Source organism: Mustelus asterias, chromosome 6, assembly GCF_964213995.1.
Source record: "Mustelus asterias chromosome 6, sMusAst1.hap1.1, whole genome shotgun sequence".
In the NCBI taxonomy this organism is placed as follows: domain Eukaryota; kingdom Metazoa; phylum Chordata; class Chondrichthyes; order Carcharhiniformes; family Triakidae; genus Mustelus; species Mustelus asterias.
The window spans coordinates 61,427,158-61,715,515 of NC_135806.1; the positions used below are offsets into that span (position 1 = coordinate 61,427,158).

The window sequence follows — 288,358 nt, forward strand, 5'->3', positions numbered from 1 at the left end:
CTTGGGGTCCTATTTTACCATTTTGATTCGAAGTCCTGGACGGGTTTGAAACTGGGAGTACTTCAGATCCGACTTTTAGACCCGTTCTCAGGCACGCCCATACACACTCTGCCTGGAAAAATATCAGCGATTCCGATTCGTGCTGCACAAACCTGTGGGCGGGGCTTAACGCACCCGAAATCCTGCAGCTCCGATCGGTGCCTCCAACTGTGCATGCGCAGAAAAAAAATGATAGAATAACACCTCCCTGCCACATCCCTCCAGAGCCGGATAATGCCTCCCCCTGGCCCCCACAGACATTGCCCCACAACATTAATGACCCCCTTATCCTCCCCAACCCCCCACCACCCAGACAGATCACAGGCACCTCCCCCTTCCCCCCACCAATCTCAGGCAGAGTGGCAGCAGACCCCCCCCTTCCCCCCACTGATCTCAGGCAGAGTGGCAGCAGAACCCCCCCTTCCCCCCGACTGATCTCAGGCAGAGTGGCAGTAGACCCCTCTTCCCCCCACCACTGATCTCAAGCAGAGAGATCCACCCTGCCCACTCCACCCTACAGACATCAGGCAGATTGATCCCCTCACCCCCACCCTGGACCCTCCTGCACAAGGCCCCCATCTCCTCCAGGCTCCAATGGCTGTGTGACACCTCCCTCTCTCTCCCCTGTCCCCAATCATTGAGGCACTGATCCACCCAATCCCCCCCACTACCCCCCCCCACCCCCCCCCCCCCGCCCCCGCCCCACCCCCCCCCCCCCCCCCCCCCCCCCGCCCCCGCCCCCGCCCCACCCCCCTCCCCATTAGCACATCTGCAAGTGCTCACTTGCATGGAACTTGCTGGAATACTCTGCCAAACTGCCTGCAGCTGATCTGCCCTAACGAGGGGCAGCTCCATTAAACACTCAAGAATGGACAGGCAGGCAAGCATTCCTGCACAAAATGAGCGTACGACTAGCCCCCTGATTCTCTGAAGGTGACCTCGGGAGACTGCTTGGTGCAGCAGAGGTGAGGCGGGACACTCTGTTCCCCTCAGGAGGACGCAGACCCAAGGGGGCTGATGGAAATGCAGCCTGGTAGGCAGCTGCTGCCTCCATCAGTGCCAGGGCACTGGCCCCCTGAACTGGGAAGCAGTGCTGGAAAAAAGTCAATGACCTCATCCGTGCAGCAAGGGTGAGTGCTGAACCCCATCTTGCATCTTCCCCCAAACTCCCCCAGATCCTCCCATCCCCAGCACCCTGCATGTTTCCAGCCCCTGACCCCCAAGCAGCTCCTTCCTATCCCCCCAAGAGCCCCACTGCGCTTGCCCTCTAAGGACCACCACCTGATACTCTGCAGGAGTCACACCACTATTTATTTCATGGCTCCTTCTGTCTCCACAGGAGAAGACCGACCATGACATCCGTGAGAGGGTGAAGTCAGGGGGTGGTGAGCCAGACCTCCGGGTCCTCGCCCACTTTGAGCGCTGGAGCTCTCAAGAGAAGGGGAGATGCGGGTTGTCAGTGACAGCACGGTCGGACTGCCGTCAAGATGTGAGCACCTGTCAATCCTCCACTCACTTTGAGGCAACTTCTCAGGGGCACGAGCTCCAGGTGCTATGGGCAAGGTTTAAAGGAGATATACGAGGCATGTTTATTCACACAGAGAGGGTAGTGGGTGCCTCGAACTCGCTGCCGGGGAGGTCGCAGACGCAGATACGATAGTAACCTTTAAGGGGTGTCTTTACAGCTATGTGAATGAGATGGGAAGGAAGCATATGGTCCCCGGAAGGTAAGGGTTACAAATCAGATGGGCAGCCTGGTCGCTACAGGCTTGGAGGCTGAAGGGCCTGTTCCTGTGATGTCATTTTCTTGGTGCTTTGTTCTATGTTGAATGGAGAAATGTGATTCATGTGTTTGGCATCCTGGATTCCTCTCCCTCCCTTGCACTTAACCTTGTGTCCTGTGTTGCAGGGACACATCCGGATGCCCCGGGGCCTTCTGGACTCCAGGCCCCTACTGCAGCTCCCACCCATCCTGGTCCAGACAGCTCGGATGAGTCCTCGGAGGATATGGGTGGAGGGACCTCCGAGGGTGGCACCGTTTTGGCGTCAGCTGCCACCTCACAACTCACCATCCCAGAAACTGACATGTCGGTGGGTCCAGTTAGTGGTGAGGCTTCTGGGTCACTCTCTGGTGTGAACAACACATCTGATAATGTACATCGGGTGGAGGAGGGAACGTCGGAGGCCTCTGGCATGCGGGGGCCTGCTGGGAGGTGGGGACTCAGCTGGTCCCAGCTACATGCTAGGCCTCTGCAATCACTTCTCCCTCAGCTGCTGGAAATGCAGCAACAGAGGGAGTGCAGGCGGGGCTGACGGCCATACTGGGCCAACTGTGAGGTTGTTGGGAGGAGTCCCAAAGCTTTCAGGCGGACCAGCTATTGCCTGTCTTGAGTGCTTCTCAGACAAACACTGCAAGGGTGGCGTCTGCAGTGGAAAGCCTGGGGCAGGGGATCCTCACCATGAGTGGCAGACTCCAAGCGATGGCCAAGTCACAGCAGGCCACAGAGGGGTCTCAGAGGGCCGCGTTTGAGTCACAGCAGAGTCTCAGAGGGCTGTGGCCCAGTCACAGCGGACCTCAGCTGAGGGACTGAACAAGATTCTTGAGGTTCGACAGCATTGAGACACAGCGGGCTACGGCAGCGGCTCTTGAGAATGTGGCCCAGTTGCAGAAGGTCATGGCTGAGGGTTGCAGAGCATGGCCCAGTCTCAGAGGGCACTTGCTGCGGCCATTGAGAGGTGGCTCCCGACTCAAGTGGCCATCGCAGAGGGGTCGACCACCATGGGTAGGACGCAGGTGGTCCTCCAGGACTGACAGGGCCAGGTGACGCCGGAGCTTCTGGAGCTCACTGCAGAAGCACCACCATCCCATGGAGTGACCCAGAAGCCCACAGGAATCCCAAGGGAGGAGGAAGGACTCGAGCCCATGCCTGGACCTTCCAGCCAGGAGACTGTGGCTGTGGCTACACTTTCTGTGTCCCCCCCTTCCCAACACCAGGGCATCTCAGGGGCAGCGGGATGAAGAGGGTGTCATGGAAACGTCCCAGACACCTGGAAGCCAGTCAGGGTCCTCAAGGTCCAGGGCCTCCAGAGGATGCCCACCACACGCATCACAGGCCACGGGGCGAGGTAGGCAGCTGGCCCCCTCCACCTCCAATGTACATTCTGGGAAATCACTGAGACATAGTGGTAGGCCACGTAAGGTTAGGAAGTTTAGTTGTACTGAGATGGCACGCGTGAAGGGCTGCACTAGTTAGAAAGATATTTAAGCACTTTAATGTTTTCTGTTCACAAGTTTTTTATGTCTGATTTAAACATCTTTATTGCAATTAAATGTTTTTGCACCACCCACCTGTGGGCCCAGGTGCCAGCATGCATGTGGAGTTCAGGTAGGAGTCAGACCAGTTTGCACCAGGGCTCAGCATAACGGTGCTTAGTGAGTCATCATCACCTTCTGCCTGCCAAAAAACTCGCTAACACAGAATACCCAGGCCCACCACGCTGGTGTGACAATATTGCAGGAGACAGAAGGAATTTTGGGGGGTGCAGGGGGCGCTGAAACCCACAGACACAGGCCCCTAGCAACTGAACTGCCTGGTGATCAGGGCCTCCCTTGCTGCCCTCGCATGCCTCATTTGAGCTGCCAGCCCTCTTGTGTCTGGTTGGTGTTCCTCGGCGTGCTCTTCCAATTCCTCCTCCTCCTCCTCCTCTTGCTGGTCGTCCTCCCCAGCGACGCCCGGCTGGTCAGCCTCCACGTCCTCCTCCTCCTCCTCCAATATGTCACCTCTCTGCAGAGCCAGGTTGTGCAAGGCACAGCACACGACCACTATGCGGGAAGAGATCACAGGGCTGTATTGGAGGGCCCCACCAGATCGGTCCAGGCACCAGAATCTCATTTTGAGGAGCCCATTGCACCTCTCCACTATCATGCAGGTGGCTACATGGGCCTCACTATAGCGGGTCTCTGCCTCAGTCACAGGCCTCTGCACAGGCGTCATCAGCCATGTCTGAAGCGGGTAACCCATATCACCCACGAGCCACCCCCGCAGCCTGGGCTCCTCCTCAAATGCCTCCAGAATGTCCGAGCTCCCGACAATGAAGCTGTCATGCACACTGCCTGGGTGTCTTGCGCAGACGTGCATAATGTTCATGTTATGGTCGCACACTAGTTGAACATTCAGGGAGTGGAACCCCTTTCTGTTCATGAATCTCCGCGGATTCTGTAGGGGGGCCTTGAGAGCGACGTGGGTGCAGTTGATGATCCCCTGTACGTTAGACATCCCCACAATGGCTGTGAACCCTGCAGCCCGGGCTTCCTGATGGGCCAGGTCCAGGTTAAGTTTGATGTACTGCCCAGCCCGGGCATACAGAGCTTCTGTGACCTTCTTGGCATAGTGTGCGCAGCTGACTGGAAAATGCCACATAATCTCCGCTCGGGGTCTGGAAGGAGCCAGTCGCATAAAAGTTCAGAGCGGCCGTCAATTTGACAGCCACCGAGAGTGGGTGCCCCCCCCCCACCCCAAGGTGCCAGGTCCTGCAACAGGTTGCACAGGTGTTGCACTGTCTCCTTTCAGTGGTGGCGACGTCGGCGGCACACGGTGTCCAACATCTGTTCAAATGACACGCGTGCACGAACTGCCGGGGTCACTGCTCCTTCCTTCTCCTGCGCTCACCCCAATCTGGGTGAATGGCAGCCACCTCCTGCCTCTGGTGGTCACCTCCCCCTACTCCTGCAAGTGGTAAGGCCCGGGCCTCCTGTGCCCGCAGTTCTTCCTCCTGCTCCTCTTCCTCAGCTCCAGCAGCAACCAAAAGAACAGCAAGATCGATTGGTTGCATCACAAAAGCCGTCTCGTCACTCTGAAGGGGAAGTGGGGGTGGGAGGGGGGAGGGGGTGGCGGGGGTTTGGGGGGGGGGGGGGGCTGGTGGAGAGGAATGCATGTAGAGGTTAAGGAACGCTGCTTGCCCCTAGTCCATCAGCAGTCACTGTCCATACCCCCCAATTCCCCCAGCCACATGTTCCCCACAATCACAGCCCCCCCAATCACCCCAGCCACATGTTCCCCACAATCACCATTCCCCCACTCCCTCTAATGCACTATCAATCAAGCAAAGACTAGTTTGTATGTTAGAACAAACAGGCTTTTATTAGCAAAAGACTTGGAGCACACCCATGCCGATGAACTGGTCCAGAGAATGAGGTAGAGGGTGGGGAGCAGTCACCTTTATACCTGGACCAGCGGGGAGGAGTCTCAGGCAGGGCCGGCAGGGGCATGTCCAGGCATGTCAGACACACACACAGGCAATAAGCTAACAGTGGTTTAAAACGTTCACCCCCTGCTTTTAAAAAAAGAGTCCAGCGGGGGTGAGGTGGGTGGAACGATATTTACAGAATTACAAATTTACAAATTTAGTCTTTCTGGGGGCTTGATCTGCCACTGCAACCACCGTACACTGTGCCCCTTACAGTCAGGGTCGCCACGCAGTACCCGAGGACATCCACCGAGTGGGACTTTGAAGCCATGGAGATCGTTTGCTTCACTGGCAGTACTGAAAGGGCGTAGCGACTCACTGTGTTAGGGTGAATAAAGCTCTCCGTACTCCCACAGTCAAATAAACAGTTTGTAGTGCGACCGTTTACCTCAATGCCAACATGGACCTGGCGAGTTGGTGAGGCCTAGATTGGTCCAGCGTAATCGAAGCCACCTTTGGATTTTGCGACGCAGCTGACGGCGTCCAAGATGGCGGCCCGCACAGCTCACACGCGGCTGCAGGCGTCCAAGATGGCGGCCTGCGCGGCTCACACGCAGCTGAAGGCGTCCAAGGTGGCGGCCCACACAGCTCACACGCGGCTGAAGGCGTCCAAGATGGCGGCCTGCACGGCTCACACGTGGCTACCGGCGCCCAAGATGGCGGCCCCCGCGGGTCACACGCGGTGCTACTGGGCTTGGAGGTCGATTTCACCCTGCATACCTTCACGTAATGGCCCTTCTTTCCACACCCGGAGCAGATCGCATCCTTCGACGGGCAGCGTTGTCAGGGGTGCTTCCCCAGGCTGCAGAAGTAGCACTTCGGGCCTCCGGAGACTGCCGCAGTGGTCGGGTCATTGGTGGGACGTGGCATGGCATAGGCCTGCGGTCCTCCTGAGTACAGAGGTGGCGGCAACCGTGGTGTCCACGATGCGCCCCCGTGGTCGGGGGTGTAGGCCTCGAGATTACGGAAGGCCACCTCTAACGAGTCGGCAAGCGCTACAGTCTTTTGTAGGTCCAGCCCACCCTGTTCCAGCAGTCGTTGTCGGATATAGTTTGACCTGATACCGTGACATAGGCATCTCTAATTGAGTCCTCAGTGTTTTGGGCGGCTGTTACGGCCTTGTAGTTGCAGGCCCTGCCAAGTGCTCGCAATGCACGCAGGAATTGATCGCCCGATTCTCCTGGCTGTTGTCTGCGAGTAGCCAGAAGATGTCTGGCGTAGATTTCATTAGTCTGTTTGTTTTACTGGCCTTTTAAAAGTTCGATTGCGTCCTTGTAAGTTTCAGCGTCTCTAATCATCGAGAATACTTGATCGCTTACCCGGGTGTAGAGCACGTGTAGCTTCTCATTTTCAGTCCGGACGATGGAGGCGGAGGCGGTGAAGAAAGTTTCGAAACATCGCAGCCAGTGATCGAAGCTGTTAGAGGCTCCTACAGCTTGAGGATCCAATTCAAATCTATTGGGTTTTAGTATCTGCTCCATCCCAAAACTTTTGCTAATAAGATTGATGCACTATCAATCAAGCAAAGACTAGTTTGTATGCTGGAACAAATAGGCTTTTATAAGCAAAAGACTTGGAGCACACCCATGCCGATGAACTGGTCCAGAGACTGAGGCAGGGGGTGGGGAGCAGTCACCTTTATACCTGGACCAGGGGGGAGGAGTCCCAGGCCGGGCCGGCAGGGGCATGCCCAGGCATGTCACACACACACAGGCAATAAGCTAACAGTGGTTTACCACACCCTCCAGCCACATTCTCCCCACAATCACAGCTCCTTGAAAAGTTGAGAGGCTGCAACCGTGCAATTTGCAAAGGCTTTGTGCACATCCTTCAGCTGGAAGTGAGCTGAGTGCGCTAGAACCCAGCAGCACCGAGGTCAGTGCTGAGACCCAGGTCCGTGCTGCAAGTCGGACATCGGAGACCCTGCAGAGCAACAGACCCCCCCACCCCCCCGCCCCCCCACCCCACACACTCGCAGAGCCACCACTGACCCGAGAAAGAAAACGGCTGCAACAAATGCACACCTGTGAGCAGCAGAGAGCCATCAGACAATACGCGCTTACCTCCTCACTAACCCTCACTAATGGAGTGCCCGAATCGAACTTTTACAGACCATGTCTGTTTCGCGCCAATTCTGGACTGGCGAATGCGGTGGTAAAGGGGGAAGTGCCGGTAAAGTTGCATTTAAATGACCGTCATGCCCAATTCGAGCACAGTCCCGATCACGTCCATTTTCGGGCCTTGGTAAAGGGGGAAATCGGTGACGATCACACTACTCGCCTCACGCCCGACTTTACCAATTTTTCACGCCTGAAAACAGGTGCAACCTGATCGTAAAATCGGACCCTTGGGCACAGAAATGGTAGATGGAGTTTAATCCGGACAAATGCGACGTGATGCTCTTTGGAGGATCAAATTTAGGTGTGAATTATACTGTAAATTGCAGAACCCTCAGGAACATTAACATACAGAGGGATCTAGGCGTGCAGGTCCACAGTTCTCTTAAAGTGGCAACACGGGTGGCCAAGGTGATAAAGAAGATATATGGCATGCTTGCCTTCATCAGCCGGGGCATTGAGTCCAAGAGTTGGCAAATCATGTTGCAGCTATATAAAATCTTGGTTGAGCCACATTTGGAACATTGCGTGCAGTTCTGGTCACCTCACTACCAGAAGAACGTAGAAGCTTTGGAGAGAGTGCAAAGAAGGTTCACCAGGATGTTGCCTGGTCTCGAGGGCGTTGACTATGCAGAGAGGTTGAATAAACTAGGATTGTTTTCACTAGAAAGATGGAGGCTGAGGGGAGAACTGATAGAGGTCTACAAAATTATAAGAGGCATAGACAGGGTGGATAGCCAGAGGCTTTTTCCCAGGGTGGAAGTGTCAATTACAAGGGGGCACAGGTTCAAGGCGAGGTGGGGGGAAGTTTAAGGGAGATGTACGGGGAAAGTTTTTCACACAGAGTATTGGGTGCCTGGAATGTGCTGCCAGAGGAGGTGGTGAGAGCAGGCACAATAGCAACTTTTAAGGGCACCTGGATGGGTACATGAATAGGGAGGGAATAGAGAGATGTGGACTGAGTAAGGGCAGAAGGTTTTTTTTAGTTTAGTTAGGGCATCATGATTGGCACAGACTTGGAGGGTCAAAGGGCCTGTTTTTGTGCTGTACTTTTCTTTGTTTTTTGCTCTTTGGGGATGAGCAATAAAGGCTGGCCCAGCCAGACACACCCACATACATGAAAGAATAGAGAAAATGGAAGGTTATGCTAATAGAGTTAAATGAGGAAAGGTTGGAGGAGATTTGAGTGGAACATAAATGCCAGTATGAGTTAGTTGGGTTGAATGGCCTGGTTCTGTGCTGCATTTCTTTGCCTGGGCTGATGCTAGTCAGGTTTACCTGCTGGTTTCTCAGAGATGTAGGGCACCACCCACTCCTCATATTGGATATCTATGTAAGAGATTCCAGCATAATTACCACCCCTGGCAAGAAATCCAGCAATGACATGTCTTATGTATTGTTGTGTAGCCAAATGGGAGATCCGGGGTATGTTTCTAGTAATGTTCTAAAGGATCTGGAGGGTGGTGGTTTCACAGTCCATAGACTAGAATGGAATATAGTGCAGAAGAAGGCCATTCCGCCCATCAACTCCCAAAAGAGCATCTGACCCAGGCCCACCTCCCTGCCCTATCCCATAACCCCGCACATTTAGCATGGCAAATCCACTTACCTACACACCTTTGGACTGTGGGAGGAAACCCGAGTACCCGAGGGAAACACATGCAGGCACGGGGAGAATGTACAAACACCACACAGTCCCCCAAATACAGAATCGAACACGGGTACCTGGAGCTGTGAGGCAGCAGTGCCAAACTCTATGCCACCATGCCGCCCTAGTCACTGGTAAAGCATTGTTAACATGTCCTGGGGAAGAGGAGGTGGTAGCTGTCTGCCGCCATCTGTGACCTCCTCGGCCCTCTGGAGGACTAATGTTCCGAGAGGTCAAGGAACTGAGCCTCTGCCTGCTCAGTTATTTGGGTAGTTCCTCCTGTGGGCTCCATCTGTCTGCTACTCCCCCCTCCACATGCCTCTCCACAATATCTGTTGCTGCTACTGTTGATGATCATCTTGCTCCTTGTTGAAGCCCAAAGTAAAGGGCACCAAGACGCCATCCATCCTGATCTTGAATCTCAACACCTATAAATTAGCCTGTCATCACAAGTACCCTCGAAAAGCCCTTTCCCATGGGGGGTAGGGCAGCAGCTGTGAACTCTATGTTAAAGCCTCTGTTCATATGTTGAGTAAGGGACAAATCTGGAGCCAGTCTTTTCCTTAACACATGTTTATTCACAACCCGAGAGCGCAGTCTCCACAGTTCCTCCCCCTAAACCCGTTCTTATGTACTTGGGAATAATTCCCTAATCTTCCCCCAATTAGTAACAGCTGTTCTCACTTCTGAACAAAAGCATGCAGTTCATTGTAACAGGATTCCAACATTAACACACTGAGTATTGATCTCTTTAGTATGCCTGACTTTTAATGAACTCCACGAATGGCCTTTCGGTCTTCTCGCCTTGGTTTCAATGGTGAGTTTCAGGAAGTCTGGGAAACCTGCGGACGCACGGTTTAATTAAAATGCAACTAAAATATTATTTCAATAAACTCATTTTAAACTTCTGATTATTAATCTGCTTCTCCAGGGGCTGTTCCACACACAGACAAACCTTCTTCTCAGGCAATCCCTTCGGAGTCGGGTGTGACTTACTCAGGTGGCTAAGGAGTCCAACGTGTGACCTCTCTGTCACAGGTGGGGCAGATGGTTGTTGGGGGGAGTGGATGGCTGCGGTGCCCAGTTGCCATGCGCTCCTTTCGCTGTCGACGCTTGGCTTCAGCTTGCTCTCAGTGATGGAACTCCACGAAATATTTCCCTCTGCCATCCTTGGGCTCGCTTGCCGTGTCAAAGCTCCAAGTGGAGCCCTTGTTTTGGGAGTCTCCTGTCAGGTGTGCGGATGACACGGCTCGCCCAGCGGAGTTGATCGAGTGTGGTCAATGCTTTGATGTTGGGGATGTTGGTCTGAGCAAGAACACTGATGTTGGTGCGTCTATCCAGCCAATGGATTTACAAGATCTTGTGAAGACAGCACTGGTGGTACTTCTCCAAGGTTTTGAAGTGCCTGCTATACATAGTCCACATCTCTTAGCCATATAGGAGGGCAGGTAATACGACTGATCTATAGAACATGAGCTTGGTGCTGGATCTGAGGTCCTGGACTTAAAACACTCTCTTCCTCAGGCGACTGAAGGCTGTGCTGGCACACTGAAGGCATTGTCGAACCTCAACACTGACGTCTGCCCTTGTTAATGATAGGCTCCCAAGACATGGAAAGTGGTCCATGTTGTACTAGGACGTCATCGTGGTTTTTGATAACTGGGGGGGCAGTATGCCGGGGTCAGGTTGGTAGAGGAGCTTTGTCTTAGGGATATTTAGTTTAATGCCCATATAACTTGTTGAAGATGTTGATAATTGCTTGGAGCTCGGCCTTCGAGTGTGTGCATCATCTACATACTGTAGTTCAATGACAGAGGCTGGGATGACCTTGGCTCTGGCCAAGGTCAGAGGGCAGAGGTTGAACAGATTCCCATTTGTTCTGTACTTCAGCTCTGCTCCAGTGTGGAATTTGCTGAGGGTGAGATGGAGCACTGCAGCAAGGAAAATTGAGAAGAGTTTTGTTGCCTTACTTGACCCCAGTCCAAATGTGAATTAGGTCTGTGGTGGATCCTTTACTCAGCATCACAGTTTGCATGTCAGCATGGAGCAGGTGGAGGATGGTGACAAACTCTTGGGGCAGATGAAATGGAGGAGGATGCTCCATAATCCCTCGCAATTGACAGTGTCGAAGGCCTTTATGAGGTCAAAGCAGGCCATGTACAAGGGTTGGTGCTGTTCCTGCATTTCTCTTGTAGCTGACCTGCAAGGAAAGAAAGATGGTATGAATGCAGAGCGGAGACATAAGGATCGAAGCAACTGAACTCACATGAGGATGGCACGATGGCTGGATATATTGAGGGTTCTTACTTTTGTCTCTTGCCCCCGCTTCATTCTCTGACTGCCCTCCCAACTGCATTCGACTACCCCCCCGGACTTGACCAACCCCAGCCACCCGACTACCCCTTGACCCAACTGCCCCCAACCTGCCCAGATCTGACCATCCCCTAAGCCGACACAAACACCCCTTAACCTGACTACCATCGGATCACTCCCCAATGGAGTTTTCCGTTGCTTGCACCCTCTGCCACTAAGGAACCTGCAGGTGCGGGGAGGGGTTGCTGTTTGTGGGATTGGAAGATCCCAACGGCAGAAACAGCTGAAGTAACCCTCTCTGTGTCCTGACTATCATTTCTCTGTCATTTACCCTATTTTGGGTAATACAGTAAAACAAAATTACAAGTAGCTGCCATGTCAGAGCTGATGGCCAAATATTGGAGAGAGAAAGCAGAAAACACAAGGATAATATGTGGCATGAACATATATTATTAACCTTGATCCAAAGAATTTCTGGCTTGCAGATATATATTTGCAGTGGAACTCTTTTTATCAAAATTGCTTTGAGTTCATTTTGCATCACCCTCCTGACCATGGAATCTTAGACGGTTGCGGCATGGTGGCACAGAAGTTAGCACTGCTGCCTCACAGCATCAGGGACCCGGGTTTGATTTCCAGCTTGGGTCACTGTCTGTGCAGAGTCTGCACATTCTCCCCGTGTCTGCGTGGGCTTCTTCCAGGTGCTCTGGTTTCCTCCCACAGTCCAAAAGATGTGCGGGTTAGGCACAGTGGCCATGCCTAATTTTCACTCGGTGTACCCGAACAGGCGCTGGAGTGTGACGACTAGGGGATTTTCACAGTAACTTCATTGCAGTTGTGAATGTAAGCCTACTTGTGACTAATAAATAAAATAAATAAACTCTATTCTCTCTCCACAGATGCTGTCAGACCTACTGAGAATTTCCAGCATTTTCTGTTTTTGTTTCAGATTTCAGTGTTCGTACTATTTTACTTTTATAACATTGCAGTCGATGGCTTTTCATCAGACCAAAGTATTACTAAAATCTTTTGTCTTAGGTTAAATTGAAATGGTGTAAAAATGTTAAAAATAACCATTCTACATTGGGTAAGTGTAAATTCCAGAAGCCCAATCGGCGATGGTATCAGAATGGGTGAGGAACCTCAACAATTTTAACTGCTCACAAGGCTGGCTTGTTACCCCTATTGAAACCAATTTTATCTCTCCACCCAACATTCCAGATGAGACTAGCTAATTTAGCACAGACCAAGAATCCAACCTCATATCTTGCTGATCTATATGGCTCAAAAATACACCAGATAGTGCAATCACCCACTGAGCTATTGGAAAAGTTTTGCTAAGAAAGGAAAATGAGGGGCAAGACTGACTACATTTATTAATGCCAGCAATGATGAGATGGAGTACAGGAAAGAGATAGAGAATCTGGTGAAATGGTGACAATAATCTCTCCCTCAATGTCAGTAAAATGAAGGAGATAGTTATCGACTTCAGGAAGCATAGTGGAGGACAAGCCTCTGTCTGAATCAATGGGGACATAAGATCATAAGAACATAAGAAATAGGAGCAGGAGTAGGCCATCTAGCCCCTCGAGCCTGCCCCGAAGTGGAAATGGTCGAGAGCTTCACGTTTCTAGATGTCCAGATCACCAACAATCTGTCCTGGCTCCTCCACACTGACGCTATAGTTAAGAAAGCCCACCAATGCCTCTACTTTCTCGGGAGGCTAAGGAAATTCAGCATGTCCGCTATGATTCTCAGCAATTTGTACAGATGCACCACAGAAAGCATCCTTTCTGGATGCATCACAGCTTGGTACGGCTCCTGCTCTGATCAAGACCGCAAGAAACTACAAACAGATGTGAACATAGCCCAGTCCATCATGCAAACCAGCCTCCCATCTGCCTACACTGACTCTGTCTACACTTCCCGCTGCCTCAGAAAAGCAGCAAGCATAATCAAGGACCCCACAACACCCTGGACATACCCTCTTCCACCTTCTTCCATCAGGAGAAAGAATCAAAAGTCTGAGATCATGTACCAACCGACTCAAGGACTGCTTCTTCCCTGCTGCCATCAGACTTTTGAATGGAACCACCTTATAATAAGTTGATCTTTCTCTACACCCTAGCTATGATTGTAACACTATATTCTGCACCCTCTCCTTTCCTCCTCCCCTATGTACCCTATGAACGGTATGCTTTGAAGAAACAACACTTTTCACTGTGTCCCAATACATGTGACAATAATAGATCAAATCAAATCAAATCAAATCAAAGGAAACCGTACTTGTGAACATCAACTTATTTCCTGCCTTCATTAAGTCTGAGTGTTCTGCCGCCTCAGAAATCCTGACCAAAGCATTTTAAAATTTATGGTCTCACGGGGAGGTAATGACCCTTTGACTCGAGATTGGTGCTAAAGCCACGCGCTAGCACGGATAGTTTATTTATACCCTAATTATACTTAGAGTCGTAAAGCTGGAAATCTAAACTCGACAAGTGGGAAACCAATCTGTCCCTGACAGTAATTTCTAGCTTCAATCTGCACATAAGGCTTTTCAAGATAGAGGATTAAACCCATTGGAAAAAGTGAAAGTTGTTTTATCTCCAGATGTGTGAAGTGCAGTTTTAAAACAGTTTCCATATTCATAATAGTCCAGAAATAAATCAGAACTGGTACAGTAACTAATACCAGATTTAACCCTCTTCTATCATGGTCTATGGCAGACTGGCATCACAGATAAAATATAGTGCTCATGCCCCTCATGATTTAGATTCAGAAATAGCTTGTATATCACATTTCATTTAAGCAAACCAGTTCACATTTGTCGGAATTTGCATATGCATCTATTTTTATTCCACGGTTATGAACTAAGCCTCCCCCTAGTCGGATAGAAAGAAAAATGGCTGCTATTCTGACCTCCTGCTCTCTACTACAGGAATGTTCTCTGGTCGGCTACCTGGGAAAAAATAAACAAACATAGTGGGAACCAACGATGGTTCACCACAGTATGTCTGTGGACGACTCCCCAATAGACCAATGCACAGCATGATGTGGCTTTTAGCAGTAAGAACTCAGGTTCCACCCTTGTTCTGCTCTGAAGCCCATACAAATAAAATGGCTTGCCATTGCACCAACACCAATTTCACAATGTTGTACAAAGCCAAAAGCTACTTGGTCAATCTCAAGTAGCTGATGGAGTGGGCACCTCAATTAGATTTGATCCCTGGAGGGGATTTTAACTGCCAGCTGCTTCTGGCACCAGAACCCACTGTTTCAATTAGATTCCTGCCTGAGCAAGGCAGAATGAGGCCAATGCGATTGTAATATGAACAAGTGGCCAGCCATAAGCCTGTCCTGAAAATATGAGAAATGGGCAGGAGGAAGGAGTGGCCTGCAGAAATTTGAGTGGTATGGGGCTCTGGTCTTTGTGTGTAGTTTTGTGATAGGACAAGAATTGAAGTACAAGGCAGACATTATGGCCAGGTGAGAATGGTTGCATGGGCTCCCCTCTATTCAACCTCCTTAGTGGGCCACAACAAAGGTTTAATTTATTTTTTGATGAAGATATGCTTTTTCCAAATCAGAATGTACTTAATTACTAATGCAGTGGGCAGTATGGAGACAATCAAACAAAGTATTCTTGAGTTCAACAAAGAGCAAATTTATTAACCACCACACCCGAGAAAAAATAATGAAGGAATCCAGCATCTGGCCCTCATGCAGTCAATCAGACACACACACGCACACACACACACGTGCGCACATGTACACACACACAAACACACATGCGCACATGTACACACACACACGCATACATCAGAGAAAAGGGGAGTTAGAGTCCAATTTTTAAAAGTTTAAGAATATACAGCTAAGCGTCCTTTGACCGTCTTTGAGGAATAGGTTGTGAAACGTTGTGGCTGATTTGGATTAGCTGGCTTTGTGGATGTGGTCAGATGTAGAAGATGTTGCAATTATAATGAGATTTTGGTTTGCTGGTAGATTTCTAGTAACATTGGTTTCCAAACCGAGTAATACACTTTTCCCAGAGTGAGAGAGAGAAGAGCCCTACTTTCAGCCTGTTTGCTCTGCAGAAAAACTTCTCGCAATCTCTCTCTGCAGTGTCTGCAACCTGGCTTGAAATACTTCACCCACTGTGTATTTCCAACGGGTTTTGGTGGGTCTGTCTTTGACGACCATTGTTTCAATATCCAGCACTTTGGAGCCCAAAAGCACAATCTGTCTATTGACAGAAGGATGGTGCTGGCTTCAGGCAGATGCCATTGCCACTGGCTTGGAAGGTCAGGTTAAATTAGAAGATTGGTGGGAATTCACCTAATTAATTTATCTGCTCAGCTGCTCAGTTTCTCCAGATGGGTAGGGTTAAAATTGACCCCTCATAATCTTAGTTATGAGGCAATACAAGTACTGCATTTAAATTTAATGCACTGTAGCACAGTGAAGGGAAAAGCAGTCAGAGGTCCCACTTCTTGTCCAAATCCGTTGACCGTGGTGGAAAATATAAATAGAGAAAAGAATATTTGTCTTGGCTGCAATACCTCCCTACATTTGCACAGCTAATTATGAATTGATGTCTAGATTTGTTTGAAGAAAGACTACATGGCTAAGAACAATTGATATCTGTGGAGATACACCATAGTAAGAGAGAAGGGGAGAAAATCTGAGAAATTTGACAGGAATCTGTCCGAAATTGTATGTTTCAATTGAATTCAATAATTTTAACTAAATTAAATAATAAACACCCTGTACTTTGAAGATTTTATTTGTCTTTTCATTTGTGAACTATAATGCTTTGTGTCCACTTTAATAATAGAACAAAGAAAACACCTGACACATAATCCTCACTGTAACATATAGAATGTGTGATTGCTATCACCTGAGGTGTCAGCTCCTGCCTTTGAATCAGAAGGTTGCAATTTGAAGACCTGTTTTAGTCACTTAGGTCTAAAAATGAAGGCTGGCATTTTAGTGTAGTACTGCAAGTAGCTTACTGGAGGTGCAATTTGGATGAGATGATAAACAGGTGGCACGATGGCACAGTGGTTAACACTGCTGCCTCACAGCACGAGGGACCCAAGTTCGATTCCACCCTTGGCTCACTGTCTGTGTGGATTTGCACATTCTCCCTGTGTCTGCATGGGTTTAGTCCGGGTGCTCCGGTTTCCTCCCACAGTCCAAAGACGTGCAGGCTAGGTGGATTGGCCACGCTAAATTACCCCTTAGTGCCCAATGATGTGTAGGTTAGCAAGATTAACCATGGTAAATGCATGGAATTATGGGGATAGGGCAGGGGTGAGGGCCTGGGTTTGGAGAGTCAGTGCAGACTCTATGGGCCGAATGGCCTCCTTCTGCCCTGCAGGGATTCTACGATTTTAAAGCCCCATCTGTTTAGAAAGAATTTTTAAAATTTTATAGCACTCTTTGAAGACAAACAGAGAGGTTCTCCTGGAATCCTGGCCAACATTTAGTCCTCAACCAATACTGTAAACGGATTTGCTGCTCATTTCTTTCATCAATGTTTATGAGACTTTGCTACGTGCAAACTGGCGGCTGTATTCACTTAAAAAAACAACAGTGACTACTCTTCCAAAGTATTTCATTGGCTGTGAAGATGCCATAAAAGTTGTTTAAATGCAAGGTCTTTCTTGGTATTAAGTTGCTAAGTGTCTGTTGGTGCCACTGTGTCAGCCAATGGTTTGACAGTAGATTGGACTTAAAACAAGACTCATAGCACATGATTGTATTTTACAGAACCACAGCAAATAGCAAAGCAGACAAAGTTTATTTACAGTGTTTAATAAAAGGATTCTCTATTTACAGCAACAAACTTCATGTTCGAATCCACAGTAACATCTTCTGATAAAAGTATTGTGACTTCTCCAGCAGAATGCAGTCAGCGGAAACGAGTTACGTATTGTAAATTGATTATTTCTGCAGCAAGTTGGGGTTAGCTACATAAAAGTTATATGCATAAAATCAACCTCATTCGCTCCAAGCATTTTTCATAGGAGAATAAGCAACCCTCTCCATTCTGGCCAGAAATAGCATTGTCAGTATAGGCAGCGATTAAGATGTAATACAATAGAAGGTAAAATCAACGGCAGCATGGTGGCACAGTGTTTAGCATTGCTGCCTCACAGTGCCAGGGACCCATGTTCAACCCAGCCTTGGATGACTGTCTGTGTGGAATTTTCACATTCTCCCCGTGTCTGTGTGGGTTTCCTCCGGGTGCTCCGCTTTCCTCCCACACTCCAAAGGTGTGCAGGTTAGGTGGATTGGCTATGCTAAATTGCCCCTTAATGTTCCAAGATGTGTAGGTTAGCTGGATTAGCCATGTTGAGTATATGGAGTTATATGACAAGGGGGGTGGGACTGGATAAGATGCTCTTTCGGAGAGTTGGTGCAGACTCAATGGGCCAAATACACTGTAGGGATTCTATGGTTCTGAAAGAAAGCGTTTCACACATAATGGCCAGTTTTGTGGTGGATGGTGAGAGGAAAATGTTGACCTCGGCAGTACCTTGCTGCCCTCCTTCAAATGGTGCTGTGGGTTCTTTAATATTGATGTGAGTCAATGGAACAGTCATGCGCACCCATGGTTTAATGTTTAATCTTTGACATGGGAATACTTCTTTAGAACTGCACTGAATCAGGGGTCTTCAATTACTTTTACTGCAGGTTCATTTACCAGAGGAGCAGTCCGCCAATAGAGTGGGAGTTCAATGGCTGCAAAACCTTATTTCACAGATGTTTAGGGTCCAAAGTGGCATTCCCGCCATGCACGGTCAGTTTAGATGTGGGCCGCACTATGCCATTTGGGTAGATCATTAGTAAGGGAGCTAAGCGTTGACAGATCATGATGTAAACCAACTTGCAATACTGATTTGACTCTGGCTGCACAATTTCCAAACTGAATCTTCCAGCTAACTTCTCTCATAACCTTACACAACTGAAAATGTATTCAGCTGCAGGAAGCCAGCACTATTTAAAACTCCTTTCCAGTTTGTTACTGATTGATTCTACTTATCATTGCTGAGTTAGTTGAAGTGCTGGAAGTTTGTACTGCTAGTTGAAGCTGCTGATATCCACAGGGAGTGGGTGTGGCCCCTGTTAAAGGCATTAGTTCTGCTCAGACTACTTGCTCTCAGATGTTGGTGCTGTAGGTTGAGTCCCCCAAGGCCTGCTGCATGACAGGCACAATGAGCGGAGCTGACAAAGAAGAGAGCAAGCAGCTGGAAGAGGGAGGAGAAGGAGAGGAAATACACTCTCAGCAGGGGGCTATATCCACTCAGGATCTTCAAAGACTATATTCTGCTACTTCAACATAAACATGAAAAGACATCTTTGCTTTACTAATGAGCTTTTCACTGAAATCTGCCACTTGTTGCAAGCAGAACTCCATCCACAGAATAGAATAAGGACATCATTGCCATTGGCTGTGAAGGTGCCCTTGGCCAGGAATCTTTTACATCAGGCTCCTTCCAAGTTGGAACAACCAACATCTCAAGCATCTTGTAGTTCACTGCCCACTGCTGTATAAGGGGCTCTGTATACAAAAGGAGCTGAGCAAAGATGTGCAGGTTAGGTGGATTGGCCATGCTAAATTGCCCCTTAGTGTCCCAAGATGTGCAGGTTAGGTGGATTAGCCATGGTAAATGTGTGGGGTTATGGGAATAGGGCGGGGAACAACTGGGTAAGTTACTCTATCAGAGAGTTGGTGCAGGCTTGATGGGCAGAATGGTCTCTTCTGTGCTGTAGGGGTTCTCTGATTCTACGAATACATTGCATCTTCCCTTTGCAGAGAGAAGTAGGCAGAGTCAGGAAGAAGCCTCACCTTGACAGCAAGCATGCTTCCTTAAGGAACAGCCTGCCATTAACTACAAACACATCACTGTGGATACTGCATTACATTTAGAGATGTACCTTAACCCCAAATTTATGTATTGTATTTATTGGCCATTGTAAAGACCTGAGATTTAATTGCTACGTGTTGAAGAAAACATTATATAAAAAAAGGGCATTCAACCATGTTTGCTTATTGGGCCCAATCTTCCCACAATGTCCAATCAGCTCTATCACATACCCAACACATTCAATGTCTTGAAGAAAAATTTCACAATCCAAAGGTGATCATGGAAAACTCAAGAACACCAATTTCACCATCGGTATCAATGCTTAAGTGTTACTATGTGTGGTTGGTCTCTTCTGTGCCTTCAGTAAAGCCTTCCTAAAGTGTAAAGCTCAAAATTGAACAGATTACTCCAGCTCAGGCTGAACAAATGCTTTATAAAAGTTTAGCATAACTTCCTGGCTTTTGCACTTTCTAAGACCAGGATCCCATGCCTGATTAAATTATTTGTCAATCTGTCCTACCACCTTCGAAGATTTGTAGAAAACACACTCGGAGGTGGCTTTGTACGTACAGCCCCTTTAAAATTATACATTTAGCTTCAACTGTCTCTCCTCATCTTTCTTACAAAATGTGTCACCTCACACTTGAAGAATATTTGCATGTATCATAATATCATAGAATCTACATTGCAGAAGGAGGCCATTCGGCCCATCGTGTCTGCACCGACCACACTCCCACCCAGGCCCTATCCCCATAACCCCATACATGTATCCTAGCTAGTCCCCCTGACTAAGGGGCCATTTAGCATGGCAAATCCTTCTAACCTGCACATCTTTGGAATGTGGGAGGAAACTGGAGCATCCGGAGGAAGCCCATGCAGACCCACGAGGAGAACGTGCAAACTCCACACAGACAGTGACCGGAGGCCGGAATTGAACCCGGGTCCCTGGCACTATGAGGCAGCTTTGCTAACCACTGCGCCACCGTGCTGCCCCGTAATTTCACCAACCTGTCTACGTCCTTTTGTAGCCTATCACTATCTCTCTCACTGTTAAGTTGTGTCCTCTATCCTAAAATGAAAGTCATTAATGTAGAAGGAATCATTAGATGATGCAATGGAATAGGTAGGTGTGACATCAGGGCTGATACAATCCATCTGTAGAGTGACTGAAAAGTGTGCAGTGTATTAGTCGCCAGAACAGAAAAGCCACAAAGAACCTGAGGAATTATTGGGCCAGAGTTTGCTGTGGCAGAGCATCAAGTGGCTCCTACAGTTAGTTAGACAAACCCTTCCATATTTAGGTTTTTACATTCTTGTGTGGCAACATGCTGAAAGTGTGAACTACAACGTCATAGCGAAGCATGCTGGGAAACTGGGATCTGAACGAAAAGGGCAAACAACTGTTCAACTCCTTAATCAATGAAACTGTAAGATTGTGAAATTAATGGGGCAAGGACTGAGAAGGAGATGTAACTTAGAGTGGATGAATTCAATGTCAATGTCAGGCACAGAAAGAGGAATATGCAGCAGGAAGGAAAAAGGAAAGTTTAAAAACAAATTCCAATCACAATTGAACCTTGAAAGAATGAGAGTGTACACTTGCACTAGTTCATTTTCAGTGTCAGAGAGTTTGACTGTCATTAATTCACACTTGTCACTTTAAAGGGTATTTAGATTAAAATGGGTAAGACTAAATGAGTTCCATTTGTATCTACTGCACAACTACAGCAACCTCAGGCTGTTCAATGTATTTCAACGATGAGGTGGCAGAGTGAGATGTTGTTTTTGTGAAACGAATTGAAGAGGAATACTTGTGTAATTGAGGTTAACCATGCATCTGAAGTTGCTGTAACTTTTGTGCCTAACAGCGAGCACCATTAGCCTCACAGCAAATTATGGCCCAATTTGCTTCCCAGAGTATTCAATCATCTCTATCTGCACTTATCCTTACAATCCTCCACCCTGTTTATAACCAAATATTAATCCGCCTATGAAAGGTGACTACAAATATTGTAATAATTTTGTATCATTAGAAGGTAACGGGCATCTAAAAATATTATATGTTTTTATAGCTGCAGGAGGGAATGCGCTCAGCCACATACTTTGTTAATTACTCAATCAGTTTGAGCTGATTCTATAAATAGTTTTCAGTCTGAGTTTCATGTAGCTTTATTTGGAAATAAGGGTCCAGAGATTGATTGTGTGGCACACTGGGAGCAGGATGGGGTGGAGGTCTGATATCATGTGGGAAACTGGGAAGTTCAGTGCATCTGTCAATGGTTTTTTTAACATAGCCACCTCATTATAACTTTGCTTCCGGGCTTGCCATCCGATCAGCACCAATGTGCGTGATGTGGATCTGAATGTTGTGACCTTACCTCCGGGATTTAAATGGACAGTCCAAAGCTGTGAGTCGAAGGAGTTTGACAAAGGAGAGGTGGTGGTGTAGCAGTAATATTACTGGACGAGAAATCCAGAGGCTCAGGTTAATTTGCTGGGGACGTGGGTTCAAACTCCACTACAACAGCTAGTGCAGCTTGGTTCAATTAATAAACCTGGAATTAAAAACTTATCTCAGTAATGGTGACCATGAATTGATTGTTGATCACAGAGTATCCAATCATCTTTATTGACACTTATCCTTCAACTTGCACATAACCAAATATTAATCTGCCTCCAAGAAGTAATTACAAATGTTATAATAATTTTTCTGAATCATGTTGTTCACTAATTCCCTTTAGTGAAGGAAATCCATCGTCCTTACCTAGTCTGACCTAGATATAAAACTTTAGACACACAGTAATGTGATTGACTCTTAACTAATGTCTGAAATTGCCTAGTAAGATATTCTGTTGTCCCAAACCACTACAAAGTCTAAAAGGAATAAAACCGGACTGACCACCTGCCATTGACCTAAACGTGAGGGGAACATAAGTGGAAAAAAACCAAATTTACCACGTCCTCACCAATCTACCTGTCACAGATGAGGTTTTCTTTGACTGCATTAGTAAGAGTGACCACTGCAGTCTTTGTGGAGACTGCCTTTACATTGAGGATACTTCTATTATGTTTTGTGGCATTACCACCATGTCAAATGGGATAGATTTCAAACAGACTTAGTAATGCAAAACTAGGCATCATGAGATGTTGTGCATCATTAGCAGCAGCAGAATTGTACTCAACCACAATTTGTAACCTCATGGTCCGATATATCTCCCACTCTATCATTACCACCAAGCCAGGGGGTCAACCCTGGTTCAATAAAGAGTGCAGGAGGGCATGCCAGGAGCAGTAACAGGCATAACTAAAAATGAGGTGTCAAGCTGGTGAAATGACAATACAGGAACACTTGCATGCCAAACATTGTAAGCAACATTTGATAGACAGCTAAGCGATCCTACAACCAATGGGTCAAATGAAAGGCTCTGCAGTCCTGACACATCCAGTCATGAATGCTGAGGTACAATTAAACAACTAACTGAAGGAGGAGGCTCAGCAAATACCTCCATCCTCAAAGGTGGGGAATTCCAGCACATCAGTGCAAAACAGAAGGTTGAAACATTTGCAACCATCTTCAACCAGATGTGACATGTGGATGATCCATCTCGGCCATCTCCTGAGGTCCTGAGGTCTATGATGCCAGTCTTCAGTTAATTTCATTCACTCCACATGATATCAAGAAATAGCCAAAGGCACTGGACACTGCAAAAGCAACAGGCCCTGACAACATTCAGCAATAGCACTGAAGTACAATAATACAGTGCCCCAGAAACACACATGCCGCTAGCCAAGCTGTTCCAGTACAACACTGGCATCTACCTGGCAATGTGGAAAACTACCCAGGTATACCCTGTCCACAAAATCAGGACAAATCCAACCCAACCAATTACTGTCCCATCACTCTACCCTTGAACATCAGCAAAGTAATGGAAAGGGTTGTTGACAGTGCTATCAAGTGGCATTTGCTCAGCAATAATCTGATCACTGACACTCAGTTTGAGTTCCACCATGCTCTTCCAATTCTGGCCTGTCGTGCATCCCCAGTTTTAATCACCGCACCATTAGCAGCCGTGTTTTCAGCCATCTTGCTCCTAAGCTCTGAAATTCTTGCCCAAAATCTCTCCATCTCTCACTTAAGATGCTCCTTAAAACCTACATTTGTAATTATGCTTTTGGTCATCTGTCCTGTGGCTTGGTGTTTTTATCCATATTGTTCTTGTTAAAAGCCTTGGGATGTTTTACTATATTAGATTTAGAATATAATTTAAGTTGTTGCTGCTGATATATAGAAAGTATTTATTGAGGGTGATTATGAGTATGAAGCAAGTTTGAGGGTGAAGGTGTAAAGGAAGTGTAAAGACAGAAGGGGTAATCTTACCATCTTGCCCCACTGGCCGATGGGTGGGGCGAGCCAGTAAGATCGCGAGAGAGCTGAGAAATTGGATCGTACCTCTCGCGATCTTATCGACACCAGATATCCGGCGAGATCAGCCTCGCACCGGAAAAGGACGCAAGCTGATCTCAATATTTAAATTCTATTTAGGTCCTCACCGGTGAGCATTACGTTTGGTCCCCACAACCAAGGTTGTGGTGGCCTTACCAGTGGGACCGGAGGCCATTGAGGTCGGGAGGTCAGGGGCAGAGGAGGGGTGCTCCTTGGGCAGTGCCAGCCTGGCACCCTGGCACTGCCCACTGGGCACCCTGGCACTGCCACCGTGACACACAGGCAGTGCCAAGGGGGAAGGGCCTGAATGGGGAAGGGCATAAGGTGAGTGTGGGGGATGCTGCGTGCTCTGCAACTGGGATGGGGGGGGGGGGGAATGCTACAATCTCTGCAACTACTGAATGGTAAATGCGTGGGGCTACGGGAATAGGGTAGGACGATGTGGGCTTGGGTAAGATGCTCTTTTGGAGAGTCTCGGCAGACTCGATGGGCCGAATTGTCTCCTTCTGCACCGTGGGGATTCTATGGTTCTAAATCATTAAATTGAGGCCCAGGCCATGCCTGTCCGGAATCTATGACAAAACTTCTCCCTTTTTGTGCAAACCTTTAACTCCCTTATGTTGGGCTTTGGACTCGCCCTTCAAATAGTGAAGTTCAGATCAGTCATGTGGACCTCGGTCGGACACCAAACCCGTAAAATGATCTTAGAATCTTAGAAACCCTACAGCACAGAAAGAGGCCATTCGGCCCATCGAGTCTGCACCGACCACAATCCCACCCAGGCCCTACCCCCATATCCCTACATATTTACCCACTAATCCCTCTAACCTACGCATCCCAGGACACTAAGGGCAATTTTAGCATGGCCAATCAACCTAACCCACACATCTTTGGACTTTGATAATGAGATGTTTGTGTTCAAATACCAGACAGTCATGCTGAAATTCTTTCTGGGTCAGTGCAATATTGGTGCTCACCTCACTCCTGTCTCCACTCCCAATTCACCTCCAAGTTAACATTGGGTTCTCCAATTCCAACTCTTTAAGCAATGTGAAACTTGTATCTCACCACTGATTTGGATATTTACAAAATTGTTCATTGTGGCCATTTTGGATTCAGATAAAATTTCAGATTTTGGGCTCGGCCCAGTTTCTGCTGCACAGTTTATATTCGATTAGACAGTTGAGTAAACACATTAGGGTGTGGTATTACTGGAGAGGAATTTCTGATGTACTGTCAAAGGATTGAGCACCATCTAGTGGATTTGTGTTGTATTAATATCTCAGAAATGAAACATTCCTCTGCTCTCAACAATCTTAACACACATAGTACCCCTAAAGTCCCAGAGGAGCATTTGAACAGGTGTTTTATGGGGAAAGGAATGCCGCGCAGGCAGCTCGAGAGATCAGTGTGAACTGAAACTGTGATTAAAGTGGGTTTTAAGAAACACTTGAAGAAAAGGAGACCAGTGGTAAAGGGAAGTGAATTTGAGTTAATGTTCCAAAGAGAATGGATATATTTAAAAATATAGCCTCCAACGAGGAAGCAGAAGGAGATTGAAATCCTGCGTTCAAGGCACTAACTCCTTGCTGGTAAATGGTTCCTTGGCATCTCACCATAAGTGACCATTAGTCATGGTGAATAATGAGTGGTGACAACTGGTTATTCATCAGGTCTTCACAGCTAAACACAATGGCCATGATTCTCCATTGATTTTTAGCGCATTGGCCGGGAGATTCTCCTGTCGGCCGGTTCATGGGGTTCGTGCGAGCATTCGCCTGCGTCTCCCAACGCTGGATTTCCGGCGGCATCTGCTCTGCACCAGGAATCGGCAGGGAGGCACCAAGACCATTTAAATGGTCATTTTAATATAATTTAAATATGATTAGTGGACCCGGCACTGAGGTCTCTGGGCCCGCTAGCGTCTCCCACACACCAGAGTATTTCACTCAAGCGTGGATTACAGTCGCTCCCCACTTTCGGGGAGCTAGTGGCCAGACCCCCCTGGAGTGAAGGGGAGGGCAATCGAAGTCTCCGAGAGGGTCGGGCGGTGGGGGAGGGTGCCCATCAGGCATGGGGCAGCACCAAGGGGGTATGGGATGGGGGCTAGGGGTGGGGCCTGATGGGGCAGGGCATAGGGGGAGAATAGTGGGAATGGAGGGCCCCGCTGTCACTCGGCATAGGGATCAGGGAGGCCAGCAATCGGGGCAGCCGGCTGGGGGGGGGGGGGGGGGGGGGGGGGGGGGAGGTGGGGGAGGACACACGGTCAGCCTGCTGGTTATTGTCAGGAGGGGGAAATGGTGCGGCGGGGGTTGGAGATTGTGGCTGGCCGGGAGGTCAGGAGGGTCGGGGCTGGGCCCGGGAATGGTCGGGGTGCTGCGTGGGGGGAAGGCGGAGGCCGGCAATGCAGAGGTCATGGGGCTGGCCAGCAATAGGGAGGCCATCAGTGCAGGGCCATTGCGCATGCACCGATCCCGGCACTGACAGATCTCGGCACGGACAGATCTCGGCACGGACAGATCGGCGCATGTGCAGTGGCCCCACTCAGCGCGCTAATTTCAGCCTCTCCGGCGGCGATACGCCTCGCCCCCTGAAATTTAAAGATATTCATGCTGGTGGCCTCTGCAGTGCACATTATTCCATCTCTCTCTCCTTATTTTATGCCATGTCCAAAAATGTTCTTTCGCAAAACTAAAATGTTTCAAAAACTGTATTTTACCAATGATTGTAACTGCTTTAAGGACTGTAAGATACAGTTTTTGACCTAGAGCTGGAAGCTAAAAATGCAAGAGATTAGGTCTTGTGACAAGAGAAAACCATGCTTAAAGTAAGGACAAAGCTCAAGATTCATTATTTTTTTTCAAACAAATATGTTAAATTGGGTTACGTAAGTAAAATCTGCTTTGACTGTTACTTTGTTCACTTTCTGTCCGTAGAATAAAGCAGCTTAATGATTCATTTCTGGCCTTATTTCAAAAAGTGTTTCTCAGGAATGGAATTGGCTTGAAGCTGGGGCAGGGGAAAGGTTGTGCAACTGCCAGTTTGCCACGATGTGAGTTAACACAAGTTCAGTTGCAGAGGACCCAGGTGAGACCTTTGTCAGTGGAGCACTGTAAAGTAAAAGGCTGATGATTATGCACACAGAAATTAGAATCTGGAGGGGCAAAGGATGGCAACAGATGGGCTTGAATCGACCGGTCATGGTGAGGAATCCTTAGGAAGCTATAGCCTAATCCTGCAAATTTAAGGGCAGAACAGTAATATATTATATCAGTGTCCTCTCTCAGGCCAACATCCCCAGTTTTGAGGCACTGGTTATGGCTAATCAGCTACAGTGGGTAGGCCACGCCATCTGCATGCCTGACACAAGACTCCCAAACCAAGCTCTCTACCCCAAGCTTCATCATGACAAGAGGTTACCAGGGGGGCAGCGGAAATATTTCAGGGACATCCTCAAAGCTTCCCTGAAAAATGTGACATCCCCACTGATTTGGGGAATCTCTTACTTGAGACTGCCCGAATTGGAGAAGCACGTGCGAAGACAGCAATTTTGAACATCTCTGCCAGGCCCAGCTGGAGGCCAAGCACAAACAGCAGCAGGAACATACCAAAATCCAAACATCCCACCCAACCGTCCCATCAAACACAACCTGCCCCACATGTAGCAGAGGGTGCAAATCCAGATTGGATCTTTTAGTCACCTCAGGATCCACAAACCTAAAGTTTAAGTGCTATGATCCCAGCTGATGATTTAAAAACTCCACTTAAATCCAAGGATTTTTGATCCCGCAAGAATCCCCACTTTGTTACTACCCCAGCTGATGTTACTACTGGGCAAGTCAGATTCCAGAGGAGAACCTGACATTTAAAACCATGGAGGAAAGGTACCGAACATATTCACAGGAGTCTGCTGATGAACTTTTAAGAAAAAGAATAAAACCTTTATTAAGTAAGAAAAATAAACTATATTATACCAGACAAAAAGGTTGGTAAGATCTCAAAGCAAACACAAGAAAATGATTCAAATCACACTATTCCTTCGCCCTAGCTATATCTTTACAGACAAATACAAATTCAGAAAGATAAAATAATTTACCATATTTTATACTCTAATATTCAGGGTAAGTATGCAGTACATGTGAACCAACTGGCGAACTATGGTCAGACACACCACACTCCAAATTAAATGACAGGTGTGACCAAAACAAATTCTATGGATTTCTCAACAACCCACCCAGTAGCTTCTTACACCATGAACCAACTGGTCTCACTGAAACTGTCTTTCTCACAGGGGTATACAATTTCCACATTTGAAGATGAGTATAGACGGATATGGGCCAAATGCGGGCATTTGGGACTAGCTTAATGGTTTAAAAAAAGGGCGGCATGGACCTGTTTCCGAAGGCCTGTTTTCATGCTGTAAACGTTTATGACTCCATGACCTTAAATCTTCAGTCAGTGTTCAAGCTGTCTTTATTCACACCAATGGGGAGAACACTCAACTTGTTGTGCCAGTTTTTTTCCCTGAACATTGCAGTTTTGGCCTTTCGTGCATTTCTGGACAATAGGCCTTAATCAATCACAAGTGAACACATGAGTTACAGCTTTCAATCATATCTTGAGCCTTGTGAGTACAGCTCTTAATCATATCTCATTATTTACAATGTGGTCCTGCTTGACCTCATTATGTAGAATATAGTTTAGTCTTATCTCAACTTAGTTTAGTTTAGTCTTATCAGGACGACAATGTAGCCTTGCTTGAACTTTGTTGCATGCCACCAGTGTTGCTTAACCTGGAACTTCTTCAATCCCTCTTTCATTCTGAGTTTCCTTTCCCTGGATCACTCAGCACGCTCACACTTCTTTCCAAGCACACTTGCATATCTTTGGCCATACCAAGCAGAAAACCAATGCCCAAAAGGCTTGCAGTAAGGAGTCAACAACCTGCAGATGCCCCCTTGGATTTTCAAGGCATCATGAAAACCTGTAAGGAAAACCCAAGAATTTGTAATATCTTTCTGGTTATATTCTCATCAGTTTTTAACTGTTGGGATATGTGCAACTAAAAAAAAAATATTTTGTGGTGGTCGTGGCTCTCGCAGCCTTTCTACTCAAGCAGGACCACCCACATATTCAGCAATTGGGGGTCTATACAGATGCCCTCGCCCATTTATTCAGCAATTGGGGGACTATACAGATGCCCTTGCCCATTTATTCAGCAGTTGAGGAACTATACAGATGCCCTCACCTATTTATTCAGTAGTTCAGAGACTGTACAGATGCCCTCATCCATGTATTCAGCAGTTGAGGGACTATACAGACGCCCTCACCCATTTATTCAGTAGTTCAGAAACTGTACAGATGCCCTCATCCATGTACTCAGCAGATGAGGGACTGCACATATGCCCTCACCCATTTATTCAGCAGTTGAGGGACTGTACAGATGCCCTCACCCATTTATTCAGCAGTTGAGGGACTGCACCGATGCCCTCACCCATTTATTCAGCAGTTGAGGGACTGTACAGATGCCCTCACCCATTCATTCAGCAGTTGAGGGGCTGTACTGATGCCCTCCTTGCCAGGGTGGGCGCTCTGTGTTGAGTGTGCAGCCCCTATTGTACTGAGTGAGGTGATGAGGCTGGACGGTCCATCTTTAAGGTGACGGCTCCGCCATGTTCTGTCGGTTGGCTCGGCAATGACAGAGACCCTCAGGCTGCACCGGCTCTCCAAGCTGCTGCTTCGTGCTGCATTGCCGTGGAAACACAGATAGCTTTCCCGGCAGGAAGAGGAAAGCGATCCTGGTTTTCTGTCAGGGTGAGAGAAGCAGGAGGAAGCTGAGCACCTCAGGCCTAGTTCAGGGTCTGCCTGTGGGTAGCGCACAGTGGCTGCATTACAAAGTTACCTTCCTAAGATCAATTTAAAATGCACTTGAAAAATGAAGGGGGGCGGGGGGGGGGGGGGGTGGTAAGAGATAATTAAAGTGGCATACCACTGTTTGTTTTAGGGATTTTTTTCCTCATAAATTTGAGTTTCTGAAGGCAGGCTCCTCCGTCTGACTCCTTAGTCTAGACGGCTTTTTCTTTTCTTTGGCACTGACCTACAGAGTAGCTTCGTTTTGGATTTATTTCCAACATTTCTAACCTCTTTTTGTGAGCTTAAATTAATAAAATCCAAATTTGTTATAAATCTTTTTTTTTAAATGAAAGAGCCATTGCACCACTGGTTTAAGTTGACAAAATACGTGCCAATTTATTTATTCAGTTTCATTAAGGTCTTGACAGACAATGTTGATTTTTCTTTAGCATTTTCTGTGCTACTCCTTCAACAATATTTGGAGATTTTAGCAAAAATTCCACAAAAGTACCGGAAGGTGAGTATAGAAGGAGGCATTAGAATCATAGAAACCCTACAGTGCAGAATGAGGCCATTCGGCCCACCGAGTCTGCACCGACATGAATCCCACTCCAAGCCCTCTTCCCACAACCCCATACATTAACCGCCCTAATCCCTCCAGCCTACACATCCTGGGAAACTAAGGGACAATTCAGCATGGCCAATGCACCTAACCCGTACATCTTTGGACTGTGGGAGGAAACCGGAGCACCCGGAGGAAACCCACGCAGAGACAAGGAGAATGTGCAAACTCCACACAGACAGTGACCCAAGCCGGGAATCGAACCCAGGTCCCTGGAGCTGTGAGGCAGCTGAACTAACCACAGTGCCACCATGCCGCCCCTAAAAAAGCAAATTAGGAAAACTAAATTAGAAAAAACTAATTTCTCTTTCTGAGGTTGCAAACATAACAACACATGTTATGTATGTTAGGGAGTAACCCCTTTAAGGGATTGGGTCTGGCGACCCTGGTGTGGGGTAATCTGCCTGGGGACCATTCTGAGAGGGCTGTTGTCGTTTTGAGTATGGAGTGAGTAAGACTGCAAAAAAGATCTGTGTTTCCTGACGCCTGCCTGTGGAGTGAGTTCTTGAAGATACTCCTCGGTACTAAAGAATTTAACACTGGTGCCGAAGGTTGGAGTGTTCAACAGCTTGTAAGGTGAAAGATTGGGACCTTCAACACAGACCCTCTGTAGATCCACAGTGCAAAGAAAACCCTTGGAGGATGGGTAGGAATATGAGGGTAAGAGGGCATTGTGGAAAGCAGCGAGTTGGATAGACTCGGGTGCTGTCAAGTCTGTCTCCACGACTGTTGCTGACATCAGGTTGCGGGTGATCAGAGAAAGACTTGGTCATTGAGTGACTGGAATGCCGAGCGCTCAGGGAGAAGCGAGTGCAGGAACCAGCGTGGGAAAAACAGGCTTCGGACCTAGTTCAGGAGTGGGAAAATCCCTGCCACTGGCAAAGAGAAATGGTGGAAAGATTTGTTACGATCGGGGCGTTCGATGAGGAAGCTGAGTCGTGGATGGCTTATATTGAACGGTTTAGGATTTTTGTCACTGCAAATAGGATGGTGGATGACCTCATTGTGCCGGTCTTTCTTAGTACGGTTGGAAGTAAAACATTCGGCGTCCTGAGGAGTCGACTGCAGCCGGAGAAATGGGCTGAGAAGCCTTTTCAGGAGTTGTGTACAATATTGGAGGAGCACTTTCTACCAAAACTGCTGCTGATTGCAGAGCGTTTCCAGTTTTACAAGTGGGAACAGATGGAGGGCGAGACCATAAGCAAATTTGTGGCTTCCCTCAAAAGCCTCGCAGGGCATTGTGACTTTGGGGTTTTCTTGCAGGACCAGCTTGGATGTGGCCTCCAGCAGGAAGCAATCCAGTGAAAACTGCTGGCGGAGCGGCAGCTGGAGATTAAGAAGGCATTTGAGGCCACTGTCTCCATGGAACAGGCTGACAGAGAAGCAGCGCACTTACGCGCTAGTGTGAGATGAATAAGGTGGCAGAGACTCCGAAGAGTCAGTCAAGACCCAAGGAATGCTGCCATTGTAGTGGAGGGGGTCACACAAACTCCAGTTGTTGGACAAAGAGAGCTCAGTGCTAGAACTGTTGGAAGACAGGACACATTGCCCCAAAACTGCCAGGCATTGATGTCCCAGGAGGGTATGAAGCTAAAGCGATCAAGGTTCAAACCCAGGAGGAAGTGGCAAGTGGCCAATGTAGATGAGGGCAAGGAATCTGTGGGGTTTGTGGAATGAACAGAGCAGACTGACAAGATGCATTTGAAACTAAACGTTCTGTCTGTGTGAGGTGAAGCAGACTGGTTCTGGGCATAGCCCAAAGTTGAAGGGAAACTAGTGAAGATGGAGGTGGACATGGAGATGGCAGTGATGTTGATGCCAGAGTTAATATATAAGGCAAACTTGAATCATCTTCCCCTGAAGCCTGTAAACATCATTCTGAGAACATACATGGAGCAGGTGGTGCCTTTTAAGGGCTATGTCTTGGCCAAGGTACAGCTGAGGGACCAGTGTGTGCAGCTACCTTTATATGTTGTTAAGAGTGATTATCCCGCGTTGTTCAGATTTTGCGTGGTCTCCCGGGGGTCTAATGTTACTTAGATGACATCTTGGCGATGGGTTCCACAGGCAAGGAACATTGCGAAACTTAGAAGAGACGTTGAAGAAACTGAAGGGCATGATTTGCAGATTAGGAAAGAGACGTGTAAGTTTTTTTAGGGTCCTAGATGAATATTTAGATTATGTTATTGACGGTAAAGGGTTGCATAAAGCACTGAAGAAGTTGGGAGCCATAATGAACGTGCCGAGACCGGAAAATGTGTCCCAGTGGAAGTCTTTCCTGGGACTCAAATTATTATGGCAAATTTGTGCCTGACTTGGTGACAGTATTGAAAGCACTGCATCGGTTGTTGATGAAGGGACATGGCAGTGGGCACCGGAGCGTGAAAAGGCTTCCCAAGCAGTGAAGAAGGTATTGAAGGAGTCCAGGTCCTGGTCCATTTGAACCTCAAATTAACTATGCAGCTGGCCTGTGATGCTTTGCTGTATGGCGTATTAGCGGTGCTATCCCATATGATGCTGAATGGATAAGATAGGCCCATTGCATTTGCATCTAGGTCACTCTAAAGCGGAAGAGAACTATGCGCAAATAGAGAAGGAGGCACTCGGCACCATTTTTGGCGTTAGCAAGTTTCACCACTATATGGCAGGAAGTTTGTCTTACTGATGGACCACAGATCACTGACCAAGATTTTTGGATCTCACTCGGGGAGGCTTGATTGCAGAGGGCCACTGGTATGAAAACCGCTATCGCCAGTCGGATCAACATGCAAATGAGGATGGGCTATCCAGGCTGCCGTTGCCATGTCACAAAGAGGTTCTGGACGAGGTTATCCAAATCAGGTACTTTTTGCAAGATGGTAAGGTATAGATTACAGCTGCTAAGGTGAAACAAGCAACATGAAAGATCCCATATTGAGTCAAGTAGTCGACCTAGTCCGCAAGAGGAGGACAACTCAACTGAAGAATCCAAAACTGAGGCCATATTTAAGCCGACAGTAGGAATTGTCAGTGCAGGACTGTTGTTTGTTGTGGGGCATGCCGATCATCATCCCCCCTTCAGGAGAAAATTGTTGGAGCAACTGCACCGAGGGCAACCAAGGGTGGTGTGCATGAAAGAGGTGGCACGCAGTTATGTGTGATGGCCAAAGGTTGACGCCAGCATTAGGAGAAAGTGGGCTTGTGCAATTCGTGTTGCAAGATCCAGAAGGCACCACCTGTGTCGCCATTGCACCCATAGGAATGGCCAAAGGGGCCTTGAGAGCGAGTCCACGTAGATTTTCTAGAGCCAGTGGAAGGCCAGATGTTACTGGTGGCCATCGATGCACACTCAAAGTGGCCGGAAGTGATATATATGAAACCAACGACCACAGAATCGACCCTTGACAAGCTCGATGACATGTTTGCTAGGTTTGGATATCTAGACCAGGTTGTAAGTGGCAAGGGACCGCAGTAGATGGTGGAATTTGAATTCAATAAAGTCCATTCAATAAGATCATGGCTGATGTTTTTGTGGACTCAGGTCCACTTACCCACCCGCTCACTATAACCTTTAATTCCTTTACTGTTCAAACATCTATCTTTGCCTTAAAAACATACAACAAGGCAGCCTCAACTGTTTCCCAGGGCAGTGAATTCCACAGATTCACAACCCTCTGCGTGAAGAAGTTCCTCCTCAGCTCAGTCCTAAATCTGCTCCCCCTTGTGGCCATGCCCCCTAGTTCTGGTTTCACCCACCAGTGGAATCAACCTCCCTGTTTCTAACTTATCTATTCCCTTCATAATTTTATATATTTCTATCAGATTCCCCCCTCAATCTTTTAAATTCCAATGAGTATAGTCCCAGTCGATTTAGCCTTTCCTCATAAGCCAATCCTCTCAACTCCAGAATCAGCCGAGTGAATCAAACATCAAACATGCCTAACACTTTTTTTCTCTTTATTCATTCGTGGGACATGGGTGTCGCTGACTGGGTCAGCATTTAATTCGCATCCCCAGTTGCCCTTGAACTGAGTGGCTTGTTAGGCCATTTCAGAGGGCAGCTGAGAGTCAACCACATTGCTGTGGCTTTGAGTCACATGTAGGCCAGACCAGGTAAGGACGGCAGATTTCCTTCCCTAAAGGACATTAGTGAACCAGATGGGTTTTTCCAATAATTGACAATGGTTTCATGGTCATCATCAGATTCTTAATTCCAGATTTTTTTTATTGAATTCAAATTCCACCATCTACTGTGGCGGGATACGAACACGGGTCTCCAGAACATTAGCTGAGTTTTTGGATTAATAGTCTAGCGATAATACCTCTAGGCCATCACCTCTCCATTGCCTGTCCACACATTGGCAAATCAGACCACAAGGCCTGTGCTCCTGCTCCCGGTTAACAAGCAAAGACTGAAGCGGGAGAATCTGATTTTAAAAAGTCATGCAATGCTGGTCTGAGGAAGCGGATGATCTCCTAATGGGCTGCTTTGAGTCAGTGGACTGGTCAATATTTAAGAACTCAGCGACCACTCTGTACGAGTACGCCAATATAGTAATAGACTTCATTAGTAAGTGTGTAGAAGACTGTGTGCCAAAGAAACAAATCCATGTGTTTCCCAACCGGAAACCATGGATGAACAGGGACATCCACTGCTTGCTGAAGTCCAGGTCTGAAGCATTCAAGTTGGGTTACCCTGACCTATATAAGAAATCCAGATGCGACCTACAGAGAATCATCAGAGTTGCCAAGAGACAAGCTAGAGTCCCAGGCTAGCCACAGGTACACTCACCGACTATGACAAGGTCTGGATGAAAACAGACTACAAGGTGAAGGCGTGTAGAATCGCCGGCATCAATGCACCACTCCCTGATGAGCTCAACGCATTCAATTCCTGTTTTGAGCTAGAGGCCAGTGAGAGGAAGTCTTCCACCCTGGAAGCCTCAGCCGAACCAGTATCCAAAGTCACCATTACAGACATCAAATCGACCTTCTTGAAAGTCAGAAGAGGTGCTCAATGAGTATTTTGCCTTCTCTACACCCTAGCTATGACACTACATTCTGTACCCTCTCCTTCCTTCTCCCCTTTGTACTCTATGAACAGTATGTCTTGTTTGTATAGCCCGCAAGAAACAATAAATTTCACTGTATCCCAATACATGAGACAATAATAAATCAAATCAGTGTGAAACAGGTAAGGATCACTGCATAGCTGATAGGGAGTACTGTGAAGCAGACTGGGAGTAATTTGAGGCAGGTCGGGATCCCTGTATGGCAGATTGGGATGTATGCGAAGCAGGTCTGGAACATATTGAAGCCGACTGGCAGGAGTGTGAAGCAGACCAGATGACTGAAGCAGATCAGGAGGTGTGTGAAGCAGACTAGGAGGAGTGTGAAACAGGTCAGGAATCATAGTGAAGTGTATCGGGAAGAGGGTGCAGCAGAATGGGATCATTGTGAAGCAGACCGGGAGGAACGTGATGCAGGTCAGAATTTTTGTGAAACGGAATGGGAAGAATGTGAAGCATATCAGGATCACGAGGAAGCTAAACAGGAGTGGTATTGATATCACTGTGAAGCAGACCAGGATCAGTGTGAAGCAGACCGAGAGGAATGTGAAGCAGATGGGTATCACGTGAGGCAGACTGGGAGGAGTGTGCTGCAGGTTGGTTACACTGTGAAGCAGACTGGGAAGAGTGTGAGACAGAATGTGAAGCAGGTCAGGAACAAGGTGAAGCAGACGGGAACTTAATGAAGCAAACTGAGAGAAGTGAGATGCAGAATGAGAGGAGTATAAAGCAAACCAGGAGGAAAATGAAGAAATTCGGGAACATAGTGAAGCAGACCGGGAGGAACGTGAAGCCGACCGGGAGGAGCGTGAAGCCGACCGGGAGGAACGTGAAGCCGACCGGGAGGAGCGTGAAGCCGACCGGGAGGAACGTGAAGCCGACCGGGAGGAGCGTGAAGCCGACCGGGAGGAGCGTGAAGCCGACCGGGAGGAGCGTGAAGCCGACCGGGAGGAGCGTGAAACAGACCGGGAGGAACATGAAACAGACCGGGAGAAACGTGAAACAGACCGGGAGAAACGTGAAACAGACCGGGAGGAACGTGAAACAGACCGGGAGGAACGTGAAACAGACCGGGAGAAACGTGAAACAGACCGGGAGGAACGTGAAACAGACCGGGAGAAACGTGAAACAGACCGGGAGGAACGTGAAACAGACCGGGAGGAACGTGAAACAGACCGGGAGAAACGTGAAACAGACCGGGAGGAGCGTGAAACAGACCGGGAGGAGCGTGAAACAGACCGGGAGGAGTGTGAAGCAGACCGGGAGGAGTGTGAAGCAGACCGGGAGGAGCGTGAAACAGACCGGGAGGAGCGTGAAACAGACCGGGAGGAGCGTGAAACAGACCGGGAGGAACATGAAACAGACCGGGAGAAACGTGAAACAGACCGGGAGGAACGTGAAACAGACCGGGAGGAACATGAAACAGACCGGGAGAAACGTGAAACAGACCGGGAGAAACGTGAAACAGACCGGGAGGAGCGTGAAGCCGACCGGGAGGAACGTGAAACAGACCGGGAGGAGCGTGAAGCCGACCGGGAGGAGTGTGAAACAGACCGGGAGGAGTGTGAAGCCAACTGGGAGGAGCGTGAAGCCGACCGGGAGGAGCGTGAAACAGACCGGGAGAAACGTGAAACAGACCGGGAGGAGCGTGAAGCAGACCGGGAGGAGCGTGAAGCAGACCGGGAGGAGCGTGAAGCAGACCGGGAGGAGTGTGAAACAGACCGGGAGGAGCGTGAAACAGACCGGGAGGAGCGTGAAACAGACCGGGAGGAACATGAAACAGACCGGGAGAAACGTGAAACAGACCGGGAGGAACGTGAAACAGACCGGGAGAAACGTGAAACAGACCGGGAGGAGCGTGAAGCCGACCGGGAGGAACGTGAAACAGACCGGGAGGAGCGTGAAGCCGACCGGGAGGAGTGTGAAACAGACCGGGAGGAGCGTGAAGCCGACCGGGAGGAACGTGAAACAGACCGGGAGGAACATGAAACAGACCGGGAGGAACATGAAACAGACCGGGAGGAGCGTGAAGCAGACCGGGAGAAACGTGAAACAGACCGGGAGAAACGTGAAACAGACCGGGAGGAGCGTGAAGCCGACCGGGAGGAGTGTGAAACAGACCGGGAGGAGTGTGAAGCCAACTGGGAGGAGCGTGAAGCCGACCGGGAGGAGCGTGAAACAGACCGGGAGAAACGTGAAACAGACCGGGAGGAGCGTGAAGCCGACCGGGAGGAGCGTGAAGCAGACCGGGAGGAGCGTGAAGCAGACCGGGAGGAGTGTGAAGCAGACCGGGAGGAGCGTGAAGCCGACCGGGAGGAGCGTGAAGCAGACCGGGAGGAGTGTGAAGCAGACCGGGAGGAGCGTGAAGCAGACCGGGAGGAGTGTGAAGCAGACCGGGAGGAGCGTGAAGCCGACCGGGAGGAGCGTGAAGCAGACCGGGAGGAGTGTGAAGCAGACCGGGAGGAGTGTGAAACAGACCGGGAGGAGCGTGAAGCAGACCGGGAGGAGCGTGAAACAGACCGGGAGGAACATGAAACAGACCGGGAGAAACGTGAAACAGACCGGGAGAAACGTGAAACAGACCGGGAGGAACGTGAAACAGACCGGGAGGAACGTGAAACAGACCGGGAGAAACGTGAAACAGACCGGGAGGAGCGTGAAGCCGACCGGGAGGAACGTGAAACAGACCGGGAGGAGCGTGAAGCCGACCGGGAGGAGTGTGAAACAGACCGGGAGGAGTGTGAAGCCAACTGGGAGGAGCGTGAAACAGACCGGGAGAAACGTGAAACAGACCGGGAGGAGCGTGAAGCAGACCGGGAGGAGCGTGAAGCAGACCGGGAGGAGCGTGAAGCAGACCGGGAGGAGTGTGAAACAGACCGGGAGGAGCGTGAAACAGACCGGGAGGAGCGTGAAACAGACCGGGAGGAACATGAAACAGACCGGGAGAAACGTGAAACAGACCGGGAGGAACGTGAAACAGACCGGGAGGAACGTGAAACAGACCGGGAGAAACGTGAAACAGACCGGGAGGAGCGTGAAGCCGACCGGGAGGAACGTGAAACAGACCGGGAGGAGCGTGAAGCCGACCGGGAGGAACGTGAAACAGACCGGGAGGAGTGTGAAGCCAACTGGGAGGAGTGTGAAGCAGACCGGGAGGAACGTGAAACAGACCGGGAGGAACATGAAACAGACCGGGAGGAACATGAAACAGACCGGGAGAAACGTGAAACAGACCGGGAGAAACGTGAAACAGACCGGGAGAAACGTGAAACAGACCGGGAGGAGCGTGAAGCCGACCGGGAGGAGTGTGAAACAGACCGGGAGGAGTGTGAAGCAGACCGGGAGGAGTGTGAAACAGACCGGGAGGAGCGTGAAGCAGACCGGGAGGAGTGTGAAACAGACTGGGAGGAGCGTGAAGCCGACCGGGAGGAGCGTGAAACAGACCGGGAGAAACGTGAAACAGACCGGGAGGAGCGTGAAGCAGACCGGGAGGAGCGTGAAGCAGACCGGGAGGAGTGTGAAGCAGACCGGGAGGAGCGTGAAGCAGACCGGGAGGAGCGTGAAACAGACCGGGAGGAGCGTGAAGCAGACCGGGAGGAGTGTGAAACAGACCGGGAGGAGCGTGAAACAGACCGGGAGGAACATGAAACAGACCGGGAGAAACGTGAAACAGACCGGGAGAAACGTGAAACAGACCGGGAGGAACGTGAAACAGACCGGGAGGAACGTGAAACAGACCGGGAGAAACGTGAAACAGACCGGGAGGAGCGTGAAGCCGACCAGGAGGAACGTGAAACAGACCGGGAGGAGTGTGAAGCAGACCGGGAGGAGCGTGAAGCAGACCGGGAGGAGCGTGAAGCAGACCGGGAGGAGCGTGAAGCAGACCGGGAGGAGTGTGAAGCAGACCGGGAGGAACGTGAAACAGACCGGGAGGAGCGTGAAGCAGACCGGGAGGAGCGTGAAGCAGACCGGGAGGAGCGTGAAGCAGACCGGGAGGAGCGTGAAGCAGACCGGGATCGGTGTGAAGCAGACCGGGAGGAGTGTGAAGCAGACCGGGAGGAGCGTGAAGCAGACCGGGAGGAGTGTGAAGCAGACCGGGAGGAGTGTGAAGCAGACCGGGAGGAGTGTGAAGCAGACCGGGAGGAGCGTGAAGCCGACTGGGAGGAGCGTGAAGCAGTGGGGATCCATGTGAGGCACTCAGGGAGGAGTGTGAAGCCGGTTGCAATCACTGGGCAGCAGACTGCGATTAGTTTGTAGCAGATCAGGATCATAGTGAAGCAGACTGGGAAGAGTGTGAAGCACTTAAGGATCTTAACTCAGACTGGGAGCAGTGTGTCACAGATCAAAATCAGTGTGAAGCAATCGGGACCACTGTGAAGCAGAGTGGGAGGTGTATGAAGTACTTTAAGATTGCTGTGAAACGCCCGGCGTGTGTAAAGCAGACCACGATCACTGTGAATGAAGTGGCCTGAGAAATAGTGGATGATTAGTGGTCCTCTTCCAAGATTCTATGGACTCGAAAAGTTCCTACAGATTGGAGGGTAGCTAATGTAACCACACTGTTTAAAACGGGAGGTAGAGAGAAAACGGAGAAAATGAGCTGTGAAGAGGATGCAGAGATTCTTTAGTGTGATTTGGACATGTTGAGTGAATGGGCAAGTGATTGGCAGTATTGGAGTATTGTGCACAATTCTGGTCGCCACACTACCGGAAGGATGTTGATGCATTGGAAAGGGTGCAGAAGAGATTTACCAGGATGTTGCCTAGTTTGAAGAATATGGACTGTGAAGAAAGGGTGAACAAACTTGGATTGGTTTCATTGGAGCATCAGAGGATGAGGGGGGGACCTGATAGAAGTTATGACAGACTTGGATAGAGTGGATAATCAAAGCCTTTTTCCCTGGGTTGAAGGGTTAATTACTCAGTGGCATAGGTTGAAAGCGAGAGGGTGAAGTTTAAAAGAGATGTAAGGAGCAGGTTTTTCACACAGAGGGTGGTGAATGCCTAGAATGTGTTACCGGAGGAGGTGGTGGAAGCAGATTCTATAATAGCGTTCAAGAGGCATCTGGATAGGTACATAAATAGGTGGGGAATAGAGGGATATGGACCACATAGAGACAAGAAAATATTAGATTAGAGAGGCATCTGTGTCGGCACAGACTTGGTGCGCCGAAGGGCCTGTTCCTGTGCTGTACTGTTCTTTGTTCAGATGCAGTATAATTTGGATAAATGTGAGGTTATCCACTTTAGTTGCAAAGGCAGATTTCTATCTTGAATGGCCATAAATTAGGAGCGGGGAAAACCAGAGTATCCTCGTACACCAGTCACTGAAGGTAAGAATTCAGGTTCAGCAGGCAGTAAAAAAGGCATATGGTATGTTGGCCTTCACAGCAAGGGGATTCAAGTACAAAAGCAGAGTTGTCTTGATGCAATTATACAGGGCCTTGCTGAGGCCATCCCTGGAATATTGTGTACAGTTTTAGTCTCCTTATCTGAGGAAGGATGTTCCTGCTCTAGTGGGAGTGCAGGGAAGGTTTACCAGACCGATTCCTGAGATGGTGGGACTGACGTATGAAGAGAGATTGATTCGGTTAGAATTTTATTTGCTGGAGTTCAGAAGAATGAGGAGAGATCCCATAGAAACCTATAAAATTCTAACAGGACTAGACAGGGTAGATGCAAGAAGGATGTTCGCAATGGTGGGGGTGTCCAGAACCAGGGGTCACGGTGTGCGGATATAAGATACAGGGGTGGCATGGTGGCACAGTGGTTAGTACTGCTGCCTCACAGCACCAGGGACCCAGGTTCAATTTCCGGCTTGGGTGACTGTGTGGAGTTTGCACATTCTCCCCGTGTCTGTGTGGGTTTCTCTGGGTGCTCCAGTTTCATCACACAGTCCAAAATTCTGCGGGTTAGGTTGATTGGCCATGCTAAATTGCTCCTTAGTGTTAGGGGGAATGTCAGGGGGATTAGTAGGGTAAATATGTGGGGTTACGGGGATAGGGCCTGGGTGGGATTGTTGTCAGTGCAGACTGGATGGCCCGAGTGGCCGCCTCCTGCACTGTAGGGATTCTATGATAGGCCATTTAGGACAGAGATGATGAGAAATTTCTTCACCCAGAGAGTGGTCAGCCTATGGAATTACAGGAAGTAGTTGAGGCCAAAATGTTGAATGTTTTCAAGGAGCAGTTAGATCTAGTACTTGGTGAAGAGAATCAAAGGACATGGGCAAAGGACATGGCAGGATTAGGCTATTGAGTTGGATGGTTAGCCATGATCATAATGAATAGTGGAGCAGGCTCAAAGGGCCGAATGGCTTCCTCCTGCTCTTATTTTCTATGTTTCTATGAAACAGACCGGAAACAGTGTGAAGTAGATCAGTATCATTGTGAATCAGACCAGGAGGAGTGTGAAGCTGACCAGGACCACTTGAAAAAGACTGGTAGGAGTGTGAAGCAGACCGGGAGGAACATCAAGCAGATTTGGATCACAGTAAAGCAGACATGGAGGAATGTGAAGCAGGTCAGGAACATAGTGAAGCCAACCCAAATCATTGTGAAGCAGACCATGATCACAGTGAACAAACGCAGGAGGAGTGGGAAGCAGGTTGGGATATCAGAAAACAGACTGGTAGGTGTGTGCAGCAGGTTGAGGTCATTATGAAGCAGACTGGGGTCAGTATGTTAGTTTAAGATCACTGAAACACCGGGTGTGTGTAAAGGAGACGGTGATCACTGTGACCTAGACCGGGAGCAGTGTGAAGCAGGTTAGCATCACTGTGAATCAGACTGGAGGTGTGAGAAGCAGGACAGGATCATTGTGAACAAAGACTGGGAGGAGTGTGAAGCAAGTCTGGATCAGTGTGAAGCAAACTAGGTGGAGTGTGAAGCAGGCCAAGATCACTGTGAAGATGATTGCGAGGAGTGTGAAACAGGTTGGGATGACTGTAAAGTGGAGTGGCAGGAGTGTGAAGCAGGTCACAGTCTCTGTGAAGCAGGTCGGGAACATTGGGAAGCAGGTCAGGAACATTGGGAAGCAGACTGGTAGGAGTGTGTAGAGGTCGAGGTAATTATGAAGAGACCGGGGCGGGCTACTGTGAAGCAGATCAAGATCACTGTGAAGAAGACTGGGAGGAGTGAGAAGCAGGTCTGGATATCTGTGGCAGATTGGGAAGATTGGGAAGCAGGTCAGGATCACAGTGAAACAGACTGGGTGGAGTATGAAGCAAGCTTTAAAGCAGACCAGGAGTAATATGAAGCAAGTCAGGATCACTATGTAGCAGACTTAGAAGAATCATAGAATCCTATAGTGCAGAAGGAAGCCATTCAGCCCATCGAGTCTGCAATGAATTCCAACAGAGCATGTTACTCCAGGCCCTATTCCCATATAACCTACACATCTTTGGACACTAAGGGGCAATTAACATGGCCAATCAACCTAACCTGCACACCTTTGAATTGCGGGAGGAAACCGGAACACTCGGTGGAAATCCACATAGACATTGGGAGAATGTGCAAACTCCACAATGCTCCAAAGCTGGAATCGAACCCGTGTCCCTGGTGCTGTGAGCCAGCAGTGCTATCCATGTGCCACCATGGAAATAGCAAGACATCTGGATATAAATTGTCCCATTGGTAAGACGCAGCATGGGTTCATGAAGGGCAGGTCATGTTTGACTAATTTGGTGGAATTCTTAGAGAACATTACATGTGCAGTGGACAATGGGGAACCTGTGGATGTGGTGTATCTGGATTTCCAGAAGGCATTTGACAAGGTGCCATACCAAAGACTGCTACATAAGATAAAGGTGCACAGTGTTACGTGTAATGTATTAGCATGGATAGAGGATTGGTTAACTAACAGAAAGCAAAGAGTGGGGGTAAATGGGTGTTTTTCTGGTTGGCGATCAGTGACGAGTGATGTGCCTCAGGGATCAGTGTTGAGACCGCAATTGTTTACGATTTACATAGGTAATTTGGAGTTGGTGTGTGTCAAAATTCACAGATGACACTAAGTTGGGTGGAAGAGCAAAGTGTGCAGAGGACGCTGAAAGTCTGCAAAGGGATATAGATAGTCTAAGTGAGTGGGCGAGGGTCTGGCAGATGAAGTACAATGTCAGTAAATGTGAGGTCATCCATTTTGGTAGGAATAACAGCAAAATGGACTATTATTTAAATGGTAAAAAATTGCAGCATGCTGCTGTGCAGTGGGACCTGGGTGTCCTTGTGCAGGAATCTCAAGGAGTTGGTTTGCAGGTGCAGCAGGTAATTAAGAAGGCAAATGGAATTTTGTCCTTCATTGCTAGAGGGATGGAGTTTAAAAACAGCGAGATTATGTTGCAGCTGTATAAGTTGTTGGTGAGGCCACACATGGAGTACTGTGTACAGTTTTGGTCTCCTTACTTGAGAAAGGATATACTGGCACTGGAGGGGGTGCAGTGGAGATTCACTAAGTTGATTCCGGAGTTGAGAGGGTTGGCTTATGAGGAGAGACTGAGCAGACTGGGGCTATACTCATTGGAATTCAGAAGAATGAGGGGTGATCTTATAGAAACATATAAGATTATGAAGGGAATAGATAAGATAGAAGCAGGGAAGTTGTTTCCACTGGTGGGTGAAACTAGAACTAGGAGGCACAGCCTTAAAATAAGGGGAAGCAGATTTAGGACTGAGTTGAGGAGGAACTTCTTCACACAAAGGGTTGTGAATCTGTGGAATTCCCTTCCCAGTGAAGCAGTTGAGGCTACCTCATTGAATGTTTTTAAGGCAAGGACAGATAAATTTTTGAACAGTAAAGGAATTAAGGGTTATGGTGAGCGGGCGGGTAAGTGGAGCTGAGTCCACAAAAAGATCAGCCATGATCTTATTGAATGGCGGAGCAGGCTCGAGGGGCCAAATGGCCTACTGCTGCTCCTAGTTCTTCTGTTCTTATGCCACCCCAAGTTGGAAGCAAGACGAGGACCACTGGGAGGAGTATGAAACAGACCAGAATCACTGTGAAGCAGACCGGGAGGAGTGTCAAATAGGTTTGGATGCATAGCAAATTACACTGCAAGGACTGTGAAGCAGACTGGGAGGAACGTGAAGCAGGCCAGGATCACAGTGAAGTAGACAGGATTCATTGTGAAGCAGACTGGGGTCAATGTGCAGTAAACCAGGATCATTGTGAAGCAGACCAGAAGGATTGATTGATGAGGGTAGGGCAGTGGATGCTGTCTACATGGACCTCAGTAAGTCCTTTGACAACGTCCCTCATGGCACTCTGGTGCAGAAGGTGAAGTCGCATGGGATCAGGGATGAGCTTTGCACTCCTCCCAGTCAGCTTCACTATGTTCCCAACTTGCTTCACACTTCTTCCGAATTGCTTCAGTGATCCCGGTCTGCTATGATCCTGACCTTCTTTACATTCCTCTCAGCCTGCTACCCAGTAATCTCAACCTGTTTCCCACTCCTTCCAGGTCGCTTTACAATGATCCCCAACTGAATCACATTCCTCCCAGTCCATTTACTGTATATTTCCTATCTGTATTAGACCTTTCAAAATGCATTACCTCACATTTCTCCGGATTAAACTCCATCTGCCATCTCTCCGCCCAAGTCTCCAACTGATACAAAACTGGCTCGGTCAAAGAAGACAGAGGGTAGCAGTAGAAGGGTGCATTTCTGAATGGAGGGCTGTGACAAGTGGCATTCCTCAGGGATCAGTGCTGGGATCTTTGCTGTTTGTAATAAATATAAATGATTTGGAGGAAAATGTAACTGGTTTGATTAGTAAGTTTGCAGACGACACAAAGGTTGGTGGAATTGTGGATAGCGATGAGGACCATCAGAGGATGCAGCAGGATATAGATCGGTTGGAGACTTGGGCGGAGAAATGGCAGATGGAGTTTAATCCGGACAAATGTGAGGTAATGCATTTTGTAAGGTTTAATACAGATAGGAAATATACAGTAAATGGACCGGGAGGAATGTGATTCAGTTGGGGATCATTGTAAAGTGACCTGGAAGGAGTGGGAAACAGGTTGTGATTAATGGGTAGCAGGCTGAGAGGAATGTAGAGGTAAGGATCATAGCAGACCGGGATCACTGAAGCAATTTGGAAGAAGTGTGAAGCAAGTTGGGAACATAGTGAAGCTGACTGGGAGGAATGTGAAGCAGACCATGATCACTGTGAAGCAGACCGGGAGGAGTGTGAAACAAGTCCGGATAACTGTGAAGCAGACTGGGTGTAATGTGAATCAATTTGGGGTCCCATGTATCAAACTGAGAGAAGTGTGAAGCAGGTTGGGAAGATCGTGAGGAATGTGAAGCAGGTCGAGAACACCAAAGCAGAACTGGAAGTATGTGAAGCAGGTCAGAGTGATTGTGTAGCAGTTTGGGAGGAGCGTGGAGCAAATCAGGATCACTGTGGAGCAGACTGGGAGGAGTGTGAAGCAGGTCAGCATAGAATCATAGAATCCTACAGTGCAGAAGGAAGCCATTCAGCCCATTGACAGCACCGACCTCAATCCCACCCAGGCCCTATCCCCATAACCCCATGCATTTACCCTAGCTAGTCCCCCTGACACTAAGGGGCAATTTAGCATGGCCAAACCATCTAACCCGCACATCTTTGGATTGTGGGAGGAAACCAGAGCACCCGGAGGAAATGCAGGCAGGCACGGGGAGAACATGCAAACTTCACACAGTGACCCAAGCCGGGAATTGAACCCGGGTCCCTAGTGCTGTGAGGCAGCAGTGGTAAACACAATGCCACCATGCCGCCCCTTAAATCATAGAATCCCTACCGAACAGAAGGAGGCCATTTGGCCCATTGTGTCTATACCAACCACAATCCCACCCAAGCCCTAATTCTGTAACCCCACACATTTATTCTGCTAATCACTCTGACACGAGGGTCAATTTAGCATGGCCAATCGACCTAACCGGCACATCTTTGGACTATGGGAGGAAACGAGAATACCCAGAGGAAACGCACGTAGACATGGGGAGAACGTGCAAACCCCACACAGACATTGACCCGAGTCTAGAATTGAACCCAGGTCCTGGCACTGCAAGGCAACTACAGATCGCCAGGAGTGTGCAGCATATTGGGAACATATTGAAGCAGACCAGGAGGAATGTTGAGCATGTGGGGAACATAGTGAAGCAGACTGAGAGGAGTGTGCAGCAGTTCAGGGTCACTGTGAAGCAGACTGGGAGGTGTGTGAAACATGTCAGGAACATATTGAAGCAGACCGGGAGGTGTGTGAAGCAGATCAGGAACATAGTGAACTATGGTCGTAGGAAAGATTTGGATCATTGACTCGTGAGTATTGTTGTTTTGTTTTCCTATCTCCAAAGTTCAGAAGTTAGTCTAAGGAGCTGGGAAATTTTACATAATAAGGGTTAAGTAAAGCATTTCAAATATTTTCCCTATTTTTAAGTGATAACAGTTAGCCACTTGTAAGTTTTTATTTTTAAGGTAATACGTTTTACTATCTAATAGAGGAATGGCAAGGCAGCTCCAATCCGTGAAATACGCATCCGGTTCCATTTGGGAATTCCAGGACATTCCCTCAGTTCTGGATAACTATCTGTGCAAGTTGTGTCATCAACTACAGCAGCTCAAGCTTTGAGTTTAGGAGCTTGAGTAGCAGCTGGTATTACTGCAGTGAATCCATAAGTGTTTGTGGGTAGTACTGAATGCTGATGAATGTGATGGTTCATCTGGGGAGTGCAGCCAGACCCAAGACCATGACTTAGTTCTACAGGAGAACACAAAGAAGACTGAAACAGCAATAGTGTTTGGGGAACAGACAGATGTGAATCTAAGGTGCTATGTTGCCTTCCTGGTGCCAGGCTCAAGGATGTCACTCAATAGCTGCAGAGCACCCTGAAGAGGAAGGTGAACATCCAGCTGTCGTCATCGACATCAGTACCAATAATATAGGTACAAAGCGGGATGTGGCCCTGCAGTCAGAATTTAGGGAGCTAGATGGGAAATTACCCCGGTACCATGTGCAAGTGAGTATAGAAAAGGATTGAGCAGATAAATGCGTGGCTGGAGAGATGGGACAGGAGGGAACCTTTAGGTTCTTGGGACATTGGAATCAGTTCCTGGGGGAGGTGGGATGTGTACAGAGTGTCAGCTTTCGTCTAACCAGAGAGAGTCCCTGGCTGGGTGATTTGCTAGTGCTAGTGGGAAGAGTTTAAACTAACTTGGCAGGAGTGTGGGAATAAGAGAGGGATACTGTGGTGCAAAGAAGATTGAACGAGACAGATAGTCCCAGAGTAGGAAATAATTATGTATTAGGTAGGTTCAGCATAAAAGGAAAGTAATAATGTCTAAATTAAGAAACATTGCATGTGTGTAAATGTGCAGAGTGTAGTAAATAAGATTGGTAAGTTGTAGATACAGGCAGCCATGTGGAAATATGACTGTACAGCCCTGTATGTTTCAATAAGATCACTTCTCATTCTTCTAAACTCCAATGAATGTAGACCTAACCTGTTCAACCTTCCTGATAAGACAACCCGTTCATCGCAGTATTCAGCCTAGCGAACCTTCTGTGAATTGTTTCTAATGTAAGTATATCCCTCCTTAAATACAAAAATGTACACGTTACTCCAGTGCAGTCTCACCAATGCCCTGTGCAGCTCTAGCAAGACTAGGATATAGATCGGTTGGAGACTTTGGCGGAGAGATGGCAGATGGAGTTTAATCCGGACAAATGTGAGGTAATGCATTTTGGAAGTTCTAATAAGGATAGGAAATATACAGTAAATGGCAGAACACTTAAGAGTATTGATAGGCAAAAGGGATCTAGGCGTACAGATACATTGGTCACTGAAAGTGGCAATGTAGGTGGAGAAGGTAGTCAAAAAAGCATATGGCATGCTTGCCTTCATCGGCCGGGGCATTGAGTTTAAAAATTGGCAAGTCATGTTGCAGCTTTATAGAACCTTAGTTAGGCCGCACTTGGAATATAGTGTTCAATTCTGGTCGCCACACTACCAAAAAGATGTGGAGCCTTTGGAGAGAGTACAGAAAAGATTTACCAGGATGTTGCCTGGTATGGAGGGCATTAGCTATGAAGAGAGGTTGGAGAAACTTGGTTTGTTCTCATGGGAACGATGGAGGTTGAGGGGAGACCTAATAGAAGTCTACAAGATTATGGCAGATTTTTTACGGAGAGGGTGGTGGGTACCTGGAACTCGCTGCCGGGGGAGGTAGTGGAAGCAGATACAGTAGTGGCTTTTAAGAGACGTTTCGACAAATACATGAATAGGATGGGAATAGAGGGATATGGTCCCTGGAAGGGTAGGGGGTTTTAGTTAAGTCAGGCAGCATGGTCGGTGCAGGCTTGGAGGGCCGAAGGGCCTGTTCCCGTGCTGTAATTTTCTTTGTTCTTTGTTTTCCTAATTTTATACTGCATCCCCCTTGCAGCAAAGGCTGACATTCTATTTGCTTTCCGAATTACTTGCTATACCTGCCTGTTAACATTTTGTGATTTATGTGAAAGGACACCCAGATCCCTCTGTACTGCAGTGTTTTGCAATCTCTGTCCATTTGAATAATATGCTGCTTTTTTATTCTTTCTGCCAAAGAACATTATACTCCCATCTGCCAATTTTTTGCCTGCTGACTTTGGAACCTATCTATATCTCTTTGCAGACTTGTACGCTCCTCAGAACTTGCTTCCTTCCTATTTTTGTATCATCAGCAAACTTGGCTGCAATACAGTTGGTCCCTTCATCCAAGTCATTAATATAGATCATAAATAGTTGGGACTTCAGCACTGATCGTTGTGGCACTCCACTGGTTACAGTTTGCCAATCTGAATATTACTCATTTATCCCAACTCTGCTCCTGTCAGTTAGCCAATCCTCTATCCATGCATCAAGTGACAGTGGGGGAACATTTAGGGGACAGCAATCATTATATTATAGGATTTAGGCTATGAAAAGGACAAAAAATTGTCCAGAGTAAGAATATTTAACTTCAATGGGATAAGAATGGATCGAGCCCAGATAAATTGGAATCAAAGATTAGTAGGTAAAAACTGTAATTGAACACTGGACTAACTTTAAAGAAGAGATAGCTCAAGTACAGTTGAGATACATTTCCATGAAATGGAAAGTAGGGCAAATAAATCCAGAGCTCGTTGGATGACAGAAGCAATACAGATTAAGATGAAGCATAAAATGTGTACTTATGACGGGTCAGGTGGGTAATACAATTGAGAATTTGGTCAAATATAGGAGGCTGTGAGGGGAATTGATAAAGCATTCAGAGAAGCAAAGACGGAGAATGTGAAGAGGCTGGCAGCTAACAGACAAAGAGAAATTCTATCTAAATAGTAACGAGGTGGTAAGAAGAGGAGTAGGGCCGATTAGGGACAAAAAAGTGATTTACACGTGGAGATGGGAGCATGGCTTAAATGAATACTTTGTGTCTGTCCTTACCAAAGAAGACATGGCTCAGGTCACTGTAAAAGAGGAGGTAATTCAGACAATTGAAAGGTTTAGAATTGATATTATTGGATAGGCTGTCCGTACTTAAAGTTGACAAAGTACCTGGACCAGAAGGCACATCCAACATTACTAAAGGACATGAGAGTGGATATTGAGGAAACACTGTCATAATTTTCTAATCTTCCTTAGACTCGGGTAGTGGCAGATGACTAGAGAATTGCAAATGTCACACGCTTGTTCAAAAAAGGGTGTAAAGCTAAGCCCAACAGCTACAGGCCAGTCACTCTCACTTCGGTGGTTAGGAATCTTTTAGAAACAATGATTTGTGACAAAATTAATAGTCGTTTTGGCAAATGTGGGTTAATTAAGGAAAGCCAAGCATTAAGTTATGGGCAAATTGTGTTTAACTAACTTGCTTGTTTTTTGATGAAGTAACTATTGTAGGATGTTGGATGTCATTTGGTAGGTCTTCATGAAGTCTTCATTGTCTTAAGTAGGTTAACCATTTATTAACGACAAGAACTATGTACTTATACCACAGTAAGTGGTTCAAGCTATGAACTGTCTCCATGCTTGCTTGTACAAACAGCTCTATCCAACACTAGACTTACCCCTATATGAGAGTCTTCTCTGGACAGCCGGCCTTTGACAGGGTCTTCCATAGCACTTCCTGATTGACCTTACCCATCAAAATCCTTGGTCAGATCAACAAGGCCATGACAAGAGGACAAAAGAAGCAAGGCACCCTGAAGGCTCATCTCAAGAAATGCAACGTAACCATAACCGCTTCGGATACCCTTGCTCAGAAGAGAACTACTTGGAGGAACCTCCTGATTATAGGGACACAATTCTTCGAGGACAACTGATGGCAAGAGGAGGCCCGGAGGAGGAGCCTAAGAAAGGAATACCAGTGATCTAGAATCCAAGAACTGAACCCACCTCCCGGAAATACGTGCCGAGTGTGCGGTGGAAGATGTGGCTCTAGGATTGGGCTCATCAGCTACACAAGGACCCACTGAACCCATGACCAGTGACACGGAGTTTCTTAGGTGGACAATCATACTCCTTAGTGAATAATCACTGAAGAAAAAGATATGATGGTCTTATGCTCTAGAACATAGAACATTACAGCGCAGAACAGGCCCTTCGGCCCACGATGTTGCACCGACCAGTTAAAAAAAAAACTGTGACCCTCCAACCTAAACCAATTTCTTTTCGTCCATGAACCTATCTACGGATCTCTTAAACGCCCCCAAACTAGGCGCATTTACAACTGATGCTGGCAGGGCATTCCAATCCCTCACCACCCTCTGGGTAAAGAACCTACCCCTGACATCGGTTCTATAACTACCCCCCCTCAATTTAAAGCCATGCCCCCTCGTGCTGGATTTCTCCATCAGAGGAAAAAGGCTATCACTATCCACCCTATCTAAACCTCTAATCATCTTATATGTTTCAATAAGATCCCCTCTTAGCCGCCGCCTTTCCAGCGAAAACAATCCCAAATCCCTCAGCCTCTCCTCATAGGATCTCCCCTCCATACCAGGCAACATCCTGGTAAACCTCCTCTGCACCCTCTCCAAAGCCTCCACATCCTTCCTGTAATGTGGGGACCAGAACTGCACACAGTACTCCAAGTGCGGCCGCACCAGAGTTGTGTACAGTTGCAACATAACGCTACGACTCCTAAATTCAATCCCCCTACCAATAAACGCCAAGACACCATATGCCTTCTTAACAACCTTATCTACTTGATTCCCAACTTTCAGGGATCTATGCACACATACACCTAGATCCCTCTGCTCCTCCACACTATTCAAAGTCCTCCCGTTAGCCCTATACTCAACACATCTGTTATTCCTACCAAAGTGAATTACCTCACACTTCTCCGCATTAAACTCCATCCGCCACCTCTCGGCCCAACTTTGCAACCTGTCTAAGTCTTCCTGCAAACTACGACACCCTTCCTCACTGTCTACCACACCACCGACTTTGGTGTCATCAGCAAGTTTGCTAATCCACCCAACTATACCCTCATCCAGATCATTAATAAATATTACAAACAGCAGTGGCCCCAAAACAGATCCCTGAGGTACACCACTTGTAACCGCACTCCATGATGAATATTTACTATCAACCACCACCCTCTGTTTCCTATCCGCTAGCCAATTCCTGATCCAATTTCCTAGATCACCCCCAATCCCATACATCTGCATTTTCTGCAGAAGCCTACCATGGTGAACCTTATCAAACGCCTTACTAAAATCCATATATACCACGTCCACTGCCTTGCCCCCATCCACCTCCTTGGTCACTTTCTCAAAAAACTCAATAAGGTTAGTAAGGCACGACCTACCTGCCACAAAACCATGCTGACTATCACCTATCAATTCATTACTCTCCAAATAACTATAAATCCTATCCCTTATAATTTTTTCCAACATCTTGCCGACAACAGAAGTGAGACTCACCGGTCTATAATTCCCGGGGAAGTCTCTGTTCCCCTTCTTAAACAATGGGACAACATTCGCTAACCTCCAATCTTCTGGTACTATACCAGAGGCCAACGACGACCTGAAGATCAGAGCCAGAGGCTCTGCAATGACTTCTCTTGCCTCCCAGAGAATCCTTGGATAAATCCCATCCGGACCAGGGGATTTATCTATTTTCAGACCCTCCAGAATATCCTGCACATCCTCCTTATCAACTGTAATACTGTCTATTCTACTCCCCTGCAACCCAGTGTCCTCCTCAGCTATATTCATGTCCCCTTGCGTGAACACCGAAGAGAAATATTGGTTCAATGCTTCACCAATCTCCTCCGGTTCCACACATAACTTCCCTCTGCCATCTATAACTGGCCCTAAACTTGCCCTAACCAACCTTCTGTTCTTGACATACCTATAGAACGCCTTAGGATTCTCTTTAACCCTATCCGCCAAAGTCTTCTCATGTCCCCTTTTAGCCCTTCTAAGCTCGCTCTTCAACTCCCTCTTAGCCAATCTAAAGCTTTCTAGTGCACTACCCGAGTGCTCACGTCTCATCCGAACATAAGCCTCCTTTTTCTTTTTAACCAACAAAGAAACTTTTTTGGTGCACCACGGTTCCCTAGCCCTACCAATTCCTCCTTGCCTGACAGGGACATACCTATCACAGACTCGCAGTAGCTGCTCCTTGAAAAAACTCCACATGTCGGACGTTCCCAGTCCCTGTAATCTCCTAGTCCAACCTATGTTTCCTAATTCTCTCCTAATAGCCTCATAATTACCCTTCCCCCAGCTAAAACCACTGGCCCGAGGTTCATGCCTATCCCTTTCCATCACTAAGGTGAACGTAACCGAATTGTGGTCACTATCACCAAAATGCACACCAACTTCCAAGTCTAGCACCTGGTCTGGCTCATTTCCCAGCACCAGATCCAATATAGCCTCACCTCTAGTTGGCCTGTCTACATACTGAGTCAAAAAACCTTCCTGCACGCTTTGAACAAAAACTGACCCCTCTAACGAGCTAGAGCTATAACAATTCCAGTCAATATTAGTCAAGTTAAAATCCCCCATAACAATTGCCCTATTACTTTCACTCCTAAGCAGGATTGACTCCGCAATCCTTTCCTCAACCTCTCTAGAACTTTTAGGAGGTCTATAAAAGACTCCCAACAGGGTGACCTCTCCTCTCCTATTTCTAATCTCCGCCCATACTACCTCAACAGATAAGTCCTCATCAAACCTCCTCTCTGACACTGTGATACAATCTCTGACCAATAATGCTACCCCTCCCCCTCTTCTACCTCCTTCCCTACTTCGACTAAAACATTTGAACCCCGGGACCTGCAGCATCCATTCCTGCCCCTGCTCTATCCATGTCTCTGAAATAGCCACAACATCGAAGTCCCAGGTACTGATCCACGCTGCAAGTTCACCCACTTTATTGCGAATACTCCTGGCATTGAAGTATACACATTTCAAACCCTGCTCCACCCCACCTCTGCAATGCCGTGCATTGCAGTCCCCATCCATGCATCCCTCACTTTCAGCCCCACTACTCAGGATCCCTCCCCCCCCCCGAATCAGTTTAAACCTCCCTGCATGGCCTTAGCAAATTTACCCCCCAGGATATTGGTCCCCTTCTGATTAAGGTGTAGACCATCCTTCTCATAGAGGTCACACCTTCCCCAGTACGAGCCCCAATTGCTTAAGTACCTGAACCCCTCCCTCCTGCACCATCCCCTCAGCCATGAATTCAAACCTTCCCTCTCCCTATTCCTCTCTAAACTATCCCGTGGTACAGGCAAGAGTCCAGAGATAACCACTCTGTCAGTCTTGGCCTTTAGTTTCCACCCCAACTCCATAAATCCCTGCCTAATATCCCCTTCCCCTATCCTCCCTATGTCGTGTGTCCCCACATGTACAATAACTTGTGGTTTATCTCCCTCCCCCCTAAGAGTCCTGAATACCCTGTCAGACACATCCCGGACCCCAGCCCCTGGTAGGCAACACACCAACCCTGAGTCCCTACCTTTAGTTCCGACCCTCCTATCTGTCCCCTTAATTGTGGAGTCCCCAATCACAAGGCCCAGTCTTTTACAGCCCCTAACCACCTGAGCTTTCTCACTCGGCTCACCCCCAGAGATCTGCTCTCTATGCTCAGTTGATTCCTCCTCAACTGTAGCCTCCAGCACCGAAAACCTATTATGGAGGGGAACCGCCCCAGGGGATTGTCTTCCCGATTGCTTCTTACCCCTCCTCCTGGCATTGCCCCAAGCCTCATTTCTAGGAGTTACTATTTCTCTATAACTCCTATCAACTTCCACCTCCGCCTCCCGAATTATGCGGAGTTCCTCTAACTCCCCCTCCATCTCCTTTACACGCTCCTCCAGAAGCTGCAATCTAATGCACTTCTTACAACTAAAATCTCCTGAAACACTACTGGATTTCCTCACCACATACATCCCACAGGAGATGCAGCATACTGCCTGAACTGCCATCCCTGAAGCCATTAAAACATGTATGGATAGTCCTGTACTCAGTCCCACATCAACCCTATATGTGTCAGACCCTTACACTACAATAATAAAGAGGGTTGATGAGGGTAATGTTATTAATGCAGTGTAGATGGATTTCCAAAAAATATTTGATAAATAGCTGCCCAACAGTGGAGGGAAATTGATGTTTAATGATTAGTTTTAGTTTAGATTACACACAATTGAAGCATGTCAACCCAATATGGTGTCTGCTGAATTCTGGGGCACAAGCCCATCACATGACTTGATCTTAGCATCATTCTCAAACTTGACCAGGAGCAAAGAACATATGGCCTTAAGACAGTTATATAAGATGTCACGGTTGAACAATTATTGGGAAGGAACCATCCACCTCCCTCACAATTAAAATGATCAACTCCATTCTCTAAATTCAAAGTCCTATTGTGCAAAGAAAAGCAAGTATGAAAACAGCCTTTTGCATTAAATTAGTGCAGTTTAACTTATGATGTTTAAGGGAAGTCACTTTATTTCACGCTATGTAACCATCTTTGACTTTGTAAGTTTAGAATTGTTCTGTAATTAACTTTTGTAACTGCGGTTCTTTTGAATTGTATTATCTGTTAGTTGAATGTATTGTGTCATCTTTATCACACCAATCGTGTTCAAGCATTGATATGTATTTCATACAAACTTTATGTAATTTCTTTGTAAGTTTGGAAAACTATTCTATAAGTTTAATTGACTTATACCAAGCACTAATGGATACAACAGAAACATATTATAGCAAAGCAGTTGTCTCAGCAAAAACAAATTGTTAAACGCATGTTTTAATGAAGTCCTATAGATCAACTTGACATCCAGTGAGTCCATGTTCCTAGACATCACATGCTGTCTCATCTCAAGTAAAGGCAGACATGAAAACTATTCTCACTTCTTTATTAGTTTTAAAGTTATAAGCAACTTTACCACTTTATCCTTTGTTTTAAAAGTAAAATGACCAGAGAGAAGTAACAGCAGCTTTCAAATAGCCTGTGTGGTAAACCACTGTTAAGCTATTGCCTGTGTGTGTGTGTGTGTGAGACATGCCTGGGCATGCCCCTGCCGGCCCTGCCTGAGACTCCTCCCCCCCTGGTCCAGGTATAAAGGTGACTGCTCCCAACCCCCCTGCCTCAGTCTCGGGACCAGTTCATCAGCATGGGTGTGCTCCAAGTCTTTGCAAATAAAAGCCTATTTGTTCTTGCATACAAACTAGTCTTTGCTTGATTGATAGTGCATCAATTTTATTCGCAAAAAGTTTTGGGATGGAGCAGATACTAAAACCCGATAGATTAGAATTGGATCCTCAAGCCGTAGGAGCCTCTAACAGCTTCGATCACTGGCTGCGATGTTTCGAAACTTTCCTCTCCGCCTCCGTCGTCCGGACCGAAACCGACAAGCTACACGTGCTCCATGCCCGGGTAAGCGATCAAGTATTCCCGATGATTAGAGACACTGAAACTTACGAGGATGCGATCGAACTTTTAAAAGGCCAGTACAACAAACAGTCTAATGTAATCTACGCCAGACATCTTCTGGCTACTCGCAGACAACAGCCAGGAGAATCGGGCGACCAATTCCTGCGTGCGTTGTGAGCACTTGGCAGGGCCTGCAACTGCAAGGCCGTAACAGCCGCCCAAAACACTGAGGACTTAATCAGAGATGCCTATGTCACGGGTATCAGGTCAAACTATATCCGACAATGACTGCTGGAACAGGGTGGGCTGGATCTAGAAAAGACTAGCGCTTGCCGACTCGTTAGAGGTGGCCTTCTGTAATCTCGAGGCCTACACCCCCGACCACGGGGGCGCATCGTGGACGCCAATCTCCACAAATTCCTCCACACCGCCACACTCCTAAATCTGACCTATAATAAGGAGAAGTGTGTATTCCGCACACGCCGCCTCGCCATCCTTGGTTGTGTTGTGGAAAACGGGGTCATCGGTCCCGATCCCGACCGCATGCATCCCCTCCTGGAACTTCTCCTCCCCACCAGCCTCAAAGCACTGAGGAGATGCCTGGGCTTCTTCTCGTATTATGCCCAGTGGGTCCCCAATTATGCGGATAAAGCCCGTCCGCTCACCAAATCCACCTCTTTTCCCCTGATGGCAGAGGCCCGCCTGGCCTTCGACCGCATCAAAGCAGACATCGCGAAGGCCACGATGCACGCTGTAGATGAATCCATCCCGTTCCAGGTGGAGAGCGATGCATCTGACTTCGCCCTAGCCGCCACCCTTAACCAGGTGGGCAGACCCGTGGCCTTCTTCTCACGAACCCTCCAAGGCCCTGAAATTCGACACTCCTCTGTCGAGAAGGAGGCCCAAGCCATAGTGGAAGCTGTACGGCACTGGCGCCACTACTTAGCTGGTAAACGATTCACCCTACTCACGGACCAACGGTCAGTTGCATTCATGTTTAACAACACGCAGCAGGGCAAGATCAAAAATGATAAAATATTGAGGTGGAGAATCGAGCTTCCACCTACAATTACGACATCTTATACCGGCCCGGGAAGCTCAATGAGCCCCCAGACGCCCTGTCCCGGGGAATATGTGCCAGCGAACAAATAGACCAATTGCAGACTCTGCACAACGACCTCTGCCACCCGGGGGTCACCAGGTTTTTTCACTTCATTAAAGCCCGTAACCTGCCCTACTCCATTGAGGAAGTCAGGTCTATAACCAGACACTGCCAGGTCTGCGCAGAGTGCAAGCCGCACTTATATTGGCCAGACAGAGCACACCTCATAAAGGCCACCCGTCCTTTCGAACGCCTAAGCATCAACTTCAAAGGCCCCCTCCCCTCTTCTGACCGCAACATATACTTCCTCAACGTCATCAACGAATATTCACATTTCCCCTTCGCTATTCCCTGCCCGGATATGACCTCGGCCACAGTCGTCAGGCCCCTGCACAGCCCCTTCACCCTGGTCGGTTTCCCTAGCTATATCCATAGCGACCGGGGATCCTCCTTTATGAGTGATGAGCTGCGACAGTTCCTCCTCTCCAAAGGCATAGCCTCGAGTAGGATCACCAGCAACAACCCCAGGGGGAACGGACAGGTAGAGAGGGAGAACGCGACAGTCTGGAAGGCTGTTTTACTAGCTCTGAGGTCTAAAGGCCTTCCAGTCACCCGCTGGCAAGAGGTCCTCCCTGATGCACTACACTCGGTTAGATCACTCCTTTGCACAGCTACCAATGCTACCCCTCACGAAAGAATGTTTGTTTTCCCCAGGAAGTCCTCCTCGGGGACCTCACTACCGTCGTGGCTGACGTCCCCAGGCCCTGTCCTGCTCCAGAAGCATGTGAGGACCCATAAGTCGGACCCCCTGGTCAAAAGGGTCCAGCTCCTCCACGCCAACCCCCAATACGCCTATGCGGCGTACCACGATGGGCGGGAGGATACGGTTTCCATTCGAGACCTGGCACCCGCAGGTGCCCCAGGGACCACGACGACCCACAACCCTACACCCCCAACCCCCGTATACAGCACGCCTGAGCCCCAGGAGCCGCCACCACACACCCGACAATCGGAAGGGACTACAGACGACTCGAGCGACTACAGCCTGGTGCCTGAACCAACACCGCGGCCACCGGAACCGACACCACAACCAGCACTACGGCGGTCACAGCGGAAGATCAAGCCCCCAAGAGAGACTGAATTTGTAAATTTGTAATTCTGTAAATATCGTTCCACCCACCTCACCCCCGCCGGACTCTTTTTTAAAAGCAGGGGGTGAATGTGGTAAACCACTGTTAATCTATTGCCTGTGTGTGTGTGAGACATGCCTGGGCATGCCCCTGCCGGCCCTGCCTGAGACTCCTCCCCCCCTGGTCCAGGTATAAAGGTGACTGCTCCCAACCCCCCTACCTCAGTCTCAGGACCAGTTCATCAGCATGGGTGTGCTCCAAGTCTTTGCGAATAAAAGCCTATTTGTTCTTGCATACAAACTAGTCTTTGCTTGATTGATAGTGCATCAGCCTGTACAAAACTTAGAGTCACTGATAGGGGCCTGATTTAATACCAATTATATGAGGTTTTGAGACGATGAGGTCAAGATATCAATCATGAGGGAATGATAGCATATTTCTCCTATCCTGCACAAATGGGCAAGACAGATACCAAAATTATCTTAGCAAGAAATAACAGAAACTATCTTTAATGAGAGGGATGGTCCCACAAGTAATTGGCACCTTTAAGGGTCAGACAGGAGACTTGGAAATGAGATCAATAAATGACCATCTCCCTCGAGAAACCATTAGAAACTGATCATGCCCACCTAGACCAATCACAGATTGATCACACACCCTTTTAAGCCAATTAAGAATTAGCCTGACCTCATTTAGGTTAATTAGAATGCAATAACATAATTGATAACTCTGTGGGTTGTGACTTGGAATGAGAAAGTGCCTGTCTGGTAACAGGAGACCCTGAGTTTATATATCAGCAATGCCTCGATCCATGGGCCAATGTGTGGGCTTTAAATCAAAACCGTTGGCAACAATGTGCAAAAGAAAATTAGTTGATAAGTAGAGACTTTCACTGAGCAAGTTGTGCAGCAAGTGGCTGCTGTCCAGAGGGAAGCTGAAGTTATGGAGACAGAACAGAAATCGAGTGTGCCCAAGGCTGAACTGGAAAGCAAGAGCCATAGTATGCTAGTCAAGTACTATCCTGTTTTTAATAGGTATAAATTTGCAATTATTAAAGATTACTTCAGTTACTTCACCAAACTGTTCTCTGTTGCCTAAATAGTTGAAGTCTCAAATTAACACAATTAGAATTTAAGTTCAAATAAAGCCTAGAACTTACAACAGACGAGTAAATTTAGAGCTCATGGAATAAAAGTGACAGTACCAATATGAGTTGGATAGAGTGATAAGTTACAAAGAGTAATTGTGAACAGATATATTCCTAACTGGAGGAATGTTATAGTGAAGTTCCCAAGGGATCAGTGTTAGGACCTCTGCTTTTCTTGACATATATATTAATGATCCAGACCTTGGTGTACAGCACGCAAACTCAAAATTTGCAGACGATACAAATTTGAAAATACTGTGGACCATTGAGCATGGTAGTATAGAGTTTCAAAAGGACATAAGAGGTTGGTAGAATGGACAAGGAAGTGGCAGATTTAACGTAGAGAAGTGTGAAGTGATTCACAAAGAGAGACAATATAAAATAAAGTACAATTTTAAAGAGGGTGCAAGAGCAGAAGACCTGGGTATATATGTGCATAAATCATTGAAAATGGCAGAACAGGTTGAGAGAGCTATTAATAAAGTGTATAACATCCTGGGCTTTATCAATAATGGCGTACAGTACAAAAGCAAGGAAGTTATTTTAAACCTGCATAAATCACGGGGTATTGCACCTAGGTGTGAGAATCACACTTCAGGAAAGTGAAGGAATTAGACAGGGTGCAGAAAAGATTCATGAAAATGGTTCCGGGGTGAGAAAATCCAGTTACATCGAAATATTGAAGAAGTTGGAACTGTTCTTAGAGGAGACAGGTTTGAGAAGAGATTTGATCGACGTATTTAAAATTGTGTTACAAGACTGATGAGTCTAGAGGGAGTAGATGCTCACTGGTGGAAGGATCAAGAACTAGGGCACAGAGTTAAAGTAACTGGCAAAAGAAGCAATGGCAACATGAGAAAATCATTCTCACAGTGTGAGTGGTAAGGATCTGGAATGCACTACCTGAGAAGTTGTTGGCCTCTTTTAAGGAGGCAGGTTCAATTGATGCTTTCATAAGGGAATTGGATCATTATCTGAAAAGCAAAAAAATTCAAGGCTACAGGGAAAAGGCTGATGAGTTGCATTAGCTGAGTGCCTCCTTCATAGAGTGGCACAGATATAATGGGCTGAATGGCCTCTTGTATGCTATAACCATTCTATGATTCTATTCTATGATTAATGAAGAGTTTTAAAACAATAGAAATCTTAAACATTTAATTTAAATGTAAAGAAACTTAATGAAATGTTATATCCTAGAATATGCATTGTTAATGCTGAATTGGATAATAAACTACCTTATCAGTAACATTTATGCACTTTGACTCCCAAAGCCAGTTCGTGAATCGGCTGTGCTCATCCTCTACTCAAAGTGACACTTGGGTTTCTTTTATTAGGTAGCAGTCCCCACATAAAGTCAAATATGTTGATTGGAATCCTTAAGAGTATGCGGTATTCAATGAAGAGCCCAGCATTTGACTTTCAGGGTGACCCAGATCAGCTAAGTGGAGTCTGCTGAGCTCAGTTTGATTTCTAAAGAAGGTCTACTTTTTGGATTTTTAAAAGTTTTTTTCGGATGTCAGTTTTGAAGAATATTATGAAGGGTAAAAAAATCTTTACTGGTTAACAAAAAATCTTCAAAATACACTTAAATCTGCTGTATGTACCCTAAGCCTATCCCTAACAATTTGTTATTGAGCAACTTGGTATCATCATAAATTTATCTTTTACAATGTTAAATCTGCACTTTAATTTTAACATATTGAATTTTACTACATTTAACACCGATTTAACACTGCATTTTAAAATAGCATTCAGTATTTTTGTGAAAGAAGTTCCGTCGTGAATTTTCCCCCATCACTCCAAACAATTATTTTCTCAAGATTTATGTTTAACTCCTCCTCCCGGTACTATTCTCTAAGAGGGCATTGGCAACCATGGACTTCCAGTGCATTGGTTCATGATTATGCATGGAAAAGTACTGCAGTGGTTTGTCAATCCCTTCAGCAGCATGGCTGACCAGAAAACTCTCCTGCTCTTTACTGTCTGCCATCAGACACACTGGAAGGATTTAGAGGCTGATACTTAACTTGTCTGGCCACATTATGAATGCACCTTCCATGGCTATCAAGTCCTGAAGTGGGAGCTGAGTCCAGAGCATCTGGCCCAGAGGTAGGGATGCCACCACTGTGTTATAAGACTGATGCTTATCTATATTTTCCACAAATGCTAAAACTCACAAGGAAACTCACCCAAGTAGCTATTTTTTCTTTAATGGGATGTAGCCATCACTGGCAAAGGCCAGCATTCATTGCCCATCCCTAATTGCCCTTGAACTGAGTAGCTTGTTAGGCCATTTCAGAGGCTAGTTAAGAGTTAACCACATTACTGTGGGTCTAGAGTTGTATGTCGGCCTGACCAAGTAAGGATAGCAAATTTCCTTTAAGTGCATTAGTGAACCATGTGGTTTCTTTACAATAATTGATGATAGTTTCATGGTCATTACTGAGACCAGCTTTTCATTCCTGCTTCATTAATTAAATTCAAATTTCACCAGCTGCCATGGTGGGATTTGAACGCACTGTCTCCAGAGCATTAATTTGGGTCTCTGGATTACAAGTCCAGGGACATTAGCACTATACCATTGTCTCTCCAAAACAATAAGCAGCTTCTTTGACCGTGAGAATCAAAGAGAAAACTGTCCCTTTCCTAGTCCAGCATTCACACACAAATACTTTTCAACAGGAAGTTGCTGAATAATAAAATGTAGAAAATCTGATTGAGTTTTCTTCCTTTTCATAGTTGAGGGACATTGGGGCCAATTAGATTGTCCCATTATTGCTCAAACTGACACCAGCTAATTCAGTATGGATCAGAAATTCAACTTTTTATGGCTTAGTCCTACATCACTTATCAGTTGATATTCCAGAATTGATAGTAAGCCTTACTAAACATACCCATTTTCTATGTTTATAGCTACAGGAGGCGAACTTCATTTTGGGCATCTTGATACAAATGCACTTATCAACTTTTGCTACATTTGGCTGGAGTTCAAACAGTGGATTTCACCAATGAGGCACTGATGATTGACATTTGAATTAACAATAGAAAATTGAAATAATGCAAGATTCTGTTCAACACTCACACATATTACTCCCAAAACACAAGTTTCTGTATTTTTTAACCAACAGAACAGGAATGTTGTTAACAGCATTGGGTGGCATGGTGGCACAGTGGTTAGCACTGCTGCCTCACAGCGCCAGGGACCCGGGTTTGATTCCCGACTTGGGTCACTGTGTGAAGTTTGTACATTCTCCTCGTGTCTGCATGGGTTTCCTCCAGGTGCTCTGGTTTCCTCCCACAGTCCAAAAATAAGCGGGTTAGGTGATTGGCCATGCTAAATTGCCCCTTAGTGTCAGTGGAACTAGCAGAGTAAATACATGGGACTGTGGGGATAGGGGCTGGGTGGGATTGTGGTTGGTGCAGACTTGATGGGCTGAATGGCTGCCTTCTGCACTGTAAGTATTCGATGAACATTTATCATGCTGCAAATGATCATCTATTTTAAGAATATACATTAAAATAATTAACTTGTTAACTTCATTGGAATGTCTTGCTCTGACATGAAGCACTGATCTTGTCAAGTCCACTGATTTCCATGTCTGAATTGCCAATACTCCTGGACCACAGATTAGTGAAAGCTATTCACAGAATGCATTTTTTTTTTGCGGAAGCTTTTGTAACAATGTGTAAAATAGGAGAGGAAGGCCTTGATGTTAGCTGAGTTTTCAAAATTGTGCTGGCAATTGGCATGCCTCATGTAAGTAGTCACTTGTCCCCTGTCTGTCACTGGTCCTGTTACTTTGTATTTTTTAAGTTCTTGCCAATTTAATGGAGAAGATAGAAATGCAATAATTTTCAAAATGGTTACACATTTAAAATTTAGTATGAGTATTAGGAGCAATTTCTGATCTTGGGTTGCAGCAATGCTGGGCCTGTTATCTATCTGGTAATTTCCCCAAACCGTTACACACAGTTGAAACAGGCCCCTGTGATTTGGATGTAAATCCATATCCCTTTACACTGTGGCAGAGACTTGTTGCACTGCGCTTGTGTTTGGGAGTATTGTCCACCAAGAGCAAAGTTTAAAATTTCTTGTACTGTTGCCCACGGTTTTCTGATTGGACAGAAGTTCATGAACATGATGGAATTCTCACTTTGTATCCTGATCAGTTAGGGGTTCCTACTGGCAGGACAAAGTCAGAAAATTAGCCCACATTTTCCATTTCCAGAATGTCTTTTGGCTGCAGTCCTGATGTTTTCTTTGCTGATTAATTTTCATTGAAAACTTCAGTAGCCAACATGAGGCATCTCAGACAAACACAACTACGTGCAAACTTGTTGTCTCATCAAAATACAGATGATCAACATCCATCACCCACCCTGGTTTACAGTGTCACATTTCAGAAGAAACTTAAAAAAATAGATACAAGGTTGTCAAGCCTTTATTTTAGAAGTAATTTCCCAGGCCGACTATAATTGCAAATCGTGCAATGTAGATTTTTTGTTTTGTTCATTTTGGTTTAGTTTGAACACAAGAGGGAAAGGGAACCGCAGCTGAACTTCCACCTATCTATGTATCTTGCCCTTCCCTCCTGCCGGCCTCCCGTGCGGCACGTCACTCAGAAAGCGCACCAGACTGGGGGCTGAGTCCGGGGCTCGCTGCAGAAAAGACGGCAAAGGGGGAGGCTCCCTCTCGGGTTGTGGATGGGGATCCGCCATTTACGAAGCTCAGCGCCGTGCCCGTGCCCAAGCTGATGTGAAGCGGGGTGAGTTGCCGGGCTCTCTCTGGCCGTCATGAAGAGGAAGAACGAGAAGCGCCGAGGCTGTGTGTCGAAGCGGCGCTCGGTGAGGAAGAAACCCGAGGAAGAGCAGCCGGCGGCGGCTGCACTGGCGGCTGCTACCGATGTTTACATCAGGGTGCAAGGTGAGGAAAGCAAATGTCATGGCACAGAAGTGAAACAAACCATTTGTTGTTATTGGTGTGTCTGAAACACTGGACTCCTAAAGTCTGGTCGCTGCGGATGTAAACAGTTCTCTAGGAAAAAGGCAACTGCTTCAACCATTTTTATTTTCTGTTGCTCCCGCCCCAATTATTATTTAAATATCAAGAAACGGTCGCTCATTTATGGGAAGACTTATTGGCAGAACAAAAATCAAATAAATCATAAATGTATATATAAAAACATGCACTTCCCACTGAATGACACTGGACGATGGTTCACATCTTCCAACCATGACATTTTACCAGAACCCAGCATGAAACCAGTGAGATGGATTACAAGGCAGTTGAAAATTACGTGTTTGTTATAGTAATCATTTGTTTTATTTAAGTTGCCAAGGACGCGGTTATTTGTTTTTCTCCCAAATCGTAATAATGAGTCTCAAGTCAGTAAGAGTTGTAAACGTCTGGCTGTGTATATTAAAATTGGGGCAAAAAAGAGATTGTCACCAATGTTGTCTGTTTCGGTGAAGGGAAAGATCTAAGAAAATCTGTGCGCCATTCTCATTACTTGTGCATTTTCAGAACACACATGCATCCCTGTTTGAATGCTATCAGTTGTCTTGTAGATGTAAACATTGGCCCAAAGTTTTCTGCAGTGCTATCTGATGACAGCAATTTTATCATGATTTCAAACCCGAGGTGAAAGAATATATTTAAAGTTTCCGAGCAGAGGTTATTTCTTAATGCCGGTGAGGGTAATTTGACCAAAACGGTGATGCCCGTTCAGTGAGAGTGAGTAAATATTCTCAGCAAACAACGGAAGCTTGGGGTCAAGTTTGCGGATTGAACGAGGTCGTCTACAAAACAGTCTGTGTTTGGTCCCCATGACTGTAGATCAGACCACATCCTTAGCAGCGAATACAGTATTCTATATTAAAACAAGCAAATCACTGTTTCACCTTGAAACAAACACGGAGCTGTTCAATAATGGTCAGGACTACAATTAGAAGTGTAGGATAACAATCCGATCAAAGGGTTCAGACAATGTTACAAAGTTGATTGCGTTGTATTAATCATCAGAACCCCCAGATAAATAAATACCTGAAAACCTGCATGAAATATCCAATACATGCGTTTATGTTATTTAGTTGCACTTCGCTTTTTAGTCCAGCGTATTTATAGAAAAAGCCCTACTTAATGTAAATGATTCACAATAATTTAGTAAATCATCTGCAGGTTTAAATCGTGATTTTTTTCGTTGAATTTTTTAGAGCACTGCTGCATGTTGTGAACTTTTGCCCAAATACCCAGTGCTATTTATTTCAAGTACTGGAAGATTTTGCCACCAAGACAATGATAACGCAATAGCCAGCTTGACTGGCCAAAATCCTTCCACCCCTCATATCAATAGCCTGATTAATGCTTGTATGTGCACTCATTGGTACAGCACCTGTATGTATCTGTAAAGAACTTGGAAGGAAAATTAAGTTTTGAAAATTATGTATGGTAAGGGGTTACATATATTGATTACACTATTGCACATGCAAAGTTATTTCGCCGAACATTATTACAGAAAATTCAAGTTGCAACTGACATCCTGAAACTTGCGAAAACCACAGTTTCAGATCAGGCAGTTCCTAGAAATAGTACAATTTAAAATATCAGTCAGGATCTGTAGAATGGGTTAAAGTGGATCCAATTTTCTATAATAAAGGGACATATGAAAGAAATACATAAATACTTCATGTAACATTTGTCAATTTAAATGATCAATTTCAATAAATTGGTCAGATTAAGGGTACTATGTATCTTGATAATGTATGTACTGTTTCTGCTGCTGTCATTTCTCAGTCTACCACTTTAGATTTATAGCAAATTTAGGGGAAAAACTGAGTGGGGTGCCCCACTAGTGACATTGGAACCACTATTTCTAAACTGCATCAGTAAGTTGAATTCTGAAACTCAAGACACATTAGCTACATTTTCATATGTAAAATGAATATTTTCTTAATGATGGAAGACAGTGGAATAGCAGATGCATTTCAGTACCCATGATGTGCAAAGCTAGTGCACAGATACAAAAAGTAATAAAAACAACTAGCTTTTGTCTCGAGGAATTGGAATATAAAAGTGACTGATGCTGCAGTTAAACAAAGCCTTGTTTAGATCCTGTTTGGCTTATTGTGTCCGTTATGGGCAATGCTCTTGGAAGGATATATCGGCCTTGTTGGAGGTATAGTGCAGATTAATCAGAATGACCCCAGGATATAAACGGTTTAATTACGAGGACAGGTTGCATAAACCTGGCTTTGTGTTTAGAGAATTGAAGGGTGATCTAATTGCATTGTGTAGAATGATGAAATAGTTCAATGGGTTAGAAAAAGGAGTTTCTGGTGAAAAATACAGAACAAGAAACAATCTTACAATTAAAGCTGAGGATTCAGGAATGGAATCAGGAAGTGTTTTCCACACAAAGACATGGGAAAATTTGGAATTCTCTCCTCAAAAGGCAGTGAATGCTGGGTCAGTTGAAGTTTTAAGACAGAGATCAATACATTTTTTATTGGGTATAGATAGGTCTGAAGGAAGAGGGCTCAAAAAGGTGGAGAAGTGAAGTCGAGATACAGGTTAGTCAGGATCAAATTAAATGCCGAAAGAAGTTTGAGGGGCTGATTGGCTTGTTCCTGTTCATATGTCCCTTGGAGAAGCATTGGAATCAAAGGAGGTAGCCTAAAAAATGGAATGAGCTAAACAAAGTATGTCGGTGGGCCAAAATGTTGTTGTAGTATGTCTTTAAGGATGTGAGCATTTCTCTGTATATATCTCTCGAATGGAAACAATGTATGTATTGTGTGTTCCAGTTTTAGTTTCACTTTTGCTTTGTGCAGAGAAAAGAACAGCTCCTAGTGCTCCAAGCTATACAACAATGTAAGACTGTTCTTTGTGCTTAATCCTAATAAATGAATCCACAATTTGTTTACCCAATTCCTTGTAAGTGAATGGTGCCTTGTGCCTTATATAGCAAATAAGTTGAGGACTAATTTGACTACAACATGGAGTGAAACAGTGGTTCGTATGGACATAGTGGGAACTAATAGACATCTTTAATAAAAGCCGTGATATGATGACAAAGGCAAAAAAAATTAAGTACAGGTACGACAAGATGAACAGCACCAGTTTGAGTTATATGGCAAGAGATGATACTAGAAGTTCAGGACAGAGTGCAATAGAGTTGCAGCATCAGACAGTGATGAAAATACAGCATGGTTACTGAAGAAACATTTTTGGTGACACATTATCGAACAAGTGCTCAGACAAAAAGCTGGTGTGAGCAGATAGAACCCTTGTGGTGAGATTGCAGCACGTAGCCACGAGTGAGACAGCATGTTGAGGGGACCAGCACCAGGCTAACTCAGTCAAGAAAGGCGAGTGATAGGATGCAGGCTGGATTGATAGTGATAAAGGAAGAGTTAAAACATGTTTCAGAATGTCAATCTCGTTCAAAACATGGTAAAAGATGCCATCTCACCTTCGGAAGTGTTTGCCAAAATTCAAATAATTTGTCCCAAGAAAGTTGGCAACTATTTATTATTGGCCAAGACTGGCACAGGGAAAAGTGCCTCTGCGAATTCCAAAGACATATCCACAGACATGGAAGGCCATGGCAAAACCTACTATTATGAAATTTTCAGCATAGAGTGATTCATTATTTCTACATGCGGTGCTGGAGTGCAAGTGCAGTCGATCTTCCTGGGTGTCACAGATATTAAACATAGGAACTAGAAGCAGGAGTAGCCCATTTTGGCCCTTCGAGCCTGCTTTGCCATTTATTTTGATCATGGCTGATCATCGAATTCAATATCCTGACTCCTCCCCCCCCCCCCCATTCCCCCCATATCCCTTGATCCCTTTAGCCTCTATAGCTATATCTAATTTCTTCTTGAAATCAGACATTTTGGCTACAACTACATTGTAGAAACTAATGGTCCAATGATTGCAGGTCTACCAACATTTCGAGATCTGACATTATTAATCACTTCAGTTCGTGATCTAACATTGAAATATCAAAATGTTTTGACAATATTGGCAGTTTTCAGGGAGCTGCACCATTACTCTTGCAGGAGAATGCAAGTTCCATTTATTGATCCACCACAAGTGCAGAATTCACATAAAGGCCAAACCAAAGGTCAGACTAGACAAAATGGTAAAAGATAGAATCATTCAGCATGGTGGTACAGTGGTTAGCACTAATGTCTCACAGCACCAGGTCCCTGGCGCTGTCTTTGTGGAGTTTGCATGTTCTCCCCATGTCCATGTGGGTTTCCTCCGGGTGCTCCAGTTTCCTCCCACAGTCCAAAAGATGTGCGAGTTAGGTTGATTGGCCATGCTAAATTGTCCATTAGTATCAGGGGGGAATTAGCAGGGTAAATACCTGGGGTTAAGGGGATGGGGCCTGGGTGGGATTGTTGATGCAGGTTTGATGCGCTGAATGGCCTCTTCTGCACTGTTCTGATTCTATGATTCTATTAGAAAAGTATAACAGCACGCAGATTGGTGCAACTTGATCATGTGTGTCATAAAGAAAGACAGATCATTGGAAAATGCTTTGATCCACTATCATTGTCCTTACAAAATACCCATATTGGAAGATTTAAATTCAAGATTTGCGGGTGCAAAATTCTTCTTGAAACTTGATGCCAAGCACAGTTATTGGTTAGTACATCTCACCGAGAAGTCCCAAGAGCTTACTACATTTCATACCCCATTTGGACAATATTGCTTTCAAATACTTTTTTTTAGTTCTTGGTTAGCAAGGACCTCTCTCAAGATCAAGTGGACTGGAAGGAATGATGTTCAACAGTCTGAAATCTGACATCAATGTGCAATACATCTGTTTCTTTTGTTCTATTTATTCGAGTGCTGATACATGTCCTGATCTAAGTAAATGTGAGGATATTCAAGCCATGCCAACACGCCAACATAATGACAATCTTTGAAGATGCTTAGATCTCTTTAATTTCTTGTCTCTATACATTTCCAAACTTTGCTCAAAAATCTTCATTGCTAAGGGAATTATTAAGAAAAAAAGTGCCTTGCCTGTGGCACGAAGACCACAGTATCTCTTCGAAGCACAGTAACAGTCATTATCAGAAGTTTCAACATTGTAATTCTATGAACCTAGGAAGACAACTACCCTGGTAGAAGATGCATCAGAGAGAGGTCTGGGAGCATGCTTACTACAAAAGGGAAAACCTGTCGCTTCAAAAGCTTCTGGCTGTAATACAATCCAATTACTCCAACAGTGGGTGGGAAACATCATTTTCATATTTATTTGGCAAAAGATTTGTTGTAGAGACTGACCACAAGCCATTGGAAATGATCTGTCAAAAGCCATTGGCCAGTCACTGCAAAGATTGCAACATCTCTTGATAACGATTGAAGACTATGACTGTGAGATTAGGTACAAGCCTGGTAACTTGATCATTACACTGGATAATCTTAGCACATTGCCTAATCCAGCAAAAACAGAAGATATATCCTTCGATCTGTAAGTTGACTTGATCAACTTCAAACTTGAAGATGTTTTCCAAATTGATTTGATACATTTTATATATTGTCAATGCCAGAAGCTAAAAGAAGAGATGATGAAAGATTCTACACTACAGAAACTGGAAAACCATCATTGAATAATGGATTGTTTCAATTTAACATGCCCACAAACATGTGAGCCCATTTTAGCCTTATTGGACCGAGCTAATGACTTGGAGAGTCATTGTTAAAGGCAGGCAGGTCATCATACCGGAAACTTTGTGACCTGATTTTCTTCAACAACTTCAACACTTGCACATGGGCATAGATCAGATGAGAAGCCTTGCAAGAGAGAGACAGTCTATTGGCCGGGTATGAAAATGACACTGAAATCGTTGTTAAGAAGTGCGAGGTATGTGTCAAGAGAATATGCCAAGTCAGCACAAAGAACCACTAATTCCACATAAAGTTCCTACCCATTCTTGGTTCAAAATTGTGTTCAACCTCTTTGTTAGCACTGACTTCATTGCCATCATCGACTACTTTCCAAGCAGCCCATTTTTCAACAATTGCATAACACGTCAAACAAAATTATTGTCCCAATACAATAAATATAATAAATTTTCAGTTTATTTGCCATGTCTGGAGAGATCATTTTGGATAACGGTCTAAAATTTACTGGTAAGCCATTTCAGGATACGTGTAAGAAGTGTAATATCGATCACACTACCTCTCCTCATTATCCTAGACCTAACAGCTGAGCTGAATGAATGATTGATACGGTAAAATAATCCTAATCCTCAAATATAGACTGACGAAGCAAGATCTACACATTGCACTGTTATACCTGAGAGCAACAACTTTAAGTGCAACAATTCCATCACCTACTCTTGACCATTCACTCTCTCAGAAACTAGAGAGCAAGTTTTAAAATTACAAGGAAAGATGACTAATAAAAATGCAGATAATTAACATGTTGGGATAAGGGGTTTGCATCGAAGATCTCACTCCAGCTACGTGGCAACCTGTCAGGGTGGAAAGGATTTGTTCAGAACCAAGGTCCCATAAAGTCATTACACACAAAGGCACAACATTGAGGACATATTCGATCCATTCCACCTTCTCAACTACATAAGAACATAAGAAATAGGAGCAGGAGTAGGCCATCTAGCCCCTCGAGCCTGCCCCGCCATTCAATAAGATCATGGCTGATCTGACGTGGATCAGTACCACTTACCCGCCTGATCCCCATAACCCTTAATTCCCTTACCGATCAGGAATCCATCCATCCGCGCTTTAAACATATTCAGCGAGGTAGCCTCCACCACCTCAGTGGGCAGAGAATTCCAGAGATTCACCACCCTCTGGGAGAAGAAGTTCCTCCTCAACTCTGTCTTAAACCGACCCCCCTTTATTTTGAGGCTGTGTCCTCTAGTTTTAACTTCCTTACTAAGTGGAAAGAATCTCTCCGCCTCCACCCTATCCAGCCCCCGCATTATCTTATAAGTCTCCATAAGATCCCCCCTCATCCTTCTAAACTCCAACGAGTACAAACCCAATCTCCTCAGCCTCTCCTCATAATCCAAACCCCTCATCTCCGGTATCAACCTGGTGAACCTTCTCTGCACTCCCTCCAATGCCAATATATCCTTCCTCATATAAGGTGACCAATACTGCACACAGTATTCCAGCTGCGGCCTCACCAATGCCCTGTACAGGTGCATCAAGACATCCCTGCTTTTATATTCTATCCCCCTCGCGATATAGGCCAACATCCCATTTGCCTTCTTGATCACCTGTTGTACCTGCAGACTGGGCTTTTGCGTCTCATGCACAAGGACCCCCAGGTCCCTTTGCACGGTAGCATGTTTTAATTTGTTTCCATTGAGATAGTAATCCCATTTGTTATTATTTCCTCCAAAGTGTATAACCTCGCATTTATCAATGTTATACTCCATTTGCCATATCCTCGCCCACTCACAGCCTGTCCAAATCTCTCTGCAGATCTTCTCCGTCCTCCACACGATTCACTTTTCCACTTATCTTTGTGTCGTCAGCAAACTTCGTTACCCTACACTCCGTCCCCTCCTCCAGATCATCTATATAAATGGTAAATAGTTGCGGCCCGAGTACCGATCCCTGCGGCACGCCACTAGTTACCTTCCTCCAACCGGAAAAACACCCATTTATTCCGACTCTTTGCTTCCTGTCGGATAGCCAGTCCCCAATCCACTTTAACACACTACCCCCAACTCCGTGTGCCCTAATCTTCTTCAGCAGCCTTTTATGGGGCACCTTATCAAACGCCTTTTGGAAATCCAAAACACCGCATCCACCGGTTCTCCTCCATCAACCGCCCTAGTCACATCTTCATAAAAATCCAACATGTTCGTCAAGCACGACTTTCCCCTCATGAATCCATGCTGCGTCTGATTGATCGAACCATTTCTATCCAGATGCCCTGCTATCTCCTCTTTAATAATGGATTCCAGCATTTTCCCTACTACAGACGTTAAGCTGACCGGCCTATAGTTACCCGCCTTTTGTCTCCTTCCTTTTTTAAACAGCGGCGTAACATTAGCCGTTTTCCAATCAACCGGCACTACCCCAGAATGCAACGAGTTTTGATAAATAATCACTAACGCATCCACTATTACCTCTGACATTTCTTTCAATACCCTGGGATGCATTCCTATTGTGTCTCAAGCAAGATCCCAAATGCAACCAGTAACAATATCCAAGAATGACTGTCCCACAGTCACTGTGAGAAATCAAAGAAACCTCTATCTGGGTGTACAAGCAGAGGAACTTTATACTTATAAATACATCAGTTCCATGTGGTTATGTAAACATGAACATAAATATGCTTCTTTCGATGGAGAAAAGTAGCTTTAAAAAGAAAGGGGATTGTTGTAATATATCTTTAAGCATGTGAGCATGTATATCTCATGAGAAGGGAAATGACATGTACTAGGTGTTCCTGTTTTAGTTTCACTTTTGCTTTAAGCAGAGTAGAACAGGTTCTAGTCCTTCAAGCTTTACAACAATGCAAGACTGTTCCCATGTGCCTAATCTCAGTAAATGACCCCACAATGTATTTACCCAATCCCGATGCGAGATTGGTGCCTTGTGTCTTCTACAGCAAATAAGCTTAAGGACAGGACAACAATAGCATAAGTAATTTAATGCAGACAAGTATAAAATGTTTTACATAGAAGGAAAGCTAATGAAGCAACATACTCACTAGTGATGTTGAAATAGCAATGGATGAAACTGTAAAAGATCTCGGCATCTTAGTGCACTGAAATCTCAGCTCGCCCAGCCAATGCAAAGCAATAGTGTGGAGTTATGGGACCCGGTTGGTGTTATGACCCTCATACCCAATCACATTGGAGTCAACCTTTTTAAATGTTGGTGCTCAGCCAATATTGACCGTTTTAATTTACTCAGGTTAACTTTTCAAATTCCTGGTCACGATTGTGTTGCTGTTTTTGAACCTGATGCTTATTATTGTATGGTATTTGAGGGTGTTTTTGTGGTGATGATGCAGCACTCTGAAACTTTAACTGTGTGGCTGCCTCATGCTGAACTCTCCAAAGAGATGGGTGATCTCCTATTGTTCAGTCCCATGTGCCCTGTGTGGTAAACCACTGTTAGCTTATTACCTGTATATGTGACATGCCTGGACACATCCCTGCCGGCCCTACCCGAGACTCCTCCCCCCCCCCCACCCCCCCTGCCTCAGTCTGGACCAGTTCATCGGCCTGGGTGTGCTCCAAGTCTTTTGCTAATAAAAGCCTATTTGTTCTTGCATACAAACTAGTCTTTGCTCGATTGATGGTGCATCACCCTGAACACACCTCTGGCAAAAAATGGCCCTGTGAGTGAATTTTCCTTTTTAAACTATTCTTACTCATCCCACAACCCATTCAGTTAAGTTTGTTGAGTGTCGATAACAGGCTCACTGGGTTTGTGTACAGGGCAAATGCACACAAGGCACTAATTTCTACTAAAATTTTGAAACAACCAAAGAATAATTCTTCAAAACATGAGACTTATTCTCACTAGAAAGTCATTCTTCGATATTGGACTGAAAACTCTAAACTCCTACTTTAAAATTTAAAGTATATTTCATACCAGTATAAAGTCAGTATATAAGATTCAATATGCTCACATCAAGTCACTGCAAATTCCTGGTTTATTAGAAGGGAAAAATGATGAATGTAAATGGGGTTTACTAAAGGGGCTGCCTGCATTAATGGTCATCATTGTTGGGCAAAAATGATCCCCACACTCATATGCTTCAGAGACTTGGACAGCCTACAGCAGACACCTTAAATCACTGGAGAAGTAACACCAATTGTTTCTTTGCAAAATCCTCCAAACCAGTGGCAAGAAAGATGGTCCAACAACATGTCCTCTCCCAAGCCACCTGCCCAGCATTAGGATGTAAATCACTCAAAACCACTTCCACTGGCTGGGACATTAATTTATATGGCTGACACCAGACTCTCGAAGCAGCTGTGCTACATGGAACTTGGTTGTGGCAGGAGACTCCTAGAAGGTCAGCAGAAATACTTTAGGGATGATCGCAAAGCACCCCTGGAGAGGTCAAACCTTGTGGCCAACTTACGGGAGACCATGGGGTAGGATCAGCCAAAATGGAGAGAAATCATTTTGGAAGGCACCAAACACATCAAGAGACTTTGTTGGAAATGCACATTTCCAAAGTTGAGGTGTTAGAGAGAGCACACAAACATCGAAACAACTCATCTACCAGCATTTCAAGTACCGCCTTGCCCCACATGTGACAGAGTCTACAGATTGTGCTCTGCACTTATCAGCTATTTCAGAACTCATCGAACTTGAGTGAAAGCAAAGCATCCTTCACACCAAGGGACTGCCTAAGAAGAAAAGTTTGCATTATAACAATAACAACTTGCATTTATGTAGCACCTTTTACAAAGTAAAACATTCAAAAGTGCTTTACAGGAGTATTATCAAACAAAATTTGACACTGAACCAAATCAGGAAAGACTAGGACAGATGAGGTAGATTTTAATGAATACTTACATTCATTATAATGACTTTCATGGCCACCAGATGTCCCAAGTGCTTGTGGTAATGTAGCAGCTAATTTGTTTACAGCAAACTTTCTGTATTGTGAATGACCAGATCATATCTCATCCAAAAGATGACACCCATGGCACTGCAGCACTTCCTCAGTACTAAACCAAAAGCGAAATACTGTGGATGCTGGAAATTCGATATAAAGGCAGCAAATGCTGGAAAAACCCAGCAGGTCTGGCAGAATTTGTGGAGAAAGATATAAAGTTATCGTTTTGAGTCCATATGTGTACGGACCTGAAACGTTAACTCTGTTTTTCCCTTCACAGATGCTGCCAGACCTGCTGAGGTTTTCCAGCATTTTCTATCTTTATACCCTCAGTGTTGTACTGGCAGACCAGCCTAGAGAATCTACAAAAAGTTTTGCTCAAGTTCTGAAGTGGGATTTAAAATCTACAACCTTCAGAGGTGAGAGTGTTACCAACTAAGTCACAGCTGACGCCTTAAGGAACATCTTTAAGTAGCAGGGAGAGGCAGCAGAATTTAGGGAGAGCGTTCCAGAACTTAGGGAAAAAGCAGCTGGAGGCACCGCTGCCAGTGGTCAAGCAATTAAAATCAGGGACACACAATCAGCTTTTTGGGTAAGATCAAGCCCAAGATCAGGTATGTTGCGGGGCTGTTTGGGGTTCAGCTTCTTACAGACTTTGTTCCCTTTAAGTGACCAAGTAAAGAATTTGGGAATTTTAAAATCGGCCTTTTATTTACGAGCTGTAGCAAGGGCTCTGGTATGCCAGCTGTGGTGCAGTCCGGAGCACTGGATACAGAGTTACAGAAACAGATATACTTCCAGATTCAATTACAAGTAATTAACATATAACAATCAGAGATGGAATTTGCATAGAGGTTATCTATATCCACTCAGAATTATTGATTAGGTTTACACAGGGTATAGTTGTCCAATTACAACTTGTGCACATCTGCCTAATTATATCACCGAACAAGTATTTTTTTTATTACTTACCACCCTCCGGACACAAGTATGATAGCTATATGTCTGACCAATGGTATATTAACCTCCCATATCCATTGTTCCTTGTTATAACAGATACTGACAAGCTGTAGCTGCATATGATTCAATGGGAGTCTTATGTGTAGTTTTATGGTCCTTGACACTTATCTGGGTCTGCTTTAATCAAGACCTGTGAATTTCTCATAGCTTTCTCTATGTGACTGAGTCTAGCAGCTTGCAATTTGTGTGATTATTAATCCTTTCAAGTTGCAATGCCTTTTCTTGTAAGCTTGGATCTTTAATGTCTCTCTGGTGGGGGTCATGAATTGGTTTCAATTTGAATTGGCTTTTGGAGCAGCAAGGAGATGGATTAATGGCTTGCCCTGTCCACTCTGCACATTGGCTTTGTAACTATAAGAAAGGAGTAAAAATTTTGATAAAAGGCCAGAATTAGAGGATTACAGAGAGCTCAAGTGGGTTGTGGGATAGGAGAAAAGTGAGCGAGATGGGGGAAGTGGGAGGCCAGGGAGGAATTTGAAAACAGGATGAAAATTGAGTTAGCTTCAGATCACCGCCGATGCAGGGAGCACAGTGATGGGTAAGTGGAATTTGATGCAAGTTAGGATGTGGGCAGCAGAGTTTTGGATGAGCTTAATTTTAAGGAAGGTAGGAGGCAGCCAGGAGAGCATTTGAATGGTTAAATCTAGAAATAACAAAAGCATGGTTAAAGGATGAGTGAAGCAGGAGTGAAGATAGGCAATGTTACGCAGGTGGACGTCGGTGGACAGTGATGGAGGTGATATAAAGTTGTAATCTCGCCTTGGGAAAATAGGACGCCAAAATTGCAAAGTGTCAGATTTAGGTTCAGTTACTAACACTGTATATCAACAATTTGATGTACTTTTTATTTCAAATGAACATTTTTTAACAACTCCTAATAGTTTGGTTATTGGTCACCCCACCACACCCGCCTCCACCCCCACCCCCCCCCCCCCCCACCCCAAATCCACCAGGTTCTGAGAATAACTACTCTAATCACTAACTAGTTGTATCACGTTTTAAGAAGTCATCAGGTTTGAGGTGTGTGGACCCTCGCATGTGTGATTTGTTTTGTATATCGCCTTTCAAAATGATGATCTAAATAGGGCAGTGGAGTATTTTTTATATTTCTGATTACTTATAGCGATAGAATGTATGCATATTTGCATATTTGAGCAATTTCATTCACAATACATGTGAATGTACATTTACCCTAATACAAGGAACACTCTTAAAAGAATATAACTTCTAGTGCTTCTTGTTCATTTGTTCACTTCATCAACAAGAGCTGCCTAAATTAGAATGCGGTTATCTTTCAACTACAGAGACCAAACATTGATTGCTGCTGTGAGAAGAGCATTTTGAGACTTGTTGTAAGATCAGAATGCTGAATTGTTTTCTGCTGGCAAAAATGAAATGGCAATGTAAGAATTTTCTGGGACCAGCATTGATTCCTTTCTTTAACCAGGGCATTGAATAGCCATTTTGACATATTTTCTATCTAAGACAAAAACAAAGGCAATAAACGCTGGAATCTGGAAACAAGTCAAAAATGTGGAAGTGCACAGGTGATTCAGCATCAGAAAGATTTTTTGTTTTGGTTGTCACCCTTTCTCGGAATTAGCTAGTTCCAGTAAAGAGTTGCAGTTGAAATATTAGCCCTATTTTTTTCAGGGTAATCGGGTCTAATGTCTAATCTTATCCATCTACTTTGCAGGATGCAATTTTCTGACCAGCAATTTGAAATAAAAAGTAATGCTGCACTAATAGGATGTATGGCTTTATTTGATTATTTATTTGAGAAGGAGTGCACTTTGCAGCATATCAATATGGCATTTAGCCACCAAAGCAATACTTTTGATCCTCTGTAAAGTGGCAGAAAATATGTGCTGGTCATGGTCTGGGCCAGCATGCGCATGCACTTGGTTGCCTACCATATCCGATCCTTCATGAGACTCGCCACTCTATCCATGGAGGTGGATATCAGCACAAATAACTGAGATATTATGGCACTCATGCTAGAGCTGGACTCCTCTCTGCCAGGGTGTACACTACCTCTGGAAATGCTGACGGAAGCGCACATATTTCTCATTGCTGCTCCACAAGTTCCCTTTTGTTGATGACCTCCGAGAATCAGCATCTGTGCCCAGCTAAGCAGATCTTGGGAGTGTCCTGTGATGGGCACTATCTCCTGCTGTCCCTTTCTCCAATACCTGCTCCTGCTGATTTGATGTGCTCCTCATCACACATCACCTTATCTGTCAGTAATGCAGGACCCACTGCGATGTTTATAGTTGTGCTGGTGGAGGGCACGCACGAGTCATATGACAGTACTTCCTCAGGGTGTTAATCCTGCTCTGTTGATACTAGTTTATGGACCTTGGGGACATGGGAGACATGAGAAAGTAGTTGATATAGGGGAGATTGGCTTCCAACTTAACGTAGTCCGGATCATGACATTTATTATATCTGTAACATCATTTCAACATGAGTTAAGTGCCAACTCTCTATGCTTCATCTAATGCTGTCAAAATCATAGCAGCACTCCATTCTACCGAAGGGATTTCCCTTACTCTCTCAGAAGTGCCAGGTGTGAGCAGACCCCTTTGAAGTCCTCTGACTGACAGAAAATGTCAGTTTCATCTGGGGGATTCTTTTTTTTTGAATGAACAGCAGGTGCAGCTTGGCTACTTTGAACTGCTCTGATTGACAGCTCCAGAACAGATTAAACAGTTCATTATTGATACAATCCAGTAAGTCTCAAGAACTTCCTATTTTCGCCACAGCTGCTCATTCGGCCCCATTCTATTAATATTGTATTTATTCAAGTCTTTGAGCCATCCTGGAAAGCTCAAAGGCTTTGAAATGCTTTAAGACCATAAGACATAGGAGCAAAATTAGGCCACTCGGCACATCAAGTTTATACTTGTTTATATTCAGTTTCATTGACAGGTTGAGGCTATTGCACAGTAGGTAGGAGTTGTTTGTTTTTGTTTCTTTTCACAGTTGAATACATCTCAAGTTCTTCCTTTTGTTCATTCTGCAATGTTTATGAACAGGCTTTTTCTGATTGACCGGTTGAGGCTATTAAGCAGCGGGCAGAAGCTTTCACTTCCTCTTTTCTAATGGCAGTGTTTGTAAACAGGTTTGTTCTTTGATCTGAAGACCTTGGCTGATTATTTTTCTTCCATAGTGAGTCTTCTTCAGACACTCATGCTGGAATAGCATGCTTGCACTGGAGGTGGCCTTCAGCCATAGAAGAGGCTTGAACCACTCCCCCTGCCACACTGGCTGTGTCACTGTGGCATCACAGGATGTAGAAATGCCGGCGTTGGACTGGGGTAAACACAGTAAGAAGTCTCACAACACCAGGTTAAAGTCCAACAGGAGAGCAGTGAATCAGGCTTACAGCCCAATAATGACATTGAAATGAGAAATTCTGATTATTCATTAGGTGGATCGGGCCAGCGCAGCAGGCAGGGAGACTTGCAACATGTTTGACACTCAGCGAGAATCCTGTTTTTTACCTAATGCCTAAATCAATGGGCCATTGCGATTACAGCCAGGGGCAAGTGGCCGCAGAGAATCACTCTAGAGATACTGCTGGTGTTGCTACCTTGATTTGCACATAGCAGTTACCATGAATGATGGGCACAAACTGAAATTACAGCAAAATTACGAAATAAATTGAGTGAGAATGTAGGTAAGCAGTATTGAACATCACGTAATCTTGCTATAATGAAAAAAGCCTTGTATCTGATAGATATTCACTGTTTTAATCTACTCCTTTCTGTGCAAGGATTTATTACACCTACATCAGAGACAAGATCTGTCAGCAAGCAGCTGCATTGTAAATCCTGTAGATTGCCATTGTTGCTACTCTTGTATGCCACTTAGTTCTGCTGTAGCAGCAGTACCCTGAGTGCCAGTTAAATACTGCTGTTTATTGAGCCCATGTAGACTTTTGTTCCCTCTGAGGATCCAGGAGCAGCCCAGATACTGAAGGTAGGATTTCTAGTGAGATTTCCAGTAGAACTGCATATTGATGCTCCTTGAAATCGATTTGGTAGAACAGTTTTCTGCAGAGTAGGATTGTCTAAAATCAGGACTTCTACCTGGGGGGTTGTTTGGGATGGGAGAAGAGAAAGCAAGTTACTGTCATAGATTCTCCCCACCACAGAGAAAAAACCTAGATGGGGCAATAGAACCGAGATGGGGCAATACTTTGCAAATGAAAACATTGCAAATGTTTTCTTTAACTGCCTTTTCCACTAAATACATTGCACAACAATGAGAAGTTTCAGCTATACGATAAATTTGTGAGTCACAATGAATTGTCTAAATTGCATAACAAAAGTTTAGCACGAGGACTCTAATATAAGGTTCACATGCAGACTTAATCGCCAATTTGTTTTAAAACTAACAGCGCATGTGAGAAATTTTGGTCAGTTGCTGGGCCCCTTCTTTAAAAGCATTGTAAATTCAGGGCTTTGAGTACCTTAAATTCCGTCATCCCTGTCTTTTTACTTGAGTGGGTAACTAGTTGAACAAACAGCATGAGTGGCATTCCTGAGGCTGTGCACCTGACATTTGCAAAGTTCTTCATCGGGTTTTGAGTTTCGTGAAGTGGATTGGAACAAAGAATAAATGACTTGCATTTAAGTTGCACAACCTCAGGACATCCCAAAACACCAAGTAGTTTCAAAATATGGCAAGTGTTATGACCTCAACAAGTAATTTTATCACTTAGTCATGTGATATTGATCAGATAATCATTTTTTTTGTAAATGATATTTATTTAGGGATATATTTTGACCAGGACACCAGGAGAATTCCCACATTCCACCACCCCGGGATCCCGCAGGTTTAATATCTAATTTTCAAGACAGCACCTCTGACAGTGCAGCACTCCCTCAGTACTGCACTGAAATGTCACTTTAAATTTGATGGTCAAAACTCGAAGGTGGGGTTTGAACCCACAGCCTTCTTACTAAGAATGAGAATGCTGACACTGAGGGGCGAATTTTCCTGTTCTGCCACCACGGGAATTGTAGCGGGCGAGGGGCGTACTATGGAAAGGTCCGTTGACTTTGGGTGGGATTTCCCGGTTTTGGGGTGACCGTGGCTGGCAAACCCTGTCCCTAAAGTTATGTCATGGGTATGTCTGAATTTTAACCCATGATGGTTATTACAAAGTGAGAATGCTATTAGGTGTGACTTTTCTCTGGACAATGGGCTGAATGGTGTTCCTTATCTGTTTTATATATGTATATATAATAAATTAATTTGATGCATTTTATATTTCAACAAGTTTTCACTGGCTCTTCTAATGATTGTAAGGTGATAAATTTTGTGTTAGCTCTCAAACATATTAATTTTACAGTGTTAAAGGTTGGGAAATAATTCATTTGTAAATTTGGCTTAATCTCCTGGCAGTGACAAATAATGATTTTTAAGTAAAGATGAACTTTGGCAAGCTAATGCTGAGAATGAGCTTCCACTTTGGATCTGCTATTGTTGCCATTGTTACCATGTTCATCAGCCTATGTTTGCTGTTTTGATATATTAAATAAAAATCCTAATTTCTCTTACTGTTCAGGAATTAAATGCTTTTATAGATTCATTAAGATATAATTATCATTAATAAGTTAGCACTTAGATATTACTTGACCTAATTTCTTGACTAAACCTTGAACTACCTTAAGAGGCAGGTAGTACTTTCAGCTTGTCTTCCATTTTAAACTTGGTGACTGGCTTAGATATTGATGCAGAATACCGAATTGAACAAGTCATACAGTCAATGTCCAATAACTATGTCACAATTTAATTTAAAATAATTTTAAGTTAAAATAACATTTCAATCAACTTTTCTGCTTGTGGACAAAATGCACCAAAGATGAATTATAATGATAATTCCAACTCTACACTGTAAATGAGTAGTCATTTGCAATAATTTAAAGACCCTATATATCCTTCCCACACAATGGGATTTGTAATCTTGCACGCAACTTTCAAGCTGGTGCCAATGTGAACTGTAAATTACTCATAAACTAATGTATTGTTTATAGACAGTATACAAAACGTCTCATTGGTATTATTTCTTTCTGTTCCATTATAATCATTGAAATGAAATCCTTTGTGGTTTATGGTAGTGCTGAGCTTTTTGTTCTTGGATAACATTCCCATGTTTTGAAATACTTTATCTGCATTATTTCCAAACTGTTAAACAATTTATCAATGTTTCCTACCGCAGTATTTATGTTATTCTTTTTCCAACTTCATTGATTAAATAATTATTGCTCATTATCTAATTGATTTTGTGATTTGTTGCCTTTTACCAAGATGTAAAGTGTGTCCTAAATTCCAGCATAGTGTATGCTGAATGTAATGGAATATGCTGCATTATGACATTGCAGGCTTTGTAAGCACAGAAATATGTGCGCTGCACTAGCTTGGCTTCAGGACCTTATTTTTAATTCCAGTGCAGCATTTTAATATTCAGAATATTGACAGTGTTTAGGATCCTTCAAAAATTGTGTCCTTTGATGTAAAACTGTGCAATATCATTTCAGAAATGTCAGCATAGTATCTGTCAATTACATCACTTAGGAATTTTTTCCCCATTTGAAATGATTCCACACTTTAGGTCACTAGGCTTTGAGTATATTACGCATTTAAGTATTACTATATAGCAGAACAACCTGTATTAAAAACTGCCAATAATGAAGTCTAAAAGTCCTTCACTGAGACATAGGGAGCCAATGTGGGGTGTGGCTACTTGGGGATTCAAATCTGAAACCTGCTGTGAATGTTAGTACTTCTAATTTAATTGGAGCAGGGATGAATAACCTGAAAGGCAGGTCAGTAATTTAAATATGTTGCTGAAGATACATCCCTCAGATTTTAACAGATTTTTGCACGTGATGATTGCAGACTGATATTCCAGGGCTCTGAAAAACTGGTAGCTGAGCAGAGGTAAAAGGGCCACATCCAGCAGGCAAGTGGTTTTCCAGTACTGCTTGTGGACCAGGAAAAGCAAGAGTGCTTTCCTCCGGTCCCTTGAGCTAATCTACTGTGGCATACCCCTTCTAAGATCTGCTGGTTCCCCCATCCTCAGTCTCCAAACTGACTCCACAATTGCCGCCTTGAAGTGAAGCCTTTGTCCCAGCATGGTGTCTCCCCTATCCCTGTCCCACTCTCCCCTCCCACCCTCCACTACAATCTCTCTCTGCTCTGAGGCTGCAGTTTTCAGTGCGAGATTTGCAGCACAACAATGGGAAGAGGTGGGCGATGGATTTAGCAGGGGCATTTCAGACAATGGAACTATGCAGCTGAAGGCATAGGTGTCAATGATGGGGGGTGGGGGCAGGAAGAGAGAGGTCTGTGCTGGAGAAATAGCGTGTTCTAAAGGGGACTTTAATGGCTGGAGCAAGTTACATAAATGTGGATGAGGCCATGAAGGGTTTTAAATGCAAAAATGAGAATTGGTGACTTTGGAGGATTGGGAACCAGTTTAAGTCAGGACTGATTTTGAGCAACGTTTGGAAAGTGAGTAGGGTACAGGCAACAGAGCATTGATTGAGTTTAGGTTTACAGAGGTGGGAATGGGAGGACAGTCAGGAGAACAATGGACTAGAGGTGACAAGGTCACAGATGAAGGTTTCAGCAGCAGATGGGCTGAAGTAAGGGTAGAAGTGAACGATGTTGAGGTTGAAATAGGTAGGCTTTATTATGGAGAGCATTTTTAGTTGAAAGCTCAGCTCAGGGTCACTGCAAAGAGTGCAGCTATTTTTAGTGGACCATAATTTACTAACAAAATAACAGTAAAGCTAATGGTCCTTACCATTATAAATGCGCAAATTTTACAACAACATCAAGGAAGGACTGATGCGCAGTTAAATGCAGAAATCCAAAAGTTGATGTTGAAGATTTGGCACCCAGCTATTAGCTTTGCAAAGACGGCATCCCACTGAGCCTCACCATTGGATTGCATGAAGCTGCTGCACTTACACGGCAGAGGCAACTAAACTCGTCTCAGTTAGGTCTTATCCATTTCAGTCTAAGTACTTTTCTAATGATATAATAAATGTCAATTACCGCCAAACAATCTCCCTATTACAAACCTGGAGTCTCATTTCTTCAGCTTTTAAAGATGTTAAATTTTAATTTTTAATCTTTAGCTTCCTCTCTTTATTTTGTTTTTTCTGTACCTGATTTGACATCAAATTCACCCATTCCAGGTAATGAGCCATAGTCCACAAAGGACCATAGGCATCTCTCTCTCTCCCTTACAGAGAGAGAGAGACAGTTGGTTATACACAGCTTGAGGGTACCACTTTGCAAGCATGGGCCGAATTGAGGAGGCAAGTTTTCATGAACTAGCATAACCAGTATAAGGATTGAATCATTGACTTCATTCTGCAATGCACTCTGGCCTTCTAGCCAACTGAACTAACTGACATCACCCCACCCCACCCCACCCCACCCATTCTCCCCAATCCATTCTAGAGCATGCTTTCCTCACATTGTGCTGGGGTCAATTATACAATTCTTCAATCTGGTTAAGGGAATGTGGAGTTGCTTATCCTGTTCATTCGGGTCCGATACCTGTTCCGTTTGCTATGACATTATTAGTTCAAACTTTAAGCAACTTGCTATGCAAAATATTGAAGAACCTAACTAGAATCTAAGTCTAACTAATGCCACATATCTGGGCTTTCCTCTGACTGTTATTTTTGACAAGAAAGGAAGAAATGCTTTTAATTTTTTCACGTAACTATTACTAATGTCTTTTCAGGATCTCAATCTGTAAGGTTCTCTCCCTCTCCCTCCATGTTACCACATAAGGACACGTATCTCAGTAGCTCTGTTTTACATACCACAAATATTTAAAACTGCATTAACATTTTTGATCACAGTCCGGAATATTGAAATACTTAGCTATTTTTCGTCTTGCATCTGGATCTGAATGAGCAAGAAAGGTGAAAGAGGGACACACAACCTTCATAATTTCAGAATTTAAAATTTTTAAAGGTAATTTGAATTGTACAATACACAATTGGGATGAGTTATGTGCACAAACTACAGTGGCAGTCTCTCTGCTATTTCATACAAACCTACAATGCAGAAGGAGGCCATTCAACCCATCAAGTCTGCACCAACAACAATCGACCCAGGCCCTATCGCCGTAACCCTATGCATTTACCCCGCTAATCCCTCTAACCTACGCATCCCAGCTCACTAAGGAGCAATTTAGCATGGCCAATCAACCTAACCCGCACATCTTTGGACTGTGGGAGGAAACCCAAGCAGACATGGGGAAAACGTGTAAACTCCACACGGTGACCCAAGCCAGGAATCGAACCCAGGTCCCTGGAGCTGTGAGGCAGCAGTGCTAACCGCTGTGCCACCGTGCCGCCATTTCCATGAACTGATATGAATTCTCCTAGCTCCAGCACACCATTCTCTGTAGCAACGTGATTGTACTTTTTAAAACTTTTTTTTTGAAATTGTTTTATTTGATGTGTTAATACTTTATTTTGCATAATTTGTTGCTATTCTAAAAAGTGCATCACACACCAATTGTGTCTTAATTTTTCATTCTTCCCTATTTGTCATGGAATAGCCCAATTTGTCACAAGGGTATTTTTAAAAGTCAAAAGTGCAATGTTGCTTTGCGATGTTTTGATATCTGAACTGTTGCACATTAAACTCTTTCCACCCCATGCTGCTCTATGTTATTTTCTCTCACTTGCCTTTAGAAAGTTGTGTTTTGTTTTTGCTGTAGATGTTTAATTATTGACTTCAACTGGATGAATGTTCCCACAATGACTTGCAGTATATCAGGGCTGTTCCCAATTCTTCAAGTCTTTGATCAGCTGTAATTTATCGTTCCGGTGTCTCATGGTCTTATTTTCTGCATTGCTGCAGCTCAGCTTGATCAGTTAAAATGGAGAAGAATAAACATTTTCACATGGGAATGGGTAGATGGAGTCTGATGCTGAGAAGGGAAGGTAGTTCACCTGTTACAATTGGCTTCAATTCTCATGAGTGAAGGAATTCCTCATCCCAATTACTATCTAGTGATTTCTTTGGAATGTGCATGTCTGGCATCAGGTAAGGAAAGCATGGAACTCGACCATGTTGCCCTCAAGTAACTGCCACTTACTATTTGGGGAAAGACATGAAGATTGACCAAACATAACTGATATTGTGGAGAGTTATGACAGTATGAATCAGGGTCAATGCATCACGTGCAGCAACTTTTACTTGGTGCATGGGTCAGAAAATTGAGCTTCTAACTTACATGCCACTGTAGCTGTGTCCGATTTTCTGTTGGCTATTTTCTCTGTCCAAACAAACACCATGCCTTGCCTAAGTTGTTTTAATACTTAAATTGTGCAGATAAGGTCCCAGAGTAGATTTTTTGACTATGGCTCTTCTGTAAGTCAACTCCTTACCCCCCATAAAATGGCGGCATCTGCTTGAAACTGACTTCAACTACTTTGGAGCTTCTCTTCAAAATCTACACGACAGTCCCATTATTTTTGTGAATAAGAAAAGGATTGCACTCCATAAGTGTGCAGGTGATTATAATAAAATTATTTTTCAAGGAGACCTTGCCACTACTGGAGCAATTAGCTGTGCTGAAACCTATTGAGTACTGCAGTGCAATGACTGGTTTATATTTTGGGCAGCCTAGAGTTAGGTTTTGCAACACACAGTCAGGACATGAATACAAAATTGAATACATGGTGGCGCTACAGTGAGGCTCACGTCACTACCAGAGATACTGTTGCTCTTTCTAAATCATTACTTAGACAATCAAATCTGGCAGTGACAAACTCTTATAATGGGGTCCTAACAAGGACTCAGTGGCACCAGTCACTGCATTTGTCAGAGAAATCTGTGTTGCCTTTGTTTATTCAGTACTTTGCAGCCGTCCTACAGAAAGTCATGAAGGTGTCAGTTGCTTCATTATATCCTGCATTGGTATAAATGCTTCCTGTAGGTCTGTAGTGACAGCAGAGGTGCATTGCTGAATATTCTGAAACTGTTGCAGGTAGACGGAAATAATGTTTGAAAAGCTTCTAATTGAAGACAGATCCAATAGGATACTAATACTTTCCCATTCTATTGGCAAACAATATAGGTTTATAATTGTTTCCTTTTCTGCTTCTGCCGCTTGTTTCCACTTGAATTATCTTTCAACCAGTGCCCAGAGCTTGTCACAATGTGCTGTGATGTGATAGTGCTGATTCTCAATCCCTCCTGCAGCTTCATCATGGAAAAGACCCACAGATAGATAGAGGAGAGCAGTGAGATTTGTAATACATCCTTCAGACAGTGTAACAGTGCTAAATATTGGAACCCTACCTATGACCTTTTAGAACAACTATCTCAAAGCTCCAATTCCATCAAAGGATGCTATTGTGAGGGGGGAAAAAGAACATTAGTTCATTTATTGTGGTCCTGATGCTGAGGTGTGAGACACACAGGTTTGAAAGTGTGTACAATGTACAAGTGGAAATGTTCAGTCCATCTTGGCAAAACCTCCCAGCAGAAACAGTTGATGTGCTAAGTAGGTCATGTTTACATGCTTTGGCTGTAAGGATAGTTGTCTCTTCTTCAATCTAGTTGATGCATGATGCAGGATTTTAAAAAGTATTATATGGTATTTAAAGCACAGAAAACAGGCCATTTGAATCAACAATACTAGGTCATTGTTTATGCTCCACATGAGCCGCCTCCCACTCTTCTTCATCTAATGCAATTAACATAATCTTCTGTTGCTTTCTCCCGAATGTGTTCACCCAACTTCCCCTTAATGGCATCTATGCCAGTCATCCAAATAACTTCTTGCATTAGCAAATTCCACGTCCTAATCAATTTTTTGTGTAAAGATGTTTCTCTTGAATTCACTATTGGATTTATTAGTGACATATTTATGGCCCTTAGTCTGGTCTTCCCCATAAGTGGAAACATCTTGTCTATGTTTACCCCATCAAAACACATCATAATTTTATAAACCTCTATCACTTGACCGCAGTCTTCTCTTTTATTTATTCTTTCATGGGATGTGGGCTTTGCGGGCTAGGTCATTATTTATTGCCCATCCCCAATTGCCCTTGAGAAGGTGGTGGTGAGCTGCCTCTTGAACCACTGCAGTCCATGTGGTGTAGGTACACCACAATGCTGTTAGGGAGAGAGTTCCAGGATTTTGACTCTGCGACATTTAACGAACGGTGATATATTTCCAAGTCAGCATGTGTGTGCCGTGGAAGGAACTTGCATGTGGTGGTGTTCCCATTCATCTGATGTTCCTGTCCTTCTAGGTAGTAGAGGTTGAGAGTTTGGAAGGTGCTGTTGAAAGACCCTTGGCGAGTTGCTGTAGTGCATCTTGTAGATGGTCCACACTGCTACCACTGTGTATCAGTGATGGAGGTGGTGGATGGGGTGCCAGTCAAGTGGGCTGCTTTGTCCTGGGTGTTGTTCAGCCTCCTCGAGTATTATTGGAGCTGACCTCATCCAGGCAAGTGGAGTATATTCCATCACATTCCTGATTTGTGCCTTGTAGATGGTGGACAGGCTTTGGGAAGTCAGGAGGTGAGTTACTCTCCACAGAATTCCAAGCCTCTGACCTGCTGTTGTATCCACAGTATTTGTATGTATGGTCTAGTTCAGTTCCTAATCAATGGTAACCCCCATGATGTTGAGAGTGGGAGATTCAGCAATGTTAATGCCACTGAATGTCAAGGAGAGATGGTTGGATTCTCTCTTGTTGGAGGTGGTCATTGCCTGGTGCTTGTGTGGTGTGAATGTTACTTGATGAACATTGTCCTGGTTTTGCTGCATATTGGCACAGACTGCTTCAGTATCTGGGGATTTGGGAATTGTGCTGTACATTATACAATCATTTGCAAACATCCCCAGTTCTGACCCTGTGCTGGAAGGAAGATCATTGATGAAGCAGCTGTTAGGCCTAGGACACTACCCGAAGGAACTCCTGCAGCAATGTCCTGGGACTGAGATGATAGACCTCCAACAAGTACAAGCATCTTCCATCTGTGCTAGGTATGCTTGCAGTCGGTGGAGAATTTCCCCCCAGATTGCCATTGACTCCAATTTTGCCAGCACTCCTTGATGTCATACTCGGTCAAATGCTGCCTTGATGTCAAGGGTAGTCATTCTCGCCGCATGGAGTTCAGCTTTTTTATTTATGTTTTGAAATAAGGCTGTAATGGGGTCAGGGAGATGAGTGACCCCAACAGAACCCAAACTGAGCATCACTGAGCAGATTATTACTGAGTAAGTGCCACTTGACAGCACTGTCAATGACACTTTCTATCAATTTGCTGATTATTGAGAGTAGACTGATGGAGCAGTAATTGACTGGATTGGAATTGTCTGGCTTTTCATGTACAGGACATATCTGGGCAGTTTTCCGCATTGCTGGGTAGATGCCAGTGTTGTAGTCATACTGGAACAGTTTGGCTAAGGGCGCAGCACAAGTTTTCAGTACTATTGCCAGAATGTTGTCAGGGCCCATAGCCTTTGCAGCATCATGAACCTTCTGCTGTTTCTTGATATCCCGTGGAGTGAATCAAATTGGCTGGAGACTGGCATCAGTGATGCTGGGGACCTCAAGTGGAGACTAAGATGGATCATCCACTTGACACTTTAAGCTGAAGATTGTTGCAAATGCTTCAGTCTTGTTTTTTGCACTGATGTGCTGGGCTCCCCCATTTTTGATAATGGAAGTATTTGTGAAGCCTTCTCCTCCAGTTAGTTGTTTAATTGTTTATCGCCATTTAAAGCTGGATGTGGCAGGACTGCAGTGCTTAAATCTGATCTGTTGGATGTGGGATCGCTTAGCTTTGTCTGTTGCGTGTTGCTATCATAGTTTGGCGTGCAAGTTGTCTTGTGTGGCAACCTCTTTAGAAATGAACCCAAATCTGTTGACTCTATCTCGATATGTATAACCTTACATCAACTACATTACTTTTATCTGTCCTTTCTGCTGTTGACTACTCTTTACTATGCTTTCAGCTAGATGTTTTTCTGATATGTCTGGCAAGCAGTTTTTAAAAATCTTGTATCTTACATTATTAGTTTTAGTGTTATATTTCAATTTGAAAGGCAGAAATTACAAATGGCAAATGTGTCCTGAAAATCACCATGGGCGAGATTTTCTTTAGTCCGCCCACCGCAGGAATCATAACGGGCGGGACAGAATTCGGCTGACCATTTAAAGGTCCATTGATCTCGGGTGGGAATTTCCAGTCTTGAGGTGCGTGTGGCCGGAAAATCCCGCCTCATATCTTACTGGCTGACATGTGAATTTATGAATTGAAATTTTCCACAAAATATTAAGTAAGTGAACCAATCAAATCATAGAATGATACAGTACAGATGGAGGCTGTTCGACCCATCATTCCTGTGCCAGCTATTAGGTAGAGCTGCTCAATTAATACCAATCCCCATGTACCATTCTAGTAAAGCCTGTCTAAGGCTCAACTGAAACCTGACCCAGAAGTGAAAGTCTGGGCCACAAGACACAGAAACAAGGAAGTTGGGTGAACGAACTGTGCTATTAAACGGCCCTTATGTAGCAATAATCAGCTCACTGATGCTCAGTTTGGGTCCCGCCAGAGGCACTCCGCTCCTAATCTCATTGCAGCCTTGGTTCAAACATGGCCAAAAAAGCTGAACTCTAAAGGTGACTGCTCCATTAGTCTCCTCTCGATCATCAGCAAAGTGATAGAAAGTGTCATCAACAGCGCTGTCAAACAACATTTACTCAGTAATAACCTGCTCAGTGATGCTCAGTTTGGGTTCTGCCAGCGTCACTCATCTCCTGACCCCATTACAGCCTTATTTGAAACATGAATAAAAGAGCTGAACTCCTGAGAAGAGATGAGAGTGACTAACTACCCTTGACATCAAGGCAGCATTTGACTGAGTGGGGCATCAAAGAGCCCAGCAAACCTGGAGTCAGTGGAAATCTGGGGGAAAAACCTCCACTGATTGGAGTCATACTTGGCACAAAGGAAGATGTTGTAGATGTTGGAAGGCAATCATCTCAATTCCAGGACATCACTGTAGGAGTTCCTCAGGGTAGTGTCCTAGGCCCAACCATCTTCAGCTGCTTCATCAATGCCCTTCCTTCCATCACAAGGTCAGAAGTGGGATTTTCACTGATGATTGCACAATGTTCAGTATCATTCACAATTCCTCAGATACTGAAGCAGTTCATGCCCAAATGCAGCAAGCCCTGGACAATATCCAGGCTTGGGTTGACATGTGGAAAGTAACATTTGCATCATGAAAGTGACAGGCAATGACCATGTCCAACAAGAGAGAATCTAACCATTATCCCTTGACATTCAATGACATTACCATCACTAAATCCCCCACAGTCAACATCTTGGGTGGGGAGGGGGAGGGTGGGGAGTGTGGTTTGCCATTGACCAGAAACTTCACTGGACTAGACATAGAAATACTGGGGCTACAGGAACAAGTCAAAGGATAGGAATCCTGCAGTGATTAACTCACCGCCTGACTCCCCATAGCCTGTCCACCTCCTACAAATCAGGAATGTAACAGAATACTCTGCACTTGCCTGGATTAGTGCAACTTCAACAACACTCAATGAACTTGAGACCATCCAGGACAATAAAGGGCATTGACTAGCACCACAACCACAAGATTCACTCCCTCTACCACTTACGCACAGTAGCAGCAGTGTGTACCATGTACAGGATGCACTGCAAGAACTCATCAAAGTACCTTAGGGAACACCTTCCAAACCCACGATCACTACAATCTAGAAGGACAAGGGTAGCAGACACATGGGACCACCACCACCTGAAAGTTCCACTCTAAGTTACTCACCATTGTGACTTGAAAATATATCACCATTCCTTTAATGTCACTGGGTCAAAATCCTGGAACTCCCTCCTAACCACTTTGTAGGTGTAGCTACACTACATGGACTGCAGCAGTTCAAGGAGGTAGCTCACCATCATCTTCTCAAAGGCAGCTAGGGATGGGCAATAAGTGGTGGCCTAGCCATCAATGCCCACACCCCGTAAATGAATAAATAAAAACCTTTATAAAACATCGGTTTGGCCTGAATTGGAGAATTTTAACCAGTTCTGAGCACCCTAATTATGAAAGGATGTGAAGACTTTAGAGAGGGTGCAGGAAAGGGTTATGACAGTAGTTCCAGTGATGGAGGACTTCAGTTATACAGTTAAATTGAAAACGCTGGAGTTGTTCTCCTTAGAGAAGTAAAGAGGATATTTAATAATTGAATAGAGGGGTTCAAACTTTAGAGAGGTCTGGAACAATTAGAAATAGCTGTCATTAATGGAAGAATTGAGAAACAGAGAACACCATACTTAGCTTAACGTGCTTAGCTAAAGAACCAAATGACATGAGGAAATACTTTTTTTTAAATATAGCTTGTGGTTAGGATCTGGAATATACCACTGAAGATATAGTGGAGTTGGATTCAGTTGTCACTTTCAAAAGTGAGTTGGATAAGTTCCTAAAGAGCAAAATATGTGGGACTATAGGGAAAGGTGGGGAGTGCTTTGCATGGACACCGTGGGCTGACTAAGACATAAGAAAAAGGAGCAGGGATAGACTGTATGGCCCACAAACCTGTTCTGCCATTCAGTACGATCATGGTTGATCATCTGCATCAGCTCTACTTTCCCACCTTCTCCCCATACCTCTTGAGTCCCTGAGAGACTAAAAATTGTCCATCCTAGCCTTAAATATATTCAGCAATGGAGCACCTGGCATAGAGAATTCCAAAGATTGACAACCCAGTAAGTGAAGCAGTTTTTCCTCATTCCCTTATCCCAAGAGTGTGTCACCATGTTCTAAACACCCCAGCCAGGAGAATCAAGCTCTCAGTACCTACCCTGTTAAGCCCCTTTAGAATCTTGTTTCCTTCAACCAGATCACCTTTTGTTCTTCTAAACTGCAGAGAATAGACTCCCAGTTTACTCAGCCTCTCATCCTCGGGCAACTCTTTCATCCCAGGGACCGATCAAGTGAACCTTTCACTGTACAGTCTCCAAAACAAATATATCCTTCCTTAAATATGATGGCCAAAACTGCCCATATTATTCCAGGTGTGATTTCACCAAAATCCTGTAAAATTGCAGCAAGACTTCCTCATTCTTGTACTCTTAATGTCCTTGCAAAAAAGGCTAATGTACAATTTGCCTTCCCAATTGCTTGCTGCACCTGCATGCTAACTTCCTGTGTTCCTTGAACAAGTACATCCAGGTTGGAACCATAGAAATGATGCAGCACAGAAGGGGGCCATTCGGCTTATCTTGTCCATGACTCAAAGACACCCAGGTGACCTTTCTAAATCTATCTTCCTACACACGGTCCATAGCCTTGCAACTTACAGCACTTAAGGTGCAGATCCAGGTACATTTTAAAAGAGTTTAGGGTCTCTGCCTCCATCACCAACTCAGGCAGCGAATTCCAGACACCCACCATCCCCTGCATAAAAATGTTTTTCCTCTAATCCTTCTGCCACTTATTTTCAAATGACCCCTTGGTTTTTGAACTCTCTGTCAAAGGAAACTGGTTCCTCCTGTCTACCATATCTCTAGCCCTCACAATTTTTTATACCTCAATCATGTCACCCCTTGGCCTTCTCTGTTCCAAGGAAAACATTCGCAACCACTCCAATTGTTCCTCATAGCTACAGTTCTCCAGGCCTGCAACACTCTAGTAAATTTTCTCTGCACTCTCTCCAGAGCAGTTACATCCTTTCTATAAAATGGTGACCAGACTTGCTCACAATACTCCAGTTGTGGCCTCACCTGTGCCTTATACAGTTCCATCATTATATCCCTACTTTTAAATTCTATACCTCTGCCGTTGAAGGAGGGCATTCCATATGTCTTCTTTACAGCCTTAACTACCTATACAGCTACCTTTAGGGACTTGTGCACTTGCAAGCCAAGATCACTCACTTTATCTACCCCTCTCAGTATATTCCCGTTTATTGTGTATTCCCGTTGGCTGTTTGACCTCCTTAAAAACATTATCTCACACTTACCAGGGTTGAACTTCATCTGCCACTTTCCTGCCCACTCCACCAATCCATCTATATAATTTTGGACCTTACAGCTATCCTCTACACTATCCACGACATGACTAATTTTTGTGTCATCAACAAGTTTCCCAGTTGTGCCTGCCACGTTCAAGTCCAAATTGTTAATATATAAAACAAATAGCAGGGGTTCCAACACCGAGCCCTGCAGAACACCACTTGAAACAGCTTTCCATTCACAAGGGCAGTGGTTGACCATTAACATTTGTTTACTGTTACTAAGCCAACTTTGGGTTCAATTCACCACATGTATGCCATGGGCTTCTACATTTTTGACCAGTCTGCCATATGGGACCTTGTCAAATTCCTTACTAAAATCCATGTAGACAACATCCACTGCACTACCTTCATTGATCCTCTTCGTCACTTCCTCAAAGAATTCAATCAAATTTATATGGCATGATCTTCCCTTAACAAAGCCATGCTGACTATCCTTGACTAGTCCATGTCTTTCTAAGTGACAGTTTATCTGATCTCTCAGGATTGATTCTAAAAGTTTGCCCACCACCGAAGTAAGACTAACCAGCCTATAATTGTTTGACATTTCCCTCATATGCTTTTTAAACAATGGAACCTCAATTGCATTCCTCTAGTCCTCCAGCACCTCCCCGTGTCTAGTGAAGATTGGAAAATAATCCTCAGAACATCTGCTATTTCTTTCCAGACCTCCTTCAATATCCTAGGGAACAATTCATCTGGCCCTGGCAACTTATCCACTTTCAATGATCACAACTCCTCCAACATTTCCTCTCTCATTATGATTTTATCCAATATTGTATCTCTGAGCCTCAACATTTACAGGTTTCACATCTTTTAAAAAATATTCTGCTCTTCTATTCTTATGATCAAAGTGAATAACCTCACACTCCCTCACGTTATGCTCTATCTGCTACCTGGTTGCCCCACACTTAACCTGTCCATAGCTACTTGCAGCGTCTTTGTGTCCTACTAACAGTTTGCATTCCCATCTGGCAAACTTAGATACATTGTTTTGTTTCTTCTAAGTTATTAATACAGATTATAAATAGTTGAAGCTCTAGCTATGACCTTTATTGCACTGCATTAGTTACAGCCTGGCGTCTTGGAAAGGCACTCTTTATTGCTACCTGTTACTTTCTGTCCATTTAACCAATGTGTTATCCATGCTAATATATTAACCCCAACCCCATGAGGACTTATCTTGTCTGTTAACTATTTGTGTAATACCTTACTGAATGCTTTTTGGAAATCTAAGTATACTACCATCTACTGGTTCTCCTTTGTTGACCCTACCAGCTACATCCGCAAACGACTGTAATAAATCCCATGGTTTCCCTTTCATAAAACCATGTTTACTTTGATCATACTATGATTTTCTAAATGCATTGCTAAGACTACCTTAATCAGAGATTCCAGCATTTTCCCAAGAAATGATATCAAGCTAATTGATTTATAGCAAATCCAAAGATATGTAGGTTAGTGGAATGACCATGCTAAATTGGCCCTTAGCATCCCAAGATGTGTAGGTTGAAGGAATTAACGGGGTAAATACGTAGGGTTATAGAGATAGGGCCTGGGTTCAGATGTTCTGTTGGAGAGTCAGTGCAGACTCGATGGGCTGAATGGCCTTCTGCTGCACTGTAAGGATTCTATGATTTTCACTCTATCTCTTCTCTTGAATGACTATGCTAGTTTGCAACTTCCAATCTGCCAGATTTTAACACCTTAATTTTCTCCAGTATTCTTCCTCTGCTGATATTAAATACTTGAATTTGCTCACTTTTATTGGCTGTAGATTACCCTCTATTTCTGGTATGTAACTTGTGTCTTTCCAACACAAAATATTTGTTCAACGTCTCTGCCATTTCCTCATTCCCCATGATAATTTCTCCTGTCTCTAAGGTACCAACTTCAATGTTGTAACCATTCTATTTTCCTTTGCTTCAACCGCCCATCCTTATATGGTGACACAGACTTCACTTCAACCACTGAATAATGCGCCTCACAAGCCCAGAGCATCACGCAAACCAGCTTCCCATCCATTGACACCGTCTACACTTCCCACTGCCTCGGAAAAGCAATCGGCATAATCAAGGACCTCACGCATTCTCTCTTCCACCTTCTTCCGTCGGGAAAAAGATACAAAAGTCTAAGATCACGTACCAACCAACTCAAGAACAGCATCTTCCCTGCAGCCATCAGACTTTTGAATGGACCTACCCTATATTAAGCTGTTCTTTCTCTGCATTTTCACTCCATCTGACGAAGATTTCCACTCCATCTGATGAAGGAACAGCGCTCCGAAAGCTAATGGCATTTGCTACCAAATAAACCCTGCTGGACTTTAACCTGGTGTTAAAACTCTTACTATCTTTCTCTGCACACCTGCTATGACTGTAACATTATATTCTTGCACCCTCTCCTCCCCTTCTCCCCTATATACTCTATGAACGGTATGTTTTGTCTATATAGCTGGCAAGAAACAATATTTTTCACTGTATCCTAATGCATGTGACAATAATAAATCAAACTAAATCAAAAAAAGATGCTGGCTTCGCTGCTGATTTGACTTTGTTTCCCCTGTGCAGATGAGAGTGCTGCCTTTCCCCAGGCTGGGCTGCAGCGCTTCCACTGAGATCAGGTGTGAAGCTCCGCGATGTCAATACTGGGGAGGGAGGGCTGGGGGGGGGCGGGGCTGGTGGATGACGGAAGGTGGTTTCCCTTGGCAACCGTCAGGGCCAAGTTCCAATAGGCGGGTTCGTATCGGGCAGGTGTCGCTGGATTGGCCGAAGCCGGGTGTCAATCGGACAGCGAGTGACCAATGCGGAGCCGGATCTGGGCTCTGATTGACAGGCGGGCAGGAGAGAGAGGGGGGAAGTGAGAAGCAATCTTGACTTTTGGAGCCTCCGCTGTGGGTGCGACAACTGTTTAAAGATCGGCAGGACTTTCCCGTCTCCCCCCACCCCCTCCTCAATGTTTCCTCTCACAGCAGTGTTGTAGCAGCCTTTGCTGCATGTAGTGTACCCCCCTCCCTCCCCGGCCAGAGTGAAGTGCTGGGAAAAGTTGACCTTGGGACGGGCCACCCTCCAGTCTGTGATCAACGTTTGCTTTCGCCCGGGACTTTGGGCGCAGCTCTGCAGCTGGAGTGCGCCTCTGCGAGCAGAGGGGCAAAGAAAAAAGTTTCTGCAGCTTTGTTTCGTTTCTGTCTAAGTTGTGGAATGGCGGATGGAGAGGAGCTGCTTAATGCGGCGGAGTTTATAAAAGGTAGCTCGGTGTGTGTGTGCGCTTTTTAAAAGATGTGTCGCTTGGTGAACTCCAGCGGTGTAAAGGCGGTTTTAAGTTTTAAATGGCTGGGAACTCCGGCAGCAGCCTATCGTAAAGCGCCTAAAGCACGGGGATGGTTGTTTGTGTGGCTGGCTGGGTGAGGACAAACACATCCATTTGGTGCAGTTTGCCAGTGTGTGGTCCCTGTAAATCCCCAGTCTGTGGTCGATTCTGTGTATAACTTTTTTGTTATTGTTTCTGTTTCAGATCGGCTGTATTTTGCTATTCTTCGACATAAACCCAAAAACACAGCGAACACGCACTATTTTAGCGTGGATGATGAACTTGTCTATGAAAAGTAAGTTTATTTCAGTGACTTTTCCCGCACTTTAATTTCCAGTAAGCTTCTTTAAAACGTTCCTGGCTTTAGAACTTGGATTAACTCGCAGCATCTGTCAGAACAGTTCTTGATGATTAAGGAGTTGATTGCTGTGTTAAACTAATAAATATTTACTTGGTTCAATAGCGCAAATGTGTTAAAGATTTGCTTGTAAACTGAAGGAGTAATGAAAGCTGTCAATTTTCCACTGCATTTGTATTGGACTCAAGACCCATTGTTACATTGATTTAATTAACATGGTTATAAAACTTTAAACTGATGGAACCTACCTGGTCCTTTATATTATTAAGAATGCATAAGGAAGTATTTGATCTTGATGCCCAGATAGCATGGTGTGGGGCAAACTTGATGGAGCAGCTGGTACCTGCCTTCAAATTTGCATGTTTCTATTTCACTTTTATTTTCTAGTTTCTATGCAGATTTTGGACCTCTGAACATGGCCATGTTATACAGATACTGCTGCAAATTAAACAAAAAAATAAAGGTAAATTTAAATGTTTCCTTTTCTAATGTCTGGAAAGTGCTTTTAAACAAATGTCAGAGAACCAAGAATATAACTTCAATGAAAGTTAGAGTTTTCCAGCAGCAATTTTTGAGTTAAATCTCCTTGTGCAAAGGAATCTTAGTCTATTGATTTTTTTGGGTCAGTAATTGACTAAGACATAAATATGGGATTTGTTACATAATTTTTTGGTGTCCATCATTTTGGAGGGTGAAGGAGGGTTTGATTATAAACCAATAGGTTTTTACACCTGTATTGTTTACAATTTACATAGAAGATTTGGAGTTGGGGACCAAGTGTAGTGTGTCAAAGTTTGCAGATGGCACAAAGATGTATGGTAGAGCAAAGTGTGCAGAGGACACTGAACATCTGCAGAAGAATATAGGTAGGTTAAGTGAGTGGGCAAGGGTCTGGCAGATGGAGTACAATGTTGGTAAATGTAAGGTCATCCATTTTGGTAGGAATAACAGCAAAATGGACTATTATTTAAATGGTAAAACATTGCAGCATACTGCTGTGCAGAGGGACCTGGGTGTCCTTCTGCGTGAATCATAAAAAGTTGGTTTGCAGGTGCAGCAGGTAATTACAAGGCAAATGGAATTTTGTCCTTCATTGCTAGAGGGATGGAGTTTAAAAACAGGGGGGTCGTTGCAGCTGCATAAGGTGCTGGTGAGGCCACACTTAAAGTATTGTGTACAGTTTTGGTCTCCTTACTTGAGAAAGGATGTACTGGCACTGGAGGGGGTGCAGAGGAGATTCACTGAGTTGAGAGGGTTGGCTTATGAGGAGAGACTGAGTAGACTGGGGCTATACTCATTGGAATTCAGAAGAATGAGGGGATATCTTATAGAAACATAAAATTATGAAGGGAATAGATAAGATAGAAGCAGGGAGATTGTTTCCGCTGGCGGGTGAAACCAGAACTAGGGGGCATAGCCTCAAAATAAGGGGGAGCAGATTAAGGACTGAGTTGAGGAGGAACTTCTTCACCTAAAGGGTTACGAATCTATGGAATTCCTTGCCCAGTGAAGCAGTTGAGGCTACATTGTTGAATGTTTTTAAAGCAGAGATAGATTTTTGAACATTAAAGGAATTAAGGGTTATGGTGAGTGGGTGGGTAAGTGCAGCTGAGTCCATGAAAAGATCAGCCATGATCTTATTGAATGGCGGAGCAGGCTTGAGGGGCCGAATGGCCTACTCCTGCTCTTAGTCCTTATGTTCTTATTTCTTCTTTTAATTATGGATATGAAAATTGACTTGAGGTGTGCTTCGATGCAAGATCTGATACTGTTTAGATTGTGAGGAACTTGAAACCTGGGTCACATGGCCTAAGTTATTGTTTTGTAAGATCACTTTTATATACTTCATTCCAGAGCACATTAGAACCTCAATTATTAATAATGACTTATTTTAAAACTACGTGGGAGAAAAACACTGTTCATTGTCTACATTAGGGAGTGCATAAGAACTCAGAATTAATGTAGTCTGATGACTTGATCACAGTTAAGTGATGCATGGGATAACTACATTCTGAGTAAAAACTAAGGTATTCATTTTGCCATGGTGATTTATGATGGGCTTTTAAAAATAAAACTAAAGAACTTCTTTTAACTTGGCGGAAGTTGAGAATGTATTGGGTCGCCAGGTACATTTTGGAATGTGTGCAGCATTTCCAGCTGAGAAAACTAGGTTCATGGCCTTGATTCATCGTGCAGGACACTAGAACTGATAAGTATATTTTAAGAAGCATTAATTTAGGCTATGATGAGGTTTGGATTGTGAAAGCCTTTAGAGCTGGAGATGATAGAAAGTATTTTCTAAATGGGAAAATGCTTAGGAAATCAGAACCACAAAGGGACTTGGGAGTCATTGTTCAAGATTCTCTGAAGGTTGACGTGCAGGTTCAGTCGGCAGTTAGGAAGGCAAATGCAATGTTAGCATTCATGTTGAGAGGGCTAGAATACAAGAGCAGGGATGTACTTCTGAGGCTCTATAAGGCTCTGGTCAGACCCCATTTGGAGTATTGTGAGCAGTTTTGGGCCCCATATCGGAGTAATGATGTGCTGGCCTTGGAAAGGGTCCAGAGGAGGTTCACAAGAATGATCCCTGGAATGAAAAGCTTGTCGTATGAGGAACAGTTGAGGACTCTGGATCTGTACTCATTGGAGTTTAAAAGGATGAGGGGGGGATCTTATTGAAACTTGCAGGATGCTGCGAGGCCTGGATAGAATGGACGTGGAGAGGATGTTTCCACTAGTAGGAGAAACTAGAACCAGAGGGCACAACCTCAGGCTAAAGGGACAATCCTTTAAAACAGAGTTGAGGAGGAATTTCTTCAGCCAGAGAGTGGTGAATCTGTGGAACTCTTTGCCGCAGAAGGCTGTGGAGGCCAGGTCATTGAGTGTCTTTAAGACAGAGATAGATGGGTTCTTGATTGATAAGGGGACCAGGGGTTATGGGGAAAAGGCAGGAGAATGGGGATGAGAAAAATATCAGCCATGATTGAATGGTGGAGCAGACTCGATGGGCCGAGTGGCCTAATTCTGCTCCTATGTCTTATGGTTTAAGTAAAGAATTCTGTAATTTTGAGGAGAGTGAGAAAGTGACAACGTAATGAGTTTTGATTTTAAACATGGGATTCAAGGATAAATATAATTTGAGAACTTGCGAGGGATGAGAGGTAAATACAGATGAGCATTGACTAAAGTAGTAGTCACGCAAAATAGAGGTTGGAGGTTACAGAAGGATCATATGATGAGCTTTTTCTTGCCTTCCTATTCACAAGTGCAAGAGACATGAGATGAATTTCCCCAGATGCATCAGAGGTATTTGGGCCTGTGAAGTAAAAAGGGATTAAGAAGTCTTTGGTACAAAAGAGATAGAGTCAGAGGTTTACAGCATGGAAACAGGACCTTCGGCCCAACATGTCACGCCTCCCAGTTTTCACCATTAAGCTAGTCCCAATTACCCGCGTTTGGTCTATATCCCACTATATCAATCTTACCCATGTAACTGTCTAATTGTTTTTTAAAGTACAAAATTGTCCCCGCCTCTACTACTAGATGGAAGAAAGGCAACCTTTAGACTGGAAATGTACCTTGTTTGCACGCTCAAAAATTGGAATTTAGTGCAGAAATATTAATTCCTAGTTCAGGATGGAAGAGAGGCAGAGGAGATAATGGGTAAAAAAAAAAGTGGCTGAATAAATAATACTAATGGGAATACTAGACTAAATATCAAAGTTGATAATTTCTTAAACTTGCGGAAGTTGACACAGAAAGCTGCCCACTTTAGTGCTGAGACCTGGGTTTGAAGAAAGCCTAAACTGATGTTTGGAAATGCTTCTTTTGTTTACTGTATCATTCTTGGTGGCTGTGAGCAAATTTAACCTTGTTCTGAATAGTTATGAATCTCTGAAATTGTTCAGGATTAACCACAAATGGGCAATTTCATTGAGACCGCAAAGAATGGCCAGTGTGGAGGGTGCTTTGAGGTTGGTTGGCCCAAGGAGAGAAGGATTTTACCCTGCTTTTGAATATATGGTAATTAATCATTGAATGCTCAAAGTAGAAAAGATTTCCATTCCCATCCCTGAGATGTTTCACTTTTTATTCCAAAATGTATTTTCTTCATTTGCTTGCCCTCCCAAAAAAGCGTAATTGCTTCAGTACTGACACTTTGCATCAGGCAAGTTTCCTGTCTTTGGCAATAGTTTGAAAGGTTCTAATATTGTATGGGCAACTTCCCTTTGCAGCTATCTGCAGTCATGTGCAGAACATTTTAGTTGCTGCCAACTGTTGAATCAAAATTGAACCATTGTTCCAAATTGTAATGAATATTTAAATAGGAATAAGAGGCCATTCAGCTCTCAAAGCTGACTGCTGTTCAGTGACTAAATGGCTGATCTGTAATTTAACTCCATTTACCTACCTTGAACCTGCACCGTTTGAATGCTCAAAGGTGTGATGATCAGAACCCCTCGCACTTTGTGTGGTGTCTCCAGGGCTTTGCAAAGCTGAAGCATGACTTTCAGTCCCTTGTGTTCTAGTCCTCTAGATATAGCGACCCACATTCCATTAGCCTTTTAGATTTTTCTTTCCTGTATATGTTCTTGACTCTTTAATGATCAATATGCCTGGATCCCCAAGTCTCTTTGGACCTCCTGCTGATTCTAACGTTTCACCATTAAGAAAATATCCTCTTCTATCCTTTATCGGTCCAAAGTGAATGACCTCCTATTTATCTAGATTGAAATCCATTCCCATTCGTTTAACATACAACATTTCTTTATAATTTTACGCTTCCATCTGCACTGCTTACAATGCTACTCATCTTTGTATCATTGGCAAACTTTTTGTGGCTTTCTATCCCTTCATCTCATGAATATGGTATATAATAGAAGCCCCAACATGCATCTTTACAGGACACTGGTCACATCCTGCCAATTAGAGTACCCATTGAATACCTATCTATTATAGTATCCCCGCTCTTTTCTCCTACCCCACAGCCAATTTTCTAAACAGGTCAATAATTTGTCTTTAATTCTATGAAGTTTATCTCTAGCAAACAATCTGTTATGAGAGATTTTATCAAATGCCTCCTTGAAGTACATATAAATATCATCCATAAATCTTCTGCCCACTGATCAGTCCGCTTTTCAAAAAAAGATCAATCAGGTTCGTTAGACAAGACCTAACATAGATCATAGCGTATAAATTGATCTTAATTAAAGAAGTTAAGGATAGTATCAGATTGAAAGAAAAATACAGTGGAGATTATGGTGGTCAGAAGATTGGACAGATTTTAGAAACCAGCAAAGAATTACTTTTTTATAAAAAACAGGAAGAAATGTTAGAGTACTAGTGAAAGCTAGCTAAAAATATACAAACCAGATAGTAACAGGTATTTAAAAAGAAGAGTAACTAAAGTTAGCATTTGGTTCTAGAACATAGAACATAGAAAGCCACAGCACAAACAGGCCCTTCGGCCCACAAGTTGCGCTGATCATATCCCTACCTCTAGGCCTATCTATAGCCCTCAATCCCATTAAATCCCATGTACTCATCCAGAAGTCTCTTAAAAGACCCCAACGAGTTTGCCTCCACCACCACCGACGTCAGCCGATTCCACTCACCCACCACCCTCTGAGTGAAAAACTTACCCCTGACATCTCCTCTGTACCTACCCCCCAGCACCTTAAACCTGTGTCCTCTCGTAGCAACCATTTCAGCCCTTGGAAATAGCCTCTGAGAGTCTACCCTATCCAGACCTCTCAACATCTTGTAAACCTCTATCAGGTCACCTCTCATCCTTCGTCTCTCCAGGGAGAAGAGACCAAGCTCCCTCAACCTATCCTCATAAGGCATGCCCCCCAATCCAGGCAACATCCTTGTAAATCTCCTCTGCACCCTTTCAATGGCTTCAACATCTTTCCTGTAATGAGGTGACCAGAACTGCGCGCAGTACTCCAAGTGGGGTCTAACCAGGGTCCTATAAAGCTGCAGCATTATCTCCCGACTCCTAAACTCAATCCCTCGATTAATGAAGGCTAGTACGCCGTACGCCTTCTTGACCGCATCCTCCACCTGCGAGGCCGATTTAAGAGTCCTATGGACCCGGACCCCAAGGTCCTTCTGATCCTCTACACTGCTAAGAATGGTACCCTTCATATTATACTGCTGCTTCATCCCATTGGATCTGCCAAAATGGATCACTACACACTTATCCGGGTTGAAGTCCATCTGCCACTTCTCCGCCCAGTCTTGCATTCTATCTATGTCTCGCTGCAACTTCTGACATCCCTCCAAACTATCCACAACACCATCTACCTTGGTGTCGTCAGCAAACTTACCAACCCATCCCTCCACTTCCTCATCCAGGTCATTTATGAAAATGACAAACAGCAAGGGTCCCAGAACAGATCCCTGGGGCACTCCACTGGTCACTGACCTCCATGCAGAGAAAGACCCCTCCACAGCCACTCTCTGCCTTCTGCAGGCAAGCCAGTTCTGGATCCACAAGGCAACAGCCCCTTGGATCCCATGCCCTCTCACTTTCTCAAGAAGTCTTGCATGGGGGACCTTATCGAACGCCTTGCTGAAGTCCATATAGACCACATCCACCGCTCTTCCTTCGTCAATGTGTTTGGTCACATTTTCAAAGAACTCAACCAGGCTCGTAAGGCACGACCTGCCCTTGACAAAGCCGTGCTGACTACTTTTGATCATACTAAACCTCTCTAGATGATCATAAATCCTGTCTCTCAGGATCCTCTCCATCAACCTACCAACCACTGAGGTTAGACTCACCGGTCGGTAATTTCCCGGGCTGTCCCTGTTCCCTTTCTTGAATATAGGGACCACATCTGCAATCCTCCAATCCTCCGGAACCTCTCCCGTCTCCATCGACGATGCAAAGATCATCGCCAAAGGCTCCGCAATCTCCTCCCTCGCCTCCCACAGTAACCTGGGGTACATCCCATCTGGTCCCGGCGACTTACCAACCTTGATGCTTTGAAGCTGGCAACACACACAATGCCCCTGAACTGACCCCATTGGAATGTCTCTGGAAGAGTGAGCAATATCGTTCTGGCACTATGATCAATGATACCTCCAAGGTTCTAATGAGTCTGGGGAATTAATAATGGGAAACAGCACAAATGTTGAATAGTTATTTTGCCTGTCTTCATTACAGAAGACACAAAACCACCCCAAAAGTATTTGAAAATCCAGAGGTAAAATTGAGGGAAGAAGTTAAAACAGTTACAATTACCAGGGAAAATTGTTAGAACTAAAAGCCTACAATTCCCCTGGACCTGATGGCCAGCATCCTTAGGGTCTTAAAATAATGGCTGCAGAGAGAGTAGATGCATTAGTTGTCATCTTCCAAAATTCCCTAGATTTGTGATAGGTCCCAGTGGATTGGAAAACCCAAATGTAACACTGCTATTCAAGAAAGTGGGGTGACAGAAAGCAGGGAACTGTCAGCCATTTAGCCTAACATCTGCCTAAGGAGAAATGCTAGAATCCATTGCTAAGGTGGTAATAACGAGGCATTTAGAAAACTTTGATCAGGCAGTGTCATAGAGTCATAGACGTTTACAGCATGGAAACAGGCCCTTCGGCCCAACTTGTCCATGCCTCCCTTTTTTTTTAAAACTCCTAAGCTAATCCCAATTGCCTGCATTTGGCCCATATCTCGCTACACCCATCTTACCCATGTAACTATCTAAATGCTTCTTAAAAGACAAAATTGTACCCGCCTCTACTACTACCTCTGGCAGCTTGTTCCAGACACTTGCCACCCTTTGTGTGAAAAAATTGCCCCTCTGGACACTTTTATATCTCTCCCCTCTCACCTTAAACCTATGCCCTCTAATTTTAGATTCCCCTACCTTTGGGAAAAGATATTGAATATCTGGCTGATCTATGCCCCTCATTATTTTATAGACCTCTATAAGATCACCCCTCAGCCTTCTACGCTCCAGAGAAAAAAGTCCCAGTCTATCCAGCCTCTCCTTGTAGCTCAATCCATCAAATCCCGGTAGCATCCTAGTAAATCTTTTCTGCACTCTTTCTAGTTTAATAATATCCTTTCTATAATAGGGTGACCAGAATTGCACACACTGTTCCAAGTGTGGCCTCACCAATGTCTTGTACAACTTCAACAAGACATTCCAACTCCTGTATTCAATGTTCTGACCGATGAAACCAAGCATGCCGAATGCCTTCTTCACTACTCTGTCCACCTGTACCCCTAGATCTTTGTTCTGTAACTCTCCCCAACACCCTACCATTAACTGAGTAAGTCCTGCCCTGGTTCAATCTAGCAAAATGCATCACCTCACATTTGTCTAAATTAAACTCCACCTGCCATTTGTCAGCCCACAGGCCCAATTGATCAAGATCCCGTTGCAATTGGAGATAACTTTCTTCACTGTCCACTATGCCACCAATTTTAGTGTCATCTGCAAACTTACAAACCATGCCTTCTATCTTCTCATCCAAATCATTAATATAAATGACAAATAACAGTGGACCCAGCACTGATCCCTGAGGCACACCGCTGGTCACTGGCCTCCAGTTTGAAAAACAACTCTCTACAACCATCCTCTGGCTTCTGTCAAGAAGCCAATTTAGATACCTCGCCCTGGATCTCGTGAGATTTAACCTTATGCAACAACCTACCATGTGGTACCATGTCAAAGGCCTTGCTAAAGTCCATGTAGACAGCATCAGCTGCACTGCCCCCTTATCTACCTTCTTGGTTACCCCTTCAAAAAACTCAATCAAATTTGTGAGACATGATTTTCCATGTCCTTTTGCTTTTGTGAAAGGGAAATCATGTTTGACGAATTTGTTAGAGTTCTTTGAGGAAGTAAACAGCAAGATGGATAATGGGAACCGGTGGATATAGTATACTTGCATTTCAACAAAGCATTGATTAAAGTGCCATCTCAAAAGTCTATTACATAAATTAAGATCTCATGATGTAGTAAAATCTCATTTTGGCATGGATGGCGGAGTGGTTAGCTAACAGTGGAATAAATGGTTTATTTTTGGGTTGGCAAGCTGTAACTAATGGAGTGCCATAGGGATCACTGCGGTGAAGGGACTAAATGAATGGTAGCTAAATTTGCTGATGATAGATAGGCATATAAGTTGTCCAGAGGACATAAAGTCTGCAAAGGTATTTAGATGAGTTTTAAGTGAGTGGGCAAAAAATTAGCAGATGGCATACAACGTGGGAATCTGTGAACTCATCTGTTTTGGCCGTTAAGAATTGAAAAGCAATATATTTAAATGGGGAGATATTATGGAGCTGTATAGTACAGAGGGATCTGGGTATCCTAGTATATGAATCAGAAAAGGTTAGTATGCAGGTACAACAATTGATTAGGAAGGCAAATGGAATATTGGCGTATATTGCTAGGGGAATTGAGTATAAAAGTAGGGGAGTTTTGCTGAAACTGTACAGGACCTTAAGCCGCATCTAAGAGGACTGTGTATAGTTTGGGTCCCTTTACTCAAGAAAGGATATAATTGCATTAGAAACAGTTCAGAGATAATTCACTCGACCATTCCTGGGGTGAGAGGGTTATCTTTTGAGGAAAAATTGAGTAGGTTGGGCTGATACCTATTGGAGTTTAGAAGAATGAGCAATGACTTATTGAAACATACATGATCCTGAGGGGGCTTGACAGGGTAGATACCGGGAGGATATTTCCTCTTGTTGGGAATCTGGAAATTCAAGTCTCCCATTTAAGACTGAGATGTGGAAAGATTATTTTCTCAGTCGGTTGTCTGAGGAATTTTCTCCCCCAGAGAGGAGTAGAGGTTGGGTTATTGAATATATTCAAAACGGAAATAGGTAGATTTTTTTGATCGCCAAGGGTCTGGCTGACTGGTGGTTGGATTGAAGCCACAGTCAGATTAACCATGGTCTTGTCGAATGACAGAGCAGGCTTGAGGGTACCCCTACTCCTAATTCCTGTGCACGTGATCTTTGAAGCTTCGAAAAATCATCCCAAAATGGGTCAATTTATTTGCCGAGTATAAAATGTGAGCCACCCGTGTTGCTGAAGGTGGTCATTTTTTTTTAGAAATATTTTTTAAAAATGATGATTCAAATTAGATGAATGTGTCAAGTTTTATTTAATAATTCTATTAGGATAGTTTGAATCGGAAACATTTAATAATGCACTCCGTCATATACAATGAAATGAAAGCTGTATTCACTTTGTAACAGTCACTTGAATGCAGTGGACATTTTCTTTCATGAGTAGGATGTCACCTGACACCAGGTGTCGTCTCATTTAACTCATGTTCTTCATCTAAGATTTCAATGTTGGAATCGGATTCAGTGCTTCGAGGAATGACTGTTTTCTGTGATGATTTACAAAGCTTAGCCATGATCATTATTCCTTTTGGAAGAGTCACAAATGGTTGAATTTCATAGAGGGTTGTTACTTCCAAAATGACCATTGTTTGGTGACACATATCAACACATTGTAATCTACTTCATGCTCTTGGGTTTCTTGATGAATTATACGTTGAGACTCAAGGGTAGACTCATCCCCAACTTGGTTAAAAATGTTGAAGTCCAGTAGATGCTGTTCCTTTTCTGTCTGTTTTCTGATTATGAAATGGTGTTTGTTGTCATTGATGTGTGACTTGGAGCACATCAGACTCGACATGAAGTTTGCATGAGGCACCTTTTAATTTATTGAGGTGAGTGAAACAAGTATACAATTCAAGAATGATATTGTGAGACTGCAGTCATGAGCAGATCTACTTCTGTGTAAAAACTGATGAGCATGCCACATTCCCCAGATATTCTAGTGTTTTTGAAGGAGACTGGCATTTCAAAGGTCCCGAGAACTTTTGGTGATTTGCCACTGTTTTAAGGGGATTTTTTTGTGTTCTCTGGTTTGCAGAGAAATGGGACAATCCTGAAGTTTGAGTGTCTGCCATGACATAGTCACAGGAGCATTTGTCAATGAAAGCATCCAAGTCCAAGCAGCCAATGGTCACTGTCACAAATGGATGTTTGCTGTGTCCAAAAGTTGCACAAAGTATTTTCAAGTTCATCTGTCTCTGTCGGCAATATTCTCTTGCCCTTTTGCTGTAGTGTACACATGTGGCACACTTGTGATGGTATTGGTCTTGGTGATTGACTTTGAATGATAAATATGAGCAAAGTGATCGGGTTTTCCACAGGCTTTGCACTGCTTGCCAACAGCAGGACATACTGCTCGAAGTGGATAAGCATCAGCACAGTGAAAACATTCTCTGGACCATTTGCCACTCTGAGACTGCTTTGTTGCTTTGCAGGTGGATTCCTCCTGGCAGTTGAATAAAGTAAGAGTTTTAACAACACCAGGTTAAAGTCCAACAGGTTTATTTGGTAGCAAATGCCATTAGCTTTCGGAGCACTGCTACTTTTCGTAGCAGCGCTCCGAAAGCTAATGGCATTTGCTACCAAATAAACCTGTTGGACTTTAACCTGGTGTTGTTAAAACTCTTACTGTGTTTACCCCAGTCCAACGCCGGCATCTCCACATCATGACTACAGTTGAATAAAGAACAGTGTTGATAGGAGTTGAACTTGGAAGTGTGGTAGTTACTGTCAGCAGCTTCATTTGGTAGCTCTGGTCTCTGATAGTGAACTTTCTAACTCTAGCAGCTCTGACAGCTTCCTGTCTTTCTCAAACGCTTTTTGGTGTGGTTGACTAGAAAGGCAACCTATGATTATTTGTGGTTTGATTTCCTGTTCAACATGTTCAGTGTCACTGAAGTTACATTTGGTCACTAGTTGCCTCAATCATGTGCAATATCGGTCAGTTGTCACATTTGTTTCTCTCTTGGTGTGTTAGAAGATTGTTTTGCATATTAATATTTTTCTTGAGTATGCAATTTTTTTTGCCGAGTCATTCACTTTGCTCAGGTGTAAGTTTCTCAAATGTCTTCCAAATCTTCACTCCCATAGTTGAGAAGTAATGCCTTTTTCCCTTTGAGATTGCAAAACTTGCCATTGTGCCTTCAGAAAGTCACAGCCACATGATGGAATATAGGTGAATACTGGGAGAATGTTTCCTCTGTGGAAGAGTAGAACATAGGACACAGTTGAAAAATAACAGGACACTCTTTTAAGACTTGAGATTAGGAGAAATTGTTTCTCTGAAGGTTGTTAGTATGTGGAATTATCTTCCCAGGGAGCTGTGAAGGTTGGGTCATTGCCTAATGCTGTCTATCAAAAACCTGAATTTATTCAAAGCAAAGGAGTCAAGGGTTATGGGGGGGGGGGGGGGGCAGATGGGAAGGTGAAGCTGAGACCACAACCAGATTGACCCTGATCTTATTGAATCAAGGAGCAGCTCAAAGTGCCAAATTGCTTACTCCTGCTCCCAAGTCTTGTGTTCCTAGAATCAGAATTGCATGTGCTGTTAAACCATTGATTCATTTATTACCCTTCTGGACTCCCTCTGCTGGTACATGGGTATGGTAGCCTTAAGTGGGCAAAATGGAGAATGCAAATTTCTGAACCCTACAATGGTTCTGTCCCCAAACATGTGTTTCTGAGCTGAAAAATCATGGCCGACTCCTAATGCAAGTATAGCCCTAAACGTGCATTTTTTTGGCAAAAACTGGGGAGTTGACTTGTACACTGAGTATCGGCCTAAACATGCATTTTGGCACCGATAAAGTGGATTGACTTTTAAACCACAATCAACTGTATCTTCTGCAAATCCATGCTGGCTTCCTGATTAGCTAAACATTTTCAGTCGTTGTATCCTGAATTATAAATTCTAGTAATTTCCTGACAATGGATGTGTTAGGCTAACTGTTTTCACATGATCATTCACAGATACTTGGTGTGGGAGAGGCTGCTTAATAGAGAAAGGAAAACCCTTCCCACTTCTGTTCAGATGCTTATTGAAATTTTCAGTAACTCTTTGGTAGGATAGTTAAAAAAAATTAAATGTCAAATTGATTGTATTTGTTGGAAAACGGGCAGTGGGATGAAACCTGGCATCATGTGAAGAATTTTTGTGTTGCCTAAAGCAACCCTTCGAACAATGCTGATTCATTTCAAAATGAAGCATTGTTTCTGAAAATGTTACAATTGTTTGTGTTAGCAAAATAATGCTCACATAATTGGAGGATTGCTTGATGATAACAGGATTGCTTAATCATATGCTAAGAGAAATTGATATTTATGTTAAACCATGTTGTAAGATGTCCTGTGGTTGGGAAACCTAGGATGATTGTCAAGTGCCATGTTTATCTTGAGATGACTGCCTGATAAATGATTCACCCAACATTTGCCTCACCTATAATATAAGCAAATTAGAAATTAACCTTTTTATTTGTGGGAGGAATCAAGTAATTGATGGAAATTAACTATCCAAAGGTGCTGCTTGGCTGTGCATCTTAAGGCCAGTTGGGTTTTATTAATTTGTAATTATTATGCCCAATAGGCATCTAACTTTTTTCTTAATGGTTGAAGATGGCCATCAGCATAAAATTCAGTTGGTACCATAAAATACATCACAAAAGTTATGCTTCCACCTCACTCTTTTGCTAATACTTAGTGGCTTGTGTCTCCTTCCTGTTGAAGGCATTGATTCCTTTGCCACAAAAGTAGGTTGCTGTCTAAGCTGAAGAAGGACCAGGAGAGAGAGGGGGAGAGTGCTCCTGTTACTATCCTATTATTTATCTTTTTTTTCCTTTTCAATTTTCCTCTTTCCCTCCTTTTCTCAGGACAGTGATTTAAGTCTTTGATCTTTGGTACCCCAATCGTAGGTGATTGAAGATTGCCTTGAGGACTTTGCTTTCGAACATTTTTTTTCCGCTCCTATTTGAACGTTGGGAGTAAATTTTAACAGGCTACTTGTTTGGGGTGGGAGGAGTGACGAGGCCAGTGCGACACTGCTGAGGCCAAGTTCAAGCCTTAACCCCATCCCATCTTTTCTTAATACTCCTATGATCATTGGGGATCACGAGATAGTTATCAGATACAGAGATTTCTCTTCCCTTCCAACCATATATTCCCCCACCCCATCACAACCTCAGTTGGACCCTTTGTAATGCCTCATTCTGCCATTTTTAAAAGTCTGCCCAGCAACACTGATATTCTCAGGTTGTTTCAGTGAACTGTCTGGAGCATACAATATCATCAGTTCCTCGAAGAGATTGAATGTGGGATCAACTAAACCATTAAGAAGAAACTATCTTGACCTGGATGTTTTCTGATTGTGATTTATCAATATTGTAGTAAAAGGATCAGGAGCTCTCTTGAAATCCCATGTCTATTTTTCAAAACTCTTGGTAGGCTGATGTGGTTCCTAATATCAAATTGGTTCAAACAGCGAAGCACCTTTTACTTGCCGACGTCCAGCAACTGTTGCTATGAGCTTAATTGCCTTTGAAATGTATGTTGGGGACATTAATGCACCAACTACAGCAAAGCTCTGAGGTTAAAATGTTTTTTTGAATTGGAGGGAAATTTGATAATGGCTTCTGTAACTAGGGTTAGATGAATGGAATGAGCTCTGGAAGTTGTTTTGTAATCGAGCATGCTGTTTTAAATGATAATGTGTACACAAGGTCGGGCCGCATCCTCTCAGGATTGCTGGAACAGCTGACATGAACTTCCAATTACTGAATATTGATACAACTCCGTATTGAATAGTGAAGTAAATAATAGGGCAGAAAATGGCTTGATTTTAATACCTGTTCTTGGTTTATGTTCTGGTGTTTAAAATTTGCAGAACAGCTTCTTGAGAGAATTGACAGTGTTGCAGTGTTAGCTTGTTGTTTTCTGAAGTATTGGAGCGAGATTAGCAAAACAATACGTAGACATGTGTGCTTGTGATGATGTGTAACTAGATATGTTTGGTTGTGTAATATCACAGCTGTGCTGTGGTACAACCGCTTTAAAACTGACGTTGAATTTCAAACCACACATTGAAAGAAGTCTGAAATGTACACATTTAATGGTATTAAGCTGAAAGATTGGTTCCCCATTGCCTTCTCCATGGCAACGCCTCAGCTAATAAGGGTCAATTTGTCAACCAATCAACGCCTCTTCTCTTGTAGTATAAATTATTGTGATCATTTGGTGTTCTTGTGTTTGTCCTGATAATTGCAAGGTGAAAAGCAACATGTCTCTTTTTTCAGTAATATTCAAATCGATATTGGCTTGAGAAATATGCTAGTGAGGATTAATTGGCAGCCTCATTCAGAGATGTGGATGTCTGGTGTCAGTCATCCTAAAGTTAAGTATAAAGTAACTAGATACATGGCATCAGTATTACCCAGCAGTGATCCTTAACTTTGATTTTTTTTCATCCTTGCATCCGAATCTTTCTGAAGCTGCCTGTTTGCTGCACTGATAATATTCACCTTAATAAGCACACAGTCCAGCTGTGAAGTGATTACAAAACAAAATAGGGGCTGCAAAGTTCTAAGACCAATAAACAGCCTTGAGGATTACGATGCTTGATTGACCCGCACCCATTGGTTCTGATGAAGGCAGCATGTGCTGTCAAGTGGTTGCGAATATCTAAGCAAGGAGTGTGCAAAACTGGGAGGTTAGCACTACTTCAAACCAGCCTGTGCTTCTCAAAGGGAGAGATGTATTCTGGCCAGATGACAGGGCTCTAGCTCGAAGGACCTGAATGAAATAACACAAGTTTAATTGTCTCATATCATTGGTCAAAGTCAGAAATTCATTTTCAAAAGCCATATCCCACCGACTGCTCCACACGCCCATCATTAACCTACTAACAGTTTCTATCAATCAAGGCTTTCACATAAGCATTTTCTGCCATACTGATAGAAATGTATGCATACAAATTATATCATGCAGTAGGAAAAAAAGGAAGGAATATATGGTTTTAACCTAGAAGCAAAGTAGTGCTGGAAATGTGAAATAAAAAACAGAAAATGCTGGAAATATTCAGATCTGGTAACACCTTGGATTGTGAATTCATGTTCTGAAATGTCAACCTTGCACACTCTCCACAGATGCTGCCAGACCTATTGAGTATTTCCAACACTCATGTATGACTTTAACATTGATTGCACACTCTGAAAAGAGAGAAAAAGGGGAAAATCTATATTTATAAAGTGCTTTTCTCAACTATCAGACTCTAAGCATTTTACAGCTAATGAAATACTTTATGACGGTTAATCACTGTTGTAATGTAGGACGTGCAGCAGCCAATGTGCGTACAGCAAACTCTGATAAATAACAGTGATAATGACCAAATAAACTAGTTGAGGGATAAGTATTGGCCTGGACACTGGGGAGAACATCCCATGACACTATTTCAAAGTAAGAAGTTTAACAACACCAGGTTAAAGTCCAACAGGTTTATTTGGTAGCAAAAGCCACACAAGCTTTCGAGGCTCTGAGCCCCTTCTTCAGGTGAGTGGGAATTCTGTTCACAAACAGAACTTATAAGACACAGACTCAATTTACATGAATAATGACATTATTCATGTAAATTGAGTCTGTGTCTTATAAGTTCTGTTTGTGAACAGAATTCCCACTCACCTGAAGAAGGGGCTCAGAGCCTCGAAAGCTTGTGTGGCTTTTGCTACCAAATAAACCTGTTGGACTTTAACCTGGTGTTGTTAAACTTCTTACTGTGTTTACCCCAGTCCAACGCCGGCATCTCCACATCATGACTATTTCAAAGAACAGGACTCTTTGACATCCACCTCAACTGGACTCAGTGTAACACCACATGTGAAAAATGAGACCTCTGATAGTGTAGCACTCCTTCAGTACTGTACTGGAGCATCAGACTTCCTAGTGTGGGACTTGAACCGAGAGCCTTGCAACTCAAATGTAAGCATGCTACCAACCAAATCACAGCTGATGCTCATGGCTCCGGTTCAGTTATCCCCCCACCACCTAGTCCTGCTTCACTAGTATGCTGAATCACTTTGTGCACCATCATGGCAAATTGACTAGTTAGACTAGATTGTTTCAGAGAAGGCAAATTTATTTTCAGCAAAACTGTGAAGTGCATTGTCAACTTGAAGCAATGTGTTCCAAACACCATTTATTTTGCTACATCCAGCTTTAGTTGCAATGTGATCATTTTGTTTTTATTGTAGTCATTTACCATGGGAAGAAAGAAAATAGTTCACTATACAGGTTGTGATCAGAAGAAACAGGCAAATGCAGCCGTCCTTATTGGGTCCTTTTCGGTAAGTGTCACTTTTTTTAAGTGTATAGCCACAGAAGCACTGTGACATGTTCATGTGTATCATCGTTTGAGCAGATATTCAATGGTTAACATTAACTCGAGCAGCTAAATAGACATGTTTTGAGCATAGCTACTAATTCAGCGTAAATCAATGTCAGATATAAATTTGTTTCTCTGATGTGAAAGAGGGAGGAAAACTAATAGTGAGGTAACCTCTTTTCATCTACAAGCCTGAAAAGGACAGGAGTGTTTGTCAGTTTCATCCATTATTTTAAGTATTACATAAAATTGTTCAATGAATACTTCAGCATTTTGACCCAACAAGATAATTCTTTTTCTCCTATAGCATGTAATTCAAGGCCTTTAATATGCTTTGGACACTGAACTTCATTAGTTCCTATTCAACAGCTTACAGATATATCTGACCAAACAAGGGCTACTCTGTGAATTTGCTTGTGGTTCCAGATATTGATGTTGTTGAGATATTGGTATTTATTATATTGATATTCTGCAATGTACAAAGATAGAATTGTAACTTTAAAGGATGCATGTTAAAATATTTTGTTTAAAAAATAAATTTAGAAGAAGGACTAATAAATGTAGAGATAGAAATGCCCAAGCTTGAGTTATATCCCTGACGTCTTGCCAAACGTTATGGTTCCCTCAGCTTTCCCTTCAGTGATGTTGGTGCTGACGTTTGAACTCCAAATGGCCTTTACTGATTTTTCACTGCACATCTTCAAGTTGTTTGAATGTGAACTCCTCTTCTCTATAACTTGAGAGAAAAATAACCCTGCCAAATGATTTGCCTGAAGTTCCGAGGAATTTTGTTTTCCCTCTGGACCAGAGATCCTGAGCTCCCAAGTAAACTCAACTAATGCTCATGTTAACATTGATTTTATGTTGTATGATAGCAATGTTTCACTGAACAACATGGACCACCCCCCAAGCAGATTGGAAATTCCATTTTATACTTGGCTTGAATTCATATTCCATACATATCAACTGCTTGAATTCTGCATTTGCAGGCAAAGTAATGCAGCAGCTAATAGTCCCACTTACAGTCGGTTTATAGATTTGGACCATGATGGGGAAATTATGCATTGGAGAGGAAAACTAGGAAAAGCAGAAATAGAGTATGGAAGAATAATGTATATGTCAAAGAAGATTTCTTTACAATGTGGCCACTAAAGGCAGGAAGTGGGAAGATTATTTTTGTTTCGTAATTAAGCTCATTTTCTTCTGCAATATTTTCATGTTTTTTTGCATTGTGATCACTAAAATTGCTTGTGTGTATTTGTTTGAGTGTTGGTTTATCATTCCCTGTTTGATACCACTGATGCCCCCATCAAAAGAAATAAATTCTGTAAGCAATCAGTATCATTAAAAATATTTTCAGAAAATTATTACATAACATCCCACTACATTGATCATTTAGATTTTTAATAGGTTCTTTAAAATAATTCACTGTACACATTGCACAAATGTTATAACTGCAACCTTATTGATCTCAGCTGGAACGTCAGGAATTTCCTTTGCATTGTGAATTAACTTGCGACTAAAATGTCTGTCGGTAAGGCTTTTCATTTATAAGGTCTAATTGGCTTATCTGTTTAAAAAGCAACACATTTTGACTGGATCCATATGGTCAAAAGTGTGAAGCAAGGCGGGAGTGGTGCAAAGTGTGCCAGGGGCAGGGCAGAGTGGTAAGAAGCAGGCCAGGGCTGGGGGCAGCGCTGGGGGTGGGGGGAACAGGTGACATTTGTACCACACATGCGAGACAATGATTATCACCAACAAGAGGCAATCTAACCATCTCCATGACATTCAATGGCATTATTATCACTGAACCCTCTACCATCAACATCCTGGGGTTACCATTGACCAGAAACTGTACAAGACTAGCCATATAAATGCTGGCTACATGAGCAGGTCAGAGACTGGAAATTATGCAATGAGTAGCTAACACTCCTCCAGACTCCCAAAACCTGTCCACCATCTACAAAGCACAAGTCAGGAGTGTGATGGAATACTCTCCGCTTGGGTGGATGTGTGCACTTCCAGCAATACGCAAGAAGCTTGCCATTATCTAGGGCAAAGCAGCCCACTTAATTGGTATCCCGTCCACCACCTTAAACATACATTCCCTCCATCGCCTGGCGCTTAGTGGCAAGAATGTGTACCAACCACAAGATGCAATGCAGCAACGCACCAAGGCTATTTCAACAGCATCTTCCAAACCCAAGACTACTACTATCTAGAAGGACAAGAGCAGCAAATACATGGGAGCACCACAAACCTGCAAGTTCTCCCCCAAGCCACACACCATCAAATATATTGCTGTTCCTTCATGGTCAACATTCTGGAACACACTTCCTATCAGCATTTTAGGTTTACCTACACCACATAGACAAAAAGGCAGCTCACCGCCACCAGCACCTCGGGCGGCACGGTAGCACAGTGGTTAGCACTGCTGCTTCACAGCTCCAGGGACCTGGGTTCGATTCCCGGCTTGGGTCACTGTCTGTGTGGAGTTTGCACATTCTCCTCGTGTCTGCGTGGGTTTTCTCCGGGTACTCCGGTTTCCTCCCACAGTCCAAAGATGTGCGGGTTAGGTTGATTGGCCATGCTAAAAATTGCCCTTAGTGTCCTGAGATGCGTAGGTTGGAGGGATTAGTGGGTAAATATGTAGGGATATGGGGGTAGGGCCTGGGTGGGATTGTGGTCGGTGCAGACTCGATGGGCCGAATGGCCTCTTTCTGTACTGTAGGGTTTCTATGATTTCTATGCAGTTTGAGATGGGCAATAAATGTTGGCCTAGCTGGACACACCCATATTCTGTGAAAGAATATTTTTTTTAAAAAAGTTCTTCCTAGCACAAAGATACTGAACCCCTTTGACTCATTCTCCTGCTGATGCTCCTGTACATGTAGTGTAACTCAGCATATACCAGGAATAGATTCTGGGCTACTTCTAGTTTGTAATGTTTAGTACCATCCTATTTGTGTGAAATTACACTTTGAATATTAATGTGTATAATACCGTGCATGCACATGCATGGTTTTTGCTATTTATCTGGTATCCTGCAATTGATTATTCACACCTTCCCTATGATTTACTAAGAAATTAGCATTTGAAAACAAACTAGCTTGTGAATTTGATATTGCTACCATGCTAATCCAATTTTCAACATAGCAGTTAGTTGCGTTAGATGACAAGGACATAATGGGATTAATGAACTACTTGAATGCACACAATAGCTCTCATTGAAATTAAATGAACATAGCTATTCAATAATGTCCACATTTCATTTTAATAAATGGAAAATGATGGAGATATTACAATGTTCTTGTGCCATTTCTAATGAAGTATTTTGCCACTATTGGAAAGTGCATGTGTGTGATTTTTTTTTGTGGTGAAGGCAGGATCAGGTTTAGTTGCAGTGCTACGAAATCTCAAGCAAATATAGTGTCTGCTGTAAGATAGAACATTTTGAATGGAAAGGGAGAAATAAATGTGATTGAACGTGGGAAAGTGGTAGCTGTGGCGGAGAGAAATATAAATTGATCACTATTTTCTGCATGTTGAATACACTGTTTCTCTTGAGAGTTCAGTTATTAATGTCTCAATTATAGGATTTGTCCAGGCCGGCTGATTTAGAACCTGGATTGCTTAATTGAGTTTGCTGAAGGCTTGATGAATTAGGAAGAACATTGTCTTTTTAAATGATAAAATACTGTGATGGAATCCTTAATTGTTGGAATGTGAGTGGGTGGAAAATAGATAACTTGAAAATATATGAAAAAATTAAAATGAAATGGTGAGACAGAACAATATACAAATGAAATAAGAAAGAAGATAATGTTGACCATTTGTTGGACCAGATGAATGATGAGAGGATCTTTGAACTAGCACTAAAAATGTGGTGAGGCTGATCATGACGAGAATAAAGTTGTGTTATTTTAAAGTTGCAAGGAAAATTGTATGGAACAGATTAGCATAATAGATCAAGAAGTGGGTAGTGAAGAACATGGATAAATGAGAGATACAATAGACAGCAGAGCTAATACATTCCTGTGTAGAAACTGGAAATTGAGTGCATTAGTTGCGAACTGCTAAAACAACGTTGGCAGAAAGAGCAAAGGGAGAATAAAGGCATCTAATAATTGTTTTAACATGTGACAAATCGCTTCAAAAATATAAATGGGACTTTCATGAAAGCACGTGTGTATCTTAACATACTAGCTGATGTCCTTGTTGTGCTGCTCATTGGTACACTTGTGGTCCCATTCTGAGTTCGAAGAATTCCCATTCTTAGAATAAGGGTCGACCATATAAGCCTGAGATCTGGAAAATGTCTTTATATTAAAGGGCTGTGAATCTTTGGAGAGCTGTGGATGCTCAGTTATTAAGTATATTCAAAACCAAGGTCATAAGTTTTTGGATAGTAAGGGAATTAAGGAATATGGAGACAGCGCAGGAAGAGTTGAGATAGAAAATCAGCAATGATCTTGTGGAAAGGGTGAGCAAGCTCAAAGGGCCAAATTGTCGTCTACTCCTGTTTCTTAGATTATTTGAAGGGAGGAGGACTGGGACTGAGAGAGCTATGTTAGCAGTTAAAAACAGAGCCACAAGAGAAATTGAACAGCAGTGCTTGGTGAATTGGGATGAAGGCTGTTTGCAAAATTATTTTCCTGAATCTGATTCCTATTTTGGTACAAAAAATTGAGATGGGTCTGGAAAGTAATGGAATCCTTTTTTGATCACTGACCGTGTGCCACAGCTTTCTTTGTTAGTGTGATAATTCTTCTGTTGTACTCTAGAGTAGAAAGTGACAGGTTTAACCAGCAATCTGAAAGTTCTTACAGTCATCAGGGTAGCATACGCAGAGAGGTGCACCCCTTTTGTTTTCTCTAAAATAATGAAAGAACTTGTAAATGTGTGGCATCTTTCACAACTTCAGAATATCCAAAAATGCTTTACAGCTAATGTACTTTTAAAGTGCAGTTTTGGTTGTAGTGCAAGAAATATGATTGCCAATTTGCACACAGCAAATTTCAATAAATAAAAGCAAATGTTGGAAATCTGAAATTTAAACAAAATGCTGGAAAAACTCAGCAGGTTTGGCAGCATCTGTGGAGAGAGAAACTGAGTTTGTGCTTCAAGTCAAATGTCTCTCCTTGGGAACGATAAGTAGCCAGGTAATCTGATAATCTCTTTTAGTGACATTGGTTGATGAATATCGGCCAGGACACTGGAGACAGGTCACCTGCTAAATTCTCTCCTGTTTGATCAGATTAGCCTAGGATAAAGCTTTAACATCTTGGCTAATCTGCAAACTTAAAGGCTGGCAAATAGTTGAAACACAGTAAGAGTTGTAACAACACCAGGTTAAAGTCCAACAGGTTTATTTGGTAGCAAATACCATTAGCTTTCGGAGCGCTGCTCCATCGTCAGATGGAGTGGAAATGAGTTGAAAGCCAGAACCCAGTTACTTTAAAAAGATACGCGATTGTGTTATTTTTGTTAAGATCTGTTCATGCAGTATTTAGTAAGTATGGAAGAATTATTACAGGAGATAACTGAAGCTGTTGAGCTTGTTTGAAGCTGAAGCAGTTGTTGAATATGCGGACAGTTGGCCAGGTGAAAGGAATTGGAAGGGAGTTCCAGAGCCCAGGTTCATGATGTGTAATGGAGCCATCATTAAAGCAAGAGAGTGAAGATGCAGACATGTTTAAAATCTAGGGCAGCACCAACTCATAAGACCGGGGGAGATTAAAGTTTGAGGAAGGTTGTAGGTGGATTTATAAATGGGGATAAAGATCTGTAACTCGATGGGAGATTGGGATTGAAAAGACGGACATACTGCTAGATGTTGGAGGAAATAAATTCTTAGTTATAATTTCACCAACTCCTGATGCCAGTTGGCAGATGTCAATATGCACTTGGTTTCCATTATGTCGACTGGCATATGTGACATCTGTTAGATATGCTTCTTATAAAGTAATTACTTTCTATCATAGGTTAAAAGAGATCATCTTATTGCAGTGTTGTTTCACCTGAAGTTGTAGATGCAGAGGCCAATTCTTTGACAAACTAAATATACAGTAATTTTTCCTCTATTCCTGGATTGTAGGAATTTTGTAGTTTACTTGCCATCTGGGATTTCAAATATATATGGTAATTATTGGGCTGATGTCTAATTTAAAGCACCACAGAGTGCCTGAGCTGGGGCTGATCTTAGAGCAATGGTTAATTTAGTCATTACAGTAAAGCTAAGTGAAAGACACAACAGTAAAGATGGTCTAAACCATCTTTGGGATCTTAAATCAAAACATGTTACCATTCACTTCTACCATGTGTGGAATTGCATGGTGTATTCAAGCAAGTCAAGAACATTCCTGTAAAGGATGGGAACGAAAGGTCCAAAGAACCCTGGGGATCAAGAGATTATACAGGATTGAATAAGGGAAAAAAGGGAGGCTTATGGCAAATATAGAAGGGTCAAAACAGTAAAAGAACAAAGAAAATTACAGCACAGGAACAGGCCCTTCGGCCCTCCAAGCCTGCACTGACCATGCTGCCCGACTTAACTAAAACCCCAACCTTTCTGGGGACCATATCTCTCAATTCCCATCCTATTCATGTATTTGTCAAGATGCCCCTTAAAACTCACTACCGTATCCGCTTCCACTACCTCCCCTGGCAACAAGTTCCAGGCATCCACCACCCTCTGTAAAAAATCTGCCTCGTTAACCTCCTTTAAACCTTGCCCCTCACACCTTAAACCTGTGCCCCCTAGTAATTGACTCTGCCACCCTGGGGAAAAGCTTCTGACTATCCACTCTATCCATGCCTCTCATAATCTTGTAGACTTCTATCAGGTCACCCCTCAACCTCCGTCGTTCCAGTGAGAACAAACCAAGTTTCTCTTCTCCTCCTCATAGCTAATGCCCTCCATACCAGGCAACATCCTGGTAAATCTTTTCTGTATCCTCCAAAGCCTCCACATCCTTCTGGTAGTGTGTCGACCAGAATTGAACACTATATTCCACGTGCGACCTAATTAAGGTTCTATAAAGCTGCAACATGACTTGCCAATTTTTAAACTCAGTGCCCCGGCCGATGAAGGCAAATCATGCCATACACCTTCTTGACTACCATCTCCACCTGCATTACCACTTTCAGTGACCTGTGTACCTGTACACCCAGATCCCTTTGCCTATCAATACTCTTAAGGGTTCTCCCATTTACTGTATAAATCCTAGAGGAGTAGAGAAAGTACAAGGGAGTAGTTTAAAAAAAAAATTAGGAGTGAAGAGAGGGCTTGATAAAACACTGGCAGGCAAAATAAAGGAAAATCCCCTGTGTTATATAAGTATATTAAGAGCCACAGGATAACCAGGGAAAGAGCAGGGCCCATTAGGGACCAAACTGGCAATGTATGTGTGGAGCCAAAAGATGTGGGTGAGGTATTAAATGAGTATTTTGCATCTGTGTTCACTATAAAGAAGGACAATGTAAGTATAGAGAACAGGGAGTGAGACTGAGATTTAATTAAACAGATTAGCATTGAGAGGAAGGAGGTTTTAGTGGGATTAAAAGTGGATAAAGACCAGGGGGTGGTTTAGATTTTTAGATTTTTAAGGTAAGGAGCAGGAGATATAGAGGGGATTTGAGGAAAATCATTTTCACCCAGAGTGGTGGGAATATGGAACTCACTGCCTGAAAGGGTGGTAGAAGTGGGAACACTCACAACATTTAAGAAGCATTTAGATAAGCACTTGAAATGCCAGAGCATTCAAGGTTATGGACCGAGTGCTGGAAAATAGGATTTGAATAGATAGGTGTTTGATGGCTGGCACAGACGGATCAAAGGACCTCTTTCTGTTCTATAAAGGTCTATGATTCAAGTATGTAGTGTTTGTCCTCTTTAAGAGGTGATCTGCTGAGAGGGTCACATTTCCCAGGTAGCCAATCGGGGACCAGGGAGGGGGATCACCCTAGCAAGTGCGGCTTTTGTATCCGTTTAATCCTGGAAGCTGACTGGCTGCCATAAGTGGCACAATGGTTAACACTGCTGCCTTAAGGTGTCAGGGATCCGGGTTCAATTCCAGCCTTGGGTCTGTGTGGAGTTTGCATGTTCTCTCCGTGTCTGCATGGGTTTCCTCCGGCTGCTCCGGTTTCCTCCCAAAATACAAGATGTGCAAGTTAGGCTGATTGGCCAAGCTAAATTACCCCTTCATGTCAGGGTGACTAGCAGGATAAATACATGGGGTTACTGTGAGAGGGCCTGGGTGGGATTGTTGTCAGTTCAGGCTCAATTGGCAGAATGACATCCTTTTCACTGTAGGGATTCTATGATTCTACCAGGCTGCATTATAGTTATATGTAAATAAACATTGCAGTTGTTCACCGAACTGGTGAACAGGAATTATTACATTGGTGATGAGGATTTTAAAAAAGCGGTCCCAAGATCATGAGTATAAAATCACGTTGAAATTCAGTTCAGGTTGAGAAACAGGAGGGTGTTTGCAGATGTGCCCCTATTCAGACAGATCCTGTTGATACTTCTATGTGGCACAATACAGTGAATGTTTGGACTACTTTTTTCAGGCCAACGAAATGGAGCAGGAGGGGTAGAGAAAGTCAATCTTTTCGAGTATGTGTGGGACCCAGGCCGGCAAGTTAATACACAACCTCTCATCCCCCAAGAACGCCCAACCCCCAAGTCATTCACTGAGATAGTTGAATTGGTGAACACTACCACCCAATGCCATCGGTAATCGGGTCACACGTTGGCACAGTGATTAGCACTGCTGCCTCACAGCGCTAGGGACCCGGGTTCGATTCCCGGCTTGGGTCACTGCCTGTGTGGAGTTTGCACATTCTCCCTGTGTCTGCGTGGGTTTCTTCCGGGTGCTCCGGTTTCCTCCCACAGTCTGAAAGATGTGCTGGTTAGGTGCATTGACCCGAACAGGTGCCGGAATGTGGTGACTAGGGGAATTTCACAGTAACTTCATTGCAGTGTTAATGTAAGTCTTACTTGTGACTAATAAATAAACTTAAAATTGCTGCAAAATTAATTTAAATTTTAAGTTTAACCCAATGAGGAGAGCCCCTGGGGAAACAATTGCACCTTTTATATTAACAAGTTAAGACAGATATCAGAACACTGTGACTTTGGAGCCACGCTCAGTGATATGCTGTGGGACTGTTTATTCTGAAGGGTAAATAATGAGGCCATTCAAAGGAAGCTATTAGAAGATGCATTGATAAATTTTAAGAAGGCACTGGAGATGGCACTAGCAATGGAGAGCACTGAGAAGGGTGCACAGAAGCTTCAGAACACTAGAATGGCATGGTTCACCAGCTGTGATGAGAAACTGTGGTCAGCAGTGGCACCAAAAATGAAGGTGTAATTTTAAAATGCCATGAATCGAGTGAGAAGATTTAAGAGCCAATCAATAGCCTACAGTTGAAGTAGAGTGTTACTGGTGCAGGGGTAATCACTCCCCTGAAGCGTGCAGTATAAAGACGCTGAATATCTTTTCTGCCACAGGAAAGGTCACTTAATGCATTGATGCAAAAGTAAGTCAAGTCTATCAAGTAACAGAGTTTGTAAGACATTGCAAGTGCATAATATAGAAGGACTTAAATATTCACTCAATGTTCAATGTGAAAGTGGGCAAGGTAGCCCCCATCACTGTGATGCTTCTGGTAAATGGTAGGCCCTTAAAAAATGGAAGTTGATGCGGGAGCCTCTGCCACAATGATAGGAGAACACACATTTCACTATTTACAAGAGGGAGCTCAGCCGTTAATTTTGCTGCCATACCCTTTCACGTACACAAGAGAAGCCATCAAGATAAATTGTACTGCCACAATACCTGTAAAGCTATCAGCAGCAGTCCACCCAGCTCCCAGTATTAATAGTGTCGGGCCAAGTCTTTTGGGCTGTGATTGGCTCAATGTAATCAAGTTAAACTTGGAAGATCTCCTGGATGGAGATCTTCCAAGTACAGAAGGGGGACTGCCTGAGTTAATGAAGAAGTATGGGAATTTTTTTGCAATAAATGAGGTAAAATTAAGGTCTCCAGGTGAAAATCTATGTCGGTCCAAAGGCAATCCCTTGTGTTTTGGAGCAAAACCAGTACCATATGCCTTGTAAGAAAGATTGAACACGGAATTGAAGAGATTGGAAGAATTGGCTATGATGAAGCCAGTTCAATTCACAAGAATGGGCAGCACCCATAGTCCCTGTGATAAAGCCTGACCAGACCGTCCGCAAAATTAAAAACTGAATTCTAAAGAAGTCCCCTTTGACTGGCAGCATAATTCCATTTCTCTGTCCACAGATGGCTGAGTTTGTCCAGGTTTTATTTCTTGAAAACATTGAATGTACTTTTGATGAGTTTCATTGTTCTGTCTATACTGACGCATTCGTGATCATTTCAAAAGTATTGTAGAGTACATTTTGAAGGCAAATGTAAATAGCAGTGACTTGGACATTATTTTATCGGTGTATTCCCTAGAAATATTGGCACATTCTCAAAGACACATTGTTCTAACATCTGAAAGGTAGTTAGCAACCTAAAGAGAAACAACGACACTGGTAAAATGTTATCAGCATACAGTGACATAAACAATGGGCACAGTCTTACCCACTCACTCTGCTGGTCGATCAGTGGAGCAAGCTGGGAAGATAGGTGCTATCCTTCCGGCCCTGTTTTGCTGGCAAGGTATACTTTGTGTGTAGAAAGGTATGAAACCTTTGGAGGGATATGGAGGGGTATGGTCCAAGTGCAGGTCAGTCAGTGGCACTAGGCAAAAAATGGTTCGGCACAGACAAGGAGGGCCAAAAGGCCTGTTTCTGAGCTGTAAATTTTCTATGGTTTCTATGGAAACCGATTAACAAGAGTTAAAAGACTTACCTTGGTCCCGCATGGCTTATTCCCACCTTCTGGAATCTTCCCCCTCATTACTTGTCTCCACCAGTGGAGACCAAGTGCCATGGACATTTAAGTGCCTGGGTGGTTAGGGGCATGACTGGGCCAGGACTGATTTTCTTCAAAATAGTGCCGTGAAATCTACTCGAGAGGACACAATGGCCTCAGTTCAATGTCCCATCTGAAAGACAGCATCGCTGACAACTGACTTGATTTCAATAATCTACTATTTGGTAAATGGAGTCACAGGAAATGTCAGGTGGCTGATTTGGGTTCTTCATTTATAATAGTTGGGCACCATAATTGTGCCGGGGTGGGGCCTGACTAGGGATGGGACTATGACAGGGGCAGTATGCACAATGATGGAGGGTTTATGCAGGGGGGAGTTCTGCAAGGAGGGGAGGCTTTGCAAAGGGAAAGCTCTGCAAGGGGTGGTGGGCATAAGGGTCTGCCAGACAGGAGGGTGCTGATGCCCCAATGCCGGCGGCCAGTATTGGTGTGGGGGGAGAACATGCTGTCAACGATGGGGGAGGACGAGGGGGGTCCAATGTCCATGAGGGTGAGTGGCAGAAGGTCTCTCGGTTCACTGGGAGATCAGGGCACCCTGCACAATGGCACCTGAGTGCTCTGAAGCCAGCTTCACCACAAACCCACCTCCAGTGCGTCTGATTAGCATCAATATTTCCTTCATGTGGTTTTGGGTGAGTTATACTACAGGTCCGAAATGTTTAATTTGGGGATCTGTGATTGTGGTAACTTTAGAGTTGACCAATTCTCCTTGTAGCAGTTTTTGTCAAGTGTTTGAGAAGTTAGAATCTTGATCACTCTCAGTGGAGTATTAAGTTTGCTGTTGAACACTCATGGTTTGTGTCAGAACTATTATAAATGAAGGACCCAAATCAGCCACCCTATATTTCCTGTGACTCCATTTACCAAATAGTAGATTATTGAAATCAAGGCAGTTGTCGGCGATGCTGTCTTTCAGATGGGACATTGAACTGAGGCCATTGTGCCCTCTCAAGTAGATTTCATGGCACTATTTTGAAGAAAATCAGTGAGTTGCCTCATTATCTAACATTTATCCTTCAATCAACAACTCAAAAGATAAATTATCTGAGCATTATTACCTTACTATTTGTGGGAGCTCACTGTATGCACATTAGCTGCTATGTTTCCTATATTATGACAGGGACTAGAAATGCTTCATTTGAGACATTGTAGTCATGAAAGGTGCTATATAAATGCAAGTCTCTTTAATGTTTGTATTTATAGAGCATATAGAGAAAAGTTTTGTTACACTTTATTGCCATTGAATTTCTATCTTTCACTTTGGGTGGTTGAAACCAACATTTTAAAAGAAGCCTGTACTAATCACACACTGCCATTTTTGTTTTGTTCTGTGTTCCATTTAAAATAACTAAGTACTCATTTGAATAACTAACATTTGTGCATGGTTGGAACCTTCATTTGCATTTCTATAAGAAGTAATTTAACTAAAGATTTCTTTATTTTAGCACAAACTTATTTATCCTTCAGTGACTTGAAAAGATTGGTCTGGAATGTACTCAAAAGAAAATGTACACTATTTGTGCTCTTTGAGTATTTTTGCTTTCATTTACATCTATATTTTACTGGTACATTGTACACTTAAAATCTGTCAACCTTTGTGCTGGCAGAGGACACACACCATGGAAGGAAAAGGAGTCAAACTGCAAGAATGCTTAACTCCAGCATAGAGCCAAACCAGTTTAGGAACTATTTACGGAGTATTTTATATTAGCTCTTCATGCATAGAGAATAAATAATTGACCATGTATTATAATGTTAGAGCATAACTCCAAGGCCAATTTTATTCATTGCAATTTGTGTGGCATAGGATGGAGAAAGAATCTTTCCATCCAGTCTTATGTACGTTATTCCCAATTCTTTAGAGAAGCGTACACAGTATTTTGCAACCTGGTGCTGCATAATGATCGCTTTTCATGTTATAACATATATTCTGACAAGGTATGGGTTTACCTGGGATTCCTGATCTTTCTTATTTTGAAGATGCAAAGACTTGTTATGCATGTTGAGAGATTGATGTTTCGACTGGATGTATTCAAGCCCTTTCTATAGCAATGTATTACAATTAAAATTTGTTACTACAGTGCTGCAGTAAGATTCTAAAATTTCACATGCTCAATCTTGTTACCTCCAGGTAATTTACTTGAAAAAATCTCCAGAGGAAACCTACAGACTGTTGGTGGGGGGGAATCACACATACCAACCTTTTAGGTAACACTTTTCCTGTCATTGCTATTGAATAGCTTGTAGGCCTAAATCGGGTCAATGCGTGGAATTATCTCCGAGTTGGAAGTGTAATAGCATGCATAGCTAAACTCTGACATGTTTCTTTATTGCCACTATTTTCTCACCAGGGAGGCCTTATGGCGCAGTGGGTAGCGTCCCTGCCTCTGAGCCAGAATCTCCGGATTTGAGTCTCACCCCAGGACTTGATGACCAAATGCGGTCAAACAGGTTGAGTGTGTAAATCTGCAAATCCTTCCAACGTGCCAATGGTTGGCGGTAAGAGCAGGAGAGACTCTTGGTCAGCCATGCTTGATGTGGAGCAGCTCAAGCTATAAGCCACTGGTGACAGTCTAACGACCCATTCTGGGAATTAAGAGCTATAAAACGTATTAAAGTCTGCCTTAGTGCACCACTAGGTGCAGAAAGAGAATAGGAAATAGAATATTTTCACTAATGCTAAGGAAAGACTGAGATGGATAATTAATTGGTGTAGTTTCCTCCAATGGTTCACTGAGATCGGTTCCATTTGATGCCAGCCTTTGTTATTTGGGTTTTGAAAGCTGCAATTGACATGTAGAAACAAGGAGGACACGGAGACCTGCTCACTAATGACTTCCGGACAAATACTCTTTGGTTTGCTTGCAGCTAAAGATATATGTGGTGGGGCTCTCAATGTGCTACTTTTAACTTCCTATTAAGTATCCTGCTGACTGTGATAAGAGATGTTTCTCTTTGTCACAACTGTATTTTAGGCTCTGAGACATGAGCAGGATTTTTGGTTTTGTCAAGACTTTGACCTCGGGGTTAAATGGGAATCCCGACCCTGCGCTGTAAGAAACAATCACCCTGCTGTGATAATCCCCAAATTGGCCAATTTAATAGGCAATTAAATTGGGCAGACTTGTGTCCAATTAAGCAGAGTGACCGGGCTCTCCATCATAATGTGCACTATCAGCAACTTCTAAAAATTTTAAACTAATAAGATGGCCACAGCCTCTAGGTCTGTGGGTAGATAGGTGGTGAGGGCTTCAAAGCCAGCCTGGAATGCTGCCTCCCACTTCCCCATCCATGTTCTGGCAGTGGGAAGCAGCTTCCAGGCAGGTGGCTGTGTTCATGATGCCACAGGGGACCACAGGCTAACCTTACGTTCTAGTTGGTTTCTGATTTTTTTTTTAACTTAACCTAATTGGCTACCACCATTTACCTTTCTGCAGTCATTCCAGAGGTCTTTGTGTGTTTCTCAAGCTTCAGCGTTGCACAAAGGCCATGGATGCAATGTTTAATCTCTTTCACCACTGTAACACATTCTGCACTATCTCCTTTCCTTCTCTATGAACAGTATGCTTTGTCTGTATAATGTGCACTGTATATTAATACATGTGACAATAAATCAAATCAGCAGTGACATTAGTCAGCCTGAAAGAACCAAAGGTTTTGTGTGTATTGCTGAATTCCCCCATGTTCAAGATGTGACAGATTGTACGCATGTGACTATCAAAGCTCCATTGGGCCAGCCAGAGGCATTTATCAGTTGTAAACATTTTCATTCCATCAATGTCAAACTTGTCGACGACTGTTGTCAAATGATCAGGCAGATTTGTGCTTGCTATCCTGGGGGTAGTCGGGACGCTTACGTTCCTGCTATCCTGGAGGTAGTCAGGATTCTTACATCCTTAGGAACTCCAAAATGCCATGGATGTTCTATCCACCAAAGCCATTGGAAAGTTGGCACCTTGGGGACTAGGGATACCAGCTAAAGAGATGGCTTACGAGAAATCCGCTCACTGATGGAGGCAGAGGCGACATGCGATGAGAGCCTCACATCCACCAGGACCATCACTGAGCAGACCAGTAGTCTGCTCAAAATGTGATTTTGATGCTTGGACCTTGTAAACAGTTCTCTGCAATGTTCTCTGGCTTGTGTCTCCCTCATCAAAGAACAAAGAACAAAGAACAATACAGCACAGGAACAGGCCCTTCGGCCCCCCAAGCCCGCGCCGCTCCCCGGTCCAGGATTGAATCCTGAATCCAGGATCCCCGCCCAATTTTCCAGCCTATCTACATACCAATATCCTATCCACCGAGCTGTCCCTCACAGCTACGATGCTTTGTTCATTACAACCTATTAACTTACCCCCACCCCCCCATTCCAGACCATGTGATCTCCAGGGAGAGGCGAAAACCCAGAGTGAAAACCCCAGGGCCAATATGGGGAAAAAAAAAATCTGGGAAATTCCTCTCCGACCCCCTGAGGCGATCGAAACGAGTCCAGGAGATCACAATGGCCCCGATCGGAAAATGCTTCCCAACCCTAGTCATTTCCACTTCCACGAACACCATATGAATTCCCTGCCCCCGAGACAGGTTCCCAACTATCCGCAGTCTCACTCTGTACTGGCACCAGCAAGATGATCATAGAATGAAACCTTGAAACGAGAAACCAGGAACAATTAGCCCGCGCCGCTCCCTGGTCCAAACTAGACCACTCTTTTGTATCCCTCCATTCCCACTCCGTTCATATAGCTGTCTAGATAAGTCTTAAACGTTCCCAGTGTGTCCGCCTCCACCACCTTGCCCGGCAACACATTCCAGGCCCCCACGACCCTCTGTGTGAAATATGTCCTTCTGATATCTGTGTTAAACCTCCCCCCCTTCACCTTGAACCTATGACCCCTCGTGAACGTCACCACCGACCCGGGCAAAAGCTTCCCACCGTTCACCCTATCTATGCATTTCATAATTTTATACACCTCTATTAAGTCTCCCCTCATCCTCCGTCTTTCCAAGGAGAACAACCCCAGTTTCCCCAATCTCTCCTCATAACCAAGCCCCTCCATACCAGGCAACATCCTGGTAAACCTCCTCTGTACTCTCTCCAAAGCCTCCACGTCCTTCTGGTAGTGTGGTGACCAGAACTGGACGCAGTATTCCAAATGCGGCCGAACCAACGTTCTATACATCTGCAACATCAGACCCCAACTTTTATACTCTATGCCCCGTCCTATAAAGGCAAGCATGCCATATGCCTTCTTCACCACCTTCTCCACCTGTGACGTCACCTTCAAAGATCTGTGGACTTGCACACCCAGGTCCCTCTGCGTCTCTACACCCTTTATGGTTCTTCCATTTATCGTGTAGCTCCTCCCTACATTATTCCCACCAAAATGCATCACTTCGCATTTATCAGGATTGAACTCCATCTGCCATTTCCTTGCCCAAATTTCCAGCCTATCTATATCCTTCTGTAGCCTCTGACAATGTTCCTCACTATCTGCAAGTCCTGCCAGTTTTGTGTCGTCCGCAAACTTACTGATCACCCCAGTTACTCCTTCTTCCAGATCATTTATATAAATCACAAACAGCAGAGGTCCCAATACAGAGCCCTGCGGTACACCACTAGTCACAGGCCTCCAGCCGGAAAAAGACCCTTCCACTACCACCCTCTGTCTTCTATGACCAAGCCAGTTCTCCACCCATCTAGCCACCTCCCCCTTTATCCCATGGGATCCAACCTTTTTCACTAGCCTACCATGAGGGACTTTGTCAAATGCTTTACTAAAGTCCATATAGACAACATCATTGTAGTCTGTTACATCTTACACAACCTGGCACTCAAGAGAAGGGGCGGACCTGGTAGAACTGATCTAATGGAGTGAGTCATATCCTCTGACGACAAGTCTGAGGACAAACAGGATGCCTTCATCAAATTGTAGAGCAGTCCATGGTCTGAACCCCACCATTTGGCCTGTCAGCTGTAAGGGGTGGTGGGGGTTCATAGCAGAAAATGCTGCATGTAGTCAGGTGGCCTTTCAGCCTCTTGCAAGAGATGTGCAGAGTTAAAGGATAGAATATGACTCTTTTTTTTCTGAACATTTCAGAAGGGGAATTGGACTGATGTGCTGAGATCCTGGCAAGGATCCTGAACGAGACACTGCTGGTACAATAATCCACATTCCAATGCCAGCATGCCTTTAAATGTTTAGTGGTGACCGACTTCCGGTTCAGAGCCTAATCCCACTCGTGCCCAATGTCCCACCCTATCCACCTAATCGGGCATGACACAGCCCTTCCCACTGCTAATTGGCTGGCTGACACTTGATTCACTGTGCTGAAACAGTGAGGACAGGAGTGAGTGGATCATGCATTTCCAGTTCTACTTCCCTCACTCCAAGCGAAGCCATAATATCCAGTCCACTCTATGTAGTTTTGGTCACTATATTTAAGGAAGGATATATTTCTTTTGGTGCAGCAGAGATTCACTAGATTTGTCTGTGGGATAAGAAGGTTGTCCGATTTATGAGAAAATTGGACCCATACTCTCGTGAAGTTGGTAGATACATATTGAGTTGTTTCCACTGGCTCGGGAATCGGGAACAAAGAGGCACAGTCTCGGGGACTAATTATTCAGGACTGAGAGGAGGAGAAATTTCTTCAAAGGGCTGTGAATGCTTGTAATTCTTTACCCCAGAGGGTTGTCAGTGCTTCATGGTTGAATACATGATTTGATTTTTAAAATGTTTTTTTGAAGATTTTGCGTTTCATCAAGGAACACAACTGAGATTCAGTACAGTGCCAAATAATCATCATTCCACATATACATGCAGAAAAGACTGACAAATATCATTACAATTGGTTCAGATTATCAATTACAAATCACTATACTCGACGCCTCCCTTCATACGGATAATGAAAGGATAATGCAAAGAGTGGGGACTGTCAGGATAAAGCCATGAGCGTGTGACACAATGTTGCACGCTCTTGCCCACTGGATAACAAGAACCAAGCTACACAATTTAAGGGAGTCCCTGTGCGGTCAAATACAGCCAATCAGTGCCAAAAACTACACCCCAAAGTCTCTAAACAATGAAATGAGGGGATCAGGATATAACCCCAAACCCAAGACATGGTGTGGTACGGTCCACTCTCTCGTACAGGATAACAGCAGCAGAGCTACACCCAGACTCGCAGGAAGAGTGCTGATAAAATGGAGCCCAGGTATCTAATCTCACCCTCAAGCCCCACAGGTAACAGGATACCTTCCATTAGGGAAACAACCTAACAGGAGCTGTCCCGATGTCCCCGCAATGGGGGCATGGGGGTGGGGTGGGGGAGGAGGACAGACTGCTCCCCTTTTATTAATAATAGTATAATCGCCACACCTTCTAAATATGAATTTTCAAAATAGCTGCTACCCTTGCCTACATAGCTGAAAAATGTAAGAGATATTGAAACACATAAAAGAAGAGCCAGGAATTCTTACACCATGCTTGGTCTCGCAACAAAACAGATCTCGCTCATCTTTAGCCACACTGGAGGTGCTGCACCATTTAGTTGGAAAATTTAACCCATTTTTGTACCAAAACGACCCATCGATCAGAAGAAGAATGGTCAAAACATCCACAGACAGGACATCTTGGGGAGATACAATCCTCCCCCTCCTGATAGAATGAGGCGAACCCTGTAGGGGCTAAATATAACAGGTCAGAATCTATGTCAGCACCCCACTTACCAAGATAATGAAAGGAAACCTCAGAGAGAGGAACACCAGGATAAAACCATAAACCCAAGATGTGGTTTGACAGTGTACACACACTCATGCAGGCCAGGATTACTTATGCCACGCTGGGGCTTCAAGCAAAGCAAACTTCCCCTTTCTCCAATCACATTGGAGGTGCCACTCAGGCCCAGCCACCAACAGAATTCCACCTGTTTTCCCTCCCATCAAGGAAACCCTAGCAACAGGAGGAGAGGTGGCTAGACATCCACAGTCAGGATATTTCCAGGAAAGACAAGAACTACCTTCTCCCAGCTGGATGAGGTACTCACTGTATTTTCCAAGAGCAAAACTACCAGGTAGCCATTGTCACAGCCCAGACAACCAAGAAAAATATTGGAAGCCAACCCATGAAAGTCTAGACAACCAAGGATTCCCTTACCACAGGCGGGTGCGCATCAGTAAATATTTCCCCCAACTCCAGCTATGCCGGAGGTGCCAATGACAATAAAACCCAGTCTTTTCCAGGATATATGATCTGTCTGTCACTTCAGAGGAAACCAGCAAGGATTCTTTAACCCCAAATTAGCAAAAATACATAAGAAAAATGTGACACATTAGTTCTGAAGGCAATTTTCCTCACCCACTATGGGGACTTGTAAGGCCTTACTCACCACCTCCTATTCCAAACTGCTTACCCCACTCTGCTGTGGTGCTACTCCATATTAGTCATAATTGAAGGATACCATATAACGTAATCCTCCGTTATAAAACTGGGATTATGATACAAAACAAAAATGGATAAATATCGCACAACTCTGATCCATACAACCATCCCAGCTCACTCCCCAGTAGAATGATGGAGATCCATTATCAGTCCACAAGCAAAGGAAATATCTCCTGTATTACAAAAGTTCGACCGAGGGATTTGAAACAGGGTCAGAGGCCGGGTGGGTGGACCCCCTTACCTACCCCGCTCCCCTGGTACCATACTAAGACCTAAATTGAATGTAAAAACAATACATTTTAAACTATGGTCTCCCTCATTCCACCGCCAAAGCATACTGGTGATGAATTCCATTATAAATAAATGAATATCCATGGCTTTCAAAAAACAACAGATGACATGCCTCAGTGCTCATATCAAACACCCTTGCCAAAATAAAAGACAGCATCACAAAATCAGGATTATAGTCATAAAGGGAGTAGCTCAGGATTAATGGTGAACTACAGAATAATATAGCCATCCACTGAGCTTAAAGCCCAAAGCCTTGGCAGGATTGTTGAGCAGCATCAAGGATCCGTCCGAATTCCCAGCAGAGAGCAAGCTAGGCCCCGGCAGGTAGCAAAGTCCCATTGGTCCAGCCACCTTCAGCCCGCTCGACGAGGGGTATATAACTGATGCCAGATCTCAAAGACGATACAGTCAGCCTCTTCAAACTTGAAACTCCCAACCTTCAAACCAAGATTACGAAAGTCAATTCTCAAATTCAGCTGGGAATTTATCCTCCACTCCCCTTGGGAGATCGGGTGTACGGACATTTCTTCTCCAGCCTCATCTCCCCGAATTAACCAGGGTGTCCAACACACCATGCAGCAGGATTTCCAAGGACTGAAGATGAGCCTCCAACGAGGAAACTGCCCTCTCGACTGACAGGATTCTTTCCTCCACTTCAGGGAGGGAGGAGTTATACAATAAATGGCAGAGTCATCAAGAGTATAGAAACACAGAGGGACCTAGGTGTGCAAGTCCACAAATCCTTGAAGGTGGCAACACAGGTGGAGAAGGTGGTGAAGAAGGCATATGGTATGCTTGCCTTTATAGGACGGGGTATAGAGTATAAAAGCTGGAGTCTGATGATGCAGCTGTATAGAACGCTGGTTAGGCCACATTTGGAGTACTGCGTCCAGTTCTGGTCGCCTCACTACCAGAAGGACGTGGAGACGTTAGAGTGCACAGAAGGTTACCAGGATGTTGCCTGGTATGGAGGGTCTTAGCTATGAGGCGAGATTGGGTAAACTGGGGTTGTTCTCCTTGGAATAAATAAAAGGATTAAAGGATGAGCAATGCCAGAGCTCACGGAAACGCAGCCATTCCTATACATATGTCACATGACCCATTCGTTAAATACATGATTTTTTTGATCTTTTAGGCAATCTAGGGGTGGGGGTGCAGGCGGGATAGTGGAGTTGAGGCCGAATGTCAGCCCATGATCCTATTGAATAGCAAAGCAGGTCCGAAAGGCTGTATGGCCTGTGTCTATCCCTATTTCTTATATCCTATGTTCTTGAGTTTTGTGTTTGACAGAAAATTCAATTCCTACTTCATTTTTTGATAGATGTAAAACTTTTTATTGCAGGGATGCTTCATTTGGCACGTGTACATATAACCTTACGGCGCTGGACTGTTTACACGCAGTTAGTAAGGTAAATTGATGAATACTGAATCAATTAGCAATCCCTGGCTTTGTGTGTTTTCAGTCATGTGCCAAATGCGGCTTCGTAATGTTCCTGTTAATAGTTTTGTAGAAAATATTGTCAGTTCTTGTTTATGTTTGTGCGAACTCTCAAAGTTTGGATGGGAGGCCACAAGATGCAACCTGAATCAGAAATCTGTTACACCATTAACCCCTCCCCCATTTCAGCATTTAAGAGACTTTAGAATGATTCCAAAGATTTGCCCCCCATATTCTGCCCAGAAATGTATTTCTGTTATTAACTTATCTTGGCTTGGAATTACACTGGTCCATTTGTGCCAGTGTTTATTTTATCATGGGGATTTTATTTGAAATAGTGCTTTGGGCTAACCTCTTCTATTTGCTGTTTTCTTGATGCTCTTCTTGGTTACTAAGCATAATTCTTAACCCTTTGATTTGCAGGCCCTGCAGTACGAATTCTTCAATTTTAATACATTTGATGTAGATGAATATGAACATTATGAGGCAAGTGTTTTTAGAGCAGTTAGAATACTGTATTTTCAAAACAAATTTTCTGAGCACTTAAATTTTCTTCAAGATTAACAAACACACATGAATAAATGAACTATTTTATTTTATTTGCAGAGGGCAGAAAATGGAGATTTTAATTGGATAATCCCCAGCAAGTTCTTAGCCTTCAGTGGACCACATCCGAAGAGCAAAATAGAAAATGGTAGGTATTAAATTATTAGTATTTGGGTCAGTGAATGTGTTGCTTTACTTACTTGGCTCTTCACTTGAGATATGGGTTTAACATTTGCAATGGTGGAATACAAGTTGTAAAATTCCATGAAAGTGATTTGTTTGGGTATTATTTGGTGGACTCCCAGGAAACAGTTGGGTCACATAGTATAGGTGTAGTTAAGGTGAAGATGAATAAATACACAAGGAAGAAAGCACTCAAACGATATGTTGATGGACTTTTACTCTTGTGTTTTTCCTCCTTTGGTCGGTCCACCTAGAGCCCACTCTGGAATTTTGCTCCCTAAGCTTTGCCCTGCTATATCCATTATTCCTTAAAACACACCCCTGTGACTAAGCTTTTTTGCCACTCCTCACATAGTATTTTTGACTAAACATTCATTTTTTTTTAAAAAACGCTCAATACTCAGAAAAAAGTCGCCAAATACTTTGATGTTGAAAGGTCCACAAATGTGGTAGTTGTTGCTGCCATAGATTATTTGTGATTGCATTTTTGGCAATCTTGCATAAATGGGAATTTAGTGCAAAAAGGTACCAAAACATTATCGGGGTGAAGTGCAGCGGGCCGGGAGACATTAGCGGAGGCCATGCAGCGGGCTTCCCACTGGACGCTACGGCCTCCACGCATCTCCGACCGCCTGATATCCGACGGCATCATCTCTGCGCCAGAAATCGGTACAGAACTGAATAAATTACTTAAATCGGGATTTGCATCCCACTAGCGGGCCCAGAGACTTCAGTCTCTGGGTCCCCTAGCCTCTCTTTTCTGCCCCCCCCCCCTCCAACCTTGCTGGAGTGGAGGGGGGCCATGGAGGCCCCTCAGCAGTTCGGGGGTAAGGGGAGTGCCCTAGCACTGCCCAAGGGACAAAGCAGCAATGGCAAGTGGGCACCTTGGCACTGCAGGGCAGGGCCAGGGGAGCCTATTGGGATGGGGCCTCTGCGGGCAATCGGTGGGGGTTGGGGTCCCACTGCCATTCTGCATTTGGAATTGTAGGCAGAGGGAGAGAGGACAACAATCGGGGCTGGCCATTGGGGGTGTGAGTGGGTGGGCGGGGTGTCGGGAAGCCTGTGATCAGGGTTTGGAGGGGTTGTGGGGCTGGCCAGCGATCGGGAAGCCGGCAGTGCGGGGCTACTGCACATGCGCCGATCTGCTGCGGCCCACTCAGCACTCTGCTGCCCGCCTCTCCAGCGGGCATAGGCCCCGCTCCCAGCTTTTCATCACAATTCACGCTGAGGCGCAGGGATTCATTTTGAAGATCCCGCTGAAAAAACCAGCGTGATTTACTCCAGTTTTTATGTGAATTCGACACTTAGAATTTTTTTGGCAGAATTCCACCCTATTTGTTTTACAATTGTGATTTTATTCCTTTTATTGGAATTGGAAATTTCTGGAGGATATTGATATTGTATAAATTTAAAATCATTGCCAACGTGTACTGTTTTTACCAGTTTAACAAGGTACAGTTGAACCTTAATTATTTGGTATAAAGTTGAGGTGGGATCTCTCGTGGGATTTCTCTTTCTCTTCATGCCCCCCACCACCCAACTAACCCAAAATCCACTTGATAATAAAGTTGCCAGATTATACTGTTGGTTGTTGTTTTGAATCTTAAGTCTGTGCCATTCCCCCGTCTCGATTCGTTTCCATCAACACTTCCCTCTATTGCTCTGCTTCTGCATTGCAGCAGCTAATCTATCCATTGAAATTCAGGCTTCAATACCTTTGTTTGTCCACTTTAGAATCTCCACAGATTTCCTGAAAACAGCTCTAGCTACTGAGGTGAATGCTGAATACAGCATCTACACTCCTACAAAAAGCCACTGCTGAGATTACGGGCAAGATTTTCCGACTGCTCGCCACAAAACCGGAAAATCTCGCCCAAGGTCCGTGTCCGGCCTGCTACAATTCCCGTAGCAGGCGGGGCGAGAAAATTCTGCCCGACAGCTGTTGTCTTCAAAGTTAGTATCGTGCCTATCCAAATAAATATGATCCTATGCTATCCTGCAATGTAGCTGTTGAATCATCTGTTTATGATATCAGCAGATCTTGCATTCACTATGCTCACTGTCCTCTCATCACTTCTCTCCCTCCCACCAAACTTAAATTTTTGAAGGAAAACAGTGTCATTTAATAAATTCACATGCTAAGCCCTAGAGACTAGTAAATTAGCAATGTTTTCCTCCTAATCATCACTCAATGATTCCTTTATGGAAGTAAGTTTATGTGGACCTTAGGTGAGAATAATCAATCTTTGCTGTACAGTCCTTGGTCATTGATGGTAAATAAGTTACAAGTGAATGATGGTGAATGAATCTTGGGAAAGATTTTGAAGGATTGGTGGTGTCTATGGAACCATACCCCAGTTAACCGTCACTACCTGAAAACAAAGTGGGGAATTTTTATTTTAAAAGGCTATAATTTTTGGGCATTAATCAAAATGTATCTCAATTGCATGGAAACCCTCATCCGTGCCTTTGTCACTTCCAGACTTGACCACCCCGATGCTCTCCCGGTTAGCCTCCCGTCCTCCATCAGCTGTGAACAGCAGCACATCCAAAACTTTGCATCCCATTCGAAAACATCAAAAATACCAAGTTTAGCTCGCCCATCACCCCTGTCTTTAATGATTGTATTGGCTGTCAGTTCCCCAACACTTCAAATTTGAAAAAGTAATCGTTGTGCTGAAATTGCTCGATTGACTCATCTCTCCTCAACTCTGTAATCTCTGCCAACCCTGCAATCATTCTTCCTGCGAACTCCTTATTCCTTACCTCTGGCCTCTTGTACCTTCTAACCTCAATAGCTACCTAGGCCCAGGTTGTTGAATTCCCACCCTAAACCATTTCACACACCCCGCCCCCTATCCTCGCCACTTTATGACTTAACTTAAATTCACCTTGTTTTCTCTTTTGACTCGTCATCCATTTTATTTCAAACATTTCTGTTACATGCCATGCAACATTGTGCAATGTCAATGGTGGCATTTAAATTCAAATTGTTGTTTTGAATTTCTTAATTCCTTTTGTCCACCCATTGCCTGGCCAAATGAAAGTTCTGACGGTACCTACAAATGTGAGGTAATGCATTTTGGAAGGTCTAATACAGATAGGAAATATACAGTAAATGGCAGAACCCTTAAGAATATTGATAGGCAAAGAGATCTAGGTGTACAGGTACACAGGTCACTGAAAGTGACAATGCAGATGGAGAAGGTAGTCAGGAAGGCATACGGCATGCTTGCCTTCATCGGCCAGGCATTGAGTTTAAAAATTGGCAAGTCAAGTTGCATGCAGCTTTATAGAACCTTAGTTAGACTGCATTTGGAATATAGTATTCAATTCTGGTCGCCACACTATCAAAAAGATGTGGAGGCTTTGGAGAGGGTACAGAAAAGATTTACCAGGATGTTGCCTGGTATGGAGGGTATTAGCTATGAGGAGAGTTCGGAGAAACTTGGTTTGTTCTCACTGGAACGAAGGGGGTTGAGGAGTGACCTGATAGAAGTCTACAAGATTATGAGAGGCATGGACAGAATGAATAGTCAGAAGCTTTTGCCCAGGGTGGCAGAGTCAATTACTTGGGGGCACAGGTTTAAAGTGCGAGGGGCAAGGCTTAAATGAGATGTACGAGGCAGATTTTTTACACAGAGGGTAGTGGGTGCCTGGAACTTGTTGCCGGGGGAGGTAGTGGAAGCGGATATGGTAGTGAGTTTTAAGGGGCGTCTTGACAAATCCATGAATAGGATGGGAATAGAGGGGTATGGTCCCCGGAAGGGTAGGGGGTTTTAGTTCAGTCGGGCAGCATGGTCGGTGCAGGCTTGGAGGGCCGAAGGGCCTGTTCCTATGCTGTAATTTTCTTTATTCTTTGTTCTAAATTCATATGCAATTGGATAATTTTTGCTTCTACCCGTTCAAAGAATGAGACAGCTTACTGAAGATAAACTGGTGTGTTCAGATCAGCACTCTGTGCTTATTCATAGTGTTCTTGGTGAGAAAATACACGATTTGACAAAACTGGAATGACTAATGAATGGCCATAGTGAGACACTTCAGAATACTACCCTGTAGAACCCATTGCATATATTTGCTTTTTTGCCTGCCTGACCAGTTTTAATTATGTTAGGGCGTATATAACCTATTTTGAATCCAAAATACTTTGCTCTTCATCATAGTAAATCATTCATGCCGGAGATGGTTTTCTGTCAGTGTCAGTAAATTGCGATATATAAATTTTTTCTAGATGGAAACCTAGTTAATGTTCTTTTAAGCGCTTAATTCTTCGATGTGAAATTTCAGATATTACTGTTTTGTAAATTGAAAGAAACAAATTGTTGATGATGGCGACGCACATCATGTGGAAGAATTAAAGACAAGTTAATGCTTCGAGTATGAATTTCATCAGAACTCGGCCGGGCTGTTTATTTTCATTCAGCAATCTTTGTACAGTATGAAACTCTACCAAATAATGGAAACAAACTCAATACTATCCCTTCTCTTCCTCTTTATTGAATCAGGTTACCCTCTGCACGCTCCAGAGGCCTATTTCCAGTACTTCCGGAAGCACAATGTCACCACAATTATCCGTTTAAACAAGAAAATGTACGATGCCAAGCGATTCACAGATGCTCGTTTTGAGCATTTTGATCTCTTCTTTGTGGACGGAAGTACGCCGAGTGATGCTATAGTCAAAAGGTTCTTGAACATCTGTGAAAATGCAGAAGGTGTTGTCGCTGTGCACTGTAAAGGTATTGTTGCTGATTTTCATTTGCAGTACTGACGCTGACAGTATTAGTGTTATCCAAGTGGTAGAGCTGAAAAGGAAAAATGTGAAAACACTTTTTTTAAATTACAAAATACAAATGTCGGCAGAGTCAGTGTCTGGAATGTAGGGTCCCACCCAAGTCTATCTTTATCTTTTCGAAACGTAATGGTGATGAATCACATCTCCTGTCCCTGACTTCTAAATTATACAGAGATTGTATTCTGTCCTGGAAATTCAATATTTGGAAGTTTAAACTTGTAATTAGTAGCAGCAGGTTACCAACTTCAAGTTCAAATATTCTGGACCACTGCTGGTACAATTCTGGGGACGGGAGGGAGGAGGTAGGCAAAGGAGGGAACTTAGGATTTCTATTCTATACGTAACTATTACTGTTCTCCAGTTTTTAATGGAAACACTGGAAGTACAGTGGAGCCCCGTTGTAACGCGGTGGTTGGGATCCATAAAATGTTATCGCGAATGTTATCGGGGTCGCGCTAAATCTCTAAACTAAATCACTAAAAGGAGCAAAAAAAAGGGTCCAATGGTTTATCGCGTCATATCCGATTTCGCGCTAAATCGGGGAGCGTTACAACGGGGCTCCACTGTATTCAGTTTTGTTTATTGAATTGCGTTATATTTGTTTCCCAGTGAATTTCTTTTAGCATAGTTCTGCATATTTTACTACATGTTAAAGTTTTCAGACATGACAGAAATGACTGTATACTTTTTTATAAATTTAGCTGGCTTAGGCCGAACAGGTACGCTGATAGCATGTTATATCATGAAACACTACAAGCTCACCGCTGCCGAAGCCATTGCCTGGATCAGAATATGTAGACCAGGATCAGTTATAGGACCTCAACAGCACTTTTTAGAAGAGTAAGTAATAAAAATATCAGGAAGAGATGTTAAGCATTATTTAATAAAAGGCATTTGCTCTTACTTGATATATTCTTGAACTACATCCTGTATTACTGCATAAACAATAAATTGGTATGTAGCCATTGATGATTTAACATCAGCAATGTGTTGGGGTTCTAAGAATTGTGCATTCGGTGCCGAAACACACATTGTGATCACAAACTGCCATAGAGAGATGGCAAGTCATGTGGTGGTGGTTTGTGAGCAAAGTAAATGCACGTCTGGAGGCAAGAGGGGAATATTGAAAAGCAGGTCAAAGTCACTGATCTGTTCTTGCAAATTGCCAGATATCTCTTGAAAGTGCAGAGATCTAACAGCATTTCTGAGTTGGGAGGTCTAAAGAGTTGTACATCATATAGCTTTGAACTAAATCTCTGAGTTCTGAAGATCGCTGTTTGATGCATGGTCTTTGGGCAGTGGTGAAACACAGAGGGCCCTATTTTACCGTTTTAATTCTAAGTGCTGGGCGGACTTGAATCTGGGAGTGTTTCAGATCCGACTTTTAGACCCGTTCTCAGGTGCCCCCATACGCACTCTGCCTGCAAAAATATCAGCAATTCCAAAGCACACTGGAGAAGCCTGTGGCGGGGCTGATCATGCCCGAAATTCTGCAGCTCTGATCGGCGCCTCCAACTGTGCATGCGCAGAAAAATAAAGTAAAAAACGCTCTCTTGCCACATCCTCCTGAGCCGGATAATGCCTCCCCCCCGGCCCTCACAGACATTGCCCCACCCCCGCAACATAACTGGCCCCCTTATCCCCCCCCACTACCCAGACTGATCGCACACAGAGTGGCAGCGGACCCCCCTCACCAGAGAGCCATCTGACTGCCTCCACATCTAGCGCCCCCCCCCCCACCCTTACTAAGTTTACGTGCCTGAAAACGGGCGCAATCCAATGGTAAAATCGGGCCCTATAATTGTCCTCTATGCTTCAGAGTGAGTGTGAAGGAAAAACAATCATTGATTCTCACTCCTGATGCATGATGCCCACCACCCCATTAGAGAAAGTGCAAATATGTGGATGGATAAGGAACAGGATTAAGATCTGCATCAGTGCCCTTCGTGGATCATGAGCCTGCTGATGCTCACTTTCTAGGTTCATAAGTGAAAAATGTGAGCCTTTAGCAACTGTGCTATTTTACTTTAGTCCAAGCCACTGCCTGCAAAACAAGAAGCGATAACATTAAAAAGGCAGACGTAGATATGTTATGGAAACATTTTTCTCCTTCGTTCAATGAATCATCTTAATATTATAAGTGAGTGTGCAAGTTTGTGATCTTCAAACATTTTGTGCTCATTCACATATCTGCTACATCAGGCAGGCTTTGTTGAAAGATGAGTGAAGAATGGATTGAGGAAGTTATTGTTAAATTGCTGAGCTTTATGCCAAGCAGGCAAAATTTTTCATTTAATTTTGCATACTGTTTTATTTAAAACAGGCACTTGTGGATTTAATATTTATAGACTACTTGTTTTTTTTTAGAGTAATACTTTCACCAATAATATTTTAAATTAGAATGGGAACACTTTTTTATTTACTTACCCATTCAGCCCCCATCTATTTTGGTTAGCCAGGATACCAAAGAAAATAAGACCAGTAAAATTATTTTTTATTAGTGTTAAAATAAGAATGTGTTAGATCGGATAGAAACACCGAATAAAAATAAGAGGGGGGGGAAATGGATAGGGATAAATGATGATCAGAGCAAATTGCTTACTCGGAAATTAGGTTTTGTCATTCAATAATGAAGTAGTGACATCCAGATAGTTTATTAATGTTATAAAGTTTAATGTCTCTGTGAGCTGAATCTCTCTTCTAATTAAAAGCACTGGTATGTTCCTGGGACCCTGACATTTACTTGAACCTGAGGTACACAGCAAATTAGGTAAATTAAGTTGTGCTAGTTAAATGTTGGCATAACAAAAGTAATGGAAATGAGTGTATGGCACAGTAAGCATTGAGGCCAGTTCCTGATTTAATGGAAATAAAGGAATTGTGGATTTAGTACCTTGGCAGAAGAAGAAGGAGAAATGTTCTGGACAGGTTCCACATAGAAACGAAGAAGAACCTTTCTCATTCCTATATCCTTTATATTCTTTAAGTGTTTTTATTATGTTTGGCAGGAAACAAGCTAACCTATGGGCCCAGGGCGACCTCTTCCGTGCAAAATTAAAAGAACAGCAGAATGGAAAGGATAAGGTTGGCGTGACCCGGATTCTTTCTGGGGTTGATGATATTTCCATTAATGATAATCAAAACAAGATGATTGACGAACAAGAATGTCACACGGTAAGTGAAATTTTGGTATAATGTGGTCCAATTTTGGATGGTATTAATCAAGTTCTTCAGCCTCACCGTACAGAGGCATTTAGTAAAAGATAATAAAGTACAATGATATTGTCCAAAAAATGTATTTTCAAAAAACTCAACAGCCTTTATGTCTTTATACTTTTCTTTTGAGACTTGGACAATTTGTCTATTTGAGCAGTGTACCAATATCTTGCAGGTTTCCTGAAAGTGAGGTATATTGAGAGTGAAGATGGAAGATTAAGGACAGTAATATTTTAATCTCCGATACAAACTGGAAGTGGATTTTGAGGGCAGTTACTACATAATGAGTTTTACATCTTTCTTTTACAGTATGCTTTACTGTTTTGGGAACTATTCAATAATTATGTGATAGTCAACTTGCAAGCAGGAGTTAATGTTAAATTGAGGTGTTGTGATCCCTGTGGAGATCAACAAATTAGCCAAATTTACCGAACAATCCCAATGAAAACCAATGGACAAGATTTCACGTTTTTACAACCTTTACTTCACTTAAACCAGAATGAACAAAAATAAATCTTGTGGATTTTATTAGGCAGGCCACTCAACACCAATGGGCAAGAACAAACTTCATCACAAGGTCCCCAAAACCTTTCGGGAAGTCTTCTGACCTTACCACCCCCACCTCCCTGAAGGAGTGACTCCCCATTGGTCCATTACCATGAATCCCACCACGGGTACTCAATTGCTTGACATAGAATCATTTAGTTGCAACGGTCAAGATGGAGTTCAGTCCATTGGGATGGATGAACCAACATGGGTTGATGGCCCTGTTCAAATATAATTCTCTTACTAACTCTGCTTTCTGGATGACAGAAAAGAGGTGGTTATTTTTTCTTTTACATACTTAAAAGATGCCCCTTTTTTCAGCAAACACTGAATATAACCACATCTGATGAAGCTTATACTTAGTGCATTAATATGCAGAATACTTTAGGATTGTTCAAGGGTGCAATTTAGTCTTGTTTTGGATGAAAATCATTAATCTGAATCACTTATTTCATAATTATTACCTGGTGTACAAGCATCAGTGTATTTTTAATATTGATGCAAGCTCTTTGTTTGGTCATTTGCTATTTTTTCACTCCCACACTGGCGGTTTTGAAGCCAAGAAGACTAGTAAAATCCAGCTGGTGGTCTGCCCATTACCTGCCAATTAATAGTTACTCAAGAACTTCCTCTCGTCCATGCCTAGTGGATAACCCAGCAGCTTTAGCTGCGTGGGCTGGTGTTGAGCAAAGGGGGATACTTCCTTTGCAGGTTGTCTGTGCCCATTGGGGATCCCTCCTTCTCTCAGGTCATACTTTCCCCATTATCCTCCCTGCCTGGCCTCTTTCACCCAGCCCCTCATCCCCCCATAACTTTTCATTGGGGCCTGCCAGCTTGGCCCCGACGATACCCCAGGCTTGCCCCCTGTCCGGGCCCCTCTTATCAGGACTGCCTGCAGTCCCAGCAGTGGCCACCACCCCCAGCTGGCACTGTTGGGACTACAGATCTACCGCCCATCTACTTGGCTGGCAGCTCACTAAGATGCTACTTCCTCCTGAGATGGGGCTGGAGTCTCACCTTAAAGCAATAAATTGCTGGGGAGCAGCCATCTGATGCCCTATAGGATTGAACTCCACATTGTTGTGAATGTCTGACGTCAAAATTGCAAGTGGTGATAATACTCTAAACAGAATTCTGAAGGTAAAAAACTGAAAAGTAAAAATACAAGCGTAGAAAGTGACACCAAAAATGTGTCTGGGCTGTGAGCAATTTTCAAAATCAATGATGGGAAGGATTATTTTTGAGATGCAAATACTCTTTGAGTCGTCTGTCCACGAAGAAAAGTGGCCTCATTGAATGAACACAAATTAAGTGCAAGGATACTCCTCAAATGCTAACTTAATATTACTCTGTTTTTGGCCATGTTTATTGGGGCCACAAAGGATCCATTATTAAAAAGATAAAGTCACCATATTCCCAGATGACCGTAGGCTGCCCTCACCCTCAAAAGGTAGAGCTGACTGGTGGTGATTTAACCCGAGGATCGCCACACCCCTTGCAAGAGGCAAGGTTTAAAAGCTGGGCCTTCATGAATAACCTCAGCCGGTACAGAAGTTGAACCCATGCTGTTGTCATGGCTTTGCATCACTAACCAGCTGTACAGCCAACTGATCTAAACTGATACAGTAACACCAAACACTTCATCACAGACGTGAGATGATTTCCACATTGGAAATCTGTTGAGCAGCAAGTTTGTGTTAAAATATTATCATGTTACTTAGTACCACCTCTGTGCTTTCAAACCCATACAAGCTTTCCTATTTACTATTTTGTGTGGCATTCATTTTATTGCTCAGTTGCAATTTCATTTTGCTTCATTATATTTATCACCTCGTGTCAGAAGTCAATTGGAGAACACATTGAAAAAGCAGATGCCAGCAAACTGTGTCATGGGGCAGAATTTTACAGGCCGTCACCAGCAGGTTTGCAGGTGGGGGATGCATAAATTCCTTGGGTGGTATTTCCACTGCCCTTCTGCCCTCCCGTGACCTGTCCAGAATTTTATGAGGAGCAAATGAGTTTTAGGGCAGCCCTCCAGCACTTTCGGTGGTGCTGTGACTATAGAGCTGCTGGACAATCATTGGCTGGTAACTTTCTAAACATGGCATATAGGAGCAGTAGTAGGCCATTTGGCCCTTCGAGCCTGCTCCATCATTCATTATGATCATGGCTGATCATCCAGCTCAGTAGCCTGATCCCACCCCCCCATATCTTTTGGCCCCCATTTGCCCCAAGAACTAAATCTAACTCCTTCTTCAAAACATACAATGTTTTGGCCTCAACTGCTTTTTATGGTAGTGAATTCCACAGATTCATCACACTCCTGGGTGAAGAAATTTCTCCTCGTCTCAAGCGGGACTATCTGCCTGAGTAAGGGGCAGAAAGCTCTCCTCCAGCTAGTTAATGCTGCTCGAAGCATCAAATGGTTGTGGGGCATTCCTGGTCAGCGGTGTTGTGCTCCCCACTGACTTCTCTGGTGGTGGGGCAGGAATCCCTGCTGTTGGATAAACTGTCCATTAAGCAGTTGGATGTGGGATCTTTCTTGTTTTCCTTTATTAAGAGCAAGACTACACAGGTTAGCTAGCTTGGAGAAGGGGAAATGGGTGACTGAGGCCATTTTGGATTCCTTTGAGAATGCACTGATAAAGGCCTGAAGCAAGTCACCTGCATTTCCTGTCCACTTGGCTCTAATATGATGTCGAGCACAGAGATATTACAAAAAGACAAACTGTTTGGAATGTTTAATTGGTGTGTGACTGAACCTTCACACATTAACAATAAAGAGTCCTTTATCATTGTAAACTGGCTATAATGAAGCAGGTCTAAAATACAAACATAACAGCCTGTATTTAAAACACCTTTTAAATACAAAAATGTTTTAAGATGCTTACCTGAAGAGCAGGCGGAAAGGAGAATTAAAAACCAGAAATCGAGGAGTGGATGCTGAACATGGCCAGAGTTAAGAGAGGTTACCTGAAGCTTAGCCAAAAACATGGGTTTTGGGAAGATCTTTTTAAAGGGACGAGTGAGAGATGCACAAGATAAAAACAGAAACAATCTGGCCGCATCTGTGGACAGACAAACACATTTCGCCTCAATATCCCAGCATCAGGAACATTAACCCTGTTTCTCTCTCCATAGATGCTGTCAGATCTGCTGAGTCTTTCCAGCATTTTCTTCTGTTATTTAAGATTTCCAGCATTTGCAATGTTGACTTTTGTGGAGACATGATAAAGATTCGCAAGAGAGCTTCAAAGAGTAAAAGTTTTAAAGTAAAGTTTGTTTATTAATCACACGTGGGCTTACATTAACACTGCAATGAAGTTACTGTGAAAATCCCCTAGTCGCCACACTCCAGCACCTGTTCGGGTACACTGAGGGAGAATTTAGCATGGCCAATGCACCTAATCAGCACGTCTTTCGGATTTGGATGGCTTTTTTTTACCATTCCACAATTGACGCCAAGTTGGTCACAGTAAATTCAAATTACTGCCATTACTTTGGAATCCACCCTGTAATTTAAACTATGTAGATTTGAAAAAGGCAAAATAAAAGCAGTAAGACATCTCGCACCAGGTTAAAGGTTTATTTGGTAGCATGAGCTTTTGGAGCGCTGCCCTTTCATCAGGTGAGTGGAGAGTTTGGTTCACAAACAGGGTGTATTTAGACACAGACTTAATTACAAGATAATGTTTGGAATGCGAGTCTTAACAGGTAATCAAGTCTTTACAGGTGCAGACAATGCGAGTGGAGAGAGGGTTAAGCACAGGTTAAAGAGATGTGAATTGTCTCAAGCCAGGACAGTTAGTAAGATTTTGCAAGCTTAGGCAGGTAGTGTGACATGAATGCAAGATTCTGGTTGAAGTCATCCACGTGTGTGCGGAACTTGGCTATCAGTTTCTACTCGGCGATTCTGCATTGTCATGTGTCTTGAAGGCCGCCTTAGAACGCTTATCTGAAGATCAGAGGCTGAATGCCCTTGACTGTTGAAGTGTCTTGGCACTCTACACCAGCATCCCCCATGACAACGGCATTGCTGCAACTGCCTCAGTACTAAACGCCGACAAATGCCAATCTCCAGATGTAATTCTACAACTCATCTGCTTCATCCTGGAGCACAACGCCTTCACCTTCAACAACCAGTTCTTCATCCAGACATACAGAACAGCCAAGGGGACCAAATTCGCACCTCACAATATGCCAACATCTTCATGCACAGGTTCAAACAAGACCTCTTCACCACACAGGGCCTTCAACCGACGCTATACACTAGATACATCGATGACATTTTCTTCCTTTGGACTCACGGCGAACAATCACTGAAACAGCTACATGATGACATCAACAAGTTCCATTTCTCCATCAGACTCATCATAGACTACTCTCCAGAATCAGTTGCATTCTTGGACACATGCATCTCCATCAAGGACAGTCACCTCAGCGCATCACTGTACCGCAAGCTCACAGATAACCTCACGATGTTCCACTTCTCCAGCTTCCACCCTAAACAAGTTAAAGAAGCCATCCCCTACGGACAAGCCCTCCATGTACACAGGATCTGCTCAGATGAGGAGGAATGCAACAGACACCTACAGACGCTGAAAGACGCCCTCGTAAGAACAGGATATGGCGCTTGACTCATCAATTGACAGTTCCGACATGCCACAGCGAAAAACTGCACTAACCACCTCAGAAGACAAACACGGGACACGGTGGACAGAGTACCCGTCGTTGTCCAGTAATTCCCCAGAGCGGAGAAGCTATGACATCATCTTTGGAGTCTTCAGCATGTCATCGATGAAGACAAACGTCTCGCCAGGCCATCCCCACACCCCCACTACTTGCCTTCAAATAACTGCGCAACCTCAAACAGACCATTGTTTGCAGCAAACTACCCAGCCTTCAGGAGAACAGTGACCACGACACCACACAACCCTGCCACAGCAACCTTTGCAAGACGTGCCGGATCATTGACACGAATGCCATCATCCTGCATGAGAACACCATTCACCAGGTACATGGTACATATTCTTGCAACTCGGCCAATGCTGTCTCCCTGATACGCTGCAGGAAAGGATGCCCCGTGGCATGGTACATTGGCGAGACCATGCAGACGCTATGACAACGGATGAATGGATACCGCTCGACGATCACCAGGCAGGAATGTTCCCTTCCTGTTGGGGAACACTTCAGCAGTCAAGGGCATTCAGCCTCCGATCTTCAGGTAAGCGTTCTCCAAGGCGGCCTTCAAGACGCACAACAACACCGAATCGCCGAGCAGAAACTGATAGCCAAGTTCCGCACACATGAGGACGGCCTCAACCGGGATCTTGAGTTCATATCACACTATCTGTAACCCTCACACTTGCCTGGGCTTGCAAAATCTTACTAACTGTCCTGGCTTGAGACAATTCAGACCTCTTTAACCTGTGCTTAACCCACTCTCTCCTCACGTTGTCTGCACCTGTAAAGACTTGATTACCTGTTAAGACTCGTATTCGAACCATTATCTTGTAATTAAGTTTGTGTCTATATATGCCCTGTTTGTGAACCCAACTTTCCACTCACCTGATGAAGAGGCAGCGCTCCGAAAGCTCGTGCTACCAAATAAACCTGTTGGTGTTGTGAGACTTCTTACTGTGCCTACCCCAGTCCAACGCTGGCATCTCTTATATCTCAAAATAAAAGCAGACAATTATTTGAAGTCATCATTTGCAATCTAAACTGCACATAGTGTCAACTTTCTCCATACTATTGTGGTCTTCTTGTCTTTCCTACATGTAATTGGTGTGATTCTACCTATTCATTTAGTTTATTTTGAAAAATGTATTAAATGTTCTGATTTTATTTATTCCTTTCTCCATAGTACAATGATAACGATGATCACTGCACTAATAAAAATGAACTGACCCAAGGTGATAAACTTCGGGTATTGAAGAGTAGAAGACCTGCCAGAGCTGTAACCACTGGATCAATGAAGTGAGTATCTTTTAGGAAAAGTATTGCTGTCAAAAATAGACATTTGTATCTGATGACTTGTGGCCAGAAATTCCGTAGAAAAGTTTGAGTTTTTACTTTTTGGATGAGCGATTGCCCTTTTATCCAGATTAAGGATGTTGTTTCGAGAGAGTAGAATCATTGCTATTTTGGATACTCAGGGTTTACATCAGTTACTGCTGGGTTGTCAAGAATAACAAGTAAGGTGCCTTAGTATTAATCTCAGGAACCTCTCTACTGCACTGTGGATTGCTCCATATCCCACACCAGTCATCACTGCCACCTTTCAAATGAGTGCCAGGTTGACTGAGCAATTTTGTGCTGGAATCCCAAAGTTGTTGAGAACTCGGTTGAATTTTGCCCAAAACCATTTTTGTGGTCCTTAAAACAAGCGCAGGAGGAATTTTCCATTCTATCAGTCAGGGCTGATGGAATCTAGTCTGAAATGGGAGAACCGTGTTGCTAATCTACTGCAACATTCAGCCTCCAGGCTTGTGATTATTGCCGTGAAATCTATTTTGTATTTTTGGCTGTGGCCTCTTTAAAGCCATCTAAACTGAATGTTGCCCCTTATTTGAAAAAAACATTATGGCAATCTTAAATGTACTTTGTGCTTAGATGGAATAAAGAAGGAAACAATTTAAAAATAACGAAACAAACCTTCGGTGCAAAAGCCACAAATCTAGAGATTGGGTCCTTTTGTTGGGTCTCGTTGTCCGACATTGGAATGAAAATAAATACTGATGTATGCAGAAAATATGTACTCTCATTTTAATATTAATATGATGCATGAAACTGATGCTTCAGTGCGTGTGTGACCACTGTTATAGCTGTATGTCAGATTTTCTTGTAGATGGCTTAGTGTCTTGCTGTGACGTTGATTACGATTGCTGCACATACAGTTGCTGAAATATGATGTATTAATGTTCTAACAGAATTGCTAGAAAAGTGTCCAGCATAGTTAGTGTTTTTTTTAAAGTATGGCAGTGTGTCTTCCCTTCCTTTTTCTTTGCCTATCCTCTCCTCCTCAATCTGATTGGAATGACACTGTGAAGTGCAGATGAATGGATGCTGGCAGCAATCGTACTTTTCTCAGTATTGATGTGTTTCATGAGTTATGCAAACTGTAAAGGTTGATAGGTTAATGAATGATTCTATTCTCAGCTGTAGCCCACATGAATTGAAATTACTAGATAGCAATTTGGAGCAGGAGCCCTGACTCAATTTTCCATCTTTTCTTTTTCTCATGCCCTCCTCTCACAGGACATTAAAGCTAGTTATAATAACCCACTGCCAAGAGCTAAATCAGCATTATAGCATAGGAACAGGCTGGACAGCCCATCAAGTATGTCTCTTTTCCATTACACATCCTCTATGGTCCGACCCTTCTGCTCCCTCACCAGATACAAGTCAATCTTTTTTTTTCAAGCAGTTATCTAATTCCCCTTTGAAGAAATGCAATTTCTTTGCTTTGCTTGCTTCAACAATGTATTATTTGTCCATATTCTGACTAATCTCTAACTTTCTCTCTCATTCTTTTTGTGGCCTTTTGTTGCTGTTTCAGAAACAGATACTTAACTCCTTTATTGGGGCCATATTGAGTTAAGGGGGGAGCAGCAGGGGTGGAAAGGAAAGAGAATATTCTAAAATTAATTTGTTAAAATATTTGGGCATCATATTCATGAAGGCTGGTGATGCAATTGATGAACTAATGACATGGATAGCATAACAGCAGCAATTTGCAATTACATAGCACTCCTAAGATTGTAAACTATTCCATGGCACTTCACAGGAGCCTTTGGAATAACTTAAAGGAGAGAAGAGAGATGGAGATGCCGTGGAAGAATTCTACAGCTTAAGGCATCAGAGTTTTGGATGAATTCGAGTTTACAAAGGGTGGAAGTCCAGGAGGGCATTGGAATTATCAAGTCAGGAATTAACAAATGCATAGGTGAGGGTGTCAGTGGCAGATGAGCAAGGGAAGGGGTGGAGACGCAATGGATTGGAAGTGCAAATGGACAATTTCAGTGATGGGGGGGTTAAGGGCTCAGAATCTCAGCTCGGGATCAAATAAGATGCCAAGCTCTGTGAATGGCCTGGTGGTGGCCAGGGAATGGGAAGCTGTTGGTCCCTGCCACAAGCGCCTTTTCCAAGCCACCAAGAACAATGGCTTTGATCTTCCCAATATTTAATTGGAGGAATTTGCTGCTCATTCAGTACTGGATATGGGGCAAGTAGTAAGAAAATTGGAGTCAGTGGAGGAGTCAACAGAGGTGGTAGTGAGGTAGAACTGGGTGCTATTGGTTTTCAAATATACTCTGGCAGGATGTTGCTGAGGGGCAGCATTTGGATAAGAAATAGCAATGGACCAAGGAAAGGGGTCTTCAGAGATAACAATATGGGAAGAGAAGCCATTGTACATGATTACCTGGCTACATCTGGATAGATAAAGATGGAACCAGCCAAGGGAAGTCCCACATAGTTGGACAACAGAAGAGGTGTGGAGGACCATGAAACATAAATCATGTGTGAACTAGACAATGTTGAACTTAAAAATTCATAATGAAATAATAGTTAGGAAGTTTTTTTTTGTTTAAAGGGTAGTAAAGGGTAGTAGGTTTTTCACATATGGTACTATTGACATGGAAGGTTTAAATGGATTCATGAGGTAATTGAATACACTTGCAAAGAGAGGATGTAAAGGAATGTTATGAAAAAGTGGGTAAATTAGGCTACTTTTTCTGACACGGTAGACTTGATGGACCTAAAGGTATCATAGGGGTGGCACAGTGGTTAGCACTGTTGCCTCACAGCACCAGGGAACCGGGTTCAATTCCGGCCTCGTGTCATGTGGAGTTTGCACATTCTTCCTGTTTCTGCATGGGTTTCCTCCGGGTGCTCCGGTTTCCTCCCACAGTCCAAAGATGTGCGGGTTAGGTTGATTGGCCATGCTAAATTGACCATAGTCGGGGGATTAGCAGGGTAAATATGTGGGGTTGCGGGAATAGGGCCTGGGTGGGATTGTGGTTGGTGTGGGCTTGATGGGCCGAATGGCCTCCTTCTGCACTGTAGGGATTCTATGATAACCCTATTAACTTAAACAAATGAAATAATGGGCAGGATTCTCCAGTCTCATCCATGGCAGGACCCATTGTGAGAGAGAACAGAAAATTTGGCATTCCAGCCAAAACTCCCCCTCGGCGGCATCGGAAAATTTCAGCTGCGAACAGGGATGGAAGGTTTCCAATATATTGAGTGCTTGTTTTGTCACATTATTTCTGGTTCGGAAGTATCCTGTTTGGTATAGCTTAGTGAGAGGTTTTTCTTTCATTGTGGTGCAATCATTTGACTTCCAAGCGCCTTCTACTATGTCCAAGTTCCAGTTTTGCAAAGTGCTCTTTAGTGGGTGTGATTTATTGTGAAGTTGCAACCCTGGTGAGCCGGTAGACTATTGAAAGCCAGGACTGGTGCAGTGGCTGGTGTTGACCAACAATGACTTTTGTGAAACTGGAGTGAAGTCAGGTATTTTTACTATTTTCCCATTTCCATCCCAGTTTATTTAATGCCTGTTTCTGAGTTCTAATGGTCACGTAAATATTAAATTCTACACTTTTCACTTCTTTCCCCCACCAGCCATACTGTTGCTGCTTTCTGGCATCAGTTAACTTAAGAACAGCACTTCTCTACAACTAAGGCTAATAATGTAATACATCAACAGAAGATTGGCTTCTTGTTAAATTAATTCCACCCGAGATGGAATACTCTGCTGCCATGCAGTAAATACTATCTAAGTAGCATCAGCATGAGGGTAGGGGTAACTCATGAACATGTTTAAAATGTCACACACTCTATTTGGGTTGGGTCCAAGCTTTTACCTGTTGCTTTATTGGATGTGTATGGACGTATAACCAGAAAGAACAATATTGTCAGTCCCAAGGAATCAAATGTATTTTTTCACTCCTGGGTCAGTTATAATTGGTATCAATAATACTGATTATACACCAGTATAATCTTTATGTTATTAACATCAGAACCTTTGGGGCGTGTTTCTGATTTAGTTTAGTGCAAATTAGACTGTAAATGTGCAAATTTGTGCTGTAAAACCTCATGTCTCATAAGAAGAGTTGAAATTTTGCCACAAATTTGAATTGCAATCCTTATAAATTTGTTTAGGTAGGAACTTTTCATTCTTTGATGGGACTTAGTTTGAAGAGTTGTATTGGAGATCAAACAGCAGTGTAATTAAACTGTTGCACCTACTACTCTGTGCACCTGGAGATAACTTGTGATTCTGGCTTCTTGCTCTTCATGTGCCTAACAAAAAACTTAATTCCAATAGGCAATTTAAATTTATGATGATTTTGTCCATTGCATGCATCTCAGATTAACGTCTACACAATTATCCAGTTTGGTTCTGGATTCTGGGGAATATTTTTTACTGTATCTCTATCACTGCTGATAGCAGTCACACCAATTATTTATGCTGCAGGACAAATTTTCTGGCTATTCAGATCATGATTTACTAAAGCAATCAGACACCGATTGTAGTCATTCCAAAGATCATAAGAAGTTTTGCTTAGAACTTGTTAAACTTGCAGGCCCTTTTCCAAAATAACACATCATCTTGAAGATCAACTAAATCTTGACCTGAATGCATAATGTTTATATATAAAAGTATTTATTTATCCACTGGGCCCAATTACCTGATTAGTCAAAACTTGTCTTTATCCAAGTTTTAAGCCTCAAGTATTATGCTTGCATTTTGCTACAGAACTGAAGTACAGGAAAATTTAAGGAGCGTTTTCACCACTAAATAAAACAGCTATTTAGAAATAGAGCTCAGGAACAAGGCAACTTGTACTCCTGTCACTCATCCCTCTTGAAATGGCTTCTTGACCTTTGTATGAGACATGTCCTTCTGGAAAGTAAACCAAATGTTTAGAAGGGGCCTATTAATCTATACATTGCAACAGAGCTGTGTGTTGTGTTGCGTAACCTTTCTGTAGTTGTGCCCAATGTTATATTAGATATTTCACCCATAATCACAAAAGCCTGAGATCTTCAATTCACCCATGACTGTAGAATATAAAACTTGTGCCTTAACCATTAAGTTGTCTCCTATATTTCTCAACTCGGACTAATTTAAGATGTGTTTGAAGACAATTTATTCTTGGTTATTTTAGAAGAACATCAAATTCCATTACAAACCTGTATTTGCATCATTGTAAAAAAATATCTGGAATTAAAAATCTACTGATGACCATGAAACCATTGTCGATTGTTAGAAAAACCCATCTGGTTCACTCATGTCCTTAAGGGAAGAAAATCTGCCATCCTTACCTGGTCTGCCCTACAAGTGATTCCAGAGCCACATCAATGTGGTTGACTTTCAACTGCCCTCTGAACAAGGGCAACTAGGGATGGGCAATAAAATGCCCAGTGACACCGTGAATGAATTTTTAAAAAAATGTTTAACTAATTAATTGTGCATTGCTAAGTGTTTTTTTTCTGGAACATCATTGATTTCTGAATATAGCCGGAGAGACTATCAGTCTGAGCACACTGCTTACTTCAAAGGCCATGAACCCTGGAAATACACTCTAAAATAATCCACACCTCGAGCCAAGCTGTTCCAGTACAGCCGTCAGATCAGATAGCAACAATGTGAAAAATTGTCCTGCTATGTCCTGTCCACAAAAAGTAGGACAAATCCAATTTGGCTAATTACCAGCCAATCATTCCCCACACAATCATCAGCAAAGTAATAAAAGGTGTCAATGAAAATGCCATCTGTGGTATTTAATCACCAGTAACCTGCTCCCTAAGCATTTGAGTCCACCAGAACCACTGGGCATTATAATCTTGCTCCAAACATGGACTATTGAGCTGAACTCCAGAACTGAAGAGAGAGAGAAAACCCTTGACATCAAGGCAGTGTTTGACTGAGTGTGGCAGCAAGAGGCCTAGAATAATTGAAGTCAATAGGAATCGAGGGGAATACTTTCCACTGATTGGAATCATACCCTGCACAAGTGAAGATGATTACAGCTGTTCCAGGAAAATCATCTAAGCTCCAGGACATCACTGCAGGAGTTCCTCAGGGTAGTTAGTGTCCGAGGTCCAACTATCTTTAGTTGTTTCGTCAGTGACCTTCCCTCCATCGCAATGTCAGAAGCACTGATGATTGCTGTATTATATTCCATTCACAACTCCTCCTCAGATAATGAAGCTGTCTGTGCTCCCTTGCAGCAAGACCTGGATAGCATTCAGTCTTGGTCTGATAAGTGGAAAGTCACTTCTATGCCACACCTGCAAGGCATGATGATCCTTAACTGGAGAAAGTCTAACCATCTTTCCTTGACACCAAATGGCATTGCCATCATCAAATTAGGGGGTCATGGTAGTACAGTGGTAAGCACTGCTGCCTCACAGCTCTGGGGACCCAGGTTCAATTCCAGCCTTGGTTGGCTGTATGGAGTTTGCACCTTCTCCCCGTGTCTGCGTGGGTTTCCTCCGGGTGCTCCGGTTTCCTTCCACATTCCAAAGATTGGTCTTGCTAAGTTGCCCCTTAGTGTCAGGGGATTAGTCAGGTAAATATATGGGGTTATAAGAATAGGGCCTGGGTGGGATTCTATGATTTGCTGGGATCCCTCATCATTGAGAATGGGGATATTTGGTGTGTCTCTTCATTCTTAGTTAATTATCCACCATTCACAACTGGATGTGGCAGGACTGCAGAGCTTGGTTCAGATTGTTTTTTTGTGGGGAGGGGGCTTAGCTCTGTCTATTGTGTGCCGCTTAGCTTTTTGGCACACAAGTAGCTCTGCAGTGTGGCATCACTAGTTTGACACCTTGTTTTCAGGTATGCTTGGTGCTGCTCCTGCCATGCCATCCTGCACTCTACTTAGATCCAGTTTGGTTGATATGCTGGGCCGTGAAGTAGCAGATTGCGGTTAAATAGAATTCTGCTGTTGCCGACGGCGCACCTTGTGGATGCCCAGATTTGACTTTTTCCAAATCTATCCCATTTGGCCTCGTGGTAGTGCCACACAACGCAGTGGAGGATATCCTCAATGTGATGACAAAACTTTATCTTCACGAGCTGTGCGATGGTCACTCCTACCAATACCTTTGTAAACAGATGCACCTATGGTAGGTAGACTGGTGAGGGCAAGGTCAAGTAAGTTTTTCCTTCTTGTTGGTTCCCTCATCACCTGCCATATACCAAGTCTAGCAGTTATGTCCTTCACTGACCGAGCTGGCTGAGTCCCAATGGTGCTACTGAGTCACTCTTATCACTGGACATTGCAATCCTCCACAAAGTATACACTCTGTGCCTTTGCCACTATCGGTGCATCTTCAAATTAGTGTTCAACATGGAGGAAGTACAGATTGATCAGTTGGGGCGGCGGGGGGGGGGGGGGGGGGTGTGAGGTAGGCGGGGTGGTGCTGTAGGCAGTGATCAGCAGGAGATTTGCTTTGACCTGATGCCATGAAACTTCAAGGGGTCCTGCATCAGTGCTAAGGACTCCCGGAGCAACTCCTTCCTGACTGTGTACCACTCTGCCACCACCTCTGGTGGGTCTGTCCTGCTGGTGGGATAGAACATACCCAAGGAGGGTGATAGTGGTGTTTAGGAGCATGGTTTCTGTGGATAAGTCTGTGAGTATGAGTTAAGCTGTCACTTGACTAGTCTGTGGGACAGCTCTCCAAATTTTGGCACAAGCTCCCAAATGTAGTAAGGAGGACTTTGCAGGATCGACATGGCTTGCTTTGCCATTGTTGGATCCTAGGTTGATATGGGTGGTCAGTCCTGTTTGATTCCTTTTAGGCTTTGTAGCAATTTGACACAACTGAGTGGCTTACTATGGCAGCACTCTGCCATTTAGAAGATGCACTGCAGGAACCCGTCCAGATTCCTCTGACAGTACATTGCCGACCCACAAGTCCAGCCACCTAGAAGGACAAGGACAGCAGATGCATGGGAACACCTCCACCTGGAAGTTCTCCTCCAAACTACACACTCTCCTGATGTGGAAATATATCCGTGTTCTTTCACTGCCACTGGGTCGAACTCCCTCCCTGATAGCACTGTGGGTGTACCTATAGCCACGTGGACAGCAGTGGTTCAAGAAGGCAGCTCACACCGTAAGGGCAATTAGGGATGGGCAACAAATGCCTTCCTAGCCAGCAACACCCACATCCCATGAATATTTTAAAAAAGCCAACAACATTGTTGTGGTTCTAGAGTCGCATGTAGGCCAGACCAGGCAAGGACAGCTGATTTTCTTCCCTAAAGTTCATTAGTGAACCAGATGGGTTTTTATGACAATCCGCAATGGTTTCATGATTACCATTACTGAACTGAATTTTCAATTCCAGATTTATTAATGACATTTAAATTCCACCCAACTGTGGTGGGATTTTAACCCATGTTCCCAGAGCGTAAGCCTGGGTTTTTGGATTTCTAGTGCAGTGACATTGCCACTACACCACCACCTCCCTATTGATAGATAGCTAGATATAGATTGCTCCGGATTACTGCCTTTACTTCAGCTGTTGTGAGGCCTTCTTTTGAGTTGTTCCTTGGACTTTTGTTCTTGCATATCCCTGAATAAGTGCAGTTAAAGCTAACTCTTTCATAATTTACTTCAGCTTCTTCATAATTAAATTATTTTTGGTATGGTGTTTCCAGAATCCTTTTTGGTGTAACCCGGTGTAAGTGATATTGGCCATAGCTTGGTTAATATTGGCATAATGGAGCAAACGACTGCTTTGACTTCTGGTTGACACATGCATCAGCTTCTAATGTGCTGCATTGTCATCACTGTCGAGAAAGATCTGTGTAAATAGCACCTGTGTGACACCTGATAGAACACTGGCATAAGGTCTTTCGACTTCTACCAGATGAGTTGGCAGAATCAATATGGCTATAGTATGGTACAACTTGATCCTTCCAGGCACACTGGTTCTAGTTTTAGAAGAAGAATGCTTCTCTGCTGAGCTGCATCTCATATTAGCTTGTACAACAGGAAGGAAATATCAGTGTCTTCTGGGTCACATGTATATCCATCAGCCAAAGCTTTGGAGAGTTGAAAAGTTCACCTTGGGGGAGGCAGGACCACAGAGTGAAGGGTCCCAGTCTGATGCCAGTACAGCCCCAAACTGAAACTGGCTGTGAATGTTGCTGATGTAACAGATGTGGTATGAATCTGCAGGTGAGTCTTTGCTGTCAGTACTTAGCCTCAGTGTTGAAGGAATCCGGCATTTACATCTACTGAATTTCATAGATCCATCATCTTTAGAAGGATGCTGAATCAAATCATGGATGTCCTTTGGTTGAGGCAGTATTCAGTTGCAGGACTAATTTAAATCCAATTATTGGGTGTTCAATAAATAGGCTATCAGGAGGTCATCTAAGAGTGGCCTCAAGATCTAAGCGATGAGAAATTTGTTGTGGGTTCTAAGACAACCAGATTAGTAGCTCAAAATGATCATCTCCAGGCAGGGGATCTTTCTGTTTTTGTGTTTACCTATTTGAAGCATAGATTATTCAGATTTGAATAGGTAAAATTAGTGTGTCTTGTTATTGGCTGAACAGGACTTGGATCTCAACCAAAGCATTCATTAGGCTTTCAGCATCCTCCATGGGGTAGATTAACTGTCTTGGATGCGCCATCTCTCTTTCCTCTGTCAGCTTCTATCTGCGCATCAATCCTCAGACCTCCAAATGCTGGCTCTTCAGAGAAATCTAACTTAGTGGAATAAGAATTCAAGACATAGGTGCTTTATATTGGAATTTAGGACAGCAGAGGAATTATTAATTCCTGTTGGTGCTAGGATCATAGCTTTCATAGATCCATCATCTTTGGAAGAATGCTGAATCAAATCATGGAAAATGACATGTAGAAATGTTGCCATATGGGTGTTTTCTGAAGTCAGTGAGAATCCTTATTGCTGCCTTGGAACAGATGTTAGAGAGGCACTCTAACTTCATGATTCATGAAAAAAAATTCTGTAAAGCCTGGAAAAGTGCAAAAAGTATTTACAAGGATGATACCTGACCTGAGGGGTTACAATCATGTGGAATGGGTTAACAGGCTGAGAACGCTTTTTCAGAAAATATAAGACTTAAGGAGTGATCTAATCATTGTCCTTTAAAAATTATGAAGTGATGTTAGCGTAGATTTAGAGAAAATTGTTTCAATTGTGGGGGGAATCCCAACCAAAGGGTTATTAATATAAAACAAATCATAAACCCAGTGAAGATTTGAGGAGGAACTGGTAGAGTGGTTAGATTGTGGAATTTGTTTACAAAATGAAGTAGTTGAGACAAATTGCTAGCTTCCCTGTAATGTTCATGACAGAGAAAGGAATAGAAGGATATGCTGATAGGGTTAGGTGAAGTAGGGTGGGGGAAAGACCTGGGGGAGGTCCAGCGAGCAGGTTTCAAAGTTACTAATGCTGCTTGAGACTGATTTCTCCAGCCTAAGACTCAAGGGAGCAACCCAGACTGTGTCTTGCACACAGCAGATTGGAAGAAGGCTCCTTGAACCATGTATGCCACAAGCGTTAACATGATTCCTAAGAACTTGTGTTAATGATGTGTAAAGGCTTTTTTGATTATCAAAGTTCATCCCCTTGTACCTCTCCCTATCCAGCCCATGGAGAACACATTCTTAATTTGTATCTAGAGGTTAAAGTTGTCAAAGACTAAATAATCCCTTTCTCGATGATTAAATGTTTTGTATCTCTCCTGTAGAAACATTTTGCATGGCACCTGGCTTGTGCTTTTGTTCCAGAATTTACAGCTTTACAGCAGTTACTTTGCCAATGTCATTTTAGCTTAAATTTTCTGCTCTTCCATTTGCATTTTTTGTTCATCTTTTTTCCCCTTCTAGATGGCTCCTAGCTATGCTGGTATCTACACTGTGTAGCATTGTCATCTGGTGGATGGTTTGTGCCTACCCTTCTCCCATCCTGCTAATCTGTCTAGATGGGTTAGAAAACTAGTAACCTTCAGGACCCAGGCAGGTAGCATTGTAAGTGTGCCACTTCCATTTCTTTTTAAAAGACTAATCACTGCGCAATGTGTCGCATTTTCCAAATCTCTTCCACTGCATGTTTAATAATTATCACTATTCTCTGTTTCTTAAACTCAATGGGGATGTATTTTGCTTGATTGGTTACGTTTGATTAGCACAAGACGGTTTTAGTGTTTCCTACCCTTTCCAGTGCTGGTTTCACAAAAATAAAAAACCTTTTTTGTTTTTTTTGAAGTTATTTATGTATATTTCCCATGTACTCTACTAACTGTTATAGTATTTTAACCATTTTGTCTTTTACTACCCTTTTTTTTTCTTAGCAGTTGTTTCATTCTAAATTGGCCTTTCTACTTTCGCTGCTCCTTTGGTTTTATGATGAGAGTAGACAACAATTAAAAGTTTCAATTGCAGCAATTATCATTTGTGGCCAGTGTAATGAACTGGATTCATTGGCTGCTGAAGTGGAGGTTTTCATGTACAATATAAACCAGGGCAGATAATAAAAATGGGTTTTGAAATTAATCACTGCTGCAAGCCTGGTTATGTAACTGCTGTTTGACTGCTAATAAGATTCTATTCACAAAGCTTGTTTTCTTGGTATTGCTGTATCGTGCTTGCTTTTAGGGTTTTCTAATTGGAATGTAGCACCTTACGAAGTAAGGCACATTCACCTCCAATTAAAACAAACGGTTACTTGTGCCTATCTTTGTTTTATAGAATGTCGTTACTGAAGAAGCCACAGCCATAAAAAACAGAAGTGTGAAAGCAAATTGTCATTATAGCTAGAGACTCTTAAGCTGTGTCACTTCAATAGTGTGGATAAAATTGGCTTGAAGACCTGATGAGGAAATTAAATCACTGCTTGTGCTGCTGCATATTGTAGTCTTGCAATTTCTGACCTAGATGACAACCATGTGAAAAAAAAGCAACATGTTATGGTAATGTGATTTTCCAGGGAATTCTAGAGAGAGATTGCAAAACTCTGAGGTAGAGGGGGGTCTGGGTGTCCTGGTACCTGAATCAAAAAAAGTTTAAGATGCAGGTACAGCAAGTAATTAGGAAGGCAAATGAAATGTTCCATAGAGTATTATCACTGAATTGTTACAGCGCAGAAGGAGGCCATTTGGCCATTGTGTTTGCATTGGTTCTCCAGTTGAGCATTAAGACTTGGTGCCATTCTCCTGCCTTTTCCCTGTAACCTTACACATTGTTTCTATTCAAATAATCATCTAATGCCCTCTTAAATGCCTCAATTGAATCTGCCTCCACCACATTTCCAGGCAGTGCATTCCAGACTCAAACCACTCATTGTATGAAAATGTAGATTCTCATTGCATTTACTACTTTTTCAAATCACTTCAAACCTATATCCTCTCGTTCTCAATCCTTTTGTGAATGGAACACTTCCTCCCCATCTACTCTGTCCAGCCCCCTCATGCTTTTGAACATCTCAATCATACTCCTATTAGCCGCCTCCTCTCCAAGAAGTCCCAACTGCTCCAATCTACCTTCACAACTGAAGTTTCTCATCCCTGGAGCTGTTTTTGTAAATCTCTTCTGCACTCTCTCCAATGCATTCACTTCCTTCCTATAGTGCGTTCCCAGAACTGTACAAAATATTCCAGCTGCGGTCTCACTAGTGTCCAACACAAGTTCAGCAAAACCTCCTTGCTAACTGCTCTCCCCATCCATCCTGCCACCTTTTAATGACTTGTGCACATATGCACCCAAATCCCTCTGCTCCTGTACCTCCTTTGAAGTTATACCCCTTATTTTGTGTTGTTTTTTCATGTTCTTCCTACCAAAATGAACCATCTCACACTTCTCTGCATTTGACTTCATTTGCCAATTCCACTGACATTTCTATGTTGTTTTGAAGTTCTGCATTGTCGTCCTCTGTTTCCAAGCTCTGCATCATCCGCAAACATTGAAATTATCCCCTGCACACCATGCCGCAGTCAAGAAAGCATGGAGTGTATGTCCCTCCGATTTGTTTTGGGATGGTGATGCGGTAAACAAGGGAAATGGGATATAAAAGTAGGGATGTGTTGCTACAGTTGTACAGGGTATTAATGAGACCACAAATGGAGTACAAGAAAGATTGGGTAGGTTGGGCCTGTATCCAGTGAGGTGTATGAGAATGAAAGGAGATTTTATTGAAACATGGAAGATACTGATGGAACCTAAACAGAGTTGATGCTAAGAGGGTGATTCCCAGAGGTAGGGGACACAGTCTAAAAATAAGGTATTTCCATTCAGGATGGTGAGGAGAATTTGTTTTTGAGGGTTGAGTCTGTGGAACTCTCTTCCACAGAGAGTGGTGGAGGCAGGCTCATTGAATATATTTAAGGCAGAGACAGACAGATTCTTGACTAACAAGGGAGTCAAAGTGGGTAGGCAGGAATGTGACATTGAGGCCACGATCAGATCTGTCATGATCTTATTGAATGGTGGAGCAGACTCGAGGAGCTGAAGATAATTTTGAGGATCTATGCAATTTCCTCACATAGGAATTCCAGTTAGTTATTAACATTTATTCTTTTTATGCATCATAATTTTGCTCATCTTGCTCTGAAAACGCTTCAAGATTCCCCTTCTCTAAGATAGCCCTCTCTTCAATAATTATTTTCCATTGCTCTTTAATAAATAATACTGCCTTTTTTTGATAGTCATATACAAATCAGCAATTATCTCTTCTCGGGTTTCCAACCCACCTTTCTATGGGTTTTCTTTTTACCAATATACTTAAAATACTTTTCTTTTGGATGTTTTTCTTGGATTTTTCTCCCACCTCGAATTCCAAATTAGCTTCCCATGGACAGCACAGTCAACTTTCCTTAACCTACACGGAAATTCTTTTCCTCCTGGTTATTTTGAATTGCTATTCTCAATTTGATGCCTCCTGGGCTATGGGCAGGAAAGCTAACTGCGAACAGATATAACAGGTTTCATACTGTCAGTCTGATTCCGTACACCTCAAAGATTATACTGCGACTGCTTACAAGAAGAAGATTAAAAGTAAAAGGAGATCAATTTGAATTTCGTAGAAAATATGGATAAAAGTGACTGGTGCAGACATGATGGGCCAAATGGCCTCCTTCTGTGCCGTAACAATGCTGTGATTCTGCGAAGATGATGAGACGAAAGCAAAATACTATCTGGGGGGGGGAAAAAACAGAAAATGCTTGAAACACTGATCCGGCCTGGTGGCATCTTTTAAGGAGAGAAATGATGACCCCTAGGTGTTCTGTTCTGATGAAAGGACATTGAACTGAACCATTATTTGTCTCCAGATGGGGTAATATGTAAAAGTAAAGCAGAGTGTGTGTGTTCATTCAAACTAATGGAGTGTTCTAGTGTGGTTAGAGAGGAGTTAAACTAATTTGGCAGGGGGATGTGCATCAACATATAGAAGTAGAAAGAGAAATAAGGAGCATAAGATGAAAGTGTTAAATGTTACTAGAGAAGGGAGTAGTATCATTAGATAGGAGTGGACTAAGACTACGAGTACGACAAAGACAGACAGGTTTACAGTGCATGTACATTAACATATAAAGTGTGGTAAAAGAGAGGTGGGGTAGCAGCACTAATTAGGGAAGACATTGTGGTGTTGAAAATAGAGGGTGCCCTTGATAGAATGTGGACAGAATCTGTTTGGTTAGAGTTAAGAAGTAAAATATGTAAGATCACACTTCTGGGATATTCTAAAGGTCTCCAAATAGTGGAAAAGTGTAGAAGAGCAAATCTCCAGGGAAATCGGAGAATGTGCAAGAACTATAGCATGGTGATAAAAAGTGTGCCTTTGACAGGTGTCAGTTGAAAATCAGCTGAATGCAGAAATCTCAAACGAGAGGCGAAGAAGCATATAAGAGAAGAAAAGTGACTGGCAGCAAGCATAAAAAGAAATTCCAAGTTTTCTATATATATAAACAGTAAAATTGTGGTAAAAGGAGGAGTAGGGCCTATTAGGGATCAAAAAGGACATTTACACGTGGAGGGCCTAGCTTAGATACTACGTATCTGTGTTTATCAAGAAAGAAGATGCTACCCAGGCTTTGATGAAAGATGTGGTAATTCGGACACTAACGACGGGTTTAAAATTGATAAGATATGATATTGGATAGGCTGTCTGTACTTAAAGTTGATAAGGCAGCAGGACCAGATGAGATTCATCCAAGGATACTGAGGGAAGTGAGAGTGAAAATTGTAGAGGCACTGGTCATAATAGGGTTAACACTGCTGCTTCACAGTGCCAGTAACCCAGGTCAATTCCAGCCTTGGGTCACTGTCTGTGTGGAATCTGTACATTCTCCCCGTGTCTGCATGCGTTTCCTCCGGGTACTCCGGTTTCCTCCCACAGTTCAAAGATGTGCAGGTTGGTTGGAATGGCCATGCTAAATTGCCCCTTAGTGTCCCAATATGCGTAGGTTAGGGGGATAGGGCCTGGGTGGGATGCTCTTTTGGAGAGTTGGTGCAGACTCGATGGGCCAAATGGCCTGCTTCTGCACTGCAGGAATTCTATGATTTTTCAGTCTTCCTTGGGCACGGTGATTTGTCCAAAAAAGGGTATAAACAGCCAGTCAATTTAACTTCAATGGTGGGAACATTCTAGAAACAATAATTTGGGACAAAATTAAGCCATGACAAATGTGGGCTAATTAAGGAACCCAGCATGGATTTCTTAAGGGAAAACCATGTTTTGACTATCTTGCTGGAGATTTTTGAATTTGAGGAGATAACAGAGTGGGTTACGAGGCTAATGTTGTTGATGTGTGTGAGGACTTCCAAAAAATGTTTGATACAATGCCATACAACAGACCTGTGAGCAAATGAATAAAAGAGGCAGTAACAATGTGGATATGGAATTGACTGAGTGACAGGAAACAGAGGGCAGTGTTTAATGGATGTTTTTCCTACTGTAGGAAGATTTACAATGATGTTTCTCAGGGGTCAGTGTTGGGACCCTTAGCCTGATATCTATTAATGATCTGGACCTTGGTGTGCAGGGCATAGTTTCAAAGTTTGTGGATGATACAAAATTTGTAAACATTGTGGACTTTGAAGAGGATAGTGTAGAATATCAAAGGGACATGGACCAAGTTGGTGGAATTGGCTGGCAGATGAAGTTCAATGCAGAGAAGTGTGAGGTAATTAATTTTGGTAGGAAGAACATGGAGAGACTGTGTAAAATAAAGGGTGCAACTCTAAAGGAGGTAAAGCAGAGGGACCTGGTTGCATATGTGCTTAAATCATTGAAGTTGGCAGGACAGATTAGAGAGCAGTTAATAAAGCATATAGTATCCTCAGCTTTATTAATAGGGGCATAAAGTACAAGAGGCAGTAACAATGTGGATATGGAATTGACTGAGTGACAGGAAACAGAGGGCAGTGTTTAATGGATGTTTTTCCTACTGTAGGAAGATTTACAATGATGTTTCTCAGGGGTTGAATTTGTACGTCACTAGTTCAGCTTTAGCTGGAGTATTGTGTCCAGTTCTGGGCACCACACTTAGGAAAGATGGAAAAGGATTAGAGAGAGTGCAGTAAAGATTCAATAGAATGATTTCAGCAATGAGAAACTTCAGTTATGAAGATTGATTGGCGAAGTTAAGACTTTTTTCCCTGGAAAATAGAAGGTTGAGAAGAGATTTGATAGAGGTATTCAAGATCATGAGGGGTCTGGACAGAGTAGATGAGGAGAAACTGTTCCCACTCACGAAAGGATCACAAATGAGAGGGCAAGCTTTAAAGTAATGTGTAAAAGAAGCAAAAGTGTTATAAAGAGAAACTATTTTTACACAGCATGTGGTTCGGGTTTGGAATGCGCTGTCTGAGAATGTTGTGGAGGCTGGTTCAATTAAGCATTCAAAAGAGAATTGGACTGTTGTGATGTAAAGGAAGAATGTGCAGGATCATGGGAGAAGGCAGGGGAATGGTACTAGGTGAGTTGCTCATTCAGAGAGCCGGTGCAGACGTGATTGGCCAAGTGGTCTCTTTTGTGCTGTAACAATACTCTGATTCTGACTTTAATTACCCAAATGTGGATTGGGAGAGTGTTCAAGGACAAGGAAGTTTATGAAATGTGTTCAGGTGAATTTCTTTGACCAGGTGTTCTCAGCCCAAGTAGAAAGGAGGCATTCCTGGATCTGGTCCTGGGGAATGAGATGAGCCAAATGTCCTGGATAAGATTGAACATCTTAATAAGGTTTATTAATGGAGAAGAGCAAGGAACAATCTAATTTTGATGGGATGAGAGTGATCTAGCCAGGGTTAAATGGAACCAAAGACTGGAAAAATTGCAATAGAACATTGGGTGATATTTAAAGTGGAGATTCTTCAGGTACAGACTAGGTACATTCCACCAAGGGTTAAAGAGAGGGGAAACAAAGTTGGGGCTCTTTGGATGACCGGGGCAATAGAGAATATGATGAGACAAAAAAAAGATGGTGAATGATGCATGTCAAGTGAATTCTTCAGGCAAGAGCCAGGTCAAATGCAATTGGTTGAAAGTGGAAGTAAAGAGGAAAATGAAACTGACAGAATATGAGAATAGAATGTAAAGGGCAACCCAGATATCTTCAACTGACATGTAAATAGTAAGTGGATGGTCAGAGTTTGAGTGGGTCCTGTTGGAGACAGAGGGTGATATTTGCTTGGAGGTGCTGAACAACTTGATGAGTTTGTATTAGTATTTACGAAGGAAGAGGAAGATGACAAAATATTGGTAGAAGTGGAGATGGCACAAGTAACGGATGGGCTGATATTTGAAAAGCAGAGGGTACTGGAAAAGCTGGTTTGTTTAGACTGGATAGGTCACCTGGTCATGCTGGCTTGCATACCATGTTACTAAAGGAAGTAGGGGTGGAGATAGTGAAAGGGCTTGCCATAATCTTCTAATCTCAGGGGGGTGCCAAGAGAATTGGATGCAAATATAACACCCTGCTCAAGAAAGGGTTTAAGGGGATTCCAGATACTACAGGCCAACCAGTTTAACATGCGTACGTTATGGGTAAGGTATTAGGAAAAATAGCTGAGGGATAAAAATTAACAGGCGCTTGTAGAGGTTTGAGTTAATTAAGAATACCCAGCATGGATTTGTAAAAGGCAGACCATGCTTGACTAACCCAATTGAATTTATTGATGCTGTAGCAGGGAAGGTTGATGAAGGGCATGCAATGGATGTTGTCTATATGAATTTTAAGAAAGTGTTTGACTACATAAAAGGCTGGTTATCAAAATTATGGTTCGTGGAAGAAGAGGAACAGTATCAACTCGGATAAAAAATTAGCTTAAGGACCGAAAACATTGTGGTAAATGGATATTTTTCATACTGGGAGGATGGCAGGCACAGCAGGTCCGTGTTAGGATCATTGCTTTTTTGATATATTTATATTTATAAATTATAGTTCATGTGTTTGGCTCATTGTAGAATAATGGTTATTGCAGGCCTGGTAAAGGAGTCTTTTCCACTCTTGAATTGTAGTTTAGATGAGTTCAAGTAGCTGGAATAGAATGTAACGATTATTGTAGGATTTCCTTGTAAGAATGGCTTCTCAACAAATTATGAAGTCGATTCCTTGTTGGTTCATTACCAAGAGGTCAGGTTTTTTACTGGTGGACATTTTGAGAGAAACAGAATCGGGCTGAGAGACTTTAAAGATTTTTTACAGCCCCCAGATTCTTAAAGGCAAAGATGACTGTGTCATTTTCCTGCAGCTTTTCTGCAACCTGAGAACTTGACTGCAGACTGCCCTTTAACTGTCATTTTTGTCAAAGGTGACTAACAGGTCTGCCTTCCATGTGGACCTTCACAGCTCTCCTCCAAATATGGTGTTGGAATTCAGTTAGTTTGCTACAACTTGACTGTGTTTGTAGACAATCATCGACCTGCTCGCAATAATCCATTCAAGTCAGGAAAGGGTAGTGTCAGGGTGTGGGTATTCGCCACTCTTTGTTCTGGAATTCCCCTATGTCCTGTCGAGATGGTGTGGCAATATCTTCTGGATTCCACTATCGCTGGGGCATAATTCCTGGAACCCCCTCCCTAACAGTATTGTGGGTGTGCCTTCAGAAGAACTGCAAATGTAGAAGATGGCGGCTCACCATCAACTTCTCAAGGGTATTTCGAAATAACCAACAAATGTTGTCCTTGCCTTCAATACCCACAGCCCATGAACAATTTTGTTTAAATGGTCCAAAGTAGGAACTTGGGACATTAAGAAATGCTGGTATCTTTATCCAATTAGCCTTGCCTCATAGATACTGCTTTTTCTAAAAATGGTACGTAACTGTTGACTGAATTTGATTGCAGGGATACTCAGTTTGCCCACGAGTTCTTTCACTATTGTGCTATAATTTCCACTATAATACACTATAATTTCAGTATATTGTATATACCTATGGCAGAAGTGTTTCTAGTTCAGTTTCTGGTTCCAGATCAGTGGCAATTAGGTTGTTCTACTGGGATCTGTTACTCATCTATTTTGTTTTAAGAACAACCTGTAGGTAGTAATTAGGCAGGCAGCTTGCATTTCTCAGCGCACTATCTTGTAATGGTTAGTCTTCAGTTCTATAGCAGGTAGGCAGTATTAGGTTGATATGTGAGATTTTGTTAGTCAAACATTTTAAATATTGAGTCATAAACTGAGCAATTATTCAATTCTTCCCCCTAACCTAAATATGTAATTCATTCAGTGAACCTGACTGCTATTTGTATGCTATTTTTGTAAATCTCAATATCTCTGTAATCTAAAGTACTTAAAGCCTGTTGCCTAATACTTTAGACTTCTTAACTGTTTACACTGTTTTTGTCATTGTACTTTATTGTGGCTTTTAACAGAGAACGTCAGCCCTCTGATTAACCTTTTAAGTAAATGCCAGTTGTGAGGTGGTTCTTTAGCTAATATGTCTCCAATATGTTTTTGGATAAACTTGTAAAATTTTGGATAAATTTGCTGATTTCTGACTCCTGAGAGACCATGTGTATGTTGTTAGGGAATGGCATATGCTGTATGCAGTGGCTGCTTAGCGCAGGTTTGAGAATCCACTCTTAGTTACTCACTGAAATCAGTAAGTATCAAACTTAACAATTAAAAGCCACGCATCTTCAACTATATTTAAGGAGAGCAATTATTTCTTTGATGTTCCGAACAAGTTATCTTTTACAGCTTGAGATGTATAATTGAGTGCATTAGACAAAAACATATCAATTGATGGATTTTATTTCTTCTCCTTTAAATCCAAACATCAAAATTCACAGCTTGATTTACTCTATAGGCCTTTAAACAAATTATTTTGTTAATTTCTCATATATGTACGACATAGTATTTATTACTGTGGTTAACTGCTTGTCTTATACCATTTTAATATAGTGTCCCCTTTTGTCACTTGCATAAATTGTATAAATAAAGATTTCTGTTAAGATAGTAAATTATCTATTAGGTGACTTGCCACTTGCTTGCTTAATGAATTGATTTTGCATCATCCATTTCAGATTGGAAGAGAACAAAATGCATACAAGGTCGTCATCCCAGGCATTCAGGTATGTGTCTTGTCTTTTATGTATTGAAATGCTACTCTACTGTAACACAAATGACAACTTTTAAACATATAATTTCATCAGACTTACCCCATTAGGATTGCCTTTGTTTTAACACAGTAGAATTAATTATATTCATTATTCTGTGCAACACAGGAGTATATGCAGAAGCAGCATGTGATAGACTAGGCAGAGCTAAGCAATTCCACAACCAGTGAATCAGATCTAAGCTCTGCAGTCTTGCTGCATCCAGTCATAAATGGTGGTGGATAGTTAAACAACTCACTGGAGGAGCCCAGCAGACCATTACAGAATAAAAGGCTGAAGCATTTGCAATCATCTTCAGCTAAAAGAGTGAGTGGATAATTAATCCCTGTCACCTCCTGAGGTCCCCAGAACCACATATGCCCAATTTGATTCACTCTGTGATATCAAGAGATAGCTGAAGGCACTGGATATGGAAAGGGTTGTGGGCCCTGACGATATTTGTCAATAGTACTGAAGACTTGCTCCAGATCAGGCTGCACCCCTATCCAAACTGCTCCACTACAGCTACAATGCAGGCATCCATCTGGCAATGTGGAAAATTGTGCAGGTATGTCCTGTCCACGAAAAGCAAGACAAATCAAAATGACCAACTACTGCCCCATCAGTCTAATCCCGATCAGCGGCAAAGTGAAGGAAGATATCGATAATAGTGCGATCAAGCAGCACTTGCACAGCAACAACCTGTTCGTCAGTGTTCCGTTTAGGTTCCACAGGGCTACTCAGCTCCTGACTTCACTACTCGCTAGAATCTTGTCCAAATATGGGCAGCAGAGCTGAACTGGAGGTGAGAGTAACTGTCCTTATGACTGAATGTAGCAGCTTAGCAAAATTGAACTTAGTGGGAATCAAGGGGAAAACTCTCCCCTGGTTTGGACAGAGTAGGTAGGGAGAGGTTTCTGGGGAGAGTAGCTGTGGAGAAACTGTTCCCATCTGTGGAAAGATCACAAACCAGAGAGTACAAGGTTTACAATAATTAGCAAAAGAGGCAATAGCGACATCAGTTCCTCAGGATAGTATCCTAGGCACACCGCCTTCAGTTGATTCATCAATGACTTTCCTTCCATCATAAGGTCAGAAGTGGGGATGTTTGTTGTTTGCACAATGTTCAGCACCATTCGCAATTCTTCAGATACAGACTGTGTTCAAATACAAGAAGACCTGGACAATTTCCAGGCTTGGACTGATGAATTGCAAGTAACATTCACACCACACAAGTGCCAGACAAAGACCATCTCCAACAAGAAAGAATCTTAACCATTGTCCCTTGACATTCAATGGCATTACCATCCCTGAATCCCCTACTGAAGTCCACGTGGTGTAGATTCATCCAAAGTGCTGTCAGGGCAGGAGTTCCAGGGTTTTCACCCAGTGACAGTGAATGAAAATTGATATAGTTCCAAGACTGGGCGGTGTGTGTCTTGGAGGAGAACTTGCAGATGGTGGAGTGCCCACTCAGCTGCTGCCTTTTTGTCCTTCTAGGTGGTAGAGCTTATGGATTTGGAAGGTGCTGTCGGATGATCCTTGATGAGTTGCTACAGTGCATTTTGTAGACAGTGCAGGTGGAGGGAGCGACTGTTTAAGGTGGTGGATGGGTTAATGATTTAAAACTGCTTTATTTTGAGTGATGTCAGGCTTCTTGAGTGTTGTTGGACCTGCGCTCATCCAGGCAAGTGCTGATTATTCCCTCACACTCCTGACTGAAGGGCCGTGGATGTCGTCTGTATGGATTTCAGTAAGGCATTTGACAAAGTCCCTCATGGCAGGTTGGTTAAGAAGGTTAAGGCTCATGGGATACAAGGAGAGGTGGCTAGATGGGTAGAAAACTGGCTTGGCCACAGGAGACAGAGGGTAGCAGTCGAAGGGTCTTTTTCCGGCTGGAGGTCTGTGACCAGTGGTGTTCCGCAGGGCTCTGTTCTGGGACCTCTGCTATTTGTGATATATATAAATGATTTGGAAGAAGATGTAACTGGTGTTATCAGCAAGTTTGCGGATGACACGAAGATGGCTGGACTTGCGGATAGCGATGAACATTGGTGGACAATACAGCAGGATATAGATAGGCTGGAAAATTGGGCGGAGAAATGGCAGACGGAATTTCATCCAGACAAATGCGAAGTGAAGCATTTTGGAAGAACTAATGTAGGGGGGAGTTATACAATAAATGGCAGAGCCATCAAGAGTATAGAAACACAGAGGGACCTAGGTGTGCAAGTCCACAAATCCTTGAAGGTGGCAGCACAGGTGGAGAAGATGGTGAAGAAGGCATATGGTATGCTTGCCTTTATAGGACGGGGTATAGAGTATAAAAGCTGGAGTCTGATGTTGCAGCTGTATAGAACGCTGGTTAGGCCACATTTGGAGTACTTTGTCCAGTTCTGGTCGCCGTACTACCAGAAGGACGTGGAGGCTTTAGAGAGAGTGCAGAGAAGGTTTACCAGGATGTTGCCTGGTATGGAGGGTCTTAGCTATGAGGAGAGATTGGGTAAACTGGGCTTGTTCTCCCTGGAAAGACGGAGAATGAGGGGAGACCTAATAGAGGTGTACAAAATTATGAAGGGTATAGATAGGGTGAATAGTGGGAAGCTTTTTCCCAGGTCAGAGGTGACGATCACGAGGGGTCACGGGCTCAAGGTGAGAGGAGCGAGGTATAACTCAGATATCAGAGGGATGTTTTTACAGAGTGGTGGGGGCTTGGAATGCGCTGCCAAGTAGGGTGGTGGAGGCAGACGCGCTGGCATCGTTTAAGACTTACCTGGATAGTCACATGAGCAATCTGGGAATGGAGGGATACAAACGAATGGTCTAGTTGGACCAATGTGCAGCACAGGCTTGGAGGGCCAAAGGGCCTGTTTCCTGTGCTGTACTGTTCTTTGTTCTTTGACTTATGCCTCGAGTTGGTGGACAATTCTAAGAAGTTAAGAATGGAGTTAATTGGCACCAAATTTCTAGTCTCTGACCTGCTCTTGTGGCCAGTGTTTATATAGCCTACTTATGGGAGTCCAGAACTGGGGCTTATAGTTTGAGGATAAGGGGTAAACCTTTTAGGACCGAGGTGATGAGAAATTTCTTAACCAGAAAGTGGTGAATCTGTGAAATTCACTACCACAGAAAGTGGTTGAGGCCAAAACATTGTGTGATTTCAAGAAGAAATTAGATAAAGCTCTTGGGGCTAAAAAGATCAACGGGTATGGAGGGGGGAAGGCAAGATCAGGATATTTATTTTGATGATCAAAATGAATGGCAGAGCAGGCTCAAAGGGCCGAATGGCCTACTTTTCTATGTTTCTATGTTTTTCCTTAATGTCAATTGCTGCCTTAATATCAACGGTAGTCATTCTCACCTCGTGCCTGGAATTCAATTCATTTTTCTATGTTTGGGCAAGGCTCTATGAATTCTGGAGCTGAGTGGCCCTGCGGAACCCAAACTGAACATTGATGAGCAGGCACTTGATCAGTAAGTGCTGTTTGAATGAATAGTCAATGACACCTCTGTCATTAGGCTGAGAGTAGACTAATGGGGAACTAATCGGCTGGATTCGATTTGCCTTCCCTTTTGCGGACAGGACATATCTGGTCAATTTTCCACATTGTCAGGTGGATATATGTCAGTATTGTACATATATTGGAATAGTTTGACCAGAGGTGCAGCTAGGTCCGGCATTAAGTCTTCAGTACTTTTGCTGGGATGTTGTTGGGGCCTGTAGCCTTTGCTGTATCCAGTGTTTCTGCTGTTCCTTGGTCTCACAGCGAGTGAATCTAATTGCCGAAATCCAGCATCTGTGATGCTGGGGACTTTAGGAGGAGAGCATCCACTCCGCACTTCTGGCTGAAGATAGTTGCAAATCGTTCAGCCTTGTGATTTGCTGCGATCATTGTGGATTGGGATATTTGTGGACTTCTGTCCTCGCATTAATTTAATTGTCCACTACCATCCATGACTGGATGTGCAACCATTGCAGTGTTCCTGGATATAGAGTGAATTTGCATTGGTTTAGTAGTTTTGTAGTGAAATTAGCATAGTCGTGATGATTTGCCAACATTTATCTGTAAAGTTAAGGTTGTGGTTAACTAGGATTTTTACTGAAATTTTTTATCTAGATCCAGCAAATAGTAATTGGCCAGAAATGCAAACTCCTTCTGGACAATGCCCTGTGAACCATCTGAAAATGCGATTTAAATCTGAAACTTCAGATGGTTCTGACTGGGTTACACCAGTAGTTACGCAGAAAACTTAGAAGAATTAAAGCCTCCTCTTCTAACTTCTAGATGACTATTATAAAGACCCAGTCTGCCCCTGGCCTGAGTCGGAATGTCGGGGACACAGACACGGAAGAAATTTGGTGTAGATAAGTGAACACATAGTGGCAATCCGATGCTGATTGCCACTCCAAGGAAGTTATAGCCCAATTAAAATTGGAGCCTCTTCTACAATAATTCTAATTTTAATTTTTATTAATTCATGGGACATAGGTGGGTCGCCAGGCGGGTTTGCATTTATTGCCCATCCCTAGTTGCCCTGAACTGTGTGGCTTGCTTGACCATTGAGGGCATTTAAGAGTCAACCATGTTGCTGTGGGTCTGGAGTCTCATGTAGGCCAGGCCAGACCAGGTAAGGATGGCAGATTTCCTTCCCTAAAGGGCATTAGTGAACCTGATGGGTTTTTATAGCAAATGACATGGTTTCATGGTCGTCAGTAGACTTTTTTTAAATTCCAGACCTTTTTTTATTGCATTCAAATTTCAACATCTGCCAGGGTGGGATTTCAACCCAGGTCCCTAGAGGATTACCCTAGATCTCTGGATTACTGACAATACTACTACATCTTGCCTTCTTGTTTGGAGAATTTGTTTCATTAAAATAGTGCTGCTTCATTTTGATGTTTTCTTAGGATAAACTTTGTAAAGTTTAATATCAATGTTCAACAAATATTTGGAATGAAGTTTACAAAATTTCAGACTTCAAAGGACATGATTTGAAGCAAATCCTCCTGATAATTTAGTCACCATCTTATATAGGTTTACAGCCAATTAAATTGTCAGTTTATCAGGGCCTCAGTGAAACTAGTTTGAGTTAAGACAACAGAGTGAAGGCAGAGATAGATAGAATATGGGCCATAGTTAACATGGAGCATCTTTTGTAATGTCAGACTTGACTCTATAGTAGCAGTCTTGCCTCCAAGTCAGAAGGTCATGGATTCATGTCCCACTTTGTAGAATATAAGCATGTAATGAAAGCTGACCTTTCAGGTCAGTAGTGATAGAGTGCTGCACTGCCTTGAGATGAAATGTTAAGCCAGGATTTTGTGAAAATTCCCGGGACACTATTTGAATAACAGCCAGGATTTGGCAGGGAAGATGGTGTAGGGGGAACTGTTCACAATATTCTAGCTGAGCTCTAACTAGTGTCTTGTATAAGTTTGGCATAATCTCCTTGTTCCTGTACTCGATGCTCCTATTAATAAAGACCAGAATATCATGCGCTTTATTCACTGCTTCCTCCACTTGTCCTGCCACCTTTTAATGACTTGTGCATATATACACCCAGGTCCCTCTGCTTCAGCACCCCTTAAGAATGTTACCCCTTATTTGTTATTGTCTCTCTTCTTACAAAAATGCATCACCTCACACTTCTATATAATTGCAAGGACATTCTTTTGTAGTAAGCAGTAATTGATCATGTTGAAAAAGTAGGAATGAGAGGAGGGATGAGAATGAGGCTCCCTCCAAGTCATCTCATTTCAAAACCAGAACTCTGCAAACTGGTGTGGAAGTGTTTATGTATTGTTGCAATTCTGAAATGTGTGCGAACTATATGTAAGCAAGATATCCTTAAACGTCAAGCAATTCGAGAGACTTCTGAATTGACCCTGCTGTTCTTAATTTGAATTGAATTACAATGTAAACTAAATTGGTGATTTAAAATTCCTTTCAGCTTGACCTTGATGTGGGTTAAAACAAAACTGTAATACCCCTGTGTTGAACCATTTCATTTAACCCACAAGATGCAGCAATTTATAATGAATGTCACATGAGCAGCCTGGGAATGGAGGGATACAAACGATTGGTCTAGTTGGACCAAGGAGCGGCACAGCTTGGAGGGCCGAAGGGCCTGTTTCCTGTGCTGTACTGTTCTTTGTTCTTTGTTCTTTGAATGATTAGGTTGCACTTGGTGACCTTATTTAAATACGCATTTTTCTATTTGTACTCCATTTCAACTGCAAACGAACTTAGGATAATACTGCAGTCTAGCACACAGAGTTGCAAGCCTTCTAATCCGTGTGCTATTCCTGGTGTAAGCCCTCTGAGCAAACGGACAACCAGATCCATGGTTGCAAACAATAATCTGAGGTAAGGAAATGCATCTATGGGTATTTTTTTAAAGTAGTTTAATATAAAAGTCTAATGTTCTCTTGAACTAAGTATGAGTTTTCCAGAAAAAAAATAATGTTTTAGTTTTACACATGTCTACGCATAATGTGTTATGAATGGGTTCTCCATTTTCTGCTCCAATTTAAAATTTCTATTGGCAACTATGGACCTTGATAAAACTAAATAAGCATAGTCTAATTATGCAAGAGCATTCACTGTAAAGTATAGCTGGCATATGTCACTGATATTAAAAAGTGAAAGCAATGTTGTCAATTATCATCAGTGAAATATTTTTAATACCATTGGAAAAATGCGAATAGATGCTGCAACTACTACATAGGTAGAATCTAGCAATAGATTAAATGCTGCTGTTCAGTATTGTAGAATTTATGGGGAATGCATTCATGCTCAAATATTCTGTTTGTTCAATTTAAAGTACACATACTAGTATCTATCATTAGCCATAGGTCTGCATTATCAAAGGTAGTATGCAGATATTTTCAATATTTCTGCATACGATCTTAAAATTTATTCTTTTGTAATGTCGAAATCAAACATCAGGACATAATGTGTACATTTAAGCATGGTATCTGTACCATGATGGGACAATCTAAATGATCTACAGAGGGCAGTGCTTCTCAAACTGGGATGCATAAACCCCGGGGGTCCACAGAAATCATTCAGGGGATCTGTGTTGCAGGACCAACCCAGGTCATGTGGGTAATTGCTCAGGGCAGCATGGGTAAGAGTAAGCCAGTGAACTACGACCAGAGATTCTCTACTCTCTGCCACCATCACCCATGCTAATGCTCTCCTCTTGCTGTTGTAATGCACTCTGTGCAACACCCCCTCCCCGCCCCCGTTCTCCTTTGATTTCTCCAAGCTTCTGCTTTTCCACCTGCTCCCTTGGTACTTTATCTGGGTTCTGTTCTTCCTGGGTTCTTGCTCCCTCTTGTTACAGCTGAGGATAGACAAGGAACCACAGGGAGAAACGGGTACATCCATCTCACTGATTTATGTAAGTAAACATGTTCTTTTAAAAAGATTAGAAAAAAATTCTTCACATGCAGCATTTTCATACTATGGGTATAACAGAAAATACTGTGATTCCGAATCCATTTGAAAAAAGGTCGTCCAACTAAAAATGTTTGCGAACCACTAGCTTAGAAAACAGTAGTTAAATGAATTGCTTAGGGTTTGACAATAATGGCATCTTTAATTTATTTTGCATTTTTTTTCTAAAAATGCTTGGGATTAAAAAAAACTGACATGGTCAAGGATTGGATTCAATGTCTTGGTGTCAATCAATACATTCAGGTCATGCTTTTAGTTAATGACCAGCGCGAAACATTTATTTTACATAAAAAGCGTGCATGGGCTTGGTTCAGCTGCAAAATATGAAAGGCATATTTTTAAGTTGTTGGCTGGAATTCCACTTCTAAATGAAGCTGTCCATAAAACTAATTGCCTGTTCAAGCAGACATTATTCAATGAATCTCAGTTTTGGTAACCAGCCTTTTATTTGATACTTTTTTAACAACCATGTAGACCACATGCGATATATTTGTTTCAACAACCTTCCTTGTTACTCATGAAAAATGCTACCATTGGGTTCACATTGACATGTAGTCACTTCGAGTGACTACCTCCAGGCACACTCTGTTTCTAGGAATTTCCCAAATCCACTACTGGCAGTAAAGCCCACTCCGATGATTATTCCTCCTTCTGGCCATTCCAGAACAAATCTTCCGGATTCCTTAGATCGCTTCAGAATTGTCCCTTCGACTAGAGACAGTGTCTCTCCGCCGCTAATTTCCATAACGTACAACCTGCAGCTTCTCTCTGACGAACACATTTACTGCTGTACTTTTTCCTGTGCCACCTCCTGCCCAAAAGCTTGGAGCTGGCAAGACTATTTACTGTTAGCACAGCTGCCCTTGTCATTTTGCTCCCAAGTCTGAGAAGTTCACACCTTGCTTTGCCAGTCTCTTGACTAAGCCAGGCTGCTTGTCAGGCGGAACTCACACGACCCTCTTCATTTTAAGTTAAGTCCAGAATATTATAATCTTCCATAATTGTAATACTAATAAATGAAGTGATGAGTTTTCATGAGCACTAATCAAAATGTAACAACTCATAACATTCTATACACTCTAACAACTAACGTACAGCATACAGTAAAAGTACCATTATCCCCCAGTGCTGTCACATTTCTTATTAAACAATCCCATCTTGGCAGCATAATGTTTATTTAATCCAAGTGCATGTAACAATTGGGAATTGAAGTCCTTTTTACAACTCTTCTTAAAGTCTTTCCTTATGACTAAGGATTAGTTTCTTTGCTGAAAACTCCTTTCTCGTGACGATTAAAGTTCGTGCTTCCATGTGCTTAGTTAAAAGATGGCGTAACTGAATCAGTTTGGGAAACGTTGACATGAACAATATTGCTGAGTTCTGGGAGTCCCTCTTGCTTTGGAATCCCAGCAGGTATAAATCATAGACTCAGAAGAAATTCCCTCTCTACCTTCTGGATTCAGTGTTTCCTTCTGTTTTCCTTTAGGATCAGTCTGTGAGCCACGACCCAAATCTTAATGTTTGACCTCCAATTTCATCCTGTTTTTTTTAATGTCTAATTCCACAAAAAATTCTCAGCTTGGCAACTAGCAAAGTTGTCTTTATCCTGTTTAAACACGGGATTATGGTTCTCCTTCCTTAAGAACCTCAATGAGATTATGTTTACCTTCCTTCCGACAAGAATTCTTCACATTTTTTAATTCGCTGTCGTGGTCTTTTATATTTTTTCTGTTATTCATCTTTCCATTCAGTGTAAGTTTTGTTTAATTTTTTCAGAACAGGAGCTACAGCTTCTTCATTCTGAAGTTTTGTTTTAGGCGCCAAAACCTTAAACTGACCTCGTAATTCTACAGTAAAGAGCCAAATCATTTTGGATTAAAGCACGGTCTCTGTTTGTCCATTAGCCTGGAGCACTGCTACTGTATTCTGTTTTAACACATGCAGCTGAGATTAGGGATCTGCAGGCAATTTGAAAGCAGTGGTTTCAGTTCATTTGCATTTGACATTACCCCAGTCGGAGGTTTCAAAGGTTCATTACTCTCAAGAGCCTGAACTTTTGATTCTTTGCTATATCTTTAGTGGAAACAGTACTTTCTAAAGCAGGATTACAAATAGTCCTTGATTCTCTGGAATATTGTCAATTTCTATGGACTTGCCTACCATCCTTGGAGGTGGGAGCACTTTTATATCCCACTAGATCATTTCCCAGTATAAAATCAATATCATTCATGGGCAATTTTGAGACCATTCCAAAGATAACAGACCAATTGACTGAAGCACAATTCAAATTCACACTACACAAGGGAACAGTAAACCATTTCCATCAATGCCCTCTATCAATATACTTTTATTTGGCAAACTCTGGAGAGGAATTCATGTTGTTCTCGAGCTTCGAACTGACCCCATATCCAAGAACAAAATCTTTTTGACTCCTTTATCGGACAAAAATGGAGTTACTTTACTCTCAAATATAAAATTCCTATTATCTTTTGTCTCTGACTTGCACGACTATAAATACATTCAGTGGTATTGATTGGCCTCAGCTTCACTCACTGGTGCAGTATTTTCTGGAGAAACACTAGACATGCCCATGAAAGCTCCTGACTTAGCTTTCATCTAGTGTTGGTCACTTTTATATGTCTCGCACTATTTTTTTCACTATTCTAAGCTGCATATGTCTTCCTTACTGCTGTCACTCATTGCAATTAGTGATCTATTCACTATCAACTCACTTGTATCTGGGTTTGCAGACAAAGGTTTACTGCTCCCTCTGCGTTTGTGGGATAGTTCGGAATTATCTGCTAAAATTGCAGCTTTTCTTACTTTAGCAACTTTACATTCTTCTAGGTGGAACCTGATTCCTAAAGCAATACTAGTTATACATTCGTCCAATGACGTCACCTCTCAAGGTTTTCAAAATCTTGCTCCATTTTCATTATCCTATATAACTGATCAAACACACTTTTTCTCCAGCAAATTCCATAAACGGCCAATTCTGTCTCTTCAAATTTCTAAACCTTTGCCTGTTGGCTTCTGGGACTGCAGTCTTAACCATATCATAAGCTGTGGACTGTTCATTATGGGTGGCATGGTAGCACAGTGGTTAGCACTGCTGCTTCACAGCTCCAGGGACCCGAGTTCGATTCCCGGCTTGGGTCACTGTCTGTGTGGAGTTTGCACATTCTCCTCGTGCCTGCGTGGGTTCCCTCCGGGTGCTCCGGTTTCCTCCCACAGTCCAAAGATGTGCAGGTTAGGTTGATTGGCCATGCTAAAAATTGCCCCTTAGTGTCCTGAGATGCATAGGTTCGAGGGATTAGTGGGTAAAATATGTAGGGATATGGGGGTAAGGCCTGGGTGGGATTGTGGTCAGTGCAGACTCGATGGGCTGAATGGCCTCTTTCTGTACTGTAGGGATTCTATGATTCATTCTATGAAGAGTTGAAAAAACCTCCATTGTTTTCCTTACTAAACTCTGTATTAGGATTGTCCAAATTTTCTGTGGCCACTGTAACTTTGTAAGGTTTCTCAAATGGGACAAAATACATTTCCACTCCTTTCTCACTGAATTTAGGCAGTAGGCAAATATTCCTTGCCAAATCAAAGCCAGGAGTTAAATCTGACCCATTGTCGAGCCTGCCTGCTGTTCCACGCTTGCATAATGAAAACCTTTCCCTTTCTAGTTTAAATTTCCTCACTGTTTGCAGTTCACGTTTTCAAGTTCTTTCATTTCCCTTTCCTCCTCTTTGAATTCCCATTTTTTCATTTCCCATTTCAAGCTGCTTCATTTATCACCAAATCCTGGACAACTCAATCTGCAGTTTGTTACGATCACAGTTGATGTACCTGGACGGGAAGACCATTACTTTTACTTTTTGTTTAATCAAAGGTGGAGGAACAGAGTCACAGAACCGCTAATTACTTTTAACAAGAGAAAACATTTATTAATCATGAAAAAAATGGATTATAATACAATACTCCTTTATTCCTCCTTTGTTTAAATACACATGGGTTTTACGATTTAACATGGATAACAAAGTACTTTTGAAGCTACAATGGTTTCATTAACACATGCAGATTGGCTGTGGTCAAATACACACTCCTGTCTAAACCCAAGTGAAAGTCTGAATTTCTACTCCGAATCTCCCCAAATGATTGTCATGTGAGAGTTTCCAAATTCCTCTCCCAAAAACATGCATTAAAATCTTCTCACCAGTAAGCCTTTCACTTAATGGTTTGTGTTCCAAAATCCAGGCCAGGTTTTACAGATGACACTTTTGAACAAAGTTTCTGCTCCACTTTCACCAGTGAATCTAGTCCAGGATTTTACACCAACCCCCTTTAGGATTTCTTGTCTTAAGGGCTTTTACCCACTCTGAGATCCAGCCTGCAGTTCCCACAGATATTTCAATTCATGTTCCACAGGCTGTAGCAAAATCTCTCAAACCTGAAAATCGCTCCTGATGACTTTCTGGTGTCTCAGGTTTCCTCCGAGCTCTGTCTTTACTTATGGTCATCTGTTCTTGTACTTTTAACCTCAGACCACCTGGAAACTTCTCTTCATTTCTTTGGTATCCTTAACTAGCTGCTCTTTAGGTAACCATTACTCCATTGTATGTTTTCTCTTATAACAAAGCTGAGAGAGATGTTCCCCCTCCAGCCTTCTAAACTAACTGCTTTTAGCAGAGTTGCCTTCTTGTTGTCTACATATCTCCAATTGCTTTAGCTTCCAGTTAAAACTAAGAACAAAGAAAGCCGTCTCTTTCTCTCTGGGAAGTGGCCTCCTGTTGCTAAGCAATGGCCTGTTGGTTTATTTATTTTTCACTCAATAAACAATGGAGTATGGCTGTAAATTGGGAGAGGGGAGTGTGCAGCGGGACTTGGGTGTCCTTGTGCACCAGTCACTGAAGGTAAGCATGCAGGTGCAGCAGGCGGTAAAGAAGGTAAATGGCATGTTGGCCTTCATTGCGAGAGATTTCGAGTACAAGAGCAGGGATGTGTTGTTGCAATTATACAACACTTGGTGAGGTCACACCTAGAGCATTGTGTGCAGTTTTGGTCTCCTTTTCTGAGGAAGGATGTTCTTGCTCTCGAGGGAGTGCAGCGAAGGTTTACCAGGCTGATGGCGGGATTGATGTATGAAGAGAGATTGACTAGGTTAGGATTGTTTTCGCTGGAGTTCAGACGAATGAGGGGGATCTCATAGAGACTTATAAAATTCTAACAGGACTAGACAGGGTAGATGCAGGGAGGATATTCCCGATGGTGGGGGAGTCCAGAACCAGGGCTCACAGTCTGAGGATTCAGGGTAGACCATTTAGGATGGAGTGGTGAGCCTGTGGAATTCATTACCACAGGAAGTAGTTGATGCTAAAACATTGAACTTATTCAAATGGCGGCTGGATGTAGCACGTGGGGAGAATGGGATCAAAGGTTATGGGGAAAAAGCAGGATTAGGCTATTGAGTTGGATGATCAGCCATGATCGTAATGAAAGGCGGAGCAGGCTCAAAGAGCCAAATAGCCTCCTCCCATTCCTACCTTCTATGAGTAATGATTATCTAAAGAGCAGCTAGTTAAGGAAAGTAAAGAAATGAAGACATGTTTCCAGGCGGTCTCAGGTTAAAGGTACGAGAACAGATGACTGAAGTAAAGATAGACAAAGCTTGGAGGAAGCCTGAGACATCAGAAAGACATCTGAAGTGACTTTCAGGTTTGGGAAACTTTATTACAGCCTGTGGAATGTGAATTGACATATCTTTGGGAACTGTTGGCTGGATCTCAGAGTGAGGAAAAGCCCTGAAGACCGAGAAATCCTAAAAGGATTGGTGTAAATTCCTGGACTGGATTTGCTTTGTTTAAAAGTATCATTTGAAAACCCTGGACTGGATTTCAGAATGCAAACTGCTAAGTGAAAGTATTATTGAGAGGTTTTAAAATGTTTTTTCATGTAACCCTCTCTAAGCACAATAGAATCACAATTGGATTTTAATCAGTCCCCACACATTCAAACATCTTTGTCCTGCATGAATCTAACTATAGGTCTCTTCCAGGCACAGAAACATTAAATTAAATCCACCTAACCTATACCTTATTTCCAACCCTTAAAACTACCTTTGGTTTCCTAACAAGTTCATCTTGATCCGTCTTTTCTTCCTCAATTCAAGTGCTGAGCCAATACCTCAACTATCTCTTTTTTTTTTTGTGCCTAATTTTAAATCTATTTCTAATTTTTCTACCACTGCTTTTAAATTAAAATGTGATCAAGGAACTCAAAAACAAGTCCTCTTTTTTTTTGAAGAGAGCTTCTAGCAAAAGACAGCCATCTTAAGAAGTCAGTGAAATCTTGTACTTGTTAACGCTGATCAAACCAGCATACTGGTCTCTGCTGTAGATTCAAGATCCCATAAGAGCTCCTCCCCATTTGTTATGATTCCTGTGGAGACCAATATCACTTATAAAGAAATGCAAACTTCCAGTTAACAGCTGAAAAGGGTGACATCACAAGTTTTTATATTAAGTTTTTAGTGTAACAAGTTACTAAAAACACTGAACTAAACAATTTTTGTAGGCAATTTATACATTCCCCTTTCGCACATCACAATCTCCACAGAATTACAGTCCTTCTAGCAAGCAGTCCACAGTTGTTCCCAGCTTCCAATCAGTTAATGTTTCCCCAGTTCACTGGGTAGTAACTTCGAATGACTGTCTCTCCCTTGGTATTTAGAGAATTGCCCATATCCCACTACCAGCAGTGAAGCCTGCTCCAATGATGATTCTTCTTCCCTGACCACACCAGGATGAAACTGCAAGATTCCTTAGATGGATTCAGAATGCATCTCCTTGACTAGAGACCCCCCCCCCCACCCCCTTCCACATCTGGTTTTAGTAGCTCGCTAAGAACTGATGCCTCTTAGCTATGCTGAGCACAACTGCTGTTCTTTTTCTTTTGCCTCAGAAGCTTGGAGCTGGCAAGTCTATTTACTGTTAGCACAGATGTCCTTGCCCTTTGCTCCTTGGTGTGAAAATTTTTCGCCCTACTCAGCCAGTCCAATGACTAAACCAGGCTTGTTGTCAGGCAGAATTCAGAATAGTCACATTATTCCCTTCGTTTTAACCTAAGTTTAAAGCATAGTACGCCAAATGTAACAGTAGCCAGCCCTTGTACTATATCCTTCCTATCAATTTTCACCCCATCCATTACCTATCTTCTCTTCTGATGTTTTGTCAGCACTGATATAAAGTACTCCGTATTTTAGCCTGACCCTGCGCATTCAATCATATATTATCCCTAGTCCCGAGTAGGCCTTACCCCACATTTTACTACCCATTTGCTGTTTACATGCCATCAGAAGATCTATAGGTTATTTTAAGTTGACCACCGATGTATTTTCATACATTCTTTGCTATCATATTTTCCTCTTCACTTAATTTACTATGTTAGTCTGGTTCTCACTTCGAGTTCACCTGACATGCATCATACACTGTCTTGTTCTTGTTCCATTATATTCACCATTCTCCTCAGCATCCAGTAAGCCCTGACCCTGGTTCCTTATCTTATACACTTCTGGAATGTATCTAGCCTGTACCTGAAAAACATTTCCTTAAAGATAGCCCCATTAGTTTTTTCTATCAATTCATTGGTTCTGTTTTACCTTCGCTCGATCTCCCCTCATCCCATTGAAGTTCTACTTTGAATTGTTGCTTACTCTTTTCCATTGCCAATTTAAACCTCATGATAAAATAATCACTCTTACCCAAGTGTTCCCCACACTCTGTCCACATGGCATAGTACCAGATCCAACATTTTGTTGGACCAAGAACATTCTGTTGAAGGAAATTCTCCTGAGCGCTTCTTGCCCTTTAATATTCTAATCAGTATTGGATACTTAAAAGTCCCCCAATATCATCACCCTATATTTCTTGCACATGTGGTTTCCTGATTTAAATGTTAGTTTTAACTAGTTAAGCAATAAATTTAATACAGTACTTAGTTTCCAGTCCTGCTTTAAACCACTGTCTTAGTCTTATTTTAAAACACTCACCAACCAATAGCCTACCTCCCCTTCTGATGCCACTGCTTGCTTTTGTCACTGCCTGGTTTTTTTTGGAAATACCTCAATCAGGTCTCCACTTTTTCTCTGCTGCCATTGCTGGTGTCTCCAATCAGATCTATGCTGTATGTGTGTGCGCCCTCCCTGTTATCCTTTAACACTGATGTCTCTGATCATGCCCTTGCACTCCCTCTTATTCTCTGCTGGTGTCTCTCATCAGGTCCGTGCTATGCCACCACTATCCCCTACCCTGATGTAGAACTGTTGTAACCCAGTAAGTGCCGCCTCATCTTCAAATTGATTTGAGAGTTATCTTGGGCTAAAAATGTTTATAACAAAACTAACCTGCCTTAATCTTTGGCTTTTTAAATTAAAAAGAACATGCTTGTACCTGTTTAAATAATGTGCCGTGGGATGTGATTGCCCCCAGATTTTGTAGTTTAATACTTGACTATCATTACGTGCCAAAAAGCTTCTTTCCAAAGGAATTTAATCAGAAACGGCCTAGTCCATCACCAGCTTTGCTAAATTTATTAATGTTCATTTAAGTTGTTGAAAATGAATCTCCAACAAATCTAGTACTGTTTTTGGTCAATTTCTTGAATTAGTTGATTAGTACAGAATTTATAAAGTGCATAATAAATTATAGTTTACTGGGTTACGCTAACTTTTCTTTATATCTGTTGTTAAAGTCACTCTACTATTAGCACTAAAGTACCACTGCTCCGTTAACATTCACATTTTGGAGTGACACCTTGGAACATTTACGGAGGAAACTGGAGAATTACATTTTCTCAACTAGGAATTTATTCCAGAACAGCATCCCTTTGTGTCACCAGGATTCTGCAAAATGACTGTCCTGAACTCAGCTGCCATTCCACCTTGAGAAGTTTCTGCGCACAACATAGCAAGCAATGGTGATAATGGACCTTTATAAGCATTTGCAACTGATGTACTAAATGAATTGTCAAGAATATTAAGAAACATTTTTGAATGCAAATGTGTTTTCTGTCCTGTAGCACAATGTATTGTTGTACCTGAGCTGTCAGGCAGAAGTCAGGCCTTTAACACCGTCCTATAGCCAAAGTAGCATAGTACAATGAAATACTTGTATGGTATGGTATGAAGTGAAAAACTACATGCCATGTATTTTCATTAGTTGTTTTCCAGAGAATGGTAAATATGAAGAATCTGGATATTGAAGGAAATTTGGAATTTAATTCCATTTTTAAAAAAATTAAACTTTCAACTATGAAAGTTGCTATTTTGATTTTTTTCCCCCCTGCTAATTATGAAGTATTCCATAGTACCAGATCATGCCTCTTACAATTCTAAACTTGGGTGTGCATTTACCCCATTGAGGTTCTTGTCAGTTCTAACAGTTTTCATGATTATGTAAAGATAGAGATATCTTATTCTACATGTTTTATTTTTTGAATCTGTTAGCAATAAAACAAAATGCCCCAGGCAAGAACCCAATGTTCTTCCACGTAGGCCACCATCCAAAGCTGAAAAGATCCTAAGGCCTTTATCTGTACAGTTTTAAATAAATTGTTTAAAAATTATTTGACTTTAAATTTGTAATGATACTGGGGCTTACATCTTCAGTGAAGTAAAATGATAATTACTTAATACATAAGATAAAGGATCAACATTACATTGTTAAAATGAAATTATCAAGTCCAAAATCTACAAAAGCCAAGTGACCTTGTAATCAGCTACCATTTAGACAGTTGTTCTATCCATCATGTGGTAGAGTTGATTTGGAACAGTAGGAGTGCTGTTGTTTATGGGAGAGAAATGATATAAAGTTGACCCAAATTGGGGTATAAGGATATTTTTATATGCATGAACAAATTGTATTTTCAGTCTTTTTTGCAGTTGAGTCTTCTGGAATGGATTTTAGCTATACAATTGTGTTGTGGATTGGAGGTGTGCAGTTTGTCTGGTACAGTACTGTAATAGCATCAGAAAATAAGCTTTATTGTATGATGTACTTAAACTGCTAAAAAGCAATACTGTACTGCACAAAATGTTAGGAGTCAGATTTTTATCTTCAAGCTAAAATGAATTTTTAATTCTGGTTGGATTGTAATGTGCATCTGCTTGTCAAAGTCTTCACTGGAATCTCTGATCCAGTATAACTGGTGTTCGTCTTCTGTTTTCTAATTTCACAAATTATTTGGGTTGAGGGTATTTTTAAACTATGGCATTGTATTGTTTCTCTGGTTTAATCTGTTAACATTTGATCTGTCTAAATGCAAATCTATATAGATATATATACTTATTTTGTACAGAAATGTATGTATGCAGTATATAAACCTTTTAAATAAACATATGGCATTTTAAGTATTTGTATTTATTTAAAGATTCTGATGATTTGAATCATGTTTGTAAACAATACCTTAAATGACTCCCATCAGTTCCAGAGAGTTGGAAATGCAATAACAATGGGACAAATACAAGCCCATCATCAGTGTAGTATCATATTGGTCACTGCTGTTTGAAATTCATTGAATCTGTATGGTGCAGGAGTCTGCACTGACTGACATAGCATCTTACGCAGGCCCTGTTACCGCACTAATCCTCCTAACCTACACATCTTTGGACATTAAGGGGCAATTCAGCGTGGCTAATCCACCCAACCTTCACATTCTCTGAACTGTGGGAGGAAATCCATGCAGACATGGGGAGAAAGTGCAAACTCCACACAGACCATGACCTATGCTGGAATTGAACTAGGTTCTTGGTGCTGAGGAAGCAGTGCTAATCCCAGTACCACTCCAATTAGTCCCACTCTTTGCTCACTGGTCTGTATTTTTTTCCACCTGCAAGAATAATCCCCAATTCCACTTCAGAAGTTAGCATTGAATCTACTTCCACCCCTTTTCAGGCAGTGCATTCCATTTCAAAACTCATCTTTCCCTTGGTCTTTTGGAAAGTTTATTTACTCCACAGCCAAGCATTCTTCAGTATCTGCCAACATATAAAGTCTGTCACCCATGATTGATTTATACCATCTGCTAGGGCAAGTTAAGAGTGGGAAGAATTTCACATCTAACCTTATTAAGCTCAGCTCAAGTCAATCTCTAAATGACCTGGAATATTAGTTCTGTTATTTACTGGACTTGTCAGAGAACTCTTCCAAATTTTTACGGATATCGTCTCCTAAAGAACCCATTTGTACAGTTCAACTTGAGACATTTCAGAGCTTTAGATTGATTTGTTTTGCTGTGGCCAACAATACTAAGCTTATTGGCTCCAGCAAGATAGGTGCTAAGCTTCACCAGCTCTTTACCAAAAAGAATACCTTCCCAACAGCTATTATCTCAAAGACTTCCATTAATTACAAAAACATCAGTCACTCATTGTGGTAAATGTTGATCACCACTTTTAAATTGTCTGGTGTTGTAAACTAAGCTTAATCCATCACCAACTGCTTAATACAGACCCTTCAGAGCTTGAGCCTCAAATTGCTAACACTTCAGGTCAAGCTAAAGTGTAAGACTGTTTTAGACTTCAATGCAACCTTAAGATACAAATCTATCTTGCAGCTGGTTCTGGTCTGTAAGGGTGAAGAAAGCCTACCAATGATGAGCAGCTTTTCACACACATCACTGTTTGTCAGTTTAAGTTACTGAAGACAAAGACCAAAGCATGCATTTTGTCTCAACATAGGCTAAAAGTAAAGCAAGTTAAAATTGGCATACAAAGTCCACAAATACAGCTATTGGAACAGGTACTCCTGGATTGACAAGGGAGTCAGCGGGGGCAGGCAGGAAAATGTAACTTAAGGCCAAACCAGCCATGACCTTGATTGGTGGAGCAGGCCGCAAGGGAACAAATGGCCGACTCCTATTAGTTTCTCTTGTAGTGACTGACAAACTCTATCCACAGGAAATGTGACATACTTATGCAGTCTTATGTAGATAAGCCTACAAGAGGAGAGGCTGTACTTGATTTGGTATTGGGAAATGAACCTGGGCAGGTGTCAGATCTCTGTGGGAGAGCATTTTGGAGATAGTGATAATTCTATCTCCTTTACAATAGCATTGGAGAGAGATAGGATCAGACAAGTTAGAAAAGTGTTTAATTGGAGTAAGGGGAATTATGAGGCTATCAGGCAGGAAATTGGAGGCTTAAATTGGAAAGAGGTTTTCTCAGGGAAATGTATGGAAGAAATGTGGCAAATTTTCAGGGAATATTTGTCTGGAGTTCTGCATAGCAACATTCCAGTGAGACAGGGAAGTTATGGTAGGTTACAGGAACCGTGGTGTACAAAGGCTGTAATGAATCTAGTCAAGAAGAAAAGAAAAGCTTACAAAAGGTTCAGGGAAGTTCGAGATCTAGAAGAGTATACAGCTAATAGGAAGGATCTTGAGAAGGAAATGAGGAGAGCCAGAAGGGGTCATGAGAAGGCCTTGGCAGGCAGGATTAAGGCAAATCCCAAGGCATTCTACAAGTATGTGAAGAGCAAGAGGATAAGACGTGAAAGAATAGGATCCATCAAGTGTGATGGTGGGAAAGTTTGTATGGAACCGGAAGTAGTAGCAGAGGTACTTAATGAATACTTTACTTCAGTGTTCACTATGGAAAAGGATCTTGGTGGTTGTAGTGCAGACTTGCAGCGAACTGAAAAGCTTGAGCATGTAGATATTAAGAAAGAGGATGTGTTGGAGCTTTTGAAAAGCATCAAGTTAGATAAGTCGCTGGGACCGGATGAGATGTACCCCAGGCTACTGTGGGAGGCGAGGGAGGAGATTGCTGAGCCTCTGGCGATGATCTTTGCATCATCAATGGAGACGGGAGAGGTTCCGGAGGATTGTGGATGTTGTTCCTTTATTCAAGAAAGGGAGTAGAGAGAGCCTGGGAAATTATAGACCAGTGAGTCTAACCTGAGTGGTTGGTAAGTTGATGAAGATCCTGAGGCAGGATTTATGAACATTTGGAGTGGTATAATATGATTAAGAATAGTCAGCATAGCTTTGTCAAAGGCAGATCATGCTGTACGAGCCAGATTGAATTTTTTGAGGATGTGACTAAACGCATTGATGAAGGAAGAGCAGTAGATGTAGTATATGAGGACTTCAGCAAGGCATTTGATAAGGTGCCCCATGCAAGGCTTATTGAGAAAGTGAGGGGGCATGGGATCCAAGGGGACATTGCTTTGTGGATCCAGAACTGACTTGCCCACAGAAGGCAAAGAGTGGTTATAGATGGGTCATATTCTGCATGGAGGTCGGTCACCAGTAGAGTGCCCCAGGGATCTGTTCTGGGACCCTTACTCTTTGTGATTTTTATAAATGACTTGGATGAGGAAGTGGAGGGATGGGTTGGTAAGTTTGCTGATGACACAAAGGTTGGTGGTGTTGTGGATAGTGTGGAGGGATGTCAGAAGTTGCAGCGAGACATTGATAGGATGCAAGACTGGGCGAAGAAGTGGCAGATGGAGTTCACCCCAGATAAGTGTGAGGTGGTTCATTTTGGCAGATCAAATAGGATGGCAGAATATAATAATGGTAGGAGTCTTTGCAGTGTGGAAGATCAGAAGGATCTTGGGGTCCAAGTTCATAGGACGCTCAAACCAGCTGTGCAGGTTGAGGTTGTGGTTAAGAAGGCGTATGGTGTACTGGCCTTCATCAATCGAGGAATTGAGTTTAGGAGTCATGAGATAATGTTGCAGCTATATAAGACCCTGGTCAGACCACACTTGGAGTACTGTGCTCAGTTCTGGTCGCCTCATTACAGGAAGGATGTGGAAGCCATAGAAAGGGTGCAGAGGAGATTTACAAGGATGTTGCCTGGGTTGGGTGGCATGCCTTATGAGGATAGGTTGAGTGAGCTCAGCCTTTTCTCCTTGGAGAGACGAAGGATGAGGGGTGACCTGATAGAGGTGTATAAGATGTTGAGAGGTACTGATCGAGTGGCTAGTCAGAGGCTTTTTCCCAGGGCTGAAATGGTTGCCACAAGACGACAGGTTTAAGGTGCTGGGGAGTAGGTACAGAGATGTCAGGGGTAAGTTTTTCACTGAGGGCGGTGGGTGCGTGGAATAGGCTGCCAGCAACGGTGGTGGAGGCGGATTCAATAGGGTCTTAAGAGACTTTTAGATAAGTACATGGAACTTAGTAAGATAGAGGGTTATAGGTAAGCCTAGTAATCGCTAAGGGAGGGACATGTTTGGCACAACTTTGTGGGCTGAAGGGTCTGTATTGTGCTGTAGTTTTTCTATGTTTCTATGCACAACACTGCCCCAGCCCCATTATGATGGGCTTCAGTGCTTGAAGAAACCGCACGAGAAATTCCTAACAGAATAGAACCTGTCCCAATCCCTACAGAAAGTTGGACTTTTCTCCCAGCATGCTAGTTTGAGATAGGCAATGAGCAGCAAAAACTTCAGCCACTCCAGGAAAGACAAGCAGCATCAAGACTGAAGGGATTACAAAGGGAGAATGCTACAATTTTACTGTAAGTTTTAAGTAGGCTTTTGCAATAGGATTAATAGCCTCCAGCTATGCATTATGCAAGACAAGGGTTCACCCAAATGGGTCATGCTCTGCGTGTTTAAATGTCAGATGGGCAATCAGCTTCAAGGAAATTACATAACTCAAGCCAGGTACTGGGAAATGCACAGCTGTGAATATGAAATGATTCTAACCCATTATTTTTTTAATGCATCTAATGGAATTCCATAACTTAATTGGTTACTCCATTGTAATGATAACATTCAGATTTTTGTTAAAGTGCCTAGTGTGACTGATATATACTTGGTAGTTTATACGTTGGAAGATACTGGACTTTAGAAGATTGTTACACATGGAGTTGAGATTTTGGCAATTTGGGAAGAGATGAGATAAAAACTAACTTTCAACAAATCTGCATTTATTCTATCAAGTTTTCACAATCATTTACCAAAAAGGCAAATTATGCAGTCTTTCCCCTTTACATAAGTTAGTCCAAACTTCACAAATTTAACACTTGGCTTCCAAAAACTGACACTAGGGGAAAAAAGATTTTTTGGTTGTGTTTTTTAAATTTGTGATCTAATAAGCAACTCTTCAAGTTCAAGGACATGTGCACATAATATTCAAAATGGCTTCAAGATTGCAATTGCAGCTACTTCTGCTGGATAGGCACCAAAGTAGGCCATTTCTGTAACATGCCTGCAATACTTCAAAATTTACAGTCAACCAAATGATGGAACCATCTTGTCTGTCGGAATATAAGCTGCATTCTCTTACCCGTGTGCTTTTTCAGGAAACCATTACAAATCAAGCAAACAATTCAATATTTTTAATATATAGCTTTTTTTAAACATCAAATATACCTCTCTCTTCAGCAGTTTAAGACATTTGCCAATATCACACAAGTAAGCACAAAGGGAGGTGCTGAAAACTCAGTAGTAATGCCATATTCCACCCATCTTTCATCCACACGCATGAAGTGAGGTCTGTTCACACCCAGTAGTGAACAGGAAAGTCCAATTTCAGTAGTTGCGAGCCAACTGCCACTCCTTGTCAGTGTTACACATGGAAGCAAAAAGCCTCATCTTGATGTGCCGAAACTTATTTTCTTCAAGACTGGTGCCAACTCCTAAACTTCAATTCTGCTTCAAGCAAGAGCTGGGAAGTCCTCAGGGTCATCAGGATTGGGAGCACTTGCATATGTCTGGAGAAAGAGCAATGAATGACGTTTAAATGTTGCAATTCAAAGTCAACTTTAAGCAAACAAAGCTCCAATATTAGACCAAGATCAAATAAGATGACTGAAAAGTTGTTCATTTACACTTCCCAATTCAAAACAATCATTGTATAAGACAATAAGAACTAGAAACAGAAGTCTGGATGATTAACTGCATTTTGTGTAGTTTATCTAGTTTTCCATTTTGGGGCTACACAGCTACTATACCAAAAATGCTATTCTTCCTAGTAGGACCCCTGTAATCTTCCAATCTACAACCTTCTCCCCCACCCTGAAGCAGTTTCCTCTATACAACATGGTCCCTACAATACAAGCAGAGTTGTCATACAAATCAGCAGGAGGTGGTGGTCACTCAGCCCCTCGAGCCTGACCTGCCATTCAGTAAGATCATGGCTGATCTGATTCAACTTCACATTCTTGCCTACCCCAGACAATCAAGAATCTATCTAACTCTGCCTTGAAAAAAAATTCAGACTCTGCTTCCACTGCCTTTTGAGGAAACGAATCCCAAGGACACATCCCTCAGAAAACAAATTCGCATCGCTTAAATGAGCGAGTCCTTATTTTTAAATAGTGAGCCCTAGTTCTCGGTTCTCCAACAAGAAACATCCTCTCCACATCCATCCTGTCAATACCCCTCAGGATCATAAAGGTCTTGCCCCCTAGCAATATATTCCTGGAGAAAATCATTGGCAGAATAGGATTTCATTCATCGATGAGATAAAACAAAATCTTGGGAAAGCACAAATGCCGATTCCACTAATGCCACAATTGCAAACTCCATAATACTTGCATTTATATATGACAGCACAGCTCCATGTTTTTCAAAGCACATCAAATATTAGTGAAGGGTATTTATTTACATGCTCAGCCATCAATGTTTTCACAGTCCCCACCACTTAAAACATTGAAAAACAGGCAATTATATATAATTGATGAAAAGGCCATAACATTAATTTCAAAGTTTCTGGTTATAGTATCTTGAGACTCTATTCATTTTGGGCTGTAGCAGCTGTCCATACTCACCCACTATTTTACACTGCAAGTTGCACTCAATTTTTAAAAATTTATTCATGGCTGTGGGTGTTGCTGGCAGCACCAGCATTTGTTGCCCATCCCTAATTTACCAGGTGGCTTGCTCAGCCATTTCAGAGGGCAGTTAGGAGTCAATCCATGTCTGTGGATTTGGAGTCACATGTAGGCCAGACCAAGCAAGGGCAGCAGACTTCCTTCCTAAAGGACATTAGCGAATGAGCAGTTTTTATGACAATCGATGATTGTCTCCTTATAATTCCCAAATTTATTAACATAATTCAAATTCCCCCAACTGCCATGGTGCGATTTGAACTGGTGTCACCAGAGCGTTAGCCTTTGGGTTAGTACTGCGGTGACATTAATACTATACCACCATCTCCCCAAATCCAAAAACAACAGAAGCATGTATATTTTATGCACAAGTAAAAATAGGGCTGTAGAGCAAGTGACTGGTCATCCAAATCTGGTTAAAAAGCAGAAAGAGAGTGGGAGTTAGGGCGGTTTCTCAATAAGTATTTCAGGGTAGTGGTGTCCCACAGAGTTTGGATCTGGAATCTCTTCTGTTCACTACGTACAACAACGATTTGGATATATGGCTAGGGGTGATATGCAAATAGTAATAGAGGAAGTACAGTAAATAATTGAGAACCAAAGGGAACTGCAAAAGCAATAACTGATTAAACAGTGGGATTGAGAAAAAAGCAGATGGAATTTCATGAGATACTCTGAATGGGGAGAAACAGATTAGGGTGATCAGGTTCACAATATATTGAAACCATATGGATATCATAAAAAAGCTCACAGACCACGGGGTTTTATGGCTTGAGATATGGCATATAAAAGCTAACAGTGCAATGGATAATCTATATAAAACTAAAACTACTGTTGGAGTACTGTGTGCATATTTTGGGATCTACACATATAGGATGGATATTTAGGAGAAGGTACAGATTCAATAGATTTCTACTTTCTATGAGGCATGACAATTATGCGGGATAACCCCACCAAAAATCAGTTCATTAGAACAGAGGAGATTATGGGGCGATTTTAGACAGGCATTTAAGATTTTGAAGGAAGATTACAGAGTAAATAAAAACAGATTGCTTTGGTGAAGAACTGGACATAGAATTAGATTAAATATTGTGAACATTTTATAATTAGGAGAATAGTAGCAATGCTATTAAACTAGTAATCCAGAATCATTAGTTCAAATCCCACCATGGCAGCTGGGAAACTGAAATTCAGTTAATTAAATAAATGTGTCTTAACTTGGTCTGGCCTATATGCGACTCCACAGCAACATGGATGACTCTCAGCTGTTTGGTACAATTAATTACAGTAACAAAACAGCACTGTGGGAATACTTTCACCAAATGCACCATAACATTTCAAGAACGTGGCACATCACCACCTTCAAGGGCAATTAGATAGCAGCAAAAATGCCCATATCCAGTGAATGGTTAGGGAAAAAAAGCTGTGGAACACACCACCAACGTTTATTGTGATGATGTGGAGATGCCAGAGTTGGACTGGGGTGGGCACAGTAAGAAGTCCCACAACACCAGGTTAAAGTCCAAAAGGTTTAGTTGGCAGCACGAGCTTTCGGAGCGCTGCTCCTTCATCAGTGGAGAGTTGGGTTCACAAACAGAGCATACACAGACTCAATTACAAGATAATGGTTGGAATGCGAGTCTAAACAGGTAATCAAGTCTTTACAGGTACAGACAATGCGAGTGGAGAGAGGGATAATGACAGGTTAAAGAGGTATGAATTGTCTCAAGCCAGGACAGTTAGTAGGATTTTGCAAGCCCAGGCCAAATGGTGGGGGTTACACATAGTGTGACATGAACGCAAGATCCCAGTTGAGGCTATCCTTGTGTGTGCAGAACTTGGCTATCAGTTTCTGCTTGGCGATTCTGCATTGTCGTGTGTCTTGAAGGCCACCTTGGAGAAAGCTTACCCGAAGATTAGAGGCTGAATGCACTTGACTGCTGAAATGTTCCCCATCGGGAAGGGAACACTCCTGCCTGGTGATTGTCGAGCAGTGTCCATTCATCCATTGTCGTAGCATCTGCATGGTCTCGCCGATTTACCCATGCAACTCGTCAATATTGTCTACCTGATGTGCTGCAGGAAAAGATGTCCTGAGGCATGGTACATTGGCGAGACCATGCAGACGCTACGGCAACGGGTGAATGGACACTGCTTGACAATCACCAGGCAGAAGTGTTCCCTTCCTGTCGGGGAACACTTCAGCAGTCAAGGGCATTCAACCTCCAATCTTTGGGGAAGCATTCTCCAAGGCGGCCTTCAAAACACACGACAACGCAGAATCGCAGAGCAGAAACGGATAGCCAAGTTCCACACATGAGGACAGCCTCAACTGGGATCTTGGGTTCATGTCACACTACGTGTAACCCCCATGACTTGCCTGGACTTGAAAAATCTTACTAACTGTCCTGGCTTGAGACAATTCACACCTCTTTAACCTGTCATTATCCCTCTCTCCACTCGCATTGTCTGTACCTGTAAAGACTTGATTACCTGTTAAGACTCGCATTCCAACCATTATCTTGTAATTGAGTCTGTGTCTAAATACACCCCGTTTGTGAACCAAACTCTCCACTCACCTGATGAAGGAGCTGTGCTCTGAAAGCTCGTGCTACCAAATAAACCTGTTGGAATTTATAGTGAAGCAGAGATAATGTCAATATTTAAGAATTAGTTGAATGGGCAGTTCAAGGAAAGATAAAGCAAATGATGAAATGAGAAGTACTGCTTATGTTAATATTTATCCTTCACATAGACTTGTTAGGAAAAATGGCCTGTTTCAAGTTATAATTTCTTTGGAATTCTTTAGAACACCCACCTATGGATGGAAGGGTGGATGAATTACAATGTATAAACAGAAATGTAATGGTGAACTATCATGAATAAATTGATTCAAATCTATACTGGCCACAGACTGAGCCCAAAGGATTACTAGTCTGTAGGGGTCATATTGCATTATATAAAATAAGTTTTTCCTTATCTCTAATCTCCTCCAATCCTACAAACTTTAGGATCTCTGTAAACCCCAGATTCCCTTTGCTCTACCGTCGGTTTGCAACTCTGGAATTAACTCTCTAAACCACTCCACATCTCTACGTTTAAGTACCTTTTGGCCACTATCCTAATTTCTCTTACATGACTCGGCATCAATTTATTTATGATTCTTGAGGAAGGCTTTGGACGTGCTGTGTTAAAGGCACTATATAAATGCAAGCTATTGTTACCAAGGAGAGCATTCACTGCATTGAAGTGGCACTGTTATTTAGTCATCTCATTGCCCCATTTAGAATTTTCTTTCCCCCTAGCAGTTGCCCATATCAACACCCTCCCCCAATGAAAACCACATTTACCTTCTCTGCAGCTGGCACCTCTGGCCTAGTTTCATTGATCCGCTTGGCTCTTCCACGACCTCTGGCACCACCCCGTCCTCGCCCAGGGCGTGTAAGACTGCCGAAGTTAATGTCCAGTTTAGAAGTGATGTCATTTGCTGATCTTCTAAAATAATGATGATCCTCCTCATCAGATTCTTCCTTCTGTTCCTAATGTAGGAGCAATAAATAGTTTTCAATCATTGACATGGCAGGCATATTGACTAATGCCAGGAAGAATAGTTTTCTTTAAAAAACATACATAAATTGGTAATAACTTCCAATTTATCTCCATTCTTTGGACTCACTGGGCTCCTGGCTCTGCTGTAAGAATATTTTTGATTTTTATTATTGTCACATGTATGGTGATACAGTGAAAAGTATTGTTTCTTGTGTGCTATACAAACACGACATACTGTTCATAGAGTACATAGGGGAGAAGAAGAGGGTTCAGAATATAGTGTTACAGTCACAGCTAAGGTGTAGAGAAAGATCAGCTTAATATATGGTAGGTCCATTCAAAAGTCTGATGGCAGCAGGGAAGAAGCTGTTCTTGAGTCAGTTGGTACGCGATCTCAGACTTCTATATCTTTTGGTGAAACAGGTTTATCTACCTACAGATTCTCTTCCTTCTGCATAGAGAGATGTTTTGCAGCATCTAATTAGTACCCACACCAAAATGTTCAGGGTGGTCAAGGTCAGAGACTGAGCAGAGTGGATAGCTGCCTGGCACCATGTCACAAACAAAACACCATGTCTATCTCTAGGCTTTCCAATTTTGCATAATTTGATAAATATCAATAGCTGTTGGGGAGTTTTACAATCCAATCCACTTACATCCCCTTCATATTTAGACTTGTGGATCACAACTGCCTTTGACAAAACACTGGAATCTGGTCTGCGGATGTTGAACTCCTTCTTTGAGCGAGTCTGTTCCTGAAGTGCCTTCCATTCATCCAGAGTCATTTCGTGTGGACCATCATCAACTGTTGCTTCATGTTCCCCTTCATTCAGTCTACAACATAACAAAGAAATAGGCAAAGAAATGTTGTACTTCCAAAAACATTTGATAATGATGCAAGGCAAAAGGTGATAGTGTTGCACCATTTATATAATTTAATCATTTTTCTACTCTCCATTCCATCACAAATTCTCCCTTTGATTTTATTCCCCTGGCTCTATACTTGCTTACAAGCTGGTCATCTCTTTTCAGTTCTGATGAAAGTTCACTGACCTGAAATGCCAACTCTCTCCACAGATGCTGCCTGACCTATTGAAAATTTCCAGCATTTTCTCTTCAAATTTCCAGCATCTGCAGTATTTTGCTTTTGTCCCCTCGAAAGAAATGACTCATTTTGTGATAATCTTATCCACCCTCCAAATTGAACCAAGGATTTTTAATTAGGCTGGTTTAAATTAAAACAATGAGCATCAGTGCATAACAAAACAGGACTATTGGACTGGAATCCAACCTTTTAGGCTGGCCTCCTGTTTAACCCTCCCTTATCCATTCCACCAGGAGGTCTTGTGACACAACGTTAGCATCCCTGAGCCAGAAGCTCCAGGTTTGAGTTCTACCCCAAGACTTGATGACTAACACAGTCAAGCAGAGTGTTAACCTGCAATCCTTCCAACATGCCAATGGCTGGCGGTAAGAGCAGGAGGGACTCCTGATCAGCCTCGCTTGATGTGGAGTGGTGCTTCTCGAGCTATAATCTTATGGGGACAGACTAGCAACCTGTTTCAGGAATAACCAGCTCTGGAAACGGATGAAAATCTGCTTTAGCGCATGATTAGGTGCAGGAAGACAGAATCCACTCTACCCCACCCCAAGAACAGGTAGGTGTAAACACAGTAGTTCAATTTTAAGGGAACCACATACCAATCAGACAGATGTTGGGAGCCAAAAGGAGGCAAACCTACAATAAAACTGCACAGAAACAAGCACTTGGGAGGCAGTGGCATTGTCACTGGGCTAGTAATCAAGACCCGCAGGGTCTGGGAAACTGGGTTCAAATCCCACATGGCAGGTGATGAGATTTGAATTCAATAAAAATCTGGATATAAAAGCCTAATGATGAAAACATTGTTGATTGTTGTAAAAATCCATGTGGTTCACTAACATCCATCCTTACCTGGTCTCGCCTACAGCAATGTGGTTGACTCTTAACTGCCCCCGCAACAGCAATTAGGATGGCAATAAATTTACTCCAGGGACTGGCAATGAATACAACACTCTGTCATAAAAGGTGCTGGAAGAAAAATGGTGCATAGCCCTACATGTAAAGAACACCTGAGACACAAGTTGATCCTGTGCAATGCAAAAAACTGGATGATTAATTATTCTTGTCAGACATCTTTAATGCAATAGAACAAAACTAATACTAAGGGTATACTAGGTGACTCCACATCGACTAATGAAAGACAGATTGTTCTATAAGATAGAAGATATGCGTGGAAAGATGTGCAAGAAAAGGAAAAATACTTTTAATGGGTAACTTCAAATCAACCAAATATAAATATAAATTGTTAATAACCAACGGGTTCACAGCTCAAGATCACAAAGGTAATCAGTGACTGATTCATGACCCAGTATCAGTGACACATGTACTCCGAATGGTGTTGAAATTGCCTAGGATGAAGTTTAAAAAGACCTACCAGTCTTAGTAGACTTGACACTATGTCCAACCAATGCAGAGCCACAATCAACAAAGTAAATAGAGTGCTGACCTATATAACCAAAATAGCAGAGCACAAGTCAGATGAAGTCATGTGTAAACTGTACAGTGCCTAATCAGACCATACCTTGAGTACTGTGTCCCATTCTGGTCCTCAAGACATTCAATTACCAGAAAATGTATGCAGAAAAACACCAAAACTGATCCATAGTTTGAAGTCTGATTTGTAAAGACGGAAGAAATACTGAGGAAACTTGGGCTTTTCAGCTTTAAAAGGTTATCTCGAAAAGGTAAAGTATTGATCACACAAAGTGATTTATACATGGAATAGACTTCTGGAGAGAGGCATGAAAAAAACTTAAACTATTCAAGAAAGAATTAAAGAAAAAAGATGGCTTTTTAAGATGAATAAAGCAAAGATGAATTGAATTGCCTCATCATCCACAAGTATCTTCTGAGCAGGTACAAAAATGAATAAAGTACAAGAGCTGCATAGTAGCGGAAATTTAAAAATAATGAACTCACTTGTTCTCTGCATCGCCTTCAAGTACTTCTTGGGGTTCTTCCATTTCAGTCGCCTCATCGGCTGGAGTTGTTTCAGTCTCTCTATTTGTGGGAGAGGGAAAGAAGTTTACTCAGTCCAATCCTATTGTGGTCGTGGCCAATGTTCCCTTGTTGCGAGTGGCCGAGCAGTCCCCATTAAATGTTTGTGCTGCCGTGCGCATGTGGTACTTATCTCAGACCCAGGCCTTCACAATACCCTCCAGGCTGCTATGTAGTTGCACAGCTCAGCGGGAACATTGATTTATTTATTAAAATGTCACGTCCAAATATCACAAGTTTCCACTTTGCTCTCTCTAATACAGCCACTCTCCTCTTATTTCCCAAATCCATTTTACTTGCTTTGCTAATAACTTATGATAATGCAGATTATGCACCGAGCAGTCTAAGGAAACCTCCCTCATGTCAGAAGGAAACTTTAGATTAAGAGCCAGTTTGACAGGGGGATAAAAATATATAGGATCAGACTATTTTAGTGGAAAAAGCAACTTTTCAGCTGATAGCCCTCAATCCATTTTCTTGTACTTTCAAACAATTTTTTCTTTTCAAATAATTATCAATGTGAGCAGCACTCCTCACCCATGGCACAGAATTATTTCCACTCCATCTGACGAAGGAGCAGTGCTCCGAAAGCTAATGGTATTTGCTACCAAATAAACCTGTTGGACTTTAACCTGGTGTTGTGAGACTTTTTACAGAATTATAGAGCAGGATTGATATATTAACATGGATGGAAGACTGGATAATTAACAGAAGACGGAGGGCAGGGATAAATGGGTCTCTTAGAATGGCAAACTAAATAGTGGGGTGCAAAGGGATGAGTACTGGGGCCATAACTGTTTACAATTTGTGTGTTAATGACCTGGATGAAGGGGCCAACTGTATTGCAGCCAAATTTGATGATATTAGGAAGGCAGCAGAACGTTGGCCGTTATTGCAAGGGAATGTCTTGCTACAAATTGTATACCTGATGAGACGACACCTAAAGTACTTTGTATGGTTTTGGTCTTACTTAAGGGGCATATTTAATTGGATGCAGTCCAGAGAACATTCATAAGGCTGATTCCTGGTATGATGGGTTTGTCAAGGAAAGGTTGAGAAGGTTGGGCCAATTGGAGTTCAGAAGAAAGAGAGGTTATCTTATTGAAACATACAATACTGTGATGGTGGTTTGACAGGGTAGATTGCTGACACGATGCTTCCCCTCAGGGGAATCTAGAACCGGGGAAGAGTTTCAAAATAAGGGGTCTCATTTAAGAGGGGGGGGAGGAGGAGGAATTGCATCTCTCATTGGGTCTTTAGTGCTTGGAATTCTCATCCTGAGCAAGCTGTGGAGACTAGTTGACTGAATATACTAAAGGCAGAGTTAGATAGATTTTTGACTGACAAGAGAGTCAAGGGTTATGGAGTATGGCAGGTAAGAAAGTGGAGTTAAGGCCACAATCAGATCATCCATAACCTTATCGAACAGTGGAGCAGGCACGATGAGCCAAATGGCCTACTTCTGCTCCTATTTCTTATGCTTCTATAAATTAACCAGCCAACAAAAGCCTCACGGACACAAGAATATATTTTGGTTTCATGGCTGATCTGACAAAAATATATCCGCTAACCCATAGTACACAACTATAGGATGTAAATGACAATACTTTGGTCTTTACTATGCCTTCTCCTCCCCTCAGGCAACAGCTCAGATTGATTAGGAGAATTTGGATTAAAAAAGGTACTGTGCAAATTGACATGGTTGTTGTCGGGCATAAAGAATTAAAAATATGAAGATTTCAATAATTGGGGCCCATTTGAACAGTTTAAAAGGTGCAATACCGAAGTGCTTATTAAGTTGAAAGGATGGGACACGGTAGATAAAACCTGTATTTATACAGCACATTTAAATGTACAAAATCATTTCAAGATGCTTCAGCAGGAACGTTATACAACAGTTACACAAGTAGATGCAGGGACAGAAGCAAACTGTTTCCACAAGAGGAAGCAGCATCTCCACACCTACTTTGTCAATATCTTTTATCACCATATACCTCAATTAGATCTCTTTTCATTCTTCTAAACTCCAGGGAGTAGAGGCCTAAACTGCTCAATCTCTCTTCATAAGACAAACCCTATGGAATCAACCTAGTGAACCTCCTCTGAACTACCTCTAATGCCACTATATCCTTCCTCAAACAAGGGAACTAAAACTACACAGTAATCCAGGTGCAGTCTCACCAATGCCTTGTATAGTTGCAGCAATACTTCCTCTATTCCTTTAGCTATAAATGCCAAAATTCCATTAGCTTTCCTTATTACCTGCATACCAGTTTTCTGCAACTCATGCACTCAGGTCCCTCTGCACTGAAGCACTCCAAAGTTACGTTCCAGTTAGATAATAAGTTGCCCTTCCGTTTTTCCCCGACCAAAATGGATAACCTCACACTTATCCACGTCAAACTCCATCTGCTACATTTTGGCCCACTCACCTAACCTACCCAGATCCACTTGTAAATTTCTTATTTCCTCATTGCAACTTACTATCCCACCTATTTTAAATGTCATTTGCAAATGTGACCATATTACCTGTATCCAAGTCATTAATATAGTAAATGGTTGGGCCCCGAGGACTGAACCCTGTGGCACCCCACTAGTTAGATCTTGCCAACAAGAAAAAGACCCATTTATCCTGACTCTCTGCCTTCTGTCAGTTAGCCAGTCCTTTATCCAAGCTGCAAATTGCTATGTTACGACTGGTGCAGGTGTCTGCCTCAAGCCCGGAGCTGTCACCAGGATTTGTGGGCAGAATCTGCAGCTTTCCAAAGCAGCAGGTGGAAGTCCTGCCCATAAACGTGCAGGATTCCTACCCTTAACTTTGCCATCAACCATCAGACCCAAGTTAACATGGCAGGTGAACTTACACCACCAACCCAACTCCACTGCATCACAATTAACAAGGCAACAACAGCTCTTCAATTGCATTGTTCCCAATACAGCATGAAGGCAATATAAAATTACTTCTGGAAATATAAAGAATATGGAGAACTGATTTAGCATTTACAATCTTTATTTAAAGAAGGGGTGGAGTTGGATAGAATTTTGCTTCCTAAACACTTCAAATTATATTTCATCTACATTGAAAGCCAGCCTGAAGAAGAGCTTGACCATTCAAAAATGAGGGGATCGGAAGCTGGGAGTAAGTCAAACAATTTCTGCACGTTTCCTAGCAGCTGGTTGAAGAACAGTGATATTGTTACTAGGGTACACTATTCACCCGCTAGTGCCATCAGAGAATCAGAAATGGTGTAGGTATAACATTTCTCTCCACATAAGGGAACTTCTTTTTAGTAAGAAGGGATATGGTTGCTAGCGATTTCCACTCTAGTTTCCTGAATGTTGCTGTACAAGTTCATACCTCAGATCATCTCTGACTGTTCCCCAGTTTCGAGATCCACTTCCACCCCTTTTGTCCTCTGGTTTCAATCCCCTAAAAGAGAAAGTTTCTTAGTACAACCCAGCTATTCAAAATATAGGTTTAAATTACAACCCAAAAAGCTATTTCTTTTGGCTCAATAATGTACTCTGAAAGGAGAGGACAAAAGGGGATTTCGGCTGCTGAACATTGGATTTAAAAAGTAACAATTATGCCAATTTTTCTCCTACCCCAAAAAGTCATCCAATAACAGACACCTCTTCAGCCAACAGCAGCTAACAGAAATCCTGCCTTCAAATCTCTGGACATTATTCATGTTTCAGCCTGTGGTCTGGGATATGTCTGACTCGACAGTAGGATGTTCCCAAAGTTCAGTGACTAAAAACAGTCCTGGCATGCAAGCATATGTTCACGAATGGTTTTCCTTTCTCTGTGGGGAGCTGAGCTGCAGTGCAAAGACAGAGTCTCAGTGCAAAGACAGAGTTGCAGTGCAAAGACAGAGTCAATAATTCTACAATCCTAATTCACACCATACCTTCACAGGAATGTGCCACCTTGGGAAGCTCAGCCTCCACTGGGCACAAGGCACTCCACCTCCCAAGAAAGAAGGACCTCCCATTGCCTTTCAGCTTGAGGTCATAAGAGTGGGCTGACTTCCAGTCCCAGCTACACATTTGGTTTTGGAAACAGGCCCTCAATAGGCCTCAGGGGCAGGCAGACAGTCTGATTCCTTATCCACCCACCACATTATGGGGGAACAATTTGAGAGTGGGAAAAAAGGTGGTGGGCCAGCATCCCATTCTATTTTATGTGCCCCATCCCTACCTGCAAATATGCTGGTGGGGCGGAGGGGGGGGGGGGGGGCATAAAATTGCCCCATTAACTATTTCTCCAATTATGCTGCCTGACTCAAGTATTTCCACATTTTCTGTTCTTATCTCAGTTATACTGGGTTCAACCTGTGCTTGGGATTCTACAGGACCTCATCAGGGGCAGAGCCTCAGACCACCCGTTACAAGACCAAAAACAAAAATTCTGGAAAACTCAGCAGTTTTGGCAGTGGAGTAAGAAACAGATTTAACATAGATTCCGATAGGATTCTTCTTCTGAACTAAAGGGAGATAGGAATGTGATGGCATTTACGCTGTTGAAAAGGGAGGAGGGTCAGATGGAGCAAGAGGTCAGGGATAGGTTGGAGGGAGGGACAAAGACCACATGGTGAGCAGCAGATACAGTGTACTTAAATGAAAGAAGCTCAAATAAATCACAGCTTCAGCTGGAAGGAGTGGTTGAAGCCTTGCATGGCGAGTAGGAAGGAGGTAAAGGGGCTGGTGTTACAATTTGTGATTGCATAGGAAGGTGTTGTGCGAAGTGGATGAGATGTTTTGGGGTAGAGCAAGATGTTGTGAAGAAAATGGCTCTTTCAGAATGCTGACAGGGGAGGGGGAAGATGTGATTGATGGTGGCATCAAGCTAGAGATATGGCAGAGGATAATCCTTTAATACAGAGACTGATTGGGTGGAAAGTGAGGACAAGAGGAAGTGGTTCTGGGAAGTAGGGGGAAGGGGTGAGGGCAGAAGTGCAGGAAATTGATTGAGGGCCCTGTCAGCCAGTGGGGAGATTCCTCTGGGAAGGAAGATAGAACGGGCTCTACAGGGTTTAGACCAAATTGAAGTTTCCCGGAGAGTTCCTGCATTACGTGTCTCCCATCAACTGTGATGCAGTCAGAGGTCTTCCTGTCAGGACCAGGTATGGCAAGCCACCACAGTGGCCTAAAATGGGTCCAGGCTAATATTGTGAACTTTTGAAAAAAAAAACCTTTTCTTTGGAAGTTTCCTCTTCCCTCTAACCCCACAAACTGAGTACCAATGAGATTACAATCAGGAAACTTCCCTTTGACAGGATCAGCAGGGACAATTCCAGGCATTTATACTAGGATACCAGCCCCAAGTGAACATGGGTGGCACAGTGACAAGCACTGCTGCCTCTCAGCCCCAGGGACCCGAGTTCGATTCCAGCCTTGGGTAACTGTGTGGAGTTTACACGTTTTCCCCGTGTCTGAGTGAGTTTCCTCCAAGTGTTTTGGTTTTGCCCCCTCCAACAGTCCAAAGCTGTGCAGGTTAGGTGTATTGGTCATGCTAAATTGCCCCTTAATGTCCCAAGATGTGCAGGTTAGATGGATTAGCCATGGCAAATGTGTGAGGTTATGGGGATAGGGCCTACATAAGATGCTCTGAGAGTCAATGCATACTCAATGGGCTGAATGGCCTCTTCTGCAGTGTAGGGATTCTATGATTCATGACACCAATTGGTCTGCATTCCACTACTTAGTGGCCTTGTGTATTGAGGACCAACATATTCATCTCCTTGTGTACAATAACATATTAGGAATTATGATAGCATAATTACAAAGAGCTAGCTTCAGTTTCCCTTCATCTGGGAGATGTCTGACCTACAAACACCACCACCTAGCACCAAGACTGGCACATATTCCGCATGGGAACTACAGGTGTTGTCATGGCCACATCCAAATTATTATGCACAATTAGCACTATTTCCATATTTCTGAATGAAATACATGTTAAATTGTAGATTAAAAATATTTTAAAATCTCACTTCTCCAGCTTTGCAATTCAGAAAGAAACTGCCAAATCAGATCAGAAGCACACAAAACAGTCATTCAGCATTATTAGTAGTTCTATCAGCAACACTCATTTCAGGCGTGATCCATGCACTTCTAGCAGCATTCAGATTAGGCTGATTCATCCTCAGCCATATATTGCTTTCACTACCAAAAGTCAAATTGCCAGTTCCATGTCAGAAGCATCATGGCACAAGAAATCCTCTCCTTTACTTTAGATTTTAGGTTAGAAGTCTTAACCTCAATTGTTTCAGTGCCACCCTGCTCTGGTTTTCAGCAAAATGCTCAGTGGTTTATCACCACCCAAAATTCAGTCATCTGTAGCTTGGCACAGGTTCCAACCTCAAAACATTTCAATCAATGGTGTGTAATAAGGCAAACCAATTTTGACTGCTAGGCATCTTCACAAACAAAAGGTAAAGTGTCTGCCAAATTTTCATTTGGCTCTGTGGTTTTAACCAGAGAGCCTTTAACAGCTCACGATTGGTATCTCTTCAAGTTGTAGTGAGTTAGGTATATTCCATCAGCATCTAAATTCCTAACTGCCTCATTCTCTGAAAATTGAGGAAGAGGAGGAGGAATGCATTCTTCAAGGGCTCCAACATCCTTCTCCACTTGGCTCTGTCCTCTACAGGAACTAAGGCAATACCGTTAGGAATAAAATAAATGCCCCATTACTAATCAGTCCTAAGCTGCTGATAGATGGCAATCTACATGCAGAGAGCCTCCTCAGAGCAACGAACTTCACCATTATTTTTACTCTAATGCCCTGATGGCAAATAATCCAGCAGAGTTCCAACCTACATTTCCCAACTTTCTTCCAAAAGAAAGAAACAAATATATTAAGCTGCTTGCACCACTACTCCCAATATTTCACGGTTTATTACTAGTTTTCATAAAACTCCTTTCAAGTCAAAAAATTTAAATGCTTTCATTATGATGCCCATAGAGAACTTTTAAAAGAAAGGGATCCCAGTTACACCAAAGGAAACAATGGACAAGATTTCACTTTTTAAAACACTTTTACATGACAAACTAATTCAAACATTAACAGGTAAAGGATATTTGAACTAAAAAGGTAAAGTCACTTTAAATAATCAATACAACAAACACTTCACATAAGCATTCACACCAGTCCCTGCACAAAATCCAGAACCGCAGGCAATTTCTTTCCAAATGAGTCTTTGCTATGTAGAATCTCTCACTCCCCACTCAATCATTTGGACCCTCAAGTCCCATTAATCTTATTCCATCTGAAGTCCCCAGATACTACCCAGTAACCGCAGGTCTACTAATCCTCTCTCACTCAGGTCACGGAAATCCAGATAGCACAGAATCCCCAGAGACTCCCTTCTCTGACCCCTTTAAATGGTTTGGTGGGCTCTGGCAACACAAACAGCAGCAATGCGTCTTGTTCAACCCACTCTCCTTTAATCTTCACGTCTTCAGTTCTCTGTCCTTTCCAACTGCTACTGTACAGTAATTGTTAGGAGTGACTGCCCTTAACATCAAAGTAGCATGCGACTGAATGCGGTATCAAGGAGCCAGAGTAAAATTGAAGTCATGAGAATCAGGGGGAAATCTCTCTACTCTAGGTATGGAGTCACTTCTAGCACAAAGGAAGATGGCCATGGTTGTTGGAGGTCAATCAGTTTCAGAACATCACGAGGACAGTACCCTCGGCCCAACCATCTTCATCTGCTTCAATCACCTTCCTTCCATAAGGTCAGAATGAAAATGTTCGCTGATGATTGCACAATGCTCAGCACCATTCATGACTCCACTTTCAGAATACTTCAGTTCATCTTAAAGGGGACAAATAGAAATAAACTACAGGCTTTTCCCAAAGCACATAGGTTATGCCACACGTTATAGTACGTTACTCTTACACAGCAGCTATAACACCAGCAAAATCTCTCATAATGGATAAATGGCCATTTTTAGGTGATACTGTAGATGGAAGAAGATTAACTAGTGCACTAGATAACTCCTTGCTCTTGTAGAATAATGAACAAAGAAAATTACAGCACAGGAACAGGCCCTTTGGCCCTCCAAGCCAAATGAACTAAAACCCCCTACCCTTCCGGGGACCATATCCCTCTATTCCCATCCTATTCATGTATTTGTCCAGATGCCCCTTAAAACTCATTATCATATCTGCTTCCACTACCTCCCCCAACAGCGAGTTCCAGGCACCCATCACCCTCTGTAAAAAAACTTGCTTCGTATATCTCCTTTAAACCTTGCCCCTCGCACCTTAAACCTATGCCCCCTAGTAATTGACTCTTCCACCCTGGGAAAAAGCTTCTATCCACTCTGTCCATGCCCTTCATAATCTTGTAGACTTCTATCAGGTCGCCCCTCAACCTCCCGTCGTTCCAGTGAGAACAAACCAAGTTTCTCCAACCTCTCCTCATAGCTAATGCCCTCCATGCCAGGCAACATCCTGGTAAATTTTTTCTGTACCCTCTCCAAAGCCTCCACATCCTTCTGGTAATGTGATGGGAGGGGGTGGCCTGGCAGAACTCTGAGATTATGAAAGAGTTGATAGGGCTAAGTGTAGAAATCATATTGGCACTTGCAGGGGAAATTGAAAGAAAAAATAAATTAATATAATATATCCATAAATATAAGGTCGTCACCAATAAATTAAAATGGAAATTCAAGGAGAAACTTCTTTATCCAGAGAATGTATGAATGCATCAGTGCGAACAGCACTGATGCATTTAAGGGAAAGCTAGATATTCTATTTGTTAATCAACATATACATGGGGACAAAGGTCAGATGAAGGAGGGACAAGACATGCACCCAAGAGCCTCAATTATGTGCAGCCTGCATCCATAACCTTGACCTTCAGGTACACCTACAGGGCGAAAGCTGCCTCCTGTTGTCAGTGACACATGAGCATGAGAGGGGGGGGGGGGGGGGAGGCGAGGCGAAGAGAGAGAGAGAGAGAAGAAATGAAAAAAAAAGTGAAAAAGAATGATGATTGCACACATTGCTAAAAAAGGTGTACTAGTTCCAAACTCCAAAAGTGGACTGAATGCAAGCTCAATCTACAGTGAAATTGAGATTTTAGAAAGAAGAAAATGCATCGAACATCAACAAATTCATTCAAAATTGTTACAGTAGACACTGCAAATATCGCAAGTCAAGAAATGCAAGACCACCAAACAGAATTTCAATTTTTTGGATATGGAGACCAAAAAAAAATTATAATCCACAAATAAACCACATGAAGTCTCTTCACAATTCAGAATCAAGGGATCATATAGCTATTTAAATCTCTCTTTCTCTCTCAGGCTTACCAGGGGGTGGCAGGAGGACCGTGCCACCCAGTCTGAGAAAAATTATACACTCTCCAAGGCAAAAACCAAGAGTTTTTTTAAAATATAAAAATCGGATCACCATTTCTAGCCAACTAGCACATCAGCAACACAAATACCAAGCATACAGTCCATTCCACCCAACTCTGGCACCACACTCAAAACCTAACAGACAATAACACAGCAGTACACTTCAAAAACAAACAATTCCACTCCCTAAAACCACACCATATGAACATTCACAAGATACAAAGTGCAATATCATCATGCATGCTGCTATATATCTGATATACCATTAATACAGGACTGGATATTTTATGGTGCCAGTAACAGTGAACACTGAAGTTCCAGCGTTCCCATATATGTTCAAATGTAGAATCTGCAGTGAACCTGAATGGGCTTCAGAAGGGTTCACTGATGTGTTTAAAAGCATATTCCTTTAAACAAGTGTTCACACTCTCCTATTCCGCCAGCTCTTCTTCCCATTCCTCCAGCTCCCTGACTCTTCTCCTCCTCCCCTGCCCCACACCAGTGGTTGCCAAGATCAGCAGGACTGAGGCTGCCAGGTTGGAGAGGAGCCAGGTGTGCATCAGAGGAGCTGCAATTGGATTTCTTACTTGATGCAGGCTAAGAGTCAGGAAACACTTGCCTGTGCTCGAGTTGAATACAGACCTCCAAAGGGTGCATTTTCAGCATGTGACTTCAGAATGGGGCACCCTTCACTGGCAATGCACGGCTAGGCCTCTCCACTGGCTGCCTTTGGACCCATGCTACAGTTGGGAGAACAAGCTCCTGCTGCAGCCTACAACCAAGGTAGGGTCATATTACTTCACCTTGTCAGTAGCAACTACTGATCACAAGTACCATGTCTTAATGTACAATAAATGTAACCTTTAAAAAAAAAGTCTAAAAATGTTCAAATGCATCTGTCAGCCACATTGAACTATAATAATCATGGTGCCTACCAACTAATAAGTGTGCTTCATTTCACCCACATTTAATTTTGGTCCAGTATTTGGAGCCAAATGCCCTTAAATTTAACTAATGGATTATCAAGACAACAGCAATAATGGATTATCAAAACAACAGCAATAATGGATCATCAAGGCAACAACAATAATGGATTATCAAGGCATCAGCAGGCCACCTCTGCGGATATTCACACAACATAAATATTACAGCATTAAATCCCTTTTCTTCTTAAGCATGCATTCACAATCGATATACACTCTCCATTCACAAGCGTTGATCATAACTCATTTGTATCATGCTTGCAAAAGACATGTCCAATATGTTACCTTGATTGGTATAGCATTCCCACCCTGATTTACTTATTGAACTGCTTAAACAACTCACACTTTGTCATTTCCACTATGCCTTTCAAACTCTCGTTTTCCTCTTAGATCGAACCCATCAACGCTCCTGGGAAATCCACCTCGTCCTCGACCACGTCCTCTTCCACCCCCACGCCCTTTCACCGATGCCCTGTCCATCCTGTCAATTGGTCTACAAAACAAAAAAGTTAACTGCAATTAATTTCAGGCATATATTTTGTTTTTAAATTACTTGCAAAGTTAGACTGAAATTAAAATACACAAATCATGATAAAAAGATATTGGCGATGGCCATCACAAAATGTATTGCAATGACTAGCCTGTGTACTGTACTTAATGCAATCCTTAATTGGTCATCATTTTGTTTTGTAGTGGTACGACATTGAATTTCCTCCAACTGGCAGTATGATAGTCCAATGCACTGTCATATTAATTTACCACAAGACATACCCCAATTGCAAAAGTGTTGGTGATGTGATCTCCAAGGAACTGCTAAGTGAAAGTCAAACTCCTTCCAATCATGGGGGGGGTTGTTGTTGACAAACAGAAGTTTGCACATAACTAGAAGCAGGAGTAGGCAATTCAGCCCCTCAAGCCTGCTCCGCAATTCAACGCAATCACGGCTGATCTCGTCTCAGACTCCATTCCACTTTCCCCCCTGTTCTCCATGACCCTGCAACCCATTACCAGTTAAAAATCTGTCTATCTCCTCCTTAAATTTACTCATGTCCCGGCATCCACCCCACTCTGGGATAGTGAATGCCACAGATTCTTGACCCTTTGAGTGAAGTAGTTTCTCCTCATCTCTGTTTTAAATCTGCTACCCATTACCCTAAAACTATGACCTCTTTGTTCTACATTGCCCCACAACAGAAAATCATCTCTACGTCTACTTTGTCAATACCTTTAATCATCTTATACATCTCAATTAGATCTCCTCTCATTCTTCTAAACTCTACGAAGTGTAGGTCTAAACTGCTCAATCTCTTTATAAGACAAGCCCCTCATCTCTAGAATCAATCTAGTGAACCTCCTCTGAACTGCCTCTAATGCCACTACATCCTTCCTCAAATTAGGGGACCAAAACTGTACACAGTACTCCAGGTGCAAGCTCACCAATGCCTTGTATAGTTGCAGCAACACTTCTTGACTTCTATACTCTATTCCTTAAGCTTCTTTCTGCCTCTGCTTTCTCTTGGTGTTGCATCTATGCACTGATTAATCTCAACCTCCAACTCATCTGTCTGTAGCTTTCCTTTGTGTCCACCAGCTACATGGCATCATATCTTAACTTTCTTACCATTGATATTGCTTCCAGGTTAAGGGTCACCAGATCACATGGAGCAGCATTTCTTGTTATCCAAGAAAGGCATAATTGATCTCTTTACCATTGATGCAAATTGTTCAGAAGTCCTTTTCAATCAAACATTCTTAAAAACAATTGAGATTAAACAGGAATTTCAAAGAAATTACAAAATTTCCTTAATGTACTGTCTCCAGGCAAAGGTTGGAACACAAGACAAGTTAAAAATACTGAATGTCACTGACTGAAAGCAGACCTCAGGGGACACTTCTTCGGTTCACAACATGTTGTCACTGGAGTTACACCTCGCCACTAGGGCTCGCTACTTACTTTGCCAATAGATCCACATAGCAGCCAGGGCATCAGGTTCTTCCTACAGCAGCCTATGAAAATGGGAATCAGCAGCCTAAGCCACAGCTTCACTGATGACAGCAAGATCTGGAGCCTTTGTGTTCTCCTCTCATTGACGTTACATAATTATCTTCTTGAAATATGGAGCAGCCTTCACTGTTTCTGCCCATTTATTTTTTAATGAATGCAAAAATCTAAATTATAAAGATTAAGCTAATGTATGCCTGCAGTAAGAATTCCAAAGATTCACTATTCTCAGAAGAAATTCTTCCACATCTCTGTCTTAAATGGGTAACCTCTTACTCTTGAGATTATGCCCTCTGGACCAAGACACTCCCACAAGGGAAACAACCTCTCAACATCTACCTGCCAAACCTCCCCCCCACCAAGAATAAGGTTGCCTGGCATGTCATTAGTTCGTGACCCCCCCCATACATTCCCAATCTAACTTTTATTTAATAGTAGATAGAGCTGTAGCACTTATCTCCTACAGGTTCAGAGGAATGAGTTCTTAAAGAGAGTCATAAGGAAGGGAGCGATACAATCCTTCCTTTAGACATCCAACACACACGTGTTTTCAGCAGGGTTTACTGAATACTGAACAGCTATTTCTCTTTTGCGTTCAGGGATAGTGAAGCGGAATGCAGTGCAGTTACCACTGCTCCAGTCAATCGGAGATCAAACCTAGGGTATTCCTCTTCTACATGACCCATCTACACAGTATGGTTTAGAGTTGTGGTGGTGAAGTGGATGGAAATTAATATGGCTCTGATAATATCACTCAATTCACAGGGAAAGGAAGGCAGAAAGAGACAAGTGCAAAGGAATGTGGTTGACAAGTCACTATTGACAACTTATTGGTTACAAAGTGATGAAATGAGGAATGTTCCATGGATGCCAGAACAGGAAAGTTAAAGATTAGAGAAACTGCTACAAACAGCATTGAAGTGTATTAAGTTACAATAAAGCCTATGAATTCTCCTAACTTCCCTCTCCAGCAACCCCTCTCCATCAAGGTTAAATCCAAAAATGCAGGAAACATTGTTGAAAAACTAAGAGCAAAACTAACATATTCGACAAACACGGATTTAAGTCTTACGCTTCTATTGAAAAGTCAGGAGCTCCTTCTGTTTCATTAGAGCGCCGTTCTCGGAATACAACTCTACGCTCTGGTCTTTCCGTTTTTCTCTCCATATCCTGATTTTCATTCTGCCCTCGCACATCCACCCTTTTTGGGCCCCTCTTTGGACCTGATGGAACACAAGTGAAATGTATGCAAATGTTAAGGCAGTCTATGCAGCTCCAAAGATAAGTTTAAAAAAAAGAAAATATACAGTGCCTTCACAGCCACAGGACATCCCAAAGCAGAGTCAATGAGATACTCTTGAAATGTAGTCACTGTTCTAGTTTAGGAAGCAGATGGGCGTTTTGCTTTTTGTTTAAAAAAATGCAAACCATATTAACAATGCTTCTCTGAGGTACCTTGTCCATTCTATCATGAAACTGACTCGCAGAAGTCACACAAGCCAAGGTGGAGGCTTTTTTCATAATTCACTGAATGGGGAACTGCACTAACAGTCCCACAAATTGCAATCTCCAAGAGTGATTTGTGCATCAAAATAAGTTTTAATTAATTTATTCTCTTGTTGCAGAATGCCTAGCTAGTTTAAAAAACATCAACTAGTAAAAAAAAAAATACAACTATGTGCCGGGCAGCACGATCTTTTCTATTTGTTATTAGCCATTTATGATACAAGGTCAATCTACCAGAAACTAATTTCAGTTAAGCCATTTTGTCTAGCAGTTAATTTTACTCAGTATTAAACTGACAATGAAACAGCACGCTGGTTTCTGTCACAGATTTAATTCCTTATTTTGCAGAACTCTGAAAATCAGAAACAGTGCTGAGACAATACTCTAAACCGTTCTCATGTACCACTTAATGATGGATTCAGTGTAGCAACGTACTGATGAAATAGGAACAGGAATGCTGGAAATGCTTAGCTGGTCAGGAAGCAAGTCTGAAGAGAGAAACAAAGTTAATGTTTCAAATCTTCAGAACGAGAAAAATTGAGCAAGTGCAGAGTCAGGGAGAGGTGAGGAAAGAGGGAGGGAGGGAGGGAGGGAGGGAAGAATGAACGGAAAATCTAAAAACTTAAAATGACTAAAGAACTGTACTGTGCAAGATAAAATAATATGGTATCTTGGGACAAGTAAAGAAACAATAGGAGTCTGGACAAGGTATAAATGGGTAAATCAGAATCACCACCATAGCTGGGCAGGGTTTATGATCTGAAACTGTTGTACTCAATATCGAGTTTGTATGGCTGTAAAATTCTTAATCGAAAAAGGTACTGTTTCCCCCCCCCCCCCCAAGCATCTAAGCTTCAATGAGACAATGTAGGAGACTAAAGACACGACTGTGTGGCTGTCTTTCAGATGTAATGTTAAATCGAGGCCCTACCTGCCTGCTCAGATGGGTACTATTTCAAAGAGCTTGGGAATTATCACTGGAGTCCTGGCCAATATTTATCCTAACAACTGCACTACGATAATGACCAGATAATTTGTATTTTGTTTGAGTTTGCTGCGCACTGAATGGCTACTGCATTCCCTACATTACAATAAGGACCACACTTTAAAAAGTACTTCATTGGCTATAAAATACTTGGAGATATTCAGTGGTCATGAAATGTGCTATAAAGACTTGCATTTATATCTTACTCAGACTTTCCTTTTTGTTTTTTCCACATAACCCTTCCCACTCCGGTATTTTTCCAGTTGACAAAAAGGTCATTGGCCTGAAACATTTGCCTCTGCAGGTGCTGCCTGCTTCAATGAGTATTTCCAGTACGGTCTGTTTTTATTCTGCATTACATTGATTAACCCCTGGAAGGAATTCAATCAAGGGAGTTTAAAGTTGACCTGGTATTTCTTTCCAGCACCCCACAGAGGTAGCAAGTGGGCAAACTGCTTAAAAGTCAATTAGTGCTTTTAGTAAAGATGAAAACACACTGGAGCAAAAGATTTTTTTTTAAAGCAGCCTCTAGACAATCTGGTGTGATACCAACAGCACGGTGGCACTCCTGCATCACAGCACCAGGGACCCGGGCTTGATTCCTGGCTTGGGTCACTGATTGTGCAGAGTTTGCACAGAATTCCCAGTGTCTGCATGGGTTTCCTCCAGGTGCTCCAGTTTCCTCCCACAGTCTGAAAGACATGCTGGTTAGGTGCATTGGCCATGCTAAATTCTCCCTCAGTATACCCGAATAGACGCCGGAGTGTGGCAACTAGGGGATTTTCACAGTGACTTCAATGCAGTGTCAATGCAAGCCTACTTGCGACAATAAATAAATTAAAAAGTAAATTTCATTTATTAGTCACAAGTAGGCTTACATTAACACTGCAATGAAGTTACTGTGAAAGTCCCCTAGTTGCCCTAAATATACCTACAATACGCCTAAAACCATATGTCTAATAAAAAAAAAATCAACATCCCTGTACTTTGTGGTGGAATTTTATGGAAAGGATTGGATAATACAGAACTACAAACTCAACAAAAATGTCCTCTCTCTTCAATGATAAAATTAAGAAACTTACATCCATTTTACAGCAATTTGTAATGGACCCCGATGAGACACCCACATATAAATCTTTATTTTTAATTTTCAAACAGCTTTGGCAACATCCCTCAAAAAAAGAGAGCCGTGACCCTCAGTGTGCATAGTTCTGAATGGCCTAATAAACACCCCACTAGCAACCATTTGCCCAATGAGTCAAGGGTGTGCAGTTTTAACTGCTTTTCCTGACACAATGATCATTTTTCAATTTGATTCCCTTTTAAGAAATAATTGTGTGTTCCTAAAAGACATTTCAGGTTAATCCTATCAAATGATGCAAAATACTAAGAGAAAGTAAAGAGGACTTCTATTGTATGCATGTTAAACTTGGAGCTGAAAATGTGCACACTTTCATTATTCACAAAAGAACATTTTCAATTATCCAAAGATGTTTTTAAATTCAGGAACTGTGGAAGGTCAAAGATTATAAAAAATCGTTTTGGGAACCAAAGGCCAAAGATGAGGGAACAGTGAAAGATCATCGGACCATCCATTATGCTATACTGGAACTCTTACATCTGCTCATGCAGCAAAACCAGCTCCATTTACACAGCATACTAAAAAAAATCCTTATTGGGTGGTTTTCTTTTGTCATTTCACAACTTCTATAAATGGGAGAATTACCATAGTGTAGGAACTCTTCACTAAATTTAGTATCTTACTGCCAAGTTAAAAGGTGTCTGGTTGCTTCTTAATGGATTTAAACAACTTGCACTTCTTTAAATCACATTTAAAATGAATAAGCCCTAACATATTAGAGTAATCACAGAAAAATGGACATGACGAGTGATATTAGGAGTGCAAAATCCAAACTCCTTGCATCCTCTTTAGCCATGGGCGAGGTACCAGATGATTGAAGAGTAGCTAGCATTGTTTTTCTGTTTAAGAAGGGCAGAAGAGACAATTCAGAAAATTACAGGCCTGTGAGCCTTACATCAGTGGTGGGGAAATTATTGGAGAAGATTCTTAGGGACAGGATGTACTCATATCTGGAAGAGATTAGGCTTATTAGCAATAGACAACATGGTTTTGTGAAGTGGAGGTCGTGTCTCACAAATTTGGTTGAGTTCTTTGAGGAAGTGACAAAAAAAAAATGACCAGGGCAGGGCAATGGATGTTGTATACATGGACTTCAGTAAAGCCTTCGATAAGGTTCCTCATGGCAGGCTGATACAGAAGGTGAAGTCATATGGGATCTGAGGTGAGCTGGTAAGATGGATACAAAGCTGGCTTGGGCACAGAAAGTAGAGAGTAGCACTGAAGAGTACTTTTCTAACTGGAGGCCTGTGACAAGCAGTGTTCCACAAGGGTCTGTGCTTGGGCCTCTGCTGTTCGTAATATACACAAATGATTTGGAGGAAAATATAGATGGTCTGATTAGTAAATTTGCAGATGATACAAAAATTGGGGGGGGTAAAGGATAGTGAGGATGGTCAGAGGATACAGCAGTATATATATCGGCTGGAAACCTGGGCTGAAAGATGGCAGATGGAATTTAACACGGACAAATGTGAGGTGATGCAATGAAAGGTTTACTACAGAAGGAAAGTATACAGTAAATGGTAGAGCCCTTAGAAATATTAACACAGAGGGATCTAGGCATGCAGATCCACAATTCCCTGAAGGTGGCAACTCAGGTGGACAAGGTGGTCAAGAAGGCATATGGCAGGCTGGCCTTCATCGGTCAGGGCATTGAGTATAGAAATTGGAAAATCATGTTGCAGCTGTATAAGACTTTGGTTAGGCCGCATTTGGAGTATTGTGTACAATTCTGGTCGCCACACTACCAGAAGGACGTTGATGAATTGGAAAGGGTGCAGAAGAGATTTACCAGGATGTTGCCTGGTTTGGAGGATATGGACTATGAAGAAAGGTTGAACGAACTTGGATTGTTTTCATTGGTGCGTCGGAGGATGAAGGGGGACCTTAATCGGAGCGTCGGAGGATGATAGAGGTTTACAAGATTATGACAGGCTTGGATAGAGTGGATAGTCGGAGACCTTTTCCCCCCCAGAGTCGAAGGGTCAATTACTCAGTGGCATAGGTTGAAAGTGAGAGGGGGAAAGTTTAAAAGAGATGCAAGGAGCAAGTTTTTCACAGAGGGTGGTGAATGCCTAGAACACACTGCCGGAGGAGGTGCTAAAAACAGATTCTACAATAACATTCAAGCAGCATCTGGATAGATACGTGAATAGGTAGGGAATAGAGGGATATGGACCACATAGAGGCAAGAAAATATTAGAGAGGCATCTGTGTCGGCACTGACTTGGTGGGCTGAAGGGCTTGCTTCTGTGCTGTACTGTTCATTGTTCTTTAAAGCTTGGTTAAAGGAGGGTTTCAAAGAAAGAAAAGGAATTCCAGAGCATACTGGCTAAACAACTGAAGGCAGGGGCTCTGATGACAGAGACTGACCAGAATACTGGAATCTGGAGTTGACAAAGGCATCCAAGGGCAGAAAAATGGACTGATGCAGCTAATGTTGCAAAGGTGCAAGTAAGCAGTCTTTAAGCTCGAGAGATTATGAAGTGAGGCCCCAAACAAGTAGAATTCAGAAACACAATTTCTCTTCCCTTGCCACATACAAGTTGGCTTGTAACTGGAGTATTTTGACTTGATGTAGAGATGCCGGCATTGGACTGGGGTAAGCACAGTAACAAGTCTCACAATACCAGGTTAAAGTGGACTCACACATCATCCCTACTTGGAACTAACTACATGTCCATTCCTTCACTGCTGCTGGATCAAAATCCTGGAATTCACTGCCTGAAAGCACTATGAACCACCTCCCCCCCGCACCCAGACCCACGTCCCCCAGACCCTCACCGCACCCTCCACCCAGACCCTGGCCGCAGCCCCACCCCACCCCACCCAGACCGCCCCCCCCCCCCACCACCCAGACCCTGGCCGACCCCCCCCCCCGCACCCAGACCCTCGCCGCCCCGCCCCCACCCAGACCCCCGCCGCCCCGCCCCCACCCAGACCCCCGCCGCCCCGCCCCCGCCGCCCCCACCCAGACCCCCGCCGCCTCGCCCCCACCCAGACCCCCGCCGCCCCCTCCATCCAGACCCTCGCCCCCCTCAAAACCCAGACACCCACCTACCTCTCACTCCACCCAGACCCCAATTCCACCCCCACCCCCCAGACCCTTCCTGCACCCTCTCCACCCAAACCCCCACCCACTCAGACCCCTCACCCCCCGCACCCAGACCCCCGCCGCCCCGCCCCCACCCAGACCCCCACCCACCCAGACCCTCACCGCCCCCTCACCCAGACCCTCGCTCCGCCCCCTTCAAAACCCAGACACCTACCTACCTCTCACTCCACCCAGACCCCAACTCCACCCCGCACCCTCTCCCCCCAGACCCTTCCTGCACCCTCTCCACCCAAACCCCCACCCTCTCTCCACCCAAACCCCCTCTCCACCCAGACCACCTACCCACTCTCCACCCAGACCCCCACCGCCCACCCCACCCAGACCCCCACCGCCCCGCACGCACCCAGACCCTCGCCACCCCCTCCACCCAGACCCTCGCCCCGCCCCCCTCAAAACCCAGACACCCACCTACCTCTCACTCCACCCAGACCCCAACTCCACCCCGCACCCTCTCTCCCCAGACCCTTCCTGCACCCTCTCCACCCAAACCCTCACCCTCCCCACTCCCTCTCCACCCAGACCCCCCACCCACTCTCCACTCAGACCCCCCAACCCCCCGCACCCTCCCCCCCAGACCCCAACTCCACCCCGCACCCTCTCCACCCAAACCCCCACCCTCCCACACCCTCTCCACCCAGACCCCCCGCCCCCCTCTCCAACCAGACCCCCCGCCCCCCTCTCCACCCAGACCCCCCGCCCCCCTCTCCACCCAGACCCCCCGCCCCCCTCTCCACCCAGACCCCCCGCCCCCCTCTCCACCCAGACCCCCCGCCCCCTCTCCACCCAGACCCCCCGCCCCCCTCTCCACCCAGACCCCCCGCCCCCCTCTCCACCCAGACCCCCCGCCCCCCTCTCCACCCAGACCCCCGCCCCCCTCTCCACCCAGACCCCCCGCCCCCCTCTCCACCCAGAGCCCCCGCCCCCCTCTCCACCCAGAGCCCCCGCCCCCCTCTCCACCCAGACTCCCCGCCCCCCTCTCCACCCAGACCCCCCGCCCCCCTCTCCACCCAGACCCCCCGCCCCCCTCTCCACCCAGACCCCCCGCCCCCCGCTCCACCCAGACCCCCCGCCCCCCCTCTCCACCCAGACCCCCCGCCCCCCCTCTCCACCCAGACCCCCCGCCCCCCCTCTCCACCCAGACCCCCCGCCCCCCCTCTCCACCCAGACCCCCCGCCCCCCCTCTCCACCCAGACCCCCCGCCCCCCCTCTCCACCCAGACCCCCCGCCCCCCCTCTCCACCCAGACCCCCCGCCCCCCCTCTCCACCCAGACCCCCCGCCCCCCCTCTCCACCCAGACCCCCCGCCCCCCCTCTCCACCCAGACCCCCCGCCCCCCCTCTCCACCCAGACCCCCCGCCCCCCTCTCCACCCAGACCCCCCCTCCACCACCCAGACCCCCCCACCCCTCTCCACCCAGACCCCCCTCCACCACCCAGACCCCCCCACCCCTCTCCACCCAGATCCCCCCACCCAGACCCCCCCACCCTCTCCACCCAGAACCGCCCGCCCTCTCCACCCAGACCCCCCCCTCTCCACCCAGACCCCCCCCATCTCCACCCAGACCCCCCCCCCATCTCCACCCAGACCCCCCGCCCCCCCTCTCCACCCAGACCCCCCGCCCCCCTCTCCACCCAGACCCCCCCTCCACCACCCAGACCCCCCCACCCCTCTCCACCCAGACCCCCCTCCACCACCCAGACCCCCCCACCCCTCTCCACCCAGATCCCCCACCCAGACCCCCCCACCCCTCTCCACCCAGACCCCCCCGCCCCTCTCCACCCAGACACCCCCGCCCCTCTCCACCCAGACCCCCCCCCTCTCCACCCAGACCCCCCCCCCTCTCCACCCAGACCCCCCCCTCTCCACCCAGACCCCCCCCCTCTCCACCCAGACCCCCCCCCCTCTCCACCCAGACCCCCCCCCCTCTCCACCCAGACCCCCCCCCTCTCCACCCAGACCCCCCCCCTCTCCACCCAGACCCCCCCCCCCTCCACCCAGACCCCCCCCCCCCCCCTCTCCACCCAGACCCCCCCCCCCCTCTCCACCCAGACCCCCCCCCCTCTCCACCCAGACCCCCCCCCCCTCTCCACCCAGACCCCCCCCCCTCTCCACCCAGACCCCCCCCCATCTCCACCCAGACCACCCCCCCCATCTCCACCCAGACCCCCCCCCCCATCTCCACCCAGACCCCCCCCCCCATCTCCACCCAGACCCCCCCCCCCCCATCTCCACCCAGACCCCCCCCCCTCTCCACCCAGACCCCCCCCCCCTCTCCACCCAGACCCCCCCCCCCTCTCCACCCAGACCCCCCCCCCCCCTCCACCCAGACCCCCCCCCTCTCCACCCAGACCCCCCCCCCCTCTCCACCCAGACCCCCCCCCCCTCCACCCAGACCCCCCCCCCCATCTCCACCCAGACCCCCCCCCCCATCTCCACCCAGACCCCCCCCCCCCCATCTCCACCCAGACCCCCCCCCCCCCCCATCTCCACCCAGACCCCCCCCCCCCATCTCCACCCAGACCCCCCCCCCCCATCTCCACCCAGACCCCCCCCCCCCATCTCCACCCAGACCCCCCCCCCCCCATCTCCACCCAGACCCCCCCCCCCCCATCTCCACCCAGACCCCCCCCCCCATCTCCACCCAGACCCCCCCCCCCCCATCTCCACCCAGACCCCCCCCCCCCCATCTCCACCCAGACCCCCCCCCCCCCCCGCTGCTCAGTTCAAACCCCTCCTATTGCAGGCTATTTAATAAATTTCCCGCTGAGTGCTGCATTTTACACACCATGTGCGGATTGTTTTTTTTAAATAGAAATTAAACCCGAAACTGCATTCGCACTGCTGCCCGACACCTTCACAAAAGGGATAAAGTTTGACTTGCCGGTCCCTCCTCACTGCCCCCAGGCCGGGGGGGGGGGGGGGGGGGGGAGGCCGCGGGCAGCATGCACCCCCCCCCCCCCCCGGTTATCTTCAACATGATCTGGGTGTCTCCCCCTCCCCTCCCGCTGCCCAGTGCCGCAGAGCCCGGGGAGGGGGATACGGACCTTCTCTCCTCTGGCCGCTGCCCATGAAGACATTCTCGGTGCCGCCGGCTGCCCCGGGCCTGCTGCCGGCCTCATTGCCGGCCGGGATCTTGCGGGCTTTCTGAGACTCCCTCCTGCCGGCTTTGGCCGCGTTGGAGGCGGCGGCGGCAGCGGCGGCGGCCGCCGAGGTGCCGCCGGAGGCCCCGCTCCCGGCTCCGGCTCTGTTTTTCCGGCCTCCCTCCTCCTTTTTCTTCTTCTGCTTCTTCTCCTCGTCTTCTCCTCGGCCTCCCGGAGGATGTCGAACGGGTCCGACTCGTCGTCCAGCAGCTGGTCGAAGCGATTGGTGACGGCGCAGCCGAAAGTCTCCTGCATGGCGGCAGCGGGAGCGGCCAGAATAACTCCTTTCATAGCCTGGACCCGGCCCTGCTCCCGCCCGCCGCCTCCCCACAACCTCACACCGGTTTATAACTCTATTCTGGTCGGGCTCCTCCAGCTTTCCCGGAGCTCCTCCTCCGGCCGGCCCACACTCGCCAATATGGCGCCTTTATTTACCTCCCTCCCCCTCCAGACAGGCTGCACAAACTCTGACTGAGCAACTGGCACCTCACACTCCACAATTATCATCCCCAAGTGAAAAACACTTCCCCACCTTCACCAATTCTTCTAAATCCTCCCCTCCCCCTTTTATTCTTCTTTTCTCATTCTGCCTGGTCCCTTTTATTCCTCTTTTCTGATTCTGCCTGGTCCATTTTATTCTTCTTTTCTCTTTCTGCCTGATCCCTTTTATATTTGTTTTCTCTTTCTGCCTGATCCCTTTTATTCTTCTTTTCTCTTTCTGCCTGGTCCCTTTTATTCTTCTTTTCTCATTCTACCTGATGTTATGCTCCCCTTAAATCCACAATACCAAACTCTCCTTTTATATTTATTATTTTCAAGTCTTTTTTTCATATATTCCAGTTTCCTCGGAAAACATCTACTTATTTTATTTCTTCCCTGTTGGTGAAACTTGGTGCATCTTAACTGTATTCTAGAAAATGCAGCAAATGTGTCAGCAGGTGTATGGATGTACAAAAAAGAACATAGATCGTCTTTTGTACTTTATGCCATTTATTACACTCTCTTAAAGAGGTCCTGAACTACTGCATTCGCCCTGAGTTATTTTGAACTGGAGCAACTGTTCTTTAGGTAAACGCAGAAAGTCAACTTGCACATAGCAAAAGCAATCGGTTGAATGACTAGTTCATTTGTTTATAGTCTGAGGCCAATAGTGCTACTGATTTTACTATGAACAATACCGCACTGGTGAAATTATTCCTGATGGTTATCACCAGGATTTTGTAATTCACTGCATTGTATTCCTTGTTTGTTGTTATGATAAAAATAATTATGATTACAAGACAGTTAAATCAAAGGATTCAAATATCAGAAACCATTAGAGGAAAGCACAACACCTTTGACTGAATCCTCTGAAGAGAATATTGTTAACAAAACATTCATTACATTAATTATTATTTGTAATTATATATAATAGTTGTCAATATCCTGGGGTATTGAATATGGGAAGTTAGCATCAAGTGAAGTGGAGTTAGAGGATGGGAGTTAATTGGATCAGGGAGTACAGATATAATTCAAGAGAACAGTAACGTAGTGGTAATGTTACTGGAGCAGTGATGCAGAGACCCAGACAAATGCTCTGGGGACATTAGTTCAAACTCTCACATGGCAGCTGAGGGGATTTAAATTCAATTAATTAATAAATCTGAATTAAAAAGCTAGTCTCAGTGGTGATGATCATGAAATTACTGGATTGTGGTAAAACCCATCTGTTTCACTTAATGCCCTTTGTGGAAGAAAATCTACCGTCCTTACCCGGTCTGGTCTGTAGGCGACTCCAGACCAACAGCAACCTGGTTAACTCAGAACTTCCCTCTGATATGGCCTAGCAAGCCACTCAGCTGTATCAAAAATTAAACAAGACCAGACAAGCTGCCCGGCATCGACCTAGGCACCAGATCAGTCAACACTGCAAGTCCTCTTCACTAACATCTGGGGACTTGTGCCAAACTTAAGAGAGCTGACCCAAAGACTAGTCAAGCAACAGCCTGACACACTCACCAAATCATACCTTACAACCAATGTCCCAGACTCATCCATCACAGTGCCTGAGTGTGTCCGGTCGGTCCCATTGGTGGATCAGACAACTAGTGGTGGCAGTACAGTGGTAAATAGTCTGGGGGAGTGGTCCCAGGAGTCCTCATCAACATTGACTCCGGACTCCATGAATTTTGATGACATTAGGTCAAACATAGGAAAGGAAATCTCATGCTACGCATATCACCCTCCCTCAGCTGATGAATTAGTGCCTTTCCATGCTGAATGCCACATGAAAGAAGCGTGGAAGTTAGCAAGGGCACAGAATGTACTCTGGGTGAGGCACTTCAATGTGTTTAAAATGTTAAAAGAATTTGATGGCATAGATGAAGAAAAGTACTTCTTCTGGAGGAGAAATCAAGAACAAGAGAATACAACCTTTAAATTAGAGCTAGGCCAGCTAGTGGGGGAATCAGGGAGCATTTTTCACACTAAATGTGGTGGAAATCTGGAGCTCCTTTGCCTCCTAAAGGATGTGGATACTAAGACAATCAAACCTTTCAAGACTGGGATCGATGTATCTTTGTTAGGTAAGGGTAACAAAGGGATGTGGAGCTAAATTGAAATATAGACCAACCATGATCTCATTGAGTGGTGGAGTGGGGGCTGAATGGCTTACTCCCATTCCTATGTTTCATGTATCATGTTTTTACTTTCATATAATATAAGCAAGTTGGCTCAGTATGTGACACTCTCCACAGTAAGGAAGGATGGGTAACAATTGCTGACCTTGCAAGCGATGCTGACATCTCATGAAAGAATAAAAAGAACATTTGCCTCTGAGTCAAAATTTTGAGTTCCAATTGCACTCTAATCTGGGCTGACACTTTCAGTGCAGAACTCTCTTAGCCCGCAATGAAATCTCAGCTAATATTATGTATCAAACCAAGAGTAGGGTTTGAACCCACAATCTTCTGATCTAGAGATAAGAATGCTGCTCCTGAGCCAGGGAAATAAAGGGAAGGTGCATAGGAATGAACCCAGAAGGAAAATAAAGAAAAAAATAAGCCCTTATCTCAGAAATGAATAAATACATTAGGAGACACAGCTTGGAGTGGAAATAAATAACTATAATTGGATGAATGGATCCAGTTGGAATAACTAAAATTGTAATAAGAAACTAAGTAGAAAGGGAGAAAAACAGGTGATAAATGATGCTGAGCAGAAACAAAAGAAGTGAAGAGGGATAGTTCATGTTGGAAAGAATAAAATTAACAGGAGGGAGAAAAAAGTAACAATGAAGGTGAGGAAGAAGTCAATATGCCTACTTAAAAGATTTTAGGTGAAAATAATGAAAGATGTGTTCAGCAACAGTGAAGTGTTGAAGTGCTTTTTGACTGAATTCTGAAAAACTTGGAGCTAATCAGATTGCATTCATGAACTTTAGCTACTCCAGATGTGTTCTCTTGAAAGTCAGAGAGTTACTCTATAAACCATGAGAGGCATTGAGTGCCCCATCGACATAATTATAGTCCCAATAAAATCAATAATAAACATGTGAACATGCTTATAAGTAAACTCAAATGAAGTGAAGCCTCCTATATAATGTTGCCAGCCAAGTCCCAATGATAGCATAAAAGCAAAATACTGCAGATGCTGAAAATGTGAAATAAAAACAGATAATGCTGGAAAAAGACAGCAGGTCTGGCAGCATCTGTAGAGAGAAACAGAGTTAATGTTTCAAATCTGTTTTTCTCTCTCCACAGATGCTTTCAGACCTGCTGAGTTTTTCCAACATTTTCTGTTTTTATCCCAGGGTAGCAAGCAGTCTGGCCTCTGAGTCAGGTGGTTGTATGTTCAAGTTTCATATCAGATAACACAAATCAAAGCTAACAGTTTCAGTGTTGTACTAAGGCGGTGCTGCACTGTCAGAAGTGTCATCTTCTAGGCAAGATTTTAAACCAAAACTCTTCTGCCCTTTTGGTTGTACATAAGAAGAAGGCAAGAGAGTTGTTCCCTGTGTCCTGGACAATAAATTTTTCTCGAAAGTCATCAAAATAGATTATCTGGGCATTATCACATTGGCATTAGTGACATCTTGAAATGCTCAAATTGACTTGTTTCCTCCACTACAACAGTGACCATACATCGAAGATGCTTCATTGGCTGTAAAGTGCCTTGAAAATAAATGTTGGCCAGAACTTTAGAAAAATGCCCCTGTTTATCTTCAAATGTTGTTCATATCGACATAAAAGAGCAGACAAAGTTTTGATTTAAAATATAATTCAAAAGATAATGCCAGCAATAATGAGCTACTCCAACTGGGCACCGAATTAAATCTCATGTTTACAGAAGCACAAACACAATTTTTCTACTATTTAGTGGGGATGAAAGAATAGAATTTGGTTCAAAATTCAGTGAAAAACTGTGCCTCTAACCATAAACCGTTTCATCTTTGTCTCTCAATTGTACTTACAGTTCAATCAGCCATAGAAAACAATCTCAGTAGTGTAATCTTTGGTACAAAATATGTTGTCAATTTCAGTTCAGCCCTTCAACCTGAAGAAGAAAAGGATACATAACATATAAGCTGCACTGAAGGAAGAGTTTGAAGATGCTAAGTCCTTTACTAGTGCTATTGGTTCAGCAGCTTTCAATTCACTTGTGTTCTGCCTGAAAGACAGGACCTTGGCTCATTGTCTGGCTAGTTCCTCACCCAGAGCTGTTGCTTTTGGTCAGTGGTGGGTTGTCATTGCCTTCCACACAGGGCTAGGGTGGGGAAACAGCTAGATCTAGCCATCTAGCTAACTGAGCTAAACAGCCCCATTCTTTCGCTTGTCTTTTTTTCCTTTTATCACCTTGCTCATCAGCAACATTGAACCAAGGGATTTTCAATACACATAATAAGTGCATAGTGAAATGTCATTGCCTGGGAATGTTGATAAAGATAATAGTTGATCACAACAACATTTACAGGAGTGCATCAAGATATGGCTGTCTACGTTTTTGAGCACACATGCGGAAAAGTACTTATACCCAAGTATTTATACTTATAATAGAAAACTATACAGGTCCCCCAACTGGGTAACCACCTGGTTGCCATTTCTGAGACCTGATGCGGAACATCTTTTTTCAAACTTTGTTTCCCGAATTCTTGCAGCCAAGATTCAGGATTAAAGTATTACATTTCTTCAAAAAATCACACTATATATCATGTTAAGTAAATAAAAATCTCAGCTAAATACTTTTCCAGAACAAGTGTAGGGTTATTGGCAATTTTCTATATATTTGTAATTTTGCACCTGGTTTTGACTGGATTAAAATTGAGTTATAGTAGAAGCTTGGTTGAGGCGAGAGGCTGACCAGAAGGATCTGCAAATAGTCAAGATTGGAGGTGACACAGGCTGAAATGGAATACACTATGTACTATAAATGGGCTGTGACAGGAGCAAAGGCAGGAAATATAGAGCTGGAAGTAGACATTCTTTATGAAGGAGGTGTTGGCTTTATCCTGAATCTGTGGTTGGGGGTGATAATAGAGTGTGAATTTGTGGCAGGAGCAGAAGATGTTGGCTTCAGTCTTCTCAGTTTAATGGAAAGACAATGTGATTCATCCAAAATTGGATGACAGCATAGAGGCAATGCAGGAGTCCACATAGGTGCTGGAGAGGTAGAACTAGGTGTCATCGGTGTGCCTGTGGAAGCCAATCCCATGTCTACTGATGTTAAACTGTGTAGCGAGTTCATGTGGAAAAGACGGGAGCAAAGAGTTGATCTGTGATAACTTTTAGAGGCTGAATCTATTTTAAATAAAGTCAATATCTATCACAGTGACAGCATTGCTACATATACAGAATATAGAGCAGGTAACATCATCTAATCATCAAATAGAGACTACCTGCCCAAGAATTTACCACTGCGGAAGATTTCTCTGTTTGGAATTGTTTTTAATATTGCTCTAGTAAAAGACCACAAGATCTAACATATCCAGGTATGGAATAGAAGGAGTAGAGAGTCAAAATATAGAATGGTGTGATGGTATAAAGTGAATTACTTTGGAGTGTTTGATGCACAACAGAGAGAAAATCTGTTGGTCCATTATTGACAGTTGTACTTACAACAGCCTTAGATTTCTTTGTCATGGTGTCTATTTAATGTACTAGAGATTACATTGGTATTAATCAGAGTACACTGTCATTGTGCACACAGAAGACAGTTGAGTATCTTTATTTTCATTTTTAAAAGAAAAATAAGGGTTTTTTTGCACTGACAGGATTCATTGCACAAAAATTCTAGTAACATATAATGCAACAATCATATAGGTTACATCAGCAAAAAAAAATTTCAATGATGATGGAAAAACTTTGAGGTAATAGGCAGAATTTTAACTACCGAGGGGGAATCGTGAGATGAGGTGCCAGCAGGGACTGGCTGCAGCAGGGGAGTAAAGACCCACAAAATGGCATCAAGTTGGGAACAAACATGATCCCACCCACTTTCAGGTTTAATCCTGGCGCGTGTGTAAGTAAGTGAGAAACCCATGTGGAGGAGTCAGGTATAAGTAATTTTGATTAGAAATACATGGTTAACTTAGGACAGGATTGTCCAACCTTTCGTGCGAGCGGCCACATTTCATTTTTTTTCTCACTCAAGGGGCCATGAGCAAATTTTGAAAAGATAATGTTTGGTGCAACATTAAGATAAATTTCAACTAAATGTTGAGGTCTATAGAAAAGAAGCAACATTCTGAACAAAAACAAAGCAATCTCAAAGCAATAAATTGATAATCTAAAATGATGATTAATTAATAAAGATGACCATTAGAGTTCCAGAGGGTCAAATTGTGTTTTTCCAGCTCACTCTCACTCTCAGGCTAGTTATTCACTCACACCCACTGTGTGAGTATGTTGTTGCGCGGCGGTGAGGGTGACTGGGAACCCTGAGACTGGGAGTGAACACTCGCATTCTCACTCATACTCACACTCTTGCTCGCACACACACAGTCACTCACACACACAAACTGTCACTCACACAGACACACTGTTGCTCACACTCTCACACAGACACATACACTCTTGCTCACACTCTCACATGCGCACACTCTTGCTCACACACACTCATTCTCACCCACACTCTGACACACACACACTCTCATCCCCACACATATGCCAGCTTCTCTCCCTCCACCAGTGGCCAATTTCTCCCCCCCCCCCCCCCCCCCCCACCACCAGCAGCAAGTTTCTTCCTCTGGCCCTGTAGTCACCTCTTCCCCACCCCACCCCGCTGAGCAGCCACTTCAGCCGTAACCGGTAGCCACTCTATTCCTGCTTGGCAGCCACTCTGTCCCCATTGTGCAGCCACTTTCCCCCCACTCACAGCCAATATGGCCCAGCCCAGCAACCACTCTGGCCTTAACCAGCAATCACTCGGACCTTACCCAGCAGCCACTGTGGCCCTGCCCAGCAGGCACTCCTCCCCCACTCAGCAGCTACTTTCCCTGTCCCCAGCAGACACTTTCACTCTTCCCCACACGCTGAAAACCTCCCTCCCTACCCAGAAGACTGACTACTGACATTGTGCCATATGTGCAGGCCTCAGGCTGAAGAAAGCTGGTCCTCAAGTAGAGACTAATCCTCTCCCACTTTTGTTGCTGATTCGTTCACTAATGATCCTAACAACAGCAAACATGGGAGAGAAATGGCCTGTGATTGATTGGAGGAGCAGTACTTTGAAAAATCTTCAAATTCACTTACTGACATTTGGAACATATCTGCGGGCCAGATAGAAAGGGCTGGTGGGTTGGGCAGTGGTCTGCAGGCTGTGTGTTGGACAAACCTGACTTAGGCTTTAACCCAGGATTTTGGGTTGCTAAAGTTATGTGGAAATAGTCAGAGTCAGCAAGACAGGAGTACAATAGGGAGTCATTGTTTAATGAAACTGGCATACGAGAGAGCCTTTAAAGAATTAAATTTGCAAAGACTGTGGCCAGCTATTGTGGAAGGCTCATGCTCACAAGACCTATTCTGAGAGACTGATTTCACTGCTTTCAAGCTGATTTTCAACATTTTGGAAGTCATTTTACTTATTTAGACTTTACTCAGCTTGATTTGAACTTCCTTGCTGTGAGCCTTCACTGCAAAATGAGAGCAGTTCATATAGCCAAAGCTACCTCCAATGAGGAGCAACAGGAGAGCCATAGTTATTCTGTCTGACCCTATTGGAAATATAGTTACATATTTGTTGGCAATAAAGCCCTTTGATCTTTAGCCTCATTGAATCGCCTTTGATATATTCTACTGAGGATGCTGAAAATCTGAATAAAGACAGAAAATGCTAGAAATACTCAGCACATCTGGTAGTGTCTGTGGAGAGAGAAATTGAGTTAACCTTTCAGGTCGATGATCTTTCATCTAACTGTAAGGTCTAATCAAACTAGGAGAAATTTATCATTCTAAATCAAAATAGTCTTCATGTCAGTTAGACAGTACCGTATATTCTTCAGTACCCATAAGGAAACATGGGGAAGGCTGTGGGATAATCAGATATTTATCCATTGGTGTCTAGATTAAAACACATTCCAAAAGTACTATATCTTGATGTTTGAGTTATCTAAGTCTGTTGAATTCCTACAACATTGCCTTTTTTTGTTGTTCCTGCTAAAAAATATGTTTCTCTGCAATGCTAGAGCTTCTTCATTTGAGTATATAATCAACAGTGCCATGAACCATGACACATGTCTTTTTATGTTATGATATGCAGATGTGCAGGTTAGGGGATGAGCAGGGTAAATACATAGGGTTATGGGGATAGGGTCTGGGTAAAATGCTCTATCAGAGAGTTGGCGTAGACTTGATGGGCTGATCTGATCTGACCATCTCCTTTTGTGGCTTGGTAGCATTTTTAAAAAAAAATTAAAGCTCCTGTGGAGCTCCTCCAGCACAGTGGTTAGCACTGCTGCCCCACAGCGCCAGGGACCCAGGTTCAATTCCGGCCTTGGGTGACTTTTTGTGTGCAGTTTGCACATTCTCCCCATGTCTGCGTGGGTTTCCTCTGGGTGCTCCGGTTTCCTCCCACAGTCCAAAGATGTGCCGGATAGGTGGATTGGTTATGCTAAATTGCCCCTTAGTTTTAGGGGGATTAGTGGGGTAAATATGTGGGGTTACGGGGATAGGGCCTGGGTGAGTTTATTGTTGGTGCAGGCTCGATGGGCTAAATGGCCTCCTTCTGTACTGTAGGGATTCTATGATTCTATGGAGTGCCTTGGAATGTTTCATTCAATTAAATGTGCTACATTAATGCAAATTGTTGTTATTCTTCATAGTTTAGTATATCTCTATTAAATGTCCTGTTTATCTGCTCTGCTGCAATGAGAACAATGACGCCTTTACCTGTCCCTTCACATAACTGAAGTCTTTCATTCTTAGTACCATTCTAGTAAAACTCCACTGCGCCTCTCCAAGGCCTTGACATCACTCGTAAAGTGTGGTACCCAGAATTAACTCAAGACTTCAGTTGAGGTGTTTTGAAAAGTTTTAGCATTTCTTACTTGTCATTCTATTCTATGCCACTATTAATAAAGCCACAAATTCCATGTTTTTTAAACAAACCTCCTTATGAACTTGTCATGCCACCTTCAAAGATTTGCGCATAATACCTCATTTTTCTCTGTTCTTGAATTCCTTTTAAAATTGCGCCAAATTGACTGGCCTCATTCTTCCTCTGTGTCTTCCATTTCACCAGTCTGTCTGTGTCCTCCTAGAGTCTGTTACTATGTTCCTCATTGATACTACACTTCTCAATTTCATGCCATCTGTTTACTTTCAAATTATACCCTCTCGTCCAAGTCCAGTTAACCAAAAGAGCAGTGGTTACAATACCAGCAAGTGGTGAATACCACCCTATACTTCCTTCTGTCTGAAAAACAAACCACTTTTGCCACTTAGCCAAGTTTGTAATTGGATATTATGATAACACCCTGCCACTAACATTTCAATCCCATGGGTTTTAATTTAACTATCAAGTCTATCACATGATATGTTGGACAGGATTTTTCAGATGGTTAATTTTCCCACCCACCATTTATGTCGGCAGCCCCTCTGTGGAGCATTAATTAGCTGGAGACAGGACTTGTGCCTCTTACTTGGGAAGAAGTCTCCTCTCAGAGTGCTGCTGACCAATCTGATTAGCCAGCAGCTCATCAGGGGCCATGCAGCTTACACCAGGTAGAAAACAATTCAAAAATTACATCGAGGGAGGGGAAATTACTTTGAGGTACAGATACCGGGCCCCATAGTGGGAAGCTCAGGATCGGATGTGTACCGGATTTGGGGATTTTACGGACTTTGGGTCCTAGGCCTAGCACGTACTTATAATATATAAAGTAAAGTATGAAAAATAAACAATAACATTATTTTACTCAAATTTCTACTCAAAGCACCAGCTTCGAGCACAGCTAGGTTTTGGGTCCTTCTGGATTTTGGGACACCAGATAAAGGGGTACATACCTGCAATCGCTGGAGCCACAGAAACTGGCTTCCCTGACTCTGGCCCCCTCTATGAATAAACATTTCTTCTCTAGGCCGCTGCTGGCATTCAGCTGGCAGCCTCCCACTTGGTAGAGCATGAATTCACCACCAGCAAAAATGGTCCTTATTCGAGCATTTGAATATTGAATATTTAACATGAAGCTCTCTATGGTAGCGTTTCCTCCCCAGATGTGGGTGAAGTCTCGACCTTAAGAAATCAATGCCCCATTGAGCATTAAATGGTTGCAAGTGTGTTCCCTGTTGACTCCTCTGGTGGTGAGGCAGGAGGCCCCATCATCCAAAAAAAATCCTGTCGCACGTGAATATATATCTCAGGGTGTCACATTTGCTGTGGCACTGCAGTCATGTGCCAAGCAACAACATGTCAGTCTATCAGTCCATCATGGAAAGCTGAAAGAAATACACTCGACAAAATTGCACTACTTTGAATCCAAAAATGTGATTAATTCTAATTTATTGGAACCAGAAGACATGACACTTTCCTTTCTGGGACAGACAGATTGAAAGGCATTTCATTAATGATTATCACATTGTTAAAAGTGTACCTATGCTGTTAACAGGGACGGTTGTGGCAAATTTAATGGCCAATTAATGTGCAAATCTAGAAAGTTCTTAAAAATAGCAGTGAGATTACAGGTGAGATGCTGCTTTTACAGGGCAATCAACCAGGGCCACTAACTGTCCTTACGTTTCAGGTATTGTCCATTATTTTGACTATTTGTCTCATATCTCTAGGACAGTCTGGGGGAAGTTGATCCAGATAGTCTCCGGGATGAGTTTGAATGATTCAAAAGAGACTGCAAGAGTGTTTGACCAGCGGAGAGATTATAATGTTGTGACTCAACAACACACGTTGTAATAAACTGCAAATGTTGGAGATCTGAAATAAAAACAAAATGCTGGATAAACTCAACAGGTCCGGCAGCATGTGTGGAGAGAGAAACAGGGTTAATGTTTTGAGTTCATTATGACTCTTTTGAACCCTTACACTATGTTTATAGGTTGTAAGTTTTACTCGATTTCCTCCATTATTATCCATCCATCCCACCCACTCTCACGGTGAACAGTACCTCTATCATCTCAAGGTGAAAGTGCCTCTTATTTTATCGTAAGAAGTCTCACAATACTAGGTTAAAGTCCCACGGGTTTATTTGGAATCACAAGCTTTCGGAGCGCAGTGCTTTAACCTGGTGTTGTGAGACTTCTTACTGTGCCCACCCCAGTCCAATGCCGGCATCTCCACATCATGGCTACCATCTTATTTATAAAAGTTGCTCAGTCTGGTACAAATCAATCAACAAATTCAGCGAATTTGTGACTCAGCACAATTCTCAGTTCTCTGCACCTGCTGGCTGTCCTGCTCATTAACAGCCCTTTAATTTTCCAAGATGACTTTGGTCTGTTAATCTATAACATCAATATAAGACTTCTGGAATGAAAAGTAAAATACTGTGGATGTTGGAAACCTGAAATAAAAAAAAACAGAAAATGCTGGATGAACTCAGCAACTCTGTTAGAAGGGTCGTATGGTTTCGAAACGTTACTTCTATTACTAACTCTGAACAGACTGCAGAACTGTAGAAGAGTCGTATGGTTTCGAAATGTAGTTATCCATGTTACTATCTCTACACAGACACTGTTTAAAGTTTATTTATTAGTGTCACGAGTAGGCTTACATTAACAGGGCAATGAAGTTACTGTGAAAAATCCCCTGCCGATCTGTAGAAGTGTCGTGTGGATTCGAAACGTTGTTATCTCTGTTAATTGTCTCAGCACAGGCACTGCCAGAGCTGCTGAGTTTATGCAGCATTTTCTGTTTTTTATTAAGACTTGTGGAATTGTCTATAAATGGGCATATTGCCAGAAGCACAGTATTGGGGTTTTGTGTGGACAAAGGATCACGTAAACACACTATGTATCTATAATGCAGGATGTGGAGGTGCCGGCGTTGGACTGGGGTAAACACAATAAGAAGTCTCACAACACCAGGTTAAAGTCCAACAGGTGGCTACCAAATAAACCTGTTGGACTTTAACCTGGTGTTGTTAGACTTCTTACTCTATTATGCATGCCCAGCCCGAGCAGATGCACAATATTATTTGCATAACGCGGCACATTGACCCAACGCCTCTCTTGTCTCTTTAACCCAGAAAGGGAAACAAGCCAGAGCGGCTCCTGTGCAGGGAGGGAGGTGGATTCGGGCGGGTAAAACGCCGGGCTCCCGATTGGCTGAGGCTGGACGGTTCCAAACCATGAATGGGGCTGTCAATCAGGCATTGTGACGTCGCCGGGTTCGGTTGGCCTCTGCAGAAAAGGCGGGAAATGCTTAAACGCGGGAGTTTGTGTGCGAGCGGTTCGCTGAGCTGCCCGCCCCGCTTTATTTATCTCCACCGCCTTCTGCTTGCGGGCACCCTCCCCGGCCATGGCGGAGAATCAGATCGCCGGCGGCTCTCCCCGGCGCGTGTCGGTCATTAAGACCACCCCGATTAAACCCAAGCGCCTGGACCTGAGCCCCACCAGCCCCGGCTTCAGCGACTTCATGGTGTACCCGTGGCGCTGGGGCGAGAACGCCCACAATGTCACCCTCAGCCCCGGCGCCCCGTTCACCGGCTCCGGCGCCAGGGAAGCCCAGCGCGGCACAGCGGCGGCTCTGCACCGGGAACTGGATCATCTTTCACAGGTCGGTCGGTGAGTGAAGATCGGCAGGAGACCAACCGCCCCCCCAACATTAAAAAATAAAGCCACAACAAGCTGCGGTTTATCAGCGCCGGGGACAGAGAGTGAAACAGACTCCAGCAGACTTCGCTTTTTATTTTTTTAACAAAAATATTGCTTAAGCTTAAATTCTGCACCCGCGATCCGAATGCTTCCGATTTAAGGGGATTTATTGTTAGAAGAAAGGGAATAGTTTTGAATAGTTGGAGTTTTAAAGGGTGTGTTTTTAGGGTGGGCGGGCTGTAACTGTGGAGTTTGTCGGGCTGCTCTTGGCGCCTATTTTCAGTGTGTGTGTGTGTGTACAGGGGCAATGGAGGAGGCAATAGACAGGAGTGGCAGTGCCCAGGGGGCAGCTCCGACACTGCCCCTTTACACCCAGACCCTGCTTCAACATCCCCTCCCCCCCCCCCCCCCCCCGCCGCCACTTAACACATTTAAACCCGGCTCCAGTTGCTTTCCCGCCGCCCTTGCTGCTGATTCATTTACTGAGCGATTCAAATGAATGAAATCACTTCCTGGAGAGCTTGTCAAAACTCCAGCGCGCCAAAAGAAGCAGGCAGCTTCCTCCCGCTGGCTTGTTTAAAGAGACCCTCTCATCCCCTCCCCTCCCCTCCCTGTCTGTCTGTCTGCCTGCAACACTTTCCCACCTGCTCCCTTTTGGACTTACCTGATGGTCACATTCGGGTTGATTTTTCTTTTTTTTGATGTGCAGTCTGATTCACAAATGGTGCCACACATACACGCAGGATTTTAAAAAATAGTTCCTGTGTCAAACCATCCAACTGTAGTTTTAGTTCTAAAACTAGAGGGCATAGGTTTAAGGGGAGAGATACAAAAGGGTCCGGAGGGGCAATTTTTTTACACAGAGGGTGGTGAGTGTCTGGAACAAGCTGCCAGAGGTAGTAGTAGAGGAGATTGCAATTTTGTCTTTTAAAAAGTGCTTAGACAGTTACATGGGTATAGAGGGATATTTGCCAAATGTGGGCAATTGGGACTAGCTTAGGGGTTAAAGAAAGGGGCGGCATGGACAGGTTGCACCGAAGGGACTGTTTCCGTGCTGCAAACCTCTATGACTATATAGTTGACTGCCAACGGTTTTGTTGTAGGGTTAGGCAGCTACTTCTGAGTCTGCACCTACAAGTACAGGAGCTATGGTTTTATTGGGTGTGTGCTATAACCAGGATGGCTTTGTGCGCCTACATTGTAAACCAAGTTGTGCTCTTCACTGTGCAACTGGTGCCTGCTGGTACCTGCTGTCTTGTAGCCCTCAAATACACACTGACCATTTACTCACTAATCCTCTTTAAAACAGGAGGGAGTAGGAAATAGTCTCCAGGGTTTCTTTCGATTCCAAGATGATGTCGCTGATTGAAAGGATGTGAGCTCTGCCTGGCAGACTATCTGAACAAAACGGGTTCACAATGTTTCAGGTCATTGTTAGTTGGTCGGTCAGGTGTCACTGGCTCATTATTGTGCCCAGTTGGATAACTGCAACAACAACTTAAAAGTATAATATATTTGGGGTGGCACCCGGGTTCAATTCCTGGCTTGGGTCACTGTCTGCTTGGAATTTGCACGTTCTCCCTATGTCTACGTGGGTTTCCTCGGATGCTCCGGTTTTCTCCTGCTGTCCAAAGATGTGCGGGTTAGGTTAATTGGCCATACTAAATTGCCCCTTGGTGTCAGGGAAATTAGCAGAGTAAATATGTGGGGTTAGGGGGATAGGGCCTTGGTGGAATTGTTGTCATGCAGGCTCAATGGGCCGAATGGCTTCCTTCTGCACTGTAGGGATTCTATGTTACTATATTAAAACATCTTAAAAACAAAACTGGTATCGAGCCAAGGAACAAGACAGGAAACAGTGGGTTTTCAGGACTGTCCTAAAGGAACATTTGCACATTTAGGGGCTGAATTCTGAAAGTTGGGGCCTCTGCTGCTGGAGACATGAATGCCTGTAGATAAACCTATTACTGGGGACAACCATTCTCCCCATTCAACTCCACTTCAGATCAGCTGAACTAATCCACTTCAGATCAGCCATGATCTTATTGAATGGTGGGGCAGGCTCGAGGGGCTAGATGGCCTACTCCTGCTCCTATTTCTTATGTTCTTAACTCCACTACACTATAAGATAGGAGGTTGAACAAGCAGTGAGAACTGTTGAGCTATGTGGTTTTAAGCCCACTATTAACACTACAGTTGAGGGCAGTGCTGAAGTCTTCCACCGTGCCAACTTTGGCAGAACTCCCTGAGCTTTGTAAGTGGCTTGAGTGCTTTCTATACTGGACTCTGAGAAACTAACTGGATTCCTCAGCTTGGTTTGGAGAATTCTGAAAAATGTTCTCAATTTATTTTCAAGAAAGCATCAGGGGCTCATGTGGAGGATTTTGGCAGAACAGTTCACAATCTTGTCTATTGTACCAAACGTCAACCAATGCTACGTGCCTCTGATATTAATGAGAGAGTAAGTTATTAATTTAAATCGGGGTGCCTTATTTCAGGATGGGACCAGACGTGGCCGGCCAAGAGCAGAGCTCATCCGTGATCTGATAAACGAGGGTGAACACTCCTCGAGCAGAATCCGCTGTAATATTTGTAATCGAGTGTTTCCTCGCGAGAAATCCTTACAAGCTCACAAGAGAACACACACTGGTAAGATGTCAAACTTTTAGATGGGTAGCACATGAAGTTTACCATAGTCCTTGCTTAATACAGGTGATCTGTTTTTGCACAATTCATTCTTGAATTAAGTCTTCCAGTAGAATAGAAGATTTTAGTTATTGCGGCTTGTTATATCATCAGCCCATAACTTGTAGCAATTTTCCTGGAATAATCAATGTAAACAGCAGAAGACATTGCAGAACTTTTATTTTCCATTTTGACTTTCATGCAGTTTTTCTTATTTATCCTCAAAGTTTTACTTTAAACTGTTATAAATTCCAGAGTGATAAACTTATTGGATCATTTAGCTTTGTTTCTGATCTTGCACCTATTATTAACCAGAGTCATTGCTCATTCTTGCCTGCATATCCAGATTGACATTTCTTAGCAGAATTTGTAAGTTAGACAGATAGATGAGACACTCCCCTTTTATATGGGAGTAGCTGCTGTAAAGGGATGTTTAAAGGGAATGTTTCACTGGTAAGTGGTTTACCAGGAAGAAGCAGTAAGGGGGAGGGACTGCGCTGCTATAGTGGGTGCCTTTGGTTGGGGGGGGCAGGGCATGTGTGTGTGGGTGGTGCCCCATGAGAGGCTGGGTCTGGGTGCTTAGATAGTTCCCCATGAGTTAGAAGTGTTGTTTTTTTCCCTTCTAACTGTTCAAGAGTGGTTAACAGGGTAAAACTGGCTGAACCATCCAAAGTTGTTGGATGGTTCCTTGTCCAGCACAATTGCCCAGGGGAAGTTAGCACTTGTAGCGGGATTCCCCGGCGTGGATTTGGGGATCCCCCCCACGCCGCCCCGCAATGCTGGGAAACCAGGAAGTTATGGGCTGTTTTGAAGATTTTCTAAATTGGAGATGATAGGCTTTTAAATGCATGTAAATTTGGATGTGTGACAATTATCATAACATTGGATATTTGCATAACTGAACAAATTTCAACTTCTAAGTGGAGGTTGATCTATTAACTTGCAATAAAAATAGTTATTCTCATTTCATGAGACAATAAGAAACATCTAGACATTTCTTCTTGTGATGACCTCATTTTGACCCCTTTTGGCTCCACACACAATTGAGAGCTGCCCCAAATTTCGTCATTAGCACCAACTGAGAATATTGCACTGAAGGGGTGCGTAAAACAAGGCAGGACTCCAACCTTAAACACTCACATTTTGTTTGCTTAAACTGAATAATAACTGGGTATAGGCAGAATAGCTATTTTAGTGCGCAGTATTTGCTTCAGATGATTAACTATTTACTGTAATTTTAGATTCTTATGTACTTAAATATTGTAAAGGTTTTTCCTTAGTTTGGTCAATGGTTCAATAAGAATATTAGTTGTATAATTCCTGGAGGTGCAGTTTTAAATCATATACTTGCAAATCTTAATACTGAATCCTGAGCTATTGGAGAATAATTCTATTTTTTCAATTGTTTCTATTATTGTGGCTTTCTTTTAGGTGAAAGACCTTATTTATGCGACTACCCAAACTGCGGGAAAGCATTTGTTCAGAGTGGGCAGCTAAAGACTCATCAGCGCCTTCACACTGGGGAAAAACCATTTGTTTGCTCTGAAACTGGTAAGTTATCAAACTCCTCTTTCCCTGTCTTTCTACTGTGGATCTAGCAGCAAAGCCAGATCTTTAGGTTTTCACTTGGTGTATGCTGAGCATCTTGTGTCTCTTAATTGATGGGTGATCAGTTGATTTTATGACATAGAATGAGGAGGGTGTAATGTAAAGATTGGAGCATCGCTCACTAAGGTGTTGATGCATTTATCTTCACTGTCATTTTTGCAAATGAGAGGCAATTCTGCAAACACAAGCAAAATCACCCTAGGACTGAAAATATTTAGAATCTAGTGGCATGAAGGGGGTTGGGGTGTTAATGAGGCTTGCACAGGATGTGGGTGTAAGTATTGGAAACAGAGGCGCAGGGAATTGCAAGCCAGAAAGAAACTTGTACAGAGCCTATCGCTTAATTCAGCACTTCCTCTGTTAGCTGAGCACCTGCTCTCCCAGGGCACAGACTACAGCTTGGCTCTTGGAGTGTAGAGCTGCTGCATATGAAATGTAAATTGATTGCATCAGATCTTGCATGTTGTTTCAACTTGTTGAGAGTTGGATTAAGGTAGTGTTAACTCTGGGAATCATTTCCTCTGAATTAACTTATTAAAGAGCGATGCAGTTTGTATGAGAAAAGTGGCATAACATCACTGGTTTTCTGCGCAGGCTGTGGAAGCAGGTTTACACATGCTAACCGCCACTGCACCAAACATCCTTACGCACGTTTACGGAGAGATGAAGTGTCTAACGGAGCAAACAAAACACAGGCTGCAGACAACAAGGCTGTTGCGGAATGGCTGGCAAAGTGAGTATGTTTAGAAAGAATATCTTCTGGAAAAAGGTTTATTTTTATTTTCAGTGTATCAGCTAATAATCCATTGTTACCATGTTGGATGCTAAAATATTCAATTATTCACTCCGGAAACAAATCCATAGATTCAGATTGAAGTTTGGAGAAGGTGGAATCTGTTGGACACTGTCCCTTTTGAGAATTAGATGCCTTACAGTTGGAGTGTTGAATCCCACCCACTGTCTCAGTACTTGATCTAGTGGTGAAGGGAGGACAAGTCAGGTTTTGATTACTGCTTTGAGCATGTTGTAAATGGTGAAAGTTTGGATCAATGAGAGCACTTTGAGTATCTAGTTTGTAAGGTGCGTTATATTCTAAGCTTCATTGGGTTGATTTGCCAGAGCTACGTGTCTGGATTCCGATTGGTCTCTATTCTGGATCTCTGCATTTATCCCCAAATTTTAGCTTTCACTCATCTATTAGTAAGACTGTTCGGCAAATCGTGGTCCCGTTTATCTTCACTGTAACTGCGACACAGAAAATTGATTAGTTTTTGTGGCTGCAGAGGAGGTTCTCTTCACTGAATTTGCTGTAGACTTTTCTGTTATTCCGTGAAGAGAGATTGGTTGTATTTTTAAGCGGCTGTTTTTTTCCCCCAAAGCTCCTTTTTAAAAGACCAATTGTTAGGTATGTATTTCTGGGGAAAGCTGGACATGTATATGGGTGAAATAACGCCAAAGAAACTAATGTAAGGCCTGCTGCTATTGTGGACTGGCACGGTGGTTAGCACTGCTGCCTCACAGGGGCAGGGTTCAATTCCAGCCTTGGGTAAGTGTGGAGTTTGCATGTTCTCTCCATGTCTGTGTGGGCTTCCTCCAGGTGCTCCAGTTTCCTCCCACACTTCAGAGATGTGTTGGTTAGGTGGGTTGGCCGTGCTAAATTGCCCCTGTCACAAGATGGGTAGGTTAGATGGATTAGGACCGGGTACAGTGGGAAAGATGCTCTATCAAAGAGTCAGTGCAGACTTAATGGGCCGAATGGCCTCTTCTGCACTGTAGGGATTCTATGATCGATGATTAAGAGTAGATCTTCCAAAGTGGTTTATTTCCCATTGTTGGATGTGGCGAAAAGCATCTTAAACTGGAAATGCTGACTTTCTGAATTCTGTCTTCTAGATACTGGGAGACCCGAGAACAGCGTACCCATCCTGTGAAGAATACCGGACAGAAGGCTGACCAGGAGCAGCAGGACCCTTTGGAGTTCATACAGTCTGATGAAGATGAAGATGAGGAGAAAAACGGGCCACATGCTGCAGCATGCCGACGTATGCAGGAGCAACGGGAGCGACTGCATGGTGCTCTGGCTCTCATTGAGCTGGCGAACTTAACTGAAGCACAGTTGCACCAGTAACTGCAATGCATACATTTTATGAAACGGAACTGTCTGTGAACTAGGGTCCTACTAGTCCACTAGACAAGTCATGCACCTTATATTTTGCTTTTAATAGGCTGCTATTATTGTAGAACTTAAGATGATGAATGTTGTTGCCCTTGCCTAAAGGAGCACCAGTGTTATGCACTTTTTGTCCGGAAGAGGTTTGTTCATGTAAAGTTTTAGTTTAGTAAATATTGCAAAGCTTTGAAGGATCAGATAATGTAGGGCAGGAATTGAATCTGCAGGTGCTGAATTCTAGGTGTAGCAGGAATATTTAACTTGCATTTATAGTGCAAAATTCGCACTGTTTGATGGAATGTAAGATGAGCAGTGCCTTTCTGAGATCTTCCTTTGTGATCTCAAACTTCTGTTAAGCTTCAGTATACACTTTTAACACTGGCAACATTTATAGACGTACTCACAAGAATTCAGTTGGCATCCAAAAGAAGGGGAAAACAAGTTGACTTTTTTTCAGAAGGAACGCCTTAACAAAAAGTCCTGCGATGACAGCGTAACTTTTTCTCTTCCTGGCACTATCTAAATTGCAAGTGTATTCTCGAAATTTCTTGTTTATACTTTAGATTTCCAGCATTCAGTTTATTTTATCGTGGGTCATAGACTAAATCCTATCGTTCCGTTATTTTTTTTTAAGCTGCTGAGTTCTATAACTACTTCTTTTCAGCAATCCTTTCAAATGCACTGATGGCATGTTCACCAAGCTCTGCTATTTGTGAACTGCTTGTATATTGGGAAGGATAGTGCAGTGATTTGTTTTTGCCCATTAGCTACAATAAGTAAACACAACCCATCTTTATCATAGTTGAAACGTGATTTGTAGGAATTGGAAAGGAGAAATTGATGAAATGGGAACCACTTTAAAATATGGCCTCATATTAATGAGTTCCAGTAACAGGTTAATATGTTGCAGATACTTACAGTAACTTCAAAATATACATGACATGGACCAAGTATTGTCATACTGTAGAACGCAGCATTCTCTGAAAATACCACTGAAGTAGATTACTGTATACTTAATTTATAGTAGTTTAAAAATCTAGCTAACTGAATTTGAAAAAGAGTAATTTGACTTGTATGCAGCTAGGTGAAACATTTCTTCCCTCTTTCGTGGCTATTGCAAAATTGTAATATCTGACTTAACTAGAGATAGTTCTCTCTTGTAGATGATCGTCAGCGCTTAAGCATTGTTGCTAAAGTTTAATTTTACTGAAGTGAACATGAAGGTATAGCACTAGGCTTGTTTTATTTTTTAATAGCACTAAAAGTACAGGAGGCTAAAGACTTCTGTGCCAGAATTTGTATTGACAAATTACACCTTTTGTGTGAGTTGAAATGCAACTTGTATTCCATCAAATGGACTTGAGCAATCCTGTGAGGCCTGGATTTTGATTTGGAGCAAATGATTTGACGCGACTGGCATCACACAACAAATGCCCTGAATTTCTGCACTTACTGTGTGTAGTGCATGTTGCTGCCCACGTACTACAACTTTGTGTAATAAGCCCGAGAAATAGTGAAGATGCTGAATTCTAAATAACAAATTACCTGCCCTATTGTTAATTGGTAAACTGCAGGCGGAGGGCTCTACGAGAGAAATGTGGTACTCATTAATTTTAGTTGTTTAGTGAAGTTTGAACTGGGTGATTTTTGGTGATGGAAGAAGTTTTGTTGAATTTCCTGTTGGCAACACTAAATTGTATTGCTGTGTATCAGTAGTTTTATTATAATCATATTGCAGTTTTATAGCTTGCCGTTATTGCTTTGTTGCAGTGTCTTTAAAGGAAAAGTCCTCTTACTTTGGACAACAACTTGTTTTGCCATAATCCAATATTTTCTGCCCTTTCTTTTTACCAGTTAAATATTTACTTACTGCATGAAGATTTTAATTCTGCAAGTTGATGAGCTTGAAATGCAGTTATGGTATAGACTATCAGCTGTTATAGTTGCGTATATTTTACATCCACACAGTTACAGCTTTGGCTGAAGCAACCAAGATTAATTTATTCAGTCACTTTCCAAAAAAGAAAAGCAGTCTAGCCTCAGTGTCCAAACAGAAGAGATTTTTATGCATTTCCAAGCCTATCATGCCAGTTGGTTTCTGTTCAAGACTTCCTTCATCAGTTAACTAGGTTTTGTAATTGAAACTTATTTATTTTTAGGTTTGAGTTGATGTCATAGCTGATGTCACTTCGAGGTGTACTTTGTTTTATGGAGCAGTTAGACTACACTGGAGATGTATGAACCCACAGGTCATTGTTTTGCTTAAAGCTCAACATCTTTGTATAGTTGTAGGTGGTGTAGTTTGTGTTCGGTGACTGACAACCCTTTGAGCTAAATAATATGGTCATGGCCAGAGTTACTAATTCCACTGGTCCCTGCTTGGGTATGCATCCATGCGGTCAGCGTAGTGCTGCAGTTTAAGGGGGAATGGGTGTGGGGGGGGAGAGAAAACAAAATCAACAAATAATATTGCACAGTAATGATTTTTAAGTCCACATACTTTTGGACAATGTTTTTGAAATTGTGAGTTCATACAACTCCAGTTTGTGGGAAAGAACTGGAGGTAGAAAGAGTTTTAAACAGGAGTGTCTGTTTTTCTCAATTTTGTTTGTTAAAGAGTTTGTGAAATTTAATTGATTTATAACCAATTCTAATTTAAGCAGATTTGTAAGCCGGAACAGGACTTGTAGTCAAGTTGTGTTAGCATCACTGACTCGCGAGGATATTTGTCATCTGGTTTTGCAAAGCTAATGATTGCTGTACTTTATTTGTACAATAGAGTTGCATTGCCGCATATTATATTCTAAAATTGAATTTATTCCCCGTCTTTTTAATGGCTAGCTTTTGTCTTTTGTATCATGTACTGGTCTGTACCTGAGGAGGAGGTGTAAAAGATGGTCCGCCTCTTCCAAAGCTTCTACATGGCACAGTGGCCTCAAGTCAATTTATCCCTCTACCTTCGAGATCAGATTTAGTTGCACTGTTTTAAAAAGAGTTCTCCAAATGACCCATGCTATCTGAAATTTCCATTCATTTCAGAGCTATAACATTCTGGAGCTGAACCTAGCCCCATCCACTAATTGTGGCTATGTAGGACAGATGTAACATTGTCGTAACCTGGCAAAGTAACACAATTTAGAAGGTGGATGATGTTTTGAGGAGTGTTTAACATGTTGATTGTGGGGCCACTGCTGCTTTAAGGGTGAGCTTTCCCTACTGCACTTAACCTTGTTTTGTTCCATGTCCCAATTATCAATGTAATAGAGTTAAATAGTTTATCAAACTCAATTAGGATTCACTAACATAAAGGGAATGGTGGATGACAAATAGCCTCTCTGGCGGATGAAAAAGTTGTCTCTCGCTAGGGAAAGGCTAATCTTATATTTTGAAATGGCAATGTTTTTTTGTTAAGTGCCATTCTGGGCTGTTTAATGCATGTACTTTTTGCACTCAATTAGTTGTATGCCCAGAGGTGCTTTTCTGTTGCAATGTTTCTGGTTTGGATTTTGATATCTTTTAGGAAAAACGGGATCAGTTGTGAAGTTTCTGGGGCTTTTAAAAAAAAATAAGACTGCTTTATGAACTTGGGTTCAAGTGTCAAATCCACATTTTTTTTTCCAATCTTGGTGAGCTTTATCTTTCCCCTCATTGTGTGATTATCAAATTGTAATGAGCAAGACCGTCATTGGCTTGAATCTGCCTTTGTTCATTAAACAAGTACCCTGGTAAATCTGCTGAAGTATTAATATTCAATAAATATCGGTAGTGCTAAAGTGTTGTTTCTTTATTGAATCCTTTAATACTCTTGCAATTTGATTCCATGATATAATAGTGAGATTATCTAACCATTGGTACAGCAGTGGTTTTTGGCAGAATTTAATACAATTAAAATTACTTTCGCTGAAGACAAGATACATTTCTAAAAATACTTCAGTTTAATCCCTTACTCTAGATAGTGACACACACTTGGAAACCTTAGTGTAAAATGGCCACATCCCAAATTGGCTACCTAGATCACAGGATATGTCATGGACATTTTTTTTAGAAGGATGCTGAAATTGATAATTGTTTGTCCACTGAATGTCCAAATGGCCTTTTCAATTCTGGTTGGTTGCATGTTCTGCAACCTATGGATCTGACCTTGGATGGTTACTGCTAAGATTTAGCTACTTGTTACAATTGTGAGGCTGATAAGATTGTTAAATTGTGAGACTCGCTTCAAATTTAGGGTAATTGAATGGGATCATGTGACCAGTGCTGTAGTCTGAACGTAATCCTGAATGCTTTGATGGAGATGGTTAAGATTGTTTTGCTGAGAAGGTGCAAGGTATTTGTACTTGGAGACGATGGCAGCAGTCTTTGTCGAAGAAACCAGTTTGAAATAGTTGTGCTCATAGCGGTCCATTTACTTCTAAGATGAAAGGGATAGGGATCAAGGATAGTTATGTTGCCGTAGGGAAGATGGTATTGAAAGCTATATTTTCAATCAAGATGCAGGTCAAGGAAAATCACACAAAATATAAAACAAAAAGCACCATGCATATCTTGTGCAAAGTTTAGAAATATTCATAGGTGTTGCTATCCCAGCTGATGTTGCTACTGGACAAGTCGGATCCCAGAATGGAAACGGGCTTGATAGATCCTAACTTTTTTGTTTAGATATGTAGGAGTAACAGGAGTCAGCTGATGAACTTTTAACAAAAGAAGAAAAGCGGAACTATAATAGTCAATAGCTATAATAAATTTTGTAAGGAAAATGCAAGATATACAATCTTTATTGTACTCTAATGTTCTCAGTAAGTACAACGTCTATGTAATCCAATAGGCAAACAATGGTCAGATAACACCCCAGTCAGATACTTGTCACACTGACCCAACTACTCTCACTGAAGCTCTGCTTTTCATGCCTTGGAATCATCTAAACACCACTTGCATTCTGTCTTCACCAAGGATCCACCTCCCGGGTTTCAACATCCTTTTGATGTCCGTCTGCTAGATCACTGTGCAGTAAAGCATTACCTTCTATGCATTCAGGCACCCAGCTGTAACAAAAGAACACCACTGCTTCACAGGCCCATAGCAGAGTCACCAACCTTTGGATCTCCTTGGATCTATTGCTTCTCGCAAGCCTGCTTTGCCTTTTTAACTTTGAGTCGCTCTCTTTGCTCCTCACTCTTTACTGAACAGAACCTTTCCCCCAGATTCCCCTTTGTTGTTCTTTTTGACCAAAAGGTCTACTTCGGAATTTGCTTCTCCCAGGTTTCTTGGACTTTCTTCTTTAGTTTCTGTGACTTGCTTTCTGTCTCTGTGTTATGTCCCACCTGTTCTTTAGCTTGGGACTTGCTCTTTACAGTCTTCCTCAATGCCTCGGCTCCAGCAGTTTTTGTGAAAAGCTCCTTCCTGATAACGTACTTTCAGCTGCCAACTAACTGCTATTTCTGCCCCCCTGTTGCTCTTAACTGCCCTTTTTTTAATGTAGGCATCTCTTAAAGTGAAATTAAACTCCAGTTTCCTTAATTCCTTTTCTGCAGTTGTCTAGTAAACTTAAACTTAAAGCTACAGCTTATACCCAACACGCACTTGTGCAAATGTACATTAATTAAAACAATTGAGATATTACATGGACTTCACTACAGACTGTTATCAACTGCACGAGCAGAAATATTCCCTTTTTCATTTTATGTTCAAAAATACCCATATTTTAAAGCTTTTGAGCACAAGACAAGAGGAAACAAAATCCTTGCATTTACTTTTAAGTCGTTTTGCTTGCTTATCACTCTTGGTTGCAGATCAATGCTGTCTGCATTGTACGACCAGTACTAATCTGTCATTTTAAATGATTAACACTTTAATATAATTTGGACTTTAGCACTGCTGCCTCACAGCACCAGGGACCCGGGTTCGATTCCCGGCTTGGGTCACTGTCTATGTGGAGTTTGCACATTCTCCCCGTGTCTGCGTAGGTTTCCTCCGGGTACTCCGGTTTCCTCTCACAGTCCAAAGATGTGCGGGTTAGGGTGGATTGGCCATGCTAAATTGCCCCATAGTCCCCTTGATACTATCTAGGGTAAATGCATGTGGTTATGGGGGTAAGGCCTGGGTGGGATTGTGGTCGGTGCAGGCTTGATGGGCCGAGTGGCCTCCTGCACTGTAGGGATTCTATGAGAATGCAGAAAGGGGAGGGAGGAAAGGTTCCAGATAGAAATGCAGAATTCTGATGAGTAACAGAAATGACACCAAGGTACCACAAGGTGGTGATATTCTCTGCACAGCACAATTATAAAGGGGGTTTATAAAGTCCTTGAGCAATTTTAAATTTCAGTTTAAGCATACGTACAATGGAAGCAAACTGAACACATGAAATTATACTTCATAAGCTTTAAACACCATGTGGTTAAAATTTCTAGACTTCAACATAATTGCCAAGTTGTACATCGTTAAACTTATTTTCCAACAGTTCATCTTTTACTATTTTAATCGTTCAGTATCTGAAATAAAATGGAAAAACATTAATGCAGCATTTGAATTGCACTTTTATATCTTTATTGTTTGCTTCTAACATGTACGTGCTAAGTTATTAAAGTTGCACAAGGATTTTAAGCATTCACGTGTATCATGGAATGTTGTAGCATAGGAGACTATTTGTGTATTCATGTCTGCTGTCTCTGAAAGAATCATCCAATTAATCCCACCCACTTGTTCATTCCCCACAGTCCCACAAACTTTTTTCTGTCAAGTATTTCCCCATTTAAATTATCTTTTGAAAGTTACCATTGAATCTGCTTCCACCACCCTTTCCAGCTGTATATTCCAAATCGCCACACTCGCATAACTTATGATCTAGGTCATCTCAGGTTCTTAACAATAATCACCTTACATCTGTGTCCTTTGGCCACCACCTCTTCTGCCACTGGAAATTCGTGGGATTAATTTTTCTAATATGTTACTGAAATCGATGGTCATCTCTTACCATTTTGTCAGACTGCCAAAATGTTGGTTATAACACATCTCCCCTGGTCTGCAGTTATTGTGTAAGTAACCATTTCAGACCGATGTGATTTCTGATATACATCTAAAGAATAGAAACAATCTGGACATTTGGAATTTTCTGGAGTTATCTGAAGTAACTAAGTTAGTGAATGAAGGCGATTCAACAACATTATTTGAACGTTGGCAATAAAATTCCACCTGTAAGGATTTTAATATGATGATAGAATTAACAGCAATTTAATAATTGGCTTGATACTTGGCTTGCCAATATAGAGATCAGAGTGTGATGAAAAATGGAAACAGTTCTGTTCGGTAACAATGAGGGTGAAATTGGTCATTACTAGAAGAATGAAAGGCTAATAGCAAACCATCAGCCAGTCTTCTACTGTACCTTATTCTTCTGAAGTTAATGGGCAAGAATATCAACTGGAATCTAAAATGGGCTGCCAATTCACCATGGGCGAACTGTATTAATATCAGGTGGAATTCTGCAGGAGTTTGCTTGGGTACTTGCTGTTCAGAAACACTATTGAGGAATATAGGGTGCGATTTTCTCAGAAATCAGCAAAGATAAGTGAGAAAAGTGGCATTGAGCCTGTTGACGGCAATGGTGGCTTTTCCTGCCTTATAGTGTGGCACTTGGTCATGTATGGGTTCCACACTGTATCACCGTCGGAGTGGGTGAATGCAATGCAATCATTGGGGCGCCACATTTAAAGGCCATCCCAACATACACCAGCCACATTTTGCAGGTCACCGGGAAGTGATAGCTGCCAACAAATCCATCCCAAGTTTTCGGATGGCTCCCTGGAGAGTCCGCTCCAGGCTGTAGAAGCCCGATGCGATGTGTTGTACTAGCCCTCAAGAAGAAAACCATCCAGCAAGGTCACCAACCCAGCATGAGAGGCAGTGGTGGTCACCTCCAATGTCCTGCAGGAGAGGACAGCTATTCTGTGCAGGAAGAGGTTGAAAGGTTTCCTCCATTCTGCCAAGGTAAATCACTCTTCTCATCACTCAAATCATACTCACACACATCCACAGGGAGCTCACTCTGTCAGCTGAAGGGGCTCCACTACTCGCTGTCCAACACACATCTTCATTTCCCTATGGGTTCTGTCCACATCACCATTCATACATGCCAGGCATCCTTACCATCTGTCCTGCCTTGGCATGTGCCCAGCTTATACACTGTCCACTTGTCTTTATGCAGGATAAGCTGGCTCACTTCAAGAGAGAAACTCTCTACATAGATTGGCAGAGGGATCACAGAGCTGATGGTCCTCTCGGACGTTGAGGACAGAGTCACTCAGTTGGTCAGGGAGAATGCTGACCTTACTGTGCTAATGGTGAGGTCAGTGACGATACACCAAGTGAGGATCCAGCACTGCAACATCCATCAAACTGCCATGTTGTGAGTGATGTCTCCTATTTCTCAGGCCCCTGCCATGCACTAATAACCCTTCTATTATTTTGTAGGCACATCCAAGAGGATCCATCGGCCAGATCCTCATCTCCAGCCCCAAGAGCAATGCAGAAGAGGGATTTGTGGACCTGAAAATAGAAGAACCATCACAGTGCTCACTCATACCCTGTAACAGTACAGACACACACTCCACGGTGGGATCTAATTCAAGAGAAGCCTTGGGGTCATAACCTGGTGGGCACATTGCACTTTCAGATCCACAACAGATGGAGGCAGGGATGTCCCAGGGCTCTGGCACTTGGAAGATTGCTGGAGGCCAGGAATGTGCTGAGTCCCAGGCAGATGATGAGCCTCTGAACTTGGTCCCGCCTCAGTTGCTGGAGCCCCAAAGGCAAGGGAGGGAAAATCAGGAAGGGATATCTGGTACACTCCTCAGATTGAAAGGCTGCATGGAGGAGTCTAGTTTCTTCGGAAGAAACTCTTCAAATGCAGACAATAAAAATATAACAACACTTACTCCAACTTATAAATCAAAGGAAGGGTTTAATAAAGAAACGTCATCACTTCAAACTTGAGTTCTCGCCCTGGGCCACTGCAAGCTTCCCACAATTCCAAACAGGTTCATATTTATAGTGAGTCAGCTGGTCAGCTGACCATCACATCATTCTGTAATTGGTTCCATGGTTTACTGGGTCAGCTGACCCTTACAGCTTGTTACCATTGGTCACATTACGTCCAATACAAAGTTGTCACTGGTTACATTCTAACATCTGTCTACCTTATGTCTGAGGTGATTATGCTGACATTCCAAGGTAATGAGGTCAACACAGTGAGGGTGGTGGCCGCTGAGAGACCTTGGTGCAAGACTTTTGTTCTACACTGCTGCATCAAGTCCTTCAACGTCCTCCTATTTGGCAGAAACATGTTGCTTCTTTCTGCCCTCCTCAGGCGGTTCCTCCCAGCCTTGCAGCACCAGTTTGTGTGGGGTGCAGCATGACACCCTCTGTGGATTGTATTGCAGAGCTCCAGCAGAGCAGCCCAGGCTGCAGAACTTCCATCTTCAGCATCCCTATGGTCTACTCCATCTAACTGTGAGTTGTATCTTGTCTCAGCTGCACTCTGTGGCCTCGGCACAGGCATCATCAGCCACCTCCTCAGTGGGTAGCCCTTGTCTCTGATGAGCCAACTCTGCAGCCTCTGTGGGCCCTCAAACATGTCAGGGATTGGAGAGCGGTTCAGAATGTAGGAGTCGTGCACACACTTTGGGAACGTGCATTTGGTGTGGTTCCAGGCCAGCTGAACATTCAGTGAGAGAAAGCCTTTGCAGTTCACACAGTTCACAGCTTGGTGTCATGGAGCTCTGAGTGCAAAGTGAGTGCAGTCTTTGCACTTTGCACCCTGCACCTGTGGAAAACCAGAAATTTGCACAAAGCCCATTGCTCTTGATCCTGGCTTCCCCAATCCTGGTCGAAATGGATGAAGTTGTGTGCCACATAGAGTCCTAGAGATTTACAGCACAGAAAGAGGCCCTTCGGGCCATTGTGTCTGTGCTGGCTATCAAACATCTATCTATTCGAATCCCATTTTCCAGCATTTTGTCCGTAGCCTGGTATGCTGTGGTGTTTCAAGCGCTCATCAAAAAGCTTCTTAAATGTTGTCAGGGTTCCTGCTCCACCAACCTTTTAGGCAGTGAGTTCCACATTCCCACTACCCTCTAGGTGAAAAAGCTTTTCCTCAAATTCCCTTTAAATTTCCTGCTCCTTATCTTCAATCTAAGCCCTGGTTATTGACCCCTCCACTAAGGGGAAAAGTTTCTTCCCATCTACCCCAGCCATTTCCCTCAAAATTTTGTATGCCTCGATGAGGCATGGGTAGGTTGTTTCATAAATCTCATGGGATCCAGGGTGAGGTAGCCAATTGGATGCAAAATTGGCTTGATGAGAGAAGACAGAGGGTGGTGTAGAAGATTGTTTTTCAAACTGGAGGCCTGTGACCAGCGGTGTGCCTCAGGGATCGGTGCTGGGTCCACTGTTATTTATATTAATGATTTGGATGAAAATTTAGGAGGCATGGTTAGTAAGTTTGCGGATGACACCAAGATTGGTGGCATAGTGGACAGTGAAGATGGTTATCTAGGATTGCAACGGGATCTTGATCAATTGGGCCAGTGGGCTGATGAATGGCAGATGGAATTTACTTTAGATAAATGCAAGGTGATGCATTTTGGTTGATCGAACCAGGGCAGGACTTACTTAATTAATGGTAGGGCATTGAGGAGAGTTATAGAACAAAGAGATCTAGGGGTACAGGTTCATAGCTCCTTGAAAGTGGAGTCACAGGTGGACAGAGTGGTGAAAAGGCATTCGGCATGTTTGGTTTCATTGGTCAGAACATTGAATACAGGAGTTGGGACGTCTTGTTGAAGTTGTACAAGGCATTGGTGAGGCCACACTTGGAATACTGTGTACAGTTCTGATCAGCCTATTATAGAAAGTATATTATTAAACTAGAAAGAGGTCTATAAAATAATGAGGGGCCTAGATCAGGTCGATAGTCAACAGCTTTTCCCAAAGATTAGGGAGTCTAAAACTAGAGGGCATAGGTTTAAGGTGAGAGGGGAGAGATGCAAAAGGGTCCAGAGGGGCAATTTTTTCATACAGAGGGTGGTGAGTGTCCTGAACAAGCTGCCAGAGGTAGTAGTAGAGGCGGGTACAATTTTGTCTTTTAAACAACATTTAGACAGTTACATGGGTAAAATGGGTATAGAGGGATATGGGCCAACGCAGGCAATTAGGACTAACTTAGTGCTAAAAAAGCTGGATGGTATGGCCAAGTTGGGTCAAAGGGCCTGTTTCCATGCTATAAACCTCTATGACTCTAAGTCCCCCTCAGCCTTCTCTGCTCTAAGGAAAACAATAAGAAGTCTCACAACATCAGGTTAAAGTCCAACAGGTTATTTGGCAGCACTAGCTTTTGGAGCCTCAAGCTCCTTCTTCAGGTGAGTGAGGACTTGTGTTCACAAACAGGGCATATAAAGACACAAACTCAATTTACAAGATAATACATCTAAGGAAAACAGCCATAACCTATCCAGCATCTATTCATAACTGAAATGCTCTAGCCCAGACAATATCCTGCTGAATCTCTTCTGCACCCTAACAATCACATCCTTCCTTTAGTGTGGTCACCAGAGCTGTACACAATACTCTAGTTGTGGCCTAATGAATGTTTTATACAGCTCCATCATAACCCCACTTCACTTATATTCTATGCCTCAACCAATATAGGCAAATATCCCATTTGCCTTCTTAACCACCTTATCTACCTGTCTTACTGCCTTCAGGGATATTTGGACGTGCCCCCTAAGTTCCCCCTGGTCCTCTGTACTTCCTAGCGTCCTACCGTTCATTGTGTATTCCCTTATCTTGTTAGTCCTCCTAGAATGCATCACCTCACTTTTTAGTGTTAAATTCCACTTGCCACTGTTTTGCCCTTCTGAGTGACCAGTCTATGTCATCCTGTAATCTGAGGCCTTCTCGCTATTTACTGCACCACCAATTTTCGTGTCAACTGCAAGCTTAGTGATTGTACTCCCACATTCACATCCAGATCACTAATGTGCACTACAAACTGCAAGGAACCCAGCATCGATCCCTGCAGTACACCACTGGACACAAGCTTCCAGTCGCAAATAGCCTTCGACCATTAAGCTCTGCTCCTGCTGCTAAGTCAATTTTAGATCTAATTTGCCAAATTGCCCTGGATCCCCATGGGCTTTTACCTTGTTGACCAGTTTCCAATATGGGACCTTGTCAAAAGGCTTACTGAAATCCATGTAGATTGCAACAACTGCATTGCCCTCATCTGCACACCTGGTCACCTCTTCAAAAAATTCAAACAAATTACTTAGACATAATCTCCCCTAACAAAGCCACGCTGACTATACTTGATTAATCCTTCCCTCTCCAAGTGGAGATTAATTCTGTCCCTTTGTTTCCAATAATTTCCCTACCACTGATGTTAGGCTCACTGGCCTGTAATTACTTGTTTTTTCCTACTTCTCTTCTTGAATAATGGTACACATTAACTGTCCTCCAGTCCTCTGTGATCAGAGAGGATTTGAAAATTAGCATTAGAGCCCCTGCAATCTCTTCCCTTGCCTCACACATCACCTGAGGATACATCTCATCTGGGCATGGGGATTTATCCACTTTTAATCCTCCTAAAACCACTAGCACCTCCTCCCTCTCAATGCTAATCTGTTCAATTATATCACAGTTCCTCTCCTTGCTTTCCATACCCACATCGTCCTTCTCTATAGTGAACAGATGCAAAATACTCATTTAATATCTCACCTACATCTTTCGGCTCTACACACAGGTTGCCATTTTGATCCCAAATGGGCCCTACTCTTTCTCTGGTTACTCTCTTGCCCTTAATATGCTTATGAAATACCTTGGGATTTTCCTTTATTTTGCCTGCCAGTGTTTTCTCATGCTGTCCTAATTTATTTTTTAAGTATCCCCCTCCACTTTCTAAACTCCTCTAGGGCTTCCACCTGTCCGACTTGTACAGATTGCACCTTCCCCAGAAACAGACCCAATGATCCAAGAACTAAAGCCCTCCCTCCGGCACCATCTCTTCAGCCACACATTCATCTGCTCTATCCTCCTATTCCTATACTCACTATCACTTGGCGCCTTGAGTAATCCAAAGATTACAACCTTTGTGGTCCTGCTTTTCAATCTGCTGTTTAGCTCCCTAAATTCTTGCTGTAGGATCTCATCCCGCTTTCTGCCTATGTTATTGGTACCAATGTGAACCATGACCTCTGACTGTTCACCCTTCCCCTTCAGAATGCTCAGTGACACCCTTGATCTTGGCACCATAGAGGCACATACCATCCCGGAGTCAGGTCTGCAGCTGCAGAAACGCCTGTCTACATCCGTCACAATTGAGTTTCCTACCACTATTGTTCATTATCCCCCTTGTGCAGCTGAGCCACCACAGTGCCGTGAATAGAGGTGACCATGTCTAAAACAATGCTATCGAAGAAACTCATGGCCTTGTGGGTGCACCGCTGTGCCTCCAGCTGCCGGCTCTCAAGCTGGTCTAACTGATGGCAATTCCTGCAAATGTGTTCATCCAGATTGCACGGAGTGCCTAAGAATTCCCACATGCTTCAGGCCGTGTAAAACATGGGACTGAGCTCCCCAATCATACTTTGTTAAAAAAATCTTACCTTAAATTCACGCCAATTAGAAAATTGTTTAAGTCATTTTTTATAAAGCTCTTACCTTTCATAAATATGGCTTTAAATTTGAGAAAACTAACTTACCCTCTACTTACCAATCAGCTCTCTCCCTTGTACCCTCCACTCCTGCAGCAGGGCAAGATGCACCTCTTTCTTTTCTGCACTGAATTCCCTCTGTGCTCCAAACTCCCAAATGCACACACTCACTCTTGCTGTGTCTCACTCAGGAGGTACTCTCTCCCAAATGCTTGTGTGCGAATCTTACTGATGCCCTTGTGAAGATTGCATCTATCATCTCCTGGATGCCCCGGTACCCTGGAGTCAATGCCCGGTACCCTGGAGTCAACGCCCCAGTACCCTGGAGTCAGTGCCGCGGGTACCCTGGAGCCAATGGCCCGGTACCCTGGAGTCAACGCCCTGGTACCCTGGAGTCAACGCCCTGGGACCCTGGAGTCAATGCCCCAGTACCCTGGAGTCAACGCCCTGGTACCCTGGAGTCAACGCCCCGGTACCCTGGAGTCAATGCCCCAGTACCCTGGAGTCAATGCCCCAGTACCCTGGAGTCAACGTCCTGGAACCTGGAGTCAACGCCCTGGTACCCTGGAGTCAACGCCCCAGTACACTGGAGTCAACGCCCCAGTACACTGGAGTCAACGTCCCAGTACCCTGGAGTCAACGCCCCAGTACACTGGAGTCAACGCCCCAGTACACTGGAGTCAACGTCCCAGTACACTGGAGTCAACGCCCCAGTACACTGGAGTCAACGTCCCAGTACCCTGGAGTCAACGCCCCAGTACACTGGAGTCAACGCCCCAGTACACTGGAGTCAACGTCCCAGTACACTGGAGTCAACGCCCCAGTACACTGGAGTCAACGTCCCAGTACACTGGAGTCAACGTCCCAGTACACTGGAGTCAACGCCCCAGTACACTGGAGTCAACGTCCCAGTACACTGGAGTCAACGCCCCAGTACACTGGAGTCAACGCCCCAGTACACTGGAATCAATGCCCCGATACCCTGGAGTCAATGCCCCAGTACACTGGAATCAATGCCCCGATACCCTGGAGTCAACGCCCCAGTACACTGGAGTCAACGCCCCAGTACACTGGAGTCAATGCCCTGGTACCCTGGAGTCAACGCCCCGATACCCTGGAGTCAATGCCCCGGGATCCTGGAGTCAACACTCCTACCCTGACTCAATGCCCCGGGACCGTGGTGTCAATGCTTCGGTACCCTGGAGTCAATGCCCTGGAACCTGGAGTCAACGCCCTGGAACCTGGAGTCAACACTCCTACCCTGAGTCAATGCCCCGGGACCCTGGAGTCAACGCCCTGGTACCCTGGAGTCAATGCCCCGGTACCCTGGAGTCAACGCCCTGGTACACTGGAGTCAATGCCCCGGTACCCTGGAGTCAACGCCCTGGTACCCTGGAGTCAACGCCCCAGTACGATGGAGTCAACGCCCCAGTACCCTGGAGTCAATGCCCTAGTACCCTGGAGTCAACGCCCCAGTACCCTGGAGTCAATGCCCCAGTACCCTGGAGTCAATGCCCCAGTACCCTGGAGTCAACGCCCCGGTACCCTGGAGTCAATGCCCCAGTACCCTGGAGTCAACGCCCCAGTACCCTGGAGTCAACGCCCCAGTACCCTGGAGTCAACGCCCCAGTACCCTGGAGTCAACGCCCCAGTACCCTGGAGTCAACGCCCTGGTACCCTGGAGTCAACGCCCCAGTACCCTGGAGTCAACGCCCTGGTACCCTGGAGTCAACGCCCCAGTACCCTGGAGTCAACGCCCCAGTACCCTGGAGTCAACGCCCCGGTACCCTGGAGTCAACGCCCCAGTACCCTGGAGTCAAAGCCCCGGTACCCTGGAGTCAACGCCCCAGTACACTGGAGTCAACGTCCTGGAACCTGGAGTCAACGCCCCGGTACCCTGGAGTCAACGCCCCAGTACACTGGAGTCAACGCCCCGGTACACTGGAGTCAATGCCCCAGTACACTGGAGTCAATGCCCCAGTACCCTGGAGTCAACGCCCCAGTACACTGGAGTCAACGCCCCGGTACACTGGAGTCAATGCCCCAGTACCCTGGAGTCAACGCCCCAGTACACTGGAGTCAACGCCCCAGTACACTGGAGTCAACGCCCCAGTACCCTGGAGTCAACGCCCCGGTACACTGGAGTCAATGCCCCAGTACCCTGGAGTCAACGCCCCAGTACACTGGAGTCAATGCCCCGATACCCTGGAGTCAATGCCCCAGTACACTGGAGTCAACGCCCCAGTACACTGGAGTCAACGCCCCGATACCCTGGAGTCAACGTCCCAGTACCCTGGAGTCAACGCCCCAGTACCCTGGAGTCAACGCCCCAGTACCCTGGAGTCAACGCCCCAGTACACTGGAGTCAACGTCCCAGTACACTGGAGTCAACGCCCCAGTACCCTGGAGTCAACGCCCCAGTACACTGGAGTCAACGTCCCAGTACACTGGAGTCAACGCCCCAGTACCCTGGAGTCAACGCCCCAGTACCCTGGAGTCAACGCCCCAGTACACTGGAGTCAACGCCCCAGTACACTGGAGTCAACGCCCCAGTACCCTGGAGTCAACGCCCCAGTACACTGGAGTCAACGCCCCAGTACACTGGAGTCAACGCCCCAGTACCCTGGTGTCAATGCTCCAGTACCCTGGTGTCAATGCTCCTGTACCCTGGAGTCAACGCCCCAGTACACTGGAGTCAATGCTCCAGTACACTGGAGTCAACGCCCCAGTACCCTGGAGTCAACGCCCCGGTACCCTGGAGTCAACGCCCCAGTACCCTGGAGTCAACGCCCCAGTACACTGGAATCAACGCCCCAGTACACTGGAGTCAACGCCCCAGTACACTGGAGTCAACGCCCCGATACCCTGGAGTCAACGCCCCAGTACCCTGGTGTCAATGCCCCGATACACTGGAGTCAATGCCCCAGTACCCTGGAGTCAACGCCCCAGTACCCTGGAGTCAACGCCCCAGTACCCTGGAGTCAACGCCCCAGTACCCTGGAGTCAACGCCCCAGTACACTGGAGTCAACGCCCCAGTACCCTGGTGTCAATGCTCCAGTACCGTGGTGTCAATGCTCCAGTACCCTGGTGTCAATGCTCCAGTACAGTGGAGTCAACGCCCCAGTACACTGGAGTCAACGCCCCAGTACCCTGGTGTCAATGCTCCAGTACCCTGGAGTCAACGCCCCAGTACCCTGGTGTCAATGCTCCAGTACCGTGGTGTCAATGCTCCAGTACACTGGAGTCAACGCCCCAGTACACTGGAGTCAACGCCCCGATACCCTGGAGTCAACGCCCCAGTACACTGGAGTCAACGCCCCAGTACACTGGAGTCAACGCCCCAGTACCCTGGAGTCAACGCCCCGGTACACTGGAGTCAACGCCCCAGTACCCTGGAGTCAACGCCCCAGTACACTGGAGTCAACGTCCCAGTACACTGGAGTCAACGCCCCAGTACCCTGGAGTCAACGCCCCGGTACCCTGGAGTCAACGCCCCGATACCCTGGAGTCAACGCCCCAGTACACTGGAGTCAACGCCCCAGTACCCTGGAGTCAACGCCCCAGTACACTGGAGTCAATGCCCTGGTACACTGGAGTCAATGCCCTGGAACCTGGAGTCAACGCCCTGGAACCTGGAGTCAACGCCCTGGAACCTGGAGTCAACACTCCTACCCTGAGTCAATGCCCCGGGACCCTGGAGTCAACGCCCTGGTACCCTGGAGTCAATGCCCCAGTACCCTGGAGTCAACGCCCCAGTACACTGGAGTCAATGCCCCAGTACCCTGGAGTCAACGCCCCGGTACCCTGGAGTCAACGTCCCAGTACCCTGGAGTCAACGCCCCAGTACCCTGGAGTCAGCGCCCCAGTACCCTGGAGTCAACGCCCCAGTACCCTGGAGTCAACGCCCTGGTACCCTGGAGTCAACGCCCCAGTACCCTGGAGTCAACGCCCTGGTACCCTGGAGTCAACGCCCCAGTACCCTGGAGTCAACGCCCCAGTACCCTGGAGTCAACGTCCTGGAACCTGGAGTCAACGCCCCGGTACCCTGGAGTCAACGTCCTGGAACCTGGAGTCAACGCCCCAGTACACTGGAGTCAACGCCCCGATACCCTGGAGTCAACGTCCTGGAACCTGGAGTCAACGCCCCAGTACACTGGAGTCAACGTCCCAGTACACTGGAGTCAACGCCCCGATACCCTGGAGTCAACGTCCTGGAACCTGGAGTCAACGCCCCAGTACACTGGAGTCAACGCCCCAGTACACTGGAGTCAACGTCCCAGTACACTGGAGTCAACGCCCCGGTACCCTGGAGTCAACGCCCCAGTACACTGGAGTCAACGCCCCAGTACACTGGAGTCAACGCCCCAGTACACTGGAGTCAACGCCCCAGTACACTGGAGTCAACGCCCCGATACCCTGGAGTCAACGTCCTGGAACCTGGAGTCAACGTCCCAGTACACTGGAGTCAACGCCCCGATACCCTGGAGTCAACGTCCCAGTACCCTGGAGTCAACGCCCCGATACCCTGGAGTCAACGTCCCAGTACACTGGAGTCAACGCCCCGATACCCTGGAGTCAACGTCCTGGAACCTGGAGTCAACGTCCCAGTACACTGGAGTCAACGCCCCGGTACCCTGGAGTCAACGCCCCAGTACACTGGAGTCAACGCCCCAGTACCCTGGAGTCAATGCACCGGTACCCTGGAGTCAACGTCCCAGTACCCTGGAGTCAATGCACCGGTACCCTGGAGTCAACGTCCCAGTACACTGGAGTCAATGCCCCGGTACCCTGGAGTCAACGTCCCAGTACACTGGAGTCAACGCCCCGGTACCCTGGAGTCAACGCCCCGATACCCTGGAGTCAACGCCCCGATACCCTGGAGTCAACGTCCTGGAACCTGGAGTCAATGCCCCGGTACACTGGAGTCAACGCCCCAGTACACTGGAGTCAACGCCCCGATACCCTGGAGTCAACGCCCCGATACCCTGGAGTCAACGCCCCGATACCCTGGAGTCAACGTCCTGGAACCTGGAGTCAACGCCCCAGTACCCTGGAGTCAACGCCCCAGTACACTGGAATCAATGCCCCGATACCCTGGAGTCAACGCCCCGATACCCTGGAGTCAACGCCCCGATACCCTGGAGTCAACGTCCTGGAACCTGGAGTCAACGCCCCAGTACCCTGGAGTCAACGTCCCAGTACCCTGGAGTCAACGCCCCAGTACACTGGAGTCAACGCCCCAGTACCCTGGAGTCAATGCCCCGGTACCCTGGAGTCAATGCCCCGGTACCCTGGAGTCAACGTCCTGGAACCTGGAGTCAACGCCCCAGTACACTGGAGTCAACGCCCCAGTACCCTGGAGTCAATGCCCCGGTACCCTGGTGTCAATGCCCCAGTACCCTGGAGTCAACGTCCTGGAACCTGGAGTCAATGCCCCGGTACACTGGAGTCAACGCCCCGGTACACTGGAGTCAATGCCCCGGTACACTGGAGTCAACGCCCCAGTACCCTGGTGTCAATGCCCCAGTACCCTGGAGTCAACGCCCCGATACCCTGGAGTCAACGCCCCAGTACACTGGAGTCAACGCCCCAGTACACTGGAGTCAACGCCCCAGTACACTGGAGTCAACGCCCCAGTACCCTGGTGTCAATGCCCCAGTACCCTGGTGTCAATGCCCCAGTACCCTGGAGTCAACGTCCCAGTACACTGGAGTCAACGCCCCGATACCCTGGAGTCAACGCCCCAGTACCCTGGAGTCAATGCCCCAGTACCCTGGAGTCAACGCCCCGATACCCTGGAGTCAACGCCCCAGTACACTGGAGTCAACGCCCCGATACCCTGGAGCCAACGTCCTGGAACCTGGAGTCAATGCCCCGGTACCCTGGAGTCAACGCCCCGATACCCTGGAGTCAACGTCCTGGAACCTGGAGTCAACGTCCCAGTACACTGGAGTCAATGCCCCGGTACCCTGGAGTCAACGCCCCGGTACCCTGGAGTCAACGCCCCGGTACACTGGAGTCAACGCCCCAGTACCCTGGAGTCAACGCCCCGTTACCCTGGAGTCAACGTCCTGGAACCTGGAGTCAACGCCCCAGTACACTGGAGTCAACGCCCCAGTACACTGGAGTCAACGCCCCAGTACCCTGGAGTCAACGCCCCAGTACACTGGAGTCAACGCCCCAGTACCCTGGAGTCAACGCCCCGTTACCCTGGAGTCAACGTCCTGGAACCTGGAGTCAACGCCCCAGTACACTGGAGTCAACGTCCCAGTACACTGGAGTCAACGTCCCAGTACACTGGAGTCAACGCCCCAGTACCCTGGAGTCAACGCCCCGTTACCCTGGAGTCAACGTCCTGGAACCTGGAGTCAACGTCCCAGTACACTGGAGTCAACGTCCCAGTACACTGGAGTCAACGTCCCAGTACACTGGAGTCAACGTCCCAGTACACTGGAGTCAACGCCCCAGTACACTGGAGTCAACGCCCCAGTACCCTGGAGTCAACGCCCCGGTACCCTGGAGTCAACGCCCCGGTACCCTGGAGTCAACGCCCCGATACCCTGGAGTCAACGCCCCCGTACACTGGAGTCAACGCCCCAGTACACTGGAGTCAACGCCCCAGTACACTGGAGTCAACGCCCCAGTACACTGGAGTCAACGCCCCAGTACACTGGCGTCAACGCCCCGGTACCCTGGAGTCAACGTCCCGATACCCTGGAGTCAACGCCCCGATACCCTGGAGTCAACGCCCCAGTACACTGGCGTCAACGCCCCAGTACCCTGGAGTCAACGCCCCAGTACACTGGAGTCAACGCCCTGGTACCCTGGAGTCAACGCCCCAGTACACTGGAGTCAACGCCCCGGTACACTGGAGTCAACGCCCCAGTACCCTGGAGTCAACGCCCCAGTACACTGGAGTCAACGCCCCGGTACCCTGGAGTCAACGCCCCAGTACACTGGAGTCAACGCCCCGGTACCCTGGAGTCAACGCCCCAGTACACTGGAGTCAACGCCCCGATACCCTGGAGTCAACGCCCCAGTACACTGGAGTCAACGCCCCGGTACCCTGGAGTCAACGCCCCGATACCCTGGAGTCAACGCCCCAGTACACTGGAGTCAACGCCCCAGTACACTGGAGTCAACGCCCCGATACCCTGGAGTCAACGTCCTGGAACCTGGAGTCAACGTCCCAGTACACTGGAGTCAACGCCCCGATACCCTGGAGTCAACGTCCTGGAACCTGGAGTCAACGCCCCAGTACACTGGAGTCAACGCCCCAGTACCCTGGAGTCAATGCACCGGTACCCTGGAGTCAACGTCCCAGTACCCTGGAGTCAATGCACCGGTACCCTGGAGTCAACGCCCCAGTACCCTGGAGTCAATGCACCGGTACCCTGGAGTCAACGCCCCAGTACACTGGAGTCAACGCCCCGATACCCTGGAGTCAACGCCCCAGTACACTGGAATCAATGCCCCGATACCCTGGAGTCAACGCCCCAGTACCCTGGAGTCAACGTCCTGGAACCTGGAGTCAATGCCCCGGTACCCTGGAGTCAACGCCCCAGTACACTGGAGTCAATGCCCCGGTACCCTGGAGTCAACGCCCCAGTACCCTGGAGTCAACGCCCCGGTACACTGGAGTCAATGCCCCAGTACCCTGGAGTCAACGCCCCAGTACACTGGAGTCAATGCCCCGATACCCTGGAGTCAATGCCCCAGTACACTGGAGTCAACGCCCCAGTACACTGGAGTCAACGCCCCGATACCCTGGAGTCAACGTCCCAGTACCCTGGAGTCAACGCCCCAGTACCCTGGAGTCAACGCCCCAGTACCCTGGAGTCAACGCCCCAGTACACTGGAGTCAACGTCCCAGTACACTGGAGTCAACGCCCCAGTACCCTGGAGTCAACGCCCCAGTACACTGGAGTCAACGTCCCAGTACACTGGAGTCAACGCCCCAGTACCCTGGAGTCAACGCCCCAGTACCCTGGAGTCAACGCCCCAGTACCCTGGAGTCAACGCCCCAGTACACTGGAGTCAATGCCCTGGTACACTGGAGTCAATGCCCTGGAACCTGGAGTCAACGCCCTGGAACCTGGAGTCAACGCCCTGGAACCTGGAGTCAACACTCCTACCCTGAGTCAATGCCCCGGGACCCTGGAGTCAACGCCCTGGTACCCTGGAGTCAATGCCCCAGTACCCTGGAGTCAACGCCCCAGTACACTGGAGTCAATGCCCCAGTACCCTGGAGTCAACGCCCCGGTACCCTGGAGTCAACGTCCCAGTACCCTGGAGTCAACGCCCCAGTACCCTGGAGTCAGCGCCCCAGTACCCTGGAGTCAACGCCCCAGTACCCTGGAGTCAACGCCCTGGTACCCTGGAGTCAACGCCCCAGTACCCTGGAGTCAACGCCCTGGTACCCTGGAGTCAACGCCCCAGTACCCTGGAGTCAACGCCCCAGTACCCTGGAGTCAACGTCCTGGAACCTGGAGTCAACGCCCCGGTACCCTGGAGTCAACGTCCTGGAACCTGGAGTCAACGCCCCAGTACACTGGAGTCAACGCCCCGATACCCTGGAGTCAACGTCCTGGAACCTGGAGTCAACGCCCCAGTACACTGGAGTCAACGTCCCAGTACACTGGAGTCAACGCCCCGATACCCTGGAGTCAACGTCCTGGAACCTGGAGTCAACGCCCCAGTACACTGGAGTCAACGCCCCAGTACACTGGAGTCAACGTCCCAGTACACTGGAGTCAACGCCCCGGTACCCTGGAGTCAACGCCCCAGTACACTGGAGTCAACGCCCCAGTACACTGGAGTCAACGCCCCAGTACACTGGAGTCAACGCCCCAGTACACTGGAGTCAACGCCCCGATACCCTGGAGTCAACGTCCTGGAACCTGGAGTCAACGTCCCAGTACACTGGAGTCAACGCCCCGATACCCTGGAGTCAACGTCCCAGTACCCTGGAGTCAACGCCCCGATACCCTGGAGTCAACGTCCCAGTACACTGGAGTCAACGCCCCGATACCCTGGAGTCAACGTCCTGGAACCTGGAGTCAACGTCCCAGTACACTGGAGTCAACGCCCCGGTACCCTGGAGTCAACGCCCCAGTACACTGGAGTCAACGCCCCAGTACCCTGGAGTCAATGCACCGGTACCCTGGAGTCAACGTCCCAGTACCCTGGAGTCAATGCACCGGTACCCTGGAGTCAACGTCCCAGTACACTGGAGTCAATGCCCCGGTACCCTGGAGTCAACGTCCCAGTACACTGGAGTCAACGCCCCGGTACCCTGGAGTCAACGCCCCGATACCCTGGAGTCAACGCCCCGATACCCTGGAGTCAACGTCCTGGAACCTGGAGTCAATGCCCCGGTACACTGGAGTCAACGCCCCAGTACACTGGAGTCAACGCCCCGATACCCTGGAGTCAACGCCCCGATACCCTGGAGTCAACGCCCCGATACCCTGGAGTCAACGTCCTGGAACCTGGAGTCAACGCCCCAGTACCCTGGAGTCAACGCCCCAGTACACTGGAATCAATGCCCCGATACCCTGGAGTCAACGCCCCGATACCCTGGAGTCAACGCCCCGATACCCTGGAGTCAACGTCCTGGAACCTGGAGTCAACGCCCCAGTACCCTGGAGTCAACGTCCCAGTACCCTGGAGTCAACGCCCCAGTACACTGGAGTCAACGCCCCAGTACCCTGGAGTCAATGCCCCGGTACCCTGGAGTCAATGCCCCGGTACCCTGGAGTCAACGTCCTGGAACCTGGAGTCAACGCCCCAGTACACTGGAGTCAACGCCCCAGTACCCTGGAGTCAATGCCCCGGTACCCTGGTGTCAATGCCCCAGTACCCTGGAGTCAACGTCCTGGAACCTGGAGTCAATGCCCCGGTACACTGGAGTCAACGCCCCGGTACACTGGAGTCAATGCCCCGGTACACTGGAGTCAACGCCCCAGTACCCTGGTGTCAATGCCCCAGTACCCTGGAGTCAACGCCCCGATACCCTGGAGTCAACGCCCCAGTACACTGGAGTCAACGCCCCAGTACACTGGAGTCAACGCCCCAGTACACTGGAGTCAACGCCCCAGTACCCTGGTGTCAATGCCCCAGTACCCTGGTGTCAATGCCCCAGTACCCTGGAGTCAACGTCCCAGTACACTGGAGTCAACGCCCCGATACCCTGGAGTCAACGCCCCAGTACCCTGGAGTCAATGCCCCAGTACCCTGGAGTCAACGCCCCGATACCCTGGAGTCAACGCCCCAGTACACTGGAGTCAACGCCCCGATACCCTGGAGCCAACGTCCTGGAACCTGGAGTCAATGCCCCGGTACCCTGGAGTCAACGCCCCGATACCCTGGAGTCAACGTCCTGGAACCTGGAGTCAACGTCCCAGTACACTGGAGTCAATGCCCCGGTACCCTGGAGTCAACGCCCCGGTACCCTGGAGTCAACGCCCCGGTACACTGGAGTCAACGCCCCAGTACCCTGGAGTCAACGCCCCGTTACCCTGGAGTCAACGTCCTGGAACCTGGAGTCAACGCCCCAGTACACTGGAGTCAACGCCCCAGTACACTGGAGTCAACGCCCCAGTACCCTGGAGTCAACGCCCCAGTACACTGGAGTCAACGCCCCAGTACCCTGGAGTCAACGCCCCGTTACCCTGGAGTCAACGTCCTGGAACCTGGAGTCAACGCCCCAGTACACTGGAGTCAACGTCCCAGTACACTGGAGTCAACGTCCCAGTACACTGGAGTCAACGCCCCAGTACCCTGGAGTCAACGCCCCGTTACCCTGGAGTCAACGTCCTGGAACCTGGAGTCAACGTCCCAGTACACTGGAGTCAACGTCCCAGTACACTGGAGTCAACGTCCCAGTACACTGGAGTCAACGTCCCAGTACACTGGAGTCAACGCCCCAGTACACTGGAGTCAACGCCCCAGTACCCTGGAGTCAACGCCCCGGTACCCTGGAGTCAACGCCCCGGTACCCTGGAGTCAACGCCCCGATACCCTGGAGTCAACGCCCCCGTACACTGGAGTCAACGCCCCAGTACACTGGAGTCAACGCCCCAGTACACTGGAGTCAACGCCCCAGTACACTGGAGTCAACGCCCCAGTACACTGGCGTCAACGCCCCGGTACCCTGGAGTCAACGTCCCGATACCCTGGAGTCAACGCCCCGATACCCTGGAGTCAACGCCCCAGTACACTGGCGTCAACGCCCCAGTACCCTGGAGTCAACGCCCCAGTACACTGGAGTCAACGCCCTGGTACCCTGGAGTCAACGCCCCAGTACACTGGAGTCAACGCCCCGGTACACTGGAGTCAACGCCCCAGTACCCTGGAGTCAACGCCCCAGTACACTGGAGTCAACGCCCCGGTACCCTGGAGTCAACGCCCCAGTACACTGGAGTCAACGCCCCGGTACCCTGGAGTCAACGCCCCAGTACACTGGAGTCAACGCCCCGATACCCTGGAGTCAACGCCCCAGTACACTGGAGTCAACGCCCCGGTACCCTGGAGTCAACGCCCCGATACCCTGGAGTCAACGCCCCAGTACACTGGAGTCAACGCCCCAGTACACTGGAGTCAACGCCCCGATACCCTGGAGTCAACGTCCTGGAACCTGGAGTCAACGTCCCAGTACACTGGAGTCAACGCCCCGATACCCTGGAGTCAACGTCCTGGAACCTGGAGTCAACGCCCCAGTACACTGGAGTCAACGCCCCAGTACCCTGGAGTCAATGCACCGGTACCCTGGAGTCAACGTCCCAGTACCCTGGAGTCAATGCACCGGTACCCTGGAGTCAACGCCCCAGTACCCTGGAGTCAATGCACCGGTACCCTGGAGTCAACGCCCCAGTACACTGGAGTCAACGCCCCGATACCCTGGAGTCAACGCCCCAGTACACTGGAATCAATGCCCCGATACCCTGGAGTCAACGCCCCAGTACCCTGGAGTCAACGTCCTGGAACCTGGAGTCAATGCCCCGGTACCCTGGAGTCAACGCCCCAGTACACTGGAGTCAATGCCCCGGTACCCTGGAGTCAACGCCCCAGTACCCTGGAGTCAACGCCCCGGTACACTGGAGTCAATGCCCCAGTACCCTGGAGTCAACGCCCCAGTACACTGGAGTCAATGCCCCGATACCCTGGAGTCAATGCCCCAGTACACTGGAGTCAACGCCCCAGTACACTGGAGTCAACGCCCCGATACCCTGGAGTCAACGTCCCAGTACCCTGGAGTCAACGCCCCAGTACCCTGGAGTCAACGCCCCAGTACCCTGGAGTCAACGCCCCAGTACACTGGAGTCAACGTCCCAGTACACTGGAGTCAACGCCCCAGTACCCTGGAGTCAACGCCCCAGTACACTGGAGTCAACGTCCCAGTACACTGGAGTCAACGCCCCAGTACCCTGGAGTCAACGCCCCAGTACCCTGGAGTCAACGCCCCAGTACACTGGAGTCAACGCCCCAGTACACTGGAGTCAACGCCCCAGTACCCTGGAGTCAACGCCCCAGTACACTGGAGTCAACGCCCCAGTACACTGGAGTCAACGCCCCAGTACCCTGGTGTCAATGCTCCAGTACCCTGGTGTCAATGCTCCTGTACCCTGGAGTCAACGCCCCAGTACACTGGAGTCAATGCTCCAGTACACTGGAGTCAACGCCCCAGTACCCTGGAGTCAACGCCCCGGTACCCTGGAGTCAACGCCCCAGTACCCTGGAGTCAACGCCCCAGTACACTGGAATCAACGCCCCAGTACACTGGAGTCAACGCCCCAGTACACTGGAGTCAACGCCCCGATACCCTGGAGTCAACGCCCCAGTACCCTGGTGTCAATGCCCCGATACACTGGAGTCAACGCCCCAGTACCCTGGAGTCAACGCCCCAGTACCCTGGAGTCAACGCCCCAGTACCCTGGAGTCAACGCCCCAGTACCCTGGAGTCAACGCCCCAGTACACTGGAGTCAACGCCCCAGTACCCTGGTGTCAATGCTCCAGTACCGTGGTGTCAATGCTCCAGTACCCTGGTGTCAATGCTCCAGTACAGTGGAGTCAACGCCCCAGTACACTGGAGTCAACGCCCCAGTACCCTGGTGTCAATGCTCCAGTACCCTGGAGTCAACGCCCCAGTACCCTGGTGTCAATGCTCCAGTACCGTGGTGTCAATGCTCCAGTACACTGGAGTCAACGCCCCAGTACACTGGAGTCAACGCCCCAGTACACTGGAGTCAACGCCCCGATACCCTGGAGTCAACGCCCCAGTACACTGGAGTCAACGCCCCAGTACACTGGAGTCAACGCCCCAGTACCCTGGAGTCAACGCCCCGGTACACTGGAGTCAACGCCCCAGTACACTGGAGTCAACGCCCCAGTACCCTGGAGTCAACGCCCCAGTACACTGGAGTCAACGTCCCAGTACACTGGAGTCAACGCCCCAGTACCCTGGAGTCAACGCCCCGGTACCCTGGAGTCAACGCCCCGATACCCTGGAGTCAACGCCCCAGTACACTGGAGTCAACGCCCCAGTACCCTGGAGTCAACGCCCCAGTACACTGGAGTCAATGCCCTGGTACACTGGAGTCAATGCCCTGGAACCTGGAGTCAACGCCCTGGAACCTGGAGTCAACGCCCTGGAACCTGGAGTCAACACTCCTACCCTGAGTCAATGCCCCGGGACCCTGGAGTCAACGCCCTGGTACCCTGGAGTCAATGCCCCAGTACCCTGGAGTCAACGCCCCAGTACACTGGAGTCAATGCCCCAGTACCCTGGAGTCAATGCCCCGGTACCCTGGAGTCAACGTCCCAGTACCCTGGAGTCAACGCCCCAGTACCCTGGAGTCAACGCCCCAGTACCCTGGAGTCAACGCCCCAGTACCCTGGAGTCAACGCCCTGGTACCCTGGAGTCAACGCCCCAGTACCCTGGAGTCAACGCCCTGGTACCCTGGAGTCAACGTCCTGGAACCTGGAGTCAACGCCCCAGTACACTGGAGTCAACGTCCCAGTACACTGGAGTCAACGCCCCGATACCCTGGAGTCAACGTCCTGGAACCTGGAGTCAACGCCCCAGTACACTGGAGTCAACGCCCCAGTACACTGGAGTCAACGTCCCAGTACACTGGAGTCAACGCCCCGGTACCCTGGAGTCAACGCCCCAGTACACTGGAGTCAACGCCCCAGTACACTGGAGTCAACGCCCCAGTACACTGGAGTCAACGCCCCAGTACACTGGAGTCAAGGCCCCGATACCCTGGAGTCAACGTCCTGGAACCTGGAGTCAACGTCCCAGTACACTGGAGTCAACGCCCCGATACCCTGGAGTCAACGTCCCAGTACCCTGGAGTCAACGCCCCGATACCCTGGAGTCAACGTCCCAGTACACTGGAGTCAACGCCCCGATACCCTGGAGTCAACGTCCTGGAACCTGGAGTCAACGTCCCAGTACACTGGAGTCAACGCCCCGGTACCCTGGAGTCAACGCCCCAGTACACTGGAGTCAACGCCCCAGTACCCTGGAGTCAATGCACCGGTACCCTGGAGTCAACGTCCCAGTACCCTGGAGTCAATGCACCGGTACCCTGGAGTCAACGTCCCAGTACACTGGAGTCAATGCCCCGGTACCCTGGAGTCAACGTCCCAGTACACTGGAGTCAACGCCCCGGTACCCTGGAGTCAACGCCCCGATACCCTGGAGTCAACGCCCCGATACCCTGGAGTCAACGTCCTGGAACCTGGAGTCAATGCCCCGGTACACTGGAGTCAACGCCCCAGTACACTGGAGTCAACGCCCCGATACCCTGGAGTCAACGCCCCGATACCCTGGAGTCAACGCCCCGATACCCTGGAGTCAACGTCCTGGAACCTGGAGTCAACGCCCCAGTACCCTGGAGTCAACGCCCCAGTACACTGGAATCAATGCCCCGATACCCTGGAGTCAACGCCCCGATACCCTGGAGTCAACGCCCCGATACCCTGGAGTCAACGTCCTGGAACCTGGAGTCAACGCCCCAGTACCCTGGAGTCAACGTCCCAGTACCCTGGAGTCAACGCCCCAGTACACTGGAGTCAACGCCCCAGTACCCTGGAGTCAATGCCCCGGTACCCTGGAGTCAATGCCCCGGTACCCTGGAGTCAACGTCCTGGAACCTGGAGTCAACGCCCCAGTACACTGGAGTCAACGCCCCAGTACCCTGGAGTCAATGCCCCGGTACCCTGGTGTCAATGCCCCGGTACCCTGGAGTCAACGTCCTGGAACCTGGAGTCAATGCCCCGGTACACTGGAGTCAACGCCCCGGTACACTGGAGTCAATGCCCCGGTACACTGGAGTCAACGCCCCAGTACCCTGGTGTCAATGCCCCAGTACCCTGGAGTCAACGCCCCGATACCCTGGAGTCAACGCCCCAGTACACTGGAGTCAACGCCCCAGTACACTGGAGTCAACGCCCCAGTACACTGGAGTCAACGCCCCAGTACCCTGGTGTCAATGCCCCAGTACCCTGGTGTCAATGCCCCAGTACCCTGGAGTCAACGTCCCAGTACACTGGAGTCAACGCCCCGATACCCTGGAGTCAACGCCCCAGTACCCTGGAGTCAATGCCCCAGTACCCTGGAGTCAACGCCCCGATACCCTGGAGTCAACGCCCCAGTACACTGGAGTCAACGCCCCGATACCCTGCAGTCAACGTCCTGGAACCTGGAGTCAATGCCCCGGTACCCTGGAGTCAACGCCCCGATACCCTGGAGTCAACGTCCTGGAACCTGGAGTCAACGTCCCAGTACACTGGAGTCAATGCCCCGGTACCCTGGAGTCAACGCCCCGGTACCCTGGAGTCAACGCCCCGGTACACTGGAGTCAACGCCCCAGTACCCTGGAGTCAACGCCCCGTTACCCTGGAGTCAACGTCCTGGAACCTGGAGTCAACGCCCCAGTACACTGGAGTCAACGCCCCAGTACACTGGAGTCAACGCCCCAGTACCCTGGAGTCAACGCCCCAGTACACTGGAGTCAACGCCCCAGTACCCTGGAGTCAACGCCCCGTTACCCTGGAGTCAACGTCCTGGAACCTGGAGTCAACGCCCCAGTACACTGGAGTCAACGTCCCAGTACACTGGAGTCAACGTCCCAGTACACTGGAGTCAACGCCCCAGTACCCTGGAGTCAACGCCCCGTTACCCTGGAGTCAACGTCCTGGAACCTGGAGTCAACGTCCCAGTACACTGGAGTCAACGTCCCAGTACACTGGAGTCAACGTCCCAGTACACTGGAGTCAACGTCCCAGTACACTGGAGTCAACGCCCCAGTACACTGGAGTCAACGCCCCAGTACCCTGGAGTCAACGCCCCGGTACCCTGGAGTCAACGCCCCGGTACCCTGGAGTCAACGCCCCGATACCCTGGAGTCAACGCCCCCGTACACTGGAGTCAACGCCCCAGTACACTGGAGTCAACGCCCCAGTACACTGGAGTCAATGCCCCAGTACACTGGAGTCAACGCCCCAGTACACTGGCGTCAACGCCCCGGTACCCTGGAGTCAACGTCCCGATACCCTGGAGTCAACGCCCCGATACCCTGGAGTCAACGCCCCAGTACACTGGCGTCAACGCCCCAGTACCCTGGAGTCAACGCCCCAGTACACTGGAGTCAACGCCCTGGTACCCTGGAGTCAACGCCCCAGTACACTGGAGTCAACGCCCCGGTACACTGGAGTCAACGCCCCAGTACCCTGGAGTCAACGCCCCAGTACACTGGAGTCAACGCCCCGGTACCCTGGAGTCAACGCCCCAGTACACTGGAGTCAACGCCCCGGTACCCTGGAGTCAACGCCCCAGTACACTGGAGTCAACGCCCCGATACCCTGGAGTCAACGTCCCAGTACACTGGAGTCAACGCCCCGGTACCCTGGAGTCAACGCCCCGATACCCTGGAGTCAACGCCCCAGTACACTGGAGTCAACGCCCCAGTACACTGGAGTCAACGCCCCGATACCCTGGAGTCAACGTCCTGGAACCTGGAGTCAACGTCCCAGTACACTGGAGTCAACGCCCCGATACCCTGGAGTCAACGTCCTGGAACCTGGAGTCAACGCCCCAGTACACTGGAGTCAACGCCCCAGTACCCTGGAGTCAATGCACCGGTACCCTGGAGTCAACGTCCCAGTACCCTGGAGTCAATGCACCGGTACCCTGGAGTCAACGCCCCAGTACCCTGGAGTCAATGCACCGGTACCCTGGAGTCAACGCCCCAGTACACTGGAGTCAACGCCCCGATACCCTGGAGTCAACGCCCCAGTACACTGGAATCAATGCCCCGATACCCTGGAGTCAACGCCCCAGTACCCTGGAGTCAACGTCCTGGAACCTGGAGTCAATGCCCCGGTACCCTGGAGTCAACGCCCCAGTACACTGGAGTCAATGCCCCGGTACCCTGGAGTCAACGCCCCAGTACCCTGGAGTCAACGCCCCAGTACACTGGAGTCAACGCCCCAGTACCCTGGTGTCAATGCCCCAGTACCCTGGTGTCAATGCCCCAGTACCCTGGAGTCAACGTCCCAGTACCCTGGAGTCAACGCCCCAGTACCCTGGAGTCAACGCCCCGATACCCTGGAGTCAACGCCCCAGTACACTGGAGTCAACGCCCCGATACCCTGGAGTCAACGCCCCAGTACCCTGGAGTCAACGCCCCAGTACACTGGAGTCAACGCCCCGATACCCTGGAGTCAACGTCCTGGAACCTGGAGTCAATGCCCCGGTACCCTGGAGTCAACGCCCCAGTACCCTGGAGTCAACGCCCCAGTACCCTGGAGTCAACGCCCCAGTACCCTGGAGTCAACGCCCCAGTACACTGGAGTCAACGCCCCAGTACCCTGGTGTCAATGCTCCAGTACCGTGGTGTCAATGCTCCAGTACCCTGGTGTCAATGCTCCAGTACACTGGAGTCAACGCCCCAGTACACTGGAGTCAACGCCCCAGTACCCTGGTGTCAATGCTCCAGTACCCTGGAGTCAACGCCCCAGTACCCTGGTGTCAATGCTCCAGTACCGTGGTGTCAATGCTCCAGTACACTGGAGTCAACGCCCCAGTACACTGGAGTCAACGCCCCAGTACACTGGAGTCAACGCCCCGATACCCTGGAGTCAACGCCCCAGTACACTGGAGTCAACGCCCCAGTACACTGGAGTCAACGCCCCAGTACCCTGGAGTCAACGCCCCGGTACACTGGAGTCAACGCCCCAGTACACTGGAGTCAACGCCCCAGTACCCTGGAGTCAACGCCCCGGTACCCTGGAGTCAACGCCCCGATACCCTGGAGTCAACGCCCCAGTACACTGGAGTCAACGCCCCAGTACCCTGGAGTCAACGCCCCAGTACACTGGAGTCAATGCCCTGGAACCTGGAGTCAACGCCCTGGAACCTGGAGTCAACGCCCTGGAACCTGGAGTCAACACTCCTACCCTGAGTCAATGCCCCGGGACCCTGGAGTCAACGCCCTGGTACCCTGGAGTCAATGCCCCGGTACCCTGGAGTCAACGCCCTGGTACACTGGAGTCAATGCCCCGGTACCCTGGAGTCAACGCCCCGATACCCTGGAGTCAATGCCCTGGTACACTGGAGTCAATGCCCCGGTACACTGGAGTCAATGCCCCGGTACACTGGAGTCAATGCCCCAGTACACTGGAATCAATGCCCCGATACCCTGGAGTCAATGCCCCGGGATCCTGGAGTCAATGCTTCGGTACCCTGGAGTCAATGCCCTGGAACCTGGAGTCAACGCCCTGGAACCTGGAGTCAACACTCCTACCCTGAGTCAATGCCCCGGGACCCTGGAGTCAACGCCCTGGTACCCTGGAGTCAATGCCCCAGTACCCTGGAGTCAACGCCCCGGTACCCTGGAGTCAACGTCCCAGTACCCTGGAGTCAACGCCCCAGTACCCTGGAGTCAACGCCCCAGTACCCTGGAGTCAACGCCCCAGTACCCTGGAGTCAACGCCCTGGTACCCTGGAGTCAACGCCCCAGTACCCTGGAGTCAACGCCCTGGTACCCTGGAGTCAACGCCCCAGTACCCTGGAGTCAACGCCCCAGTACCCTGGAGTCAACGTCCTGGAACCTGGAGTCAACGCCCCGGTACCCTGGAGTCAACGTCCTGGAACCTGGAGTCAACGCCCCAGTACACTGGAGTCAACGCCCCGATACCCTGGAGTCAACGCCCCAGTACACTGGAGTCAACGCCCCAGTACCCTGGAGTCAACGCCCCGGTACCCTGGAGTCAACGCCCCGATACCCTGGAGTCAACGCCCCAGTACACTGGAGTCAACGCCCCAGTACCCTGGAGTCAACGCCCCAGTACACTGGAGTCAATGCCCTGGTACACTGGAGTCAATGCCCTGGAACCTGGAGTCAACGCCCTGGAACCTGGAGTCAACGCCCTGGAACCTGGAGTCAACACTCCTACCCTGAGTCAATGCCCCGGGACCCTGGAGTCAACGCCCTGGTACCCTGGAGTCAATGCCCCAGTACCCTGGAGTCAACGCCCCAGTACACTGGAGTCAATGCCCCAGTACCCTGGAGTCAATGCCCCGGTACCCTGGAGTCAACGTCCCAGTACCCTGGAGTCAACGCCCCAGTACCCTGGAGTCAACGCCCCAGTACCCTGGAGTCAACGCCCCAGTACCCTGGAGTCAACGCCCTGGTACCCTGGAGTCAACGCCCCAGTACCCTGGAGTCAACGCCCTGGTACCCTGGAGTCAACGTCCTGGAACCTGGAGTCAACGCCCCAGTACACTGGAGTCAACGTCCCAGTACACTGGAGTCAACGCCCCGATACCCTGGAGTCAACGTCCTGGAACCTGGAGTCAACGCCCCAGTACACTGGAGTCAACGCCCCAGTACACTGGAGTCAACGTCCCAGTACACTGGAGTCAACGCCCCGGTACCCTGGAGTCAACGCCCCAGTACACTGGAGTCAACGCCCCAGTACACTGGAGTCAACGCCCCAGTACACTGGAGTCAACGCCCCAGTACACTGGAGTCAAGGCCCCGATACCCTGGAGTCAACGTCCTGGAACCTGGAGTCAACGTCCCAGTACACTGGAGTCAACGCCCCGATACCCTGGAGTCAACGTCCCAGTACCCTGGAGTCAACGCCCCGATACCCTGGAGTCAACGTCCCAGTACACTGGAGTCAACGCCCCGATACCCTGGAGTCAACGTCCTGGAACCTGGAGTCAACGTCCCAGTACACTGGAGTCAACGCCCCGGTACCCTGGAGTCAACGCCCCAGTACACTGGAGTCAACGCCCCAGTACCCTGGAGTCAATGCACCGGTACCCTGGAGTCAACGTCCCAGTACCCTGGAGTCAATGCACCGGTACCCTGGAGTCAACGTCCCAGTACACTGGAGTCAATGCCCCGGTACCCTGGAGTCAACGTCCCAGTACACTGGAGTCAACGCCCCGGTACCCTGGAGTCAACGCCCCGATACCCTGGAGTCAACGCCCCGATACCCTGGAGTCAACGTCCTGGAACCTGGAGTCAATGCCCCGGTACACTGGAGTCAACGCCCCAGTACACTGGAGTCAACGCCCCGATACCCTGGAGTCAACGCCCCGATACCCTGGAGTCAACGCCCCGATACCCTGGAGTCAACGTCCTGGAACCTGGAGTCAACGCCCCAGTACCCTGGAGTCAACGCCCCAGTACACTGGAATCAATGCCCCGATACCCTGGAGTCAACGCCCCGATACCCTGGAGTCAACGCCCCGATACCCTGGAGTCAACGTCCTGGAACCTGGAGTCAACGCCCCAGTACCCTGGAGTCAACGTCCCAGTACCCTGGAGTCAACGCCCCAGTACACTGGAGTCAACGCCCCAGTACCCTGGAGTCAATGCCCCGGTACCCTGGAGTCAATGCCCCGGTACCCTGGAGTCAACGTCCTGGAACCTGGAGTCAACGCCCCAGTACACTGGAGTCAACGCCCCAGTACCCTGGAGTCAATGCCCCGGTACCCTGGTGTCAATGCCCCGGTACCCTGGAGTCAACGTCCTGGAACCTGGAGTCAATGCCCCGGTACACTGGAGTCAACGCCCCGGTACACTGGAGTCAATGCCCCGGTACACTGGAGTCAACGCCCCAGTACCCTGGTGTCAATGCCCCAGTACCCTGGAGTCAACGCCCCGATACCCTGGAGTCAACGCCCCAGTACACTGGAGTCAACGCCCCAGTACACTGGAGTCAACGCCCCAGTACACTGGAGTCAACGCCCCAGTACCCTGGTGTCAATGCCCCAGTACCCTGGTGTCAATGCCCCAGTACCCTGGAGTCAACGTCCCAGTACACTGGAGTCAACGCCCCGATACCCTGGAGTCAACGCCCCAGTACCCTGGAGTCAATGCCCCAGTACCCTGGAGTCAACGCCCCGATACCCTGGAGTCAACGCCCCAGTACACTGGAGTCAACGCCCCGATACCCTGCAGTCAACGTCCTGGAACCTGGAGTCAATGCCCCGGTACCCTGGAGTCAACGCCCCGATACCCTGGAGTCAACGTCCTGGAACCTGGAGTCAACGTCCCAGTACACTGGAGTCAATGCCCCGGTACCCTGGAGTCAACGCCCCGGTACCCTGGAGTCAACGCCCCGGTACACTGGAGTCAACGCCCCAGTACCCTGGAGTCAACGCCCCGTTACCCTGGAGTCAACGTCCTGGAACCTGGAGTCAACGCCCCAGTACACTGGAGTCAACGCCCCAGTACACTGGAGTCAACGCCCCAGTACCCTGGAGTCAACGCCCCAGTACACTGGAGTCAACGCCCCAGTACCCTGGAGTCAACGCCCCGTTACCCTGGAGTCAACGTCCTGGAACCTGGAGTCAACGCCCCAGTACACTGGAGTCAACGTCCCAGTACACTGGAGTCAACGTCCCAGTACACTGGAGTCAACGCCCCAGTACCCTGGAGTCAACGCCCCGTTACCCTGGAGTCAACGTCCTGGAACCTGGAGTCAACGTCCCAGTACACTGGAGTCAACGTCCCAGTACACTGGAGTCAACGTCCCAGTACACTGGAGTCAACGTCCCAGTACACTGGAGTCAACGCCCCAGTACACTGGAGTCAACGCCCCAGTACCCTGGAGTCAACGCCCCGGTACCCTGGAGTCAACGCCCCGGTACCCTGGAGTCAACGCCCCGATACCCTGGAGTCAACGCCCCCGTACACTGGAGTCAACGCCCCAGTACACTGGAGTCAACGCCCCAGTACACTGGAGTCAATGCCCCAGTACACTGGAGTCAACGCCCCAGTACACTGGCGTCAACGCCCCGGTACCCTGGAGTCAACGTCCCGATACCCTGGAGTCAACGCCCCGATACCCTGGAGTCAACGCCCCAGTACACTGGCGTCAACGCCCCAGTACCCTGGAGTCAACGCCCCAGTACACTGGAGTCAACGCCCTGGTACCCTGGAGTCAACGCCCCAGTACACTGGAGTCAACGCCCCGGTACACTGGAGTCAACGCCCCAGTACCCTGGAGTCAACGCCCCAGTACACTGGAGTCAACGCCCCGGTACCCTGGAGTCAACGCCCCAGTACACTGGAGTCAACGCCCCGGTACCCTGGAGTCAACGCCCCAGTACACTGGAGTCAACGCCCCGATACCCTGGAGTCAACGTCCCAGTACACTGGAGTCAACGCCCCGGTACCCTGGAGTCAACGCCCCGATACCCTGGAGTCAACGCCCCAGTACACTGGAGTCAACGCCCCAGTACACTGGAGTCAACGCCCCGATACCCTGGAGTCAACGTCCTGGAACCTGGAGTCAACGTCCCAGTACACTGGAGTCAACGCCCCGATACCCTGGAGTCAACGTCCTGGAACCTGGAGTCAACGCCCCAGTACACTGGAGTCAACGCCCCAGTACCCTGGAGTCAATGCACCGGTACCCTGGAGTCAACGTCCCAGTACCCTGGAGTCAATGCACCGGTACCCTGGAGTCAACGCCCCAGTACCCTGGAGTCAATGCACCGGTACCCTGGAGTCAACGCCCCAGTACACTGGAGTCAACGCCCCGATACCCTGGAGTCAACGCCCCAGTACACTGGAATCAATGCCCCGATACCCTGGAGTCAACGCCCCAGTACCCTGGAGTCAACGTCCTGGAACCTGGAGTCAATGCCCCGGTACCCTGGAGTCAACGCCCCAGTACACTGGAGTCAATGCCCCGGTACCCTGGAGTCAACGCCCCAGTACCCTGGAGTCAACGCCCCAGTACACTGGAGTCAACGCCCCAGTACCCTGGTGTCAATGCCCCAGTACCCTGGTGTCAATGCCCCAGTACCCTGGAGTCAACGTCCCAGTACCCTGGAGTCAACGCCCCAGTACCCTGGAGTCAACGCCCCGATACCCTGGAGTCAACGCCCCAGTACACTGGAGTCAACGCCCCGATACCCTGGAGTCAACGCCCCAGTACCCTGGAGTCAACGCCCCAGTACACTGGAGTCAACGCCCCGATACCCTGGAGTCAACGTCCTGGAACCTGGAGTCAATGCCCCGGTACCCTGGAGTCAACGCCCCAGTACCCTGGAGTCAACGCCCCAGTACCCTGGAGTCAACGCCCCAGTACCCTGGAGTCAACGCCCCAGTACACTGGAGTCAACGCCCCAGTACCCTGGTGTCAATGCTCCAGTACCGTGGTGTCAATGCTCCAGTACCCTGGTGTCAATGCTCCAGTACACTGGAGTCAACGCCCCAGTACACTGGAGTCAACGCCCCAGTACCCTGGTGTCAATGCTCCAGTACCCTGGAGTCAACGCCCCAGTACCCTGGTGTCAATGCTCCAGTACCGTGGTGTCAATGCTTCAGTACACTGGAGTCAACGCCCCAGTACACTGGAGTCAACGCCCCAGTACACTGGAGTCAACGCCCCGATACCCTGGAGTCAACGCCCCAGTACACTGGAGTCAACGCCCCAGTACACTGGAGTCAACGCCCCAGTACCCTGGAGTCAACGCCCCGGTACACTGGAGTCAACGCCCCAGTACACTGGAGTCAACGCCCCAGTACCCTGGAGTCAACGCCCCGGTACCCTGGAGTCAACGCCCCGATACCCTGGAGTCAACGCCCCAGTACACTGGAGTCAACGCCCCAGTACCCTGGAGTCAACGCCCCAGTACACTGGAGTCAATGCCCTGGAACCTGGAGTCAACGCCCTGGAACCTGGAGTCAACGCCCTGGAACCTGGAGTCAACACTCCTACCCTGAGTCAATGCCCCGGGACCCTGGAGTCAACGCCCTGGTACCCTGGAGTCAATGCCCCGGTACCCTGGAGTCAACGCCCTGGTACACTGGAGTCAATGCCCCGGTACCCTGGAGTCAACGCCCCGATACCCTGGAGTCAATGCCCTGGTACACTGGAGTCAATGCCCCGGTACACTGGAGTCAATGCCCCGGTACACTGGAGTCAATGCCCCAGTACACTGGAATCAATGCCCCGATACCCTGGAGTCAATGCCCCGGGATCCTGGAGTCAATGCTTCGGTACCCTGGAGTCAATGCCCTGGAACCTGGAGTCAACGCCCTGGAACCTGGAGTCAACACTCCTACCCTGAGTCAATGCCCCGGGACCCTGGAGTCAACGCCCTGGTACCCTGGAGTCAATGCCCCAGTACCCTGGAGTCAACGCCCCGGTACCCTGGAGTCAACGTCCCAGTACCCTGGAGTCAACGCCCCAGTACCCTGGAGTCAACGCCCCAGTACCCTGGAGTCAACGCCCCAGTACCCTGGAGTCAACGCCCTGGTACCCTGGAGTCAAGGCCCCAGTACCCTGGAGTCAACGCCCTGGTACCCTGGAGTCAACGCCCCAGTACCCTGGAGTCAACGCCCCAGTACCCTGGAGTCAACGTCCTGGAACCTGGAGTCAACGCCCCGGTACCCTGGAGTCAACGTCCTGGAACCTGGAGTCAACGCCCCAGTACACTGGAGTCAACGCCCCGATACCCTGGAGTCAACGTCCTGGAACCTGGAGTCAACGCCCCAGTACACTGGAGTCAACGTCCCAGTACACTGGAGTCAACGCCCCGATACCCTGGAGTCAACGTCCTGGAACCTGGAGTCAACGCCCCAGTACACTGGAGTCAACGCCCCAGTACACTGGAGTCAACGTCCCAGTACACTGGAGTCAACGCCCCGGTACCCTGGAGTCAACGCCCCAGTACACTGGAGTCAACGCCCCAGTACACTGGAGTCAACGCCCCAGTACACTGGAGTCAACGCCCCAGTACACTGGAGTCAACGCCCCGATACCCTGGAGTCAACGTCCTGGAACCTGGAGTCAACGTCCCAGTACACTGGAGTCAAGGCCCGATACCCTGGAGTCAACGTCCCAGTACCCTGGAGTCAACGCCCCGATACCCTGGAGTCAACGTCCCAGTACACTGGAGTCAACGCCCCGATACCCTGGAGTCAACGTCCTGGAACCTGGAGTCAACGTCCCAGTACACTGGAGTCAACGCCCCGGTACCCTGGAGTCAACGCCCCAGTACACTGGAGTCAACGCCCCGATACCCTGGAGTCAATGCACCGGTACCCTGGAGTCAACGTCCCAGTACCCTGGAGTCAATGCACCGGTACCCTGGAGTCAACGTCCCAGTACACTGGAGTCAATGCCCCGGTACCCTGGAGTCAACGTCCCAGTACACTGGAGTCAACGCCCCGATACCCTGGAGTCAACGTCCCAGTACACTGGAGTCAATGCCCCGGTACCCTGGAGTCAACGTCCCAGTACACTGGAGTCAACGCCCCGATACCCTGGAGTCAACGTCCCAGTACCCTGGAGTCAACGCCCCGATACCCTGGAGTCAACGTCCCAGTACACTGGAGTCAACGCCCCGATACCCTGGAGTCAACGTCCTGGAACCTGGAGTCAACGTCCCAGTACACTGGAGTCAACGCCCCGGTACCCTGGAGTCAACGCCCCAGTACACTGGAGTCAACGCCCCAGTACCCTGGAGTCAATGCACCGGTACCCTGGAGTCAACGTCCCAGTACCCTGGAGTCAATGCACCGGTACCCTGGAGTCAACGTCCCAGTACACTGGAGTCAATGCCCCGGTACCCTGGAGTCAACGTCCCAGTACACTGGAGTCAACGCCCCGGTACCCTGGAGTCAACGCCCCGATACCCTGGAGTCAACGCCCCGATACCCTGGAGTCAACGTCCTGGAACCTGGAGTCAATGCCCCGGTACACTGGAGTCAACGCCCCAGTACACTGGAGTCAACGCCCCGATACCCTGGAGTCAACGCCCCGATACCCTGGAGTCAACGCCCCGATACCCTGGAGTCAACGTCCTGGAACCTGGAGTCAACGCCCCAGTACCCTGGAGCCAACGCCCCAGTACACTGGAATCAATGCCCCGATACCCTGGAGTCAACGCCCCGATACCCTGGAGTCAACGCCCCGATACCCTGGAGTCAACGTCCTGGAACCTGGAGTCAACGCCCCAGTACCCTGGAGTCAACGTCCCAGTACCCTGGAGTCAACGTCCCAGTACACTGGAGTCAATGCCCCGGTACCCTGGAGTCAACGTCCCAGTACCCTGGAGTCAACGCCCCGATACCCTGGAGTCAACGTCCCAGTACACTGGAGTCAATGCCCCGGTACCCTGGAGTCAACGTCCCAGTACACTGGAGTCAACGCCCCGATACCCTGGAGTCAACGTCCCAGTACCCTGGAGTCAACGCCCCGATACCCTGGAGTCAACGTCCCAGTACACTGGAGTCAACGCCCCGATACCCTGGAGTCAACGTCCTGGAACCTGGAGTCAACGTCCCAGTACACTGGAGTCAACGCCCCGGTACCCTGGAGTCAACGCCCCAGTACACTGGAGTCAACGCCCCAGTACCCTGGAGTCAATGCACCGGTACCCTGGAGTCAACGTCCCAGTACCCTGGAGTCAATGCACCGGTACCCTGGAGTCAACGTCCCAGTACACTGGAGTCAATGCCCCGGTACCCTGGAGTCAACGTCCCAGTACACTGGAGTCAACGCCCCGGTACCCTGGAGTCAACGCCCCGATACCCTGGAGTCAACGCCCCGATACCCTGGAGTCAACGTCCTGGAACCTGGAGTCAATGCCCCGGTACACTGGAGTCAACGCCCCAGTACACTGGAGTCAACGCCCCGATACCCTGGAGTCAACGCCCCGATACCCTGGAGTCAACGCCCCGATACCCTGGAGTCAACGTCCTGGAACCTGGAGTCAACGCCCCAGTACCCTGGAGCCAACGCCCCAGTACACTGGAATCAATGCCCCGATACCCTGGAGTCAACGCCCCGATACCCTGGAGTCAACGCCCCGATACCCTGGAGTCAACGTCCTGGAACCTGGAGTCAACGCCCCAGTACCCTGGAGTCAACGTCCCAGTACCCTGGAGTCAACGCCCCAGTACACTGGAGTCAACGCCCCAGTACCCTGGAGTCAATGCCCCGGTACCCTGGAGTCAATGCCCCGGTACCCTGGAGTCAACGTCCTGGAACCTGGAGTCAACGCCCCAGTACACTGGAGTCAACGCCCCAGTACCCTGGAGTCAATGCCCCGGTACCCTGGTGTCAATGCCCCAGTACCCTGGAGTCAACGTCCTGGAACCTGGAGTCAATGCCCCGGTACACTGGAGTCAATGCCCCGGTACACTGGAGTCAACGCCCCAGTACCCTGGTGTCAATGCCCCAGTACCCTGGAGTCAACGCCCCAGTACACTGGAGTCAACGCCCCAGTACCCTGGTGTCAATGCCCCAGTACCCTGGTGTCAATGCCCCAGTACCCTGGAGTCAACGTCCTGGAACCTGGAGTCAACGCCCCAGTACCCTGGAGCCAACGCCCCAGTACACTGGAATCAATGCCCCGATACCCTGGAGTCAACGCCCCGATACCCTGGAGTCAACGCCCCGATACCCTGGAGTCAACGTCCTGGAACCTGGAGTCAACGCCCCAGTACCCTGGAGTCAACGTCCCAGTACCCTGGAGTCAACGTCCCAGTACACTGGAGTCAATGCCCCGGTACCCTGGAGTCAACGTCCCAGTACCCTGGAGTCAACGCCCCGATACCCTGGAGTCAACGTCCCAGTACACTGGAGTCAATGCCCCGGTACCCTGGAGTCAACGTCCCAGTACACTGGAGTCAACGCCCCGATACCCTGGAGTCAACGTCCCAGTACCCTGGAGTCAACGCCCCGATACCCTGGAGTCAACGTCCCAGTACACTGGAGTCAACGCCCCGATACCCTGGAGTCAACGTCCTGGAACCTGGAGTCAACGTCCCAGTACACTGGAGTCAACGCCCCGGTACCCTGGAGTCAACGCCCCAGTACACTGGAGTCAACGCCCCAGTACCCTGGAGTCAATGCACCGGTACCCTGGAGTCAACGTCCCAGTACCCTGGAGTCAATGCACCGGTACCCTGGAGTCAACGTCCCAGTACACTGGAGTCAATGCCCCGGTACCCTGGAGTCAACGTCCCAGTACACTGGAGTCAACGCCCCGGTACCCTGGAGTCAACGCCCCGATACCCTGGAGTCAACGCCCCGATACCCTGGAGTCAACGTCCTGGAACCTGGAGTCAATGCCCCGGTACACTGGAGTCAACGCCCCAGTACACTGGAGTCAACGCCCCGATACCCTGGAGTCAACGCCCCGATACCCTGGAGTCAACGCCCCGATACCCTGGAGTCAACGTCCTGGAACCTGGAGTCAACGCCCCAGTACCCTGGAGCCAACGCCCCAGTACACTGGAATCAATGCCCCGATACCCTGGAGTCAACGCCCCGATACCCTGGAGTCAACGCCCCGATACCCTGGAGTCAACGTCCTGGAACCTGGAGTCAACGCCCCAGTACCCTGGAGTCAACGTCCCAGTACCCTGGAGTCAACGCCCCAGTACACTGGAGTCAACGCCCCAGTACCCTGGAGTCAATGCCCCGGTACCCTGGAGTCAATGCCCCGGTACCCTGGAGTCAACGTCCTGGAACCTGGAGTCAACGCCCCAGTACACTGGAGTCAACGCCCCAGTACCCTGGAGTCAATGCCCCGGTACCCTGGTGTCAATGCCCCAGTACCCTGGAGTCAACGTCCTGGAACCTGGAGTCAATGCCCCGGTACACTGGAGTCAATGCCCCGGTACACTGGAGTCAACGCCCCAGTACCCTGGTGTCAATGCCCCAGTACCCTGGAGTCAACGCCCCAGTACACTGGAGTCAACGCCCCAGTACCCTGGTGTCAATGCCCCAGTACCCTGGTGTCAATGCCCCAGTACCCTGGAGTCAACGTCCCAGTACACTGGAGTCAACGCCCCGATACCCTGGAGTCAACGCCCCAGTACCCTGGAGTCAACGCCCCAGTACCCTGGAGTCAACGCCCCGATACCCTGGAGTCAACGCCCCAGTACACTGGAGTCAACGCCCCGATACCCTGGAGTCAACGTCCTGGAACCTGGAGTCAATGCCCCGGTACCCTGGAGTCAACGCCCCGATACCCTGGAGTCAACGTCCTGGAACCTGGAGTCAACGTCCCAGTACACTGGAGTCAATGCCCCGGTA

General features: G+C 45.2%; 3 protein-coding genes across 5 annotated transcripts; 2 read left to right on the forward strand and 1 right to left on the reverse strand.

Annotated features, from left to right (window-relative positions):
- The first annotated feature begins 64,095 nt into the window (after positions 1-64,095).
- Positions 64,096-190,027, forward strand: LOC144494890 (dual specificity protein phosphatase CDC14A-like). 3 transcript variants are annotated; one of them, XR_013498170.1, is made up of 16 exons: positions 64,096-64,402; positions 97,723-97,813; positions 98,264-98,339; positions 114,989-115,081; positions 128,230-128,306; positions 136,176-136,242; positions 136,695-136,757; positions 136,878-136,965; positions 141,509-141,739; positions 142,497-142,635; positions 144,804-144,969; positions 151,424-151,536; positions 162,456-162,596; positions 172,093-172,140; positions 178,416-178,532; positions 188,370-190,024. XR_013498170.1 is itself a non-coding variant. In XM_078214399.1 (15 exons), exons 1-15 carry the CDS (start codon positions 64,273-64,275, stop codon positions 188,407-188,409), a joined length of 1,539 nt encoding a protein of 512 aa, XP_078070525.1. In that variant the 5' UTR covers positions 64,096-64,272; the 3' UTR covers positions 188,410-190,027. The 3 variants fall into 3 exon arrangements, 2 of the variants coding, with proteins under 2 accessions (XP_078070525.1, XP_078070526.1); XM_078214399.1 differs by lacking the exon at positions 162,456-162,596 and having other exon boundaries at positions 188,370-190,027; XM_078214400.1 differs by lacking the exons at positions 64,096-64,402; positions 162,456-162,596 and adding an exon at positions 97,051-97,455.
- A 4,510-nt stretch (positions 190,028-194,537) lies between these two features.
- Positions 194,538-225,757, reverse strand: LOC144494891 (intracellular hyaluronan-binding protein 4.S-like). The gene is given in 9 exon segments (XM_078214401.1): positions 194,538-195,342; positions 199,812-200,000; positions 200,667-200,844; positions 203,033-203,113; positions 206,469-206,540; positions 213,812-213,961; positions 216,543-216,693; positions 225,261-225,510; positions 225,513-225,757. Coding segments are annotated over 9 exon segments (1,263 nt in total). The 5' UTR covers positions 225,648-225,757; the 3' UTR covers positions 194,538-195,285.
- A 12,289-nt stretch (positions 225,758-238,046) lies between these two features.
- Positions 238,047-246,799, forward strand: znf367 (zinc finger protein 367). Its single transcript, XM_078214403.1, has 5 exons — positions 238,047-238,556; positions 241,093-241,243; positions 242,711-242,830; positions 243,482-243,620; positions 244,781-246,799. Exons 1-5 carry the CDS (start codon positions 238,299-238,301, stop codon positions 245,013-245,015), a joined length of 903 nt encoding a protein of 300 aa, XP_078070529.1. The 5' UTR covers positions 238,047-238,298; the 3' UTR covers positions 245,016-246,799.
- The last annotated feature ends 41,559 nt before the right edge of the window (positions 246,800-288,358 follow it).

Bases quoted from the DNA above. Each gene is read 5' to 3' on its own strand.
- znf367 (XM_078214403.1), top strand. From the start codon at position 238,299: ATGGCGGAGAATCAGATCGCCGGCGGCTCTCCCCGGCGCGTGTCGGTC. The intron at 241,244-242,710 runs GTAAGATGTCAA...GCTTTCTTTTAG, and splicing joins TCACAAGAGAACACACACTG to GTGAAAGACCTTATTTATGC. The intron at 243,621-244,780 runs GTGAGTATGTTT...TCTGTCTTCTAG, and splicing joins GTTGCGGAATGGCTGGCAAA to ATACTGGGAGACCCGAGAAC.
- LOC144494890 (XM_078214399.1), top strand. From the start codon at position 64,273: ATGAAGAGGAAGAACGAGAAGCGCCGAGGCTGTGTGTCGAAGCGGCGC. The intron at 151,537-172,092 runs GTGAGTATCTTT...CATCCATTTCAG, and splicing joins GTAACCACTGGATCAATGAA to ATTGGAAGAGAACAAAATGC. The intron at 172,141-178,415 runs GTATGTGTCTTG...AAACGAACTTAG, and splicing joins TCGTCATCCCAGGCATTCAG to GATAATACTGCAGTCTAGCA.